The sequence below is a fragment of the Carassius gibelio genome, chromosome B23, assembly GCF_023724105.1.
Source record: "Carassius gibelio isolate Cgi1373 ecotype wild population from Czech Republic chromosome B23, carGib1.2-hapl.c, whole genome shotgun sequence".
Taxonomy (NCBI): Eukaryota; Metazoa; Chordata; class Actinopteri; order Cypriniformes; family Cyprinidae; genus Carassius; species Carassius gibelio.
The window spans coordinates 21,721,521-22,009,878 of NC_068418.1; the positions used below are offsets into that span (position 1 = coordinate 21,721,521).

Sequence of the window (288,358 nt, forward strand, 5' to 3'; positions counted from 1 at the left end):
TTTCTCCACATCACGACCTATCAGCATCAATATCCCCAGGTGAAAATCATCATTACAACTATGCAACCTCATTATTAACATCAAGTAATTACACTCATACACCTTGCAATTTTTCCAGTCTTACTGGATATTGCTTTCATTTTATTCGCCTCTCATTCCATTTCTTTTCAATCCAAAGGTCAATTCATCCAAATTCCCCATTTTTTTCCAATAGGGTCACGCATTGATCCAAAGCACTAACCTAGACTGAGTGCACTAACAGACTCCCATCAGTCGCTCATCATATTCACATCCCGATCCAGCGCAGGGAATGAGATTACGGTCTACGCTCCACATAAGTTCATCTTGGGAATTTGTGAAAAATTGGCGGAGCGGCCAGTTAAGGCCCACAGGACACCATACATACATCACATTCCAGATTTAGTTAGTAATCCCACAATCTAGTTAAGGATCTGGAAATTGGATCGAATCAATTAATTCTACAGTCACTTTGCATAAGAGATGGTCCACCGGCTATTAAAATTCACAATTTGTCTTCAAACATCTCATGGCCGACTACAGTTTTAGAAATTAGAAGATACAACATTATTTATTATAATGAAATATAGGTCCTCGGACCAATTAAAAAGGATAGGATCAACCTCTGCGACCACGCTTTACCGCACAGCCTCTCATTAAGGATTAAAGACGCTGGACCTTATGCTTACACAGGTAATCACCACGTAGCCGAGTCATAGTTCTTTCCGAAGCATGAATCAATAGTCATTTAAAGCGCTTTATTAAGCAACTCAAACACAAGCTGTGCTCAGACCTCTTCTAATCATAAACAAGGTGCTGACTCCAAATGTGTGACCTTTGGCAAATCCAGTCCATTCTTTTCCATTAACCTTCCCAGCTTTGCCATTTCTCTCTCGCTCTCTGTCTCTCCGGGGGAGTTTTCCTCTCAGTCAGAGCTGCTTCTAGTGCTTGTTGCTCAGAGGGATTGTTAAGTATCAATTCCTAGTGTCACCTTTGTGGGTTTTATTTATTTGTCGGCCTGCTGGTACGGAACACAGCGCAGGCATCACTCAGGTAGATGGATTATAATTCACCTGCAAGCCCTCATCAATCTTCACAATTTGACTTCCTGCATCACGTACAACTGTTACTGTCATATTAAAGCACTGCATTATAAAGATCAATGGCTTTTTAAATACGCTCTAGCTAAAGGTGATTGGTGACATTAAATGGAGAAAAAAGGCTGATAACTGTCACGCAGATGAGAAGCCTCACCAACTTGATGAGGGATCCTACAAAACAATTACCGTAACATATGCTCTGACGTTTAGGATTAATCAAATCGCATGTTTCCAACCTAATCATCACCTGATGATTTCCAGAAAATGGATACCAAAAGCATAACATCTTCTCGGAGAAGAATTTCAAGCAAGATTTCTTTCACTGTGCAGTTGAGCAGAAGAGGCATATGGCTGTGCTTTCCTTCCTACCAACTGTTTAACCCTACTAATGTCCCCCAGTAAGGAGCTCCGGAGGCACTGGAGACTGTGCAGCAGTCGACGCTCCTATGACAGATGGTTTATTGTCACTTTGTTTGGGCTGTTGCCTGCTGGGCTCAAGTAGGAAGTGAAGACCGGAAGCATTCATATTCTTACAGCCATACACTACACTAAGCGGAGCAAACGGGTAGACGAGGCGGAGCTGTTTCGACAAATGCCTGCTGGGATCTCTGTGTGATTGTAAGAATCAGCAATGAATCCCATTACTGCACACCTGGTCACTATGTACTCTGTTTCTGTGCAAAAAAACAACAGTTTTATTACAAGTGGCAGCGCTTCTCGTTGTCTACTGGAAGATAATCAAATAAGCAGTTTGTTAGAGAATGCCTGTAATTAAAGTTCCTCTTCAGCATAAAATACACAAGACAGATATCCAACATCAATGCATTCCTCAAAGAGTTTAGTCTTAGTCCCATATGGCAAATGATGTTTGAGATTCGTGGTTGCTCAATGTGTCTCATCCACGATTGCTTTTCTTATATGTGGACTGTATGGAGTGAACCTAAACCGTTTGGGAATTTGGGATTAATTAACAAATGGAAGTATTTACACTTGACTTCATCTTGTACGCAACTCAAAGCACCCCCATCTCTCGCATCTGTCTCAAATGCATCTTGGAGGGCACTTGGTGTTTCCTTGATTAGATAGCTATTAGTACAAACACATGAAGAGACCAAGTCTAAAAACTCCCTAAAATTGCTTGGTGTGCTTTTTTATCTGAGACGTCTTCCTGCTGCTTGACTGAAATGCACCACTGCAAGTTTGAACAATCTCCTTGTCAGCAATGTGCTCAATCAATTACTTCTGTTGATGTAGTCAATGGCTTCATCTTTCATGATGGTCTCACTTCTTTTTTCTGTATTGCTCTTTCTTCCTTTTGTATCTCCCTCTCAGTCTTTCTCTTTGTCTATCTAACTAGCTTTACTTTTTTTTTTTCATTATAGCTGCATGAATGCTATCTGTTTGTGTTTCATGAAAAAGTTAAGATTTTTTTCTGTGTATCTGAAAGAAGTTTCCAGCAAGGATTTATCTGATCAAAACACAGTAAAAATTAAATTATAGTGAAGCATCATTTTACTGTACAGCGGAAATAGAATTTTACATTTTATAAGTAAATACATTTTCAAATGTAATTTAAACCTGTGCTGCAAAACTGAATTGCTTTCAGTGTCACATGATCCTTCACAAATAATTTTAATTTACAGATTTGTTGCTTAAGAAATATTTATTTAATATTAACAATGTTGAAAACAGCTGTGCTGATTACTATTTTGTGGAAACCATGATAAACTAACATTCAAGTTGGAGATAAAAAAAGACAAGAAATATACTTTATTAAACAAGGAAACATTAAAGGGTTAGTTCAGCCAAATATTAAAATTATGTCATTAATAACTTACCCTCATGTCGTTCCAAACCAGTAAGACCTCCGTTTATCTTTGGAACACAGTTTAAGATATTTTAGATTTAGTCTGAGAGCTCTCAGTCCCTCCATTGAAGCTGTGTGTACGGTATACTGTCCATGTCCAGAAAGGTAAGAAAAACATCATCAAAGTAGTCCATGTGACATCAGAGGGTCGTTTAGAATTTTTTGAAGCATCGAAAATACATTTTGGTCCAAAAATAGCTAAAACTACGCCTTTATTCAGCATTGTCTTCTCTTCCGTGTCTGTTGTGAAAGAGTTCAAAACACAACAGTGTAGTGATATCCTTTCGCTAACGAATCATTCGATGTAACCTGATCTTTTTGAACCAGTTCACCAAATCGAACTGAATCGTTTAAAACAGTTCGCGTCTCCAATATGCATTAATCCACAAATTACTTTAGCTGTTAACTTTTTTAATGTGGCTGACACTCCCTCTGAGTTAAAACAAACCAATATCCCGGAGTAATTCATTTTAGAGTCCTGCACGGGTTCGGGACCCGCAAATTTGGCTGAAAAGGGTGAAAAATATCCAACTGTGTCAGATACAGGTGCGGGTCGGGTCGGACACAGGGGAAACATGGGTCTAAACACGGGTTCAAAACAGTCATGTACAAACGTAATAACAGGCCTACTTTCCACTTTTTAAAAAATCACAACCGCGGGAATGGCTGCATGAGTCATTAGTTAACAGACGTAAAAAATCAGCCAGCAGTTTTTTTTCGTTGTTTTTTTCCATTTATATATATATATATATATATATATATATATCTATCTATATATAGATATATATATATATATAGATATATATATCTATATATATATCTATATATATATATAGATAGATATATATATATATATATATATACAAAATCTGAATTAAAATGTGTTTGATTTAAGCCTATTTCAAAATTTGTGTCATAAAATTATATCGTGCATACAGCTCAACTAATGTGATCGTTGTAAAGGTGTTTACAATACACTTCCACTTGCATGTATTTGACAATCGGAATATCAGATATTTCATTCCATAGCTAACACATTTGTGAATATGGGCCTAATCTAGCCTATCCGGGGTGTTTTTTTTTTTTTTTTTAATTGCATCTGAAAATGACTTTGTGCAGCTCATTCACATGTGAGCTCTGGAGCAGATCCGCCTCTCGCGATGCTCAGCTGTGAACGATTTAAAAATGGGTGCATAAGACTTGAAGCACGACTGCAGAAGGAGGTATGTTTTGCTCTTTTCTTGTTCTGTTTTCTTTCAGGATCAAAAGTACAAAAAATGAAAGCGTTCATCTGTATTTCCAACTGATGAGAACTATACATATACAATCATAAATCAGTCAATTTTGTATTTTATTATGAGATTTTTTTCTAATGTGATCAGTGACTCAAGCACTGATGGACCAAAGAGCACGTTTTTACTGTATTTGCAGTAAAAACGTGAAATATAAATTCTCAGAAAATCCATTATATTGAAACGTCTGTTTATATACTCCATTAATAAAGTCCAGACATTGGAAAAATATCAGTCCACATGCATTTTATATTTAATATGAGGGAAATAGACATGCATGCGTGACACAAAAAATATTAATAGCAAAATATTTTTTAGTAATTCTGTCAATTACAAGGTTTTTACATTGTCTGCTATATATTTGCTTCTTATTTATTAAATACGGGCAATTGATTGATAAAAAACGAATATCTTTTAAAAAGATTTTTCCATAAATAACTTCTGTATGACCTGGCAATAAAATTCAAAAAAAGTGTGTCTAATGTGATTGGCTTAACTGATTTGATTTCGGGTGCGGGTCGGGTGTCGGTTCTATTTTAAGCGGGTCAGGTCGGGTGCAGATTTTAATTAGTGCTGCTGTTGGAAAATGGGTCGTATCCGGTTTTAATCACTGCGGATACGGGCGAGTGCGGATTTACAAAATCGGACCTGTGCAGCTCTCTGATTCATTTACTCAAACAGTACACTGACTGAACTGCTGTGAAGAGAGAACTGAAAATGAACACTGAGCCGAGCCAGATACCGAACAATAGACTGACACTTTCACGAGTCAAGAATTGGTTTTTGGATCACCAGTACTTCTCTCGGACAGTTCGATTCAATAAACCGGTTGAAGGAAATGTTTCACCGGTTCTTTTGCGCTCGACGTAATGGCGTCATTTGCGATGATTGCCCTTGATTCAAGCCTTCGGTTTACCCGCGTTCATAACACTAGCACAGAATCAGTTCAGAATCAATCACCAAAAGAATCAGTTCGGTTCAGACGCTCTGTGTGTCAGTCTGCTTCATGCTGAATCACACATGCTCAGTATCATCAGCTCCTCGGTTCTCGAATTGGACGCATTCGACAGAAATGGTTCTTGACTCGTGAATGAGTCAATCTTTCGTTCGTTATCTGGCTCGGCTCGGTGTTCATCTTCAATTCTCTCTTCACAGAAGTTCAGTCAGTGTACTGTTTGAGTAAATGAATTACCCCCCGGGATATTGGTTTGTTTGAACTCAGAGGGAGTGTCAGCCACATTAAAAAAGTTAACAGCTTAAGTCTTTTGTGGATTAATGCGTATTGGAGACGCGAACCGTTTAAAACGATTCAGTTCGATTTGGTGAGATGTTTCAAAAAGATCCGGTTACATCGAATGATTAGTTCGCGAAACCGGATATCACTAACTGCTTTGTTTTGAACTCTCTCACAACAGACACGGAAGAGAAGACAATGCTGAATAAAGTCATAGTTTTTGCTTTTTTGGACCAAAATGTATTTTCGATGCTTCAAAAAATTCTAACTGACCCTCTGATGTCACATGGACTACTTTGATGATGTTTTTCTTACCTTTCTGGACATGGACAGTACACCGTGCACACAGTTTCAATGGAGGGACTGAGAGCTCTCGGACTAAATCTAAAATATCTTAAACTGTGTTCCAAAGATAAACTGAGGTCTTACGGGTTTGGAACGACATGAGGTAGAGTCATTTATGACATAATTTTGATTTTTGGGTGAACTATCCCTTTAAACTGATCAAAAGTGACAGTTAATAAATTTGTTACAAAAGATTTCTATTTCAAATAAATGCTGTGTTTAAAATTTCTATTAATAAAAAAATCATGGCAGCATAGATAATAATAACCATTATTGACAGTGTGAGTAACAATAATACTGTAATATTTAGAAAGATTTCAGAAGTGACACCTAAGAAGTGACACCAGCTTTGCCATCACATTTTCCTTAAAAATATATTCAAAAGACTGAAAGCAGTCTATCTATATGTAAGGCCTATAAACATTGAAACTTCAACAATGTCATTTAAACTTTTTTAAAAAACAAAATCAATCTAAAATAAAGATTTATTTTGACACACTTTGCTTTTAAAAATTACAATCATGTGAATTTTAGCTAATTTGACTTCTACTTCCTTATGCTGAACTTCAAACTGCTACTCCTGTTGGCTGCCTCAATTAAAATACATTCTTAATTCAATTCTGAAAGCTTTCTAGGCCAGTCCACTATTCATTCTACCACCTCTCTCTGACATATTCCCTGGTGATAAAGTAAGAGGTGTACGCAAGTGCATAGATTACCAGCCCTTAACCAATCATCCGAGACAGGTCCACTCTGCATTAGCAGCAATGACCTTACCGCCAGTGGTGACAGTCACCTGTCAGCAACGTCTCACTCCTGGCATTTTCAGGGCTCAAAGATGAGAAATAATTAGGCCTGACAGTCCTCTAGGGTTAAACCAGGGCTGCAAGTCATCATTCCAGGGCTCTGTCACAGGGGTCAGAGGTCAAAATCAGCCAATGATACGACCTCCACATCGATGCTGTGATCCCACAGCTTGGTGGGAAGATCGCCAAAGACAGATCGGATTATCAGAGCGAGCTTCCCCTCCGAGAAGAGTGATTCATTCAAATCGTAATGAAACCTAACCTGTACCACACTGGTATTTTCATCACCCTGCAGTTATAAAGAGTCAGAGAGGTGAACATGCATGCAATTACTTCACAGAAAGAGGCATGTGCTTCGGATGCACACATTATAATAGACAGTAGATGACAGGATGTGGCTGGAAACGGCTCAGATGTGGCACGCTGGTATTATTTGGGCTCTTTCTAGTCAATAAGGAAAATGAATGTTCCCTCACCTTATTATGAACACAAGCTGAGACTGTCTTCTTGTCATCTGTGCTGGCAAAACACGCGTACTGATGGGACACAAGCTGTTTGGAACTGAAGGGGGGACGCTTGCGATGACTCGTTTACCTGGAGCTTTTCAACTGAGGTCAAAGTCTGTAGAAAACACATAGAGGCATGTAGAACACCGCTTCCCTTGACGATTTATACTAATCAAACATATGGCATGAGGAGAAACGAATAAACCCTTAATATTTGATCTCTATAAAATGAGAGTAAATAACATTAAAATTCAGTTTAAATCCATTGTAAATGCAGCCTTGAGCAAGTTTATCTTATCTGGACTATAAAAAGTGTGTATAATCTTATTGAGGTGGAGCAGTGCACACACCTGTTTTTTTTTTTCTTTCCTACCCTGCAGTCAAACACTTCTGCAACTCCTGCCTCACAACCCCCACCCCTCATCCCCCAATCCCCACCTCCTCATGCTGAAACCCATTACAGAAATACAATTTCTAATGCCTTCACACAGGCCCGCGATCGACTGCAAACAAATTTATATTCAGCCCGTAAACAGAAAGCAGCAGAGATTTATTTATTGAGCGGAGAGGAGAGAAACAAGCTAGCGCATGAACCCTGGGTAACCCCACAGCTGACATGAAGATGGATAAGTGTACCATGCAAATGTACAGAGGGAAGGGATATATTGCACTCCGTCATTCAGTGCATTGCTGCCCGTAGAATTCCATTTATTCTTCCAGCTGGGACCAGATCTCAGGGGTTGAGAGTGCACAGTTATACATTGTTGATTATTTGAGATTGTTTCTTAATCACTGCAGAGCCCTAGTAAAACTCTTTATTGGTCATATAAGCAGAAATCTCTCCTTCTGTCCTGTGCAGTAGTTCAAATGCATTCGCACTGATAGTTTAAATGCAAACAAAATCAGAACATTTAAGTCTATTACGATTTTATTATTTTTTTATCTGATTTTCTAATTAACATTTTCCATTTCATTACTAAATCATATTTTAAAATCCAACTAAAACGATAGTTACCTCATTTTTAAACCTAAAACTAAATATGTCATTAGCAATTTAATTTGCTGAAATTGAGTCAAATTCCTATTCCCATAATGGCTTACCCCAAAAGCATGAATGTAAATGAACTTATAGCTAAGACTGCTGTTTCTGCACGTTTAAGTATTTCTATTTTCTGACTTCGACCAATGTTGAAATCTTTTGAACCAATAAAGGCTACTGGAAGGAGAGACCTTAAAAACCATGTCTGTTCTGCTCATATCTCTGTCTAATGCTCTATGACTTTGGTCAAACTTTTTGGAATGCCATCTGTAAAGTATTATGGAGTGTGCATGTAAAATATAAAATAAATTATTGTCATACTTTGCAAACAGTTAAGATTAACACACTAGTGTTTTAAAAGTGAAAATGCACACTTGATTCTTGGTTTAAGGTATTTCTTAAAATTTTGACTTAAGTTAAGAAGTTACCATAAGATGCAAATTTAAGGTTAACAGAATGAAAAAATAAATAATTGAGCATTAATCATCATATTGCATACATCTCCTTCCAGTTTAATAGGCTGATTCAGTTATTGCACATTGCATTGCAAACATTTAAATCTTATTTTAACAAAGAAAGAAAAGGGGAGAGAAAGAAAAGTACACTGTAGCTAACACACTGTAATATTATATTTCTTATTTCTGGTTGAAAGTAAAAGAGGCTACTATGCATATAGCCTACTTTTTAGCCTATATTTTATTATTGTTTTTATTGTTTTATTTCTGGCATATATTTCAAATTACGAGAATGTTAATAAAATAAAAAAGCATTGGAAAAAGGTTTTTTCTTCTTTTATGCAGTATATAAAAACTAGCATGTCTATAATAGAGTTTTGCATAAACGACGCAACAGTTATAGGCTTATCTTAATAAAACTTTTTGTACTTTGCTCTAACCTTTAAGTTATTATTATTTTACGAAACAACTATTCAACGAATTAAATTATTTAATAATCTTTTCAGTTTGGCTTGCCATTTTTTAGGAAGAATAAATAAATGTTAATCTAAAAAATGTAATACTTTTTTTGTATAAAGCGGTTCATTATTGCAGAGGAGGCAGCTGCTAATTATCGTTTGACCGACGAATGACCTGCAACGACAGCTGTTTAGAGCACACATAATCACTCAGAGATCTGATACAATGACCTGATAATTCCCTTTTAACATCATTTCAGCTGTTATGTTAGATTCTGTTATGGGCTAGAATTCAAAAAAAGAGTTTCATTTTACCGAAGAAGTTTGATAAATCGAAATATGAAAGAAAATGTTCGAAAAGAGCTCAAGAAAGGAATGCAAGTGTTAACGTGGTTTACCAGGATGAGTAAAGGCCTGAGAGATGCATGGACATTTCTAAGTTTCTTTTTAAAGTTAAAATGAGCAACAAACGACACGTTTTATTTAAAGAGCGTGAAGCACAAAATCAATGCCTTTCTTATTAACAACTATTGACAATGGCTTAAGACATTATTCCCTAAGCTTTATGCATTTCAGTTATAAACTAAAACAGCTACTGACTAAAAACGTCATCGATTTTCTGTAAGTGCTAATTTGAAACTCAGAAATGAACTGGGCCTTCTGAAAGCATGCACACACACACACACACACACATAATTCCGCCAAATTTGTATCGAAACTTAAAATTAAAACACAATGCATGGCCTAGCAGTTGAGTAAATTAAAATAACATTAACTGGAGAACAGGAATTATTATCTGGATCGGAAAAAATCGTTTATTTATATTCTAAATGTCACAAATGCCTTGAAATGTGTGCAAAATTCTCAGCAAAATGAAGTGCGCTTTAACACAATTCAATATTATCCATTATGAAATGAAGTACTGATGTTGACCCCCCACCAACCCCTCCGCGCACGCGCGGGCACACACACTCCACTAGACCTTTTTAGCAGGTCAAATAAGTCATTCAAACTTGCTTGCTTTGGTAAATTAACGCTCACTCAGATGAGGGAGATGTCCGGCTATTGGCCAAGAGTTAGAGGGCACGTCATCCCCATCCATCACCGATCGAATGTTTCTACAAGGCATGTCCCTGTCTAGATCGGTGCCTCTGTCCTTTTGCGCGCTATGTGTGGCGTCTGTGGATGAAGTTTCTGTCGCGTCCATCCTCGGATGAAAATCTGGAACATATGAGATGCGGTCATGAATTATTCTCAAGGGTTCAGGGACACAGCGTCAGTGTTCATCAAGGGCTATCATGCTACTGGAGTAACGCGTCTGCATCAGGACCACGGAGCTGCTGACTTCCCAGGCAGAGAGGAGGGACATGTCAACACCGAGGCGGATTTTCTTCGGTATCATTTCACGAATCTCAGTGCCACGGCCACAGGCGCGTGTTCAAAGCCCTGTGAGGACCCTGGCCGTGCTAACTCGACCAGACCCCCCTTCCCCCGTAATCAAGATTTCTATAGCCCAGTGCACCCCATCCGACCCGAAGCCCCCTCCTTCCAAAGCTGTCGTGAGCAGGGTCTCTCCAGAACGGGCTTCTCGCCCTCCTCAGACACTTTAAGAACTTTCTCCGGCGCGCATTGTGAACTCGGCCCTGTCAACATCACACACCTCGATGTGCACACATGCGACGGCCCAGTGCTTCACCCTGCAGCCGAGGACAATAATACCAGACGCGAGGCTCTAAAAACTTTCAATGAGACATTGCAAAGCGGAAAGACATTCGATTGGATGAGACTGAGAAGAAATCAGTCCCGTACAGGTAAGTTGACAAGTTTTCTAGTTTGATGAACTTTTCTGCGGCGCACGCTTACAGCTAAGTAAGTGTACAACCGAGTGTACATTGGCCAACATCTCTGCCTTCTCAACATTAAAAATCCTAGAGGCGTGATTTAAAATATAATCCTGATTGTGTTTTGTAACAAACTCGTTTTTTCAAATTCCTCTGACTGAAAGTAGTGTGTACTGAGTAGGACGAGAACTTTTCAGCAAGTAGAAATGAATCCTTGGAGGTGGAGCTATGTGTGTGTACAAGTTTAGCTGTACTTGCAAAGGCCATTTAAAAAAATGTACTAACAAATATAGTGAAAAATGGTGAAAACATTTTAAGTGTTATGCATTATCAGACTCATTATATTAACAGGTTTGAATAAACAGTTCGAGTTTAGCAAATATTATAACCTAAAAACCTTAATGTGCATTGAAAAAATTATATGCTAAAATATTTCATACATAAATGCATGCATGCCTCTCAAAAGTAGCAAAAGTTTTAAGCTGATTATGAAACTGATTCCATCCTGTGCATATATGGCACGTGTCAGGGCCAGGGAATTTTTGCCTCACAAATCAGGCTGCCTTCCTGCTGAAAACCTTTCAAATTTAAGGAGAGTGTAATATACAAGATCTGCTCTGGTGGTTAAATGGGTCAGCAACAACATGCCAGGCAAAATACCTCCATTTTTATAAATACCACATTCCATTCTATTTTGAATGTTCTTCCCCTTAAAAATCCTCTCATTGACAAGAAGCAGCCCAGGCCATATTTAAAGGAGTCCAGCACCCCCTAGCTCTCCATTCAGAGCCAAATAAACTTCAGAGGAACACTTTTCCTCAACAGAGCCCTTAAATCTTAATAGAGACCATGAATGTTTATATGCTGCAATTAATTTTCTATATTGAATGTCGGAACATGTCTGTCAGAATCTCAGCGTAATTCTTAACTGGAGTAATTATTGGATAGGTCTGTGCTTAATGCAGTTCAAATGTGAGTTACTTGACATGTGCTCATAAAATGTCATGCTCAATGACATTTGACCTGTATTATGTCAAAGTATTTCATGTTTGTTGTGAGAACTGTGCGTTAAATTGTGAATCGCTCGTCCCCCTCAATAAATCACATTATATGTAATAGGTTGATGGTAAAACCAAGAAGAGCCCTGTTTGATTTGTCATTTCCTACGAATCAGTAATACAGCATTCATATGGTTTCCAGACTGTCAAGGAGAAGAATGTCTGGCCAGGCCACACTGATGATCTAAAATAACTCAGAGGCAAATATGTCAGTGAAAAGGTCATTTCGGGCTATATCGCCCAGCGTATGAACAGCAGCTGTGGTCAGGAAATAGGATGGAGAGGCTCGCTATATCAAATCCCAAAAGCTTGGATGGTGGCAAGGCCAAGAGTTTACCATTTGTTTACTGTAGCTTCTGCTGCTTGTTTTTCTCCTGCCTGTCCACCCACATTCACCTAGAGACACAAGAAAGAGGCATTGCTTGTCATCAGGTACAATACATATTTGGAAGAAAGTTGAGGTCCAAACAACTTTGGATTTCCATTGACTTTTATTTGTATGCATACATTTTGGAACGACATGAGAGTGAGTAAATGACTATTTCATTTTTGGGTTAACTTTCCCTTTAAAGAGGAGTATCTTTTTAAGTTGTGACCTTCCCTCTGTGGTTAATGTCTTTGGATTTATCGCAAGCCTTATGGAGAAAGTGTTGTATGATGATATATGAGAGGTCTGTCAACAAGTGCTTAAGATAATACTCACATCAACACAGCAGCCAAAGTCAAATGTTAAATGGTAGGGTGAATGTTTATTGTCTGCTCTGTTACTTTAGTTATGTTGTAATGCAAACACAGAAAAGAAAGAAATTGTTATAGGGAAAATAGTATTAAAGGGGTAGTTCACCAAATAATGAAATTTTGGTCGTCCATACCTGTGTGGCTTTAATTTTTGTGGCTTTAAACACTGGAACTATGGAAACATTTTTCACAATTTTTCCACAGAAGAAAGTCAGTCGTACAGTTTTGGAATGCCACGAGGGAGAGTAAAAGATGGCAGTTTTTTCATTTTTAGGTGAACTATCCCTTTAAGTGAGAGATTCCATGCATTGTGAGGGTTATTGTTCTTACTGGGCAACATCAAAATGTTTCCTATACTTAACATGAATAAAAGCTTATACAGAGTGTCTGACTGGATCCCCCAGTACAGTGCACATAATCCCAGTGCGTCATTCTTCAATTATACCCTGACAGCACCTGAATTACTGTGGGCTGGATGCCCAGATGACCGAGGCAATCTGTATCGATCCCCCACCCCCCATTCCCCTGCTCTCTTTTAGGCTTAGTGGGCCACGTCATCCCTCTGGCTGGCTGGCCATTTCCAAGTTTGCAAGTCATTCCTCAAATGTTTTGTTTGATTCCTTTATGCCTTCTAGCGACTGCCAATTCTATTATCCAGTAACTCATTCATCAGTGTTTTCATGCTCACTTTTTTATTTCCTAAGGAAATTGCTTAATTACTTCATATTTGTCAGTGAATGCACTGATTGTTAGAACGTCCCTTGTTAATATTATTGGTGGCCCTACAATTGCTTTTTTCATCTCTCTGTTTACTTTCATTTGCAAGGCGAGAGCAAGATGATAAAGATTGCTCTTTAAATCAACTGTATAATCAACTGTTTGTGCTCTGAGCCTAAAGAGAAAGGTTGAGGGTTTGCTATTAATGACACATGGAGTTTATTCAGGTTTTGGAGAGCTTTTAATTGACTTCAAGCAAGAAAACACAAGAAAAAAATCAAATAAATGCACAATGCTTTGGTTACAATAACAAAAGAAATTAGGGCTTTTTTTATTGCAACCAAAACACTGCAGTTATTTGACATTTGTCTTTGTATGTCCTCCTTCTGTTCAAACTGTAGGTCCTTGACTGCAATGACATGACTACAAACATACACATGGTGTGCAGATGGCACAGAGGTTAGAGAGACACTTGCAACTGTAGCAGCATGTGAGGGCTCAGTGCCTCTATCACTCCAGGGGATTTTCCCGCCTGACCCCCTTGTGTGTGCTGTAAAGGAATGTGCAACTTCCTGCATGCTTCCAAAGCAAACACCACAAGCAAACAACAAAACATGAGCTTGATTTCCATTAAAACAGCGGTTAGTTGACTAGCTCAGTTAAACTGCTGATTTAATGCTATTCTAAATTAACAAAGAAAGGCAGAATTGGATGCACTTGGTTTTCAATTAATTTGCAGGGCATACTAGGTTAGGCAAAGTAGTCATGTAGCTGCAAAGCAGCATCTTTGGAAGATTTTTATGGCATGCCGTGATGGACAGTACGTCTGGCCCGTGTCCTGCAGTCATCTGTGAGGAGCAAACAGACAGACAGTCCTCTATTTAGCTAATACAAACAGGATCTCTGCATTCAGGTGAAGGTCATACTTTCTGGAAACCCGCAGCAAATAATATTTCTACTATTAAAAACTAGTAGTCTAAGTCTGTATATATTTTGAATATATCTAAACTCATCTAAATTGATTTTACTTTCTCTTACAAAACTGTAAAGATATCTTAAACTTAATGCAAAAGCATATTTAGTGATTATACTGGTTTAAATATCACTGTTAAACACTTTTAATCAGTTGAACATAGACTCTGATACTTCAAACTATCTACGTTTTTATAAAGATCTTTTAACAATTATTATATATGTGTGTGTGTGTGTGTGTGTGTGTGTGTGTATAAAATGTATACACAAATTTACATCGATAACGTGCGTGCCGTTTTGTGCAAAAGAGTAGATCATTTGGTTTCCACTGGCGCCGCTTAAAATAAAAAGCATCATTAATAAATGCCAATAATAGTTTAAATGCATATTGTGCATAATTGTGTAAATGAATATATTAACAATGAAATAAAAACTGACGTGTTTTCTTTAACAGTGGTTTTAAAGCTGATATTTGATATTTGATAAGATTATAAAAATTCACATATTTGTGTATTTTCATTGTTTTAAAATATGATTAGTTTTTTGTTAAGCTGTAGGCTACAATATAGAATAGCAAGCAAAGATGTCAAGCACTGCATTTTACACTGAATCTTTATTCGCTAGCTTGTTAAAAATATAAGGCTTATGTTTTATTAATATTTACTGCATTGTCTTCACAGCTAAGATATATCTGGACCCGGAGCTGAAGACGGACCACGGACGAGATCCTGAGGAGGACTCCTCGAGTGGAGCACCACGAACAAATTTTACAACCAAACAACTCACAGAACTGGAAAAGGAGTTTCATTTCAACAAATACCTGCCTCGAGCTAGACGGACAGAGATCGCAAACAGTCTCCAGCTGAGCGAAACACAAGTCAAGATCTGGTTTCAAAACAGGCGCATGAAACAGAAGAAAATGAGGCGGGAAGGCCTATTTCCAGGACTAATGCTGATTTCTGGGTGTGATGAGGACTCGAAAAAATGTGATACTTGTTCATCTCCTGACAAAACACAATTTCTGGTAGGTTAAGATTGTGGGAAGGCTGCCAAATGCTACATTAAAATCTGAACTCTCACGTGAATGCGTTATAACAAGAGAGTGAACGATTAAAATATATTTACACACCCAAAATTAAGTATGCCACCAAACATAAATATTTATTTGTCGATCCAACTGTGTCAGAAAATAAAAGTAACTCGCTATAGTAAAATATTGAGTTGACTCACCTGTTGAGGCATGCGGATAAGCCTTGATTTCATTCAAATGCACTTTATGGGTATTCGTACATTTAAAATGTTATAGCTAATTGTTTACATGCTATATATTTTTTCCCATTCTGAATCTGCTTATGTTATTAAAGATCAGAAAATGAATCGTTAATATTAATAGATCTCTCCAGGGTTCAAAAATTAAGCAGGGGATAGGGCAAAAGTGCAACGACAAGTGACAAAAATACCCCAAATATTGTAAACAGAAGAAAAAAAGGGGGGAGGGGGGGTTAAGGAAAAACTTTTTTTAAATATTTTATCTAAACTACCTATATTTTATGAAGTTACATCACAGGCATATCTAGCTAATAAGAGGTTAAAATATTTGACTAAAATGTACAGCATAAAGTTTTATGTATAACACACAGAAAGGGCCCTCCCTCACGAAAGCAAATATGCCCAGGGGGCAATTATCGCTTATTAATAAAAATCATTTCTGACACTGGTCTCATCTGATTATTATACCTGGCTCTAAAACAAATTCGTGTAAACTGGAAGTATTCGTCAAAGCATCTCTAAATAATAATGTCTTTATTTAAAATTGTATAAACTTATTATCAGAGCAAAAGTTTTTTTTTTTTTTTTCACATTACCCTAGCCTACTATTTAAAAAAAAGATGCGTGGACTTAAACATTCTTAACATGCATAGGCTACACGAACAGATTTATTTTGTAAAAAAAAATCTAAAAATGCACATCTAATATTTAGACTTCAGGCTGCACACATTTAGAAACACTCAACAGGTTTGCTGCTGTTTCGCAGACATACTGTGTCTGTCATATTCATGCTGCTCGTGCTTTTATCTGCAAATAAAGAGCGCCGCGCGATGATCGGTGATACTCGTCTTTCTAAATAATGGCGAAAAGCTGTCAACGTACAAAGTGCCTCCACTTAGCCGTGTATTTTCACCAATTTATTGCTGGAAGAGGTTAAATCGAGTGCCACGGGTTGAACCTTCTGATACCAACTCCTCATTTTGATAGCATCAAAGCAGTGCATCGAGAGCCAGAAAAACAGTGGAGGAAGGAAGTGAGGCTTTTTGTGATTTTTATTATTTTATATATTTTGATTGCATATACATTCGGAGTGTATTTTATGCAGATGGCATACTTTATCAAATTAATTAAACTCTATAATGCTTTGGAGATTCATATGGAGATATTTGCCCTCCACAATCCTAAATCTCGCCCCTTTGTCCCTGTGCTATTCGATGGACATGGACAGAAAGAATTGCTGGAATTATCTGGAAGGAAAAAGGGGATTATCGACCTTTCTAAACGATCGATTTATGGATGTGATGTGGATTTAAGTTTATTGACTTTTAATTGATTTGACTTGATGGGTTTGAATAATTACAGCATTTGAATGAAAGCCATCTTTTTCATTTCACTAATTTATTGTTTTCACTATTATTATAATGCACAGTAAAATAAAAAGGCCTCATGTTAGATTCTTCACAATATTAATCTACAAAACAATATACTATTCTTTAAATAAGATATTTTTCGCTGCTCGAAAATTAAATTTTTGTTCTGCGTAAAATATTAATTTGAATGGGTTTGCCTATCTTACCCCTTATATCAAAACAAGTAAATTCTCTAACACAAGCACTAAAATCTCATTTAGAGAAACATTATATGAACCGTGAAAATGAGTCTTGTTAAATTATATGAAATGTCCTTAAAATGTTCCAACAGCCTTAAAACCGAGATGCGTTAATCAGACCAACAATATAAAGGCGCAAAAAATAATTGAAATAAATGTTCCTCGAGAGGGCTTTTTTGAAATATTTTTGGAAGTATTTCTGTCTCAGGCCTACTAAAAACATATCATCTCGCCATATTAACAATATGCACGAGGCACGACTCGCATGCCTGAGCCTGCTAATATATGCAGTTACTCCAGAGTTCACCTTTAACCCCTTGACCTCTGTTTTGCCTCGAGACAGCAGTGACCCGGTCAGTGGCTCACAGAGAAAAGGCTGCATTATTAATTTGTGCTGCCCTTGCGGTGTCTTCAGACTTCTTTCAATTTTTGAAATATTTAAATGTCTTGTTACAGTGTAGGCTTCTAATTAAAGCTGTAAAGAATGGGTTAGAAAGATAAGTTTAATAACAGTAGTTAAAAACCATCAAATAATAGTATTGCTATTATTATTATGTTAAATAATGAATCGTATTATAAGTGTTTTATTATTTTATTTGCTGCATAATCTTTTCAGGTAAGGTTTTTTGATACAACCGAGACAAAAGTAAAAGCTGAGATTAAATCAAAGACGCTTTGATAATCATCGTTTTATTTCCAGAAGAACTTCAGAACCCTCGAAACACTTTTTGATTTATTTTTTAAATTATATTATTAACTATATATATGTTATTGTAATGCGCTTTGAACGTGAATGCGGACTTAATGTTGTCAGGTTTTGGAAAAAGAAAAGCATAGGCTTATTTACGATACTGTAGATTCATCCTCGAAACGTTTGACGCATGAAAATTTACAGCTTTCAGGAAGAAAGTTTCCTGTAGTATAGCTCATTAGATTTCACCTACACAAACCGATGTAGCTCAGTTACTTCCGCATGCAGGAGCTTAATGCCCACGTTATGGCATGTGGGTGCAGAAATTGATAACGCGATAGCATCAAATATAACCCTCACCGCACTGTTGCATTTTACTCAGTAATTGAGAGGAAACGATATTACCTCGCTTACTGCGATGCTCTTAGAATGATGACCAAAGCTATATATTATTTTCTGTATTCGAGGCCTAATATCAGTTGAGTGTGAGTGAGCAGCAATGACTCTAAATGCAAAAACACAGGAATTGTTACATTGTGCTACAAGTGTCAACCACACAAAATGAAAACACATTCTTTTTGTTTTCTTATTTTTTATTTTTGTTTTGCCTTAACAAGTAAGTAAATGTTAATCAATTAATAAAATATGTAAATCAATAAATAATTACTAAAAAATAAAGGAACAATACTATTTAATTATATATTATTATTACTTATGTTGTAGGTTTAAGAAAATGTTATAAACAAATAAATAAACATTTTATTTTACATGTTAATTGGTTAATACAAATTTAAAATAGAATTAAGGAACAATTTTTTAATCTTTCATATTTAATGATATATAAATAATGTGTTTATTATTATTATTATTATTAGTTTGTTTGTAGGTTTAACTAAATATATTAACACTGGCATCAAGTTCATGCAAAAGTGTACACCAGAAGTACAGAAAGTTCAACTTCATATACCATAAAACAATGTTATATACAGTATGCAAATAAAATAAAAATGAACACAACATAAGTTTCCTCCTCTTAGTTGATGCAACTTTAATCTACATATGAGCAGCATATCTTAAAAATAACAATTATTCAAAATTTGTGCTTATGCCTTTTAACATAAGAAATAGATTGCTATATATTTATATAAAAACTTTGCTGTCAAAATATTAATTGTTATTAATCCTATCCCAAATAAAAGTTTGTTTACATAACATATGTGTACTGTATATATTTATTATGTAAATATAAATACACACATGCTTAAAACATGTTATATTTGTATATTAAATATATTTATATATAATATCAGTTATATAAATATAAAGATGTAAATATTTTCTAGATAACTACTGTATGCAGTGTATTTATATATAGGCCTACATAATACATATACACAGTACACACACAAAACAAAAACTTTTATTTGGGATAAAAAAAATACTTATAAATTCATCCCAAAAAGTTTCACAGCCATCAAAATTTAATGCTAATTTATTAGAATGCTTGTAAAGGGGGAAAAAAATCATAGTTGTCTTTACATTAATGACAAAATACTTAAAAACTCTGAAATTCTCAGAACATTTTGAGACATGTAGACTGGCTACTTTAAAATATAGGTGTCTCTATGCTGTCTTTTTTAGAAGCTACAGCATGTCTCACTTATGTGGCTGCTTCTGATGGGTGGTCCTTAAAATGGTTGGTTACTATTGTACACTAACAAAAGGAGACAGAGCGTCCAACACCTCTTCACACCCCACACACACAGTCTCCATTACAAACAGACATTGGATCAGTTTCCTTTGCACTGCAACCAGTAAAATAAAGAACTGATTCTCATTTGTTTGCTTGTCAAAGGCACACATAAAGGAGGAAGGTACAGGGAAGGTCTTAAGGCACCTTGCATATATTACACATGGGGTGTGTGCATGCAGACCATTTTCTAGTCCTCGTTTCTCCTACCATTTACGACTCCTGAGAACAGATGTTTGGGGACAGCTTACAGCCTCAGCGAATTTCTGTGTACAAAGCAAACAGCAGCACTCAGCACTTCTAGCTGGTTAAGAAACTGAGCTCTTGGAGAAGGGGGAGGGGGAGCATGAAGCCCAGGGTCTAGGAATCCGAATGAGGCAGAGAATAGGCGACGCTTACCGAGGTGAATCTGTGTCAAGGTTACATTCAGGGATTTTTGCAACCAAAATCGATGTACTACAATCTTGAAAATAAAGGTTCATTGATGGTTCCATGAAAAACCTTTAACATCCATGCAACCTTCCAGAGGACAAAAGGTTCTTTAGATTTTTCAAATGTTTTTTACACAAAGAAAAAAAAATATTTTACAAATTGTTCACTGAAAGGTTCTTTGAGGAACCAAAATAGGTTCTACACTCTTGAAACTAAAGGTTCTTTATTGGCATTGATGGTTAAATGAGGAACCTTCAACATCCATTCAATCTTTCTGATGGACAAAAGGTTCTTTATAGTGTAAAAGGGTTATTCAGATTATTAAAATGTTCTTCACATTAAAAAAAAAATCTGTTTTAGTTCACTGAAAGGTTCTTTAGGGAACCCCAAATGCTGGCTCAACGCTCTTGAAACTAAAGGTTCTTTATTGACATTGGTGGTTCCATGAAGAACTTTTAACATTAATGGAACCTTTCCAATGGACAAACTGTTCAATAAAAGTTTTTTTCTTCTTGAAAACTGCTTTTTGGATCATTTATTTTTAAGAGTGTAGGTGATTGTGACAGTTCAACTCACTTGCCTCTATGAGCTGGCATATATAAAGGAGGCCTTTATGTGTGGATTCTGGAAAAACAAGCGTTGACCTCTATGGTGCAACGCTGCAGACTCTCAAGGTTTGGATTGCCCTTTGAAAAGTTGCAGACGAGCACTACAGGGACCTGAAAGCATGTATATTTTGCTGATGCTGATATTTAGCTTCTTGGGTGGTACAAAACATAAAGGGAAAAAACCCTACGTTTATTCTACAAAAGCAAGTGGCATATTCCTCATAAAACAAAGAGCACTGCAGAAAAAAAAATTAATAGCAATATCTCAAGGCTTTTTCTTAACAGATACGAGGCGCAATTTCAATGCCATATGTTGGGTTCCGTTGCATCACTCACTAAAACAAACCTTATCTTTCATACCTTCCGTATTGAATGTGTGCTATAAACAAAAGTGCGAAACAAATATGCAAACGCAAGCATATTTGACCTTTCATGTTCGCATTTTCGGCTAACCAAAAATGAATAAATGAGCCCTCCGATGCTTATTTGTCTGAACTATGCCAACCCCCCCAAACACACACACACACACACTTCCCTTCTGCCTTCGGTGAGGTTGCCATAGTGATAGCCTCACAGACACACAAGGAGGAGAACAAGGAGGTGGAGGGGGAGAGGAGAAGACGCTGTCTTTCTGTCTATCTTTCAGATAAGACATTGTGCTCAATCTTGCGATCCATGTCGAACGGGTGCAGAACCTTACGACAGACGGCTTTATCAGAGCGACGCACCCGAAAATCATGAATCGGGTTAATTATTTGAACAACTGTATAATGAGAATCAATTCTGCAATGCATTTTCATGCTCACAGCGAACAAAATTCAGGTTTCCTGACCTAAAAATTAATCTGTTCTGCATAATAATGCTGTGCATTTCTATTGGTCAGTCAGTGCATAGGGGAAAAACCCTGGTGCTCAATCAACCCGCCGTTTTATTTTTCATCTTAACCGTCTTCCATCTTCCCCCTCTCTCCTATTCATCCATCCCTCCACCATCCCTCTCATCCACCGCGCCATTTATCTTGCCCTCCCTCTGCCTCGCGCGCTACCCAACCGATATCAAGGAGTGATCCCGAGCCCTTCAAAGGTCAAGTGATACAAGGTCATTGGCGGGTCAGGCCTGCTGACTGGCTGACCTCCACAAGGACTTCTGCCGCCAGCCAATCGCACGCCGTCGTCTCTCACAGCAGCCTGCCTCCATCCCTGGCGGGCCCTCTGTGGCGCGTCACGTGATCGTTAACGGACTGAAGCATCGTGATGGAAATGATTAATGATGCTTTTAGTACCTGTTTAGAATGAAGCTGTCCACACTGCACTGTAATTACCCACTCCCAGGCGGCAGCTGCCTAACATAATTGCTTTTTGTTTGTTGACCTGGTTTACCAGAGAGAAAGATGGCTTTAGGTAGGTGAAGTGTGAGCGTTGGTGCATGTTGGGGTTTTATAGAGGGTGAAGAAGAGAGAAAGGTGCGCGATCTTACGTGATGTCAGATTTAGCGCCATCCTTAAAAGGCTCGGCTGACCCGTGTGATATTTTCCTTTCTTTCTCCTGTTTCAGGCAGAAAGGAATTTTGTTTTATTTTTGAAAGTGCATTTGATAATTTCTCATTTTTATGTGGCACTCTGGCCACTGAGAGGTAAACACGAGACGTGTAAATCTACAATAAAATTTCGGAATCAACAGCTGTGATTGTAATAAGTAATTCGAAATAAACTGAGACGTTGGTGAATGAAACACTCCTTCCTCTAATTTTTGTCCATATGTCTTAAAATCAACCCATATTTCAGTGGAAAGCACTTAAACTGTTATACAGCTATAAACATTACTTGCATTTGGTCACACATGAATCAAATGATGGTCTCCACTGAGCTTCAAAGAATGTCCGTTTTCTCAGTGACAGCATTAAACAGGAATCAAGATGGGCTGATCTGAGAGTCAGAGATGGGAGTATTGAGTTGAAGTGTTTCCCAACTTTATTTTTGCTCCCCCACAGCCATCATTTATGCTTAAGTACCCCTTTAATGACACCATATAGCATTACCATCAATATTATTATTATTGAAAGCAAGCAATCAATAATGTCAGAAACTGGGGGAAAAAAAAAACTTTTCTTATTGGCTTTGGTGCAGTTTATATAATTATTAACTTAAATAGTGACTAAATAAGTTGTTATGCATATATTATACACACACACACACACACATTCATAAAGAGTCATTATTAATCAGCGTACTCTTATAAATGATGAGATTTCTTATTGGTTCTGTTGTGGTTTCTATTGTTCTTTAAAAAAAAAAAAAGCTACCTTTTGGTTTTATCTGAATAGTAACTGAAAGTGTTATTAAATAAATGTCTTTTCAGAATACTTAATTCTTTTGATTGTGCCCAACATTTCAATGGAATATTCCACCCAGAAATGAAAATTCTATCATTATTTAATCTTAATATTGTTCCAAACCTGTTTGCATCATTTTCTTCTACAGAACATAAAAGAAGATATTTTGAAGAATGTTGGTAAACAAAATAGTTTCTGTTCCCAAATGACATGCATGAAAAAGTGTAGTTTTTTGTCCAGTGGAATAAAGTAGTGGAAACAAAAGAGTGAAGGTCGATGAGAACCTAAACTGGTTACCAACATTGTTCAAAATATCTTCTTTTATCTTCTACAGAAGAAAGTTTGAAACAATATCAGGGTGAGTAAATTATAACAATTTTCATTTTTGGGTGAAGCATCCTTTTAAATTCTGTGATGTTGCACTTAATAAATGATGTGAATTTTGCAGAATTAATGATTCTAGACAATTACGGTTGCAGAATGACTTCCATCATGGTGCATATGTTCACTGATCCAACAGATTTTCACATCACTACTTCTTTGCCTTAAAGTCTACAAGAGATAGTATTCATAACAACCCATCAAAGTGAAAGTTTGATTTAACTTTTTAATTATGACAGAAACATATTAGCATTGTACAATGGAATATATTTCAAAGTTATAATAGCAACAAAAAGAATATTCTTTATAACAATATCATTTATTTAAACCTTATTTTAAAGGAATATCATGTTTGTCCATGTTTTAACTTGTGTGCAGCACTTTGCCAAAAATAAAAGGAACGATTCAGGACCATGAAAAGGCCTAGTGACATCAGATTACAACAATTATTTGTCAGGGTTGGGCAAGGAGGAACTCAGGTGCAGACAGGAAGTAACTAAACACAGGATTTATTTGTACAAAAAGGGAAAACAAAACCCACAAGGGGGAAAACAACGGCTAGGGCAGAAACTAAACAACTTAACAGGACAGGATTGACATGATAAACAAACTCTTAAACACTAACTACAAACAAACACTCAAGGTTATACAAAGAGTTCAAGGATACAGAAACATCTAGAGACACTCACGATCTGGTAAACAATCACAAATGTGGAACAATGAACCGACGAAAGACAGCGCACACTAGGAGATCTAAATAGGGGAACTAATTAAGACACGACAGGTGGCACAGATAGGACAATCACGACAAGACTAGGATAAGGGGGGCGGGGCAAGGGAACGAGACAACACAAGCACATGGCCCAAAGACAAGGCCATGTGCTTGTACACAAAACACAGGTCTTTCATGATCCTGCCTCAAGACTAGGGAAAATCAAGGACACGAGGGCAGAATCATGACATTATTGTGGAATTACTTCTGAACCAGGCTTAGCAACACCAAGAACGTGTAAAAAGAAAGTAAATGGGGTTAATTTTGACTTCTGCAGAGCGGGCATTGAGGTTTACAGCTCATATTTCACATTGATTCACAGCCCTTATTATTAATGAGCAAGTGGCGATGAGAGTAAATTAACTTAAGGAAAACAGAAAGTAAATAAATAATGCTTTTCCACACAAGTATAAAAAAAACAATATGACTGAAAATGGCTAGGTCTCTGAACCCTTTTATCCTACCTTTCCGAAATATTAGCAAGTAATATTTAAAACATGAACGTATACAGATAAATCACAACCATATGTCAATTCGCGTTCCCACAGGTCCTGCATTATACGCACATCTACATTCTTTTAGCACAAAGTGTCATATTTGTCATTGAACTTTTGCATCTGCTCTGCATAGCGCCATTGATCCCTGACCATAACGACGACAGCGAGACCCAGATAAACAGGCCATAGCTGACCTATAGGCTGGCACGGACCATCCATCCATAAATTTGCAGCTCTTTTCAGCTGGGTACGTCACACCCCGTTTCATGCGCCAAGGCAAGGGGACAGAGGCAGCCTGCTATCAGCCCTCTCTGTGTGAGCAGCTTTCATCCTCAGGCTGGTTCTCACATAACTCAGCCACAGTGTCTCTCCCTCTGCCTCATAAATAACATCCCTATCGTCTGATAATGCCCACTTAATGCTTAGTCAATAAACCCCACAGTGGCATGGTTTCTCCCCTCTCTCTTTCATACATAAATATAAACAGTACACTCGGATTGATGTGACACTCGGGTCTCGCTCCCTCTGGGCAGAGAGGAGAAGCTCGAAGGGCCCGGAGGGGAGGGATGCAGGAGAGGAAGTGAGAACTGCAGGTGTTTGGATGAGATAGCGGCCGGAATGGTGGGATAGGAGCACTGACTGATCACCTGAGAGAAGCGGATGTTAATGTAATAATTAATTAACTAATTGGTTTCCTCGGTTTCTCACAGCAGGGCTTGTTTGACCCATTTGGATTATCTTCTCTTTAAAGGCATATTTCAGGCTTGGTACAAATTAAGCTTAATTTATAGAATTTGTGGGATACTGTTGATTAGAATAAAAATATATTTCCACATCTTTCATTTTCTTTAAAAAAGCAAAAATATGAGTTAAAGTGAGGCACTTATAATGGAAGTGAAGGGGTTAAACCATAAATGTTAAAATACTCAGTAGTATAGTCCACTGTATACAATTTTATATACATTTTTTTTAAATGACTCAGGTTGCCAAATTAACTAAAAATACAGTAAAAATGTGATTAGTTTAAAATTAACTAAATTAAATAAAAAAAACAGTTTAAAGGTGAAACTTACAATATATATATATATATATATATATATATATATATATATATAATGTGTATGAAGTTAAGTGTAACTTTTTGGAAGTAAAAAAAAAAACAGAACAGTGTTTTCACTGTAAGATGTTCTGTTTTTTTTTTTACTTCCAAAAAGTTACACTTAACAGTATTTTACTATAAACTTCAAGAATATGTAAGGTGGCATACTGCATCTCATTGTATAGAGTTATCAGATTAACAGGTTTTTACTGTAACAATGTTTTGCAGTTTTACACAGTTAAAATGTCAATAATAAAAAAAAAAGTGTAAACATGTTTTTAGTATGGAACAAAAACACTTACTAACATTTCTGGCATATTTGCAAATTTAGTCAGGTCCAAATGTACAAATGGCCAAAGTTCTTACAGATCCAAACAGAGTTCAAAGAACATAACAATTAATGTCATTATAAAATTCCTATTCCTATTTGAAATGTTTCCAAAACTGGCCCCATTCACTTCCACAGTAAGTGCCACAATGTAACCTCCACTAAAACAGTTCATGAATTAATTATAGGCTTCACATTTCTATTTTTAAATGCTCCAAAAACTGGCCCAATTCACTTCCATTATCAATACTTCAATACAACTTTTTATTTTTTTCCCCCAAACATTACTTTTTAATAATTTAAATCAACATTATGTCAAAAATGTAATTGATTGTGCTTAATATGTAATAAACCCATAATATTCCTTTAATGCAGAACATAGACCCACATTAGGCCTCAGCCACAAGGTCTTGACTATCAAATATAAACGACTGGAGTAAAAATGAGGTTGAAGGGTTTATTTCAAGAATATTAGCTGCAAGCCAAGTTTTATCTTAGCGGAAGATAAAAATGGTGTGGAAAAGGACATGAGCTGTGAATGACTAAACTCTGGGGTCAAGTTCCCATTTTATGAGCTTCTTCCTTACAGTGGCCGCACACTGAGATGACATGCATAAATGAGAGTGAATAACATTCTGGTCAAAGGGAGTGGCTGGATATTAAGGGATCGTGTTTGGCACATTTCCTAAAATTAGTTGTGTTTGTCTTTAAGATATTAAGAGGGTTGAGTAAGAGATTTTGAGGTTAAGAGTCTCTCTTACATTATGGGAGTGACCATGAGACAACAACTCGGATCATATTAATCTCAAACACAGTTATCCTTCTAAGTGTTCTGGCTCTGTTCCTGAAGACCTCGAGTAAATGTTTTGTCTACCGCAACAATGATCCAGACTATCATTTAAGTGGCGGAACGACAGAACACAGATGGCGTGGGATCACTTGCCAAAACAGGGCATGCTAAAGCAACAAGCACTCCACAGCTAAAATGTGAGAAAGAAAACTGTATGACAGGGCCCCAGACTTAAAAAAAAATCCTGTGTGTTAGATTAACAAATAACCAATCGCCACCCAATCTAAATATTCCCTCATAGTTTAACAGTAATGACTGATAAAATAGATAGCATCAGAAATACAATAATAAATGTAGATTCTCAGCATCTAATATTTCAGTTTCATCCATCACACCCAAAGAAAAACTGCAGTACTTTACAACTATAGGACAGTAAGAGCTAAATAAACTTATCACTGCATCTAAGCCAACAACATGTTCATTAGATCCTGTAACCACTAAATTACTGAAAGAGTTCTTCCCTGTAGCAGAAGAACCGCTTCTCAATATTATTAACTCATTGTATCTCTAGGTCACATCCAAGAATCATTCAAGATGGTGGTTATTAAGCCTCTTACTAGATAAAGTGAACTGGTAAATTATAGACGCATTTCAAATCTTCCATTCATGTCAAAAATTTTAGTTGTGTCTGCTCAATTGTGTTCCTTCCTGCAAAAACAAAAAAATAAATAAAAGATTTTCAGTCAGGTTTCAATCCCCACCACAGGACAGAAACTTCACTTGTTAAAATTACAAATGACTTGCTTCTTGCGTTAGACCAAGGCTGCATCTCATTGCTAGTTTTACTTGATCTTAGTGCTGCATTCAGCACTATAGATCATGACATACTTATATTGATTACAAAACTATACAGGTATTCAAGGGCAGGCTTTAAGATGGTTTAGATTCTACCTTTCCGATCGCTATCACTTTGTTTATTTAAATGAGGAATCATCTCATTTATCACCAGTAAAGTATGGAGTGCCACAAGGATCTGTCCTAGATCCTCTGCTGTTTTTAATATACATGTTGTCCCTTGGTAATATTATTTGAAAATACAGGATTAGTTTCCACTGTAATGCCGATGATACTCAACTCTCTCCAAGACCAGATAAAACTTCTAAATTATCTTAGTTAACAGATTGTGTTAAAAATGTAAAAGATTGGATGACCAATAATAATAAATTCGGTTAAGACAGAGATATTACTTATTGGACCAAAACACAGTACACAGAATCTCTGCTGGATTCGAATTTGCAACTAGAAGGACATACTGTTACTTCCTTCCAGTTACAAAATAGTATTACTTACCTATAAGGCACTTAATTGATTAGCTCCTCTGTACCTAACTAGTCTTCTACCATGCTACAATCTATCATGCTCCCTAAGGTCACAAAACTTTTGGTAGTATCTTGGATAGCAAAGGGGGTAGAGCTTTTTTGTATTTGGCTCCTAAACTCTGGAATAGCCTTCCTAAAAAAGTTTGGGGTTTAGACACAATCTCTCCGTTTAAATCTAGATTAAAGACACATCTCTTTGGCCAAGCATTCAAAGAATGCATCTTATAATCTTGTACTGTGATATCTGATCAAATGCACATTATTTAGCGTGGGTTGAATAAATCAATTTGCTTGGTTGGAACAGCCTACACTAATTATGTCTATTTTTTTCTGTTTCTGCCACGGAACTAACACCTCGTGGTACCTAGGATTTACACAAGCTTCTGTCTGGATCCAGAACACCTGAGAAGAGATGATGCCAACCCCTCAGAGGACCTCAGATGATGCTAACCCTGAAACAACATACAAAACTACCAAATGTTTCTTTAAGTTTGATTGCTGTTAATAGTGTTCATTGTCTATTTGGTTACATCTTTAATGGATTTTTCCATACATTCATGCCATATTATGTACATTAACAAAAGTCACTACTGATAAGTTACTACAAAACATGTTGTAGAAACATAATTTTCTGTGAAGCTGCTTTGCAATGATTTTATCGTGAAAAGCACTATTCAAATAAACTTTAATTGAATTATGTGTGTGTGTATATTATATTACAATACAATACAATGTTACAAAACAATATAGCAGGATAACAAGTACATCTGAGGATTTCAACAGGCCTGATAACGTATAAATGAGGTCCAACCAAAATTGTATCGTCTTTCTGGTGGCACCATGTATTTTGCTCCAAAGGGGCGATGTCCTGCAAGTATGTCATCATTAATCTGATATCACAGCTTGTGCTGTGTTCATTGTCCCATATAGGAAGTATGCACTTTCTTAAGATGTAAATACGAAATCTAACAGCATTAAATTAATTATGAGATTGATGGTTGCATGTTTTTTTTTTTAAATGGCTTTGAAACTCATAAAAATTACATCATCTAGGACTTTTATACACTGTGTTACATTGTAAAGACTGTGAGTCTATCCCTCACAGCCTTGTTTTTATTTAACATTGTTTTTATCCATGTTAAATTCAATATGGCAGCTAACACGACTAAAGTCTATGTAGTCTTGAAATTACAACTACATGTGAGTATTTGTCAGGACAAGGCAGTTGATCTAATTCCATTTATAAATACACAAACATTTTTAGAATTTAAAGAAGAATAGAACTTGTTGGTAAGAGAGGAAGGTGATCTGAATGTCTCCACATTCTCTGGAGCAAAGAAAAAAAACCGAAGCAGATGAATCATCCAGTAATAGAGAGAGAGTCTTCCCAAAATAAGAAGAGATGTTAACTGGGGTATCAATAGATAAAGCACTAATTAGAAAAAAGCAACAGCCTCTCTGTGGGCTCCGTGGTGCATGAGGAGAGAATACGAATAGCGAGAAGCATCCTCATCTGCAGTCATGGCGGAGGGTTATGAAGGGGATGGCCAGCCACTGGCTCCTCCAATCACCCTCTCTTCCCGCACACTGTGACTGTGCAGTGAACCCACCGGCTAGCCTGTTCCACACATAGCCCGTGTGCACGGATGTTGGTGCGTCTGCCCGCATGAGTATGCACAGCCGCTGGGTTTTTAGACTTCACCATGATTAATAGCAGTAGGGGGTCTTCCCCTCCCTCTGAGCTGGAGAAAATGGAGGGGAATGAAGGAGAACGAAAGAGCGCAGAGAAGTCAGAGAAAGAGAAGAGGACGACTTTAAGGTGAGAGGAGGAGAGAGAGTGACCAGCAGGGGGAATCAGTGCCAGTTGAGGCTCTTTGATGGGCTCTTGTATCCCTGACCGCTCCCCAACCTTCTCTCGTTCTATCGCTCTCTCTCTTTCCTCTCCCTGGAGGATAATAAAGACGGATGACACTGATGCTGTGCCATCCGGCACTACAGCCCTCGACTGCAGAGCCATTTGCACCATCATTTATCGCCCTCCTCCAAACCTGCCCCCCTCCCCATGCCCCCCGCTCTAATTCTGCTTTAATAACCAGCCCCTCCATTCATCACAGTATTGACGTCTCTGACAGACAGTGCGGCATACACTAACTCCCTGCCCTTTACTCGCACACCAGCGGGGTCGTGCCGAGTTCACCCAGTCAATAATCACACAGGCAGCGCGCTGCTGTCACCTTGGTGATGCCGTGAGCCATATAGAGACGTATGATGTGAGAGAGCGAGTGTCTCAACGCCACGCCAACACGCTGCCATTAGCATTATCGCAGCCGCCAGAATCAGACTGCGAGCGGGATGCGACTTGAATGTCAATTTACTCAGACAAGACCCAAGAGGCCCACCCCGCATGTTGATGCTCTGATGCTGGACCAATAAAGAAGCAGCTCTGCTGAATCTACAAATGCTCTCTGATCCAACCCCGAGGAAGCATTTGTCTCATTTTGAGCTCGCTGGCTCGAACCATCTGGCATCACTATCGGCACTAGAAGGGATTGCAAAAAAGAAAAAGAAAAATCAGTTGTTTCCTAAACATTCAAACTGTCCAGTGTCCTTTGGACAAACAGCCAGTCCAACCCCAATATCAATTTCAATCGCAATGACATTTTTAGGATTCTTAGTGGACTGAAAGTCAAAAAAATTCAAATCAGGTAATACATTCTGGGAAAGTTATTTATAAAGATTAAAGATATTTATCTATCCATCCATCTTTCTTTCTTTTTCATTTTCTCTTTCTTCTTCATATTGGTCTGTACAAGAAACTGAACAGTATTTATATCATTTTTTTTTTTTTCTGATGCACTGCAATGCCTGAACTGCATGAGTTCCTCCTCAAAACACAGTCCCTGTCCCAAATGACACACTCCAGACTTGTGGACTTCCTCAGAGTCCACACTTTGGTGACGTCATGTAGTGCAGACCTATAGGGCACTTCCATCCACTGGTTGATGACCATAATGTTTGTATAAACTAGGTAACAACTGGTAAAATGTACACCTAGGTCATAAAAACCGTAATGATACCTACAGTTAAATATTTTCTTCTCAGCCATGTCATCATTTGCTCTTAAGCGAAATCTCCTCCCATCTGTTGTCTGATTGGCATTTTGCAAGGATTCCTGGGTAGTTAAGGTGTACGGAGCCTGCCTCTTTTCGGGCTTCGCAGAAGACCGCTTCAAGGGTACAAAAGTCCACATGAAGTGCACCATTTGGGACAGGGCCACAGCCTGCTCATGAGGGGTATTTTTCTTCTTGCTTTCCGGTGGATCGCAGACTTATAAGTGCATTACCGCCACCTATCTCCCAAGTGGTCCATTTATACTCCTAATTGAGACATCAAATATTCATTTTTGGATGAACTATCTCTTTAATGCTACAAAGTAAGTTGTTACCTCAATTCATATTCAATGCCAACTCAGCAACTGAAATTAAATTTAACAAGCCTTCAGTTCTGAATTCAATTTGAGTTTATCTGTATAGCGCTTTTCACAATAGGAATCGTTACAGCATTACAGAAAATTAAAGTTTCTACATTATATTTAATAATAGCTTATCTCAAGTTGATGTCCATATGGAAGAAAAGTACAGTAAAAATCAAGCAGTTAATATCATGTAATGCAAAATTTGGTTGTTTTGTATGTTGTCTGAGGATTGGCATCATTTGAGGTCTTCTGGTGGGTTGGCATCATCTCTTCTCAGGTTTTCGATCATCTCAGGTCTTTATATGGGCTGGATCCAGACAGAAGCTTGTGTAATTCATAGTTACCACAGGATGCCAATCCCATGGCAGAAACATAGCTTAGATAATTTAGAAGTTTTATCTGGTCTTCTTGAAATATATAGCTGATTATTTTTTATTTTTTTGTTATTGATTAATGATATTACCAAGGGGCAACATGTATATTGAAAATAGCAGAGGGCCTAGGACAGATCCTTGTGGCACTGCATACTTTACTGGATTTAATTAAGATTATTCCCCGTTTAAATAGACAAAGTGATAGCGATCGGAAAGGTGGGATCAAAATAATTTTAAATCCTGCCCTTGAATACCGTCGAACATGATACACAGCACCAAGGTCAAGTAAAACTAGCAATGACATACAACCTCGGTGTGACGCAAGAAACAAGTAATTTGTAATTTTAACAACTTCAGTTTCTGTGCTACGGTGGGGCCTGAAACATGACTGAAATTCTTAAAAGATATGATTTTTTTTGCAAGAAGAAGCACAATTAAACACACACATTTTCTAAAATATACGTAATGTGAGGCTATGTGTAATATACAATATGTAATGTAATGCCGAAAAATCACAATATCGGTCGGTTCGTACATATACCTGCAAATGGCTTACCTCACATTAAATTGGGATAGCAAATTTAAAAGCAAATAAATACATCACCTCTAAAGAATAAAACTATATAATTCAACAACAAAAAACACCCTTCTCCAAACAGACTGTCTTCTTTTGTGTGCTAAAACGAGTCTCCTTGTCATCAGCTGGCAGCACAGCTTGCTTGCAGGCCCAGATTTTGTCTTCATTCCATTCTGACAATGACATTTATGTTAATTTGTTCCATGCCACTGCCAGGCATCTGGAGAGGCCAGTCCCACTCTCTTTCACACTTTCTTTTCATTTTGACCAACGCAAATGTATGTGCCATGAGCACCAGGCCTTAGATAAACAGATTGATTAGATGGGAGGGCAAGGAGACACCGTCTCCTGTAGAGGAGACACTTCAATCACACTCAGGTGGGCCACATGCCTTTCTTTTGTCACATGTGCACCGTGCCTGGGAGGAAAGACAGCATGGTGAAAGTAAGCACCATATATATACACACTTCTATGCTCACCTATTATCTCTTGAGCTTACACACTGCATTCTGCTTTTTTCACTTTCTCTCTGTTACATACACCTGGTCCCCTGGGCTCTGAGAGTGATACTGGCTGCAGTGCCCAGGTTCTCCAGAGACATGCAGTGCACGGTCCTGTCCCTCTTCACCTTTCCGACAGTGGCAGCCACTGGCGTGTTCCGGGGGGCTCTAATCCACCGCCCAGGTCCCATCGGCAAGGATCATTGAGCTAATTAATAACGTGGCACGGAGAGGGATGGCAGTCATTAAGGAGCCACGGCTGTGCTCTCTTTGGCACTCTCCTCTCACTGCTGAGTGTGCTGGGGTTGCTGGGAAAGGGGGGAGGGGGACTGCAGATGCAGGGTCTTGCTTGCTCGCACAACCCTCCCAGACATAATTCACTACAATGAAGTTTAACAGGGGGGAAAAAACCTCACACACAAACACGAGATGCAAGCAGGCACTCAGAGCAGCGAGAGCCAGACTAAATAAGAGTGGGCTGGGGCTCAGAGGAAATGAGAGTAAGTCTTCTTGACTTCCTGTCCTCATTAGCAGGCTGTAAGGATTTGTTCAGAGTGATCTCATTAAGCAGAAGCAATGTTAACCCCTTGCACAAAGGCCTTTATGTCTAAAATGGACTCTGTTTACTTGTTTAATGCACATTTGGGGGATTTATTGTTCACCATTCATTGGTGTCTGTTATTCCAAACAAATATTTTAGTAAAATGTAATCTAAAATGATAATGTTAACAAATACCAAACAGCTAATCGGGCATTATTTAAGCAAATTCACATTTAGGCTTCGTTATGGCATGAACGTCCACTTTTCGTTGACTGTCGCTCTATTCGTTCCCCCTGAACATCCTGTTTTACACAGAAATATGCCACATTACTATGGAAACTTGCTTTCACTTGGAGTCAAACCAAAGAAAAAGGTTGTGTAATTGTGCATATTTATGCATTTTTTACATTTCTGCAAGTAAATATGGTCAGTGTTTATAATTACATTTACGCTTAAGCTCTTATGCAAGCGAATTAACAGCAATTAATTGCATTTGTCATATGTATATGCAATGCATATACATTTCTATCAGTTCTATATTTCCATCAGAAAGTAAAATGTCACACTGTGAATGTAAATTTGATATTATTAAAAGCAGAATCACAAATGCAAAACATTAAGTTGCATTTCCGGATATGTGACATAAGGAAAAAAAAAAGTCATTACCCATATATATATATATCTTCTGAGGCAGAAATGGGATCCCATATAAAATAAGTGAAATAAGTTTCAAGCAGTAATTCATGTTAATGTTAACCAGCATGACTTTGAAAAATTAAACCATACTTTTAATTATTGAATTTTTACCCCATACTTTTGTCTTCTACTTTTGTTAATTACTTTTTTACAGTAATAAATTAGATTTTCAGCACCTGCTATTTATTTAAGATTTTTCTTTTCTTTTCTTTTTTAACACCAGGAGCCCTGAGTAAGTGCTTTGACACATTGGACAAAGGTGCTCATGTAGACAAGGCAAGTTTAAGTACAGTTCCTAATCCTGTTCTCCCCTTCATTTCCCGTCCTCTTTCCACTATGAAGGCTATAAAAGTGTCAAAAGGGCCAAAATATTTATAGCATTTGCTAAGCTATGATGGTACAAGCACTGATTCCTTGTACAGTCTGAGCTCTTTCTGTCTAATCAGTCCCTGCACACAAACAGAATAAGCACTTAGTGCTCCAGACAACCCAATAGCTCAGCTCCTCCTAATGAAAGGAAGCAGCAGGAACAATTAGTTGTGCAAACAAACAGATCAGAGAGCAAAGACCAGGATCCACTATCACTCCCCTGACGTCATGGCCACTAACAGGCTTGAATGGAGGTAATTGGGGGAGCTGGAAGTTGAGACAAAATCAATGGAAACTCAGGCATACTAGTGGGGAGATTACTCACCGGTTCACACCATCACTCTGGGGACTCAAAGACTGCCAGGAACGTGATGCAGGACTATATACCAGAACTGCAGAACAGGACAGAGACTCATGAACAGGACTGTGAAACAGGATTGCGGGAAAGGATTACAGAACAGGACTGTGGAATACAGTTAATGATAACGAGAAGAAGTAGAAATAAATAAAAAACTCTGAAGAAGACATTGCTAATTTATCATTTAGTTAATGCTTTTATCCCAAGCAACTCTCCGTACACTTATTACAGGCACAATCCCCCTTGAGAAACATGAGGTTAAGTGTCTTGCTCAAGGGTGCAATGGGGATAGTCCATGGGTCGCCTCCTGCTGGGCTTGAACCTGCATCCTTTCACTTACCAGTTCTTTAACCGCTAGGCTTCATCACCCAAAATATGTGGAACAGACGTTTGGATGAAAATTGCATATCAGGAATGTGACCAATATATATTTTATATATAAAATATTATAATAACATATATTTATTTTTGTTAAGGAAAAACTTTTGATTAAAATATAAATACTTTTAGCAAATAAAATAATCGCATTCGATTATTTAAAAAAATCGTTAATCGTTATTTAAAAAAAATCGCTACATTATCACTCAAAAGTTTGGGGTTAATACGATTTTTCTGAAAGAAGTCTCCTATACTCACGGAGGCTAAATTCATTTGATCAAAAATACTGTAAAATCTGTTAAATTGTGAAAAAAATTCATTCCAATTTATAATAACTGATTACAATTTTAATTATTTTAAAATTGTATTTATTACTGTGATTGCAAAGCTGAATGTTCAGTAGGCTCAAGGAACATTTCTTGTTATTATCAATGTAAAAAACATTTTTGTGGAAACCATAACATATTTTTGGGATTCTTTAATAAATAAAAAGTTGAAATAAAAATCTAATGTTATATATGTCTTTGCTGTCATTAAGTTGAGGTGATTTTGCTCTTTTCACAATTTTTTTTTTTTTTGTTGAGCTGAATCATATTGAAGAACTCTGCAACATTAATACTGAGAAGCTGCTTTGAAATCGGCATTGTTTGAAGTGCTATATATATATATATATATATAGAAATTTCTATTATTTCTATAGTTATTAGTTATAGAAGTGACTTGACCTCAGTATTTAAATGTGTCCTTGCTAAATTTAAGGATTAATTTATTTCATAAAAATCTTTAAACGGTAGTGTATTTTTTTTTTTTTTTTAAAGAGAGATTTATTACTCTTTTGTGGCACTAACTAACATCCTAGCAACTGCACAGCAACACACTTAAAACAACCAAAACATCCTGATGGCGAGTATTGCACAAGCAAACGCCAGTTTTTGTTGTTGTTTTACTTGCAAACTGTAAGGTTATCTACTAGCTTATACTCAGAGGGTGAATTGTAAGACTTTACCAACTCCTTTTCTAATCAAAGAGGAAAAAACAACAGCAGATAACGACATCAACACCACAAGCGACTGCCAAGCTCATCAGTGGAGTTCTGCTGTGCCTCTATCTCATGCGTTATTAATAGAGCAAAGTGTTGATTAGAATGGGCCTCCCCCTCCTCTCTCCTTCTTATCAGCTCTCCCAGCACCTCCTCCTCCTCCTCCTCCTGCCCTCCAAATGCCAGCACATTACTGCTCTCCTGCTCATTGACAGAGCTGCCAGTCACGGCCGAGATGGATTCCACTCCTGGGAGGACTCCCTAGCCTCCACCTATTGACTTATTTGTTTTGCTGATCTAAAAACCCCTGATCCCTCATCTAAGGTGAAAGGTGGACTTGTAAGTGAGCTTACTGCAGGCTGTACATGTTATGCTTCACAAAAAAGGCAGCTTTATCATAAAAAAACGGCACCGATATTTGAGGTATTATGATCTGAGTCTAAATGTACAGTATGTGTGTATATACAATATAAATAATGTGTGCATCTTCATAATATACTGGCATCCATCATAAAAAACAGAGGTGATAATGAGAAAGCTCATCACAAGTAGCTTTTCCGTAAACTGAATATTAAATATTAATATATGAAAGGTGGATGGCGTCATACACACAAATACAAAACACCATCTTTTACACTGTTATAATGCAATAAACATTAAATTAGCAATACAATATATAAAATAAAGCCCTAATGGACATAATTAATAATAAATATGATGACAAAATATAACTATTTATAGGAAAAACCATAAATTGTCAAGTGTCACAGGAAATTCTGTGATGTCAATCTACAGTTTCTCATAAAATGAGACTTTTTTTACTATAAAATTTTTAAATACATTAAATGTCCCTTTAGATTATTAAAGATGAATTATTCCCCATATAAAGCATGAAAGTATGCTATTAATCAGTTTAAGGATGCACCAATACATACTTTCTGTGCCCATGCCGATTATTTTGAATGACATATAGATATTTTTTTGTACTTTGTTTCAAAGTAATGATAATTCATATTAAAAGATGTGCAAATAATACCTTTTGTTCTCTCCATATCAACATTTTTTCCCATGTTTCAAAATAATTGGTCTCTATGGACACTTGTTTCTGCTATACTGGATAAAAAGTGAACTTGTGACTTTTAATCTAACAAATCTGAACTGAATTGCGAGAGTAAACTCAGAATTGCAAGAAAAACAGTGATATATATACTCAGAATTATGAAAAAAATCAGAATTGTAAGATAAAGAAACAGGCTTTCATAGGTTAATGCTTAATTGTAGCATTTACAGTATTTTACTATTAACAATCCTTGCTTAGAGTGTACAGGCATTCTGTGAAAGTAAGGATGGACTGTAAGTATGCAATTATGCAGTGAGCTGGAATACTGCGAGAGAGAGCTCTGTAAGGCCTCTGTTTAGTTTAAGTGAAGGGAAAAGTCGGTTACAGTAATGTTATGCAAAATCTCCATTTACTGGAAGTCTCTGGCAACGGCGACAGCAGCGAAACGCCACGCTGTCATTTCACTCTCTTTGATCCGTGACCTTGTCCAGACTAACGTGTATCTGGCTAATGATTCCCCAGCCTTTCGCAAGCACACCTTTTGGCCTGTCGCTCCTTCCTCGTGCCAACTGTCTACCCACCTGAGCTAAAAAATTAAAATACAAAAAAAGCCTGTCCTGATTCTGTCAGTGACACCTCTGCATTCGGTTGGAGAGCTAATGGGGAACAGAGACAAAATCGAGGCGCCTTGAGTCGCTGCCTCTTTGAAGGGCAACTCCAAACGGTGGCTGGTCATTTAGCGTCCAGAGCACTGGCCCTCATTTCCCTGCCGCCTCAGATGGACGCAGCAGTTGCTCTCCCCCGCAAACGAAGTGCAAATAGGTTCCAGTGCTCATTTATGCATGCCAGTCTAACACGCGCCTGATTAAAACAATGTAAATGATTCATTCACGACCTGACTTCCAGGGACACAGGGAGTTGAACAGGAGGGCTCTCATTAACAGCACAGCCTCAGTCCAACTCACCGGATGCTGGGACGACTTTGTCAAATCAACATCAAAAATTTAGCACCACAATCTATATTGTATAAGAGGTGTTATATATTCACTTAATATGTTTCAGTGCTGCTATAGGACAGTATATGTTAGCTTTGCTGGAACTAGTTGACTTCTCAATTGTGATAAAATAAGATGAAGGTAAAATATATTTGATTCACTTTTATAACATGCAAAAATCCTTGCACATTCATTTCTAATCATCTAAATTGATCAAATAAATCACAGCATTAAGAGGGACGTGCAAAATTTAGAATTGATGACACTGGTATCATATGGATGCTTTTTTCTTCAACAGGAGAATAAAATAATGGTAATTGCTTTCTAACTCACAATTCAGTTTTTTTTCTCTCAATTCTGAATTCTCTTAAAATTCTTTTTTTTCTTGTAATTCTTAGATTACATCTCAAAATTTCAAACTTGCAATTCTGAAAAGAAATGTTGGAATTTAGATATTATCTCGTAATTCTCAGAAAAAAAGTCAGATTTGTGAGATAAAATGTTAACAATTACCATTTTTTTTGTTTTATTCTGTTGCAGCAATAAAAAATAAATAAATACGTTTTTTTAATTAAAAAAAAATCTAAATTTATATCTCACAATAGTGCTTATTTTTTCCCTGAGGGGGAAAAAAAGGATTGCAAGATATAAATTCAGATTTCTTCTCTGGAAAAAAATTTGAATTGAGATTTTTTTTAAATCCCACAATCCCGCTGGCTAAGACAAGCTTCAATAGTTTCCTTTCAATTCAAATTAGAATTGAATTGGCCAAACCACAAATGAAGATTATTTACAATTTGATACGGTGTGACAGATTTTTCTTTTTCTCCCTGAATTTCAATGCACAAATGTACGCTTGGCCTATAAATCTTTTTTTCAAAAATGTTTTTCAATATTTTTAAACAAAGAAGCATCTTTCAATTATTTGTTCAACTTTGCTTTTCAATTTTGTCCATCTTTTGTCTTTCTAGTTAAAAATCAGTTATATGAATTTAAATTCATTTTCGATTCATTCTACTTCCCTGCATTCAAATTATGCATGAAACTCTGCATCCTGTTTGCTAACTCAAATCAGAGTCAATTCAAATTCAGGCGTTCTCAATTCAATTCTGACTGTCCCACAACTCTCAAAATACATACTGATACTCAAACTTTGCCTTGTCTACCCCCATGAACCAAAGAGCAAGTGAAAACTGTCTTCCTCCATGCAATACACAGTCAGTCTGTTTTATGTAAGGAGCGCCACCTATTGGATGCAAGCTGAACGGCACGAAAAATAAATCCTTTCACAAGTTGCTGTCTGAAGCACAACACACAATCCCAGGACCTCCAAAGGAGCAATAAACTTCTAAAAATAGTTAAGACAGGTGGTACGCATAACAAACGCTTTTGAGCTGCATTACGAAGTGAAGTGAAATAGATAAAGTTATTTTTGTGATAAGGGCTATAGCTTTTGCCATTGCTCTACAGGGAATCGCTTTTAAAAGTAAGTAGACGTCACTCGCTATCAAAGCAAAGACAAGTGTATTAAATCTTATGTGGAGTGTGTTTAATGGCCCGCCGTGTTGTATGGAGTGTGAACTACAGTATGTCAATTCATCTGGATTTCAAGCACATCATCAAAGCACAAGGCAAGAGATTCAAGCTGTCGGACATCAAAGCACACCTGACAGCAGTTCATGCTTCCGTGAGACACTGATAACCCCATCCATCATATTTGTTTGGCAAGAGAGAAAGAGAGGAAAAGAAGGAGGGGTGAAGTCATAATTAATAGTCTCTTTTGTAGTAGCTCCACCTGGCCTGAACCTCGTGGCCCAAGGCTCTTAGTAAAGCAAGTCCGTTCAGTGCTGCAACACCTGGAGAGATCTGGAACTCTGCTTGTGGCTATTTCTTCCATTCTCATTCTCCTTCCCGCTCACTTTCTCTCCTTCATTTGACCTCACAATTCGCAGGTGACTCTTTATCATCTGCACTAAGATGCCAACATCATGTCATTAATCAGTTTTTTGATTTATTAAGCATTCCTCTGGCGTGTACTGTACATTTTCAAGCAGAGCTGACTGCAGGCGTGACGAGCCGCAACTGCATTCGCTAGCTGTCTGTTAGGCACATGCAGCATGCTCGCTAGCTGGTCTTCATTAGAAACTTTGGCAGCATGCGACAAGCATGATGCTGGAATCAGTTCAATTCAATTCTATTTCTGTAGCACTTCTCACATCTCACGTTGCTTCAAAGTAGTTTTACAGAGATTACCAGCCACAATGTGCAAGACAAGGGTGACAAAAAAAAACTCCCTAACATGAGAAAAACAACAATCTGATCTGAGGAACCGAGTATTATTATTAATGGTTTATTTTTTATTAAAATAAAGATGGACAACATATATAATTTTTTAATCGGTATCCACTTATATTGGATATGCATTATTGACCAATATTAGATTTATAACTGGGCAAGCTCACCAGGATTTTAAATAAATTGCATTATTATTATTATTATTATTATTAACAGAACACTATATTTACATTCAGATAAGCTCTAAAACAAACTTAAAAACACAAATCTTTGTGTAATCTTTTTTTATATTGTACATTTTAATGTCTTGTTTAGTGTTTAATTTCTATTTTATTTTATTACTATTATTATTATTACAGTGTTTTATTTCTCATATTTAATATTTAAAAAAAAAATCAATTTATTTTAATACGTAATATTTTTATGAAAATACTGTAACATATAAACATTGAAAAACTATATTTAAACATTAAAATAATATTACATTGATCATTTTTAAATTATTTAATAATTTCACTTATGATTTAATATTGTTTTTTAATATTTTATTTAATACTTTTTATATTTTTAGTATTTAGATTTTTAGCATTGAATATTTTGATTTTAATTGTTTTTTATTATAATAAAATATAATAAAACAATACTAAAATAAAATATATTCATATATTAAAATAACAATAAAATGACATTAAAATAATACCAAGCTGATAATATTTAAAATATAATTTTAATAATTGTACTTTTTTTTTTTACTTTAGTATTTTAGATTTTAATATTGGCAATTTGTCAGTTATCATCACTACAACACAAAAATAATTATCAGATGGTATGGGCCGGAACTGAAATATCAGTGCATGCCTAATCTCCTAAACCAAGAACCACATGACACAGCTAATATTAGATTAAAAGGACATTTTCCTGATCAACATCCTAGATTTCCCATCAAACAATTACCAGCCAAACTCTTTTCCTATCCCATAACGGAAAGGGAAGTTACCAATCCTAAACCCCTTTGGAATAGACTGTACTGAGCAGCAAATAAAACATAAAAGTCGTAGTCTGAGGATGTCCCGCATCATTTTCACTTTTCACGGTTAAACCTGCTTTAAAGCACAACAGGCCCTGTAACACACCATTAGAGCGTCTTTCTCTGTAAGACTCTGCAAGTATCTGCATGCGGGTCCTTACGCAGTCTGCAATCCAGTTGCCATGGCAGCAGCAGCTGTATCCGCGGTGAGGGGAGGAAGCTGGCACCCCCCAATAACACGAGCCCCCCCTCCCTCCGGTGACCCGCTGCTGAACCGGGGCTGAGAGCAGAGGTCGATGGCTCGGAGCGGCCGCATGACAGTGAGGGATGATGGTGAATGAGAATGAGAAGAGGGAGTAGAGGCATACAGATGGGGAAGAGAGGAGGAGATATGGAGAAAAGAGAAAAAAACGAGAGACAAGAGCAAATTTAATTACTATCAATGGAGGGATCTTCAAAAAACAAATCGACTGCCAATTTTTCTGTGGGCTGTGTGAAATTAAGGCACCGTACAAAATGGATGGAGCTCCGCCGCTGGCTTTTTATCCTCCAGTGAAATTAAAAATGCCTCTTGCCCAGAGCAGAGATGAACTGATTACTTCCATGTGTCATTTTACACCCGCACTTGATATTGTTTGTGTCAGACGCACAGATGTGCGCAGAAGCGCTTGTCTGATGGGTCCGAGTGTGTTCATCAGTAAGATGTGGGCAGCGATGTCAAGTGAGTTGACCTTTGACCGCCCTTGCCAGAGGTCAAGCAGTTTAGGTCAGTGTCCTACATATAGCATTACATGTTCTCCTCACCTAGAAAATCAAAGGACCGTCTGAGAACATTGACACTGACAGATCGAGTTACTTAGAAATGTTCCTACATGCATGAAACAAACCTGTCCAGAAATATCTCAGAATTAGTTTTCAACTCAGTCAGTGTTGATTAATCACTTTTGCTCTTTTGACCGATTGAATTTGACTAAACGCGAAGGTGTAGGGTGAAATAATCCATGCTGTATAAAACTGAATGAACAGAACAGAACTATTAAAACAACAAAACCAAAATACAATGACGATGTTAAAGAGATGTAGTGATAAAAACGAAGACACTGTTTTTTAAATAGGACTAGTTTTGTTATTTATGGCTTATTGATAATTATTATTTTCTAATGGACATTTTTCAGGGAAACCGCTGTATTTATTTTGACACAAAGCAAAAAATTATATTTAGCAGGGTAAATAAATGAATATTCATTACTTAATGTATGAACTAAAAATATATGCTATATATGTTTTTGTGTTATATTGCACTGGCATTAAGAATTAAAAATGTATATCAAAATAATAATAATAATAATAAAAACCTAGTCAACACTACTGCAATGTAGTTTACATTACTATTGCACTTTTCCCAAAAAGCCATTAGTGACATCCTCAAGATTAATGATAACAAAATGTTTAAAAAGGTATTTATCTTAAATTAAGAATGAAAGTGTTTTGTTTATACCTTGTTTAATATGTTAACAATGTATCTAGATCACTTAATGAAATTTGATTTCTCATACAATATAAAAAAGGTATTTTGTCTTCTGAAGTCAAATTTCATCTACAGCTTTTCAAAATAAATGTGGCACCTCTCTCTTAGTTTTTACACTTTTGGAAAGTTGTGGAAACTTAATGGAAGATTAATGGCAGTAACATTTGCTATCACCTCCAGTTTTACCTCGGTTTACCTTGCTATTCTTTACCGTATAAATGTCCTAGGTCACGTCTAATTTTCATTCTACTGGAAAAAAAATACGTACTGTAGCGTACAACACTCATTTTTTATGTCAAATTAATATTCTGTTAAACTAAGGTCCATTCATCAGTGGTTTTCTGGCATTTAAAAAAAACAACAACAACAATGAAACAGAAATGCTCAATGTCTCTAGTAGAATAAAGAAATATTCAAAATTTATAACACATTCACAAATCACCACAATGTGTGCATTGATGAAGCCCTTGTCTGCATAGCACCATTTATTGCATCTATTAATTTGAATTATAAACTTGTATCTGCGGATTATTCCATTATCATCACCAAGCTCATTAGCATTCAGGTACAGGACAGCCCTTGAAAGCCTGACTGAGGCAAACAGCTCCCTCTGCTGGTCATTGACTTGCACTTCACCTTGAACACTGACAGGCTGAGAGTGATCTACACTCCAATTCAATGCATTCTGTTTTAGACCCATCAAAACGAAAGACATTGCGTTTACACAAAAGGCTTGCACTGATGTAGCCTGGTGCATGTAAGGCAGTAGCTGATGCTAGCTGCGCTGAGATTGTTTGTTTGTGCGGCACGTGCTGGCAGTCTGTCTGCTGTAGCGTGGTGCCCAGGCATTCTTTTTCATTTGCTTGTTTTCCAGATGTCGTGTCCTCCACATCACCCCGTCCTCGTCCTGCTCGGCTACCCCCTCCCTCCCTCACTCTCCCTCTGCCTGCAGCAGCGTCAGAGACCCTAACCGCATCAGGCGAGATAGCAGATTGGAAGTACAAGAGCGATCCATCCATCAAAAGAGAGAGAGAGCTGGGAAGGAAGGGAAGGCGAGGGGGGGCATGAGAGAGAGAGAGAGAGAAAGCAAGAGAGGAAGTGAAAGAGAAAGATAGTTGGAGGGATCTCAGCTAAACCGCAGATTATTAGCACTAAGTGTCTAACATGTCTAGACCCCGTCTCGTTGTGTTATTCCTTACCGAGGCAATAAACTAGGGATAAACAACAGCATTAGAGACCTGATCTAAGACTGCTGTTATAGCAACCTCTGTGCCATGCGGTGACATCATCAGGGGTCTGACTTAAGTAAACTATTCTAAACTCTGAAATACAATAGACAAAGAGCACATACAAAAAGCAAAGAACTCTGGGCCAACAATCACACATAATATGTATGCAAATAACTCTTTTGTTCTTGTTATGTTAGGACATGCCCTCATATTAAGACATGAGCCATCTAGACGCACCATGCACCATTCGGAAATTAAGTGAAAATTAAATGAACTTCATGAATTTGAACTGCATTTGAAGCCAGGGAACACTCAGAACTGCAATTCAAATTTAAATGTAAGGAAGTTTTTAATAAAAGGAAAAGTAATTGCAATTAAGCCACATAACTGTAATTTGCACTTAAAAATAAAAGGTTTTCATAGTTAAGAGAGACAGACAGACAAACAGATACAGACAGACAGACAAACAGAGAGACATAGATACAGAGAGACAGACAGACAGACAGACAGATACAGACAGACAGACAGACAGACAGATACAGACAGACAGACAGACAGACAGACAGATACAGACAGACAGACAGACAGACAGGGACAGACAGAAAGAGACCGTTAGATTGACCGAGATAAAAAAAATAGATACAGACATATAGACCATATAAATAGACCAATACAGACAAACAGACAGATAGACGGATGGATGGACAGATAGACAGAGACAGACAGGCAGATAGACAGACAGACGAACGGATGGATGGATGGATAGATAGACAAAGATAGACAGATGGATAAACTGACAGATAGAAAGACAGACAGATGGATCGATGAGGGTGAATGAACGCTTCATTTCCTTAAACGTGTTGAATTTCTTGGAATTGCAAGTCAATACATTTCCCTTTCTATCATTCCAGTTCAACTTCCTGTGGTGCGTGGCCAATTCTATTCAAATTAACACTGATGAATTACAAGGGAGCCATTTCTGAATTCATCTAGTCTGGTGGTTTCACTCACAGGTCGTGTTTGTGTGAACACCTGTTGCAGCAGGGCAGACACGCAGACGAGGAGAGGACCTGAAGGACAGCTGTCTCGTCTGGCCTGCAGCGGGCAGCAGCTCTATGATGGATAGCACCAAGTTAAAACAGGTGTGCCATGGGAGATCTTCACAGTGCGCATTCTCTCCGCTCCCCTGCACTCCTACCCATGATTCATGCAGCAAGGCAGAGAGATGCTCTGTAATGGGAAACATATCACATGTTTCAGTATGCATGGCATGTGCGAATAGTTTGGGTCATACTTGGGTTGCCCTGCCACTACCTCAGTTCTCAGCAGCTCTTCATCTCTTTATCGCTGTGATATAACGCTTCACTTCCCCCTGCGTATCTCTGGCACCCCTGCGCTGCATCTGTGTATCGCAGCTCTCGCCTCCCCCTCATTCTTAATGTGTTTGTGGCTCTCTCTCTTTTTCTCTCCAACACGCTCTCCATCTCCATTTCTAATTCCCCTCACTCTATCTCTTCCTCTCTCTTCCACCTTCTCTTTCCCCGCTGATGAATCACCTTCCCCTCCCGTTGAACTCGACTGAATCCGAGGGAAGCAGTAAAGTAGCATCGATCAGCCCCACAAGCCACAGCAGAGAGACAAGGAAACAACAAACCATGCTCCCGGCTGTGCACCAACGCACGCACGCACGAACACATGTGTTTCGGAACATCTCACACACTCATGAGTGTGTTTTTACCTGGCGCAGGAGAATATGAAAGGTCGCAAATCTCTTTGGGCCCAGTGTGTGATTTGCATGTTGTATGCAAATGGATGCGTCATTACATGACTATTCCGTTTCTATCCGTGCACCGGTACATGGAAGAAAAGGTGCACGTTCGTGTACACATGTGCAGAATATGTGCATTCAGCACATAAGGGAATCATAAATCAGTTCACATTCTTTTGGCCTATAAAATCTAGAACGGGGGAAAAAGCACATGGCTGAATTGCTGGCACTTGCAAAACACATGCAAGGTGCATTATCATTTTAACTGTATTGAAGTGATCAATCAGTAATGCAGGCAGAAGTGAGAAAAATGTATTTGTATTGAAAGCAGTGGTCAACAGTACTGACCAGTTTGGCTGGTAGTTTTTTACATTTTATATATATATATATATATATATATATATATATATATATATATATATATATTAGTGCTGTCAAATGATTAATCGCATCAAAAAAAGTTTTTGTTTACATAACATGTGTGTACTGTATATATTTATTACGTATCTATACATAGACATAAGAAAAATAATTTGTTTATATATTAAATATATGTCTATATAAACAAGATTCTGTGAATATAAATAAATACATGTTAATACATGTAAATATTTTCTAAATGTATACTGTATGTGTGTGTATTTATATGTACATAATAAATATACACAGTACACACACATATTATGTAAACAAAAACTTTTTTTTGGATGTGATTAATCGCGATTAATCGTATACTTCTGTAAAAAGTGTTTGCAAACCAAATGTTATTGCACTTTTGTTCGTATAGCAGTACTTTTCAATTAAAAAATTAATTCAGCTTTTGAATTCATTATTGTGAATAACAATGCGATTAATCGCAGGAATAAAATCATGCATTTATATTTTTATATTATATTAAATTATCTCGTTTGAAATAACAGCTGGAAATTATGCCGCTCTGATGCAGCATGACAGTTACATTCATAAACAATTTTGCTGGAAAACGATAAACAACAGCATATGCTGCAAAACATCACTGTTTTTATAAGTAATTTTCAACCCATTCTTAAAAATATTTCTAAGACTATTAGTCAATTACTTTATACGGTCAACATTTAAATCAGAAGAATTCACAACATTATTACGTTGCATTTTAATGCAGTGAAGAACGTCCATTTATCTTTAAAACTGAAATACAAGTCACATTTTAATTAAAATAGTACCTGCTGACATTACAAACAAACGAGTAAAAAAAAAAAAAAAAACGTTAAAAATTGATGTTAACTGCAGTTCATTAATCACACTGGAAATAGAAGGTCAAGGCAAGGCAAATGTAGAAGGTCATCTGGTACTCCATGCTTACAGGAAATTCACATTCTGTGTCACACTATACACACACACTGTATACTGCAGGTAGAGTAGATAGAGTCTAATAGCAAGCTATACTGAATGTAAGCTGCATATGTATGGTGAAACAATATATATATATATTGCTGCAATATATTATGCGTACAGTAGAATACTTATAAAACATTATTTTTCTCAAAATAAACAGAGCTTGATGCACAGAATACTGTATCCCACAATGCAATGCATATCCATCTCCACTTGATTCATTATTAGAGGACACACTGTATTTCAAATGCAATAAAAAAATACAACTAAAAGATAAGCATTAAATAAAAATTGAATTGGATGGAATTTTGCAGTTCGGATCTCCAGCGTGATGAACGAGCTGCATTCAACGTGACATGGTTACGTGACAACAAAATATTAGAAACGTTTAGCATAGAAAACAACACGTAATGACATTTACAAGATCAAAGAGCATATCAAGAACACAGCTCTGTCCCGAAAATCCTCTCAGGCCGGCCCAGGACCTGCGGGCCATCCTTATTTTTGAGCCCTAAAAAAAGTGTCACACTTTCAAAGCTGAAGCAGAACGTGACCACGTCAGGTTGAGGGCATAAAATGCCTCTTAAATGTAACTAATTGCCACAACCTTTCTCCTGACCTCATTCTTGCACGTAATGAATCACTATGTGGCAATGAAGAAACCCTTGACCATAAATAAGTGGACTAACAGGAAACAAATGTATCAACAACACAGCCAGAGGCCTGGCATTTCACTGACACCGACTTCTATTTCCCTTCTCCATTAGGGCACGACCGCTCTGTCTTGGACGGGTGGCGTTCTCCCTCTCACCTCTCTTGTTTTGTTCCTAATGTACTGGCAAAGGTAGACTCCATTAGTCCCTGCATGCACCAAACACATTTATGTCCCCCCTCTCATTTCCTCCTTTTCATTGCACCATGATACATCAGCATGCTCATAGCAGTGTGGAGGGGAAAAAAAAGTATTGTGAACTTGGTAGTTGCATGTTGAGGGTGAGTGCCACCTTGTGGCCGGTCTGCGTGGGGACAGAAAAGACAGGCTGTCATTGTCTGCAGTTCAAACAGCCCCTCAAGAAACAGATAAAACAAACAGACACGTTTTATCAAGAGACAAAATCGCACAAACCAGATAAGCGCCCTGGAGAGGAATCCAAAAACTCTCTTCTCAGTGGAAGCTCTGTGAGTCATCAGCGATGTGCGCAAATGAAGGAAAATGTTTGTTTTCATGAGTGCGTGCCATCACAGGTGTGAGTGAACGTGCTCATTATTGCCAATTCCTGTAGGCCTACTTTTAGAAAACAAGCTCTGCGTGCTCGTACAGGGGAGTTATGTTTGTGGGAGGCACGGGGGCAACAGGGGACATTGACAGATCGTATCAGACAGTGGAATTGCAGGTTGTTGCGTCCCTCCTGTCACCGAGCTCATCTGTCTGCGAGGTGGCTGTACCTGCGAGGCACCGTGCGCTCCTCCTTCTACTGAGGGATCACACAGGAACGGCTGCCAGATGAAGCCGCCCGGTCTTGCTCACCTGCTCCCTGTGACTCTGTGTGTTTTTCAGTCATTATAGCCATGATGAAGCAGGGAGAAGCCGCAGAAACCAGAGGAGGTATTTGTCAGCTATGTGTGAGGTCAACATGCGAGTTGCAACAAAAGTCAAATTGGCAATGTCTGCAGGAACTTCAGTGGTGTCCTTCAAAGGCAGTCAGAATACTTACGGCTAGCATACTGTGCAATACTATTTATAGAATAATGTGAGACAGTATGCAATGATAACATTTCAAACCATTACACTGCTGTTGCATGCTGTCATCACATGCTTGTTTAATGCATGGGGAAGCTCAAGTTTTCTGGAAAATGTAAATATTATTTGCATTTTTAATCCAACCTTGTATAAAAAAAAAAAAGCTGCAACTCTTGCATTACAATTAAATGAGTCAAGGCAGATGTAACTGAATTTTTTCTTAATTGTGACCCTGGACCACAAAACCAGTCATAAGGGGATTTATTCATATTTAGAATAGGACAATATTTAGCCAAGACACAACTATTTGAAAGTCTGGAATCTGAGGGTGAAAAAAACATCTTAATACTGAGAAAATCACCTTTAAAGTTGTCCAAATGAAGTTACTAGCATATATGCATATTATTAATAAATAATTAGGGTTTGACATATTTACGGTAAGAATTATAGCAGAAATGTACCAAATATTTTCTTGGAACATAATCTTTATTTAATACCCTAATGATTTTTGGCATAAAAGAAAAATCTATAATTTTGACCGTTGGCTATTGGTAAAAATATATCCCCGCAACTCAACCGCATACTTCAGATCAGTAACAAGTGTGTTCTTATGCTATATTAAATATGTGTGCATGCATTTCTGCACAGCTATAAATACTAATTAAGACTGCAGTATTTAGTAAGTAAGCTCATTTTTAACAAAGCATAGAATACCTATAAATATCCTACTTTTGAATGAAGAGCAACATATAACTGAACGCACAGAAATGACCTTTCATCTCAAGTGTGATTAATGAACTGGAAGTAGCTTAACATGAGCTGTGATCTATAGATTCATTATTTGATCAGACTGGTAAATATTCAGACATTTTAGACAATACTGGATTAAAAACAAAAAAGCAAACAAAAAGACTAAATTAATCATGCATGAATTAACAATTAATAAATAAATACATTCCAAGATAAAACAACAAATACATTTTAGATTAAACAAATTAATCTAAAAATCCAAACTGATTTAATGCAATGAATTCAATGTATTGATATATAGATATAAATAGAATAAATTAATGATAATTATCAATTTATTTACCAATCAACTGATAAATACATAAATAATTAAATAAATATTTCCAAAATAAAATAAAATTAAATTAAATCTGTAATGCACTGATAGATCAATAAATAAACAGATTATTAAATGAATGATAAATATCTATCAATCGATTTATCAATAAATAGAAAAATACATAAATGATTAAATAAATCTAATCTAATATTCTAATATTAATTAAACTAAATAACCAAACTGAATTAAACATACAATATACTGACAAATTCATAAATAAATAAATTATTATCATTGATCAATTGATACATCTATCAATAAAATATTTCCTAAATAAATTAAGCCAATGTAATTACACTAAATTGCCAAACAGAAATAAACATGATAGGCAATAAAATAAACAAAATCATTTCCAAAACAAATTAAACTAAAGAACCAAGCTGAATCAACCATGTAATATGCTTATAAAAAAATTAATAAACTCATTTAAACAAGGTGCATATTGAGGTGACAACATACAAATAACAATCATAGTCATGTCATGTAACAATATTACATATAGGCCTATTATTTGCCTACTGCTTCACTGAATGTTTACAGTACATAGTATATACTGTATTCAGTACATTATTTAATCAGTAGTAGCTTAGTTTTCCATTCTGTAAACAGCCACAGTCAGATTCTCAGGCAATTACTCTTCTGACTATCTATCGCCCCCTGCAGGTGAACAGTGGCTCTCAGCTCTCACACATCTCTAGCCAACACCAATTTTAGTGGCTGCATTCATAATACTTCGCCTTACAAAGAATTACTACTACATCCGATCCAATACATTTCAGACCATTAATCTCAAAGTCTTCCACACCACCACAATCATCCCGTCTGCAAATCTAATCAAAGCAAGTCACAGCTCCAGGAGATTACGACCATTACATTTTAAGTGTAGAAATTTGCAGCGAACTGAATGCTCGGTGTGGCCCAGCCCCCACTGCCAGCGCTCCGGCGGGTTGGAGGATGCTTTATGGTGGGCAATTCAGCTGCAGCTGCTATCTGCACCATCTCAGGAATGAGCGCGCTTGGAATCAAGTGCAATAAAGCAGACTGCAAGAGGAGGGGGAGAGGAACAGAAAGAGGAAACAAAAGAGAGCTAGTTCGTCTGGACGACCATTTAGGGGGAATGAAGGGGGAGTGGGTCACTGCCCTTACTTTTTTACCCAAACAGCGAGGAGCGAATGCCACACACATTCACACAAACCTCAGAGCAAAAGTCTCACACCGCGAGCCATCAGAGGTTTGCTGTTTGTTTTCACAGGAGTGGCTAAGAAGCCCACAGACCTACGTTTTCCACTTGCTCACGTTGTACATACGAACTTTACAGTCTAACACAGCCTCTCACAGGTCTCTCTCCATCGGGCCTAGTGGTCTGGGCCTCAGGAAATCCCCTACAAAAGGAGAGCGAGCCGTTATTTATGTCTCCTACCCTAAAAAGTGTGCTTTATAGCCCACGTCTAATAAGAGCAAAGGGGAGTGCGAGGATGAGCTACTGAAACACAGAGTTCGAAAAAGCAAGCGTGAGAAGAATATATTCATCAGAACCAAGTCACATTAATGTCTTGTCAGGTTGTATATTTATGCATTCATAAACTATAATTGTAAAGTCATATATCTGTCATAGCTTATTTGTTGCTAATAACTGTTATTTTAAAGTTTCTATAGAACTGGATGTGATGGAAGTGATGTTGTCCGAGTAGGTGTATATTTAATTAGGTCTACAATTAGGATCATTCCCACCAGTTTAACCCATTATTGAATCAGAATCAGAATCAGAATGTTTACACATTCAAGAAATTAGTTTTAGTGACAGAAGCTCCACAATGTGACTAAATGACAGTGACAAGACACAAATAATACAAAGAATAATATACAAATATACAAAATAGACAGGGTAATAAGTTGATCACATTGACTTGAAGGTATGCTATATTTTAGGACCTTGATGAGAACAAAACAGAGAGGGCCAGTGCTATATATATTTCTATGTCTTGCAAACTTAAAACTTTGGCTTTCTGGGACATTTGGTTATCTGGTTAACAAAGATAAGGTTGTTAAAACTGTGACAATGGCTAGAGACAAAAATGACAAACTAATCAATAATGTTTTGTGATTTTCTCCAGCTAAAGTGTTTATTAATGAAGACAGTATTTAAATGTTGTTGGTTTTTAATGAATACTTTTATTTAATAAAAGTGACATTTATAATGTTACAAAAATCTATTTAAAGGATATTTCAAAAATAAATGCTGTTCTTTTCAACTTATCAAAGAATACTAAAAACAAAAAGATCAGTTTCCACGAAAATATTTCAGCAGCACAACTAAATAATTTTGAAAAATTAAGAAGAAATGTTTTGGTATATTACAATGATTTCTGAAGGATCATGTGACACTTAAGACTGAAATAACCATCACAGGAAAAAATTACATTTTACATTATATTCAAATAGAAAACAGCAATTATAAACTGTACTGTCTTACTGTATTTTTGATTAAATAAATACAGCCTTGGTAAGCATAAGAGACTTATTTCAAAAACATTAAACGATTTTAATGACTCTGATCTAAAAATCTAAAATGTAAACATAAAACTAAAAATGTACATGTTTAGCGTTTTTGCAGTAAAAACATCTGCAGGGCCGATTGTAATTTGGGCTACTGGTCCAAGAGGGAACAAGCAGAAAACAATCTGTGCTGCTGTCTCCCATTTCAGACAAACCTGCCTGCAAGCGTATGTGTATATGTGAAATGAAAACACACATTGGGAATCATAAATCTGCGGGTGTGAGATCGTCAGAGACACATGAGACAGACCTGTGCCATGTTTAGACTGGGTCCAGATGTACCCGCCTGCAGCTGAGGAGGTCCTGCGCCGGCTCGTCCCGTAAAGAGCCGGACACTTAACCACTTACCAAACAATACCTCTGAGCTCTGCCTGACACACGAGACACGCCATACCTGCAGGCAGCACCAGGACAAAGACAAAGACAAAGACTCCCATCTCAAGACGTTAGGCTCCCGCTAACAATGTAACAATGGTAACAAATACTGTTACCTCCAATACTACGTTCGCTTTTATGTAATATAAGAGTAGGACATCACTATCAATGCTGGAACATCACATGGCTAAAGATTATTTCTCACTGACGTGCTTGTCCCACTTCTGGGCTACTCAAAGAATGAATGGAGGGTGGATCGTAAACGCCCACAGGTATAAAATCAACACGTCTCCCGGCAGCGCTCACATCCAGACTCTCTAAGTGCTCTGAGTGGGTTTAGTGTTTCAATGACTCATTCTCAATGTGCTTCGACGTCCTCTTCGGTATCACAGACCGATTCATCAGCTCAGCTCCATTCGCTGGGTCACATGCAGGTGCACTTCTGTTGAGACGGAGGGAAATATTCACTTTTGAGGCTTTATAAAATATGCCTACCACTCTTCTTACCATTCTTTTTTCACTTTTTCATCACTTTTAATTGATGAGTGAAGCTGGTTTAAATACTAAACTCATTACTTTATATGAATTACAAATATATATATATATATATATATATATATATATATATATATATATATATAATAGAAATATAAAATAGGAGTCAAAGCATGTTTACAATTAAGCACACTGTTATTAAAATTCTAGGCTGACACTGGTTAGTCAGTTATTTTCATAATACAATTCTATACTATTTTGTGTAATAAATCAAGCAAATGAAAACATTTACAATAAAAAATAACAACTAAAACCAGGCATTTTAAATGCTATAAGTGAATTAAGAATATAGAAAACTTTTTAATTTACAGTATGAAAATGGACATTGTTTTTCCAGTTGGATAAGGATTTCATTTAACAGTGTTATTAGCATTTGTGTTTTTAACTTTGAAAATGAGCATTCACAATTTATTGAAATAATTTAAATAGTTAAAAAATTCTAATCTCAACTGATAAGATAAATTAACCCAAATAATTAGCTAACAAAACTTTTTTCCAGCTCTATGACCTGTTTCATTTATTAATTTTTCAATTTAAAAAAGATGTGGGGTTGGTTGCATTTATTTTAATCAAACACACAGTAAAACATTAATTCTGTGAAATTTAAATCAAGTTTTCTATTTGAGAACAGTTTCAAATGTCATTTATTTCATCTTTAGTTTCACATAATCCTTCAAAAATCATTCTAAAAAATGCTGATTATGTGCTCAAGAAATCTTTATTATTTAAAGTTGAAAGCAGTTAATATTTTTGCTGAATCCATAGCTTTTTTTCAGGATTCTTTGATGAACAGAAAACATTAATTTGAAATATAAATGTTACAGTATAAACATCACTTTCCTAGCGGAACATATATTTTTGAAATGTTAGTAAACACAAAATTTTGGATGGTACCATGAAAAAAAAAGGTACATCCAATGTTGTACAATAGTGCTGAGAATATAAATCTAACAACTTGAAGAACAAAAATGTATCTGCTTCAGCTCGTCTGCAATAAAACATGGCTAACTCTTACTACGGGAGGGTTTATGAGCTACATATTTCAATAAAATGATATTAAACTAAAAAAAGTAATAACAGCCAGCTCTGTCCATGCTGGTGGCCTCCGTCTGAGGCTCGAGCGGAGTTTACCAGAACCCCCGGTACACAAAAAACAGAGCGGTGCACACATGTAAACACGTGTGCATACCCCAGTGCACAAAAGTGGCACGCACGCTCTGATTTACAGCAGAGTAAACCATTTAAGCTGCACATCTCGCTCTAACACCTAAACACCTGACAGCCCTCTCATAAATAAGGTTAGCCAGAGCCTCCTGTGTAATTTACACCTACACTATCTCTTAAACTAACATGTAACAGGTTCATCTGCCATATTTCAGCACCACAGGCTGAGAAACCGCCCGAGAAAGATGAATGAGTTGGATGGGCATTAAGAGAGAGAGAGAGAGAGAGAGAGAGAGAGAGAGAGTTGCGTGAACTTCAAAAGCCTACTACAGCGGATCTGTTTTGGATGTGGAGGCCATGTTGGCTGCGTTCAGGCCCGGCGCAGGCTTAGCTTACGTTCCTGTGAAAGCGCTCCAGGCCTGAGGCGCAGCCGCAATAAACGGCTGACAGCAACATCAAGGCCTCACATCTCCCATCATAAATCCTCCTGCCCTCATTCTTCTTCTCTCATGCGGTGAAATGCATCTTTGTCCCATAAGGATGATTTATTTAGGAGAAATCTATAAGGTGCGCCAGTCGCTTCACAGCACGGGGCTCTGAGTACAAGAGGAAGGGAGAGAACCAGACCCCCAAAATCAAGGCAAAGAACTGCGTGCCATTTCAACAAGCAAACCTAGTTATGTGGAGAATTAATATGATCCATCTCTCAGAATAAAAACATCTGAATTTGAAAACAACAGCACAGCGTGTGACAAACTACCACTGACTGTAATAAAAAGGAAGCTGACTGTAATAAAAAGGAAGTGAACGCATGCTGAAATTGACAGAGAATAAATTATGCCTCCTACAGGCTGACTTTAGAACTGCAGTATGTACAAACAAGCAAGAAAGAGACCAGAGAGACATTAATACTTTTTATATAGACTATACAAGCTTATATTTCCCTTAGCTCTGGGACTGACACAGTCACAGAACAATGCTTTTTTGATGCATAATTTTTAAGTATATATATATATATATAATATATATATATATATAATATATATATATATTATTTATATATATATATATATATATATATATATATATATATATATATATATATATATTTATAATTTTTTTTCAGCTTTTCAAAAGTAAAATTAAATTCAGTGTGTTACTGTTACTGTGTTACAGTGTGTAGAATCTTACAAATTAAAGGAAGCTTTCAGAATATTTGCCAATTTTTAATATTTGAAAAATAAAAATATGGGATTCTCCATCAAAGTATGAGAAGCTTCCTTAATCTTTCTGTCAGTTTAAAATATTTAAGAAAATTAACTGAAAATAATAATAATAATAATAATAATAATATATGATCTCCTCTGAAGTATGAGATGCTCTCAAAATAATTGTATCAATCTATATATATTTTTAATGTATAAATATAAAAATATTTTTTTAATTTATTCTAAATTAATTATTTTTTCCATTTAGTGATTGTTGCTGGAGAAGCTTTGTGTACATTAACTTAAACCAAAAAGAATATTGTAAGAGATTCTGGCAAAATGGCATATGAATGGTGATACATGTAATGGTAATAACTAAAGGTTTTTTTTTATGACTGTAAGTGTATACAAACCCAAAACACCAAATATTAAGTTAAAATCCCACTGTTTCTGGCAAAATACCATATATAAAAATATTATGGGCTTTTTCAATTTATTTTTACTTCCCCTTTTTATTTCTATTGTGGGAGTTTCTGCCACAATATTATAGCTGTTTGTGAAATTTACTATCACTTTGTGAGTGAAAACAGTTTCTGCACCATTTTTTTCAGTGAATCTTAGTTCCTCATATCATGCTCTGATAGTCCCCTCCAAGCTCAGCAGACCCTGAAGAAGCACAGCGGCGCTACACACCTTTGATTTGCACTCTGCATGTTAATTCCCAGCGTTTTATTGCCAATTGGAAATTTAGCACCATGAAAAATAAGCACAAATGCCAGTGCTGGAAATATAAATTAATGGATGTGGTTGCTAGGTAACCAAGCACACATCCTGAAAGGCAAATTATTAATTCAGTTCTGAAGTGTTCTGAAGGACTACCTGGTAATTAATATTTAGCTATAAATTTTCTCTTACTTGTACAGTCTGTGTATATCTGCTGTGGTTTGATGCAGCTGTTCACGTATGAAGCAATGTAATCAAGACGTGTCTCTAAACGCTCAGCCTGTCATCTTTCAGAAACTGGTTCAACCTGCCTTGTGGTCTGGAAAACTGTGTTTGTGAGAACTGTACTGTGGGTAATACAATACATATTAAATAACAGCTTGAAACAGTAAATCAAAGAAACATTTTTACTGTCAAAATATCATAGTTACATTTAAAAATATATCATGGGATCTCAGAAGTGTAGGAAGTTTTCTGAACCCTTCTCTTAATTTACAGTTTTGAAAATAATAATAATAATAATAATAATAATAATAATAATAATAATAATAATAATAAGGAATCTTCTTTAAAGTGTAAGATGCTTTCTGAATCTGTCTGCCAATTAAAAAAAATAAAAATAAAAACCTACTTAATTTTTCTGTCATTTAAAAAAGTAGCATTAATAATAATAATAATAATTTAACATTTGTTGAAAGTATAAAGTTTTCTGAAATCCTGTGAATTGAAATTATTATTATTAATCAACATGATATAATCTGATATTAACCTTTTTGTTTATTTATTTACTTTTTAATATTAAGAGAAAATCTGTATATGTATAGTAATTAAAGACACCAAACAAAACCTTATTATACCACAGTTTTTCCAAAAATACAATAGTTTTGATATTGATATTTTAATAAAATCATTTATATATATTTACATTTATTTCTCTCTTTTTGATGACTGTTTTGGGACAGCCTGCATGTTCACTACTAAACGTTCCAAAAATACTGCATTCTCATGGAAGTAGAATGCTTTAGGTTCCAGTGTCTCATCATTAGACACTTCCTGTATTCCCCCTACTCACAAAACAACAGAGAAGATGAGGAACGTCATGACTGGATCGAGTCCAGCTAGCTCAAACCGCAAGACCATCTTGAATGTCTACAGTAAACCTCTCTGCTGCACAAAGGAAAACAGCAGGCCTCATCACTGGGGTCTCAATTCTGAGAAGCAGAGACTTGGACCTGATATCGTCCGGTCTGATCCAGAACGTCCACCATCTGTAACAGCTGGAAGTCAGCCGGTTAAGAGTGAGAACATCTGGAGGAGCTCCATCAAAAACAGGGCCTGAAATTCGGGTTTGAACAAGATTCAAAAATCACAAATTGCACCCTACTTTGCCAGCGTTATCACTTAGATTGACTAAACACAAAATCTCATAGACGCCAAGACAACACACATTATTCCCAGACCTTCAATTCGCCATGAACAAACAAAGCAAACCCCGGGTTTGAAAAACACAGCATCCTCCTCACAAAGGCAAACAAACCTGTGGCTCGAAACATTTTGAGAGTAGGTGAGCTATGCTACTTGGTTGGAAGAGAAAGAGACGTTATTTAACCTACGTGACGCGACGAGTGCTGAAAACACAGATGCACAGCCAAAGAAAATGATGACTTCGCTGTTCAGCTTCGAAATCCCTGATTTATAAGACTCACCTAAGCCTCCGCACTTTTGAAGAGAAATGGCATTTTGATCCCATGCACTACAAGAAGAAGAAGATATGGAAGTAAGAGATTAAAATGACTAGTTATGTCGCTGAATATTGGTTTGACCAGACAAAGGTCAAATAATTATTTGTTCAAGGAAATAAAAGGCTCTCATTACTCAGCAGGCTTATATTCCAAATGTCTTAAATTAACTCCACTTTTAAAAATGTTAAAAATCCACTTTTTACCTAGAATAAGGAAAATATTGAATATTTTTTTGAAAATGAAATCTTTTAATGCTTAAATCACATTGATGCAATTTCTGCTAGAGCTGAAAAGGTGAATTAATTTTAACATTATATGTGAACCAGGACCAAAAAAACAGTCATAAGGGTCCATTAAAAGTAAAAAAAAAAAAAAAAAAAAAAAAAAAAATATATATATATATATATATATATATATTAAAAAAAATATATATATATATATATATATATATATATATATATTTATATATATATATATTAGAATAATATACTATAAGTTCATATATTACTTAATTCTGTACATGAGCGTCCTTCTTTGTGACAAAATATAGTACGTCTAATATTAAGCATCGAAAAAGCTTGTTTTCAATTCATTCTTTTTCATTCCAGTCATTTATTAGGAGGCTTATTTATTTATTTGAGTTTTGTATATTACCTGCCTAAGAGGGAAATAAAATGAGGGTGAAAATTCACAAGGTTAATGGGAATAATTCTTTCACACCTTTTAATCAGCTTCAGATGCGCTACACTGATCTAAAAGTGCCCTCTGGTGGCCGTTTGTACCACAATCCCACAACACAACAACTGACCATCGCCAGCTTTTCTATCAAATCTGCAATAACGATCCACACTGAATTGTTGTTAAAGAGAGATTTACTGAAAAAAAGCAAGATATATCTTCTCTCTTTTTGTTTTCGGATGCACCTCTTAAAGAAATGTGGAATTCAAGAAGACTAATGACAGGCCTTTTCTACCCTTACCAAACAAACCTTTCGTTATTTATTATTTTAAAAATATGAAAAAATACTTCTACTATGGTTATTGTAACTACTGAAAACAAAACATCTATAAAACATCATGTAAACTTTAATTAAACTTTTTATGTCTAAATTAATTAATCTATAATTGTAGCCTACCGCTGTAGTTTTTTTGGTTTACTATGTTGATCATTATCATATTTGTAAGGGTGATTTAACTGTAATGCCACACGACAGCCCACTTGGTTTATGTTTACTAGCATTTTCTCTTCACTAGGATGCTGAACTTCTTATATATCTGTTGCCAACACAACAGATTTGCTATTTCCTAAGTATGTTTTTAATAGGAAAGAGTCACCAGAAAAATAGTCATCTCTGTTATATTATTTTAATACACATTTTAATACAGTTGCTATTGATATTGACTCTATCAATCAATACTATACTCACATACACTTATCTTGTCATGTTTCACTCATCACACTGAGGAAACTGCACAACTTACACATTTTAATAATAAAAAAGCTTGTCAGCGCCCTCTGGTGTCCGTCAAACACCCGATTTTTTCTTTTCTTTTCTTTCTATTTTGTGTGTGTGTGTGTGTGTGTGTGTGTGTGTGTGTGTGTGTGTAATGTGATAGATGTTTTTATCCCATTCCATTCTCAATCTTTACATGAATACATTCCTCTGTGTGCTCATATTTTTCTTCAACTAAAACAAAATCTGACCATAGCTACACTGTCCAATCAAATAAATAACTGAATGATTAAAAAAAAACATAAAATATGATAAGTGTCAATGTATCAGCCTATCTGATAACTAAAAACAAAATTACCTTTAGTATATATATGTCTGTGTGTGTGTAAAAGAGATCATTTCTTTGTCATTCTGATGATTTAATGTAACTTTTTAGAAACTATATTGAATAAATCTCTATTCTCTGATGTTTGATAAATGAACTTTATTGAATAAATACATTTTATGTAATTGCATCTCATTAAGATAAGTTTATGATGATTTTATTTACACTACAGATTAAAATAAATACATGAGTTATTGTGAATAAATGTTGAATAGATGCCAGAATTACTAACATCAAATGAAAATAGGAGCACATTACATCCACTGTGGCTATTTACAGGAGTGAACGTGCCCTTAAGTACCCAATCTGTCTTCATTCACAAGCTCATAACTCTGTACAGAGCGCCGTTTGGCCTCTGTCCCACCGCTGCCAACTCTGATATAGTAACAGACGTTTGTCAGCACTCCAATCACACTGCCACAGGATCTCACTATAGTATTTCAAGTAACATTTAAGCAGTTTGTTGAAACCTCTCTTCTCCAGGTTTAATCTGACAGTGAACAGCACATTATCTTAAATGCAAGTCCTGCTCAGAAGGCCAGAGGGCAGTCAGTCTACAGCAGACACCACATCAACACAAACTACAACCACAGCAGCAGCCGAATGAAAAGGCATTGCCTTTATGCACACATAAACATTTCTTAAAGTCACTTCATTGAAAAAAATGCAACTATAATCCAACTATGTGGAGGTTATTTTAAAGAAAGATTCTGTAGCACAAGCAGTTTCCATAGGTCACAAAAATATGATGGTTAAATATTAAGAAAGAAATGTTGAGAAAAGAAATTTGTCAAAATGAAGCTTTGATTATTTTTCTAGTAGCTACAGGTTTTTTTTTTTAAACAAGGGGATGATCCGGGGTCCGCAGTTAATGTCGAAGAATAAAGTAAAAAATAAATAAATAAAAAAGTAATATATATATATAAATATATATTCATTTTGCAGATGCTTTTATCCAAAGCGATTTACAAATGTGAAAAACAAGAAGTGATTTACCATAAAATGGCAATGATTTTATAGAATATAAAAACATTTTTTTTAAGGTTCTATAGATCATAATACTATTCCAACACTGACTTGGTCTATATATGGGTTCAGTAAATATCTACAAGTTTTTTCATCTTCCATTTATTCTTACCTCTGAGGAGAGTAGTGTAGCGAAATAGTTTTGGATATTTTTCCTGTGGGATGAAGATAAGCAATTTCTCATTCTATTTTCAATACACCTGTTAAAAAATACATTCAATACATTTTAAACCTCAACCATTATAAAATATTACTTGATGGCAAACCAACCTGTCCACTTTATACATTTGTTAAATATATATACAAAAACTTTTTTCTTTATACTTCTGTATATTATTTTGACAACCTTGTTTTAACAGTAATAAATAAAAATAAATCGATCAAAAAGTAGCCTCTGTTATCATATAAGTTAACGAGTACAATTAGTGTCAATAAAGCTGACTGTTAATAAACAGTGCGGTGTTTACATCGTCACGCTTAGGCCTACTGTTTTTGTAACGTTAGGCTACACAGTTTAGCGTATATAAAGTTAACGTTACATGTGAATATGTATAAAAGTTAGATACACCTTCATAGTTTAGAAAAAGTGGAGCTTCGTGTTTTGGTGTCCTTTGTAAACAAAAAGTTTGAAAAAAAAAAACTGTTTTAGGACACCTGTGCTAACCAGAGGTCATCTTATTTCATATATAGTTACACTATTACCTAATTTAGCATCATTTATTCCACTTGGTTTCAGAGTTGGTTTTCATCTAACGCAATCGCTTTTATACGACGTAATTTAAAAACAGTGCACTAAGTGACGTTCCCCAGAACACATCACGCTTAAAATATGTAAAAAATCATATAAACTCACATGAATATGTGAAGATCAAAGCTGTTTATGTGAGATAATTCCTCTTGATGGCACCATGTTGAGTCACGTGACCGATCGAAAACTAACCGTCTCTTGAATCTGATCGATACAAAAAGAATCAATTCATTCGTACGATGATCCGCTCAGTGAATCTTTCTTGTGATTACATTTGAACGCCAGTAGGTGGCAAACAGTGACTCATTTAGTGTTTTAAATGAATCATTGAATCATTTATTTGAACGAGTCGATCGAAAAGAGTCGTAATAACATTAGACAGAAAATATGCGTGTAGTTTGCTTAAAATTACATTTAGACCGATTTAAATTGCCATCAGGTAAATGGAGCAACAAATATGATAGGCACAGAATGTCACGCTTTTGAGCTTTCACGTTTATCAATTATTATTAATAAATAAACAATTATATATATTTAGGGACAAAGTGTAAGCATGAGCCTAACGTAATTCTGTATTTTTAGCTAAGCAGAATAAATATTTTGATTTTGATGTCGGCCAGTACCCATGATGCTTTACCAAATTCGGCACTTAGGCCAACATGAACAGTATTTTTTGTTAACTGGTTTTTAGAAGTGATAATTAAAAAAATAAACTTGAGTGTGTCATAAGCCTATCATGAGATCAGTAATATTATGTAACCAATTCATGAGTCTATCATCACCTCTACTAATTTTTTCAGGGGGGATTTATTTTTGAAAGTCAGTTTCTAAAGACATACAATAAAGTCTTGGATACTATGATAAGTTGGCCTATTATGAACTCTATGAACTTGTCATATTTAAAACAAACTCGCTTTGATGCAGTTTAACCTTTTGGATAAAATCTACTTTGCAGGACAAAATTTACAAAACTATTCTGTTTGAAATCAAAATACACACAAACCGTCATGCAATTATTTGTACTTTTTTTTTTTAAATCAAATAAAAATAGCAGATTTTCAGTGTGATCTCTCAAAGCCCAAATCTTCTGGTCCCTGAACACAAGCCCTCTGGCCCCCTGCAGTGCCCGCAGACTCAGAGGGTCCCTCCTTACCTGGATTTATGATGAGGAACCCCAAACAGCATGCAGGAGGTTTCAGAAGCAGTATAGTCCTGCGGCCGGCGGAGGCTCCAGCAGGGCAGTAAGTGAACCCAGCAGTGCCACTGTTGTTTCCTGCCACCCCTCCAGCCCCCTTCATCTGTCTCCACTGGGCAGCACACACAGGAAATGTCTTTTCAGTTCCCCGTAAAGAAAGCTTCGGGTGACCTTGCTTTTGCCAAGGTAACACATCTGCCATGCATTTTCACATAGTTCGGCATCCCATTTTAAAGCATCTTTTAGGGTTCCTAAAACCATTTTGAATTGTTTGTGATGAGACTCGGCTAATATTAGTCATACCCACTAAATGCACTTTGCAATCGACTGTGGCTCTTTCATAAACACACCATGGCTCTTTAACAAAGATATTTTCCTTTCCGTGAGAAGCTAAACGCCAGCGTCACAGTCAGTATCATCAGAGGAACAGATTGCGTTTCTTTCTCCATGTGTTTGTAAAGCATTTGGACCCTATTCCCTCTCCATATGATGTGAGTCTCTCTATAGAAGGCTAAAGGAAACCAGGTGTGGACAAGCTGTACTCCAGAGGTCAGGAGTGGAAGCATGCAACACAAACTTTTATGCACTGTTTTCTCTCACGGTCTTCTAAGGATTGCTAATCAAATGCAGCATGCTGAAGTAGTTCATAACACTTTGGAGAACAAGCAATGCAACACATCTGCTCCCAACAAACAAACAGAAACCTTTGTGGAAGATAAATCCTTTATGGAAAAGCTCTTGTTGTCAACATAGGCAGACAGGAGTGTGATTTGAGGAGAGAGAGAGAGAGAGAGAGAGAGAGAAGGGAAGATCCAGACAGAGATGTCCGTCTGCTGGAGGCCATTTACTGAATCCTCTCATAATTCCTGGATTTCTGCAAGGCCGTTCTTGGTTGTATTGCAGAACAAATGGGAAATAGCTTTCTGGGAAGGTCTTACTATTTTTAAAACAATCAGAATGTGTTTGTGTACACTATATACACACATTATGTAAACAAAAACTATTTGATGTGATTAATCATTTGGCAGCACTAATATATATATATATATATATATATATATATATATATATATATATATATATATATATATATATATACATACATACATATATATATACTTTATAATATATTTTTTACAATACTCGATTAAAAATATGTAATTTTAATTTAATCTTGTCTTTTACATATTTTGATTTTCCACAAAATAATGCACATTTACACCAATAATCCTGTTAACAGATGTTAACATACCCTTGTTTCTTAATATAGTTCTTGAAAATCAGTGAATGTCTGGACCTACAGCCAATAAAAGTTTGGGGTCAGTAAGACTTTTTTTTTTTATATAATTTGTCTCTTACCAAGGTTGCATTTATTGGATTAAAAATACATTTTGTAACATTATAAATGTCTTTACCATCACCTTTATTAAAACGCCTTTGCTGAATAAAAGTATTAATTTCTTTTACAGAAACAAATTCCACTGACCCCTAACTTTCAAATGGTAGTGTGTGTATTTATATATTTATAATATGAATATTAAACCATGTGATATTCATTTAATTCATTTCAATAGCACTATTCTAACCAAGGCCAAATTGGATAATTTACTTTTTTTAAATATCATTTGAACTCCAAATTCCTCCATCAGTTTTGTGTGTTAAACCAGATCGGGTTGTTTATGAAATTATTTTGAGTTGCATAGCATGCCTGTTCTGAAAGCCAGGGGATTTCACAGAAATCCAATAGAGGAATCCCTGTCTCAAAGATCAGCTCTTTCCTGAAAGCCCTATCAGTCATTCCCTGACATTTTACGATTGAGAAGCATTTGATGGGCCGGGGTTTTCATCGGACAGATGTGCCCACAGCCCTTTAGTTTGCCAGCTGGGCCGTCCTGCACATGGCTGGGCCATTCTAGCTGCTGGATCACAGAGCACTCTGTTTTCAGCCGCTGCCAGATAACAGAGGGTCCTCTGGGGATGCCGTAACTCTAGACGCTCCATCGTGCCATGTCACGCTGCCTGTACTGCAGTCGGCGCAGAACTGTCAGTTTAAATGAGTGGCCGCGGGCCAGCGTCTGAACGTGTCTGTCCTGAATGTGAGTGGATTAGCACTCTCCACATCCAGCTCAGCCAGGAAACTCAAGAAGACTTTTAAAGCTAAATAGGCGCCATCATAAATTTGAAGACATGCTGACTAAAAACAACCCAAGTAATGCAAAGTGGGCTTCCTAGCCCTGGGGCAAGATGGGATGCAGGAGAGGCCAGCAGGTGGGCACTTTTGACTGACCTTAAAGCTTGAGTGAAGAAAACATGTGACTGTCATCTAAGAAATCAACATTTACAAAAATAAATATATATAAAAAAAGAAGGTAACACTTTACTATATAATGTATTATTAAAGTAAACTTTAATGTATAGTAATGCACCTTATAATGCATTCTATGATCATGTGGCTCATTATAACCACATTATAATACATTATCTATTCATTGTTACAGCTTAGAGAGTATAATGCATTAAAACACACAACAAACAACCCATTTCAGATATAATAGAAGGAAGAAGGAATATGCAAATATGGAAGCAGTATTAATTTGATGTATAATTTTATTTTATATAGAGGGAAATATTTTATACAAATGACCTGCATTTTAGAAATGTGTATTATGTAACTGTAATATATATATATATATATATATATATATATATATTATTACCGTTTTATACAGTATAATGCATTAAATGTAAAAGGGAATCTGCAAATATTATAAAGTATTTTAACTTTGCTTTAAATCATTAATGAAAACACATGTATTATAAAAAAAAAATATGAATACATTCATAAAGGCTAAACAGAAAATAAAAAACATTCTAAACAGAATTTTTTTACATATCCAAACATTGACGGATTGTGGTAGTAACTTGTGTAGTTCTACTAATCTACATGCTCAGAATCGATTAGCCGTGTGCCAACTCAAAGGTGTTTAATTGCTTTCCTCCAACACGTGAATACACACAAGTGTGTCATTTCAGAGCAGAAGTGAGACGCTTACTGAGATTAACTGTGCAGTTAGTTCCAACTGCACTGTGATCAGTTTGGGTCTATGTAAGCATTAAATAACAGTCATCAGAGGAAACCGGGGCAATACTACTAAACGAAAAGCAATTGAAGCCTACATTTAGAAGTGAATTTGGTCTACTATTATGAGGCTCTATCACCAGTGTGGTCAATTTTTATGCTAGAGGAGGTCACCCGAAACACATTTAAAGATGGACGTTAAATCATAGAAATAAATATATAAATGCAGATGTGTAATTGCAGGGCCAATGTAATTCTGGTGTAGTTTGAAGACTTGAAATAAACATTTTCGCCTAATAAAGGCATGACATTGTGAGACATTATCTCTTTCAGTCTTTCTCTCACATCTTTAACGTCCCCTGTGAAAATGAATTTACAGTCTAATTACAGAACACGGCACGTGTTGAAGGGACACAAATCTGCCATCATTAAGAAATGACAGAAAACTGCCATTTTGTAATTGAAGTATAGGTCTGAATCAATATTTAGAAGTCCCAGTAGGTTACAGAGTGACAGAGAAACGAGCAGCCTTCCAAGAATGACGGTGTTGTATTCATTGTTAATTGCATAACAGAATCAAGAAAGAAAACTGCAAGAACTTCATGAACTTCTCAGAACAAATGCGATATATATATATATATATATATATATATATATATAATATATATATATATATATATATATATATATATATATGTGTGTGTGTATATATATATATATATATATATATATATATATATATATATTGTACTGTATAACTATCACAATATATTATATAATTAATATTATGTTATTATCTAATATATAGTATAATAATATACGTAATATAATATATACATAAACACATATATATATATGAAGGAATTTATAACATTAAACACTGGTCACAAGCCGATCAAACCCAAATGTACCACAAATCTTAATGGGAGTAATAAAATTTATATTTATGATTTAGATGCCAAGATTTTTTATAATTAGAATGTCCTTAAGGGATGTAATATTTCAACAGCGAAGCTCGTCATGCAACGCGCTGTAAATAATACATACCAAGTAATGTAATGATTTGCTCAAAGCTAATTTAAAAAAGCCCATGAATCAGTTCATAGAGCAACCCACAGTGACATTTACTCTGCGCTCATTCAGCTCCCTGCCTCCAAAAGCTCCAGCTCCAGAATGGGCTCTTCATAGAGAGCTTTGCTATTAAACGCAGCTCTAATAGGCTTTCTCACCTCACTGTATCTTCTTCCTCCCGCCGAGCATCTCCGGACAGCAAAGCTTGTGCTGTCTGTCGGCCCTGCCCCATCCCTATCTCCGCTTTTACCTCCGGCCTGTTAAAAATGATATCAGCTCAAGGAGGGCGAACATTAGCATTTGCATTTTATTGGAGGCATGGAGATTTAGAGCAGTGGATACATCAGCTCTGAGCAGACAGAATTAGTTAACAATGCATTATCTCCCTTTTATGGAGGCCATAATTCTCTCACTCCCCTGGAGAAGAGATGGGGGTGGAGGAGGACTGGACGGAACGCCAGACTGCTCGCTCCATGGTGGGGGTTCTGGGAGAGGCTGGGCTTTGTTTCTCGATGCTTTGCTGCGCATTAAACCCAAAGAGCATTGCTGCGGCATTAGGCTTCACGATTCTAACAACAGCCCAATAGAGGGCCGATAAGCGTCTCTAAAGGTCACGGATAACGACATGACCTTGCGTTCTTAATGACGGTGCACATAATCGCACACTAAAATTCAGCTGAATCGTGGTGTAATCACGCTTGCGTGTGCGTATAGGCTATTAGGTTTGGAAAGGGGTTCGAAAACTGTCGTCTGATGCGCTTATGAGGCCTTCAGGACGCTGATCGCTGACCCGAAGGAAGCGACGGTGCTCGAGTACACATTGTGTGTGCGTTCCAGTGGTTTGGACGGTGCTGCAGTGTGGATCGAACACACCGCTGCAGTCTTCCCCTCCCAAACTCCATCCCTCGACCACAGCTGTTCAGTGGTCCCCTTGACAGCCATCTATTAGAGCTTATGCGCAGCAAAAACCCATCGGACCACATGCATCCCAGAAATCATGCACACAGACTCTATTCGGCGCTTGATTACTTTTTTTTTGCCTCAGCAAATATATTCAAAGCGTGCACTCTTTGCTTATTGGTAAAAACGTCACTCAGGAAAGGCAAACCCCAAAGTTTTGCTCATAGCTCAACATTGTGGGTTTTACCATGGGATTATGATTTTAAAGGAATAGTTTGTCCAAAAGTTCAAATTCTGTGATCCTTTACACACCTTATGTCATTCCAAACTTGTATGACTTTCTTTGGTTAAATGAAAATCTATTTTGAAGAACTAAATACAGTGAGAAAGTCAAACACTCTTAAAATAAATGTTCTTAACTTTTTTTGCAGCGATGCCATAACCATTTAAAGAACATTTTTAAAAATCTAAAGAACCTTTTGTGCAGTGGAAAGGATCCATGGATGGTTCTTCATGCCATTAACCTTCAGTTGTTATATTGTAGAATTACCTTTTTTGGTTCCCCATTATATATTTTTTTTCAGTGAACCGTTCTTAAAAGAACAACTTTTACTTAAAGGCCATTCTAATATTCTAAAGAACTTTTTTGTGGATTACATAGGTTCTGTGGACATTAAAAGTTCTTCACGAAACATTCATTGACAAATAAGGTTTTGTTGTTTTCTTAGTGTGAAGGACATTTATCTGAACATGATCATTTCTCCACTTTAAAGAAATTTTTTTTGCAATGGAAAGGTCCAATGGAAGGTTCCATCTATGGAATCCTTCTATTAGACAAAAGGTTCTAGAGCGGAAAATGTTTCTTTAAAATAATACATTTTTCTTCACACTATAATGGTTCTTTTAAGAACTGATCACTGAAAGGATCTTTTGGGAACCAAAAATTGTTCTATGGCATCACTGAAAAATCCCACTTTTTATATGGATTTTAAAGGTTCTTCATGGAATCATTCATGCCAATAAAGAATCTTCAATTTAATTTAGGAATGTTTGGGTCAAACTATTCATTTAACACACGAATCCTATTTTGATTCAACAGTCATTTTGCTTGTGTCTTTCAAATATGACTTCACAAACTCTATTCTCCATCTCTCCTGATCTTACATTCCTTGAGTCCTGGTGGAGCAGAGCGAGTGTGACAGCTCTCCAGCGTTCCATAAAGCATAAATGCAGCCTCTCAGCTATCTGCTGAGACTTCTGCTCCCCGGGGCCGAAAATTTACTAGTGACCTCTGCATTCCATTTCAGAGCTGAACCGCTTCCCCCTTTTCCCCTTTGGAAAATTCCACTGCTACTGAGGTAGTCGAAAAAACGGTATTACAGGAAGGGGTTAACGGCTTTGCGACTCTGGACTGTGAGGAGCTGAGGCCATGAAGGGGCTACAAGACACATTCACAATAGGCCAAATGTCTCAGAAACGCGAGAAAAATAGAATAAAAATAGAAAACAGTGAATTGGAAGTCTATAATGAGGCTAAAGCAAATCTGCAGGGCTAGGCTACTGTCGTCATCCGTAAGATATGACTGCGATATTGAATATCTGTGAAATTGAGAACAAGTGTACAGTGGAAACAATGTATGGCATTCATACAAATGTTCTGCATGGGAAGTTACATGAAATGAGTCAAATTAACCTGCATCAAGACTAGGTCAAAACTGAGAAATAAGTTGATGCATGACCTCCGAAATATCAGTGAATATAATGCATCTATAGGCCAAATGGTATACTTTTTAAATACAAATACACCCAGGAATCCCTTTTTTTATGTATTCAGAATCCCTATGCAACTTATGGTGCGCTATTTGATAGGTAGAAACAAGGAGGCAAGACTTGCTCCATTATGACATCTGCTGGTACACATCAGCACTGATTTTCAGGTTCAGCTTAACACTGTACTAAAGGAGAAGGTGCCTATCCGACTTGTTAAAATAATGTTTTTAAATTGTGCTTCATCACAAGCATTACATAGAGTAAAACTTCATAATCTCAGCACTACAATTATATTTATTTTGTATGACTCGAGTCACAAAAAAAAAAAAAAAAAGGTTTAGGGATTCCAGAAATATTCAACTGTTAGTGTTAAAAACTAGATTTACTATGGTACAGGACATTAAAAAAGGCTATGCACTTATAGAATAGCAAAAGACAACTATTGTTGCACATTTTTAAAACAACTGCTAGTCATGTGTATAAATGATCATGGAAGTGATGGTCCTTTTGTAATATAACAAAAGCCACACCAAAAATAAAGAAAATAGTATGTTCTATGTTCAACCCTGTTTAATAACTTTCCCCCACATTACAAACAACTCAATCTAAACCTTTCTCACTATTCTTCAGCTGTCAGTGGACTGCGCCCATTCATTTCAAATAAAACAAGCTCTTTTCCTGTTCTGATCTCGAAGGAGTAGCTTTTGTTCAGTGGCTTTGCAAAGCAAAGCACAAAACTCTAGTGTAGGCATGTAACCTTGATAAACACCATTTTATTGAGTCAACTCTATGTTAAAAAAATAATAAGAACCCAACATATGATTAAACTACCACGTGAAAGATTCAGGAGTTCAAACAGGAAGTGTTCACCAAATCAGCCACAAGAGGGAGCATACCAGTTAAACATATGGAGCATCATGGAAAAAGTGTTTCGAAACAGATAAAAATGTCCCCTTACACACTCACATGATGACGACAGTCTGCGCTCCTGCAAGCACCAGTGAGAAGTTCAAAGGTAAGTCAAAGGCCAATTCTTAATGTAGGAGTTTACAAAGACGTTAGAGGAAGAACAGAGAAAAATAAGGACGTCAATGTTCTGAATTTAATATGGGGAAGCGATTATAAGGTGTAGTTTCTTTATGTGGCTTTACTGACAATCAGAAACAAAAATAATAATAAAAATAAAACTCAGAGGATTTTGGCATACGAGGGTCATGATTAAAGTTAAAATGATGATACAGCAAAATTTATTCTACCCGTTAAAAAAAAAAAAAGCAGAAATCAGTAAAGTGGGTGACATCAGCTTGTGAAATAAAACCAACGCTGTCACGTCTTTATCCAGCGTTTTAAATGTTAAGCGCACACGCAACTGATGTTTTCAGTCATTTCCAGCAACACTACCAAATCAACCGTGTGAATGATAAAAAGTTAAAAGTTTGACATGTACGGGTTTCCACTGTTTCACATCTACACTAGCGCACAACACATCATAAGAACATAGTTGTAGGGGCACAAATACACAAATTAGAAGGAAGATCAGAGAAGAGAGATCACATTCCACCGCTCTGCTGCAGCCGCCGTTCGCCACGGCCTTTCAGGTTGTCTGGTGAGAGATGGTGGATGGAGGTTGTAACCTCCAGTACTTGCTGGCCGTTTTTCTTTTACTAAATGGTCCGTTAAAGTTGGCTATGAGAGTGTCACCAGTGTGACAAAGGGCATAAGGTTTGGAGGACTCAGCATCTTTCCTCCCCCCTCTGCCCTTTAAACCACCGTGGCGCTCTTTTCCTTCTTGTCGCCATCTTCGTGCCAGGTCAGGCGCTCCTCGTAGAAGGCAATGACAATCTGTGGGCACTTGTGATTGGCTTCCTTTGCAAGCACAAGGTCTGCCTCATCAGAGTCCTTCCTGCGGTGTGACAACAGCAGCAAAGCAAAGACAAATTTGCATTAAGTGGACAATTGCAGTGTTATACATCAGCATTAGCTTCAGGTCTAATTGAAACTGTGTGACATTAAAATCCTCAAATGCCCTTAATTTGTTAGTTAAAGCTTTAACCGAAATAAACAGATGTCGACATCATGACTTGTGCTAACCTCCAGACACTACAGCAGTTCAAACTGATCTAACATCAGGCATTGACTTGGTTTACATTTATTGCATGCAATCATGTCATAACATTAGGGATTTAATACTTTAACACATTTTAAGACCTGCACAAATAAAATGAAGATTGTAAGTCCATATAGAAGAAACATTTATAATTTCTAAATAAACTCAGATTCTTTTACTCAATTAAACAGACTGGGGCAATACATATGTTTTTCAATTTTATTGAAGTTTATGAACTAATGTATCAATACATAGAGCTTAATTAAACATGGCTAATACAAAAATGTAACCATACATTCATAATTAATCAACAGTATAAGTGTTGGCTTAATATAAAATGTGGTATTCGTTGATTGCAAACTGCTCTGAAACTGACAGCCTGTAGACATTTGAACAACTCTGAGTTTTGCCTCTGAATGTGTAACAAATCACAGCTTTTTAAAGTTTAATCATCACATTAGTTCATATTAGTAACGTATAGTTTCTCTGTCCTCAAATTTAAAACCTCTAAATATGATAATCAATACTTTTGTTATGACAGTTATGGCCTTAAATTTAATCAAAATAAAATGTAAGACTTTTTAGGGACCAATGAAAACCTTGATAAATATATTCAACCCTAAGGAGCTATGCATATTTGATTACAGTTTTATATTAGAAAACATTTTGGCAATAGTAATTTCTAAATTTGTAAAATCTAAGAAAACAAAGTTTTTTTTATGTAGCTATGCTGATTGATGGGTGTTTGTTTTATTGTATTATGCCACTGTAGTTCAAACAGTGGAACATTTGGGCAAAAAACAAATAGGATTATGTGCTAAACACGCTATACAATGCAAAAGGTTGCATCCAAAATAAACAATGCAATTTCTGCCACATTCTATGAAGAAAATACACACATGAAAAGAATCATTAAAGGAACATGTTTATAGTAATTGCTGTAGTCTGTTTGTCAAAGTGTACATTTGTCTGTATACTAAGATAAACATACTTTGTACAGGTACCAGTCAGGAACTGGAATTATATTTTATGGAATTATATTAACACGATGAGAAATACAGAAACTGTAACAGAGACAAAGACAAATAAAGACAGACAGGATACTACACTGAAAGGTTAAAATGTACAGGTGTAAATAGGTATAGGATAGTGACAAAAGAATAATGGTTATACAGTCTCACACAGGGCAGGAGTGTGAACGTGAGAAAAGCAGACACAAAGAAACAAGCATGGGGCAGTTTGCATCATTTCAAACATAATGGAAAGTGTAAATATGGCCATTGACTCTACGGTCCTAACACCCATCTCGGGTGATCCAATCACAATTGGTCAGCTGAGGCACTTCACTGATTACTCCTGGTATCAATATGCATCTCCTGTGACCACTTGTGATTGGATTTCAATTTAAATTCATCGTCCACTGTTATTTTAACTAGAATATGGTCAGACTTGTGGCTTTGGTTTAGATGTGTTTTTAAGGTGAGATTCATTTAAATCTAAGTAAATTTTACTACCGATATGTGAAGGACTGTTTTACTCACCACTTCATAAGGAACATAAGGTCTCCACAGGAGTCTGTTGCTCCAATAATCTTCTCAGGCTCCAGGCCTCGCTCAAAACCTCTTGCTACAAGGATCTCATCCTAGAAAAAATAAGAGTGAAAATCTAAATTCCTTGTTTATAGCAAACCAATCCATCGTAATGGCACTTAAGTGTAAACATTTGCTTCTGTCCAAAATACAAATCCATAACGCAAAATATTTCTGACGGCACCCATCCTCTGCAGAGGATCCATTGGTGAGCAAGTGATATGAAATCTCTCTCAATGAACAGGCAAAATCATCTACATCTTGGATGGCCAGAAGGTGCGTACATTTTCAGCAAATTTAAATTTTGGTGGAAATTTTCCTTAAAGCAAGTAATGAGGTAAGAAACGTATTTTAGAGAGAATTCATCCCTCTGGATGTACTTGCAATATCAGGATGGATATTGCATTGTAATTACATTGTAATGAAGTTTATGTGGGGGGGCCTTAAACCCTTTTTCATTAACTCTTACCTCCTTTTTCTTTTTGGGTTTGCTGCTGCTCCCGTTCTCTTCCTCTGAGTTTTTCCTCTTGCTGTTGCTGCTGCTACTGTCTTTGGGACGGGCCGCAGAAGAGCCTGTGCTGGAGGGCTTGCTGCTGGGGGTGCTTCCGCTGCTTCCCTTTTTATATGTCTTCATGAACTCAGCGATAAGCTCTGGACAGTCCAGGTTCTTCTCTGGTTCCCATGTGTTGTGTTTGCTGCAAAACAATGCATGATAAACTAAAGCCAATGGATTTCCTCATATTATAGATACACCATCAGGTAGTCTACATACTACTGACAATACTAGGAGTGTTCTTAAAACTAGGTTTTTTTTTATTCGACTTGTCCACTAATTTCACTTCAAAACTACTGATGTTTTTCCATAGTAATGCATTTTTAGACTTTTACATGCAGTAAAACAAACCCACATCTTCTTGAGATGAAACAATCTATACTACTACTTATTATGAAGTACAAAGAAGTCTTACTCTGAAAAGCCTTTCCACTTCAGGAAATATTCCACACGGCCCTTAAAAACTCGCCTGTCCATAACCTTCTCCACTACATACTCTTCCTCCTCTGAGGAAGAAGCCTCATCATCTTCACGGTTCTGGTTCTTCTTTCCCATGGCTAATTCGGAATGTCTTTCCTATGAGCAAGTGTGACCTGTGTGGCTCCCTGGTCCGGGGGAGGAAAGTGTTCCCACTGAAAAAAGAAAAAAAAAGGTGTAGGGCAGTCATTTACCATATAAAAAAAAAAAAAACAAAAAAAAACAAAAAAAAACAAAAAGAGGAGCATATTCATTTCAAATATAACTTGAATATAAACGAACATATGACATCAAAATAGATCTGTGCATTAGATCTTGCAGCGTAAATGTCTAATAAATCTAATGCTGTCAGTAATATAATAATCAACAAATACTACTGATAATAATAACTTGAGTTACTACCTCTATTTCATACAGCAAAGTCTACCCAAGAGTTTTAATTTAGATTCTCTAACTTCTGCTAGTGATATATGATGATAGTGCTGTTAAGAATGTACAAAGGTAGTTTACTTCTATTGTCTTGTAATGTGTCTCTTCAATTAAACTGTATTACTCACCATTCAATTTAATAATTGCCTGAAGTCAAAGGACAATGTTTACTTAAGAAATTAATTAGCGTTAGTTTCTTCTGTGGTACTGTATATCATGAAACTTCACTGGTCAAAGTATTACCTATATTGTATGGCATTAATTTAATCTTTATGTGTTCCTGTGGCTTAGTGGTAGAGAATTGCGTTAGCAGCGCAAAATATTGTATGTTTGATTCCCAGGGAACACACATACTGATTTAAAAAAAAAAAAGTGTAGCATGAATGCACTGAAAGTTGTTTTGAATAAAAGCGTCTGCTAAATGTATCAATGTAATATGGACTGTTGTCTGTATTGTTACCCTTAACAGTATAACAAAAGTTGGATAGTATGAGCAAAATCTCACAACTTAAGGTTAAACCTTTCTTACCTTAAAAAGCTATATTTATTTGTATACACTCACCTACAGTATTTATTTGGAGGACGTGACCTCAAAGTGCAGAGATGATTCTTGGATTACAGCATTCAGAGCTCCCCTAAACAAATACAATTAATTTAAACATTACTTGACTTGCACATAAATGTACATCAATAAACAAGCATAATGAGAAACGCATTCAACGTTTTAATAAATGGGAGTCTTAGAAATATGCACACAAAAGATCAGCGTGCCTTTGATTTGAGGAAATCTACAATTAGTTTCAAGCCTATGTGCATAATAATAATAATAGCTTAATAAATTAACTTTAAAATATGTTTGTTAGTAAACATAGTGCGCACAGTCATCCAAGCTAAAGGAACAATGCACGCAGTCTGTATACATTACATTAAAACCAAGCCTTTATATTGGGATGCAATTCCTATATTAATTTACCAAGATACATTCTTATTCAAGCTTGCACAAGAACTGCGATGAACCAGCCATGTGTTCTTATCTTACTGTCTTGAAGCATTTTAGAGAGCAAGGCCAAACAATGTGAAAACATTGAACAGCCCTAAACGCTATTTCATAGTTTCACGTCGATTGCCATATGCGATGTAATTCCCAATGCATTTATTCCAAAATACGAAACATAATTCCCATCGTAAACGGGTTTAAAAGCAGTGTTAGCTACACTGCTAACATTTTAGCTACATAAGTCCCATTGATTGCTCATGTTTGCCTCACTATAAGCTCATTTCGAAATAGTAACAGTACGAAAACACTAAGAGAGATCAATACAAGGAGAGCATAAATTAATGTGTTTACGGTGTTGTGTTTGTGTAGAACGCAAGTTCAACTAGTCAATACATGCAAAAACAATAAACAAGGCTCGCCGATACCCAGGCGCATGATAGCAGGCTAACGTAACATTAGCTCAATTAGCATACACGCTCCACTTCTTTCTTCGGTTTCCTGCGTAAAAACCGCTAACGTTACAAGCAAATAATTCATGTGCTTTTTCGCATTTATTTAAATATCATCGTCGTGCAAGTTAGTGAGCCTTTGCTTAGCAATAGCGAGGACCGTACAGAACAGATTTCACCTGATCCTATCATATTAAAGCGTAACACTGACGGATTAAATCATTTCCAATGCAAGGGGAACGTACAATGGCTCATCCTGGCGTCGATGTGAAGAATTAGTGTATACTTACTGAGATATTTTTCGATGTTTTCTTATTCGTGTTTGATAAGGAGGCTGAGGCGGTTTTTCCCCTGCACTCAAGAGTTTGGTGCCTTTCGCGCACGCATCCGTCCAGTGGCGCGTCCAGCCAATCAGCGTGCGCCTGAGTGAACTGCTCTCGCGCCAAAAATGCGCATACAATGGGATGCGCACGCGTCACAAACTTTCTGTTTTGTAAAAAAAAAAAAAAAAAAAAAAAAAAAAAAAATATATATATATATATATATATATATATATATATATATATATATATATATATATATATATATATATATATATAAAATAAATACAATTAAATATTTAATCCCACCATTTTAAAACCAGATATTTTCATATAAAATTAACGAGTCCCTTTGAATCAGAGATTAAAGTTATGTGGAAGATGTGTGAATAAACCCATAACTTGTAATTATTAATCCCCTCATATCTTTTGATCGTATATATATATATATATATATATATATATATATATATATATATATAATATATATATATATATATATATATATTATATATATATATATATATATATATATATATATATATATTTGCCAAGACAACAAAAAAGCATTTTTTTTACGTGTGAAGAAGATTTGGAAACGCACTAACGTCTATTCCACGGATTGACATGACTCTCAGCCAATCAGATGTCGTCAAAACGCAACACAAAGGCGTTAGCGGGAAGCCTTAACCAATCATCGTCTGTAGTTCGAGGGAACTGTATTTGACCAAGCTATTTATTGTATCCTCCCCAGTTCTTGGTGCGTGTCTGTCTCACCGACGAGTGTGTGGCGCAGCACGAGCAGAAATAGTCGGCAGGATGTCCAAAGAGGTAGGTTGGCTTTAATAATGCAGCTAGTTTTGCTTTTATGAGAAATGGTTTAAGCGATATAGTTTTCATGCTCTGAGCATTTTCCGATTTGACTCCGATCTCATCCGAGGCTCTTTTGTTAATGCAGATAGCGTGTTTGGCCGCCATTTTAACTCTTGTACTCTGCAGACACAGGCCGCGTGTTTGCATTGAAGGTCGTGTTTTTCTTAAATCTCGTAGTTCGTTTTAATTTCTCACCGGCCACATCTGTGGAATTATATTATAATTATATCTTGTTTTACATCGATTTATAATCCATATTGTTTTACTGAAACAAAAGTACTGTTTATAGAGCGAGACGGGGGCATTGCTTCTTTTCTCCTGTCCAACATGGCGGAGATGTTCGATCACCTTCCCCCAAATAGTCTTTAACGGCAAGGATTAATGGCGCTTTGCGTGAGAACTGATTGTTTAATATTCGCTGCAGAATAACACACAACGCACTCCTTTTCAGTTAAATTTTATGGGTTATTTTCAGGGCCAACCACGTGAGCCAGAACAGCTGCGGAAGCTCTTCATTGGAGGGCTCAGCTTTGAAACCACAGACGATAGTTTGCGGGAGCATTTTGAACAATGGGGCGCCTTAACGGATTGTGTGGTAAGTTCCTTCTATCTTGCTTCCCTATGTCGATAGACAACATGGATCATAAATTTGCATGATCTAACCCCAAGTATTGTGATTTAAGGGTATGGTGATGACCAATACGTGCTTTAACCCTTATTATGCTTGTTTATGTGCTGTTATAGGTGATGAAAGACCCAAACACCAAACGCTCCAGGGGCTTTGGGTTCGTCACCTATTCCAACGTGACTGAAGTTGATGCCGCTATGGATGCACGGCCCCACAAGGTTGACGGCAGGCTCGTGGAACCCAAACGAGCCGTGTCTCGAGAGGTGCGTTTTAACACCTCAAGCCTTTGTAATGTAAATGGTTATAAAGACGTGTATGAATGTGCGCTTTTTGGTTTTAGGATTCCAACAAGCCGTTTGCTCACACAACTGTGAAGAAGATATTTGTGGGTGGTATTAAAGATGACACCGAGGAGAACCATCTTCGTGATTACTTCAAACATTTTGGCAAAATTGAGGCCATTGAGATAATGGTTGACCACAAGACAGGAAACAAAAGAGGCTTTGCTTTTGTTACGTTCGATGACCATGATTCCGTTGATCGCATCGTCAGTAAGTGCTTCTGTTCAAGTGTAATTTCTAGTGTCTTAATACTGTTGGTAGTTTTATTATAAATACTGTCTTCCCTCTCCTTAGTTCAAAAATACCACACTGTGAATGGACACAACTGTGAAGTCAGAAAAGCTCTGTCTAAACAAGAGATGCAAAACACTAGCATGAACATGAGAGGTAAGTTGGTGTTCAATGTGTTTCTTCTGTTTTAATATACTTGGATGTATTCAATGGGTATTTTACTACAATCTATAGGCCGTGGAGGTGGTGGTGGAGGAGGAGGTGGAAACTTCAACAGATATGGCAACAATGGCGGCTACAACAATGACTTTGGAAGTGGTGGCGGTGGCGGCAACCGAGATGGTTATTTTGGAAGAGGTTTGTGCCTAAGTGGAAATTGTTTTAAATGATGAATTGAAGTTATTTTGTATGGACTTGAAGCAATTTACACAACCCTTTTCAGGAGGCAGAGCTGGTGGCAGTGGCGGTTATGGAGGTGACAACTACAACAATGGATTTGGTGGTGGAGGAGATGGTACGCAGTGGTTTCTTGGTTCACTGAAAGTACGGTTTAGTAAAATGTTTTAATGCTAAGTAACTAATTCCTCTTTCTTTCTCTAGGTAATTATGGTGGCGGCCCTGGTAACTATGGTGGAAACCGTGGATATGGAGGAGGTGGCGGTGGAGGAGGTTATGGCAACCAGGGTGGTGGTTATGGTGGTGGTGGTGGCGGCAACAGCAGCGGTGGTGGCTATAATGACAATTACAACAACGGCAATGGAAACTTTGGAGGTGGTGAGTACATGCCAGTCTGAATTCTGAACTTCCATATAAATAACTTGAGCTGTCAGCAAATAACCAGGTGTAATTGGTTTTTAAATGCAAATAGGCAACTTTGGAGGTGGTGGTGGCGGCGGAGGTGGTAACTACAATGACTTTGGCAACTATAGCAACCAGCAGTCCAGCTATGGTCCCATGAAAGGGAACTTTGGAGGTGGCGGAGGAGGTGGAAGAAACAGTGGCCCATATGGTGGTGAGTGTTTCATATTGGCCTTTCTTTTTTTCACCTTGTATAAACAACTTAAATCCTAAATGACATGACATCTGTTTTAGGTGGCTATGGCAGTGGATCTGGTGGTGGATATGGAAGCAGCTCTGGTGGTAGACGGTTTTGAGCTCAAAGGTTAGTTTCAAATTCTTTACTTAATAGACTTAACAGGTTTACAGGTTAACAATCCCAATACGTTAGTCATGGACTAAATACTCATTGCATACTGTAACCTTGCTGTACATCTGGTGTAGAAACAACAAACCTCAGGTAGTGTGCAGCTTAACATTTGTTGTTCATATTGTTCAACAGGACTGAGTGCTTTAGGAGAGGAGAGCAAGAGAAGTGACAGGGCAGATGCAGGTTTACATCCCTAGATCTGCTCAGCAAAACAGGCCTGGCAGATTAACAGCTGCCACCAGAAGAAGTGTACAGTAGCGCTATCATGTGTGGGACATCATGATTTTGTCATCATGCAGACTTATTTTATATTGTCTATGGGGGAAAAGCATTCCAATGAGGTTTTATGTAGAACTACTTTCAGTCTTTATGGTTTTGATTATGTAACCAATCAAGGTGAAATAAAACATCCTTTCTGTTTTTTTTTTTAAAAGATGTGCGTTTTAGTCATGTTTTCTGGGGGGTTTTAGCGTAGTACACTAACTTAAAGTAGCTTCTATGAATACTTTTTAGAACATAAATTCAAGACCGCAGTTTGGCTCTTGGGAAAAACTTGGTAACGTAAGTGAAATGGTCAAAACTGGTTCAAAAAGCATAGGCTGTTAAATGCAAATGCTTAGAGTAGTGTGGTTGCATATCAGTCTAGCCATGGGAGAAGGCTGAGAAAGGAGTAGCAAGATCATCGCCCTGTGAAGAAGCAGGGAGTACAGGGCGCAACTCAAAGACTAGCAGGCAGCGCTTTTAGAACTCCTGTAGGTAAGAACAGACTTCTCAACTACCGCTGGTAACTGTAAGACATTTTATTAGCAGAAGCTGTACAGTTAATGTGAACTTCCCATTCAGTGTTGTGTATTACAGGGGAAGTAACTGAAGTCAGCATAGTTTGGTGCACAAGATTTTGTAGACCTTAAACCCTTTTAATGCATGCCCACTTGTGTGTTTTCCTTGTTCTATATTTAATGTGCTGACCATGTTACTCTTGCTTTTTCAGGTTCTGATGAGTGGAAATCCTCTCTTGAAATGAAAAGGCATTTGTATAAACTGGTGAAATGATAAAAGGTACTTGCTCTTGTAATGCAGTATTCATCTTGTTTACAATATTCTAAACCTCAAACTTGTTCTCTTTTCTAGGACCAAAATGCAGCTGAAGAGTTTTTTTATTTTTATTACCTGTGTTTTTTACCAATAAAATTTTAATGCTACAAATGACTTGCCTTGTGTAGAACCCATTTACTTAAAGCATGTGTTTGTTGTACATAATACTGATTCTAGGTTTTAAATCGATGTACAGGTTTTTTTTTTAACATCACCTACAGCATCATGCATAAAAGTTTTGAAATTGCCTTAATCTTAAAAGCTCTTCATAATTTTTTGTAGTTACACATTTTGTAGTTCTGTCCTAAACTTCTTTGGCTAGAAATTAGTCTTTTATTTTTTTTTTTTAATGACAAATGATTACAAGTAAGTGGTCAAGTGTAGGAAACTCAAAAGTTTAGTTGTCCATCTATGGGTGACTTAGATTTTTCTAAATGCACATCAGTTCATTCACCCTCCAGGGCTGTATTCCGAGGCACCAAGTAAACGTTGCCATCATTAGTTAGTTGTAGTAAATACTCATCAACTGAAAAAGGGTGTCCCTCTTCATCACGTAGTTGTGAAAACACTTGGGTGTAAAGATCTGAGAGCCGACATTTGATGACTGCTAGGTTTTGCTGAAACTCCAGTCTCTCTCTGGTTAAATGTTCTCTTTGGGCTTGAAGCTGTCCCAACTCATTTTCTAAATGCACAATATTCTCCAACTTCCGCTTGCGGCAGTTCTGAGCTGCAACTTTGTTCTTCCCTCGTCTGCGAATGTCCCTCACAAGTGCCAGTTGAGCGTCGTTCAGTGTGAATTGGGTCAAGAGCTCATTGAAGTCATCCACTGGTAGATTCACAATCTTGTCCAGCGCGAATGGGATTTTGAGAGCAAGAGCTCGCCTCTCATCTCTGCTCAGGGGTACAGAAACGCTGCTCGATTTTGGTTTTTGGTACATGGATTGATATGAACCCAGTCTTGTTAAACCTGAGCTGTTCAATTGCAGATCATGCAGGGCTGTGGGTAAAACCGGTTGCTTCACTGATGCAATTGGTTGGTAAGTCTGCTGGTTGACTGGTTGCATATTTGCAGTTGTGGGAAAAGAAGTTCCAGGGAATGAACTGTAAGACTGGTGGTAGTCCACAGACCCAAGCAAACTCTGCCGCATGCGACATTGTTCCCCAATACTCTCGCTTTCAGCATAACCCATCATTACATCTGCAGGTAAGTACGAAGGTACTCCATGCACCACATTCTCAGGAGAGGCAAGCGGTGGGCTTGAACCAAGTGACAAACCAGAATCTGACTCCAGATCATCTGTGCAAGCCTGTTTGATCTGTCCTGTGCAATGAAGGTTGATAACCCCATCTTTCGCAATACCATGACTGCGTGTTGTCATGTTCATGTGCTCCAAAAGACTCATGAGAGGTGGATGAAAAGCTTGCGTACTCGTAAGCATTCTGGAGGAACCGTGGCCGCCGGGGACAGGGAGGCTGTAGTGCATATCCATGTGTGGGTTTAAACGCTGATAGGGTGGCATCATATCCGGGTATGCATTTTCATAGACCGCAGCAGGATGAGCATCACAACTGGCTGGAATGGATTCTGGTTGCGGTTGACTCATCCCGAACCCACCTTGAGAAACCATGGGCTCCATGGACAGGTATGGAATAGCTTCAAAGGGATTCTCATTGGGTACCTCAAACTCCTGTGACAAAAAATAATATTTTAATAACAAGAATTTCCAGTTTTACTCAAACTTGACTTGAGGGGATTCAAATCAAACTCTTTTTACAATAAAACACTAGTAAAGTGAAGGTTTGCAGTCGATTTGTGCTGCAGAAGAGGGTTGTATTCGGCCATCTGCTCAGGACCTGCCCACCTGGGTGGATGTGCCACCCGTAGCTTATGCAGGTCTTACTTAGGAGCGCTCAGGTTTCATGTCGAAACAGATGGTCATTGTGCAATGCAGGGGACTGTCGGCAATATACAGCACTCACCCTCTTTCTCTGTCTGCCTTTATCCTCGCATCACTCAATTGGCCCATTGTTCCAGATCATAACTCAATGTGTGCATTTACAAAGGATTCAGCATTAGAATTTTTTTTATAAGGCCACCATTTCATTAAGACTCTAAAACGACTGGCTTTCTTCAGTTGTGAAATTTATGCGTGTGAAAGAGTAAGTTTAGTCAGGAGTTTCAGTCTACTGACCTGAAGTTCTGTGATGGCCATCAGTTCCTGCCAGGCCAAGTCCATATCCAAATGTTGGGGGGAACGTTGTGCCCTGAATCCAGTGACATTGGTGGACACCTCCCCATGCAGTCTTCCAGGGTTTGCCAGTCCCTTAAAATTAATACAGTCTATTAATTTTTTTATCATATGTTATTTAAATATCTTTAAATATTTATTAAAATATAATTACTTCAAATTTGTAGAACAAGAACATTACATTTATATATATATATATATATATATATATATATATATATTTATTTATTTATTTATTTTTTTTTTTTTTTTTTTTATTTATACATCATCTGAAAGATGAATAAATAAGCTTCCACTGAGATGTCTAAGTCCTTAGCAATGCATACTACAAATACTTTTTTTCTTGTGGATATATTATTTACAGTAGGAAATTTACAAAATATCTTCATGGAACATAATTTTTATTTAAAATCCCAATGATTTTTGGCATAAAAGAAAAATTGATCATTTTGACCCATACAATGTATTTTTGGCTATTGTTACAAATATATCCATGCTACTTATGACTGGGTTTGTGGTCCAGGGTTACTTGTTATTTTGAAAGTGTTTTAAGTGTACTGTTAAAAATCTGCAAGTGCAGTAAGACAAAATATCTGTAAAATATGAATTCTCACAAGTTTTGTTTTTAAATATTTTTCTTAACTGAAAAACAAGTCAAGAAAAAGGAGTAATTCAACTGATTAAAAAGTCATTTTTTGTAGGTTACAGATAGGTTTTACAGCATTCATTTATTTGTTTAAAAATATTTTATTTTTCTAGGCTTTTCTCACTGGGAAAGCGGAATTATAATATTTTTCCCCATAAAGATACTGACCTCACAACTGAGCCTCAGGGGAAGTACACCGTTGATTGCTGAACACATTCAGGACAGACCCCTGATGCAGTGAATCAATGTAAAACAAAAGAAGTCAGTCACTTTTTGTATTTTGTCAGACATGAATTTCAAGAAAAAATTATTTGTAGAGTTAAAAATAAAGAGAAAAATACACACAAACAATGTAAGTGTTCACATAACAGGAAATATAGCTGTGACCACATGTCAACAATCATAGGACCAAATTTATTCATACTCGACCACATTTTTATCTACACACCCGTAAATGAGGATGATGTCACCGAAACTAAAAAAATTGACATTAATCTTCAGAATATATCTTGTTTGAGACTCTCACATTTCCCATGTGCTCCAAATGTCATTTTTTGTGTCACTGGACATGAAGTTTCTTTGGGCTGCATTTGTCCTATCAACTGGCTTTGCGAACAGTTATGTCAACCCTTGATAAGACAATCTTTTGGGAGCCAGCCTGTTCTCCAGCAAACGAAGGCAGGGGCCTAACCACAGACATCAGAATGTCAGGAACACTTTCTCAGCACACTCCCTCGACGTCGAAAATAAATCAATTAATCCATGTGATACTTAATATACATTAGCAGTCATTCTGGTTACCATTGAGTTTCGTTTCATTTAGCTATTTCATTGTGTAAAACAAATTAAACTTGTGTCTCATCTGTTGGTTTGTTTTTATTGGTGCTATATTAGAGCCTTTTTATACACAACAACGGCTTTAAACTTTGATGTTGGGTTGCTGTTAAATTGGACATATTTTGTAAACACTATGCAGCTATAATACCAATAATTTTGCAATCTAAGTCATTATTCCGCTTGCAAGTGTTATCTTTTTTTAATTCAAATGAACAATTTTGCAAAAGAGTGAAAACTTCATACATTTTAGTACAATTTCATATAATTTGAAAGCACTTCTTAGCTAACCGAATTGAACTGAAGCCTGACTGAAATGGTACAAGTTTGACAGGACGTGGCAGCAATAATGCTGTATAACATCTAATGGTTTGGCATTTCACGTGTGGTAAAGTATTTAACAAAACACATCTTTCCTTTTGACATATTGAGGGTTAAAACATATATCCTGCCTTTACCGCGGTGTCTAGCTTATTTCCTTTGACTAGTTTATGAAATTTTGAGGGGACAGGGCTATGGGACCGGCCTTTCACATTTCAACATCAGCTGTGGTACTAACCACTGTACCAGTGCACACGAGCCAACATTAAGCAAGAAAGAGAAAAAATTGAATTGAATACATTGCTCTGTCTCTCTTTTTAGACCTCATGCATTGCAATATTTGTGATCATCAAAAAGTGACTGCAGCGGGTGGCGTTAAATGAAAAATTAATTTTAAAAATACATTTTTATATTTTGTAATATTTAAAAATTCACTTCTCAATGAAATATTCCCATTATGACCCCCTTAGTAAAACAGAATGGATTTAAAATATGATACAACTTTAAAACTTTAATCAAGTACATAATAACTGTCAATTGCTTCTAAAGCCCAAAATGTTTACACACACTTAACATTTAATGTGCGCATAGTTCTTAAAGAGTTGTTATGACTAGAACTAAGACTCAAACATTTGAATGACTAGAATTATGACTCAAAAAATGTCATTTAGAATCTTTCAGATTTAATAGTGAACCAGAATTCTACAATATCTGTTAACAACTGCCATATTTACTGAAGAAACTTCACAACAAACCGTCAAAGAAGATTAAATGACAAACTGTACCTTATTAGCATGTCCTTAAGCACTAAGCTCAGAAGAAAAAGTCTTCACAGTGTCATAATCACAATAACCACTGACCCCTGTGTTGAAGTGCAGAGTGAAAGAGTTTGCTGCATGCTCTTAGTTTTGAACTACAAGTGTGCATGCGCTCAACCTGTCTTTCTCTCTCATTCACCCGTTCTCCCACTCACCCTGTCTGCTTTTGGCTGTCACTCACACAGATGGGATGGGTCTTTGGGCGATGCAAGCAGGTTTCCTGTAAAGCACCCACACTCAAATGCAACACTTGCACTTTAATATGTTTAAATTATATTGAGTTATATATAAGTGGTTAAGCCACAAATTTATACATACAAAGCCCACGCCTGATACTGTGGACTGCCCTACCAGATATAGACTCGGACCCTTCAGCTTGTGGTTTAAGGACAAGTTATTCACATCCACAGCTTTGGTGTGTACGAGTCCTAAATCTATCACACAAAAAAAATCACACTTCCTTAATAAGAACTATATGTTTCATAAAGACCCATGGTGTTCAAGTAAAGGAAAGCCACCGTGAAGGATGTGGTTTGAGCGTAGACGCTTCAAGCAGGCGCACCTGGAGTTAAATCTGGGATTGCTTTTCGGAGGAGGGGCTGTTTTCTGACTTGATTTAGTAGGGATGGAATGTACACCTTCAACAGGTAAGAAAGGACACATTGTTCCTGTATCTGCCGCTCAACCACAGACAGCGAGCGAAAGCTGGGGGCAGGGGGGACGGGAGGGTGGAAGAGCGTGTCTTACATTGCAAGTGACCATTGGAGTCTTTGCTGAAGTCCCTTCTTATAGTCAAACACACACACGGGACAATCAGCATGATTGTTCAGGCACAATTGTAAGGTGAGGTGAAAGGATGTGTTTTCCTTGTTCATTTGAAGTGCTTCATTTTATTTGACTGCTGGCTTATCGTGTTACACTCACCTTCAATAATACAGCACTTAACAGGCATTCAGATGCATGATGGTCCACAATCATTTGAAACCAATGACTTCTGGTGATGATGATGGTCCACAATCATTTGAAACCAATGACTTCTGGTGGAGACATCTAATTTCTTATTAATAATCCAATCTTAAAAAACTTCCCCAAAACTTTTTAAGAGAGTAGAATAACCACTTTTGGTTCCAAAAAGAACCCTAGTTCTTAAAATAACCATTTCTTCTTAGTGCAAATAATATTTTAATAATCTAAATAACCTCTATGAGGAACCTTACACTCTTAAAAATAAATTCCTTCATAGGCGTCTGTAGTTCCATGAAGAACCTTTAACATCCACGGAATCTTTCCATACCACAAAGGTTCTTTAAAGTGAAAAACGGTTCTTCAGATCATTGAAATGTTCATCACACTAATCAAAAATTATTCTTTTAAAAACTGTTGATTGAAAGGGAACCAAAAATGGTTCTTTGGTGGCATTGTTACAAATCCTCCTTTTTTAACTCTTATTTTGTAGTGTATTTATAATGGAAAGGTTCTATGGACATTAAAAGTATTTTATGGAACTACCGATGCCAAAAGAAAACCTTTATTTTTGAGAGTAGAAGAATAATTTTTGGTTCCCCAAAAACCTTTCAGTGATCAGTTCCTAAAAAAGAACCATTGCTCTAGTGTGCAGAACAATATTATAATCTAAAGAACCCTTTGTACAATGGAAAGATGCACCTTCAATGCACAGTCATTTTAAGAATGTAGAAAAACAATTTTTGTTTTATCTAAATAACTTTTTTGCACTATATGATGAATGTTTTGTACAATGATGAGGTTCCTTGGATGTTAAAGGTGCTTCATGGAACCATCAATGCAAATAAGTGCAACAACAGATGCCCCGTTACAAAGTACTAAAAAAGAGTAAGTTATGACTAAAAACTCATGATAGCGGTGTGCCTGTGGTTTTCCAGATACTTGTTTGTGCTCGTCTTTTACGGTGCGGTGTTTTCATTCCCACGCATTAATATGTTTGTATGTAAATGCACCATAATGATGGACGTAGGTGGCTGACATCGTCCAAAGAGGTGGGCGCCTGCCAGGAATCAGAGAGACGGGACTTCCCAAGCCTTGATTCCTAGCACCCACCCACCCGCCCGACTCAACCACCTACAAACACACACATGAAAACAGCCTGCTATTACATACACCACAATGGTTTGGGATTTGGTGTGTTCCAACCTAAACAGCAGTTCTGACTCTCTCCACACATTGTTCGGGTCACCCAGTCGCTCGCAAAGGTCTATGGTCTATCTCACTGGTATTTTTTAAACTATTTTTTCTAGCTATTCATTGTTTAGTTTAATGTGTTAGCTTGTATTTTTGCATACATTACACCCTCTGCCACGTTGTGGCCCCGTGATGCTCTTAACCCTCTTTGGTTTGACCACAGGAAGTGAAACAGCTCCTTGACACCATCCTGACCCGTCATACTATTCCTATCCCTCCTGCTTCCCATAGGTAGGAGGAAACTCAAAGTATAAGCATGAGAATGTTTTTTTTCTTTCTTTGTGCTTTATAAAGGAAGTAGGTCTTCTATAACCCATGTCACCATATATATATACACAATGTTAACTCTTTCTCCAACTGTCTCTCTCTATAAAATATAGAGAGTTTTTTTTTCCAATATATTTTATGGAGAGAGACAGTTGGAGAAAGAGTGAACATAGCGTATAATATGTTTACATTGATCAAAAATGACAGTAAACACATTCAGAATGTTACAAAATATTTATATTTATTAATTATTTTTGAACTTCCTATTAATCAAAGAATCCTGAAAAAAAGTATGTCAATTTCCACAAAAATATTCAGCATCACAGCTGTTTTCAACATTGATAGTAGTAAGAAATGTTTCTTGAACAAATCAGCATATTAGAATTAAATTACAAAATCTAGATGCAACCTTAGTGAGCATAGACTGGTCAAAAAAAAGTAAATAATTAATTAACCCTGAATGTTTGAACAGTACTTTGTGTATGAATAGAAATACAAACACAAACACACATATATAACTTCAAATTTTTTCTGTCAAAAATGTCACAATCAAATTGTCATTAGCCACAAGTAAACATAAGAACACGTTTTCAATTACACGGAAAAACCTCACAGGCTACTTATGATGAGAGCATTTGTGCCTTTGGTTTGTGGTCCATTGGGAAAATTCATCTAAGCCTGCTGCTGGGAAAAGTGGAAAATTTGTGTATGAGTAATCAAGAGTAACGTAATTTCATCCGATGCCAAATCTATATACTCTAGCAACATTCTCTTTAACCACAAATATTGTACAATGTAAATATATGCCTTAATTCAACTTCAGATCAACTACAACAGTTTCTATCATTTAATATATATATATATAGTCACATTAACTAAATGGGCTGAGAGTATATTTTACTTCAACAATAGGATTTATTAGGATGTAAAATGCAAAAGAATCCAAACAATTTCTAGGCTACGTTTGCACACTAAATAAGCAAATTTGTGAAATTCACCACGCAAGCCTAGTTTACATGCACTTTCGGACTCCACTATATGGTATATGCTTTATTGTGCAATAGAGGAGGCTGGGTGAAATAAAGTATACAGCGATACTGTACACAGCTCCCCTCAACCACCGTCTCAAGTCAGAAACCACAACAGTTAGCATGAGCACCTAGACAAGGCTTTATCAGCACTCAGCAGAGCTTCCGCCAGCCAACATCCCCTTTCCCCTGCTCTCCTCTCCTTCTGCAGCCACAGGCTCCAACCACAAGTGCAGCGCTGCTCTCACACACCCATACCCACAGTGGGAAACCCACGGGATACAGACACACAGCCATGCCTGGCACCCATCACAGGTCAGTATGATGATGATCACGTCCATCCCTGCCCTTCTGATACTGTGTGAAAGACATGAGTGGACACGTACATTGCCGTGACCGCACAGATAAAGATGTTATTGTGAAAGTTGTCCGATTATCTTTTTATCTGACTATTGAGACACAGTTTCTCTGCGCAATGATACTGTGGGTGCCGGTTCCTCATTTGGAGTTCGTCAGGTGTAACGATTGTTTGGTGACAAATATTCTCCTAAACTGAGTTCTGAGTAGATCAGCTCAGTTGCAAATATTTCCACTGTACCTGTGACCAGATGAACTGTAAATGCAGTGCTATTTCAGGAGTACTTCTAATAATTGTACTAATAATAATTTTAGAACACTGCAGGCCATATGAATGTAGTAAAGGCAAAAGGACTCAAAGCAAGTACAACATAAACACACAGATCTACTATAAACACATCCATGTGAAATACTTGTACTTCACATGCAGAAAGCCAAATATATAAATGGGTCAAAGACAAAAAGGGATTTTCAAGAATCAAAACAATAACGGTTTAATACAGTAAATAAGTGTCCTTTTTCTGAGCAAAAAATTAAGACTCATTCAGGCCTTTTTACCAAGACTTACAGAATAAATATCGCTCATTGTAACCATAAACAAAAATTCTTGTAAGGCACATTTAAAACAAGAATAATTCGATGACATTAAAAGACCCTATTTAAGTGTAGTGTAGCCCCCAAAAATGAATTAATTGTAATTTTAAGTCTGCGCCACCCTTACGAAAGGAAAATATATTTACCAATATATTTCTTAAAATATATTGTGATATATTGTAATATATTATTTTCCCTTTTTATTTTCTAATATTTTATATATTTGAATACATTTAATAATATATTGATGATACATATATTATATAATATATTGCAAAATATACAAATGATTGCCGCTTTCAATATATTGCAATATATTGGAAAAAATAAATATATATAAGAATATATGCCTAATATATTACATGATATTTTCCAATATACTGCAATATATTTTTGTTTCATAAGGGCAGTATCCTTCAAATCACAGAATTAGACTTATTTGTTTGTAATCATTTAAAATAAATAAAATGTAGTACAATAACTTATTCTTCTATATATTTTAGTAGGTACAGGTCAGAATACGTATGTTATTTCACATTTTACATTTTGATCTTTTATACTTTTTTCCATATATATATATACAGCATTGGGGGTAAAGCATTATTTTTTTCGAGTAACTAGTAAAGTAAGTGATTACTTTTACATTTACAAGAAAATATCTAGTTACTTTTTCAAATAAGTAACAAGCTCATTTAATTACTGACACCTCTCCTGACCCGCGTTGAGAGAAATCACGAGGGAGGCAAAGACGCACTTCCTTCAGGCTGAGGCTTATGAATTTCACTTTTGATGTGAAAGGGCCTTTACAGTTGCCAAAAATATATATAAATATCAAACAACAAATAAGCAGGCCCAGCTCAGGTGACAAAAAGTAACACAAAAGTAACGTAAAAGTAACCATAAAAAGTAACTAAGTAATGCAATTAGTTCATTTTTGATGGAATCACAAAGTATTGTAATGGCCACATTTTTAAACAGTACACATAGTAAATAAAGAAAATATGAAATACAAAAAATGTGAGCAGCATTATGAAGTAATATTCTCATGCTCTGGCTGACATTATAACCATAACTGAAAAGAAAAAAAGTAGCCTACACTAAGGAAACACATACTGTATCCTCTCTCATATAACATAGGGTAATTTCGAAATGCTCTTCGTGGTAAAGTTGTGAAAACCCAGTGTTTCATTGTGAAACTCGCTGGTGAGCCTCATTACTGTAGAAGCATATAAAGAAAACCCTTTTTTCAGAAAACTAACTACTCTTTGTCCTCTTTGCATGGAGACTCATTTGGGATACAAAATTAAATGCAGTCAACATGCTCAGCACTGTATTTTGAGTTTTACTTACAAATTATCCCACCACAACTCTCTAGATTAAACCGTTTCTGATGTCAGTGTAGCTGCTGTAGTAAAGCGCTGTGAGCCGCGTGCAGGGAAAACCCCTGTTAGGATTAGTTTTAACAGTGGTGCTTCCCAGAAAAAGTGACCAGTGTAATTATGTTGCCCAGTTGTAGGAGGATCTCTTAATTTATCACAGAAAAAAAAAAAAAAAACAGGACAGGACAGGCTGGAAGCATATGAAATTCTGAGGACTTGTGTCATTGAGGCCAGTGTTTCATTCACAGAGGGCGAACAGATTCCAAACCCAATCGATTCAGAATCAGGATCCAAATCACTCATAAGTTTTGACTAAAGCATCTGCTCAGATTTTTTCCATTGCTGAAAGCAAGACGGAGTCATTGCACTTAGGTAGAGTGTTGACTTTATAGTGCGTCCCCTTTAGTAATGCTACTTTGAAACACTTTGTAAATAGAAGTTTTGTTTTTAAATTCCAATTTTTTATATAAACTTCAAATAAACAGGCCTGATAAGTAGTTAATTATCAGCTAAATGCCAATTCAGACAAAATTCTGGATGTCAATAGCAAAGCTTGAGGAACAGTTGATCATACAGAAAACAAATCACACTATAAATTGAGTTTTCAGTGTTCATGATTGTTTATTCTTCCACTATTTAATAGCCGTATGTAAAGTGATTTTCTATGCTGTAATACACCTATATAGTTACATTAACTAAATGGGCTGAGAGTATATTGAACTTTGTTTTATTTTTACAATTATGCTTCAGCCCAGGCCAATATGTCATATAGACCCCCTCACCTGCCATTGTTTAGGCTAATAAACAAAAATGGCTATGGTTGTGTATCAGACTCTGAAACTATCAACATCAATATTGCTTCAATATAGGTTAAAAGTTAACAATATCAAATATTTTTTATTCTTTACTAGTGTAAGGAGAATTGTACTTTCTTTTTAACATTAGTTTGTGTGTAATGTTGCTGTTAGAGCATAAACAACCATGTATGCAAAGTTACAACGGTCAAAATTCAATGCAAAATCCGATATTCTCTTTTAAAGAAATGGCTGTTTAAGGACTATAAAAAATAAAAAACAACTTTAATTAATACATTAATACTCTACAATTTCTGTTATTGAGCCTGTTTTGAATTGGTTTAAAGCTATTAAATATGTAAGCTAAAATATAACTATATAAATATAATATTAAATACATATCGCATTATATTTGTGAGGGCATTTACAAACATTTATTTGGCTCTCATAAGTAGCTAGACATGTAAGTTACACACACACACACACACTCCACAGTATTTTCTATCGTCCTACACTAAAACCAGCCCTTTACAGAAAACGTTCTGCACTTTTACAATCTCAAAATTATTATTTTTTAATTATTGATATCCCACAATATTTCCTGCAATATTTACTGAAGGTGTAGAGTACTTCCGCTCAGGTTTGCCCTTTCACCTCATGTCGTCAGCGGAAGTACACTCACGCAGAAGTTCAATACACGGAGGTTGAGTGAGCGACATCTGTACAGTACAAGATGGATACGCTAATATTGGTAATATTATTTTATGTCTATGTGTCCAATATTTGCACTGAAAGTGTAAAACATCCGCTAGCTTTTAAATCCTCTGTTTCCACTTCGGATAGTACGTTACTTCCGCTAAACAATGAATCAGTAACCAATCTTACTTGAGTTTAACAATAACGTGTATATGAATTAAAGATTAGAATACTGTAACAGGGAAGTATTATGTTAAAATATTAAGCAGATGGGTATCTGTTCCATGTCTGCTCTACCTTTGCCCTGATCAGCTGATTGTTTGGTGATTTGTCGTGTGTGTGTGTGTGTGACAGGAGCCCTCTCTGTACACGGTTAAAGCTGTTCTGATCATGGACAATGATGGGGAGAGAATGTATGCGAAGGTGAGATCCTCACATGAACATCAGGCTCATAATCAAATCTGAACTGATATAAGGGGAGGACTCTTTTAATTCAAATTAAATAAATAAATAAATTTATGCATTTAGCAGACGCTTTTATCCAAAGTAACTTACAGTGCATTCAGGCTAATATTTTTTACCTAACAAATTTATATATATATATATATATATATATATATATATATATATATATATAAACAATCAATTATAAGTATTAAATCATAATCTAAATCGTTTCATTATATACCAACTAATTAACCCTGTGAAGTCAGACATGTCAAATCATAGTCAGACAAATGTATTTAAGATTAATAAAAGACAACAAAAAAAGGAAACTAAAACAAAGTTTTATGTTTTGTATTATATTTGATATGTCAGGCTTTTATGGCTCATATAATAAGATATCATGACAACCAGGAGCTCACACTTCAGTTTCACTAGCAGCCCAAAGTGAGAAAATCTTGTCTATCAATTGACTTTTTACTCTTTTTGTAAAATGCATATAAATATATTTTCTAATTCTGTATTTTCCAAAAATATGTCTAGTAAGATATTTAAATGCACAGTTTTCAAAGCTCTATTTTTTTAATTGTGGTAGATCATCAAAGCCGTGCAATACAATGAAACATGAACAAATGAACATTCATCAAAACCTTAATGCATCGCATTTTAACTTTTTTTTCTTTCTTTTTTTTTTTTAAAGATCTTGTATGGTTTCATCCATACTCATCTTGAAGTATTACTAACATTATAGAAGTTATTTCTATGTTTACTTGGAAAAAAAATCACAGCCAAAAGAAACTGAAGAGTTATATTAAAAGGCCTTTTACTCATTAAAAAACGATCATCTATAAATCGGATGACAGAAGGCATGTGGAAGATTGTGTACAACAGGTTTTGAGCAAAGTTTCGATCATGGTGATAATTTAGAGGCCTTAGAAATTCATGTTTGAAATATGATACAGCAGGCTTTTTAGGATTATTCCTGAAAGTAAACATCATTTGAACACCTTTATGTTATTCTGTACCCATATAAACCCTGAACCCTGTCCTTTTTGTTGCATAAGGTGTATGGATGAGTTTTTATCAGCTCTTTATTTGTCTAGATGTGTCACTGTATTAGAAGCTTCATATATTAGTTTGTGACTGTGTTTCAGTATTATGATGACACGTATCCCACAGTGAAAGAGCAGAAAGCCTTTGAGAAGAACATCTTCAACAAGACGCACAGAACAGACAGTAAGTGATTCTGTTACTGTCCGTGATGTGTCGGCTAACAAAGTCATGGACTCATCCTTCCTCTCTTTGACGCAGGTGAAATCGCATTGCTGGAGGGTCTAACGGTTGTGTACAAGAGCAATATTGATTTATATTTTTATGTCATCGGCAGCTCCCACGAAAATGAGGTAATCCTTTATACCCGATCCAGGATTGTATCTTTTCATCAAACCATCTGAATCTCATAAGTGTTATTGTCTTTTCTCCCACAGTTGATGCTTATGTCAGTGTTGAATTGTCTCTTTGATTCCCTGAGCCAAATGTTGAGGTAGAAAAGACTTTTTCCTTGCATGCTATATGGTCTCCATCAGCTAACGACAGTTGATCTTGACTGATTTCTTCTTCTTTTTAGGAAAAATGTTGAAAAGAGAGCCCTGCTTGAAAATATGGAGGGTCTTTTCCTGGCCGTTGATGAGATTGTTGATGGAGGGTAAGTTCTGATTTTGTGTGCATTGTGTAATAATTGTATTTGATTTATATACATTTTAAAATTAAATTGGGCTTTAGGAGGCCCATGCAGAATCAACAGCTTAAAGGGTTAGTTCATCCAAAAATTAAAATAATTTCAGTAATGACTCACCCTCATGTCATTCCAAACCCGTAAGGCATGAATGTTGTGAGTGCGTACACAGCAGAGCGGAAGAGAAGATAATGCTTAATAAAGTCATAGTTTTTTATATTTTTGGACAAAATGTATTTTCGATGCTTCAACAAATTCTAACTGACCCTCTGATGTCACATGGACTACTTTGATGATGTTTTTTTTACCTTTCTGGACATGGACAGTATACTGTACACACAGCTTCAATGGAGGGACTGAGAGCTCTCGGATTAAATCTAAAATATCTTAAACTGTGTTCCAAAGATAAACGGAGGTCTTAGGGGTTTGGAACGACATGAGGGTGAGTTATTAATGAAATAATTTTCATTTTTGGATGAACTAACCCTTTAAGAATTCCTCATACATTCTCATCATTCATGAAATATAAATGAAGTGCTCCTTTCATTCATTTATTAATTATTCTTGCTGTTTTGTTAATGCTTTTAGCTACCAATAAGACTGTACTACTCTCAGCTATGTTTAACACTTTTTATTGTTTAAATACCCCAATCTAGTAGCTCGAACAGTAGAGCATGGTGCTAGCAACACCCAGATCATGGGTTCGATTCCCAAGTAAATAAATGTAGTAATAAAAGAAGTCCCTTAGGCTAAAGGCATCTGCCAAATTCCACAGATTTTTCCCTAAAACGATTGCAGTAAAGTCTGTAGATTCCTTCTGTGGCCATTGAAAAGCCACTGTGGTCGCGGTGGCTTTTCAATGGCCACAGAAGGAATCTATAGACTTGGGTTTGATTCTGGCATATGTTGTTTCCTCATCCAGTTCCTCCCTCTTCTCCACATCCTTTCCTGTTTTCTCTGCATTCTCTCGATCAATAAAAGTGGCATTTTCTAAGACAGGAATGAATCTAAAAATCGCACTGCCTTGGTTGCAGCACTGCTCACTCAGTGACTGTCTGTTTTGCAGTGTGATCCTGGAGAGCGACCCACAGCAGGTGGTTCACCGTGTCGCTCTGAGGGTAACTACTTCCTGTTCTCCTCTATTGACTTTAATGATGCTGTTGTAAATGTTAATCTGCTCAGTATTTGTTGGCTCGGCTTCATCTCATGTGCACTGATGAACATTATGGTCCTGCTAAGGCAGCTGTTAACTTTGATTTCCAATAATCTTGCATGTGTGAGACAGAAAGCAAGCCAGCAGTCCTAAAGTGGCCTCCCTCTCTCATGTCGTTTCAGGGCGATGACGTGCCTCTGACAGAACAGACAGTCACTCAGGTGAGAGCAGTCGACGAACTTCCTTCACCGACACCTGTCGCCATCATGCATTGTGTTTTATAGTAGATTTGAGATAGAAAATGAGTCCACGGTGGTCTGGTTTCACAGCTCCCACATTAAGAACGTTTCGTCGTGCTTTCTGGGTCCCGTGTGTGTCTGCTGCATGTAAACATGATGGCTAATTATTGGCGGCTGTCTGGCAGCGATGGCTCCCCGTGGCTGCCATACTCGTGAGTGCGGACTGATTAATGTTCTCATTTAAGAGGCCCAGCGACAGGCTGCCTGTATGCCTTTGGTGTCCGTGATTAATGGATGTCTTCTCGTCTTCCTCACTATATGGTTATACTTTGCCTCGCCTCATGCAAATTAAGATGATGAATTAATTCCTGGATGTTCTTCTGCACCTGTATTACTCGATTACGGGGTTTCCTTCGATGTTAGGGCCTTCGTATGATAGGTTAGGCTTTTTCACTTCAGTAGTTTCTTGTTTTAGATAAACTAGTGTTCACACAGGTTTTTTTTTTAAAGAAATTAATACCTTAAGGATGCATTACACTGATGAAAGTGAAGGGAAGGACGTTTATATCGTCACAAAAGATTTCTGTTTTAAATAAATACTGTTTTTTAGAAATTTCTATTTATCAAATAATCCGTATAAAATATTACAAAAATATTATTTTTCAGTGTTGATAACAAGAATTGTTTCTTGAACAGCAAACCTGTAAATTAAAATGATTTCTGAAGGATCATGTGACACTGAAGACTGGAGTAATGATGCTGAAAAGTCTGCTTTGCATCACAGGAATAAATTAAATTAAAAAACATATTCAAATAGCAAACAGTTATTTTAATTGTAAATGTTTTACTTTTTTCCCCAATTTTTTTTTTTTTTTTGATCAAATTAATGCAACATTGGTTAGCAAAAGAGGAATAAAATCTAACTGCACACATTTGAACAATTTCCCCCTTTTTCTGGTTTTAGTATTTTAAAAAATACAAGTAATTTCACCCATAGTTTGAGGCTTTTGGACCACATTGTACATTTTTCTCAGCATTTTTAAAACCAAATTCATCCTGATGAATGCATGTCTTCTAAGAAAAATGATGGCATTAATGAGTCAAGAACACAAACACATTAAAATTAAATTACCTGTTGTAAAGTGAGGTTTTTAAGGAGTGGTTTGGTCTGTCCGTAGGAACACAAAACACTTGAAATAAATGATTCTGAGGCTGGCAATTCATTATAATTAAATATGACTAATTATTTGGCATCGCCTAATGTAAAACATCAAGTTTTAATCAATTGGCAGAACTCACTTTCATATATTCCTTCATAAGATTCTAATGACACCTTTAATTATAAAAAACATTATGAGAGGGTTTAAAGAAGCACCTAGTAATGTTTCTTCCATTTAATGTTTGACATCTCAAAAATCAATAGTACAAATGACATGAGATTCCAGTTCCATTCTACTTTTTTCTTTATATCATCACATTATATATACATATCTATATATATATCTATATATATATATATACATATATATATATATATATATATGAATATATATATATATATGAATATTTTTGTTAATAGATGTCTTGGTTCTAACTTCACTGGATGTTTCTGTTTTTTCTAGGTGCTACAGTCAGCTAAGGAGCAGATCAAATGGTCTCTTCTCCGATAGGACACTTTTGGTCCCATCCTGAACTGAGACGAGGAGAACAAATACGACTCGACCACTTTTCATCACTACTGTCCTATCTGGCCCTGAGTGTTTTCTTGACTGTTAAAGTGAATATCCACTGAAGACAAAGATCAGGAGCATTTCTAAAGAATGTCAAGGCAGGAGGAAGAAGCTGAAATATTGTCTTGGCGGGACTTTCTTTTTAGGGAAAAGTACCGGGGCGTGTTTTTTATTTTTATTTTTTTTATTCCATTCCAGTAAGCTCTTGAATATATGGCTGGTTTTGTGAATGATATCACTGTTGTGCTGTGAGATTTTCATTACGATTCATGTACATTCCAGTGGTTGATCTTGTTCTCTGTTCTTCCCTCTGACCCTGGTTTTGATCGAAGTAAAGAAACCGTTTCAATCTAGTTCTGCTGTGGTGTTTTCCTTCTTTTGGAGACTATTTGGTTTGCAGAGGCGGCAGTGACGTGTACTTTTCCAATATTTTGAGGTCACTTTGTTTACTGTTTTGTGTTTCAAGTCAATCATCACTATTACTGCCGCTCACACATAAGGTTAGGGACTCTTTCGACGGGACATTATGTAACCTCCATAGCACTGTGCTAAAAACCATTCAAAACATTGACAACCACCAACTACATTTTATTATCCTGATTTTTTGTTATGAATAGAAAAACATGAGTAGCATCTAGATTATTACAAATATTAGGCTCGCTTAACCTTTTTTAAATTAAATATGTAAAGACAAGATGTCCGCATCAAATAAAATGTGCAAAGGTGATTTTATATACATAAAAAAGCATATTAAATTAACATCTACTTAAATGTTGCAAATAACTTTTCTGAAAACAAAATATCAGAGTGTAAAATAATGCTCCATCGTCATTTAGCATAAGAGATATATTTACGTACAAGTTAAACCATCTTACCGTTCTTACCTGTACTTAAAATATATAAAAGAATAAGTGATCATTCTAAATGTTAGTATATTTTTAATGATTACAAAATGTATTGCTAACAAATCTAATTTAATCTAATGATTCTTGTTCTAAATATGCCTAATGAGAGTTTTGTTTTTAAAGCCATTTTAGTGGGTGTCTTCATGGTAAATGGTAAATGTATATTAGTCATTATATTTTGCTCAGAAAAATAAAAGTAACTAGACTTGAAAACCCTTTTCATCTCATTGCTTCGATATATTTATTAAAAATAATAAATAATATATACAGTATTTTATAAAGCTACCAATGTATACCAGTATATTACATTTCCAATTGTACGTAGTGCCTGTCTAGCTTTCTATTCTATTCTATCATTGAATCAAAGTCGATCCGAGAGCGCCCTCTGCTGGTTTTGGATGAGACACGCAGTGCTGAGGCTGAACTACACTGAGCATTTACGATACACTACTAAGCTTTATTTTTGTTTCCCTGTTATACATGCAAGGCACATTTTACTCCATTTTGCATGTAAACATACAAGTGTTTTTAATACATCCACAACTGTGAGGTTAATTAATAGTTTTTCCTCTAAATTAATTGTCAATTTTGATATGGTTGTAAACTACATGCAGCATATGGCAGAATTTTAAGAGGTCCTAAAATCTCAGTTTAGCTGTTTTGTTTGCAAGTGCTCTAACAATGCATTAGGAAAGCATTTATTCCACTAAATATTCTGGAATAAAAATCGGTTGTTAATGAGTGCGTGTGTGTGTGTGTGTGTGTGAGGCAGAATGCTGCCATGTTTGACAGCTTCGCATGCCTGCTTTTTCTCTGGTGGATTCCTCCCCTGTCTCTCATTTTAATGCAGATGAAAGGTTCCCCCTGGAGAAATGGTTGTAAAAATAGTAGTATATCACATACATGCCTCAGTATCATACCTAGGACACAGTTCTCGCACTGGGGGTGGAGACGAGATGTGTGCAATCTCAGGGTCATCGTGACCAATGCTTTGAACGAGTTCACTGAGATTTTATCAGGCTATACATGCAAAGAGCCAATGTAATGGCTGTGTCTGAAACTGAAGGATCTGACTCAGTCGGTGACTTAAAAGCATATTTGTATTTTCTGCCAGTTACCATATACAGCACCATAATGGCTCATGTAATGATCTACAGCAAATTAAAGAGAGCCTTAGACATAACCAGACATAAAGCAAATATTTGGAATGAATGACTTTTCTTCTTTCTGTTCCATCAGATGCCATTTTTTACACTTTCCACCAACCATCAAACCCTCTAGAGCAAATTTAATATTACCAAGTAAATATTTGAAATATATATTTTTATAGTTGTTATGAGGTTTTAGATTTTAGTGCCAGATAATTATAAAGTTGTAATTATTTTAGTAGGCTACTTCAGCTAAAAAAAGAGAGAAATGTTGTGTTGGCAACTAGGTGGAATTAAAAATATTTATTTATTTTTGGTACATTTATTTTTACTTCAGGTGGTTTATTGTTTTATTGAAAAAAATGTTTTTTTAGGGTTTTAGTTATAGTTTTTAGTTAATGATAATAACAATCCTGCTTTAAACTATGCTACATTCCTTCATGCAAAATTAACAACTAATATTTTGTGATATAAATTGTATCAGAAGATGACAAAAAAGAAAAAAAAGAAAAGGGGTATTTAAAATCAGTAAAGTTTAGAATAAAATTACTTTCAAGCACCATATCAGATGTTTTAAGATATCATAAGATTCAAAATCTTTTTTTTGTTGTTGTTGTTGAAAAGTCACATTTTAATAGTTGTACTATACATCTATCTCTCACAGCCGAGTTTTCATTCACAAAAACGATAAACAACGATTACTTCTATCCTGACTAAGACCCATTCTCCTGATTTGTTCTGCAGAAGCTGGGATGGAAACTGATCTTCAGCGGCTTTGACTGAAGGTTACAAAAGTTCACCGTCATGTGAGATATGCAGTTGTAATGAGAGACAGGTTTAGGACAGGACTTGTTTAGGCCAGTCTGCCTTCAGAACAAACAGCTGCAGACGGAGAACTTCCTTGGCCCTGCTCCAGCACATCTCCTCAACCCTCTATCCCTCTCTATCTTCCTCTTTAATAATGCTTTGGCATCCATATGAAAGTAGTTGGGAAAGTTTCCTTTGTCTCGGCTGATATCCTAAAGCGTGCTTTTTTGAGGAATGAAACATGACGTTGGCCCTTGAGCGCCCCACTCTCCCAGAGGGAGTTCCCTAACCCCGTCTCCAAGAGGCTCGCGGGCGCTGACATCTTATCTCCAAAGCATGAGAGCCTTCAGCTCCAAATTTATTTGACCAATTGAGTTAAGTAGCTCTTTCATTATGAGGTCATTCATTATGATTCATTAGTGGATGGGTAAGAGTCACAGATAAAACCTCGGCGTCTCGCTCATCTGTGTGTTATGAAGTGTACAGCAAGCTTCAATTGAATAAAGCAAAGTGCTTTAGGACAGTGGAACAAGGTTTTTAAGATATTATCACCTTCAATAAAGGAAAAAGAGCAAAGGGTAATCAAGAGTCGGTGTGTGCTGCTTGAAAGGACATGTACAAGGGTCTTTGTGTTAGTAGTAAACTAACTTTAAAGGTAAAGTGTGCCTTTTTTGGACAGAGACTGCTAGAAGTAAGCCAGTGGTGTGCTGAATTTCCCGAAAAGGGCAAACGCTGCAACTCTGTGGTGCTGTTAAAACATTGCTCTGTTTGTTTGAGCTGAGGAGGTCTGAAATACCTGAAGAAAGCTATCCATTAGCATTCTGCATTTCAATGGCACATGCAATTCCATTTTGCAGATAAGTTCAATAATAAAAAAACTATTGCAAAGGTGTGCACACATAGAATTCTTAGAGATGCAAACAATGGGGAAACATATTTCATACTAGGCCTACTGATTAAAGTCATAATGTCTAGGCTCTCTTTTTGGTTGCCTTGTATGTTTCTGATTCACCAAAAAAAAAAAGGCTCTAAAGAGTTGGTTGATCAGGAATTGGACTACAGTGATCATGCTGTATGTATGGTTCACTGAAAATAACCGGCACATATGAGTTATTGTTTAAGAAGCTGGACTACACTGGCTTCGCTGAATGGTTCTGATTCAGTAAAAGAAGCAGCTCATTAGAGCTATTGTTCTTGTGTCAGGCTACACTGGTCACGGTGAATGTTTTTGATTCACTAATAAAGAGCTGGCACATAAGAGTCATTCCTTCAGAATTAGAAATCAGACTACACTGCATGATGTCTTTCAAGATGTAGATGCAGCACTATTGTAAAAAGAACGTCTGTTAGGGGTTTTGTGCATTATTTTGTCTCTTTCTGCAGAAAAATGAATGAGTGAGAACCTGTTCATGGTTTGCAAATTTTATATTGCTTCCAAAGATGTTGCTTGTATAGATAACAAAAGGGCCGGTGATGAGACCAGACTTCTGTATGACCCCAGTAAGGCAGAAATGAGGTCAATTTTGACCCCGATTTTCCGTCTACGCCCCACTAACATGCCTTACGTGGATATTCACCTACGGGCAACCGATGAATGCCTTTCATCGACTAATTACAGTGGCCTGGCAGTAAAAAGGCAAAAAGGTAATTTATATTAATTATAGAGGAATGAGCATAATAGACTCAAACAGCATGGCTTGACATGCTGTACAAAACACGCAGTAAAATTGTCAGAGGCGTGTGGACTACAGGCCTGTAATTGATAGATGCTGTTTGTGTCTGTGTGTTGTAGCAAACGGGTGCAGCAGCCGATAAATTATCATCATCTGCAAGCTTACAGTCTGTGTGTCACCGAATGAGTTTTCCAGACTCAGGCTTTTTCATGAAACTCTGCACGCTTATTGCAATCAGAGTCATTTTCTATTCTCAGGTGAAGGGGAGGGCGACACAAAAGCATCAGTGTTTCGTATTAATCATGCATGCAGCTCAGGGCCGAAGCTGCGCAAACAGCTCGCCTGCGATAAATGTAGGTAAATTACGGCGTGCTCTCGGAACAGGCGAATTCAGACAGGCCAAATTCATCAAAAGGCCATAGAAAATGACTGGGAATAGAGGACGGGTAATGCACGAACGGATTCAGACGCAACCAGGCCGAGATAAGAGCGCTGCTCTCCATCGCCACGCTCCCCAGGCTCAGGCGTTCGCTAACGGAGACGCCCCATACGGCCTGATGTGTTTTATGGCGCCTCTCGGCCTCACAGGGCCTGTTTATGGATTCCTGTCGAATAGAAAATCATTTCACCTTGGAGGCAGAGACGGCCAAAATCAACAGCAATGCCACAGCTTTTGCTGATCCAGTAGTATTTCAACAAGCTATTCTATGCGGTGTAAAAAAAATAACATCTTTGCACTCAGTTATCTGTCTCTTGAAATCATCAAAAGCTGTCACTTTTGCAGATACCTGAAAATCCTTTAAATAAATCTGGTATCCCGTGCATTAAAAGTCAAATCCTGTTCGTATTAATTTCATAATTGCACAATATTTATTCAAGAGCACATTAAGCGTTTCAAACGTGCCATTCGGAAAGGCTAATATGTTATTCCTCCGGCTGGACCGGTGGGTAAGAGTACACCTTATTTTCATATCACATGACGGAGAGTTTAAAAACACATAAATTCAAGCGAAGGCACGCTACATTTATCAGCCAGGCAGTTGGATATGTCCACAAGCCTGTTTAGACATTTCTATTTTCGATTCGCCTGCGCCATTAGTTACTGAATTTGGCCGTGCTCCGCCGTTGAAAACGGGGGCCGTCGATCTGGGCTGGAGATGTTTGCGGAGTATAAGCTGCAGCCTGTTGACATTTTAAGAGAGGAGGCCCTTCTTTCCCTTCCCAGTGATTTAGAACGAGGCTCAAATCCCCGAAGACTCCGTCCTGCTGCGTTACATCTGCACACGCACATGCGTTTCCACACAAACTTTCTCTTTGAGGCCGCTCACATCCATGTGTGTGAGAACATCTGGTCTGCACCCTTGCAGAAACCTGAAAAGGCCCACAGGTCTTTGTTTCACACACTCCGACACGTTTCCCTCTCATTTTTATGTCATATCGTATAAAGAAGCGTTTGAGGTTCGCACTTGACGAGCTATTTCAAATGGGCCGAAGGTGTATAATGAGTGTCGTGAACTGAAATAATCATGACAGAGGCGGTGATTAAGATAGTGATGTAATTGTAGAGTGAGACGCGGCCGTATTTCACTTTTGTTGTAGACACTCAATGTCACACAGCAGTGGTAGCAATTAAGCTTTATGACATTTTTGTTTAACGCTTTCGTTGGCTTTCTCTTGTGGTCGTGTTTGGTCATGTTCCACTTAAGTTTTCACGGCTTACTGCTTACAAAACACTTGGATTTTTTGGCCATTATGGGTTTCAGAAATGAATCTTTGGGTAACCAAAGCTAAAATCTTTGCAAAATGTTTAGCTCTAACTGCTCTGCCTTCCCCCTCCCTGCTTCCACCTCTCTCTCTCTCTTTCTCTCTCTCTCATATATACTTTCTTTCCCCCCCTCACCCTAGTGGATTCCCCATCTGCACCACAGAGCCCGTTAGCAGACGCTTTCTTGACAGATTTACCGTCGCCATCCCACCATTGGCTGCCAGCGTGACAGAGTTGATTTAATGCTCGTTTCTGATTGGTCCGTGAGCGACAGGCAAATTTATGGCCGTGCTGTGATTCGACGCGGGCTGTCTTTGATGTGAGTTACCGCTCTGTTGCTTATGGGACACAGAAACGGTGTCAGGTTTCAATCGTAAAACCCTCTCCCCAAGGGAAGGAGCAGGGAGTGCTCGACATTCCTGACGTCATGAGAGCAAGAGGAGGATAGAGACAGAGAGAGAGAGAGAGAGAGAATGATTTGTAGCTGCAGTCATTTTCACTCACACAGGCCTGCTGCAGTTTCTTTGTGGAATGTGTTCACATCCAGCTCGCCAACTCCAAAATAATATCCTGTTTCAACACCAGACACTCAAAGAAAACATCTCATATGCGAGGCAAAAATGCGAACAATCTGACTGGTCGATTCATCTCAATCAACACACATCAGAAATGTAAACACGACTGTCATCGCCGTATCCCATTTCTGTTGGGTTGATGTTTGGTAAGGATACATTTGTGGCCTGCCACTGATAACCACATATATGTGATAATTCTCATGGTTAAATCCTCACAGTGTGATATTCTGAACAATTAGGCATTTAGTCAAAAAGATGCATTCTCAATTTATCCTGCTTTGAAGGGTTTCTCAACCTTGTTTTAGCTGATAGTTGATTTTTTTTAACTGTTTGTCTTTTACCAGGCAAATTTTGGTCTGTTAGAAACATAAAAGCACAGTTCTCCTCAACAAGCCAGATTATTTGAGGTATTACAAATAGTGCTTTCCTGAAGAGCATGACATTATCAATATCAAGGTCACAGGTTTGATTCCTGTGGAATGCATGAATTAGAAAAAAAAATGCATAGCTTAAATGTAGCATAACTTGCTTTGGATAAAAGCATCTACCAAATAAATGCAAATGCTGAATAATCTGCACAGTGAAGTAAAATATGCAAGTATCAGCAATAGTGAAGCTTGCTTTAGCAAACACATCCAATGCACATTACACAGTGTTAAATTATACTGGACTGAAATAATACTGCTGAAGAAGCAGTAAACACATCTTACATGTTTAAATTGGCTTCTGCATTGCAACATATTGTTTCCATGAGGTTCATGAGGTTCTTTTACAATCAACACTGGCAATGAACGACCTCTCGACATGTTTCAACTTCCTTTACTTCTTCTGAAACAACATTCACAGTGATTCCCATTAAACTCCAAGACAATTCACTCAAGTACACCATAAAAAATGAACATGTGCGGTTGACAGCTTCAAAGAAAAGTTCACCCAAAAATGAAAATTCACTCGAAGGTCATTCCAGACCTTTATAACTGACTTTTTTCTGTGAAGCACACTGTATTTGTTGTTGTTGTTGTTGTTAATGCAATAAAAGTCAATGGGCACTATTGCTGTTTGGACTTGAACTTGTTCTTTAAAATATCTTCGTTTGTCTTGTTTTAACTTGTGAAGCACAAAGAACAAAAGTGTTTTTTCATGCAGTGAGAGTCAACGGGTTTCCGTGTAGCTTGGACCTCAGTTTTCTTCCAAATTTATTTTGTCTTTTAACTTTCCTTCTTTTGTGAAGCATGAAAAATATATGTTTTGGGATAGGTTTCCATGTTTGTTTGTTTTTTGTTTTTGAATGAAAAGCCAATGGATTCCAAAATTGTTTGTACCCAATGTTCTCCAAAATATCTTCTTATATTACATCTTAACACGATGGCTTAGCAAATATCATAAAAAATTTCATTTTATCCCTTTAAGATGCCATTTCTTTCTCATCTAACTCTCTAGATGCAGTAAAATGTGTCATTTCAATTAGTTTTATTGCAGTTATTAACCTCATGCAACACACCTTCCATTTACATTCGTCAGGAAACCCAACCCCTTTTTAACTTGCTTATAATTCCATATATAATGGTGTGCAATAAGTATATTTCTTCTGATATAATTGTTAAAAAACATGAGAAAGAATTGGGTGTCACTTCCTAAAGACAAATAGGAGCATGCAATTAGTTCACTGTCACATAAATCTTCACTCGATCTACGTGTGTGTATTTGTGCGAGGGTGTGTCTTGCCCGCAAACTTGTACTCCTTTGAAAGATGAGAATCCGTCGCGGAATCCCTTAAAATTTCCTTGAAATTATCAAAAGCAGCTCCACGGCCATTTATTTCCCCATCCACCATTATTCCTCACAGATATTCGCATCGCATGACCGTGCGGCTTAAGTCTTAAGACATCATAAGGATGTCTGCTCATATCAGAAACAGTTTTTAACCATAGTCCCCTCCTGCTGCCCCTGAGATTAGCGAGGATGTATATGACTCATATCTCTTCAAAGCACTTGAAACTGTCTGGTATAAATCAATGTATCATAAAGCTGATCAATAGCAGTGCACTGCCAAAGTCACTTTGGCCTACTGTCTGTCTGTACTCTCATCTCCCTACACTCTTTCCCCTCATCCATCTATCCCCTTTATCTGTGCATCAGTCGCATGGCTGATGCCGAGAAGATCAGCAGCGGTGTGCGTGAACCCCCTGTAACAGCCGTGACCCGTGAAAATTTCTAAGGGTAAATAGCAAGGCCAGTGTCATCTGTCAAAAGCTCAAGGATTCATAAGACGTGCACCTCTACCTCACCTCTCGCCTTACCTCGCCTGTTCAGGTGGAAAATTGCTGTGGGACGAAATGAAGGCGCACAGAGGCCTTCCCATGCTCACGTGTAATTGCATAACATCTAAAGAGACGCATTAGGGCTTTTTAACATGCACGCCTGCATGCCAGTCGCAGTGTGAACTCTGCTGGAGGCATATTGCATACTTGCGCACTATGTGTTATGCTTCTCTCTGAACAAACAGGACTCATAAATGTCTCAGTGGCGGAAACAATGACACAAGCTGTTTATGGAAGGTCAGGGAGGTGCGAATGTTCAAACCTTTATTAGTTTAATCAATTTTCCGTAAACAATTACAACTGGGAGAGGAAACCGCACCTTTGCAAGATATATATATATAAAAGAATCAGCAGTCAAAAGGAGGAAAGTTTAATATGCCTTAATCCACATGAAAATGGCAAAGGAGCAGTCTTGTCTTATTCAGTATCAAAGAAAAACTGTTAAAGCTCATAAAGACACTTGATTTACTGGTGATAAGTTAAAGAATTCTCATTAAGCACAACTTCACGCAGGGATAAAAGCAGCCATCTTAACATATATCTTGTTTAGAGAGGCTGGTTACATTTTAATCATTTGCAAAAAAAAATAAAAAATTTGAAGTAGAAAAAAATCCTGGCTTTAGCGGTAGGCTTGTGGATGAGGATCTTGGCTAGTTAGAGAGGCCAGTTACATTTAATCTGTTAATTGCAAAAAAAATATAGCATAATAAGCAATCTTTTTTTAAGGATCTTGGCTAGTGATAAAAAGAGCAGAAACATAGCTAATAAACCCTATGCATTATGCAACTTTAAAGGTTGTATCTCCTCCTATGTAATATTTTCCTATCCTAACAAACCATACATCAATAGAAAGCTTATTCATTCAGCTTTCAGATGATATATAAATCTCAATTTAAAAAAAAAACTGCCCCTTATGACTGGTCTGGTGATCCAATGTCACATTTGTGAAATTTACTAGCAATTTCTGAGTGAAAACACCAAATCAGTGTATATGTTTGTAGTTCATTAAGGCCCCTTGAAGCTTCCTGTGGCCTAAACTATATAATCAATGGACCCTTGACTCAAAAAGGGCTTCTACAGGGAAGCCCGAAGCAGCGATGGTGGGTCCCAAAAAAACACAGATTGATGGGGTAGTGCGGGGCCAGTTTATGTTAATGTATCTGTCAAGGCGAAATGTGCTCCAGCATGAGAGTGATTTTTAACACCAAGGCATTCGTCCTGTCATCAGGAATGAGGATGACTCTCCAGCGAGATAAATCTTGACAGTGAGGCACTAGTCGAGCGAACTCACTAACTGAGCCGGTCCCTGCACTTTGTGTTACCCTCGTAAAACAGAGTTTAAGGGGACTGACAAAGCAATCTTCAAACACAACAGCAATGTCAAAAGGACATTTTTTTTTTGCATATGTATTGTTTTAATTAGCAGCATGTGCATGATGATTGAGCATTTTTCATTAATAGGTCTTGCATTTTGGCACAATCAACAACCTATTTAATTAGTTAATAATTATTTACTTTTCAAAAGTCTCCTATGCTCACCAAGGCTGCATTTATTTGATCCAAAACATAGTAATAATAAAATAATATTACAATACAATAATATAAAATAGCATTACAGCAGTAAGAAATATTATTACAATTTTAAATAGCCACTTTCTATTTTAATATATTTAAAATGTAAATCACTCCTGTGATGCAATGCTGAATTTTCACTATAATCACTCCAGTCTTCAGTGTCACATGATCCTTCAGAAATCATTCTAATATGGTGATTTACCGCTCATAAAACATTTAGTATTATTATAAACAATGAAAAAAGGGGTACATTCAGTATTCTTTGGTTTGTGGGTTAATATATATATAATAATATATATATAATATATATAATTGCAAACTGTAGTATAACCTGGTAGATCCTAACTAATGCTAAACTGTGGCCCCTCATGGCAGCTTTTGATGGCATTCTGATGTTGTTAAAGCAGAAAACACAAGAGATGCCATATCTGTGCGATCTCTTTCCCTTCATTAAACCCAAAAGCAGTCAGATAATAACACGAGGGTGTCATTTATCATTTCTTAACTTCCTGTTTGCTCTGTGTGAGGGCTGCAAAAGTGCTGAAAGGAAACTAATTGTGCCGTTGCACATAAAAGTGAAATTTCCACATGAATATTCATGAACTATTTGGACAGAAAAGTAGGTCAAAGAATGTGTTGTGAATTCCCCGGCCTGCCATCAGTAGTCGGTGACAGACATTCTTTTTGAGAACACATGGCAAAAAAAGAAAAAAAAGACAAGCTGGTTAATTAATCTTCATCAATTCCAAGTAAGGCTGTATTTTGTTTTAACTCACTTGTTTTTGTAAGTATCTTCCATTAAAAAAACTATAAAAAATAATAAAAGTTGTCATTTCTATGACATAATAAAAAATACATCGAAAAATTAATTTGACGTTGATATATCACATTTTCTTTGTCATATCAGCCATATTTGAGTCCAAAATGATTTAACTTGTAAATAAATCAATACTTTTAATAATTAAAATCAGCGTATCTGAATGATTTCTTAAGGTGACACGGAAGACTGGAGTAATGGTGCTGTAAATTCAGCTTTTCAGCACAGGAATAAATTACATTGTTAAATATATTAAAATAGGAAACAGTTTTTTTAAATTGCAGTAATATTTCACAATATTACAGATTTTACTGTATTTGTGATTAAATAAATGCAGTCTTCTTGAAGCTTCTTTTAAAAACATTAAACAACAACAAATACAATCTTCATGAGAACTATAATTGTGAGTGTTAACTCGAACAGAAGGAAATAAATGTAGGATATAACCAAATATTAAATACTGGAGGGAAACAAAAATTATTTTGGTTAACTTAAGAACCCATATTGATCATCCGAAAAGGCCTTTAATATCTATGCCGCTTATGGCCCTGTACTTAAACAAATCCTAAAACATCTCAACGATAATAGTCCAAGATCCTTTTGAGGACAGTTTAAACCTATAATCTTACAGTTACCAGCCAATATGTTTAACCACAAGAAGACTAAAGAAGCCCCAACACTTTGTTTTAATCCCCATGTCTGCAGCGGTTTCAGAGAAGACTGAAATTTTAATGTCGCTGACGGGCACTGCGCACCTCTGCCTGGTTAAATATCATCGTTAATTAACATGTAAAGGTACGCTGTCAGCAGAATGACAGATGGCCGCAGCGGCGTATAAGAGAAGGTTGATTAATCTATGAATTAAACATTAAATACTGCTGTACATGCAATTTGACTTGAATTAGGCCCAACATTAAGGGTTGTGGGGAGGGTGCATGTGTAATAAGGCCATTCGGACTAATTGAATACAAATAGTAGTATACAAATGTGAGCATGTGCAACATTTGTGTGCTGAGAAGCTATTTTAGGACTTTCAGCGATGATTTGACGGTCTCGAATAATATGAACGTAGCACGGCCATGCATATCTAAGAATCTCATCTCGTCCGCCTTGGCTTAAAGAGCGAGTGTGTTAAGTGCTCTCAGCCCACGGGTGTTATAAATCAGGATCAGCAGTCAGGTTAGAGAGGAGAGGGCTATGGCCTCAGTGAAGCAACACAAAGCCAGACTCTTTGTCTAACTCGGTCTCCCTCGCTGGCAATGCGGTTTGAGCTGCCTTGAACGTTTCACTCCATTACATTTCTGCTGGAAATATCATTTCGTCTTGCCAGCATTAATCTCTTTTTTTTCCAATACATACAAGTCATACACTTTATTAATAATATTTCCATACTGCAATGAAAGTTGCTTCTATTGTGGGTTAAAATCATACTTAAGTATATAATACTAGGCTAGTATTTTATAGACTTATTGTCTGGAGTCAAAATAGAGGTAAGAAATAAGTACAACTTCACTAAATTGTAATACACACACACACACACACACACTTACATGTCAAAGAACACATCGCCCTCTACTGGATCATATGAAAACAGCTGTGTAATGTATGCAGCATGTAGAGCATATATGAACATCTAGGCCCATATATGTTAGGCATGAAGGCATTGAATGATGACAGGTAAAATTAAACCCCACAACAACTATGCTAAATCATTTTTTAAGGACATTTAAATGCAAAATCTGTTTATATGCTTCGGCAGACGTGTTGAAAGTTGGTGGATAGCGCCACCTACTGGTAAGCATGTACATTAACATTCAACATTTTTGGATCAGTACGTTTTTTTTGTTGAAAGAAACTACTTTTATTTAGCGAGGATGCATTGAATTAATCTGAAATCCATAAATGTCTATTTCAAATAAATGCTGTTCTTTGAAAGATGTTGAAAGATGAGTTTCAAATTCTAATTATTTTTAAAATACAGACTTCATAAAAAAAAAGAATTTAAAATCTTACCAAACCTACATTTTTGAATGGTAATGTATTTCTAATGGTTTATATTTAATGCATCTGGCAAATGCTTCTATTCAAAAAAGTGTATTCAAGATACACATTTTATCAGCTTACTAGCTGGGTATCAAACCAATAACCTTTTTTAAAAAGTCAGAAAATAGTCTTAGTGTTGATGAAGATCACCATGCTATACCAGTTCATATACAATAAAAGTATAACTAAATACAATTAAGCTTGTTCGGAGTAAAACAGAACCCACTGTTTTTTTTTTTTTTTTTTTTTATTGTCAACTCGAAGTCCTAGGACTCACTATATGGTGTCTAACAGGATAGAATAAAGCTGACCTGTAGTTCATGTTTGAGAGCAATAAAAAATACCAAACAAATGGATCAAAAATGATTTTCATTATTTTAAACAATCACAATACAAGTCCTTTTTCTGTATATGCCTAACGAAAGGAACATGCAGGCGTACATGTAAAAATAAAAATACAGTGAATCTGCTCCATCAAGACAGTGGCAGCAGTCTAATCCTACTACGGTTTCTATTTAAATGATCTAAAATGCTGTAAAAATATATCAACTCAAACTTGACTATGTCAGAATCTGTGTTCAAGGACCGAGGTCTACGCGATAAGAAATGTAACGAGACCTCTGTGAAAAACTAGTGGTTTTATATAAACATCTGTCTCTCTATGAACTGTACAACCTGTTAAAAGGTTTTCCTTGTTATTCTGAAACAAGGAACTGAGATGCTTGTGACATACCACTTGACAAAATGTGTCATTCATACGCAAATACTCGATGAAAAGTCAGTGTTCAAGTTGACCGAAAGACCAACTTCAAAAGTTTGACACCATAATATAGATGAAAAAGAGCTCTTCTGTCAATGTAGAATGCATGTTATTCCAGATGTTTCTGCTAAAACTGTAAAGGCCTGTGTAAAGCTGTCGATGGCCATGAGCTGTTATCACAGTATTTAAATGAATAATTGACCCCAAAATGGAAATTTGCTAATAATTTGTTCACCTTCAGGTCATCGAAGATGTGGATGTGTTTCTTTCTTCATCATATAAGATTTGAGGAGATTAAGCATCCCATCACTTGCTCACCAACTTGTTTGTAATTCTGTAAATTCAGTTACATTTTGGCGGAAAAGGCCCATTGGCTTTTGTCAATAGTGTAGTGATGCATGTAGCACACGTCACTTTAAAACCAAGCAGCTTTCTCTTGATCTAAGCTGTGAATTTGTGGAACCAACTTAAAAAGAAGCTAAATCTCCTTGTGAAACTTTTTCAGCTTCATGTGAAACTCCCGATTGTGCAGATCCCTATTGAAATGACTGGATTTTTTTTGCAACATTTCGCAGAGCAACAGTAACACTGAGAATCCCAACAATCTACAGACCTGCAAGGGAACTACAAAAGCAAGCATTTCTAAACTAGCAGAAGTCATTACTGACTGGGATGAATGCACAACTAACCCACCTGCTGATCACAGTACCGTCTAAAATACAAAATACGCTATTTCCCAGAGTCTAAGCAGTATAAAACAGTCCACTGGGGTTGAGCCGACTGAATCAGAGCTGGACGTGTTGGACATCTTTAAACAGTTTTTACAGGCTCAGACCCCCGGTCAGGTCATGTTGGCGAGTCCATTGTGTTTGCTGGGAAGTGGTTTGAACACGATCGGACGGCTGTCACGCCGCCAGCCTGCTGTTGTTTGTCTGCAGTGGGCTCCAGGACGCCGAGTGCTGGGAGGGGTCCTGAGAATAAGACCGTCCCTCACAGCACGGCTGGTTCTCCTCTTTAGGGATGCCCACGGCACACAAACGCCGATGTCGTAGTAACCGGTCAGTTCTGGAAAAGTTCTGTGTAATAGAAGACTGAGTTAGCCTCTTTTTTTGACAAGAGAAGATATGCGGTTTAAATGAATTGGCTGTTTTGGACATGCTTTAAATGAACTTATTCACTGATTCCCAGTGTCGAAAGAGTTTCCCAAAAAGCCCCTGCGTGCCATTTAAAGTGTTCTTTTGTAGGAACTATGGTTTTATTGTCTGGCTACACACTTTTGTTATCACTATGTTTTCGAGTATATGAATTACATTGTGTATTTAATGTAAAAATGCACCATTTTTAATGTTAATGTTCAAGGCTGCATTTATTTGATCAGAAATGCTAGCACTTTAAATTAAATTAAATTTATGCATTTAGCAGACGCTTTTATCCAAAGCGACTTACAGTGCATTCAGGCTATCAATTTTTACATATCATGTGTTCCCGGGGAATCGAACCCCCTTCCTTGCGCTTGCTTGCTTGCTAGCTCAGTGCTCTACCAGTTGAGCTACAGGAACACTAAATCTAACTACAAGCTGCCATTACTTTGGTCTTCAGTGTCACATGATCTTTCAGAAATCATTCTGGTATGCTGTTTTGGTGCTCAAGAAACATTTCTCATCTTTATCAATGTTTTAGAAAAACAGCTTAATATTTTTGTGGAAACTGATTTTTTTTTTCAGGATTCTTTGATGAATATAAAGAACATAATTTATTTGAAACATTTTTTTTTTGTAATATTATAAATGTTTTTAATGTCAGTTCTGATCAAATAATGCATACTTGCATACACAATGCATGAATAAAAGTATTATTATTATTTTAATCTGTAGTGAATAGGTCCAGTTTGATATTGCAGACCAAATCAGACTCGGATCATGATTTCTGCCAGCTAAATTGTCCTACCAGCTTAAAAACAATATTGTATACAGTTTTCTGGCATAATTCAGGCATAAGCACTCAAAAGTATATGCAAATATATGTATATGCATTAAAGGGGGGGTGAAATGCTATTTCATGTATACTGAGTTTTTTACACTGTTAAAGAGTTGGATTCCCATGCTAAACATGGACAAAGTTTAAAAAAAATTTATTGTTACAAAAAAACCTCTTCCGGTTTGTCACAAGTTTCGGAAAGTTTTTTTCGAGTATGGCTCTGTGTGACGTTAGATGGAGCGGAATTTCTTTATATGGGTCCTAAGGCACTTCTGCCGGAAGAGCGCGCGCTCCCGTATAGCACAGCACTGAGAGCACAACAGACATTCACTGATCAGAGCGAGAGCGTCGCGAAAAGTCACAAAAGAAGCGTGTTTTTGGTTGCCAGGGCAAGACAACCCTGCACAGATTACCAAAAGAGAAACAGCATTAAGGGACCAGTGGATGGAGTTTATTTTTACAGAGCATCAACGGAGTTGTGCAAGTGTTTTTGTTTGTTCCCTGCATTTCGAAGATGCTTGTTTTACGAACAAGACCCAGTTTGACGTCGGATTTGCACATCGTTTATTTCTTAAGGATAATGCAGTCCCAACGAAAAAGGGTCACGATCGTGTGTTGGAACCGCAGGCGGTGAGTAAAACTGCTTCAAATATCTCTGTGTTGTTAACTTAGCTATCGGCGCGTAAGCACATCAAGTAAACAACATGCGATGTTGTCATCAAACTGCACTTTCCACATGTACAGCTTAAAAAAAAAAAAAAAAAAAAAAAAAAAAGACGACAAAGTGGAATTTAGGCATTTTACAAAACCGCTTAGCAAATAGATACAGTTTCAGTACATACCACATAGAGACGTCGTTGCTGATGCTGCTCTTGTTAAATTTCAGCCTCTGGATCTGTGTCACAGCTTCCAAACGATCTCAACGCAAAAGCCTACTGGCGCTCGTGATTCTTTAGCTCCGCCCACACATCACGCCTCTAGGCGCTCGTGTTTTTCCGGGAAAAATCGGTACAGACTATCTTTCTCTTATAAATATAATAAAAATAAAGACTTTTTGGAGTTATGAAGGATGCAGTACTACTCTATAGGTACTCAAGATTAACAGGATATTGAGTGAAAACGAGCATTTCACCCCCCCTATAAGATTTTGTTAATAATCTGCTATCACAACGATAAAGGCAAAATCAAAATAAAAGGAAAACGTACCATATTTACTTTCTTAATACACATTTCTAGACTTATGGTGCACAATTTATTATTAATCAGTGTTACAGTCAGTTATTTTAAATAAGAAACTATCTTCAAACTGTCAATCATCTAAATATAATATACTGTTTTTTAGCTAGCATCACCAAGCGGTCTTATTTTTCAACTCCTTCACTTCATTCTAGCAAAATAAAAACATTTTGTGATGAAATTGATCCCTGATGGATACAATGACACTTTTGCTATTTAGATATCCTGTTTGACTTTTTATAAAGCCACCATTATGTTGTCGGACACTAAAAAGTACTGTAATACTATCATAAAGACACACATTTATGCACATAATGGGCAAACAGCAAGGTCCCTGTGTGTCATGTCTCACCTGTTGGCAGCGGTCACACTGATAAGGCTTCTCACCGCTGTGAACACGCTTATGTCTTTCCAGATGATAGCGCTGAATAAACCTCATGTCACACATATCACACGCAAATGGCTTTTCCCCTAGAACACACACAGATGTACACATATTTACTTCATGCATCTCTTTGTATGAATCAGAAGATGACGTGTGAGCAGAAAGGCTTATGGTGTACCTGTATGGGTGAGAATGTGCCGTTTGAGGTGGTAACTACTGCGGAAGGCACTGTAGCAGTGCTCACATATGAAGTTCTTCTGCACTTGAGAGCTGAGTGAGTTATCGTCATTAACGTCAGGAATCTCCACCTTCACGTCACATACAGAAAAAAACAACAGTGTTCAGTCAGGATACAAATACGAGAGGAAGTGTGTAAATGTGATAAACAGACAAAATCACGGAGCAATACTGCAGACAGACTGAACGCATGCCTGGGGTTTTTCTCTCATTTTGGTGGGAAGTCCAGACTTCCTGTTCTTCTTCTTTGGCTGCACGTTCTGGCTGGCTTGCATGTCTTTTTCATCCAAGAGCCTGGAAGAGTGAAACTCTCCGTCCTTACGGATGAGCTGTTCAGAAACAGAGTATATAAGTCACCGAACTGAATGCAAATGATTTTATACCATATGAAGTTAGAGTAGAAAATAAAAAAGTAGAAAATAATTGCTTTTAATATATTTGTGGAAATAGTGTATTTTAGAATTCTTTGATGAACAGAAAATCTTCTGTAACATTATAAATGTCTTTGCTGTCACCTTTGTTCATTTTAATGCATCCTTGTTGAATTAAAGTGTTACATTTATATGAAGAGATCATCTGCAAAAACAGAAGACTCCATTTTTAAAAGTGTTCAAAATCCTGTTTATTTATTATCCTGCATTCCAATTAATATCATTCAAACTGCAGATGGATTGTTTTGATTAAATAATAACAAAAAATACAGCTAACTAATACAATAAAAACATAACACAATTAAAAAAATGTTATTGTTTTTTGTGAATAAACTATATACACACAACCTTTTGAATGGTACTGTATATTTATGCATTTGGTAGTTTTTATCCAAACAAAGCAATTCAAATTGCATTAAAAACACTTATTTTATCATTTCATGCATTGCCTGAGAATTGAACCCATGACCTTAGTATTAGCTGCAGGATTCTGTGGAAGACTTTCAAAATTGAAATGAATAGTTCACCTCAAAAAGTCATTCCAGACCAATATGACTTTCTTTCCTAACACAAATCATGTCTTTTTCCCTTACCAGTGGTGGGCAGCTGACTCCTGAGGGAAGCACCATGTGGCCGTGTTGGCTGTGGGTGTCCTGGTTGTGATTGTTGCTGTGACTGTTTTCTCTCTGTCCCTGGCCCAGATGAGAGCCCATCTTCTTATGGCTGGGCATGGAGCCGGCCTGCATGAGTGCCATGCTGGACAGCACCGCTTCACAGCCAAGCAACCCAGCCTGTGTAGAAATACAACCACAAACATACTAACTAACAACGCTTACCAAGGTCACTAATCTGATGGGTTGGAAATTTAGCTTGAAATCTGACATATGTGACCCAGTTACCACATATTTTTGTTAACATTGTCATAATGATCCTAAAATACACATTTCATATTAGTAGTAGTAATAATTATAAATTATGTTAAATTATTATTAAAACTATAATTAATATTTTTCCATAAATTATGTATTTTAATATCACTGAGAACAAAACTGTCAAATTAAATATTTATTTATTTATTTGAAATAAATGATGTTGTTATAAGAATTCCCCACAACTATATTATTCACAAAGGTCATTCTCATTATTGCAATATAGTAATTTGTCAGTGTAATGCAGTTAAATAAAATCTATAATCAGGTAAAATTATAGATATTTTAAACACTAAAACAATGAGAAATGTGCTTAATTGTAATTAAAATGTTTTTTTTTTTTTAATCCTAAATTGTCCTAAAAAGGCTTAACTTAATGCAAAATATAATTTTGGGAGAAATTTGTCCCAGACACGTTCTTTTGTGAGATCTGCCCAATTACTGGTAAACAAATCTGTGTACGTTTTGTGTCAAGTCACGCTGTGAAAGTGAAGTACAAAGAGTTAATACACAGAAACGCCAAGCAAAAGGAAAATGAAGGCCTTCTTTTTCAAACAAATGTGGACAAATGCAGAAAATGCAAATGAAGAAGAGAAAAAAAACACACTGACCCATTTCATGTGATCTCGCACTGAGCTGTTGGAAAGGTGTGACATCGCAGTGATGAGAGTGTGTGTGTGTGTGTGTTGGATTACAGAGAACTTCGCTCGGGGCAGGGAGAGTGTTTAGAGACCACACAAGCCCCAACCATCAGGGGCCCAAGCCTAGAAACAGAAGGGGGGATATAAAGCCAGGGTAATATCCATCTCTGTCTATGATGTTGCCACACATCTAGCCCAACCGTGGACAAATCATGGCTTTTATTCGCTAGAATCAGACATTTTCCATGTCTGCATTGCCAAACCTTTGTTTATGTAGGCTTATAGGGCTGTGTTTTTAAGCCATGAGAGTTTGGCTTCAGATTAGCGTCAAGAGTCCCTAAATGACATCTGGAAACAAACCAGGTCAAAACTAAAACTAAGTGGAGTGGACTCTCATCGGTTCTGTCAAACTCAAATGGAAGGAATACATCCGAGGGTTTATGCCCTGTTGATTTTGGATTTGCTTGGTCGGATTCTGGGACTCACTGGAATAAAAAAACAGATTGATTTCAACCACCCTCTTTCCTTCCATCGCTTATCCCTGTGCAGCAGTCCGACTAACTCACCCTCAAAGATCCAGATAAACACAACTATAAATCATGAATGACCAGAATGAGGCACGGAAGCCACTGGACAATGACAGCAATTGCACAAGACAAAATTAACAAATTATGATTGCAATGACATATAGATCGAGGTGAATGGGTGAATAATGTGATTTCCATTTATTCGGCTCGTGAAGGGATTTGGCAACTTGTAGGGTCCTGGTGGTTAAATTAATTCCAGGAGATAGAAAATAAAATTGCATCAGTCTAATCCCATGACAAACAGATTGCAATCTATAGCAAATCAAGCCAAAGATAACAAACTTTACAAGAACAACTCTACTGCGTCTATGTAACACACTCTATTATACTCAATTAGCCTTAAATTATAGGTAATAAATCAAACTTCTTTGCGGTTTGGTGTGCTTTTATTAGAAACCATGATATATGAATGCAAATTACAGCTTGTATTAAAAGTAACAAAATGCGCAAATTAGGATATTTACAATCTCAATTTCTGAGTGAAATTCATTTTTCTTCAGTCTGAAGTGTAAAGACATTTTTAATGTAAACTCCTCCATTCATCCTGCAGCACAACAGGGCGCGAGTTTACCGTCTATTTAACTTCATATTTCAGTGGAATTAAAACGTGAATCTTTTAAAAATGTTATTGTAGGTTTTATAAGAGCAGCACCGCAGTCTGCGCGCATTTGTTTTACCTTACTCCTCTTCGTTTACAGTAGCCCAATGTTTTCTTGTCGGACAATCTTTTCAGTTTACAAACACAGAAAACGTTACCGGAAGTGCTCTCTGGGGAGAGCGTCTGTCACGTGATCCCCACACTGGCAACAAATAACAGGCTACTTCCGGTGTAAATAAAGTTCACGAGCGTCAATGAGGGAATTTATTTTATTAAAATGTCAAATGTTGTGGTGCTTGCAAAAAGTAACCTTTATTTGATATTTGGAAACGAGGAAATATAATTATACCCTTTCTAATATAAAGGTTTTAGTGACAAACATTGACGTTTTAATTTACAAATTTCGATAGAAAGTAAAACAAGTGACAACAAATGAAGCTTTCAGCTTCAAGGGACATGTTGAGCCTATGTATATTGACCTATTGTTTGGGTAATTCTCCTTTATAAAGGAGACTAAAGCAAAATTATGCAGACAATGCATTTAATACAATCAAGTCACTATACTATATTAACTAACTTATACAATATCCTTATTAAATTATGACACCAGAAAAAAAAAAAAATCTTGTGAGTACTTAAATTTAAAGCTATTTTTGAACAGTACACATAAAATCACCTTATTAACAGACATCACTGAAACAAGTGTGCTACAAAAAAATCACTCCTGTTTCTGTGAAAGCCCTTGACTCTGATAGAAAAGAGAGAGAGAAAGAGCGTGTGTGAGAAAGTGAGAGAGAGAGAGTAAGGGGAACAGCCCATGCTTTAGCCAATCAGAAACACTTTCCAACTGTGAATCAATCATTTTGCACATTCAAGTTTGCTGACATCACATGTACAGACACAGTGCGTCTCAATCCTGGTTCTGGAGGCCTCTGCAGTGCAGATCTTGGATGTCGGCCTTATTTAATACACATGATTTATATAATCAGACTCATTAGTAAAGGCCCTAATAGGCTACCTAAAATTAGGTTTTCTAAATGAAATCAATACTTAGGTCGGCCAGAATCTATGAGATTCATTCACTTCATGACCTCTGTAGATGCATATATTTTTTTGCGAGCTTTCTCATTGAAGTCAGTATTATGTACCGCTTATAAGTCGACATTTTAGCAACCTTTAGAAAATTGCAACTTTAAACATGATAAGTTAAGGGGGGAAATAATGTGACATAGTCTATTGGTAGAGCATAGATATTGAAACAAACTACAGGTCCTTTCCTAGTTCCTCTATCTCATCAAGGAAGAAATCCATGTCCTTGGTGGTCAGCTGAGGAGAAACCACAACCATACGGAAGAAGTTGACGTGTTCATCCATGGGCTGGTATCCCACCATCATCGTGCCACGCTTCATCATTCTCTCTTTGATGACTGGCGCCACCTGATGGCGTACATTAGACATGACATTAGTAGCAATCATTCCGTGCTCAATAATGACATTTTCTGCCACATTATTTGTCATTCTACATTTAAACGAAGCTGACCTTTGATAACCTTTCCTGGTAGTCTGCACTGTTCTCCTTCCCTCTCAGACTGGGTGGAATGAACCAGAAACAAACGTTCACAAAAGGCCCCTATATTGGAAACCACACACCATATATAAATATATAAACATGCATCATGTTTATGTAAACATTAGTATACTGCTTCGGGTTTGTATACAGTGCAACACTGTACCTTACAAACCAACTTGAAATTGTCCCTCTTCTCCATTTCTTCAACTAAATACCTAGTGCAGACATAAATAATAGATTATTAAAATATATATATATATATACGTATAAATAAATAAAACATACAGTAATGGTACATTTAGGTTTAAAATATTAAGCACCAAACTGTGTTCAACAATGACAATGATAATAACTGTTTGTGGAAATCAGCATATCTTAATGATATCTGAAGGATCGTGTGACAATGAAGACTGGAATAATGAGGCTGAAAATGCAACTTTGCATTACAGAAATAAATTAAAATTTTAAAATATGTTCAAACAGAAAATCTAATAATATACTGCAATGCATTTAATTAAGTCAATAGTGCATTAAGTCAATCGTGTTTAACAAAAAGACTGATGGTGTATTAATCAACAACAACATCTAACATATGCGTCAAATACCTTGCGAGGGCAAAGGCCTTCTCCACTCGCTCTGAAAGACCATGTGTTCCTATTGCCTTCCACATCAACCACAGCTTCAAACAATCCACCTTGCGGCCACACTGGATGGATTTGTCTCCCGTGTCTAGACTTGTATCGTAGAACTTGTCTTGCTGGAATAAGTAGGTTGCCTTGGCACTGTGACAGTGCATTAACAGATTCTACAGATTGAGTGAAGATAAAATTAGGAACAGTGAGTTGCACTTGTGGGCAAGTCAATATGAGTTCACTTCACAAATAAGCAAAAACATTGCATGAATTGACTTGCACGGGGTTAAAAGTAAAAGAAAAGAGAGATGGATTGCTACATAAGTGTTCATACCGTGGTATCTCTGAACAAAACCACAGAGCACTGCAATCCCGCCAGAAGCATTTTGTGAGGGTTCCAAGTCACAGAGTTTGCTCTGAGTGTTAAAAAAACAAACATTAAATGATATAGTCAAAAATGGACTACTTCTCTATCCGAATCACAGTGTTCAAACCTTTCTATTCCTGCAACCAGATGTTTATGTTTTTTGGAAAACAGCACGCTTCCTCCCCAAGCGGCCTGTAAAAAAGAGAGAACCAGACTGTATCAGTTAGAAATGGGTGAAATTCTGCAAACAAGGTGGGGGCCACATGCATATAGACATGCTGCACAATAGTGTTACATAAGGTAAAAGTGCTGCACTTACATCAACGTGCATCCACATGCCGTTTCTTTCACTTATGTCAGCTATGCGGGTCAGAGGATCAAAGGCACCCTGCACTGTGGTACCCGCTGTGGCATTAACAAAAAATGGGACAGCATCCTAAAGGAGAAGCAGAGACAATGGTTAAACACCATTAACTTTTGACCATTGGACTTTTCATTAAAAAAAGTGATTTGTCACCCTTATGTCTTTCCAAATCTGTATGACCTTTTATTTCCATAGAACACAAAAGGAGATGTTTTGTCTAATGTTCACACACTGCTCTTTTCAATGCATGAAAGCAGACAATCAGATGTCTTTAGAACACTTTCTGGCTGTTATCTAATGTTGCTTTGTCCAAAAAACATCTTGAACGTTCTGCGAAATACTTCCTTTTGTGTTCCATGAAGGGAAGAAATTCAAATGCATTTGGAATGAGATAATAAATCATAATTTTTAGGTGAACTAAGTTCTCACTTACACAAACTGCTCTAAATTTACCATAAAGTTCATAATAAAATCATAATACTACCATTAAATATGAAACAGGGGCCAGCAGGGATGCCTTGAATTGATCACAAATGAAAGTAAATATTTATAATGTTTTACAACTTTCCTTTCTATTAATTTTGAAAAAACTGTTTTCAGCATGAATGATTTCTGAAACATCATGTGACACTGAAATTTCAGCTTTGCATCACATGAATAAACTTTTTAGTATATTAAAATATGTATATTTTTTATTATAATAATATTTCACAATATTATCTTCATAAATAAAATAAAATAAAATAAAATCAGTATTGGTGAGCATAAAAGAATATAAAAAAAATAAATAAATCATAAAAAAGAATATAAAAAAAAAAAAAAATCATCTTACTGATATAATTTCAATATTTACTTGTGATTTTGCCTGCACGATTTGTACCTCCAGGTCCTCTGGTATCATGCTGCCACTGTAGGGGCACAAAAAAACATTTGAAATAATTTAAAGTGAAACACTGGTTTTCCAAAATGTGTTAAGAGATAAGTTCCTGTACCTTTCATCCACTTTTACAATGAAAATGTTGTCCGTTCCAATACCAAGGAAAGCAGCTGCTTTTTTCATTGAGTAATGACTCTAAAAAAAAATTTATACAGTTTTAATAATACTGCTTTATTTGCTATTTTAAATCTAAAATTAGAACAAATGGGTCTTGTCTTTTTGCCTGTTGTGATGTAAATAAAGCCATTCGTGGTGTGGCCCACAAGCCTTGTGTCTTCACTTGAGGGAAGGCCCAGTACCGTGCAGCGTTCATGGCATACATGTTGGACATTGAACCCCCAGGACAAAATATCCCATCTCCTTCCGACCAGCCAACCAGAGAGCGAAGCTTGCAGAGCACTTCCTCCTCCATCAGGACAAACACCGGAGCCACTTCATAAGTGTATCTGTGAAAACTTCACACTGAGTATGTTGCAGATTGAGCAGTCATGATATGTATTCATAGTATTTATTAAAGAAATAGATTTGGGGAACTTATTGGAGAAATTTAGCAACATCACTTGCTCACCAGTAGATCCTCTGTTGTGAATGGGTGCCATCACAAAGAAAGTCCGAACATCTGATAAGTAATCCACAATAATCCGGTCCATCAGTGAATGTCTTGTGTAGTGAAAAGCTGCATTGGGTTTGTTTCTTACAAACATGCCGCTTTTCACAACACAAGACATTCATTGATGGACTGGATTCTTGTGATGTTTTTATCAGCTGTTTGGACTATCATTCTGACGGCACCCATTCACTGCAGAGGATCCATTGGTAAGCAAGTTATATATAGCTACATTTATCTGATAAATAAATCTGTTCTGATGAAAAAATAAACTGACCTACATCTTTGATGGATGAGTAAATTTGAACTATTACTTTAAAAAATGTTATGATGTTTTATTTCTATATTTTCTGTTTTCATTTGTAGCAATTTTATCTCTTAGTTATCATTTATTTTTTTAAATTTATATTGTGCATGTACATTTTCAGTTAATGATAACAACACTCTTTGCATTATCTTAAAATTTCAGATCCTAATTTCATCAATCTCTAATCAACACAGTTTTTAGATAGTGAAACCAGCGGCTCCGTGCTGTTATCAAACGGTGTCATCTGATAGCTTCAAGTGCTCTGATAAGTTACTTATTACTATGACAACAAAGTTTAATGGAAAACTTCAGTGTAACAGCTTACAATTTACTTCAACACTTTTTAACCCCTCAGTTATTAAAACGGCATTCGTTTTTTTCAGCACTCATCTGAGATCTTTAAAAAGGCACATTCACTGTAACACATTAACATGAACAACTGAAAATGTCTATGTGGAAGTTCATTCACACATACTGGCTGGTGTTGAGGGATTCAGTGAGGAGCCGTCCTGTCAATGCATGGTAGTCCACACCAGCAAACAGCTGATTGAAGAACCGAGGATGACCTGTGAACGAAAAAAGGCTCTGGACCAGGATGTAACCACATATTCAAGATTTAAGAGGAACAGATGTAATAATTTAAGAATATAGGACAACCGCTAATTTGAATAATTAGTGAGATTGGATCGAAGCACATGCAACCTACAGGTTTTAACACTGTATCTGGCCACATCTCGAACCCTCTGCAGTAACTGCTTGTGAGATTCTCCATGCTCTCTGAGATCAAGGTCCAGAAGAGCTCTCAGCTGATCGGGATCTTTCCACTCACACACCTGTGAACGCAAAGCCATGCAGTTGATCTCCCGAGATACAAGATAAGATAGGAAGATGCAGAAGTTGTTAAATGGGATGATAAATTCTTGAAAAACTTAACCTTCTCCTTCAAGTCAGTTCCTTTGTGAAGTATCTCCTCCATAATCACACTGAAAGCCTCAGTAAGAAACAGCTTGCCATCTGACTCATACATGTCCGATTCTTCCAGGTGGACATAGCCATTCATATATTCTGTGAGATACATATAAAAGTACATATATTGCTAAATAGGAGAAAGCAATATGATAAAATAAACCAATGTTCAATAAATAATTCATTTTAATTTAGGCTATTAACAGAAACAACTCTTCAGAAACTACTCCACATGATATAGGATTAAAACACAAATAAGCAACAAATATGCGGCTATGCAACACTACCGTTTTTCCCCTATTGTTTTGCATTTTATTTTTTTAGCAAAAAAAAAAAGAAAAAGAAAAAAAGTTTAAATAGGCTACTAATTTTTTTTTTTTTTTTACAATTCTGTAAATTATGACAAAATTTACTGAAATACTACGAAAAAACTAAAATTTCTTACTTTTGATTAATTCTGTGAATTGTCTGTGTGTATGTTGTCAGCCTCATATCATAATAATATCAACGTCATATCATCTTCACATGGTTTGTTACTGATCTGGTGATCAATGTTGTCCAGAAGCAGCCTGATCAAGATCTCAGAGACTGATCCTAACCCTACCAGCTGTTATTAAAGCTGATCCATCATGTGGACCAGACCGGACCAGCCTAAAACTACTGGACTAAATTATCTATTTCATTTAAAAGACATGGATTTTATGTATAAATTCCATTGCATACTGCATTATAATACATACATATAATTGATATAACTTTAAAAAGCAATCGACCATAAACGCATTCGTTCTACTTCCCCTGATGTCCCACTTTTGATGAACTCTAACTGGCTTTGGTTACCAAGCAGCGCCACTACTCCGTGCATAATACGGAATTCAGCAGATGTGCACATCCAATCAGAAATCATAGTCAGTTTTATAATAAACACTATAAATACCATTGCAACAATCGCGATATTTTATGATGGGAAAACGTCATCAACGCCCCATTTCTTTTTCTTTTTTTATGGAAATATGACACCAAAAAGCAAAATGGCTGTCAGAAAGAATCAAAACCAGAAAGATTTAACTGTAATATGCAATTTTTTGCTTTTGTTAAGAATCAAGCTAATATTTCGTGCAACCTTTTTCTGTTTACTGTTTTTTTTTCACACTTTATTTAGCATCCAAACTTGAGGTAGATGAAAGCTGTGAGGGGTGTCACGTTTCAAGTTCTGCGACTTAGTTTTTATACAATGCATCATTCATCAACAACTCGAAAAATTGCCATTCCCAACCCCGTATACCTGCAGTTTTTCCTGCTTCTATAAGGCACACAGTTCTCGTACTGTTACAGTATTACATGATCAGACTGAAATGCACGATTTAGTAAAACTATGAAATGAGTGCATTTAAGGGAACTACATGCGTGCAATCAAAAACAAACTTCTCACCTTTAGATGAGCTCATTGTGATGTTTTATGTCCTTTCTGTACTCAGCACATGAAACTCCACTGTAGTATCTGGTGTGGTAAGGATGCCTCGAGACCCTCAGTGGTTCATTGCAAGATCCAGCCTTCATATACGTGGATGCACACGCCCGATTCGTCAAGTGACATCCTATAATTGGATTAGAGTGATATGGGTGTGTCAACAAAAAATCAATCTTTAACTTAAAAAAATACCTTTCTGAAGACCCAGTTGATATGAGGCTGCATGCAACTGTCAAGTACATATTTGAATAACAATATTTCCAGCATTATTTTCTTAAAATGCTGAAAATATCTTACCATTGGATGGTTTTATTTGCTGGGTCCTGCATCTTAGTTGATAAGAGGCAGATATATTTACTGACTCACACACAAGCAACCAGTGAGAATGATCGATACAATAACTTAACATGTTATATAATGACACACACACACACGTTCATTTAGGTAATGCATGCTGCAAAACTGAGGTACAACGTTCAACATCTTCCTAACTCCGCAGCGTTGTTCTAAGTTCACATTAGACTGTTAGAGTTTGCTGATGAAAGAAAGATATATCCTTCCACGTATGTTTGTCAGATTGCACAACGATCCCAGATCATCCCACACACACTCACAAGAGTGGAATGGAATGTCACAGGGTTCAAATAAAGCCTGGACCGATGCAGGTCAGTTATCTTATAGAAAAATCTTTCCTATGGAAAAAGGGAGCTTAGGTTTCCTATGGAAAAAGGTAACTGAATATTTGCATGTTAAGGCATTTTGCTGTCATCAAAAAAAAAAAAGGAAAAAAAAAATCATTTGGACCCCCCCCCCCCCCCCCCCCCCCCCAAAAGATTTGGAAATTATATTTTATGCGCAGCTTCATTACAAATTTTTCTTCCTGGATTTTACAATTTCATCAATGTTTGTACATAATAAATCCTTTAGACATGTTCCAGCTTTTCGTTAACCAAAATCGATAAAATATAAAACTAAAAAATGAATCAATATAAAACAAAAAAATGTACATGGCCAACAAATGCAATTTAAAAATAAATTAATAAATAGAATACAGAGATTCTGATGAACAGTTGATTTGTAGATTTTCCATTCTTCACTATCCCTAACCCTAAAAAAGTTATAAAAAACTCTGCAGGAGCCAGTTATTTATAACTTATACCTATAAAACAATAAAAACATATCTGATAAACATCTAAATTATACAATAAAACAAGCTATAACACAATAAAATATAACCTCAACCCTTTATAATAATGCCTGTAACGATTCATGTAGTTTTTTTTATTTATTTTTATGACTTTTTTTTTTTTTTTTACAAATAACCCATCACCAGAAACATGATCAATTTGCAAAACAGTAATAAGACATAAAAGTACATTAAGTAACAAAACAGTGCAAAAAGTTACAAAAAAAGGACAATAACAGGAAAAAAAGTAACATGAAATGCAATTCATGTAAGCATGATAACAAATTTGAAATCACCAGGTTGCAATCTATCAAATAAAACAAGTATTATAATCCCAAAGCAAAAGATTCCATGAAGTCTGGCAAGACTAGATGCTGTTTAATGACAAGCCTGTGCAGTGGAATAGTACAAAGCTCCGCCTTCAATCCTATCACCTGCTTGGCAGGCAAAACAAGGGTGAACAAGGGTGAACAAGGGTGAAACACCAGGGTGAAAAAGCATCAGGGTGAAACAACGTGATATTTGCCGAGAGAGCGAAGGTCGCCGTTATGTTGCCAGATAGCGTTCTCTATTGGAACATAAAACTTTTTAAACTTCCGTCATAAACATGAGTCTCCCTTATCCGTTCATGGAATCAGTTCAAGTTTTAAGACTTTGATAAAAGCTTTCACATTTATTTACTTGTAAAGGAAAACATTATTCTGTAGAATGCATTAAGATGGAATGCTACAATACAAATAATGCAATTTGTACCATCAGAAAGCAAACACAAGCTGAAGTGCAATCTAAAAAAGTAGGAATGGAACTTGATCTCTCAGGAAAAAATAAGCTTGAGAGAAAAACAATCAAGTAATAATGCCATAAAAAAATAAAACATTGGAATAAAACAATGACATGGACAGTTAACTCAGTCTAGAACCTTTTTTGAAAAAAAAAGCATTACAAAAAAAAAGCATTACAAATGTAAATGCATTACATTGTTTTTTAATCTTAGCTTATTTGACAATGATATTTGCAAAAAAAAAAAAAAAAAAAGTTTGCACAGTAAGTTTAAGAAAAATATTTGAAATGCCCACATTTTAGCTAGGTGCGTTTGAAAGTTGCCCTATTATTTCAAGCATGCATCTGACTTATACAGAGCATTTACTAAAAGAAAAAAAACAATCAAAATATGAAAAAGGTTAATAGAACTGACAAGCAGTTATAGTTCCCTCTAGTGTTACATTTGCATGTCTGCAAGTGCTACATGTATAAAAAGTGCTGCAGCTGTCAACTTCAAAACCCAGAGGACTAATTCACCATGGGTTCCCTTGAGATTTTCATATGGGTTTTTATAACTGGATTTTTAAAGAGATAGTTCGCCTAAAATTCTGTCATAATTTACTCATAAAAGAAGATGTTTTGAAGAATGTTGCCAACCAAAGAGTCGACGGTAGCCATTGACTTCCATAGTATGTAAAAAAACATAATGGAAGTCAATGGCTACCGTCAACTGTCTGGTCACCAACATTCTTCAAAACATTTTCTTTTATGTTCAGCTGAAGGAAAGAAACTCTAACAGGTTTGGAACAAGTGGAGGGTGAGTGAATGATCACAGAATTTTCATTTTTTTCATGAATTAGTCTTCTGGGTTTTGATGGCTCCTCTTAGCAGCCTCAGCAGTTTTCCAACAGGAAGTTGAGTTTGAGAGTGTCCAGGCCGTTCTCTTCCTGGGTTAGCAGAGAATGGAGATGAGCTGCCGTGGCTTGTTCCCTCTCACGCATGCTCCATTTTCGCAGCATGGTGAAAACCCGCATTTTGTGTTGGCTGTTGTCCTCCTCGATCTGCTGAAGAGTGGTGGTGTTCATACCCAGTGCCATGATCCCCACCTCCCTCCAGCTGTTCCCGATGCAGCCAGCCACCATCATCATCTCCTTCTCGCTCACCATCCTGGAGTCTGAGAAAAAGCAAAGTTATGTAATGAACCAGCGCTGTCATAAAGCTGCTACTGAAGATGCAAAGCAGAGGTGTGTACTGTATGTGACTCACGCAACGGCTTGTTTTCCACTTCCTGACGTCGTTTTGCTGTCGTCTCTGATAAACCAAAATCATTTACAAATTACAAATAGATTACAGCATGTACTAGAAAGTTTGAAGGCAATGGAGTGAAATAAATAATATATACATATGCAAAGTATACTATTAGGATCTTTTTTTAATATAATTTAAAAAAAAAGAAAAAAGAAAAAAAAGAACACTACAAAACAGTCAAAGAAGCTTTACATTAATAGAACAGGAAAATAACAGTGTTTATATTGCAAAATTCTTCAATTATAAAAACAAATTGCTTTTAAAACAAATTTAAATTAAATGAAAGCAGCTCTACAGATTTTCAGGACAATTAAGCGTGTTATGTCCCACAATTGTCTTTTATTTGAATTCTCATTACTGTAACAATAAAATTGATGTTATCTTTGTCTTCCAGTATTTATACATTATGGTAGCATTTATTGCATGTAATTATTTATAAGTTAAATAATTTGATATATATATATATTATATAATTAACTGTAAGACAGTAAAAAATAACTAATACTGTAATAAAAAAAACAACATTAAAAATTAAAACAAGTTTAAATAATGAGAATAATATGCATAAGTGTCACAATGCCAAGATTCTAGGGGTGTTAATGGTAGATAATGGAGGATTTACAACGGCTGAGTGTAAGATCATACCTGTGTTTTTTGGTTTCTTGCGTTTGTTGATTTGCAGCTTTTGAAGGAAATGCAGTTTAGGAAATGTCTCTTGCATGTCTTGCGTTTTCAGCAACTTCAGGAAATTCAGAGCAGCCTTGTTGTCTTTGTGAATCACATAATCCAAGATTTCCCGTACCTGTTTTGAACGCATGTTCGTGTCCTTGATGTTGTTGTACTCATTGTTGGACAGTATGCCCCTGGCATGGCAGTGCTGAAGCAGAATATCTGGATCTCCTGTCAGAGCCTCCAGTAGCTCTGTCTTGAGTCTCCGAATGAGCTTGATGCCATCTACAGGCCCATCCATCGCCTCTTGTGCTTGATCAGTAATGTGAAAAACTCGATTTGACACTGGCTTTCAAACTGAAGATTAAGGCTGTAATAAAATCAGAAAATTAAATTGTTTTAAACGCTTGACGACTACAAAACAGCATATAGCATGTACTAAAATACTTCATATTTTGGCTAGAGGCAGCAATATAAAGAACAGATCAACAGATGAGATTGTAGCTGAAGCATCATGGGTGCAGCCGAGATGAAGGAAGTATCTTTTTCATGATCCCTCCCACTGAAGTTGTTTTTAAAAACTGCACATGCTCTTTGTTATCACTTTCGAATTATGAAATATAGATTTTAAGCCTATATGCGTATGCTGAGAATGCACAAATTAATTCGTGATTATTTTATTGTTGGTGTATACTAGCACATCTTTCTTTGAATTATCTGCAAGGGACTTTCCAGTTTAGCGACCCACAACTAGAGATGCGTCATCTTTGTTTACTTTCAATAAACGGCTATGGCGCACATTTTAACACATTTGTACATTGGTTTAGTTTGCTCAGGAATCATAAAATATTCAGCGACAATTACTAGTAGCTATATATTGATTAAAAAACACTGGCATCATTAGAGAGAAGAGCGCGGGAAACTGAAGAGAACAAAGAGATAGTTATTTTCTCAAATGATGCACAACATTCAACACAGGCTTTCATTTCCGAGCCACTTCCGATTTAAAATAAACAGCGTTACTGTTACAAATTAGTAACAATGTTACGGTTCCAAATTCGCGCGCTCTCTTTCCTTTCAAAAATTATTTTATAGAAACTGAATGTTTAAAATGTTGAGTTTTTTTTCGCCTGCACAAAGATATCAGACGGAAGTACCATACACACATGAATGAAATCATATTTAATTAAGCACGAAAGTAAATTTAGTTTACCTCAGTTTGGCGGAGAAACGTTTGATGGCTCGTTCACACTTCATCCGCATGTAATATGATATTGATACAAAAAAACAACTGCTGCTGCCGCCCCCTTCTGGACAGGGAGTGTTCTACCGACAACTGATGCTATTTTTAGTATGAACCTGTACAGTTTCACTATCGACAACTCATTTCTAAATGCCACCATCTTTTTATACTAATTAATTCATGCTGAACTTAAAAGAGAGCCTTGATTTGTTATTCATAAGTTACTCTAAAATGAGTCGTGAATGGGAGTGTGATGATGAAACCATAATTCTGCTTTAGGGAAGTGATGAACTGCTGAGACAGAAATAATAAAGCCGCAAACTAGGAAGAAAGTAACTCTGCGCTGGTCACATCTATCTCTGTCTCATTTTGTTTGTGTCCACCTTCTAACCTGCTTAACAATTGCTAGACATGTCTAAGAAAGAATGATCACCATTTACATTCTTTATAATTGATAATAACCATCTTCTTGTCTGGCTCTGACAGGATAAGTATGGCCTGATTGTAGGGATGTGTCTTGCGAGAACGTGACGAGAATACTTTGCAATAACAATTTGCTGTTTACATAGCTGCTAGATTAATAGTTTAAAGATGGCGTTCTCAATTCAAACACCCACGCGATGTTATTCCTGAATGACAACGATTCAGCTAAGTCTATTATGAGTGTCAGTGGAGCGTGAGAAGCACGTTTTGTCACTGCCCATGTTAATTAATCATTCATGCTGCAGCTGATCCAGAAAGAGCAACACAAACAGTATTTTCAACCACACATCATTATTTCTGTGTTAAATACATTTAAGTGACAGAAGTACTGGGATAAAAGCAGTATGGGATAAAAACAATTCTCTTTACAGTAACAATCAAAACGAAAGTATCTTAACATGTGTATGTATTGTAACGCAATATCCTCTTCTGCCGCCAGATGGCGACAAACTGCCGGTTAAAAAAGTATTTGTAATTGAATGGTTGTTTCAAAATATTCCAACTGAGAAACAGTTCATGAATTGAGACACTGACTCCTTCATACAATTTATTTATTTTTTATTTTGTTCAAATGTGTGTGTATATATATATATATATATATATATATATATATATATATATATATATATATATATATATATATATATATATATATATATATATATACTTTTTGAACATTTTTTTTTTTCAAAACCACTAGGACATTTTTAGTTATTTTGTTTAGTTTTCTAATCTTTTTTTTCTTTAGAATCGTGAGAGAATCGTGATCTCCAATTTATAGGCCTATATATTAAAACAAAACATGATTCTCAATTTATCCAGAATCCTGCAGCTCTAGTTTACATGTTGTTTATTGCTGCATATAATTCATTAAAATAGAAGTTTAGTTTTATAAACTACAAGCTGATTTTAAAACATTTTGCACCAAAGTATTTTGCATTTTGTGTTTTTCAGTTGAATAAAATTTTTTTCTATATATTTGATAATTGAGGATTTCTTCAAAAAAAGTCTGAAAATCTTGTCTCGTCTCGATCTCATGAACACAGTCTCGTGTCTCATCTTGTCTCGTGGGAAAAGTGTCTTGTCACACCCAGACCTGATTTTGATTATGAGGAAGTTTCATTTGTGATAAAGTTTGATAAAAAAAAACTCCATTTAACAGTTTAGCTTTTTTGTGTGTCCATTATGTATATTTGAAGAGTTCAGATACAAAAACCTGAAATTGTCCTCTAAAATGAGCATTTTTCTCAGGCTCCTATGCTTATGTTAAGTTATTTCACTTCAATGGCAGTGAAAATAACCTTTTCACTGTCATTTAAGTTAAATTACTGAACCTAAACATATATAGGAGCCTGAAAAATAAGAAAATTCATAAGAAAATGTCAAAATTTCATGTATTTCTGTTTTATCGATATCTATTAAAATGTGAATAAATGTGCTCAGTAAAATAAATACAATAATATAGTGAGATAAAACAAATAAAGCATAGCATAATACAAATAATTAAACAACAAAATATTTCACATTATTTGACATTTGAATAGATTTTTTTACATTTATTTATGAAATTAATTAATTTATCCATTTGAAAACATTTTTCTGAAGAAACACACACACACACACACACACATATATATATAATGTTCTGTGAGTGGGATAAAAAAATAATAATAACATAATTGGTTTGTGTTTCCAGTTTTATTTTATATCAGATGACAATTTAATAAGAATCTCCAATAAAAATAAAAAAAAGAGTAAATAATATGAAAAAAAATTGCTGCACACAACTTACAATCTGTATTGTCCTACTGAATTTTTCTTTTGATTTTGGAGTGAAATATGAGCCGGATGTGGAGGCGGGACTTTTGCTCACTTCCAGGAATCTTGTGGGATTCCCAGACTGAGTAGAGGCCTTGTTGACTCAGTCTGTCCTGCTGAGAGTCTGATGATGAACTGCTGAGCCCGGAAGTGGGAGGAGCCTTACCTGTTAGGTGCAAAGCAGCTCTCTTCCCATTGGCTGAGAGCAGTCAGTATATTTCCTCACTCACAAACAATGTGAGAGTGAACAGAGGCAGAGTGTTCAGAGCATTTAGAGGCCAAGAAGAAAACTCTCAGCACATCCACTGAAAGAGGAGGCTTGATCGACTGTAAGCTTAAAGTAAGTATGTTTAAATGTGTGTTTCATGGGCCTTTGTTTTGTTGATGAGTTCAGAGGGAACACAAGCTTGTCATGTTTTGATTTTTGAATGCATGCTTCATGGTTTTGTTTGATTGAGCTGCTTCTCACTTTTCAATTTGCTTTCAATAGTCTCACAATCATATGTTTCTTTAAGAGGCCCTGGAGTTGATTTATCTAACTTTCTAAGTGAATTTAAAAGAGATACAATGTACTGAAAAAAGACTTTTTCATAGAGACACTGCATTTTTGTGGAAAACAGGTTAATATGTAGTTTAATGCTAAATGTTATCAACATTATTTGTTATCCACGTTAAATGAGCACATACATTTCAGCATTATTTGTGCATTGCATCAATTGTCATGAAAATTTTGTTGTGTGAATTAAATAACTAAACAACAAAATATTTCAGAATTATTTATATTTATTTATTTAAAATAATCTCAGCAATTTAAAAGGAAATGTGCATTAATTTGAAACACGATTCTGAGGAAACAGAATTGGTTATTGATACGGTTATTTAAAAAAAAAAAAAAACTTTTTCTTTTTATTACACGCTTTTAAAACTGTGATTTCCAGGCCAGGAAAAGTTATGAATTTTTAATACTGAAAGGCATCGCGACTATAGTTATAAGTTCCTTTTTGTGATCTTTTTTTTTTTTTTTTAACCATAATGACTTTTAATGAGATATTGGAACCCTTCTGATGATATGATTAAAAGTAAGAGGAAGTCAAACCTCTGGGAATAAAAAAGTGAAGACTTGTCTAAGCATGCTGATGTGATGTGACCTGAGTGTGATATTTCTGCTTCACTGAATTCTTCTGAAGGTTCCCATGTCATTTAAGCAGAAGCCTGTTGTGTATGCTGGATGGATGAGTGTCTACTTGAAGCAAATCGGCAATTTTGGAAAGCCCTCGACTGTAGTTTGTTGACTTTTAGAAAGTCCTGATTTATGAGATGAGACGAGAGAGAGTGTCTCATCTGCTGAGTTACATCCTAATGTCTCAATACAAGAGATCCTTGAGAAAACATAGATAATAAAACTCATTGCTGTGTTTCTTTGATTTGATATTTTCTCAGGCACCAGACTAAATGGCAGATTAAAAGTCTGTTTATGGTTTGATGTAATCTGAGGTAATGATGACTCAGTTGCTGTCAGCAGCGTCAGTGATGTTTTAACTGGGAATCTGCTTCTTACCCAAAACGAAGCCATTTCCTCAACAGAGAACATGTTTGAACTGATATATTTCTAAAGCTAATGCTGGCTAATTTGAGGAATTAATATTAGCATTATTGAAACCTAATGATGGTTATTTACTGAGAAAATCACTGTGACGAGGGAAATTCCTTTCTGATCCTAATCTTTACATGGATAATTTCCAGCAGTCTCTGTCTATACATGTAAGACTCTCACCTGTGTGTACACGATGAACTCATGGGGAAAGAGAGGGTTGCTCACAGGTGATTGGTTTCCCGTGAATTTTATAAGTATCTTAACAAACATGAGCGCATGTGATAAGAGCATTGCTCCACTATTTCCCGTGACATCAGGCATGAGTCTGAGCATGTATGAATGATCAGGTGAGCAACGGCAGGTGTTGTGCACTGATGCCGAATGATGACTCATTCAAGAGTGACATGAGAAAAGAGTCATTCATCCCGCTTTTGTATGTCCCGCAGGTGTTTTGGGGATATCATGACACATTTGATTTGTGCAATCACACGGTTGCATAGAATAATTGGATGCCTTTTTTGCAATGCTTTTTTATTGTTTGATTGTACGGTTTTCAGTTTTCTAATAAAATAAAATTAACCACATTTCTATCTACACTCTGAAAAATATGGGTTTTCACTGTGATGCCGTAGAAGAACCATTTTTGGTTCCCTAAAGAAACTTTTAACAGTTCTTACAATAACAATTTCTTTTATTCTATAGAACTTTTTTTTCATAGTCTATACTTTTAGAAATAAAAGTTATTTATTGGCATTTATTATGTCATGAAGAACCTTTAACATCATGGAACCTTTTCAATGCATAAAAGATTCTTTAGGTTTTTTTAAATGCTCTTCACATAAAAAATAATAATAATAAAAAAAAAAGATTCTTCCAAGAAAGGTTCTTTGAGGAACCAAAATGTTTTTTTCTATGACTTTGCTGCCTTTTCTGAACTTTTTATTTTTAAGAGTTTAAAGAACCTTTTGTGGAAAAGAAAGGTTCATTGATTTTAAAAAGGTTCTTCATGGAACCATCAATGCCAATACATAACCTTTATTTTTAAGAGTGTATTGGAAAAATCATGACTTTATCATATGATATTGTAATGGATTTTAAAAGTTCAATAAGTGGTACTAAAAAATCTAGCTTTTCCATATATATATATATATATATATATATATATGTATGTACTTTTTTTTGTTTTACTTTTTTTTTTTTGAGAGTCTATGATTATATAATCATCAAAGGAGCAAGTCATTTTGTCTTCATTTTAATATCTGAAATGCCTGTGTCCTAACAGAAATCCTACTGAAGACATCAGGAAACCAAGATGGCAGTCAGTTCTTTTCATCGTGGGCAATGGGCTTCACAGTCCTTGCGAGTTACGGCAAAGGAGCTCTCCATTGTTGGTGTGCGAGGCAAAAACACAGCCATTGCCGAGCGATTTTCCAAGTAAGCAAATTTCAGGATTTGCATATCTAAAACTAATCTCACTTGTCCTTTTAACCTCTCCAAATTGCTTTCACTTCAGCACTCTTTTAGTGCTCTTTATAGCTTGTTACTAAACCTTTTTACAAGGTACCACTGATTTAAAAGAAAGAAGCTGTTTTGTTATGAACTGGTTTATGATGTTCAGACCTCTGCTCCAACATTATCAGGTTCATCAGTAGAAAGTACTGTCAGATCTTCTAGTGATACTGTCAACACCCAGACACATAGTCAATGAGGAAATTGAATACAGTTTAACCTTATTACAAATGATATTCTTTGCATAATTTACTTGCATAATTTACTTGCATACCTACTAGAACTCCCAATACTTACTTATTTCTTGTTTTAAACATGTTTTAAAAACACTAAAACGCTTCAGATCGAAGTTCCAAACTGAATTCCTCATTTTCAGTCTGGTCTCAGATATCGGTCTGCTAGCGTATATGTTATCTGCTGAGCGACTCATTAGAAGCAGCTCGGTCAGTGTATTTCCTGTGTGGAGGAATTTCTCAAAGCATCTGGAGTTGTTCCAGTGCATCTCCTGCTAGATTTTCTAATGTCTTTTCCAGCGATCTGCTTTTGGCTTCCTCTCTACACCTACATCAATGACTTCACCATCCCAAGTACTCTAGATTTGCCAGCTGGCTTAGTGAGCATTAAAGTATTCAAAGTGAAGGAGTAAATAGCTTAGAATCTGATTACTGACCCGTGATAGGTGTGGGCACACATAAATCATTTATTTGGTATTCGGCTGTTTTAAACTGTCGCGTTTGTTCAAGCCTGCAGGACTGTGATTATAATCATTTTTTTTCACTCATGTCTTTATCAATGTTTTTCTTTCCAGCGAAATTACATTTAGAACCAAGGGTTAGTTTGAATGGATTTCCTTTGAAAATCAGATGAACTTCCTGCTTTCGGTGCTTGGGAACTTTTTTCAATCCTTCCAACAGATGGTTAGTGTATCTGAAACCTCTTTAGTGCTAGATTTCAAGTTTTGCCATAAAAATAAAACTGGAAGCAAAATCAAGACATTCCAGTTCATCGGTTTGCACTGCCACATGTGACCACTAGGGGCCACCAATGATCAAAAGTGATTTTTATTACTAGGCAGATAAAAGATACATCTCAGAACAGAGAAGGCAAGCTTCTGAGGATTGCTTTATTAACTTCTTCATAGAAACCAGCTATCCTTCATGAGTTTGTTGAGTGAACACCGCTTCATTTCTTCTCAGGTACCAGAAGGCAGCAGAAGAAACAAGTTCAGACAAGAAAAAAGTAAGTTCTCACCACTTTGCTATTCATTATCTAGCTCTCTATCTGGATACTGCACTACTACACTGCTGCTGCTGCTGTTTACACACACATGCATTCAGTGTCCAGTCATCACAATCCCTATTTAGACGTCTTAATCTGGAGGTAATTCCTATGCGCTTTACATAACTGCCCCAGTCAATCTGTGTCTTCTGAATGGTAGTTTCTTCATAAATAAAACACTGCTAGGAGCTTCATTAAGGGGTGTAAGAGTTTGTCAGGAGCTGGAGAAATGAGGATGAACAGGATGATACCCTTGTGGATGTAGGTATGAACTATATTATTGTATTTGGAAGAGAATGCAGCTGTTTTGGTATTGGTTAAGGTTTTGTCAAACCTTTTTTTTATTATTATTATTTAAGGTTTTGCTTTCTGTCCCGTGGTTAAACTGAACCTTAAATGTTAACCCCTTACACAACCTGGACATTTGACGAAGCTTGTAATATCTTTCACAAACTTTCTTTTTTTCCCTGTTTCCTGTCACTACTTCCTCTCTTTATGTTCTTCCTGGTTCGTCTGTCCTGTTGTAAGGGGCTTGGCCTAGTTCCCTCATGCAGATAGTTTCGAAAGACTAGCATCTGGTGCTGCATTTTTTTTCTCCCCCTCATTTCCACCAGCACAGTCTGAGGGAGCCACTCCTTCCATTTGCCGGGTTTCTAAAGGTTTTGTAGTCAACCTTTTTTCTAACAAACTAACAATGATTTAGTTTATCCAATCTCTACTAATCTAATATATTGACAAGATCCTCTCAATCATTTTTATCTGCTTACTGCTCTTCCTTAGTCTTTTTCTGTGTCAAAATTGTCATTAAAGCCCTGGAGACTTTCAGATAGTAATGTTTTTTTTTTATTATTTTTATCATGAGTGTATGTATAAGTATTTTTAATTTGATCAAAATTTAAGATTGAGATATCTAAATCTGTATATACTGTAACTTTATTTATTTTTTTATTATTGTTTAAATTTCAGTTTAGATAGTAATAGAGCAGTTCAGTCAGACTCCATTGTCTTCTGTCGAGATTGGTTTAAAAGTTGAGAAACCCCAGAAGTGAACGCTGTCCTGACAGTCTCTTTGTTCTTTTACAGTCTTTAGAGAAGTCGACTCCTTCCTTGCGCAACGGCAATCTGAGTGTCCTAAAGCAGCTCTGGGAACAACCAGCCGAAACGCCTACATCTCCAGAACCCCAAACACACTCCAGACAGCAGGAGAACCATCAGCGACAGCCTTTAGATCGCAGTCTTAACACCTCACTGGAGTCCACGGACGGCCAACTTGTTGACGGCACAGAGACCCAGTTGTTGAGCGACAGTGACCAGGCGATGGAGAAGTGGACGCAAAGAGATGTGCCCATCGAAAGGCCCACAGTGCCTCTCAACAGTCTGAAGATGATGTTTGAGAAAGGCGAGACCTCTCACAACAATGTAAGTACAAATAATGATCTAAACTGGACTTCTAGGCAGTTTAGTAGATAACAGTACGTGTGTGTGTGTGTGTGTGTGTGTGCGTATGTGTGCAGTTTAAAAGGGCGTGTGCAATTTAAAAGCCTGACCCCTTAACTTTTTTCCTCTATTTTTAACTCTATTTTTTCCATCGTACAAATGTTAACTGAGACTTCTTATAATAAATAATCAGTATATTAGAATGATCAGCTTTGATCACAGGAATAAATGAGACTTTAAAATTTAGAAAACGCTTTATAATATTTCAGAATATTACGGTTTTTGATCAATTAATGGCATCTTTGGTGAGCGCAAGAGACTTGTTTTAAAAATATTACCAACTCCGATCTTCATTTTGAAGGGTTGTATAATTTCTGAATGGCCTGTTTTTGCAGATTGGTTCACGTTTATAAATGTTCAGATCGGACTTGGAGGATGTTTTGCTTTGTGACTCATGTAATACAATACAGTAGTATGTCTACACATATGTCCCCTTAAAGGGTTAGTTCACCCAAAAATAAAAATTATGTCATTAAAAACTCACCCTAATGTCGTTCCAAAACTGTAAGACCTCCGTTCATCTTCGGAACACAGTTTAAGATATTTTAGGTTTAGTCCAAGAGCTTTCTCTTCCTCCATTGAAAATGTATGTACAGTCTACTGTACTGGTTTGCATCGGTTTTCGGATCACCAGTAGTGATGGGAAGTTCAATTCTTTTCTGCGAACCAGTTCTTCTGGACAGTTTGATTCAATAAACTGGTTAAAGAAAATTGTTCACCGGTTCTTATGCGCTCGATGTAATGACGTCATTGGCGATGATTGCCCTTGATTCAAGCCTTCGGTTTACCCGCGCTCATAACATTAGCAACAGAATCAGTTCAGAATCAATCACCAAAAGAATCAGTTCGGTTCAGATGCTCTGTGCGTCAGTCTGCTTCACACTGAATCACGCATGCGCAGTATCATCAGCTCCTCGGTTCTCGAATCGGACGCATCTGACAGAAACGGTTGTCAGTTCAGTGTACTGGTGATCTGAAAACCGATGCAACCGGTTCTTGACTCGAGAACGAGTCAATCTTTTGTTCGTTATCTGGCTCGGCTCTGTGTTCATCTTCAATTCTCTCTTCACAGAAGTTCAGTCAGTGTAATGTTTGAGTAAATTAATTACTCCGGGATATTGGTTTGTTTGAACTCAGAGTGAGTGTCAGCCACATTAAAAAAGTTAACAGCTTAAGTCATTTGTGGATTAATGCGTATTGGAGACGCGAACCGTTTAAAACGATTCAGTTCGATTTGGTGAACTGGTACAAGGAGAACCAGTTAAATCGAATGATACGTTCGAGAACCGGACATCATTACACTGCAGTGTTGTAAACGCCATCATAACAGACCCGGAAGAGAAGACTATGCTGAATAAAGTTTTAGTTTTTGTTATTTTTTTGACCAAAATGTATTTTCAATTCTTCAACAAACTCTAACTGACCCTCTGATGTCACATGGACTACTTTGATGATGTTTTTCTTACCTTTCTGGACATGGACAGTATACCGTACACACAGCTTCAATGGAGGGACTGAGAGCTCTCGGACTAAATCTAAAATATCTTAAACTGTGTTCCAAAGATAAACTGAGGTCTTATAGGTTTGGAACGACATGAGGGCGAGTCATTAATGCCATAATTTTCACTTTTGGGTGAACTAACCCTTTAAAGTATAGCTGGATATCTGCTTGTATTCAAACCATTCAAGAGACTGGTCATGCTGCGAGTCACATGGTCTGTGGTCATGAAGACACCAGTGTGCTTCTCCAGTCTCCCTCTGAGCTCTAAGCTTGTTTCTGTAGGTTCACTGCTCTGAAACAGTCTGTAGGATGACTATTGTTAACTTGTGTTCTGTATCCTTGCATTAAATGTAAGCGCTGCTTGCTAATTCTAGCATTACTTCTCCTATTGTTCATACTTGGAGTTAGAAAACCAAAAAACAAAAGCGTTCTAACGTTGTTGTATTAAATTTTGTCAGAAGATGTGGAAGCCTAGTTATACTAAAGCTACTTTTGAAACAAGATCCACTGATTTGAATTTCTGATCTATTGCTCTCTGCTAGTCTGTGTGCTTGAAGGTGACAGGAACATTCTTGTGGCGTCCTTTTAGTCGTGCCTCGTCATTTTTCTCAAAGGTTATGTGTTCAAAATGTACTGGGATTTCACCGTACACAATGGTGTCTCTTGTTTGTTCCATGGACTGCAAAGGGAGTCATGCCCAACATTTTATCTGCAAAAGAGTTAGCGTGGGTGGAGGGGAGGTTAAGACTGAAACCAAAAGCATTTTTTCCCATTGTAGCATCACCACTGCATCACTACTGGTTCAAAACATCCCAGCAAGCAATGAACTTAGAACTACACCATAGTTAGTGGTTCTTGTAAAGGCAAATATCAATGTTTCCTATTGGGGTTAGAGACTTTTTCCCATCCCTAATCCAAACTTTCATTTAGTTGTGAATAGTTGAGTCCAACCAGACATTTCATGGAAACAAAATGACTCAATAGAACACTAGACGCTCATTCGGTTTCGATTTCACTTCAGCTCACACAATGACCTGGAGTTAATTTGCTGTGCTTTTTTCCCCGACATTTTCAACTTGGTAGTGACACTGATGAATATTTAAAATTCATTCTTTAAGCTAAGCTCCAACTCCTCACCCTCTCAAAAGACATTTCCATCATTAAACAGGGTTGAGGTTGCTGGGGGCTGATGTCCACAAGCTCTCCGCCCCTGTCAAAGCCAAAGCTCTCTCCTCTAACCTGAGGGATGGTCAAGAGGGAGAGACAATGACTGAAATCATTTGAATTCATCATCCAGCTCCTCCAGCAGTTTTTATTTCTTTTTAAATCTGCTGCAGAGATTTTCTTAATGAATGTCGCTGGATATTGAATTTGGGTTACTTTGAGAGCTGAACGGAGTAATGAACCGCTGAGAAACGCAGCTTATTAAAGAGAAGTTCCAGATATGACTATGTAATGATGTGCAGAGTCTGAAGGGTGGACGCATTTCATAAGAATCTAGACTTTCGCAAATGTTTTACCATCCAGTGTGCATCACTGTACAGTTTTTAATTTCATTATTTTCCTATTTTGTGGGAATAATAATAATAAATTAATAATATATAATATATATATATATATATGAGTATTTTTATATACACACACACACACAGGTGTATATATTAGTTAACTAAACTACATGAACTAAATTAATACTGAAATAAAAACTAGACTAGACTAAAAATGACTAAACCAAAAATGACACCACAAATTAAAAAAACTGAAAATTAGAAATAATTTTTTTTATATATGTATGTATATGTGTTTTGTCAATAATAATTATAGATGATGATGATAATAATAATACAAAATAACACTAACTAAAACTGAAATTGTATAAAAACTTGACAATAATAAAATTAGTAAAACTTTAGCTAAAATTTACATTTAAATTGACAATTTTAAATTATATATTTTATACTGATTTTAAATTTATAAAATAAAATAGTATCTTAATTATGCTAGAATAGTAGAATAATAATAAAGTAATAATAAAAATCAGTATCTAAATATTGATAAAATATTGCATATTCCTAAAATATTTAAAAATATCTTCCTTCTTTCCACTTTATTTCAAGTATTAAATGAAATGAAAGTGTACTGATTTTTTTTTTTTTTTAATAATAGATATAGTATGTGCACTGTATATATTTTATCTTGTCAGATTTTATCCTCTGATAACACAAGGACACTCTTCATGTCTGGCAGGCCGTGGCTCAGATGTTCCCATCTTTTGTGTGCTTTGGATTAATAGAGGGTCTTTTGTCTGGGCTGATGCCCCCTATGTCTGCGCTGCCTTTGCCTTTTGTATTGTGTTTATGTCCCGCTCCCCTGGTGTCTGCACACCAGCCTGGAGACGCTGCACTGATGCCTGGCCGGCTGGTTCCCCCACAGCCGTGCTGATGGCTAATCCACAATTGGGGGGTGGGCTGGTCTCAGCCCCCTTGTTGGATTTAGAGGTTGAAGCAGCTGCCTAACCCACCCCACCCTCTCAGCCCTCCCCCTTTCCATCCCTCCCGCTGCTGCCAGCAAAACACTGGCATGCTCACCGTCTCTAATCTGCTCTCAGAGCACTGCCGGGCTTTAGGCAGACAGACTCGGCTCTGGAAATCTCCAGGAATCACGGCGGAGCGTCCGTTGTTGTCTGTCAGATCTTAAAAAGGTAAGAGATGTGGCTTTCAGATCGATACAGTTGTTGTTACATGTGGAAACTCTCTGTTGGGTGGGATGATGTCAGTTTTAGTTCCTGCCGTGCTGCTTTCCTGAGAACAATGACAATGGATCCAGCAGACTTTTTGGAGGATGTGTTTTGTCCTGGGATTGACTGCACTGTTGTAGGACTATATTTGCTAGGCACTTGAAAAGTACATGTTTTTGTGTCATTTTCTGAAACAAAACCTGTAATATCACTATATAAAGAAATACATTTTCCTTCCAATTTAATTGATAGTTTTATTATATAAAATTATTGTAAGCAAGCAGGAACAGATGTCGAACTTTAGAAATGTTGCCTGTGATTTGAATGAATAATTTATGGAAAAGTTTACGGATCAAACATTGTGACAAGCATTTCACCTCGTACAATTCAGCCACATCAACAGGGTCTCAAACTGGGGTTTATGTTGAGGGTTTAGTAACAGGGTCTGTTCTGGTCTCCATGTGTCTCAGTCCGTGGGTGTAGAATTGCATGAGAGCCGTTGTGTGTGTGTGTGTGCTGGTGGTGAAGCCAGACGCTGGTGTCTGTCCACGGCGCTCTCGGAGCTCATTAGAGGATTATTGATGCCAGTGGAGGAGCTGGCCGGCCAGAGGAGGAGACGTGTTTAAACACTGCTGTCATGGCTTTAAATGTCTCTTATCACTTTGCTAATTAGTGCTGTTTGCTAAAGAATTACTTTACCTCACGGGTCGGGGGTTTTCAACAAACCCCTTAAAATGAATGTTAAACTTTGGGGTGTAATTTCATCCTGCACTGAATAATGGGTAGCACTTTATTTTACAGTCCTGTTCCCCATGTAAATACTATGTACTTATTATAGTAATTACAATAACTATGTAATAACTAGGTACTAACCCTGAACCTACCCCTAAACCTAACCCTACCCCGTGTAGTTACCTTGTATTACCAGAACTTTCTTAGATAAATACACTATAAGTACATGTAAGTACAATAAAGTGCAAGCGAATAATGTCTAATATGAAGATATTTGTATCCATTTATTTTTTGCTGGCCAACATGAAAAAAAAAAATCCTAGAGACTTAACTGGAAGGAAGAACTCTGGTGTTGCCAAATCCTCTGTTTCCCTGCAGAACTGGGATACTTTCATAATGTTGCTCCAGGGCTTTTTTCTGAGTTAAAGTGAAATCATCAACCCGGGGGTGAATTTCCCAAAAGCATCGTTAGATAAATATAGTTATAAGTTCCTTTGACCTTTATTGGTAACGATGGAGCTTGTGACCGTAAGTGCTTTTGAGAAACGCACACCAGAACATCATTTCTGACGGAGAGGAACCCCCGGCCAGAACACAATTTTGCTAGTCCGTTTTTCCTGAAACAATCATAATGCTGAATCTGCTATATTTGTCTTACAAACAAACTGGACTGGAGAGTAGATTAACATAGGTGGATTTGAACTTGAAAAATGATGTGTATTGACGTCTTTCTGTGGTTTAAACAAGATATCTTCTGATGTTCATTCATGTTTATTTCATGCTATAACTAGTATAAAGGAAGAGATGATCGGCTCACATGCCGCTTGAACTGAGGAGCTACAGCTATCTATTACAATTAAAACATTTAAAAGCCACAATTTTATTTATTGTTTGAATATCTTAAAAAAAATGCCACGTTTGAAAGCCGAGACTTGGTTTCATAACCACAGTACTGTGAGAGTGGCATGGCTTGTCAGACTTTGCAATAGTAATGAAGGGGGGCAGGTCTTTACAAAGGATAAAATGGGTTGGTTTTGTTACACAGACCTGGCAATCCTGAAGGACTCGAGCCATATCTAGATACCAGAATGTCATAGAGATTTAAATGTGGGGTAAAAAAAAAACACCCAGCAACTCTTTACCTTAGCAGCCACTCAGTGACACCTTTGCAACCATCTGGAAGACCTTAGCAGCCACATACCAACATTCTAAAATCCATTCAGAACACCTTAACCACCACATAAGAAATACCCTAGCAACCATTTTTAGCAATGCCTTAGCAACCACCCAGATCACTTAATGAACTCCTAGCAACTGCAACATGCAACACCTTAGCAACTGCACATTAACATCATGGCAACCACCCAGAATACTCTAACTACCATCTAGCAATGCTTTAGCAACTCTCCAGTCCCTAGCAGCCACGAGGACGTGATAGTAAGAGAAACTGGATATTTGTGAGGAGAGAATGGAAATGAGATCAAATTTGCATCTGGTCTGACTTTAAAGTCTATGAAATGACATTTCATTCTGAACTGCTTTACATTCTAGTTGTAAAATGGGTGTCAAATGGCTAGTCAGATTTACTTGAAGGACTTCTTAATGCTCTCTTTGTCTTTGGTTCTGTGCTTAGCACTCTTCATTAACACAGGTTTCTTTGTCTGTTTAGGTGTCCAGAGAGCCTGGGAAAACAGAAGAGCGTGGATCCGAGAACATGGAAGATAAAGGTACAGAATCAAATGTGGCACTAAATGCACACACCAGTCTTGCACAATATGTTTTCAGTTACATGATCTCACATCTTGAACTTCCCGCTTCCTTTTCGCAACACCGTGGAAAGTGCTGATGGCAGTTCTGTGGAAATTCCTGTTTCCCATTCCCACTTTGACCTTGTGGCACACATACTTTTTTTACCATTGTATTTCATCGAGTTATCAGAGACCTTACTGACTAATCTGGCTCTCTTTCTTCCGTTTTTCACAGAAAGCCTTGACTCTGGAGTCAAAACAGAGTCCACCCCTCTCAGGGACCGCATGGCCATGTACCACGCAGCTGTGACTAAGCACGATTTCCCTTCCTCCCCCACTGTGAGTGACAACCCCTCCACCCCCTTCACCATAAACACTGCCTCCGTTACTATCACTCCGTATGATTTCATCACATGCAAATATTGTCTTTCTGCTGACTTGATACTATTTGCATCTGGTTTGAAGGGATAGTTCCTCCCAAATTGAGAAGTCTGTCATCATTTAATCGTGTTGTTCCAAACCCGTGCTTTTTCCAATTAAAAATGAAACTTTTAAGTCGCTGAAAATCCCCAAGAATCTTGCCCGAGGCCTTAGATCTTTTCGAGTTATCTCCAATTTGTGAATGAAAAGAATGAATCCATTCATAAAACCCACCTTAATGATTAATGCATTGATTATGGTTCATTCAGACTTCAGGACCATCCGAGAATAATGACATACATTTTGGCCAGCTGAGTCGTATAAGACCATTTTCTAAAGTTTTATGTCTTCGGGCCTCATCCATCGCATTTGCATGAGAAAACAGCAAAAAGCAATCAGTTGAAAAAGTTATTTTGTGTTGCATCTTACAGTTTTGGATTGAAATGCCTTCCGGATCATAAAATGATAATAGAATGCTCATTTTAGTGTGAATTGTTTCTTTAAGGGAGCACATGAACAAAGATAACCTTTTCACTTTTTGTGTTCCTGTTTCAAGCAGAGTGAGCCAGCAGACAATGAAGTCCGCAGTCACAGTGGGAAGCAGAAGGAAAATGTGCCGCCACTGTCTCCTGATGTGGTAAGAACTGATAAAAAGAAATTCTCTGACTGAACAGACCCTGATTGTTTTTGTTAATGTACTGTATGATACTGGCATTAGAGTGTACATGCACATTGTTTGGCTTCTTATTCATTCATCGAACCACTCGCCCCACATCTGACTTTCTTTTTTGGGCTAACATCATGAATCCCTTTGATTTTTTTTCAAAATGACTCCAATCTTCCTCCTGCTTTTCATGATGCAGTCAATTCCGATGCATTTATTTTTGTAGAATATCTGGTTTTAGTCAGATGTCACATTATGAAAGCAGAATGGGTTACAAATGAGGTTAACTAATTTTACACAACTGATTATTATTTTTATTATTATTGATTAGTAATGTTTCTGGCACTGTAGACTTACTAGGTCTCTTTCTATCTGCAGGGCTCTGAATCCAACACTTTGAAAAGTCCCAGTTCAGACAGGAATGGTGAGTCTCTTGCAACCATACTAACATACAAATCATGAGCAAATTTTCTACTTGTTATTAATCTAGGTTGAACTGTATTGCAAGTATTTTGACAAATAGTGAGACTGATAATGCTTTATTTTATGACTAAACTCAGTGTTTTATCAAATAGATGCACTGTTAGTCACTTGGAAGTCAGCGCCCTCTAGAGATAGTTTTGCTGAACCTCTAACTCTCGTCTCTAATTTTACAGGCACCGTTATGAGTCCTGAACAAAACCAACCTAAAACTGTTAGGGTGAGTATTCAAACAATATTAGCTTTTATTTGTATCTTTTAGTTCGGTGACACAGTTTTATCTCTGTATTTTTCCTAAAACATTTGTATGTGTTGTTGTAGATGTTCCGTTTGCCTGTCCGTGAAACCTGCATCATGTGCCTTAAGACTGTGTACCCGCTAGAGAAACTTGTAGCGAATCAGCAGATTTACCACAACAGCTGCTTCCGCTGTGCCTACTGCAACACTAAACTCAGGTGAGGACGAGACTCCACCATGGCCTGCTCCTGTACTGAAACACTTGATGTGGGCAGAAGCAGGCACAAGACTGTAGGGTGTCCTATTCGTCAGTTTATGATCATACGTTTGCTCACCCCATGCATAGCCAGTGTTACTTGTGAAGTTTTTGTCCACTGACAAAAATATATGCTTAGTCAATATTTTTTTATATATTAGTCATTTTTTTGTTTTTTATTGACATCTAATTTTACTGTTAAGACTTTTATTTTTTTTAAACTACCGCACATATTGTCTTTTGAAATAACAGAGTATACTACTGAGGTTCAATCCATAAAGAATTCACAAGGAATAAGGAAAACTTTTGAAACTATATACTTATATTGGCCACGTCCACCTCAGCAGAATACGGTTGTCAGTTCTGTATTTGAGTGCTTTATAATAAGTTCACACGTGTCGATTATTTACAATAATACAAACCGTCAATAGTAAAAAAAATAAATAATAATAATAATTCAGTAAAATAGTTTCGCAGCTGAAAAGCTAGATGTATGGAAAATGCAGTGGAAGGTTTATGATGTTTATGAGGAAGAAATGAGTTCAACAAAAGATTTCGGGATGAAAACATGACAAAAAACAATCATTTTAAATGTGGTTTATTGACTGAATAATTATTACGACAGAAAACACTGTAAATGTTTTCAGTGATTATGAAATGTGTGTTTGCTGGGGTGGTAACATTTTATAGGCCTATCGATAAAGAAAGTATTGTTTTGGCTATGTCACGATAAGGGGTCACGTTAGGCTAAATCTGGCCCTGGATATAGGCTAAGCCTTTTATCATTTGAAGGTTTCAAATCCATTCAATGTCGACGTCCACAGGAACGGCTCCTGCAAGTTTTGTGATTTGTGTTATATTTATATGATGAATTGAATAGCCAGCTAGAAAAGCGATTCAGTTTATCGCGAGCTGCTCGTGCCAGTTTTTTGTTCTGTGAGTGCGCGGGACTCAACGCTCCGTTTCTTCAGTCAGAACAACAAAACAACAGTCTGTTAATTTAAATTTGACTAACTTCTCATTATGCCAACTGTGATAAACTTTAACAAATAGGCCTACTTATTGATTCTTAGATATTTCATATGGTTACACAGGTGACATTCATGGTTTGCGCAAGAGAATAAAAAGGTTTGGGTTGTTTCGTCACACATTTAGCCAGTATGAATAGATTATTATTATTTTTTTTCTGTTGTAAAATGAGTGCATGTCATGTGGCATTTTTCCTGTTATATTTTCCTACTACCGTCTTGTTTAAAAAAAAAATATTAAAATGATCTGGGGTGCTATTTACGACATGATGTGTGTATTTAAATGATATTAAAGTTAGTTTGTTTCTAATCCCTCATTATGTTTTGCTGCCCTCTTTTGGTCAGTCTGGTGAACTACGCCTCTTTGCACAACAACGTCTACTGCAAGCCGCACTTCTGCCAGCTGTTTAAGGCCAAGGGCAACTATGATGAGGGTTTCGGCCACCGACCCCACAAAGAGCTTTGGGAGGTGCGAGGAGAAGGAGCTGAGGAGCAAATTAAACTGTCACCCCAAGAAACCACCTCCAGCCCAACTGTAGAGCAGTCTCCGCTGGTAAAAGTTAACGTGCTTGCAGCCACTTTAGAGACCCGAACCCAGGCCAACTCTGAGAGGATGGAGAAGCCAGTGGAGACAGGACGACTCAAGATCTCCTGGCCTCCACAGTCTGAAGGGGATGAGAGTGCAACCCAAGTGTGTGGATCTGCAGACAGCAGTGGCATCAAACCCATCCGCCCGAAATGGCCTCCAGAGGGCGACGCAGTATCAAGCAACTCAGACCAATCTGATCTCCCAAAGATTCGCAGGAGCGTCTCACTCAAGGAGAGAAGCAAGCCATTTTCCATCTTCAGCTCCCCGCCGGTCACCCAACCCAGCAAGATTAGCCAAAGATCTCCTTCAACTGAGAAGCCAAGCTCGGAGGAGGAAATGTCACCCGTTTCCTCCACCACCGACACGGTGATCTCTTCCGAGGACTTGACCGAACACAACCTATCAGAAGAGGAGGAACAAGGTGAAACCGAAGCCAAGGAGGAACACGATGAGGAAAAGATGGAACAGGAGGAGAAAGTGGAAGCACAAGAAGAGGAGCTATCCTCTCTAAAATGCAGCTCACTAGACAACAGTCCTTCATCGTCGCCCGAGAGCGAGTCTGGGCTGGATCCCGAGGAGAACCAGGCCTCACAAGATGTGGGTTTTTGGGATGAAGAAGAACCCGGAGAAGACCGAGCTGATGTCTCTGTGGAGGACCTCATTAAGAGGAACCGTCATTATTATGATGAGGAAGAGGATGATGTGGTCTGAGTTCTAGATTAGATGTCCATGAACTTTCATTTCCCAGAAGCACCAGCATATTTTCATGTAGTCTCCTGTTCGTGGGTCTTTATCTGTCTTTTGTGCAATTTCATGTTTTCAGCTTCTACATGTGCCTATAAACATAAATGAACTAAAAACCCAGTAGTTGGCAGGTTACTCACAAGGTTTCTCTAGTCTAGAAGATACACTAGAGCTCTTACTGTCTCTTCAAGCCTAGTTTTATGTCATTTTAATTAGGACTTTTTCTGTTTTATATATCAATAGGCTGGAATATTTTATTCCGCTGCTGTTCGTTTTCAGAAAAGTTGCATCTTTAAATGAAAAAAAAGAAACTAATAAGGCCAATCTTACGGTTCAATTTAAGCACCCATCTTTTTTTTCTCACACAAGTGGTCTATCACTACTGTAATGCACTTGGATGTACTTTAAAGGTTAAACACCCCTGGCTGTATCACATTAAATAGCATTGGCAACCTTTGAATGTTTTAGTTTACTGCAAAATTGTATTATTTAACTATTTTAAATGTCACCTTTTTATCATAGGACCAAAATATCTTGGAATACTTTTGTTTCAAATAAATTTACTATTACAAAATCTGGAGTGAGAGTATAATTTTTCTGCAGATGTACTTATTATATTACACAGAGTGTTTTCCCACTGGACACAATTTGACAACTCAAAATTTTCAGTGATTTGCTATCATTATTAGTATGAACCAAAGCGATCTCATTAACACATAATAATAACAGACGGTCTAAATATTATTTGTATGAATATGGTAGCTGTATCTATTTTGAGCTGAGACAGACATCATCAGTGGGGAAAACCTCAATTTAAATGTCTCTGGTCATGTTTCTTTACACCAAGTAAAAATGTGCACACAAAGCCAAAACAGTCTCTAATTCATTTCTAGTTGACAATTATACATAAAATACATCAACTTCTTTATACCCTTCAATCAGCAAGCCTAATTTCAATTACTCATGTAACTGGGAGGATTCAAAGGGTTAATGCTTTTTTTTTTTTTTTTTTTTAAATCGCATCCCTGGAGGTATAAAATGTATGAAAAGGAATTTGACTGCAAGCCCAAGTACAGTTTGTGTGGAAACAACCGTTTCTTTATTATGTACACATTAGCAAAAGAGTGCATGCTACAATTAGAGCAGCACATCAACATCTTCAACACAAGTCTCCATTTAGTAAGACTGTGTGAAAGCAAAACGATCATCGCCCATTTATACGCCAAGCAACCACATTCCAGTGGAGGAATTCAGATGATCTTGGAGAGGACAACCGCTTGGCTTTTTGCATAAGCTTAACTGATAGAGGTATTTGGTTTTGGCTTCCCTGTTCTGTCAATTTATGTCTGGAACACAAGCAATTCTTTATGTTAAATGATCTGATCTGGAATATTCATTTTACCACTAAATGGAAAGGCTTTAGTAGACGGTCCACCCATTCTTCTCTTTATATTGAAAAATGTATTTTCATTTAATGTAGCAAGAAAATAGTCTATGTTAAACAAGAAGGGTGTAATAAATCATTGAGGAACTTTCAGATGAATAAATCGAAGCTCCTTTTTCATTGATGCAGGTGCTTTGAAACCCCATGCATCCTGTCAAATATGACTATGGCTATATTCAGAACAGCATTCTATTCTTACTATTTCTGCAGTATACTGTTCATAGCATTAACATTTATGCATAGAAATGGCAAAATGTGCATAATGCACTAGGATTTCCCACAATGCATTGCACTTAACATAAGAACGGCCAGAATGGCCACCCTAACTTTATACAATTGCACTGCAATTTTAAAACAAGTTATATTTTGATCCAATTTTGTGTAAGAAATAAAAACATAAAAAAACTGAATTTCACTCTCTGCATTCAAGATGTTGAGATAATATAAATTACCATTGCATTTAATATGAAAGTCCGATTCTGCCAAGTGATAAAAAAATAGGATAAAAAAAAATAGTGACTTTTTGTCTCAATATTAGGGAAAAAAAACTTTTCAATGCTGACTTTCTCTTTCAAAAATATTCTGACTTCTCTTAATTATATTTTCCACCATGGAATTAAAATTTGAGGAAGGTAATTGAGATTTTCAATTTCTTTTTTGCTCCTTCCAAAGAATAAAAAAATGAATGAGGTCATTTTTTTATCTCACTATTTTTTTTTTTTTTTTTTTTTTTTTTTTTTTTTTAATGTGAGTTTCTATATCGCAACTGACCTGCTATTCTTAAAAAAAAAAAAATCCCAAGTTTTTTTAATCCCATTGTCAAAACAAGCTTCCAATATTTTGGACAATAATTTTTTTTAGACATACAGTATACACTGTGCAGTTTGCAGTAAGCTAGTATCTCATTCTGAACATAACCAACAGATTTAACTTAAGAAACTAAATGATGGCAATATAGAGTAACATTTAATATCATTAAAAGTCTTTGTTTATAAGACATGTTGGAGGAGAAATATTCAACATTTAATTTGGCAAAGTACGTCATATGAAACGGTTTTGTTCCATATGTGATATGTAACAGGACAGAAGAGGAAGTGCATTATTGCATCAGCGAGGTGTTGAGAAGTCTAGAGCGCAGCATCAGTGCCGCTCTCCCGTCGGACTATCCTCTTAAGTTGATACGTCTCTAAAGTGCTTGTAGCATTTGTGAACCAGACCAGCTCACATTACAGTGAACAATTCCTGAATAAACAGCGCTAGGTTTTCTGACTCCCCCTGAAATATCTGAGAAAATGTCCACAAACTGTTGTCAAACTCTACATTTACAGAAAAGACTGAACTAAATAAACATAACTGATTTAAAATGCATTCATCAATTACTCCATGCTATCCACTGACAAACACTTCAACCGCTCAGTTTCAGACAGAAATAATAACAATAAAAAAAATGGCACTTTTTAAATGAAATTCAAAATGAATCATAAGAAAAATAACCGTAATATGCTTTCAACACCTTCACAAGTCATTTGTGAGAGGGAGTGCTTGTGGAAAACTGTGAAGTTATTTTTAACATTATTATATGTATTTGTCATTTATTTATAATCATTGACACCCTCATGCCATCTCTTTAAGTTTCTCTAGGGTGTCAAGTTATTAATTAATATCATGATTGATTTTTGCTAAATAAATGTTTGTATAGCAGCCAATACATCAATTTACATATATACATTAAAAATATATAATTTAATATTTCCATACATTATTTTGACGCCCAATATTAACCATTTTCATGCCACAAGCCCCTCTACATGTGGTCTCACAGTACACCGATTGAAGCTGAGGTGATCGCTGTCGAAGAAACATGCACTGGAGTGTTAGACGTGTCAAACTTGCATTTTGAAGTGCCTTGAAATGTACAAAAGATAACTGAAATCTCAGCATAATTTTTTGGTCTTTCCCATCCGCCCGTAGCTTTATCCGCTGAGAGGATGGAGGTCCACCTTCACCTTTTCTCCGCTGCTGAGCATCCCGATACTGGGGTAAAATCCTCCGTCCGGGACAACCACTTCCCTCCTGCCGATAATCTTGCCGTTCCGGGTGAAGAACACCTAGATGAGCACAGAGGGGCGACAGTGAGTCAGCATTTCCACAGCTGGAGAGGGAAGAGAGTGAGTCAGCATTTCCAAAGCTACAGGGCTGAGACTGGGCGTCTGACGGTCCTGCTACACGCTAGTTCCAAAACTCTTCGGGACACATGATGAGCACAAGAAAACACTTGGCAAACATCTTGTTTTTCTTTTATATTTCAAATTCATCTTGACTGCATCTGGGATATCCTGTACCCTCAAGAAGACGGCTCTTATGAGATATGGAGCTTATTCATATTGTTCATAAGTGTGGAAGCGAGCATCTTAACTCTCGCCCAGTGTGCGAAAACAAACAGCACTGTGGTTAAGCCATCGTGTCGAGTCGACAGTCAGAAACTCGCTGATTACAGAGTCGGGCTGTGCGATTTTTGGCATGGAAGGCTCTTGATAGTATAACATCCCGCTGGGAGACCTCAATGCATTAATCTTCTGCAAGCTTAAAACATTTGACTTGATGAATGACCGACTCCAACCGGCTTAAAAACAACAAATAAGGATGATTCATTTGTTTAGCTGTCAGAACTGAGGCTTTTAGCACTTCAGTAGAAGTAACAAGTCTCCATATTTATTTGATTAAAAACCCAGTGAAAGTAATATAATAACATTACATGATATATTATTACAATCGAGTGGTTTTCGGTTTCAAAATATTTAAATGTAATTTATTCCTATTATGTTAAATCTGAATCTGCCATTACAATAAATCTAATCGTTTATATAATGAAAACATTTCCAAAAACACTCACCATAACCTTTAGGCCCTCGTGTTCTTGTTCTGGATCATCTCCCTCTTCCTCGTCTTCATCGTTCAAATACAGTAAATTTTCGACACGCCCCTGCTTTGGTTGGACATCAGCAGCATCCCAGTCGTCCATCTCATCTGACAGAGAAACCAGACTGAGCTGGATGCTCATCTAAAAACTTGGCCTACAGTCCTGACAAGTATGCTAAATTGATCAAAGTATGTATTTTCAAGTATGCATAGGCAGTTATGTTGTTACCTTCACCGTCCAGCACATAGTCCCGAGGAAACATTATTCCACAGCCCATGATGTCCCCTTCAAAACAGCGAGGGCCAAACTGGTCTCCTACTCCACTTCCATGGAAGATCTTCCCATCATCTATGAGCAGATATGATGGACAGTTCAAATGCAGCTACTTTCATTAATAAACCATGATTTTACATAGTAACAGAAAAAAACTGGACTAGTGTGTATATTTATTTACACTACCATCCAAAAGTTCGGAGTTGGTAGATTTTTTAAGAAATAAATACTTGTATTCAGGAAAAATGCATTAAATTGCATTAAAGTCCTGAAAAAAAAGTATTATGATTTCTAAAAAAATATGAAGCAGCACAAACAAAGGTTTTCTGAGCCGCAAATCATAATATTAGAATGATTTTTGAAGGATCGTGTGACACTGAAGTAATGATGCTGAAACTTCAGCTTTGCATTACAGGAATAATCAATGTGCTAAAATATAATAAAATAGAAAACAGTTATTTTAAATTGTTGTTTCTGTTCTGTTTTCGCTGAGCATAAGTGACTTCTTTAAAAAACATTTACAAAAATTCTTACCAACCCCAAACCTTTGACAGGTAGTGTACCATGTGTAAAATACAGTTATATTTATCATATTTGGAAAGTATGATAAAAAAGAAACCTATTTTTTCAAATGTAACACATTTTAATGAAACAAAAGACATGGCAACAAAAAAACACCATGGTATTACTATTTCTTTTTTTATCTTTTCGTACCTTTCATACAGAAAAGCCCTGGTAAACAGGTATCATTATGGTCACACGTATGTATGGAGGTGCTCTATTAATTTAGGTGCTACCTCCACCTGAGACGTCATCTGCTGGTGTCGCTGTTGGACAGTATCACCACAGGCAAAATGGCTGATTTACTCAGTGTTTGATTTCAGATTTCAGAATATTTGTTTCTGTATATCGTCTCATTATCTTTTTAAAGGCTGGCCCATTTACACTAAATGATGGAGGTGAAAACTAATCATCTGGAGGAATTTTAGGACATAAAGCAGAAATGCTAAAGTTAGCGCTGTCAAGACCTGACGTGAACCTAAGCACTAATGCTGCATTCCTCACACATTTGCTCTTAATGATCCAGAGAAGTCTTGTACTCTTCATCCAGAAACTGACAGGATGAAAGGAGATGTGCTTTCATGCCTCTGTACGACTCTTTCTCCTAAATCGAAGTTCTCCTTATATAAGGAGATAACAAAACCAAGAGAAAACAACAATCAAGAGCAAGTGAAAGAAAAACACGGAAAGGTAGCCTGCAGACAAAAAACCCTCTTGCAGTGTGTGGCTGGTAAATATTTGTGGAGTTGTCATGGGACCCGTTCCCAGCTCAGGATACTGTTTAAACAATCCCTATCTGAACATGCGGAGGGAGACGAAGACACTGTATCATTATGATTCCCATGTGGGCCTCTGTCCCAACACCACACTCTGCAAAACCACGACCGCTGTGGGAGAGGAAGGCGACTAAAAATAAGGTTCGGGCACGCGCTCTCTGAGCCTGCTGGAGAGCTTTTAGGCCCTCTGGCACCCGAGCCGACAGGAAACGGTACACCGGAGTGCAGAGAGGGCTTTCCTCGAATGTCAGAGCCGTTCTCTGGAAAAGATTGGGAACGCAGACTTGCTTCCGCAAACAAGAAGGGCACTTTAAGAACCTGGCGGCTAAGAACGGAAAAGCGATTTGCTCGTTCGTGTCATCAACATTTTCAAGTAAGAGTCACGTACCCCGTTAAAACTAACAAGACTGAAAATAGTGATTTGGGGAGAAGAGACTCCCTGCCAACTATTTCGACCCACTTGGCACGGTCAGCGGATGAATTAAAGCAAGACTGGGTATTTTATGCTTCTTTCAAACTCCAAATAAATTCATCACCCCGACTTCCAGCGTTATTTCTTCATCAACATGAGATACAAATAGCCTGGCTGTCTTTGGCTGTGATGTGTGTGAGGACGCCGACCCCCAGAGCGACAGATCAGTGGCTGTAACGTGTCTCTACGTGATGACTAACAGGATTATGAGTCATAGATGTGGGCCTCTTATAGATCAGGGCAGGACAATGAGTCATGCCCCCCTGATCTGACCCGCTTCTGTGCCAATGCCAGACCTCCATCAGCGGGTGCCGCAATGAGGCGCGGAAAAGACATGCCCCATAAATGCAGCTCCGCAAAATCTGACAAGAGAGCCTGACACTCCTCGAGGTGCCAAAGACAAACTGCATCGCCCTGATGAGAGTGATGATGTGACGGAATTTTTCACACTCGAGAAGAACACAAGGCCTGGGTGAATTCACTAGCAAATAAACAAACTTCCATCACTTCTGGTGGTGCACTGGAACGAAAATTTGCTTCAATGCAATAATTACTGTCTTGTTATTATCAGTAACATAATATAAATATATATATTTTGAAATATATAAATTAATAAATTAAAGGCAAAACAAATAGAAATACATACATGAAGAAATGTTAAAATGTTTAATTTACTATGACTAGATATACAATATTATATTTTCTCAATTTACCCATCTAAAAAAATTAAACATATATTTTGAAATACATATAAACTTGTAAAACAAGAGAGAAATGGAATTTTAGTATGAATTAGAATTTGTATACATTTTAAAACAGCAAAGATAAAGATTTAACATGTAACAAACAATAATTAATCAATATTTATTTTTCTCTATATATTTCAATATTTATATGTAATATAGAATAAGCTTTGAAATGTGTATATTTAATTGAAATGTAATATTTATTTTTTCATTCATACACGTACACACACACACACACACTAGGGGTGTAACGGTACGCAAAAATCACGGTTCGGTACGTACCTCAGTTTTAAAATCACGGTTCGGTTCATTTTTGGTACAGTAAGGGAAAGAAATGCAAACATTAAACTGCAGGTTGTTTATTACTATACACTTTTTGTTTTAAATACTTTTTAAGAAAATATATCTAAAATAAAAAAAAGAATAAGAAATAAAATACTGCTGCAAAGTTCTCCACTAAATAAAATACTCTCAGTCTCAAACCAATATCATATAATAAAATATAATGAAAAATATAAATAAATAACTATGATTAGAGTGCAGCATTACCAATCCCAGCTTGTAGGCCTGCTTCACCAGAATCGTGCCTGACGCACTGCTGCTGCTGTAGGTGACATAGAGGGAGACCGCCGACAGACCAGGCTCTTGTCTTCATGAAAACAATATCTATACTTCATGTTGAACATAAATATAAAGCCTACTGATAAAGGACACCGTCAACAGTATTGACGGCAAAATAGACTATGTTTGACAGGTGCAATATTTGAAAATCGATAGCTCTAACCTGTTAACATGGGAGCCGAATTAAAAACAGACACACCACGCAGCTGAGGCGCTTGCGCCATGCATCCAGTGTGTCGCCGGCAGGCGGCAAGGAAGTCGAACGGAAGTTGAAGTCGGTCATGTGCCGCCATCTTGTAGCAGAACTTCACTTGCGTTAGCATCCCATTGACCTCCCATTAATTTTGGCGTCACTTTGACAGCGAATAACTTTACATCTGAGGCGTTTAAAGACTCTATTTGTCCATTATTTATTTCTAAAGATACACGACAATGTATAAAGGGCTCCATTACCTTCTATGTTACAATATGGACCCGTAGAAACAGTTTTTGTAAAAATAGGCTAACGATTGCGTTTGTTAGCCTTCCAATCAAGCTCGCCGTCTCTGCAAGATTAACGATGGCAGTTTTCACGCACAGCTACTAGAAGATTTACATCTGTCAGACAGGTTGCTGACGTCATCAAGCTTAGTTTGAGTCTGCGCGTAAGAAACGGAAGTGCTAAAAATAGCTAAAAATGGGCTTCAATTGTCTCAATTGAGTTCCAATGGGGTCGCTGTGTCCATTTATTTTACTGTCTATGGTCGCCGGCCGAATCAGCTGCAGGGCGGGATTTGCGCTGAACGAGGAGACTTCCGCCACTTAATATGTTCTTTTGGAAACACGAAAATTTACTTATATTCCGCGCACAAAATATTGAATTCCGTCATTCGGTACACACATGCACCGTACCGAAAGCCCTGTACCGAAACGGTCCAGTACGAATACACGTACCGTTACACCCCTAACACACATATTACTTTTTAAATAATTAATTCATTTTAAATGCTAATTTAGGCATCATGACAATGTACACTATAAGAATTATATATCGAGATTTCCAAAAGATTATATTTCACGCTGTTATTAAATTAGTGTTTATAAGATTAAGTATAAAGTGAGTCTTAACACTTTTGCGGTCTTCGGTCATTTCTGACGGGAATATTTTACGTTTTGAAATGTTAAAAAATCACAGCTTCATCGGAATGATATGAAATACGGTGACCTTCATGCCATTTGGGGTGTGAACACACAAAAAAATTGAGGGCATGATTTGAACAGTCTAAGTGGGCGTAAAAAAAATAGTAACACTCAGGGTCTTCGGTCAAAAATGACCGTCCATAGGAAATGAATGGGAAATAGACAAAAATACAACAATTGAGAAAATATTTGTGTACACAATCTACAAATCGATCACAAAACTGAAAAAAAGGGCAAAGCAGTGAAGGGATGACACTATAAAACATCAAGAGTGTGATATTGACACATCCAATCACACACAGATGCACACACACACACACACACATACTTACACATAGACACCTATGAACTACTGTGTCTGTAACACAGAGCAAAGTTTTGAGAATGTGAAATCCATTCAATAATTCAGTCATAATGCAGAGAAAATCTAACAGCAGTGAAGGTATGACATAATAATCACAAATAATCACATACACACACACACGCACACACACACCTATGACCTGCTGTCTGTAAAACAGCGATGAGAAGCAAGTGCTGCCTCTTGGGTTTGTCAGTGCACTTAGAAACTCAGACTCGGTCCTTTGCACCATTCTGAGGATTCTTATTTTTTATTTTTTTGCAGGAGCTCTGTGCCACTGAACAATATGTTCAGGTTTGATTGCAATCATAATGCAAAAACTTTAATGCAAATAATGCATGAAATCATTATTTATAACAGAAGAAGTATAAAAAAATATATACAAAAAGTACTCTTTAGAATGTATTAATATATATTCAAGTACACTACTTAATATGAGTAAGCAATTATGTCTAAAAACAATAAGGGAATTCACAAGCCTCTCTATAGATTCCTATACTGGTAATAAGTGGTTGCACCATGCACTTACATGTTTTTCTTTCTTTGCTCTGACCAGGTGGCGCTAAAAAATCTTCAAAAAAATGTATTTGAAAGGCCTAATCTCTGGCCTAGTTTCCTAATTGAAAAATTAGAAAAAAAAAATGATGTACTATTTTCTATGAGAAAAATTGTTCATAATTATTGCATAAATATGAATTAATACCTTAAAATTTTCTCAAAATACAAAAGAAAAAATATTATTGAATAAAAATACATTCCACTGATTTTACTGGGGGGCAAAAAAGTTACATTTCAGGTGTCCGGTCACTTTTGACCGTGAAGACCCTGAGTGTGACTCCCAAATGAGGGCCGCACAAGGGTTAGACGACAACAAATGTAATCTAAATGTAAAATTAATAAAGAGATAATAATGTTAGGGTTTCCCCACACATTGATTTATTTGTGGCGGACTGCCACAATGTCAAAACTGACCATCACAAATAGACCAAAATGTCAAAACTGACCACCACAAAAAGGCTTTGACTTAATTAAATAAACATGAGCAGTGCACGTTTCAAAATCAAAAACTGGTGAAAGTGTTTTTATATCACTGTATTTCAGAAGGTAACCTGTCATTTTCCTTTCATCTTGCATGCAATGCCCAATAAAGCAGCGTTTGTGAGCTCAGCGCTGCTTTACAGCCGTTACCGGAGAAACCTCCATCTCTCCCGCTGGCAAAAAATTAATTTGCAAATACATATACTGTATATGGAGGTGGGGGAGTGCTGCCATAAATAGAGTGCAAGGCTGTGGAAAACACTGAATGCACAATTATTGAATATAGGTTGATTTAAATAACTAATATGGTAAAGGTGTTTATCATGCATATGGTATTATGATGTCCAATTAATGCTCACTTTGAATTGTGCAGTGCTTAAAGTCTGGTAGTCTTTTAGTGGAGTTGGACACTCAGGCCTGCAGATGCATCAAAAAGCATCATGGAAAACACTAATCTATCAATGTCTGGGCTATCAAACAAGATTATTGACAGGACATTTTTATAGCATCTCCACTATTGCAGCTAAAGCCCAAATAACCCACTTAAAGTAGTAACAGATGTGTGTATATATATATATATATATATATATATATATATATATATATATATATATATATATATATATATATATATATATATATATAAAATTCACCATCACTGTTTATCTGGCTCACAGGCAAAATCCCTCACCCTTAAACAATAGGCTGTGAGTCACAAAAGGAGCGCATTGTTTCATTCAGGATGATACTCAGTGACTAATCTGTTATGTGAAGTGGCATGAAGGCATGACAGGGTTGAGTATAAAGATTGCCATCTTTACATTGAGCAGCAATCTTATCCGATATCAACTTCCTTTGAGCTGCTTTGGAAGATGGAACCTGTGGAGTGAGATAGGGCTATTTATCCTTCTGCCATTTTCAAGAGGATTTGCTTCTAATCAACACACTCATCTCATCTCCACAATCCTCTTATCAGCACCCAGGACCTCCACACACTGTAGAGATGGTGCCCATAGATGTGTAGGCTTGAAAAGAGTAGAGGAGTCAAATAATAAAGCTTAGGAAAAAAAAATCACCACCTGCAGGAATTCTGGGTAATCCATGCATGAACTGTGATAGGAATACAACCTGAGATGACAAAACGGAGTAAACAAAACTAACTTTGTGTAAACAGGATCTGAATATGTGGATATTTAGTATCTGTGTGAATGACACTGTGCACCTTCTATATATTAGTATTTTATTTCACTTGTTTTTTGATGGTGGTAGGTACATCAGTAGGTTGGTATATAATTAAAGTGCAGTGTGTGAATGGAATCATCCTGCAAAGTTTTACATTTGAAACTGCACCGCGTATAAAGTTATAGTCGCTCGAAAGAAAAAGCTGACTCTGAATAATTGAAACGAGTTGTTTTTAAAACAAATCCCAAGCCCTTTCATGTTTACAAAAAAATAAAAACATTTGCATAATGCCCGCCCACTTGTTGGTCTTTTCCATTGGTCTGAATGAAGATGCATATTCATTCTTTGCCACTAGGTGCCGCTCTTGGAGTGGTGAAAATATTCCCCGTTAACGCTGTACACAACTGCGCTCATCAGGCATTACAGGCATGATGAAATTAAAATGAGAATTGGACCAATCACTGCCAATTAGGATCACGCAAAGGAGGTGTTTGGAAAAATGAATCATTGAGCGAATCGTTTGGGAGTTGTTGAGCATATAAGGTAAAAATAAATGCATAATATGAGTCAATGACTGTTTTTTTTTTTTTTACCTTGGATGCATGTCAACCTGTTATTGGGGACTCCCAAAACCAAAATATGAACCTTTCATAACCCATAGTAAGGGCACTTCAAAGGAACACTCCACTTTTTTTTGAAAATAGGCTTATTTTCCAACTCTCAAACTAGTTGAGTTTTACCATTTTCGAATCCATTCAGCCGATCTCCAGGTCTGGCAGTAGCACTTTTAGCTTAGCTCGGCACAGACAATTGATTCTGATTAGACCGTTAGCATCTCACTCAAAAGTGACCAAAGAGTTTCTATGTTTTTCCTATTTAAAACTTTACTCTTCTGTAGTTACATCATGTACGAAGACAGATAGACTTTTTTAAAGTGGAGTATACTTTTAACTTTATATATTTTTTCCTGTAAATTTCTGTTCAAACCAGCATCCCGCTACCTAAATTTTACAGTAAAATTCGGAAAACCACAGCTGTAGAGTATACAATAGCCTGCTGTAGTTCAAAAAATGATGCATGTAAACATACTGGCTGTTAAAATGACCTATAACAGCTCACCTGCGTGATATGCAACAGAACCTCGACTCCATCCTGGATGCCTGTTCTTTGGGTAATCCTGAAAAAAGAGGGGAAGAATTAATAAACATAAGATACATATTCTAACAATTAGACAAGAAAACAGTCTGGTTTTACAGATACCGATGGAGGTGATGGATTTACTCTAAACCCAGGGCTCTGAACCGGTTCAAGGAACGAAAGCATAAGTTCGTTTTTTTACAATGCAGCAAACATTTTCAAATATCTTAAAAAATACTTGATTGTCTTTAAAGCGTTAAAATATTTTTTTCTTTTGTTTAGTAGCCTATAATTTGGCCAGATGGTGATGCTGTATTGGCTATGACTAAGCACAACGGGTTAAGATACCAGATCTCTTCCTGATCTCTTTTTTTTCCCTTTCTTTTTTTGAGTAGAAAATTAGGCTATTGTTATTATTGTCATTATTTGTTTTATTATTATAGGCTATGAAAAAGTATATAAAAAAAAAAAAAAAAAAAAAAAACGCTATTTACCTGTATTTTTTCCTAGGCAAACCGATTTCGGAACGATAATAATACAGAGGTACGCAGGAACAGAAACATTAAAATATCGATTCTGCTCTGAGTGAACCAATTCAATTTTTTGTTTTGTTTTCAAGCCTTGCTCTAAACATGAACTTGCCACACTTTCACTTTTAACAACCTCACTCAACACTTCCATATTAATGTGGTGGAGAGACGACTGAGTTCTATAGCCAGAAAACAATTACAGCATCTCAGCTCATTGTTTTAGGTTTAAGTGCTGCTGTCACATAGCTGCAAAGGTTATGTTTTTTCATATACAGACACACCATGCCAGCAGAAACACAGGGTGCTGCCAATATTTTGATTTTGATTTAGATCTGAGAATGACTAGAGCAAATCAACATGGAAAGATATTTTTGTATTTCTCTGTTGTCATTTGAAGAGACTATGGAAGCCTGTTTACACCAAAATTGTAGCAACAGTTCTCTTGAATCCTGTTTATGTACTACAAAAACACATTCATAACGCATTCATTACACACCATTTTTCTTCAAAAAAATTGTTAACATTTGTAAATGTATTGGGTATCAAATACATAAATGCTGTAAAATGTTAATGCTAATTCATGTTTGATAATACATTAATTTAATTAATTTTCACAACTCAAAATGTATATGTTAAAATGAAAATTAATAAAGCTACAATATAGACAAATATATTGTAACAGTATTTTAAATGCTAGTTTATACCCAGCACGTTATATAAACTGAACCTTATTATAAAGTTACAGAAACATATTTTAATTGAATTTTAAGCAAATGTTGCATACAGTAAGTGTTCATTCTGTAACAATTAAACTGTTAGTTGCTGTTAAAATAAAGATCCCATATACATTAGATCAAAAAATGTGAGGTTGATAAGATTTTACAAATGTTTTTTTTAAACTAAGTATCTTATGATTACCCAGGGTGAATTTATTTTAGAAAAAATGTAGTAAAATTCTGAAATATTCTTAGTTTAAAATAACTGTTTTCCATTTTAATATATATTAAAATGTAATTTATTTGTGTGTTAAAATGTGGAAATTATTAGCATTTAGTATTATCAATGTTGAAAACAGATGTGCTGGTTAATATGTTTTTAGAAACTGTGCTACATCTTTCTGTTTTTCTTTTTATTCTTGGATGAATAGCGTTCACAGGAACAGCATTTATTTGAACTGAAATAACTTCACAGTTTACGCTCTCACTTTAGAGCAATTAATCAATTCATCCTTGTAGAGAAAGTACTAATTTTTTTTTAAATAAAAGTTATTTCTTTAAAATAAAAAAGAAAGTCTTAATTACATTTTTAAAATAAAATAAAAAATCTTACTGAGCCCAAACTTTTAAACAGAAGTGTTGGTTGAAAACTAATTGTAGCCATAAAAGTAATTACCAATTTGTAAAATAATTTCTTTCCAAAGATGACAATAAAATAAGTGGAACACAGGTGAAAAGAATGCTAGAATTCCATGTGCTGGCATTCTGTAATCTCGTCTAGAGGATTACAAGGGGATCTGTTTTGGTTAAGGCTGATAGAGGGTTGTGTTATGGTTCAAGTTGAGATCTTTTCATCTGTTTATCTAATGAGGAAACCAGGGGACCAAAAAACCTGTCCTAAAACAGACAGATAATTTAAATGAGTCACAAAGTCCCTTTCTAAGAAAGTAAGATGATTCGTTTAACATCGTTCTGTCCACCGATGTAGGTGAAGCATGGGACTAGATGATGAAGTTGTACAACGAAAGCACGGGGGTGATGATGATACCTTAGGCGAATCTGACAAACAGCTCTAAACATGCAGAGACAATGGAGTGGCGTTCTCTGGAACGACACATGACAAAGTAAACTGTTTGCAAACATTACTTAATTTCGAATGAGTTTACATCTGTGCGCCAACACCAGGATAAATGATGGCGCATTCTGTGCATTCGTACGATTACATCTCTATTCCATATCATGTACAGCGTATGAACACACAAGCAAACAGACACTTCAGCATGCCATGCAATGCATACAGCCCATCAATCACCCCGCTCGGCCCTGCAACCCACATAACAGTTTTGTTTTGAATTCGTCAAATGAAATTATATACCGCATACTCTTGTTTGAGGAGAGGAGCTGTTCATGCATATAGCGTTTTGGCCCCCTGAGGAGACTGCAAAAGCCATTAGAGAGAAGCGTCGAGCTTCCAAGAAACACAAACAGTAGCATGTGTGTCCACGGCAGAGCGCTATCAGATCCACCCGGGGCTTTTATGTGCGATACTCGAGCTGCCTGCATTTCCACACTGTGGCAAAGACAACAAGTAGCGGAGAGGCTGCCGGTGGAGGCAGATGCACATCTCTACATGACATGTAGTGCAGAGATTAGGCCAAGAGGGTACCTGCCCTTAACCACCACAATACGGGTGCTGGGAATGGCATTTGTGCTAGATGCTGTCATCGTGAAACAATAAACTATGAGCACTTTTAGAAAGAGTAAAAGTAAAAGCCTAACCAGGGATACGAGCTATATACTATCTGCTGCTTTTAATTTCACCCCTGACAATGTCCAACAGTGTATGTGTATATAAATCAAAGGAGAATTCTTGTCCATGTTTGTCCAACACTTCAGTTTATGTATTTAATATTGTATGATATATTGTATGATAGAAAGGATGGTGGTGGAAATGATAAAGTATTTTTTGTAATGAAACAACTCCCTTTTCTGTCTTGCTAGCAAGTTTTTATTGCTTCCTAAGTACATAAGATGTCCACAGATTTTACATAATTAGAAAATTATAGCTTGACTGGAAATAAAATGTTCTGTTTACAAATTATATTAATTTGTTTTCTTCTCATCACTAACTTTTGAAAAAACTTAATCAGTGGCAAAATTATACTACAGTTGTGGGACAGTCTCATTTCCAAAAAATAAATAAAATAAAACCAATAACATTTGTAAATATTATTGAGCAGCAAATCAGAATATTAGAATGATTTCTGAAGGATCATGTGACACTGAAGACTGCAGGTAATGATACTGAAAATTCAGCTTTGATCACAGAAATAAATAGAAAATTTAACATATATTCAAATATTAAATTGTAACACGATTTCATAATATTACTGTTTTTAAAATTTTTATGAAAAAAAATTTTGCCTTGGGGGGAATAAGAGAATAACTTTCAAAAACAAATTATTTAAAACTGTAGTTTATACATAATATGTATACATAATACATAATGAAATGGTTTATTTTTCTATCAGAATTTTTATTTTTCTGTTTTAATGGTGGATTTCCACGGTTAAGAGTTAAATACAAGGTTAAAATAATAAAATGTACCCATACAAGACATCTGGAAAGCAGCAAAAATATTTTATAAAAGGAAAAATCTTTCCAAGGCAGTTGTTAATATCTTAAAAGTGGCCAAAGTTGAAGAAACACCCAAAAATACAAATGGCGTGCCAGACGAGGTCAGATGGATTGGTGACAGATGGACTATTGTGTTTCGTGCCGAACACTTCAAAAGTTGATCTGCACTTTGAAATGTGAATGTTTCCAAAATAAATGAGGACACCAGGAACACACACTCCCTCGATTGCTCCATGGGAAGTGCTAGAAAGCTGGTTGAAACCAAAGTCCCACGGAGCCGGATGAGAGCAAAGGAAAGGGTTGGTGCAAGAGGGGAAGGTCAGGAGGTGATATGGGTCCAACCCATTCACGCAGACGTGGCCACCGAGGCTCTGATACGCACCTCCGCCCCTCGTTAGAACCAAGAAAATCTTTGTCTTGCATCCTAGCAACCCAGTGTATATTCCGGATGCATGTGTACGAGCTCGTACGGCTAGCTAAAGTCCCCGTTCACAGGGGGTGAGGGTTCACTGATCGCTGATAAGAGCTCGGCTCTTCCTCCCCACATCCGCCATCATACTCCGACTGAAACTGGGACTGGCAGAGAGCAGACTTGCAATTCGGCCCATCTGATGTTCTCACCGCAGCTGAGATCCTGCCATTACCTAGGATGGTTGCCATTCCGCGGCTGTTCCTCAAACGGCAGAGGTGATACGTGCACTTGATGTTGTAACAATTAACAACCACATTGTTTGTAAACGTCTCTCCAGACACAGGATGCAGGGAACACGGTACACGTCCAAAGGGAGTAAACAGTAATTAGGCAGCAATGCTTTAACTGATATTTGATACTTAATGAAACGCAGATGCAAAGTTCCAGAAAACGTCAAAATTCGAAAAAACAATAACAAATTGCTCTCCGTTTCTCTGAGCAACCAGCGGCCTCGCACGACTCAACATGACAGTCTTGTTTTCCGTCTGCCGTTTCCAACCTGAGACTAATTACCCTCCCCTTTCCTTATGGTCTTGTACAGGATGTCAGGAAGAGAGAAGAACACAGTGGTCACGTTCCTGTCCCTACCTTAACTATTCCAGATACAACTGAAACCATTAAAAACCTTTGTTAATTGAAATAAAGCTAAACTAAAATATAGATATTAGATGAAATACTATAAACCTTGCACTAAAATTACAAAATGGAAATAAAGACAAACTAAAACTAGAGCTGAAATTAAAATATATTCAACCTAATTAATAATACAAAAAAACTATACAGAAAATAAAGCTCATAAAAATATATATATTTTTATTTTGGAATAAATGTAAAATGCCAAAAATGTCAATGTAGAAAAATCTTCAGTTGAGGGTAGCCCTAGTTCATAGTCTAAGTAATGATGAAAGAAAATGTGACTGGGACAAGAATTTACATTTCATTTAAAAATAAAAATAAAGAAAAAATAGAGGACTTTGCTTCATTTCAGAGCACCACTGCACATGTACTTACAATGCATTTAAATAACACTAAACTAAAAAAAGTTCACACTACTCTTTTAAATACAACAAAACACAATGGCAAAAACTACCATAAATAGTAAATACATTAAAAAGTAGTTGAAGGGCATTATATTCTAAACAGATTTGAAATGTGAGATTTGAAAGCTATGCCCAAGGCAAGGTTTAGTAAATAATTGGCCTTCTTCTTGTACAATGACTGTGTAAGGTAGGGATGCGAAAACTTTGGCCGATACGATAACCGATAATTATTTATATATGTGAACCTGGACCACAAAACAAGTCTTAAGTCGCTTGGGTATATTTGAGGTAATAGCCAAAAATACACTGTATGGGTCAAAATTATACATTTTTCTTTTATAACAAAATTCATTAGGACATTGAGTAAAGATCATGTTCCATGAAGATATTTTAAAAATGTTGTGATATATGATTTTGGTCATATCGCCCACCCCTACACGACAAATGTTGGTAATTTATACACATACAGCTTCTCTCTCTCTCTCTAAAAGCAAGCACATTTAACCTCTGTGGAGAGAGCGTGCGTGCACATGGTTGCCAGGTTGACAAAAACAAGTAACACATTTAGCAGATATTTCCGTATTGGGTAAGTGGGAAGCTGTTTCGGGGATTACATCTCTTTATATCAGGCAACCCCGGTTGTGTTCCTCTGCAGCAAGATTAAACCTTGTTGTAGCTTATATATTTTGCTCTATTCATAATTTTTTTTTTTTTTTTTAAACTTGCCTTAGCCTCAACTCCTGAAGTGCTCAATTAACCATCAATTAGCTAAACCAAATGCATTCTATATGCGATAAATCAGAGCTATATGCATAAACATTATTACAACTTACAATTGCACAAAAGGCTACATATGCACAAGCGAACTTAACTGTGCTGGTCATAAAGGTGCAGCTCCATTGTGAATGCGTTCTTCCAATAACAACATGCTTAAACACGGGCGTACAAAGATTCCATAACATCATTTAACAGTAATGTTCTCATTATATTATGACAGACTTGCCCTGCATGTTGCACTTCACTGTATTTTCCTTTTTGAAGGGACTCCAGTAATATTTCAAGCAATTAAAAACCATCAAGGCAAACAGTGCACATCTGAAGTATCTCTCCAGGAAATAATGCATTTTTTATTGGCTTTAATATAATATAATAATCAGTTCGATAACGATAACATTAAAATTAACATTTATCGGCCGATATCGATATGGTGGCCGATATATTGTGAATCCATAGAGTAAGGTAAAAAAAAAAAAAAAAGCCTTGTAATATTGCATGAGTCATTTTGAACTACTTTTATGAATCTTTTATGATGCATTTTGGAGACTGACAGCCTCTGTACACCATTTGACAGAAGAAATGAAGTCATAGGGGATCGACTTGAAGATGAGTAAATCATGACAGACGAGTGAACTATTTGTTTGAGGTGATTTGCCCAAACCGCTGTTCTATTTGCATTCTGCACCTCAGGACATTTTATAATGTCAGACTCTTGAAACTGTTATGAGGACACAGTGTTGTGAAGCCACATTTGCGATCTTGGTGTATATCCAGAGCTTCCTGTACACTTCTCTTCCTGTTCATTCCTTGACCAAAAAACCACCGGGAATTTTTTAATCAAAAGACTACGCTACTGCCAAAAATAAAAAACTAAACTAAATAGCATTTGTAAAGCATTTAACCTCCATAGTGTGACACTGTGGTTCTTTTTATCCATATGTGCATGCACTTCCCTACATTCACTGATTTAGCAGATGCTTTTAAACCAAGTAGATCATTTATAAATGTGGAAGAATACAGTAAATGACTTACTCTTCTTGCCAGGCCCAGGGCAATGTAGCACTTCTCTCCAGGATCCACAATCTCCACTTCAAAGTAGTGACTTCGTGTTGTGAGGGGCTGCCGGGCCTGAGCCAGACCAACGTCCATGATGCTCTTCCCTTTCCCGACATATTCCAGAAGCTACGGCAGAAAATATCAGACTTAATTTAGATACATTATAGAGCATTACACATCATTATACATGTTTTAATGTTGTGTTTTAACTGTTTGCTCTTGTGGAAGGAAACAGGATCTTTTCAGGGGGATTATTTGGTCAGTTTAAGGTTAACTTGGCATAAACCAGATGTATCTATAAAAATAGTCAGCCTGGCTGTGAGCAGGTTTGGGAAATTGGATAGGTTGCACTGCAAACATACCTGGCCAAGCCTCAGTTTTTCAAGGAAAGGAAGATCTTGATTTATGCCAAGCCATCTTGAAACTGGTTTCAGGTTTTGTGTTCAGACACACTACTGCTAAGGTTTTGTTTTTAAAGAAATTAAAACTTTCATTTAATTCGGTAAGGAATGCGTTAAATTCATCAAAAAGTGATAGCAAAGACTTTACATAGTTAAAAAAAAAAGGCTTCTTGAGCAGCGAACCAACATATTTAAAAGATTTCTACATTAGCATGTCACCCTGAAGACATGGGGAAACCGTGGCCTAATGGTTAGAGAGTCGGACTCACAATCGAAAGGTTGTGAGTTCGAGTCTCAGGTCGGCAGGAATGTAGGTGTGGGGAGTGCATGTACAGTTCTCTCTCCACCTTCAATACCATGACTTAGGTGCCCTTGAGCAAGGCACCGAACCCCTAACTGCTCCCCGGGTGCCGCATAAATGGCTGCCCACTGCTCCGGGTGTGTGTTCACAGTGTGTGTGTGTGTGGACTTTGGATGGGTTAAAAGCAGAGCACGAATTCAGAGTATGGGTAACCATACTTGGCTGTAGGTCACGTCACTTTCACTACTGAAAATTCAGTTTTACTATCTCAAGAATACATTCAAATTTAATAAAAAAAATACATGTTTTCTACATTTTATTAATATTTCACTACACAACTGTACTTTTGATCAAATATACACAGCCTTGTTGATCTTAAAGGGTTAGTTTACCCAAAAATGAAAATTAGGCTGTGTTTTACTCACCTCCAAGGCATAAAATGTAATAATCACATGGGGCGCTTTTTATTTCACGTCTTTTGGACTGAAGCAATGCAACACCCGCTGACTACAACGACAGAGCTTGAAAGATCAAAGACAATTTTTAATATAACTCCGACTGGAATCGTCTGAAAGAAGAAAGTCATAATAAACACCTAGGATGCCTCAGGGGTGAGTAAAACGTAGCATTATTGTCATTTTTGGAGGAACTAACCCTTTAAGTCTTACAGAACCTACATTTTTGAACAGCAGTGTGTACATATAAAGAAAAAAATAAGTGCTTAAGGCACTTAGATAAAAATATTTAGAATAATAATCTACATTAAATGAGAGCAAGTATGGGCAAACCCAAGCACACAGAGGTTATGACACATCTTCAGATGGATATTTTCCATCAGGTGTGTTAGCAAAGATGTAATAAGAATATTAGAGAAGACAAAAAAGGTTGACCTGTCTTCAATACGTTCACAGGATAATGAGGGTGGGGCACGGCCTTTCAAATACAGACATGTGAGTGGTATCAACAGCCCCACCTAGCCTTACAAATGAAAAGAAAAAATAACCAATGGAACAATTTTGACATGGCATAAGGTCAAATGTTTCATTCAACAGTGTTGCAAAAAAAGGCATTCATGCAAGTGTGAGCCATCTCCCAAGGACCGTCTTCAATTCATAGGCCAAGTCAACACTTTAGATTAAACTTTGAAATCTGCCCACCTAAGTGACATTTTTACGCATCCTACGTCTGTTCAAGTGAACTAAGGTGAGAAATGTAACCTAATGGACTGCCTTGTATGTACTTTTGAACTGTCAGTTTAAAGACCAATACTGAATTGCATATTTGGTTATCATATGCATATTTGAAAAGCATTTTTGGGCATTAAATAAGTGGAAAAAAAAAAAATGCTAAAACTTAATTTCAATTTGAAACCTAGTGAGCTGCCTACCTAGACATCATTAACCTTCAGATCCAATGCTATTTTATGTACTTTCAGGTGCTCAATTTAAACTTAACACCTCGGTTCCCATTCTAGACTGCATTTTTTGTCACGTGTCAATGGTCAAAAAGGAAAAAACTTCTGTATTTCAATTGAGAGTATCTAGTACCTTACAGCATTTCTGGGTATCATAAGCACTTTCAAATGTTTTAAATTTGAACATCAGATTAAAATATTTTTGGCCTTCATTTGACCCTTGAATTATCAAAAAAGACCTTCAAGTTAAAACGTAGTAAGCTGCCTATACAGACAACACTTTTGGGTATCACATGAAACAGTCTTTCTCTCACGTTCTGTTTCTGGCCCAGCACAGTCTCTAAACTCACAACACAGCATGGTGATTACTTTCAGATTTCAACTGGTTGTCATTAATTACTTAGAAATTTCCGTTTGCAACGTCAGAATCAGCACTTTATTGGGGCAGTGGAAAGATTTCGCCAATGCCATCTACAACAACCTTCGGTATCCTTGTTTACGCCGCGAGTCAACTGCAGGTCAGACGGAGAATCTGACAGGGGGCCTTCTACAACCACATGCTGGTAACGACCAGACATTTTGAAAAACACGAAAACGTGCGTGCAAACGGAGCCTTTAAACGGCCATGAACAGATTGCTGTCATTTGTCCAAGAATATCCCCCGCTGACATCAAAACCACTGATCAACTACAGAAAATTAGATGTAAAATCCTGCAAACAATCAGCCGATGCTTTGATCAAAGCAGACTTGATCAATCCAACTAAACATATTGGTGTTCAATATGGAAGAATGCTTGTTTCTGGAACGGAAGGCATTCTCTTCTCATCTCCTGAGGCTCATTGGAGGATGCACCAACAGAGGAACTGATATCCATTTATTGGAATTAAACAGGTTGCTTTTTATAGACGCAAAAGTTTTTTTTTCCTGCCTCCGCCCGATTCTTCTTTTCAACATCAACCTCTTCAAGTTTTCGTGCCAGGACAGTTGCCTGCTCATTTGAGGATGCAGGCAAAATTGCACCTAGTCACACCTTCCTGCCTCCTTGATGCTGAGTAATGGGGAGGTTGTCTAGCTTTATACCAATCATAACGGCTCTCAACAGCTCCCAGCATGCTCGGATGACAGTGCTGACAGACAGTCACCATCCCCAGACCTACGTGGGGGCGGCAGCTTGTTTTGTTGACCCGCTGCCCCGGCAACAGGTGCAACATTGCGAGCAATTCCCACAACTTCCTGTCACAGTGTGGAGAATGTGGAAAAGGTGGAGGACACAAAGAGGGAGACGCCCACAAGTGGAGCTGCTGAGATGTTTGTCTCGCTCATCTTCAGTCTTTAGAACAGGGTCTATGTTTTGACAGCCTCAAACCAAATCTCTGAAGATGATGTTGTTATAAGTCATCTGTTGGCTAGCGGTTACTCGAAGTCTGTCTAAATGCAATTTATCCTTGATTCACCTTGTTCTTTAGAGTTTTAAGTACTTGACATTCAGCTGCTCATTTAATTGACAAAATATATTAAAAGCTTCAACATGCAGAATCATCTTGTGAAGCGCTAGGAATTCCTGTCATTCTCCAAGATGGTCCTAAATAAGCAAAACAAAAGGATTTCAAATGATCTATGATAGAAAAGTACTTATGTATGTTTACTTCATGGTATCCCAGTAAAACTTCTAATTGTTTTTAGACAAGATGTGGCAGGAATATCCCCATCCAATAATTTATTTTTTACGAACAATGGGTCATGAGATAATTTTCTAGTTCATTGCACTGTAACAAAACCTAATGATGCGTTCACATTTATTGCTGTTCAGCTAATTTCAAGGCACAAAATTCTGTCATTTCAGGAATCCAAGCGATCAGAAATTTAGTTTCCACAGATTTCCTCAAAGATTTCCACATGAAGACTTGGCAGTGGTTTCAACGGAGTGGCTTGGTTTGAAAGTTACTTCTATGTGCTTCATACATTGCTACACTATTGACAATGGATCTTTTTACCTATAAAATTTTGTTGAAGGAGCCAAAACTATATAAAGCTATTAAAAACTAGTCTTTTCTGCAACATTGCAACACTGAACACATTTCACTGAACACATCAGCACATAATTGCCTCCACCGAAGCACTACTTTCTACTTTTAGATTATCACTTGCCCAGTAGGTGAGGTAATAAAAATGGTGCGGAACAGTCAATGTTCCTGCACACAAAAAGGTACTGCTTGATGTCGTTCACATATGACATGATCATTCATCTCTGTGCCTTGTTTTTAATTTAAAAAAAGTTCTTCACGTCATGTCCACACTGCTGCATCTAGCAGGAAAAAAAAAACATCTAAAACTACACTGTTTTTAATTGTTTTCAGCTAAATGTACACTTGACGGACGTCTTTGACCATTACGGTGAGTCTCGCTTTAAGACCCTGAGACAAGTTAAAAAGATTAAGATAACTGTGCTGCTCCTTACTGTGGAAACTGGCATGACTTTCCGAAGGAGCCCAGCATTAGGAAAAAGAAGCTTAAATGGATACCCAAAAATGAATTTGGAACAGCATGAGGGTGAGCAAATAATGACAGAATTTGGGTAAACTATCACCTTTAATATTATTTAATAAAACGCCTAACTACATTAATGTGGGACTATAAATTAGCTTGACATTGCATCTTAGATTATTTGTGAATCAGGTACATTTGGTGAAGGCATTGACAAGAAGCTGTTAATCAAAGATGGAGCAGTTTAAAACTATGCCCTGCAGCCAAGCCATGAGTAATGTAATGTATCTGTTGATGGCTATTTAATACTTTCGACTAGGGTGCGGTATTAACCTACCTGGGCTAGATCAAACAGCTGGATACAGATTTATAATACCCTTCAAGGTTATTCTGGATTATTATTTTCTCCGTTGTCAGCTTTCATACTGATTTCCTATGCACAGATATTAGCCAATCATAACAGTGTTTGAGAAACTACATGTATAATTCAGTGTAGATAGAGAGAGGGTGAAACATGAATTAATAACAGTGAAAAGTTCAATTTTTATGCACATTCAGGGTGAAGAAGGTGCACTTGAAGCAACATGGAGTCGCAGCGCTAATGCACATCTAGGGTGCAAAATGATGTGCTTGAAGTAACATAAGTGACACAAGAGAAATGAGAGACCAATGAACTTGAGCAAGATGTCATTTTATGCAAATCCCCAGACCTTTATCTACACATCAAGTATTATAATGGGAATATATAATCTTGGAGAGAGAGTTTTACAGTGCTAAGTAGTGGTCGACCTATATATTGCCAAGGCCAATATGCGCTCAGGTGCTGCCACTTTCAGCGCCGTCAAAATAAAAGTCACCTCGAATACATCGGCCAAGCAGAAAAACTTATCGGCCGATGCTGATATTTGAAAATGGCAATAAGTTTTCTGCTTGGCCGATGTGTTCGAGGTGACTTTTATTTTGACGGCGCTGAGAGCGGCAGCCCCTGAGCGCACATGGTGCACACACTCTCTCTCGTTTGTTGTCGTCATTAACAATTCTGTTTAGATAGAATTGTTAAACAAAGGAATTAATGTATACAGAAAGTATTATAATGATTGTCATAACCGAACGTGATGAGCTGTTTGAATGCTGAGTGGAGATTAACTGACAACTGCAGCACATTTCTGTAAACTTAAATTTAACAATGTAAATATAATTCTGTCCTTCACATCAAGATATGGGATTGTTTCAGATGATATAGGCTTTATAGCGCATGAAATGCAAACTGTTACTCTTCTGTGTCTTTCGGTGTATGACTCCCCCTTCTTGCTGTATAAAAACCACAGTAATCATCGTTTCAGACAATCGTAGTTAGATCAAATAAATCGCGATTAGATGGTTATTTTATTAATCACAACAGGCCTATTCATGACATTCGTGGTATGCGTCATGCTACTCTCATGAATGGCAGGGGAGACTGACATAAAAGAGAATAATTGTGGAGTGCACTGATTTATTGGTGGCATATCAAAACTGACCTCCACATATAGATTTTCCAAAAGGCTTTGACTTTGTTGAATAAACATGAGCACTTCATGTTTCAAAATCGAAACCCAGTGAAGGTGTTTTTATATCACTGTTTGTGAAGGAAACCGATTGTCTTCATAAAAGATTTTCATTTCCTCTTGCATGTAATGTCTGATAAAGGAGCGTTTGTGAGCAAAGGGCTACTTTACAGCGGTTACCAGGGAAACCTCGAACTCTACCACAAACAAAAGCGCCTCCTGCTGGCAGAGAATGAATTTGCATGTATATGCCACCACAAATAGAGTGCAAGTCTGTGGGAAACATGGAACCACTGATGTCACATGGACAATTTTAACAATGTCCTTACTACCTTTCTGGGCCTTGAATGTGATAGTTCTGTTAATGTCTATGCAGGGTCAGAAAGTTCACAGATTTCATCAAAAAATATCTTAATTTGTGTTCTGAAGACGAACAAAGTCTGATTGGGTTTGGAAAGACATGATTATTAATGACAGATTTTTCAGAATTTTTCTCAAAACTAAGCAAAATATTTTCACCTCATATATTAATGTATTAACTACAACAAATAAGTCCTGGTTGTAAAACAATATAAAGAGATCATGACTTTTTTTTTCTTATCAAAACAAAGATATATACAAATATCTGCAAATATCTATTGATACTTTTTCTATGAAGTGTGACAGAGTTGTGGGACTCTAGTGTAGGTATCTGGCTTATAATCAAAACCGAGACTAATGTATTTCTTCTTCATCTTCAAAAAAAAAAAAAAAAAAATAGTGTTCAGCTGGAAAAGAAAACTCAATGGTGCCCTGATCTGTGTAGTCTTTCACCACCTTTCAATAGATCCAACTATCACTACCAGTTATTGCTGTAGGAATGACGTTGCCCTATCATAATCACCCACTCCTGCCAAAGGACTGCTGCAACTGATGCTGTCGGACATAGTGTGATAAAAGACATTTGCATATTTAGAGGGCTCTGCAAAAAAGCAGCTGTTATGTTGAAGAACATCAACCACAAACTTTTTTCGTTTTCCCTTTGATTACTTCATGATGAAATGACAGAGGAGCTAAAAATAATCCACCACATACTTGACCTTTCTGTCAATACCCAAAAACAATGGCTCACTGAAGAAAATTAAGACAAAAAAAAAAAGGAAAAATTCTCCAGAGCATGTTATTCACTGTTAACCAGATGGTGAGAAACATTCCTAAAAACAAACACAAAAAAAACCACTAAAGCTAAACAAGGGACACTGAGGTAAAAAATTATTTCTTTCATTTGAGTTGGTAATACTTTTTCATTAGCTAACTTCATTAGTTAACATGCATTTACTAATATTACAATATTAATAAGGAGGCTTTGTGTTTTTTTTTTTCCAGGAATTTGTTTTTGCAACTTTTATGTGATTTCACAACAGAATGGAGCTGAGAACTTTGGGCTAACCTGAGGTTAAATGCCTTGGTTTAAAAAAACAGTGATAATGGATCTCTTGGGTATCAAACCAGCAGGCCTCCGGTTACTAGCCCCGAATGCTAAACGTTCCTGAAGCTGGTTAAAAGACCATAATTGCCAAAAACAGCAAGCTAACAGCTTAACTTCTACCAGATATGCTTAAAAAAACAACCTGAACCAATCAAGGGTCTCTGAAGAGACTTAGCTTGAACTTTAAGCAAAGTTCATAGAGGTGACGTATGTATTACCAAGTAAGTTCACTCTATCTTGGTAACTCCTTGGTAAGCAGCCTTTTTCTAAGATGACATATATATATATATATATATATATATATATATATATATACAGCTCTTCTCTACTCTAAAATCTCCAAAATATTTAGGCTTCAATAACATTAAATCAAGTGAGAAATAAAGTGATAAATGGTACAATAAATAGTGTTTTTTCAGCTCAAATCTGATGCTAAACTGAGGGTCAGGTCATCTCCTTTTTGCCTTACATGTCATTCGACTGCCATATTTTGATTTTATCAAAAAGGACGCAAACGCAAAGGAAGTTACAAGTTAAAGCAGGTTAGCAGCCTCTCCCTGCCACAGATAAGTCATAATTTCCTTTTTCTCACACTCTCAAGTTCCCTTTGAGGGGTGAAGCGATGTTCCAGAGCCCTCACACACACCAAGTTTCAAATGAAAACGTTCTGTTGTGGGAAACAGATGAACTCAGGCTAACCAAAAGTGATATGGACACAAAAGGTTCATCAGATGAACTAGTGCTCCAAACCAAATGGAAATACCGAAAATCATCCAGTTGCGCTGTAGGGATGTTACACAAAAAAGAAGAGCAGAGCAGGAACAGATGTCCCTGGTAGCTTATTCAAGATGAAACTATGAAGACCGTCTGACAGTGGTTAGTGTTACAGTAATACAGTTAAACATGCCATAATGATAATGAATAACGAATTCCCGTCCAGGCTTAATTGTACGAGTGCGGCTCTAAAAGCCTAACCAGGCCAAAAGTCACATCTACAGCGCCAGAAGGCTGAGGATTGTCATCGTTTTCTTGAGTACAGCATTAAGGCTAAATCATTTCTCTGACTGGGATGGGGGAATGTACAGTAATAGGCTGAACCCTTTGAGTCACCCCGTCAGTTTCAGACACTCAGCAACATTGCCAGGCCTGACGAAACCACAAACACTCTGAGCTGAAGTGTTTTAAAAAAAAAATCCCTGTTTCTTCACAGACAATGGGCCAAAGAGTTTATGACCATAAATCTTCACTCTAAAGCCAGCATTCTCAGACGTTATCACTCCCAACCAGCTCATAAGCATGCATGTGAGTCAGGGTGAGTGCATGCATGAGTATGAAGCAGTATGTAAGGCTGTGGAAGTGAGTATGTGCATGCCAGCATTGGTGTGGATGTGTGTGAATGGAAGTCCAGGTTGCTGTCTGGCGGCCGCAGAGCCGTAGGGAGATTAGTCGGTGGGCAGAGGCTCTGCTGTAGTAACAGCTAAACTGATCTCTGCCGTGCGCTCGCATAAAACCGCACGTACACAACAGAGCCAGCCAAATGCCTTCTCAAAACACAAACACACACACACACACATAAAGACAAGGGTGACCTATGTGTGACAATTCATTGCTCAATTTTGCTCATGCTGTAGATGTTGGCTACATTTATCAGGGTAAGCCTAAAGATTTATGGATCTGAGTAAACCATGCTAATCCACCATTTTCCATATCATTTGATTGCAATTTTCTCTGGCTGATGATGTGACTGCACTTAAGTGATGTTATTTTCATGCATTAATTTTAACCAGAAATGGCGGCAGACATCATACTGTTTAAAGTTGCCAGATCCAGTAAGACTAATGCTAAATATAAAACAGAATTTCCAGAATAACCCAGAAAGACCACTTAAATGAGATGGGAATGGGCTAATTAGTGGCTTTATAACGGGCTAACTGGAAAGAGAAGTGAAGGAGTCAGCAAAGCTTCAGTTTCCCAGAGTTCATCTGTGTAAGGGATCTTCCACCGAAAGTAATAATCTCATCCGGACAGCTGTGATCTACATGATAGCCATGGTTATACAAAGAAATATACATTTGTTGGACCTTTTGCCTTCTGTCTGCGGTCCAGCTCACCCCAAAACCATCTGGATTGGGTTCAGGTCCGGTGACTGTGGAGGCCAGGTCATCTGGCGCAGCACCCCATCACTCTCCTTCTTGGTCAAATAGCCCTTGATGCCTTCAGTGTGACTCTACAATTTTCATAGTCATGAAAATAAAGAAAACTCTTTGAATGAGAAGGTGTGTCCAAACTTTTGGTCTGTACTGTATATATATATAATGCAAAACATTGCTGCATGCGTGTCAAAGACACATGTGCACTCTATAGGTGGAAACTCTGGTGGGGTCGGGGTCGGGCCCCCACCATAGAAATATGATGAAAAAAAAAAACACTGTGTATTTTAAATAACAGTTTTTACTTTAAATAATTGTGTAAGTAGTAAAAATGCAAACGGACCAAAAATTCATTTTAAGTTTAGAAACATTGAGTCTCCTCGTCCCTTGCCTCACATTGCTTTGGCCCAAATGCCTGATTTCTTCTTTTATTACCTACACCAGTCCAGTAAGAGAAACAAAGTCAATAGTTGTGGAACTCAGAGGATGTCAAGGCTATTTCACTTAAACATCGGATGAAGTGATTATTTTCTCTTTAATACAGAAGATGCCAATGTATTTTTCGATACATTATTTCAATAATAACATTGCCTGCTTGATGGACAGGGTTGCCAGGTTTTCACAACAAAACCCGCCCAAATTGCTATTCAAAACTAGCCCAAAGTAACTGTATTTTGAGGGGTCCCCCAGTAAAAATTGCATTCCGGGGGCTGAAATAGACATTATTGGGGTTGCTTTAACCTATTTGGACATGAAAAACAACCCACAGCAACAAAAATGAAGTAGCCCAATTCCACGGGAAAACTCCAGAGTTGGCAACACTGTGATGGATATTAATGTCTACAACAGACACGAGTGCTGTAGCCACAACAGCTTGAAGTTGTGCTGCACTAATAGTAGTAAGGCTTTCTTCCGTGTATACATATCCTTACAAGAACAATTTGCACTGTATATGTGTGTCTCCTTCAAAAACTCCTCGAGAAATGTTGTTTATTGCCCCCCACGAACCGTTTTCCTTTTTTTTTTTTTTTTTACACCCCTGGTGCACTCTGATGTAAACAAGCAATGATGAGAAGCACATGGCAGAATGCGTGAGAGACATTCTGGATAAAAGCGCATGTTCACTCAGTGACAGCAGATGGCACTAAACAGCAGGAATGTAGCCGTTACCCCAGAAACCTCATAAACAAAACAGCTGTGCTACTTTCGGTTTCTGAAACGTGTTTAAATGATTTAAACAGCATTCAGATTTGTGTATTCGCTATGGTCTTCATCACTATGCCAAATATGTAAATATTTAAAACCTTTAATTTTCGAAATGTTTTCCATTTTAATCTGGACTACAACATGCCCTAGATATTGTTTGAAAGTGTTTTGATTCTATATTGTTCGGTCACATTTTTACATTAGGGCTTCATTAGTTGACATTAGTTAGTTAAACTGCCAATGAAAAATTTTTTTTAAACATTCATTAGGCCATCTGAGGCAATTCCAATATTTAATAACAAGTTATTCAAATCAAAAGTTGCAAACGGAGTTATGTAATGAGCTAACATAAACTAAGAGTTGTATTTTTTAAACAAACATTAATAACTTCTGTAGCAAATGTAGCTTTCTTGTGAAAAAAGTTATTAACCCTTATGCATAGTTGGGGACGTTTTCGTCCACTAGGGGGTAAAATTGAGTCTTATTTTGGCCACAACTTTCTCTGTGTTTCAGCTAATGGAATGATTTTTAGTGAAATTTTTCAAAAACTCAACGGTACATTGTGGGCAAATTCACTACCCTTTCGGTATGCTCGTAGATGAAAACATCCACTAAATTAAACTGCTGTAAAAATGTATCAGATAAATTGTTTTCTATTTTTTTTTGCATAAATCTATTAATCATCCTCAGTCCTGATCAAAACTACCAAATGTTTAAAAAAATTCCAAGATTTTAACTCTTTAATTACCAAGTTCATAAATTATGTCACTGATTTGGGGGAAAAACACATACAATATGACTTCTTTTCAATATAAAAGTAATTGTGGATGGATTTTTTTGTACCTTTTATCAAATTCTTGGGCATGTCAAAGATTAGTAACAAGATTGGCTTTGATGCATTGTTAGTTTTTGTGCAGCATTAGATTTAAATTTTTTCTCCCTAATTTGTTGTTGGTGGCTGTTTTTGCTCCATTGACTTCAATTATAACGACATTTTTTGATTGCAAAGCAATGACACCATATAATCATGCATTCTTGATTGTTTGTGGTTTTCCCTTTTGGAAAGAGGTCAAAAAAAAAAAAAAATGCTTCAAAGCCAATGTTGCTACTTATCTTTGACATGCCCAAAACGGTTATAAAAACTAATTAAAAAATCCAGCCACAATTACTTTTATATTGAAAATAAGTCATATTGTGTGTATTTTTCCCCCAAATCAGTGACATCCTTTATGAAATTGGTAATTAAAGAGTTAAAATATTGTATTTTTAAAAAACATTTGGTAGTTTTGATCAGGACTGAAGTTGATTAACAGATTTATGCAAAAAAAAAAAAAAAAAATGAAAAAAATATTAATCTGATACATTTTTATAGCAGTTTAATTGAGTGGATGTTTTCATCCCAAACATACCGAAAGGGTAGTGAATTTGAACAATCCACAAGGGTTAAACCTGTTATACTGTATTATGAGAAACCTTTTCTCAACTTAATTCCACTATCGTGATAATACCGCATGCAATAAATCACAATATCCCTAGTACAGAATTAGAATTTAAATTGAAAAGGAATTCTCAAATAAATTCTCAATAGCACAGCTCTTTGGTTCTAGAATTACTAATTCTGCATACTGTTTAACTTCCATAGTTGTTCTTAGTTCATGGTAATATTACTAAATTAAGAACATTCTTGTATTAATTCCACTTTAATAAAACAACAATATGCTAAATGGTTACTTAGAATTCTGAAACCAATTAGATTTTTTCCATTTTTGATTTCCAAATGGAACTTCACAAGAATCAACATACACACATACATGATGGACAGGGATAGGCCATGGTGAGCTGTTCTAAGTATTGCATAAAAAACATCCATCTCACGCTATCTATTAAAACAGTGAACTGCACTATTAAGCATATCAAAATATTTCCATGTTATCGCACGCATGAACACGGATGACAAAGCATGTGGACAATAAAAAAATAAATAAAACCAAGGAGTATTTGCGATTTCTATGATGACAGCAGTGTGCCAGAATGTTATACTCTCTTTTCTAAACAGGAGTGGATCTCTTATCATGAAGAATGTAAACCTGAACTGAAGTAGAACTGCGTTACAGGGCAAATTTGCTCTATCGTAATCGGATCTGCCAGCACTCCTTCAAGAGCAAGGCACTTAAAGGGATGCTTCACCCATAAATGAAAACACTTTCAGCATTTACTCATACTTGTGCTATTTCAAACCTGTATGAACATTTTTTTCTTCAGGAGAGGTTTCCAGTTTTGCATGTTAAATCTTTTCAAGATTTTCTTTTCAAGGACCAATAGGGTTTGGTGTTACTGACGTCGATCCTACAATGACACACGAAGTCATCGGACATTGTCACTTTGTCATCACATGTAAGGAGTCTTATGAAAAAAATAATCTTATTTCGTGTGTTTGGTGTAACGCAATGTATTTACATGGTTTAAGGTAAAAAAAAAACACATTATTTGCCACATACTGTATATATTATTGTTGCACTTCTCTGCCCTGCCTTTCAGCCTTTCATCTTTCTGAAAAGCGCTGTTTTTTATGTGTTTGTGTGTTTTGATTGGCCAGCTATCCAGTGTGTTATGATTGGCCAAATATCTCAAACATGTGATGGAGATGTTACGCCCCTTTACATATATTAGGGATGCACCGAAATGAAAATTCTTGGCCGAAACCGAAAACCGAAAAAGAGAAAACCAAGGCCGAAAACCGAAACCGAAACACATTCAATGATGACAGAATGCCTGAGGTTCATCCCCATTAAATTCATTGCGCTGTTCTATGGTGACATTACATAAATGTTGCATAAATCTTCTTTGGCTTGATAAACAAAGATTATTTAAGACACTGATGTTGATATCTGTATTAATACTGTAATACACTTGTTTTTGCAAGTTACTTACAGAAAGACAGACATTTCTAAATCATTTTACCACAAAATGGAAATGTGTTCCAACCAACTATCACTAAAAGACTAGAGCTACTCCATAAATGGAGGGAATGACTGCTGGTGTTCTGAAAGCTGCAGACGGTATATTGGATCCATCGGAGACAGGGAACAAAATGGACAGACTGTGAAAGAACACTCTAAGTCTTGGTTTACATTAGATGGTGTCTGAAGAGTAGGAGATAATAATCTTCAAAAGCTGACTGAAGAACCTCACCTATTAAACATACGAAAGAATCATTTTATTATTGGCATGCCGTTGATGGCGTGTGCTTTGCACAAAATCCATCTTCTGGCGAGATTGCTAATTCTGAAAATAAAGAAGCTCAGTGGAAAATAAACCACGGTGCATTCGCAATTGGTTCCATCTAGCAAAGTTTTTGGGTTCTCGTTAAACATGCCCTTATCAGCAGAGTCTTTAAGTCTCGGGACACCCTCTTGCCAAGCCAACGGGACTCACAGAGAAGGCACAGAACTGAGAAAACCACATTTTAGAAAGGCAAAAAGATTCCTTGGCACCTCGTAAGTCCTCTTATTGAGTTTTTACAAGATGATCTGGTGTAATTTCTGGCCTGTGCTGCCCAGTTCATGCCATCAGCCCAGTGAAGCATAACAACTGTGCGGCACATTATGCTGAATGCTTTCATGACCTCAGTAAAGCATTCATAGACCAAAGAAGGTCCAGGGCATCAGATGGGAAGGTGAGCACGATGGGTGCAGATTCTTTTCCCAGAAGAACATCTGCACATATTACACCGAGTCTCACTCTATTGGGAGGTCTCTGCTCCATAACCTATCCAAACACACGACTGCTTGTTCCTTTTAACTTTATCTAAACACTACTCTGAGGAATTATGGTTGAAAAAAACGTTGCCTCCAGCAAGCAATTCCCTCCACTCATTCACAACCACACACGCATTTGGATTCGGCAGACACTACTCTATCACTGTGTTCCTCCAGGTGTTGTTTTTTTTCTTTCTAGGAATGATGATCATTTCAACTTGGTAAATGGCTGACAGGAAGTAAAGCAATGCGTGGTTTTTGGATTTACATCATTCCTGTCATAATTTATTGGGGAAAACCCGTGAGATATGATGGTTCAAAATATTTTAAGCAGGGATTACATCAAAGTAACACTAACAGACTTGGATGTTGGGAACACAGACCTTATTTATTGCAATTATGTTAGAAGGTCTGGGTAAAGCAAGATTTTATTTTTAAAAGGATGCATTATACTGCTCAAAAGTGAGAGTAAAGACAATAAGAATGTTAGAAAAAGCTTCCACCCCCCCCCAAAAAAAAACCTGCTGTTCTTTTGAACTTTATATTCAAAGAATCCTTAAAAATGTATGATGGTTTCCAAAAAAAAAAATTAAGTAGAACGGTTTTCAACATTGATAATGATAATAATTGATACTGTTTTTTTTTAGGCATCAAATCAGCATATCAGTATGAGTTTTGAAGGATCATGTGACTAAATCTGGAGTAATGATGCCGTTAAATTGTAATAACATTTCACTTTTTGACTATTTTTACTCTAGTGATCAAATATAAACTTAAACACAAGAGCCTTCTTTTCAAATTATTACAAATCTTACTGACCCCATACTTTTGAATGGTTTGAATAAAAATAGCAGGATTTGATTTTACAAGTAAAAACAAATGTGGGTGGCAATCAGAATTCTACAGCTATGAAAAACAACCATGATCCTCTCTTACCAGGAAAACATGGTCATGACGCTCTGGTTGACGGCACTGCCATGTAAATATGTGGTTGAGTACAATGCCATGTAACTGGCGCCAAGAAATTCTGAGACATTCTATTAGGAATCGTAAATAGTGTGCAATACCATGGTACTTCCCTGTGCAAAACTGACCACAAAGTGTCTATACATAGCTCATGTTCCTCTTTTAGTACAAACCTCTGAGCCAGTATTCTCATCCACCAGGCAAAAATTGTGCATTCAACTGCTCAGAAATGAGCCGCGAAACGTCATCATTCATGTCCGCCAAGGTTCAAGGTTCGTTACAATCCTTATGACTAATAAGGCAACTGGAATATTGATTCTCACCTTAGCAAGCACCAATAATTCCTAAGAAAATATGACTTCTAATTAACCCAGTGTAAAATATGGTTTACTTTACAGTCCTTCACCATGCTGGCACTCAACCCATCACATTTTCCACAGACCTACAGAGGCAAACATGATTATGAAACTCATTGGTTTCACATTTGGTTTGGTTTTCGATGGCCATCCCCCACTCACCGTGCCACTGACTCTGACATCATACAGGCGTGCCCATTCATCCTCATGGCTGTCCACCATCATGACGCTGTCCTCCTCCTCCAAACCCCATTCCGCCTGCAGGTCCAACCGTACCTCCTCGCCGAGGGAGTGCATGCCAATGGCAGGAAAAAGCCCATCTGGAGCCACCGGCACCACCACTGACCCCACCTTCCATTCACACATACACATAAAGAGAGCTCTGTTAAAGCATTCCATAAAGTTAACCACTATTTTACAGCACATTATAACTGAGAATAAAGACTGCTCTTTGAAATTATGTCTGTATCACTCCTGACCCTACTATCTGGCCTGCAGGAAAACCAGTCATCAGAAAACAACCCTCAATTTGAAGACTAGACTATTGTGTGTTCAAAGACTTCATCTCTAGAGATTCTTGTAACCACTGTAATGGAGTAATAAACAAAACCCTTACACACAATAGACTACAGAACTCATAGTTTGATGCAGATGTTACATGATTAGCTAAAGAATGCTTAAATATATAGCGTCTAATTATTTTACACAAGGTTGGCAAAGTTAACACTTGCAATTAATTAAATGTTTAACACTTTTTTACTTTGCAATTTGGTGTTTTTCTTAATTCTGTAAACAGAATTTTAGAAGCTTTAAACTTAAGTTTAAGATAAGTCTTCAATTTCTTTTTACCCAAATCATCTATAGTAAGATTTTTTTTAAAAGAGGTCTCTTTTGCTTACCATGGCTGCATTTATTTGGGCAGTAAAAACATATTGTGAAGTATCATTAACATTTCAAATAACATTTAAAACTGCAATTTTATTAATGCAATGCAAAGCTGAATTTCCAGCTTCATTGCTCCAGTTGATTTGGTCCAAAAGCAACATATCTTCTTCTTATTGTTATTACTGATGTTGAAAACAGTTGTGGTGATACATTTTTTGTTGGAAACTCTGATACTTTTTTTTCCAAGATTCTTTGATGAATAACATTTATCAGCATGACTCCATAATTTTCAACAGCAGTGTTCATCAACAATACACTAAGAAATTGCGTTAGTAAATTGGTGACATGTGCTATGACTTTGGTACCACGGCATGGACTCACTTCTTTGCCATTCTTTGTAAAAAACACAGTGACGAGTCCGGCATCGAAAGTGTCTGCATAAATACCGCAACCGATTCGGTCACCACGGTTACATTTAGGACCAAACTGCTGACCGACGGGGTTGCCGTTGTAAAGCCTGTGAACAGGAGAGATATAGTCATCAATGACTTACAACTGGAAAGGTTCATGGAAAGAAATAGTGATCCTGAATAAAATAAAAAATAAAAAATTACTAGGCAACCAACAAAACAAAGTTGACAAAAAACACATTTTGTTTAAAAGAAATGTTTTATCAATTATCTATTAACATACTGTACCTTTAAGGACAGTTCACCTTCAGTTGCTGGTCCCCATTGACTTGCACAGTGTTTTTTTCAATGGGGACCAGCAACTGAAGGTGAACTTTCCCTTTAAAAATTTAAAGACTAGAAAAATTCTCAAAGAAAACTTACTTTCCATCATCGGCATGGTAAGCTATTGAATGTGGAAGCGAGCCAGGCTGATGGTCAAGTTTATAAAACTGGGGAACCAGCCCGACAGCAATTGTCCCTCTCACTCCAGTATCCATAATGGTCACCTTGACGAAGCATAAAAACCATTAAAAACACATGGCCATCAGTATATGTGTGGCACAACAGTTTTTTTTTTATGACAGCTTGTTTTGAAATGACTGAAGTGCAAAAGATGGCTTTCAGGGACTTCTAAGCAAATGCCACCGGTAATATACGTCACGAGCGGCACTGATTCCAAAATAACAGACGGTGTTGGAATCAACAGTTAACAAGAAGCATTAGGCTGAGTCACAGGGTGGAAATGTCAGGTAACCTGCTATTAAGAATTTTTACATCTCGGCTACTACTTATCTCTCCCTTTGTATGCAAAGCATCTCGGAACAACTTCCACACCCTCTTAACGGCAACCTCCTCAAAGCTAGTAAATTTCCAACATACTGCTAAGAAATTTGGAAAGTACTGCCAAAGTTAAATTTTCTCATGCTCATAAATCAAGTACTCAGACATACAGAGCCATTAGTTTCATTGAAAATTCAACATGGAATAGGATTTGTTGATCTCGAGGGACCATCATCCAAAAGAGAAAGATTAATCCCACTGCATGTGACTCAATAATTGCAGCCGTACCCTCGGAGGGGGCAAGCATAGACAAATTTACCCAGTTATTGCCCCACAAACTAAACTTAACTCTGCGCCCTCAGCCAAAACCACACACGGGTGTAGAAAAGGGACCCCAATGATTCCCACAGGTTTAAGTCCAAGTCTTCCTTGTCGTCTCTTTCGAGGATTTGCTTTCCAAGCTTTGAGAAGCGACTGTAAATTCTGATAACCTCCATATGAAAGCTTGCTGCTGGTTTTAAAGCCTTTCCTGCTGCGAATACAGTGCACAATGATTAATTTAAGGGCACTCAATTATTTTACCACAGGTCTGACAAAGAACCGTGCCATGAACCTTGTGGCTACAAAATTCCACGCCGGAGCTCCAGGGAAAATAATCAATTACACTAATAGAGATATTTCCACTTGACTAAGGACAAAATTGATTTGCACAAGCACACGTGAGCACCCTGAGAAAACAGAGCAGAGGTTAATCACTGTATGGCACTTCAATGTTGAAACAGGCGCTGAAGGTGCAGCAACACAGTCCAATTTTGATGGAGCGTTGACTTCTCTGACCACAGGGGCTGAAATGAAACCCCTGTGAAAACGTAATGAGGAAACATGAGGACGACGCTGACGCATATCCCGACTGGCAGATGACCTTTATGGAGAAGGAAAAAAGTTCCCAGACTTTGCCAATCTGAAGGATTCTGCGTCACCATCAGGTGATGTAGAGTGTATAAGGCAAGAGCGAGTTCTTTATTGATTACTCATAGCTCACTGCTGAAGATGTCACATTCATTGCTACTGGCTGCAGATATTCCCAGGGTGCACGATCATGCACTGAGTTATGCTATTGGTCAACAAGATTGCGATACAGTCCAGAGACATTTGCTTTGAGAAATTTTTACAAGCCTCAGATGATTATTAAATTAGAATAAATGTTAGTGTCTCAGTAATTCCTTAAAAAATGCGCAGAACCAAAACACAGAATCAGATTTTACAGAACACTCCTCGATTTAAGAGACAAGGATGGGCATGCAAAAAAATCATGACAGAATTAATTAATTTAACAAACACTAATGTTCAAAGGTGGGATTGATAAGATAAAAGAAAAACAATTAACACTTTTAATATGTATGACTATACTAATCCCTCCAAGATTTTCAAAACTTTTTTCAGATTTTTGTGGCCTAAAATGACTGATTTTGCTGTGGCTTTTCTCAAAATTTGGGGCATTTCTTATTATTTTGCAGTGAAATGTATACCACAGACTTTATTCTTCTAACACTATTATGACTTTTCTGATTTTGAGGAACATTGTAGGTCTCCAGACTAACATTTGAGGAAAACCAGCACAAGTGCCATTAAGATGTATTTTTAAGAGTGCTTGCTCATCTGCAATACATCTCTAAGATGTTTCCTATCAGATGTCTAATAGACATTAATAAACGGAGTACAAAGCATATGTTTCCAGGTTATTTAGCAGATGTCTTACAGATGTACTTGTGCTGTCTAGGTAGTTGAGATTCAGATGAAATGAACTTTTATTACTGTTATTCATAATGTCTAAATATAATTTAATAAAAACACACACACACACACACACACACATACATATATATATATACATATATATATATATATATATATTAGGGAGTGGAAATGGCCTATAAGTACATGTCTGCAGTTAACTACTAGTGATAATTTAATATATATATTTATTTATTTTTAAATAAGTGTTTGCTTTTCTACATAATGAAACATTTAGCTTTATAAATGTCGAAGGCAGCCCTAATTATCACAACCTTAGTGATGCAACGACTACAAAAATACGTCGACTTGTGTGAAATGCGTCGACGAGTCACACTGTTTGTTTACATCTCGCGTGATGGCATACTGGGAATAGAGAAAGTTGCATTCTAGCACAAAAACAGAGACCACTGTTATCAAAAATATGGGAATACTTTAAACAGAGGACAAATAAAATGGCCCTTTGTTCCCTTTGCAAAACCGATATGGTGTACCACGGCAGCACAACTGCGATGCGCGAGCACCTCAGAGGAAAACATCTTGGCGCTCTCCGGTGTTACGGTTTAACTGGTTACCGTGTGATCTGGTGACCAGTGTTAATTTTGACACGAAATTTTAATTTAGTTTTAGTCTTAGTCTTTTGACTATAATTCTTTTTAGTTTTAGTCAAGTTTTAGTCATCTGATTTGTTTTAATTTTAGTCTTATTTTAGTCGACTAAAATTGCTTGGTATTTTAGTCGACTAAAATTGCTTGGTATTTTAGTCGACTAAAATAAGACTAAAATCAATAACAGATTTACTAGACAATTTTTTACAGCTGGTATAGGAAACAAACTTAACCAAAATATATAAAACACAAATTCAACTTTATTTCAACACAACTGTGTCTTTATTTCGATTCAAAAGCTTTTATGCAGCAACAAACACTGTCATGATAATGTAAACAATAACTAGCTGCCAATTGACCATCAATAAAAGAAAAATAACGTTAGGTCCAGGACCTTAAAGCTTACAGCTGAGCTGAACAATAAGTGCATACATTTAAAGTAAACATTTAATAAGTTGGCAGCTAGGTGGATAAAAAAAGTAACAAGATTTTATAAGGTATTCATTTGTCTAGCAATATTGTATGTTTTAAATACTACAATATTGCTGGATTTGTATGTATAATGATAGGATGTGAATATTCATGTTTCACATGACTAATATAGAAATATTTGTGATATTGTCAACAAGTAGAACATTATAAAATATAAAATATTATAAAATATACTAAACATTAGTATTAATCAAACGTATTTATCATGATATTACGTATTAGTATTGTGCTCTCATCTAATTTGAAGAAGGGGCTATTTTACAGTACTTTTCAGTTCGTAATATTTAATGCTACAACATCTACGCACTGCACTATTCCAATTTTGCTTAGCTCAATAAACAAAAGAACATCGTTGTAAAATTACATTTGAGAAAATGTCCGGGTGGCTCGTCTGTATGTCTTTTCAAATTGGTGTTGTTCTTGCCACGAATGAGCGCTCTGCGTGCTTTACACTTTGTTTTGTTTTGTTCGTCGTCAAACGTGAAGTGAGCTGTGGACATTTTGTCGCTCTTTTAGACAGTAGGGACTTTAAGCAACAGCTGCGAATGGAACGGCTACAGCGACCGGAAGTTTGCCGTCACTCCGCTGTAGCCAAGAACGTAAAAGTCACTAAGCAACGGTAAAACAGAACAGCGCAACGCAGCATTAATTCATTTATTGAGATCCAAAAAAATATATAATTTAAAAAAGCAAGAGAAGGATTGCTTTTGGCGTTAAATGACAATCTTTTGTCAGAAGAGGAGTTTTTAATATTGTATGATGTAAATAAGTCTAAAAACATAACATTTATTTACCTAACCTCTCACGTTGTAGCGACTCTGGCAAATCAGCTGTTCTCCCGTAGTAGACCGTTAAATTAGAACGTCAGAAAGTAGCAGTTAAATTCGCGCAGGCGCAATACAACGCCAGAATGGCGTTGCCGTTCCACCAGAGGCTGTTGCTTAAAGTCCCTATCACCTCTTCGAATGCCGACTTCCCGGGAGCTCATAAAAACTGAAAACCTTCGCTTCACGTCTCAATAAGTCAGGCTCTGATTGGTTCTCTTCTCTCATGCAGTCTGTTCTGTTTTGCCGATTCTTTTGCTCATTCCTCGCATCTCTCCCGTCTGCTGATTTGATTTTCGTCACAGTCTATTTTCGTCTCGTCCTTTATTCGTTGACGATAATGTCAATCAATTAGTCATAGTTTTAGTCTCCATCAGTGCCTTCTATTTTAGTTTTCGTTTCGTTTTCGTCGGCAAAAATATATTCGTGACGAAAATAATGACGAAAATATTTAGTCAACGAAATTAACACTGCTGGTGACCAACTTCCTGGTTCAGGTCTGATATTCTTGCGCTTGCGGCATTCTGAAAAGTTAAGATGTTTTTAACTCGATCCGGTGCGGACGCGCCTGGAAAAAATGAGCGCGTCGCGACCGAGTCGCTTTCATTATAAACGCGCTTGTCGCACACCTACATTGGAAATAACGAACTTGAGCGCGCAAAAGTCGTGATATGTGAACGGCCCCTTAAAAGACAGCGCGCCGCGAGACAACAAACACAAACCACCGAGCTACCCCGAATCAGCTTTTTTATGGCTACTGTGGTTTAATTATAAACGCTACCATAAGCTCATATTTACCATAGTAAAATAATTTTCTTACAATAAGACAATAAGATTTTACAGAACACTAATAATAACAATAAGAAAAACATGCGGCTTTCAGTCACTACCACAAAACTGCATGCTAAAAATAATGCAACGGTCTCCTAAATGGTCCCAAAAACACAGAAAGGTAATAATCAACTCTGTGGAAGAATACATATGACAGTAGCTTCTAAAAAGTAGCTAATACTTTATGTTGATTAAAGTATATTTGGTAGAAGTTTAAATGAATACATGTATCATTAGCTTTTATCATTTAGAATTATATGCATTTAAATTGACTAAAAATGACAAAATACTGACTAAATGTAAAAAAAAATTCATCAAAGTACAAAGACGACAAAACCTATGTTTGAAAAACAAAAAACAAAAACCAAACACTGGCTGTCTGTAGGACTTATCCAAGTAACATACAGGGTGTTACTTTCCAGCTCCAATCCCCCAGAGAGGAAGTTCATCACACCAGCTCAATCTGCCAGCAGCAGAAAACCCATCAGAGCTGTCTCCTGCCTCAGATACACATCCAGGCAGAGTCTGCTGCGCTCCATAAATTAAATAACGCTTGCCCTCTCCCAAAGACTAATTTATAGCCCAATCCCTGCGAGTTTTCCGGTACTAAATCACCTGGGAGCGTTTTCCAAACTGCATTTTATGGCAAAGTTACTAGAGAGGTAACGGTGCTATCTGAGCAGATTAACTCAAAGGGCAGTGTCTACTGTGATGTGCACGGACGCAGGAAGCATTACACATTTTAAAAACAGATTACTAGTAGCTCTTGGAAGTGGTTCCTGACAGCCATAAATTTGCTAGTTATTTCAGCTCAGAATGATTTCAGGACCTGATTTGGACAGAATCAGTCGTTAAAAATGATCAAAACTGTCGTAAAAGATCTTGATTACTATGTTTTTCAAACAGCATTCATTTCTGAAAGCTCATTTTCTTTCCAAAAACATGACATGGTATGTTGATTAATTCAAACTGCTGCGAAATGAATGATAGTCACAGGCAAGACGAAAGTCAAACATTTGCAAAATTAAAAACATTTTTAAAAAAAAGTGTGACTGAAGCACTCAATACAGGAAACCCACAAAATCACACCAAGTTAAAAAAAGTTTAAATCACCTGACTTGATATCTGTGTGCATACAATTACATAAAGTTATTAGTACTTAGGTGACTGGATTTCTTAACAAAGGCAATAGAAAGGGTTTTGAAATGATTCTAATGTTTTTAGCAACCTGAGAACATAGGTGCACTGCTTACCTCGAAGTAACAGTTTCCCTTTGACAAGGGGCGTGGAGCCACGTAGCAGCCAACATCATCAGAGTTCCCTTGGTAACTACAGCAGGGAAGTAATAAAAAGCTTAATCTCTAATAACCAGATCACTGTTGCTATAGGTACATTATTAAAATGTCCAGTGATGTGTGGACTGGCTGTTCAGTTGTGTTTCTACATGTTTCACAATGATACGGCTGAGAGCTACTTTTGGAGCCCTGCGTTTGGAACAGCAGTTTATTTTCTAAGGATTCAAGTCGGAAGTAATCCAGAAAAGATCAAATTGTCAATGCTACTGATCTTCAATAATACTACTTGAACTAAAGACATCATAAAATGTAGAGCAAATGGTATGTAAAGGAAAATCTCAGCCAAATATACTGTTCCCAATTGAATTAAATAATAATAAAAATATCTACACAAACACACACACATATACATATATATATATATATATATATATATGTGGGTGTGTGTGTGTGTGTGTGTTAGGGGTCAGTAATTTTAGTTTTGAAATAATACTTTTATTCAGCACAGATTTTCATCAAAGTTCTATTAAATGTTCTATACATCAAAGAATCCTGGAAAATGTATCACTGTTTCCTTAGAAATATTCAGATTGTTTCATATTGTTTCTTGAGCAGCAAATTAGCATATTACAAAAAAATTCTGAAGGATCATTTGACTCTAAAGACTGGAGTAATGATGCTGAAAATTTAGCTATGCATCACAGAAATATTAATAATCTTGACATATATTAAAACAAAAACATTTCTTTGAAACTGCAATGATATTTCACAATGTCACTGTTTTACTGACTTTTTGGTCACATTACTGCAGCCTTGGTGAGTATAAGAATCTTCCAAAGCATTAAAAAAAAATCAATATACATATACAATATTTTTGAGTGAACTATTAATTTGAAGTCAGCAAACACATTTGTTACACTCATTGAATTCTCAAACTGGACAAACAAACTGATACAAATTAATTCTGAAAATGCTGGAGACTTCGCATTTAAAAAAAAAGATGAATTACAACACCACATGTGCAAGGCCTGTTTATTTTTCCAATGGATGGAGTTTTTTCATCCTTATTCTGATCAAATAAAAACAAGTAGCCACTAATGTTCTCTGAAATTATAATTGTTTCAATCAGTGAGGTCAAGTGAGTCAAGGCTGATTACGTCTTTAGGGGCTCAAATACACGCACGAACAATGCTTTATGCTCGCAAGCCCTGCTCACTGATATTGATGGGGGTGGACGGGTGTGCAATTCAAAATATACAAATAAATAAGGATAAATGAAAAGCAGTGCAGAAATTTTCCATAAAAACTAGGGGGGTCAACACAGGCCAGGTGCGGATTTCCAAACACATTGGAAAAAGAACAGAGTGAGGGTCAGTCACTGGGCAAACCTACGTACCTTAGCGTGTCTCCATTCTTCAACATTCGTTTGTATCGCTCTTGATAACGAACAGCACGGACTTCCCTGATTTCTCTGATCCTGCGCCTCCAGTTCAGGAATCTGTAGTGTAAATTGATATCATCCATCTCATAGGTCTGTGAAGTGGAAAACAGATGCACAATTAATTGAAATGAAACTGAAATTGCAACATACATATCTTGACAATTTGCGTTATCAAAATAGGTTCATGTTCAATTCTGATCCTCACAAATCTCTGTATATGCTGTGAGCTTGACATGCGTTTTGTAATGCAATGTGTGCTAGATTAAAGTTATTCACATATTCACATAAATTGCAGCATTTTTGGATCAAAGTTTAAAACCGTTCACCAGTATTTTCCCAAAATAAAAGCTTGAGGGTTTGAAATGTTACAAGCTTAATGTTCTAAATGCTTCAAAAGCAAAACATAAATATTAGTATTGTCACTTTTAGTGTAAAAAAAAAAAAGTTTGCATAACTGTAAATTCAAGTTTTACTTTACTTTATTTGTTATAATTACAGTTACAACTAATAATAGTACTTGGTAAAACACCAGTGTGAATGTAATTAACAAAAAAGGTTTGAGTTTATTTAAAGTTCAGCTTACTGTTGAAATGTATCAATTGAAATCATCACAATGTATAACAAAAATTATTACAATACCATTTCTGTCGTAAAGCCCAAATCATAAGTAATTTATACATATATATACACACACACATTATATGTCTATATATATATATATATATATATATATATATATATATATATATATATATATATATATATATATATAAATAAACACATCATAAAAAATAAAAATAGCATTAAGTCAAGTTGACCACTAACTTTGGTAAAGAGAAACCATGTACATGTGAATGTGACATTAAATTATAGAAATATTAAAATCTCAGTGAATGGTAAGCAAATATTTAACATCTTAGGTTCTCGGCTGACATAATAAAAAAGTTTGAGATCCGCTGCTCTATAGTGTGCAATGGTTCAGAAATGGGATGCATATCTGTCTCCCCACCTACACCTAAGATTAACATCACTCAGCACTAAATACCTCATTATCTCGAGTCAACTATATAAAGCTCCCTAGCATTTCTCGTTTGCAAAACATTTTACTTCATCACAGAGGCTTAATGTCATAAATGGGCTATACACACATGCAATAAATGAGATGACAAGGAGTTATCTTCGAGTCTAAAAGGCCTCAACAGATGTAAAGTGTCAGCTGTCTGACATATATCCAGGACATGTCAGAAGATTTTTCTAGATTGTCATAATTATCATGTCAATTACATGGTGGCACCTACTACAGCATTTAACAACAGATTTGTTTCTCATACAAAAAATATTGGACAGACAGAAGTCCAGACAAAAGCATCTGGCTATGTAAATACTGACTAACGTTACATCAATGCTATAACGTTATAGTGTCAACAATAAACTATTATCTCTAACTTCTGTTATAACAGCGTATCGTCAATATTTAATTAATTATTGTATGTTTAAAGAAAAGCTTGTATCACATTTGCCAGAAGGTAAATAATTATTACGTAACAGATGCGATAGCTCGTGCTAGCAGGTTAGTTTCAATCACTGCTAATCACCTTGCATAGCTAACACATCATTAGCTTTTAGGCCTAACTTTACACGAAATAAATACAAAAACTACAGAACCGCTAAATGTCTCCAGTCATTACAATGTTACGTGTCTAAATATTATGTCGTTACGTACGTACCTTATGTACATCAGCGGGTAAGACGTTATAACATTCTAAGGCCACTTATGTTTACTTCCAGCTATCGACTCCATTAGCTAAGCTACCTGACAAACTTCGCAGAAGTGAGCGGCTCTTCCTGGATTGCGTCAGTCGAGGAATGAATGCAGCGCACCAATGAAAAGCGTCATAGAGTTGATTGACAGGCGTTTGACCAATGAGAAACTTCGCAGCGAGTCGGGCTTCAAGCGCTGTGCAGGAGAATGAGCTTTTGGCCAATTTTACAAACAGTACTAAATATAATTTTATAAGCAAAACGTAAATAAATATTTCTACACTATACACACACACAGTTGGGTCCTATTTTATAGATTAAAAATATACGTTATTATTGTATAATAATGCGGTTTATTTTTATTAATAAAAAAAGATTGTGTCTATATTTAAGTGACAATATGCAGTGAGCTAGTCATCATCGCAAAAATAAACCCAACAGGGTAAATAGGGTTTATTTCGCAGTAATGGCCATCTGACTGCGTATTATCGCTTGAATATTGCCACAATCACATTTTTTAAAGTAAAAACACAATGTACATGATCTCACAGCTAATTAATCAAATAAATGAATTTAAAAAATGATATAAAATATTGATTTTCATTTTTTTTTTTTTTACTTGTAAAGATTGAAGAGAGACATCCACCCAAGAGTTGTCAGATATACATCATTTTCCTGGTCAACTGTTATTATTCTGAACTATCTGGCCAGTGAATGCCAACAAAGACTTCATTTAATGAAGTGACACGAATACTTACATTATTAACAGAAGTGTTGACACAACTATTTCCATTTTTCATTCATTGTGAGAACATATTTTCAAGTCTATTAAAACGGTCTGGCACTCTATTACCTCACACAGCTGAAAAGTGAGTTACAGAACATTTGGCACAATCTCCAGGCCCCTTATAACAGTGACTCATAAAGACTGCAGGAGTTAAATGTACTGTAAGTGTATGGGCCGTAACATCTGAAAGACAGGATGATGCATGCATCTTATTTTTGGTGTAGCTGCACTGAGAAACTGCTGACAAATGGAAGCAGAAAAGTTTAAAAAGAAGCATAAGAGCAATCGAACTCTAGTCAGAGATGAGGAGGTACACCGTGTAATCTGGTGAATCTGGAAACAGAGAGACCCCATCAGTTTGGCATGCTTCTTGGAACATTCTCCAGCCAGAACATGTGGAAACAGAGAACGGGGTCGTGCTGTGGCATGGACGGGAATGTCAGACGGCAGGTGATTTTTGCCTTCTTTGCCAAGACTAATCAACTCTAATAAGAGAACCTCAGCCAGCCGACTTCTCCCCAAACAAGGAACACTCCAACGTTTTGTGGTTTCAAGAAGTTAAATAACTATAGTAGGCCTGGCCAATCAAATTGGGATTGTTCAATGGTATTCATAACCGATAAACAGATCCATTCTGTGGCACAAACCGAGATTCAAAAGGAAAACATGTTTGTGTAAAAGAGAGCTATGACCACACATGTCAATATCATAAGATAATCATCTAAATCCTGTTTGCCTTCTGCACTCATACCAGCCCACCTTTGACATCTTAACTTCCATCCCGCTTCACGACAACAACAAATAAACACCACTCTGTCCTTATGGGACCCCTTCAGCTGGGTGTGAGACACATCTGCTTGGTGCATCCTGATGGTAAAAATAGTTGGTATAAACCCCTTGGCCACTGTATGGAATTTTCATCGTCTTCAACAAAAGCACTCTGAGACTTCTCGGCACTAAAAGACAACTCATAAACCCTTGATTAATGGTATCTGGGCCAATGGACAACTCTGAACTTTATGAAGTCCTCCAAAGAGATCAGATTTATCTGGATGACTAGGCTGATGGATTGCATTATTAGCTGCTGGCATATATCGTCTTGTGTACATTCCAGCGAAAACACTGCCCCAATTATCCACACGGTCCCTTGTCCAAAATAATCTATCAACTGGCAGAATAATCCTTGGTTGAATCACTCCATCATAAAGCAATGTTCTCAATTCAGGTGCTTGTTCAGTCTGTTTGTTAAGTCTGACGTCACGTGTCAATGGGGCCAAACATTATCAGATCCCAAAAGCAAGCAACTTTTTACTGAAAAATCATGATCCTAACCTTTATCTCCAGAAATATCGGATGGTCAGACAGCAACTCCTCTTTTATGAATAGTATGAATACTGATGTCCAGGACACTGTGAGCCCGGAGACTGTAATTTATACCTTTAGTTTTTAAAAGCTTTGTTTAAATGTGTGATGAAATATAGTGTTGAGATCGAATGTTCTCGATTGAAAAGGTAGAGGCTTGGATTCAGAAATTTCTTGGGTCACAACTTAACCTGTTGTTGATATTACCTTGAATGCTTGGTTCACGTATGTGTCATTTTTTAAAATCTTTTTTCTTGGCAATGCCAACCCCAAGCTCATGTTCGTCTACATCCATTTTTTGAGTGCAATGCCCGCATCTCAACATCCAGTCAACTGAACCTCAAACCAGATCTCTGCTCCACATTTGGTCTTTTTCAATGTTCGGAAGTATGTCACAATACGGAAGAAAAGATCCGTCACCACTTCAGTTCCATTGCAACTTTAATAAGTAGTTTTTCTGCATCTGAAAGATCATGAAAAGGATAAAAAAGTAACTAATACTACAATGCAACATAAAAAAGTTAGACTTCTATGAAGTGGGGGATCTTAATAGCATTCTTAGAAGCAACAGGGTTAATAGTGTGACTCTCCCACAAGCAAATTACCGTAGTCGGCAGAGAAATGAAATCCCTCGCCTTCATTGTTACCATGGCAAAGATTACTAGAATGCTCTAACATTTTCACAGATGATGCAGAAAAAGTAACCATCATAGCCAGAGTAAGTATCCTGGGCAAAGGAATGTTTCCAGATACAATATGGGTGAGGGAAAGCTGGAGCAGTGCTTGATGATTTCTAAAAGGAAAAATAATCTCTCTCTCTCTCTCTCCTTCTCTCTCTCTCTTTCTTTCCTCCCCCCCTCACACATTCTCTCTCCCTTTCTCTCTCTCTCTCTCTCTCTCTCTCTCTGTCTGTCTCTCAGTCCCAGCCCCTGAAGGTGTCATAACTGTGCTCTCTCCCTCTCGCTCTCTATCACCGCCTTTCAGATCTTTAAAAGCCGCTGCTTGCCGTTTCTCACTCGTTCTTGGTTTGTATCCTCTGGCACTGCAGGGGACTCCCGGCTCGCAGCCTCACCAAGCTGAAAAGCGAGCAAAGAAACAGAGAGGGGAACGAGAAACAGACTTCCAGAAATAGCATCAGCCACGTACGACAGAACCGAGTATGGAGAACCTGAGACCCGGACGCAAGATGTCTTTCTTTTCCAACTTGACGCCCGTTGTCCTGTTGCTGATCATCTCCAGTGGATCCTGGTCTTTAGCGGGTCGCTTGGGCCCCCACAAAAACTGCATGACCTGCAAAGACGGGCACCCCTCGGGCACGGGCCGGGCCTCCAGGGACCCGGCCGGGGCACCCAGCACCACCGTGTTGGCGTCTGGGGAGCCCTGCGGGGTTTACACCCTGAGCTGCGCCAAGGGGCTTCGCTGCATACCCCCTCCACGTGAACACAGCCCCCTTCAGGCTCTGCTGCAGGGCAGAGGCTTCTGCACCAAACAAAGCAGAACCAGTCCCACCGAGAGGCCCCGCCCCACAGGTAAGAGTTGCAGCCAGCGGATGCCTTTGCGGTCCCTTCCTCCATGCCGTAGCTTCGCCGGCGTCTCGCCGTGCCGCATGCGGTGAGAAAATGCGATGGCTTATCTGCTTCAAGTACCACAGCGAAATAGCTCGAGGATGCATTTCAGGTTCCACGGATGTGCTGGCAAGCCGCTATGCTGCAGTTTCCATATCAGAAGCTTGGTAGGATGACAAAACTGTAACTGAACCAAGGACATGTGCATAAAGTGCCGGGAATAGCTGCTGGTTTGCATGTGATGGCTGTAAATTCCTGCAGGGTGTAAAGGCATTTCTGTGATTTGAGGCTTTCACACCTCGTAAATACATAAGATGAAGAACACTTGTAATAATGGCCATTTGGATGAATGTTTAAGGGTTGTATACGAGTATAGATGTGTGTGTGTGTGTGTTTTTGTGTGTGTGTGTGTGTGTGTGAGAGACAGTATGTGCAACTGTTCCATGCATATGGGCATCAGAACTAATCAGGGCAGAATAAAGAGGAGAAAGAGATAAAAAGCAAGAGTAGGGTATGTGTTCTTGGGTGTATATCAGTGTCACCCACATTCCTACAGTGTCAATTCATGTAGCAGGTGAAATGTAGTCATGCGGTCTCCATCTACTGTTAACTTTCAGTCATTACAACTTAAGAGATGTAGCCTATAGTGTCAATTTAAAAGAATGATTTCAGGAACTATTCCTTAAAAATGTGGGTTTGTCCTGATCAAATAACCCAAATCACACAACATACAGTATACTCTTAAATCCCAGCCAAACATATCCATTTAGTTGAATCACAGGCTTCAATGTCTTTTTCTAAAAAATGCAGAGTCATAATTCAGTATTAATGTCCCTTTTTTCACAGGGCCACATCCTTCAAATAGTGGTGAAATAGACAAGGTGAGTCTATCTTTGGTTTTTGGCTTCTATAATTAATGCTTACAATCTAACCATTAGACTAAAATTCTTTGGGCTACATTGTTTTATATCAATTGGTAAATTGATATTAAATGTTAAAGACAGGTCAGATTGTGGCTGTATAATTAAAGTGGAACTCTAGTTTTAAGATCCTGAAAACCTTATGATTTTATAATAATTACATAACTGTATATACTCATTTTATATTGTTACACCAAATTCATGGCACAATCGGTGCCAGAAGAGAATGGAATGATCAAAATTCCTCTAAAGCAAATATAAATAATAAATATTCTAAAGCATGACGTGTGGCAACATTTCCTCACCAGGCTCCATGTCGTAAGCTGCTCAACACTGTCTTGCGAGGTCTCGAGCTCACCATTTTCCAGTCCGACCGTGACATCTACATCCCAAACTGTGACACTCGTGGCTTCTACAGGAAAAAGCAGGTAATGCTTAACCAAACCAATATCAACTGGAAATATCGATTTTGAAGATATGCTGATATGCTAAAAGGGCTTTGGTAACATTAACATTTAAAGAAAGCTGATTATATACTGTAATAACCAGAAGGATTATTTGATCCCCGTTTACTCTTTTTGTTAGTTCTTCTGGTTAAGTAGCATATACCCAACTTCCTTCTGGATGTTCGTTTCAATAAATGAACCGAGGAGGAAGTTTTGATATCTGAAGTTCACCATTATGAGCCATTTTGTATTGCGAAAGACGACCTTCAATGTACCAAAGCCAGAACAATCTCCTGTTGTCTTGTAGTGTCGGTCTTCTAAAGGCATGCAGCGCGGCCACTGCTGGTGCGTCGACGAGATGGGCAACACCGTGCCATCACGTGCCGGGGAGGATGGCATTTTACCATGCGATGGAGAGTGAGGGGAGCGACGGCCCCACAGCTCTGAGCCTGGAGGAAGAGGAGGGGTACGGGGAGAGGGGATGACTTCAGCTCGGTGCAAGACACTGCCTGACCAGGACACTCCAGGGATAAACCACTTCACACGGGAACGGGCCCTCACTCAGAACGTCCAGACCACGTTCACTGCCATAAACTCGAATAAACAGCATCAGAACACAGAAATAATGACCACTACACCACATGAGCTTAAGTTGGGATAGGTCAGCTGTTACAGAGAGGTATTTAATTCCTGGCCACAACTCCTATGTTTTTTTCTTAATGGGCTGTTTAACTATTAAGCAGATGGGGTGACGTCCCCTCTCCCCTTCTCCAATGATACACTGACAAAACTATACATAAGAAAACGGAATATACCTTTGCGTCTAATTTATTCTGGAGTATTACTAAATTTCCTTGAAGACTTGCATACTTTTGAATCGTACACATTGTCATGTAACCGACATCTAAACGCTATCATAATGTGCACATTTGGGAAGTACTCCTTTTTCGTTCATCCGACACTGACCGCAAACACACGTCGTGGATTATTTGTACATAAGTGAGGTTATCGTGGTTGGTTGTGTCATGAGGTGGAATATTCTTGAATGCTGATGGCTGTTACCTTTTTCGAGAAGTTGTTAGGCATATTTTTATATATTTCAATATGCTATTTTATATATATAAATATATATAAAATATATATAAATTGTTGATTTATTTAATGAACTACAATGCCATGTATTTTTATATTGTCAGCAGTTTTTTTCATTGTCAAAACAGAGCTTCGTTTATTTGCTAAGAGAGTGAGCGCCATGTGTTGGTGTCACCATAAAAAGGGATAAAAAAAACAAAAATACAACTTAAACACACCCTTAAGAGTATTTACTGCTGTACATGTGTTTTTTATGTAATTTGTATTATTTTATGTCATTATTTATGTCAATATGTTGATCCTTCAGTATTGGAAAGTGTTACTATATCGCGTAATTTTCAATATTTCAGATTGTATTCTGGGTATTTTGTTCAGAACTCTGTGTTTTCTCATTCCCAAAATCCATTGAGAAAAAAAAAAGTGCACAAAATAATGTCTGATCAATGTACCTCACACTGATTTTGTTGTATCAATATATGTGCCAGTAGTTGTGGGCCCTTGAAAAGGATCCATTGCAAAAAAATATATAACGTGTGCAAGAACTATGATACAAAAAAAAAAAAAAACTAAATAAACATAAACGGATACAGAGAAAAATAAATGCATATGTTAATATAAAGACTGTCTCTTTGCAGAATCTCATTTGGAAACCTACATGCATTAAAAAAAATTATATGATAAATTATGAATACTATTAAACCATGCAAATGCACAACTAAAAAAAAACAAAACAGAAGCTATGAATTAGCAAAAGGCAACAAGAAAGAGCAGATGCTGCTGTTGGCTGCAAAAATACTGCCATATGCTCATACAAATGTCACATACAAATATTACCTTGTGCATACTGAGCTACAGTGACTGTGCATTTTTGCAAGCCCAGAGCAGATTTAGCATACTAAGAATAACTTTATGCTTTATCAGGGTATAATATCTTGTTATATCAGCCAAGCCATTACATATTATGCTATTTATACAATCTTATTCTCATGAATATAAATGAAATATTAAATATTTAGAGTGCTGGAGCTTTTGTGCCAAGACCGATTCATGCACATGTATAATCACACAACAATCCATATGCTTGTTTCCAAGGTAACAACATATAGCAGAATATAGCATATGTCTGTCAGTGCTTTCGTCATGCCCTACTTTGAATCACTGTGACTTGGAGAATTTATTCGCTCTGTAACATAAGCTAGATTTTTGTATGCATATATCATTCACTGTGTCGAATTAAGAGAGCCAAAATATAGAATCTACAGAGGAAGATAAAACAAAAAATATATAAAATGTATTTTTACCCACATTTGATATTGCATTTGATCAGTGTTGGGAAGGTTACTTTGGGAATGCAATAGGTTAAAGATTACAAATTAAAATATCTAAAATGTAATAAGTAGTGTCACTATTACTTTATTACTTTATTAAAGTAATGTAACTGATTACATTTGTTTACTTTTCTAAATTTGTAATGTTTACATATGTTATTAATTGAAATCGAAATCCCTCATCACTTTAATTCAGATTATATGAAGTTAAATTTAAAGCACGGCCAGTACAAAATCAGATTTATACTTCGAGATCATTCTGAGGTTAAATACAGATTTAAAACCATAACAAGAAAAAGTATAGTAGATATGATACTTTTTTTTAAAATCAAATCTTTGGACGCTATGACAGGAAACACTGGCATCAAACAATGGCTTGGGGGGGGGGGGGGGGGGCAATCTTTAAAGCATAAAGCATATGCATAAATCCAAATAGGAAACCGTTATAGAATAAGCATGTGTCTTATTCTGTGAACATTGGTGTCTCCCATTTATGAGCAGTCACTGCATTTTATGAAAGACATCAATTCAATCTGTATGTGGGTATTTATGGAAAAAAAATCATATGTAATCCCCTTTGTAATTGTTAGAGTGACCCTATTATGGGTTATGAAAGGTTCATATTTTGGTTTTGGTAGCCCCCAACAACAGGTTGACATGCATGCAAGGTCAATAAACACTGTCATTTTCTTATAATATGCATTTATTTTTACCTTACTTGTACAACGACTCCCAAACGATTCGTTTAAAGGTTCATTTTTCCGAACACTTCCTTTGCGTGAAGCTAATCTGCGTGATTGGTCCGACTGCTCTCATTTTCATTCCATCCTGTCTGTAATGCCCGATAAAGCAGCGTTTGTGAGCTCAGTGCTGCTTTGTGTACAGCGTTACCCGTAACCCGCTATTTTTACCGCTCCAAAAGCGCCACCTAGTGGCAAAGAATACCAACTTGTTTCAATTATTAAGAGTCGACTCTTTCTTTTGAGAGACAATAACTTTTTACACAGTGCACTTTCCTGGTAAATAGACTAAATATTGTAATTATATGCAATTAAAGTATTGTCAAAAGCCGACTCCCAAGTCTGTACTGACATTCTGGGGTGTGTTTCCCCCAAAAGTTACGTCGTTACCAATAGAGTTCAATTTAACTTACCGTTAGCTAACGATGCTTTTGGAAAACGCACCCCTGAACTCTAAATAAATGTCCTAAGCTGAACATTTTTCGCATATTTTAATTAGGCAAAATACAACGTGCAGCCTATCAGTGTTGATAAAACTATGTTTTTCGCCTCATCAGTCAGGGCAACCTCAGCTCATGCTGGCGCTAGGACCGATTCCGTCCGAACCGTATTTTTGAACCGGTTCTTTCGAATCATTGAACAGAGATCCACCTCAAAACAACGGTTCGTTCGGACAATGTCAGTCATGTTAACCGCAGGAACTTGTAAGACGAAATATTATAGTTATGATCAGGCTAGTATTAATGTTTTTACGGTCTCATCTCACCTGTACGTTCACAAACCACGTGACGTAGGCTACACTCAGGTGAGAGTCTGACACACATTCTTGCTGTCACAATATATCAAGAGCTGTTCCTCTCCTCTCCACTTGTGTGTGGGAGGAGCATCTGGATGCCACTACAGCAGCCTAGAGTTGTTCACTTCCATGAAGAACCGGTCCATCTGGGCCTGCAAACACAGCGAAAACCGACCCCCGCGGCTTAGCGCTTGTGTTGTTTTCGACCTTTGATTGTCAGCTGGAGGAACCGGAGCCGGAACAGAGGGAGGCGGATCCAAGAGCGAAATAGATCGCTGTGTTTCGGGGATTGACGGTGATGATGGCGTCCCACGGTAACACCGGCAGCGCCTCCAGTCCGATGGTCATGCTCGCCCCCAAAACCAAGACCAAGAAGAAACATTTCGTGCAGCAGAAGGTCAAAGTGTTCCGGGCGAGCGACCCGATGCTCAGCGTGTTCATGTGGGGCGTTAATCATTCGGTAAGGCGGAATAAGATTCACTCAACTTCCTATAGAACACCACTGCCATTTTATGAGCTAACAGTTAGCTGTAAGCACGTATATCGGGGATTTGAGGACTTTAAATGCATGATGTATAGTAATTTTAATCAAATTTGCGCGTACCGTTGTTACATATGGGTTTTATATACATTGTTTGACCGCACGTGCGGGTTTGCAACTGTTGCCAACCGAATCTGCGAACGAATCTTTCGAGTCGAATCTTTGAAATAGATTTGGTTCACAACACATCAGACTGTATCGGTCGAAAGCAGTTCAACCGATTCTAGCCATTATTTTGGTTTTGTTTAATTGACATACATATCATGTTTAAGGTTCAACGACTTCGTTTTAGTAATTTGAATTGCATATGTAATAAATTGAAGTAAAATAATACCCATAGTATATGTACGAAAATAAAACGATTTAAACATAATGTAATATTCCTTTGATTGAACGCTTTAGAAGATATTACATTGACAGGGACCATTTGATGATGTAACGAATCATTGAATTGTTAGTTTAAACGGTTCTGTTCAAAAGAGTCGTTTGGCAAATGAGTCAGATTATTTACGAGGAGCTGAAAATACGTTTTGGAGATATATGCGTTTAGTGTCTTAAATTAGTCTTTTCCATTTATATTTTACTTACAAACATATTTGGTAAATAATTATGCAGATCATAGTGAAATTCCAAAAGGAATCCTGTTAACATTCCTTTAAGATTTCTGGAGGATCCTGGGGGAAGTAACTGCTTTTAGGGTTGTTATATGGATCATTTAGCTGTTGCATAATTGGGAGACTGTGAAATTTTCATGCAATGACGTGTTAGAAGAGAAATCTGCAACTTCAAAGTTTATTTCAGATACAAAAAAATAGTTGTCCACACTGTTTTTCCAGGTAAATGATTTGAATCAAGTTCCAGTGCCCGTAATGCTGCTCCCTGACGACTTCAAAGCCAACACCAAAATCAAAGTGAACAACCATCTCTTCAACAAGTATTTATCAAAAGCACATCATTATTTTACAGATTTTCATTGCACTCTGTGTGTACGTGTGAACTTGAACTTCCAAGCAGGAACATGTTTACCTTCATTCAGACAGTGAAGGAGTGTAATTGGCAGCTTTTTCTGCAGGAACAGCCACACCAAAGCAGCATTTTGCCTTCAGGTGATTGTGAAATGCAGGTTTCCGATGGAGTTATTAAAATGAAATCATCATTCTGTACCTTACAGAGAGAATCTTCCAGGCCATTTTAAATTTAAGGAGTACTGTCCGCAAGTCTTCAGGAACCTCAGGGAGCGATTTGGAATTGAAGATCTTGACTATCAGGTGACCTGATGTGCATTACATCCATTGATAGAAAGATAGAAAGTATCTTATTTCTTTTGTTCTTGGATATAAAATAATATTACTGCTAAATTGAATCTGAATTTTTGCGCTTGCATCCATGGATGTTTTCCATCAGGTGTCCCTGGCTCGCAGTGCTCCCATGAGAGGTGATGGACATGGAGAAGGGCTTCTCTTCACGTCCTATGACCGTACGCTGATAGTAAAGCAGATCTCAAGTGAAGAAGTAGCTGATATGCATAACATTCTGTCAGAGTATCACCAGGTATGTCACAACACAGTGGTCAGGACATACAGGGTTAATTCAAGCCATATCAAATGTGCCTTCAATGGAATATTTAATCTAAGAGATGGCTGATATCTTTTCAACTGCTGTATTCTTAATGAAAGTCTCTCTCTTATGCACATTGGTATTTACATACATCAAATACGATCTGTTCAACTAGTACAAATAGTTTGGAGGCACCTTCTCATTTAATAAACTTCAGCTTTAAAAGGTTGTAAACAATACGGACACACTGAATGACAAAAGGCATTTGTGTTTTAAATGTTAAGCTTGTTTGCTTAAACATAAAATTACTGTAATTGTGTACGGCTTCATTTTACACAAGGTAACATGTGTTGGGGAAATAATCAGACAAAAGATTTCAGACTCCAGCTATTTTTATGTTTAATTACCCTGTTGGGATCCACACGCACTGTTGTTAATTTCCTCTCTACTCTGTCATACAAACTTGGGGTCAGGTGGATTTTATTTAATTTTAATTGTTTTTGAAAAATAATAATGATAATTTTTTTTCTACAGTAAGAAGACAATATATTTATTAAAAGTGACAGTAAAGCCTTTCATAATGTTACAGAACATTTCTATTTCAAATAAAAAATTTTTTACTTGAATTGTGGGGGAAAAATGTTTTCAACATTGATTAATATTTAATTTCTAAAAGATCATGTGACGCTGAAGACTGGAGTAATGATGCTAAAAAAAATCAGCTTTGCATCACAGAAATAAATATCATGCTCAAACATTTTATGATGGAAAACAATTATTTAAATTGTAATAATAATATTACTGTTTTACTGTATTTAACACAGCCTTGGTGAGCATAAGAGACTTTAAAAACATTAAAAGATCCTACTGACCGCAAACTTTTGAGCACATATTAACGTATTATAATTTTTTTTTTAGATGTATAATGTTTTAAAACACTTAGCGTAGCGTTTGAGTGCCTGTGTTTTGTTTACAGTGCCGTGAAAGCCATGAGATAAATATGTGTGAGTGGCTTTCTCGGTTTCCATTGTAACTGATCTTAATCGAGACTGTGCTTCTGCATTTGCATTGCCTTTACATTCACAACATATCCTGTGTGTGCACTAACACATATACAGGAATCTGGAAATGTCTAATTTCTTACTAAATCTTAAATAATTTTTAAGCTAATATTTGTTTTTAAAGTGCTATTAACATGCATTTTCTTTCATATTTCATGCAGTTTTAGTTTCAATTTAGTCTAGGTGTGCAGTGATGCATACAGGGAAATATTGTAGTTATTAAGCCTGTGGGGTTGTTTGATATTGGATACCATATGCTACTCAAAGTTGGTTAATTGGTTATAAGCTATGTGCCATTGAATGAACATTAAACTTCATGGTTGAAGCTTACAGAATATGATTCCTTGTGTTTTGTGTTGTCTTGCAGCATATAGTGAAGTGTCATGGCAGTACACTCCTCCCTCAGTTTCTGGGCATGTACCGGGTTACGGTGGAGAGTGAGGACACGTACCTGATCGTCATGAGGAACATGTTCAGCCACAGACTCGTAGTCCACCGGAAATACGACCTGAAGGTAGGAACCATTCCTCGCCACTGAGCTGAGATGCTGTTTCTTTAGGATTGTTTGGCTGTGATACTGTGTGCCTGATCTTTTCTTTGTCTTTGCACACATCATTAACTCACGAGCAATAAGAAAACAGCACCTAAATCATGCGACACATCCTCTTAGACATGGTTTAAGAGATTTAAGTGGACATGGAGCAGATTCAGTGAGGACAAGGGTTTTTTCCCATCTTGTAGAATAGGCACATGTCATATTTATGACAGTACACAATTTAAAAAGTGATTTAAGTGAATAAGAATGATTATTATTAGTAGTAGTTGTAGTAATAGTGTGTACAAGTAAGACTATACTAGTAGCATATTTTTTCATATACATATTTACAGTTAATGACTTTCTCAATGTTTTTCAAACAACATGGAAACAATGGCTGTTTGTTGAAATCATTAATGTTATATTATATATTATTAATATATTATTAAGTATTATATATTTGAAAAAAAAAAAAGTAAAGTCTCTCCTGTTCACCAAGACTGCATTTATTTGATGGCAAATACAGTAAAACAGTATTTTTGTGAAATACAAAAAAAATTAAAACTGCTTTACATTTTTATTATATTTTTAAATATTTTATATTCCTTTGATCCAAAGCTGAATTTTCATCAGCCATTACTTTATAAACCATAAGGTTAATCATCTTAATATGCGGATTTGGTGTTGAAACATTAATTATTATTATTGTTTTTGAAAACAGTAGTGCTGTTTAATAATAGTATATTTGTAGAAATCGTGATTTTTTTTTTTTTTCAGGATTCTTTGATGAACGTGAAGTTAATAAGATTTAGTTTGAAACATAAATCTTCAATGCATCTATAAAAATCTAAAAACAAAAACCTTGCAAGTTTTTAACAGTAGTGTATATCATAATTAAAACATTCATCATAATGATTATGATATTATAATTAAATCTATTAGTTATTATGTAAATGGCCAGGGTGTATTTAGATTTGCTTTTGGTGTAAACGGGCCTCGAGGGTGAGTAAAACATGGGTTCGTTTTCATATTTGGGTGAACTATTTATTATTGCTATTTTGATTCTGTGCCACAAGAGGGTGTGATTGCAATGATGTACACAGATCATGTTAGAGCATCCGGTGCTCATACATTTACTGAAAAACACTCTCAAAAAGAGTCTAACATTGTGTTTTCATCAGGGTTCTCTGGTAGATCGTGAGGCCAGTGACAAAGAGAAGGTAAGACGCCAGTCCACATCATTTCAATGATGTAACAAGACACGATTCCGACATTCCTGCTTCTTCTAATGCAGGTGAAAGATCTGCCGACTTTTAAAGACATGGATTTCAGAAATAACATGCAGAAGGTGTACGTGACAGAAGAGCAGAAAGAGAAGATTATGGAGAAGCTAAACCGAGATGTAGAGGTGAAGACTTTAAAAAAAATGTCACAATGATGTACTTTTTTTTTTTTTAATCCCTGCTCTTCATGTTCCTGTGATTTTATAGTTCCTGGTGAAGCTGAAGATTATGGACTACAGCCTGTTGTTAGGCATCCATGATGTGGCACGTGGTGAGCGGGAGGACGAGGAGGCCGAGGAGCCCAGCTGTGAAGATGACACTGATCCTGAGAACGGCCTTGCTCCGGCCGCACAGGTGGGCTCGTACGGCACGTCTCCAGAGGGCATCGCCGGTTACATGAACTCCTTCAAACCCCTGGGACCTGGTGAATTTGAACCTTACATTGATGTATACGCTGTCAAAAGCGCCCCAGGTACGTTCTGGCTGCTAAACCGGAGAGGATATAGAAGGGAAGCGGGAAAAGAGGTGGTTGGTGATATGGGTGTTTGTGTTGGATTTCAGGAGCGCCGCAGAGGGAGGTGTATTTCATGGGCCTCATTGACGTGTTGACGCAGTACGACACTAAGAAGAAAGCTGCCCATGCAGCGAAGACCGTTAAACATGGCGTGAGTGGAAAAACGGTTTTAATGCGCACTCGTCCAGTGTCATTTGCTTCATTCTGAGTTCTAGGAGGTCATAATAACATGAGTCATCCTGTTCCTTCCTTTCAGGCTGGTGCTGAAATATCTACGGTTCATCCAGAGCAGTACGCCAAACGATTCCGTGAATTCATCTCCAACATTTTTGCATAACCACTTCTGGGTGTCTTTGGCAAAACTTAGGTCACGATGCACCCCAAAATTAAACGAAAAAAAATAATAATAATTATATTTTGCATAAAGAAATTAGGTCTGTTTTTAGGATTTTTCATTGTGACATTTTTATGACTAAAACACATTTGCCCCATTATTGTAATATGTCCAGATGATTCTCATTGCAATAATACAGTAATTGTTTTAATAAAATTCAATGTTTGTAGACACACACAAACACAATTTATTAATTTTATATTAAAGTACTGTATTATTGATTGTGAAATTGAAGTATTTCTTATTTTAGATTTTTTGTATTTCATATATTAGGTATATATTGTACTCACAGTAATTTTTTTAAATAAAATTAATTTAAAATATTAGGTTATTAATATTTATATAGCAAAAGGAATTTTCTTATTTAAGATTAGATACAGTTGTCTATTGTTTGTGTGTATGTGTGTGTATATTCTATTATTTTTTGTATATCCATATATATATTTTTTTGAATTATGAGAATTTAGAGGGGAAATGTGTTTTATCATAAAAATAAACTCTGAAGTAAAAAAATCTTAATGGTGTTTAATAGACTTAATTTTTGAAAGCAAAATATAATATTTTTTTTTTTTAATCCTACGGTGACATATGCACCATTCTTCCCAGATTTGTCAAATTCACTCAACATGTTTTTAAAATGTCTAATCTACTGCCATCAAATATGTTTTTTTTTTAAATCTCATATTGTAATGAATTTCCATAATATATTTAAGCATGACATGTTGACATGTCTCATCCACACTACAGCTACATTCATTAAGGGTGCATTCACAAATGAATAACACTAGATTCACATGAATCAGTTTGTGGCATAACCTACAAACATGGGAACATTAATCTGTTAATGAGATATCTCCAAACCTGTAGCAATGACAGAATTTGTTCTTTGTGTGTTATCTCTTTTTCTTTGGACTTTGCCTTGGCAAAGAGAGAAACTGTCGCCTTAACCGTTTGTGGAGAAATAACAGAGTCAAGTTGATGCTTTAAGTGTATGCTAGCTTTATTTAATATATGCAGCATTAGAATGTTGTGAGGAGGATAAGATACTTGTAAAAAACAAAACAAAAAAAAACACACAAACTGACCAGCCGGTGACCTTAAGTGGACATTAAGTGTCTAGATTAATGTTGTGAATTGAATGCTGACTGTTTATATGGATGGTTGGAGTACACGCTCTTCTTTTGTCTTATTTGAGCTATTTTATGCAGTTAGCCTTGTTGCAGAAAAGAGGACATTTTGTAGTTTGTAGCAGAAATACTTTAGCAACACTGAGCTGATTTAGTATGAAATGCATTATTGTTGCATTTTATTTATTTTGCAAATCAGTGTTTAGACCAAATATATTTTTCAGAGATTTCCAAAAACATGTTTTCAGTTATTTATTCATTTTAGCTTTGTGCAACTACAATTGGCACAATTACAGTATGTCCATAATCACTGTACTTTATATTGTATTTTTAGAGCAGTTTTAACATGTTACATTAAGACACGTTGTTACAATGTAATTTCCTATAATGTGCATTCTTAAGTACAATAAAAACCTTTTTTTTTTCTTATAACTTGGGTGAAACAGAAATTGAGTCAACATTTACATGTAACCTACCTGAAATGTGTATACAGTTTGAGTCAACATTTGGACTTTGAACATTGTCCACATTTCTGAAATATACTTCAGAATTAACCCGAAGTCTTGCAAAATTATAAACTCACAATTAGAAGTATTTCTTTTGTTTTTGTTAATATGATGTGTACTTTACAAACTGTAAAATATTAATTATTATATATATATATATATATATATATATATATATATATATATATATATATATATATAAACATTTTTATAATAATTTGAATTATTTTTTTTTATATTTCAATTTAAATTGGTATGTATTTGTATAGCACATGACAAGCTGCTATTTTTACTGTAACTGAGGAATCGAGGTCGCTGTAGTTTAGCCGGGGCCTCCGTGAGGTCTGGAGCCGCATGTGAGGAGAGGTCAAGCACAGGATCCACCTAGTCCTTTCCAGGAGCTGGGATTTTGCTGACAAACTCTTTCCTGTTCGGGAGCGTGCAGGGGAAAAAAGCTAATATGCTGATGAATTATTGTAGTTGTAGGAGTAACTTTAGCTGGAACACGGAGTTCAGAGCTTCACATTATTCCTCCTCAAGGCGTTTCATACTGTGATGGTTTAAGGTCACTTTTAACCCTCGTTTAAAGAAAACTATCCAGTGTTTTACTCACCCTCGAAGCATCCTAGGTATATACGACTTTCTTCTTTCAGACGAATTCATTCGGAGATCGCTAAGACGTGTGACCAACTGGGCGGCAACGTCATCAGAACGCAAAGAATTATGGGTACGTTTGGCCAGTTAACATGAGGCTTGTTCGACTTCACGCAGCTCTGCGCAATCCGATCGTCGGCTGACTTGAAGCAGTGCATGACGGTTAGAAATTTTCTCCGACTTGATACAGCGCTGACGCCACATGACTGTGACGTGTTCCATCAAAGTACCGCGAGAGCGATTCGAGAGTAGCCGGAGAACTCAGCCAGCGCAGCTTCTGAAGAGCGGCTGCACAGGTTCTGATGACGACACAACTGATCCACGATTGGCTGGATTCACTGATGACACCGATGACGTGCGTTTCAAGTTTATTGCCAGTCACTTCAGTTTCAGAAATTCTCATATGGACTTTTAAAACAGTTCAATACGTTTTTATTTCGTCTTCATCTTATATATCATATTTCTTAAATATTGTTTTACTGTATTTACTTTATTGTTAATATAAAGTTTGTGTATGTTTATTTCGCAGGACTTTCTTTTTTATACAGACCCTTTACAGTATTCAGCAGCATAACCTATTCAAATGAGCATTTTAATAACTAAAATATTAATCTTAAAAACATACAATCTAATGTGGTCATAAATGTATGCTCCATAAATGATACATAATACATTATGTTCCTCCATTTGTTTGGTTTCTTCATATTGTCTAGTTTATTTTGCTGTGTTTATACTTCACCTGCATGTGGTTAGCAAACTGCTAACAACTTGCTGTAACTTCAATTTAACAACATTCAAGACCCTTCCAAAACACCACTTATACACACATTTAAACGCGATCAAGTAAGCAATCGCCACGTGATCTGCCATGACTGACGTAATTGCAGCAAACTACGGGAGCCACAACGTGTCCGGCTTACCCTTAATAATACTTTTAAAATTAATTGGATAAAGCATTTTCTAAAAAATCCCACATCTACATGGAATTTTATACCTAACTATATCTTCTCTAAGGTTGGTGGTCTAAAATTCTTACTTTTATGTAATTATAAAATAGAAAAAATTCCCTTAATTTTATCTAAATTCCATAAACAAATGCTCTTAGCATGGTCATTAATTTACAAACATAATTTTTCCCCACATAGGTGCTTCATCTGGAATAATCAGCTTATTAAATTCAAGAATAAATCCTTGTTTTTTAAGACTTGGTTCAATAATAACATAATTCTAGTTTCCCAACTAATAAATGATAGTGGATCTTTGATGAATTATTCTGAATTCCTTAACACTTTTGGCATTCCAGTCACCCCAAGAGAGTTTGCAATTGTTATGGATGCCATCCCATCTGGTATTTTAATTCTCTTAAAAGGGGCTGGAAAACCAGATTGCCTACCAGATTTGGACCCTAAATTGACCTCAGTTGGTAAAATATGTTTCGCAACCACAATGAGGAATAATAATCGTAATATTCGCTCTTTATTCCAGAAAGATGTTACCAGCATGCCTAATGTTGTTCCTTATTGGTCTAACTTTGTTAACAACCTGAATTGGGGGAATATATGGAACCTTCCTTACAAATATCTCCTTACGAATAAAGTAAGAGAGGTCTCTTTCAAAATCATACATAGGTATTATCCTGCTAAGCATTATCTCCTTAGGTTTAAGCTTGACATATGTGTTAACTGTTCTTTTTGTGGAATATGTCCAGAAACAATGGTACATCTGTTCTGGCAATGTCCCTATGCCATCACTTTCTGGAAAGATCTGTCCCGATACATTTCTGTTAATCTTATTGCAGATTTTTCTTTGTTTTGGAAAAATGTACTGTTTGGCTTCCATGATAACAAAAAACAGAAAGAAATATACCTAGTTAATCTATTGATCATTTTAGGGAAATATCATATTCACAAAGCGAAATTTAGTAATTCTAAACCTTCTTTTATTGCTTTTGGTAAGGAGACGGAACAGTACATCAATTCCATCCATGATTCAAAAAATAAGAAGGCTGCTAAAACCATTCAGTTATGCTCTATCTTTAATGTATTTATTTGAAACTCCCCCTGGCTCTGTTCTTTTATATATTTTTTTGTTTCTGTATTAATGACTCTATTTGTGTGTTCTTATTGTTTGTATCGTAAAGATTTAAAAAAAAAAAACGTGTCCGGCTTCATATCTCCGTTTGCAGCTCCTCCCCACCTGCACGCGGCTACTCTCGCCGATCGGTTGCATCCAGCCGCAGCCGATGTCGAACACACCTTTTGCTATTCCGTTCTTCATCATTGCAGTCAGTGGGTGTTTCAGTTGAACAGTCCACAAGCACGCGCATTCATAATAAAACGTGTCTCACATTGCTCCGAGGGGTGAATAAAGGCCTTCCGTAAAAGAATACATGTGTTTTGTAAGAAAAATGTGCATATTTACAACGTAACAAACACTTTTCTCTCATTCATCTATCTGTCATACACGGAAGCCGTTTTGGGGGGATGACGTAGTACGTCAGCATTTCGTCAGTGACGATGCCGAGAGAGAACAAAACTGCGGTCACAAATTAGAAGTACAAACCGAGGATTTGCAAAGAAAATCTGAAAGAGTATTTCGATATAAACCAAGAGGAGACTGGTTTTACTTTGCTAAAGTAAGGAAAAATATCTTCATTTGCTCTTATAAACAAACTCGCGAGACTAGCATATCTCAGAGGCGCATGCGCTGCGCGTACGTGCTGCATCATCCGCCGGAACAGATCCGCGACGCGTATTCAGACAACTCCATGGTTACAAAGGGATCTGTCACTAAAAGGAAGAACACTGCTTTTTTTTTTTTTTTTTTTTTTTTTTTTTTTTTTTTTATTAGTTTGGGAAAACCATAACATACAACATGTTATCAAGAAAGAAAAAAGTAAAAAAAAAAAAAAAACAGAAAAAGATGGAAATACAAATTACAACAGACAAAACAATTGCCAGGGGGAGGAAAGTATTATACACGCATATATAACATCAAATAAACAAATTGTAAAATTTACAAATTTTCAAAGTTCTTACAGCTTTTTTGTTCACAGAGTCTCTGATACTGTCAATATAAATACATATTTCAGTTAACAAAACCATAAAATTGGGTTTTTTATTGCTAAATTTACATTTATGAATGTGAAATTTGGTCAACAGAATAAATAAATTAATTAAATAAAAGCACTGTTCTTTATCATCAGGATAGTCAGTTAAACCAAAAAGTATATTTTCCCATAACAGTGAAAAATGTTTTAAACACTGAATATTCTCCCTAATAAACTCTTGGACCTTACCCCATAGTGTAACTGAATATGCACAGTTCCAAAATAAGTGCATGGCAGTTTCCTCATATTCATTACAAAAAGTACAATTTATATTTATACCTTTTTTAAATTTTTGTAAGTAATGACTTGCTGGATAAAATCTATGAATAAGTTTATAAGAAACTTCTTTAATTTTATTTCTAAGATGATATTTTTGTGGTAATAACCACACTTTCCTCCAGCAAATAAAATTTCCATTTAATGAGGAGGCCCAGCGAGACAAGATATAAGGCACAGTAACAATTTCTTTTTGGAAAAGAGTACGAATAGCTCTATTATTACTCTTGGGGTATGATGAAAAACAAATTTTACCAACATAAGATTTAGTAACATCAAAAGATACTGAACCAGGAGAATGGTCTTTATCTATACCTCTAAATAGCATTTGTGTACCAGAAGGGATTGAACCAAAAACGATTGCAAATTCTTTTTGAGTGACTGGTATTTTATAATAAGAAAGGAATTCGTCATAAGAAAAGAGTGTTCCTTCTTTATTATATAACTGACTAATCAATTTAATATCGTTTTCAAACCAGTTCTTTAAAAAAAGAGATTTGTGTTTATAAAGAATGTTTCTGTCATTCCAGATGAAACAGCGATGCGGAGAAAAATTGTGCTTGTATATTAACGACCAAGATAAAAGCACTTGTTTATGGAAAGCAGATAACTTAGCTGGAATTTTATCTACATTATAATTACACAACAAAAGAAAACTAAGACCACCAATATTTGAAAAAGCATAATGAGGGATAAAATTCCAAACAGAAGTGGGGTTTTTTAAGTGATGCTTAATCCAATTAATCTTAAAGGTATGGTTCATTGTGGTGAAATCTAGAAAATTAAGGCCACCATTCTCATATGAGTTCATAATTACAGTCTTTTTTACATAGTGTGTGCGATTTTTCCATAAGAAATCAAATAGTATTTTATCAATATTTTTACTAGTAAGGTTATCAAGATACAAAGATAAGGATGCATATGTAAGTCGGGCTATACCTTCAGCTTTAGTAAGAAGAACTCGTCCCTTTAAGGAGAGATCTCTTTGAAGCCAGAAATTAAATTTTTTTTTGGTTTTGTCTATTATGGGGTTGAAATTCAAAGAACATCTTTTAAGTTGGTCTTTAACATTGACAGGAATGTTACTAATACTTGTTAAATCACAGTCTTTAACAGCCATTAGCTCACACTTACTGACATTGAGATAGAGACCAGAGGCATAAGAACATTTGTTAATAACATTAATTGCAATTGGAATTTGATCACTATTTTTTAAAAAAAGGGTTGTATCATCGGCTAACTGGCTTATAATAATATCTCTATTTGCAATTGAAATACCTTTAAGAATACTTTTTTTAACATGCATAGATAATAACTGAGTTACAAGCAGGAAAAGATATGGAGAAATAGGACAACCCTGTCTAATACCTCTTTTTAAATCAAATCTAGATGTAGTTCCATGTTTGAGTTTGATTGAGCAATTAGCATTATTATACAGGGTTTCAACAGCTGCACAAAAAAACTCACCAAACCCGAAAATCCTTAAAGAAGAGAATAAAAAAAGATGCTCCACAGTGTCAAATGCTTTGCGAAAATCTAAGAATAAAATAAAGCTATTTTCATCAATCAAATAAGAATAATCTAATATATCTAAAACCAACCTTACATTATTCGAAATGTGCCTGTTTTTCATAAAACCTGACTGAGTTTCATCTATAATATATTCTAATACATATTTGATTCTTTTTGCAAATATAGAAGCAATTAATTTATAATCATTATTCAAAAGACTAATTGGCCGCCAATTATCAATTATAGTCAAATCTTTTTTATGTTTAGGAATAAGGGTAATTAACCCCTGAGTCATGGTAGATGGGAGGCTAGATTTAGATAAACTTTCAGAAAAAACTGAAAGAAGAAAAGGGGCTAGTTGCTCAGCAAATAACTTATAAAATTCTGAGGTTAGACCATCAGTTCCAGGAGACTTATTATTTTTTAAATTATGAATTGAATTGATTATTTCTTCTAATCTAATAGGTTGGTCACACATAGCCTTATCTAAATTATTTATTTTTTTATTCCCTTCCACTGATTTTAAGAAGTAATTTGAGGCTTTAGCATCATATTGTGACGCATATAGATTACAGTAAAAGGTGGAGCAATACTCTGAAATCTCTTTAGGGTCCTTGGATATTTTATCATTAATTTTTAATTGATGAATAGTATTTAACGTTGCATGATTCTTTTCTAATCTAAAGAAGTAGGAGGTATTCTGTTCACCTTCCTCTAGCCATCTTTTCCTAGACCTTATAAAGGCTCCTTCAGCCTTTTTTTTATAGATGTTGTCTAGTTTGCTTTGTAATTCTGCCATATTTGCTTTATCTATATCTGAAAAGTTATTAGACCCTTTGTTTAGAAGTGAGGTAATTCCAAATATTATTATATCTTCCTTTTCTTTATTAACTTTAGCAAGATGACTACCAACATGTCTTAAATATTTTGAAGCCTCAAATTTAAAGAGTTCCCAATTAGTGCAATATAATTTTTCTGAATTAGCCTTTTTAAAAAAATACTTAATGAGACGTGTAATCTCTATTTTTACAGATTCGATTTTCAGTAAAGAATTATTGAGTTTCCAATAAGATGATTTTGCAGGACCATAATAAGTGGATATCTGCATACTGAGAAAAATTGCTTTATGGTCAGTTAGAGGGGTTGGAATTATCTCAACAGAGATACTTTGTAAGTCAACATTCCTAGACATAAGCCAAAAATCTATTCTTGATTGCCTGGAAAAATCAGCATTACACCAAGTATATGTTTTTTTAGTTGGATATTTTTGTCTCCAGATATCTGTTAAGTCATATTTCTCCATAAAGGTTTTTAATAACAAGTTACATGGAGTGTTCTTTGGTGGCATACGATCTAGCAAATTATCTGGAGCAATGTTAAAGTCTCCTCCAATACAAATTATACCAGATGGATATTTGTTTAGCCATAAGGCAATTTTGTTTTCAATCACCTCAAAAAGAGCTCTGTTTTCATTTAAAGTGTTGTAACCATACACATTAATCAAAAAAATGAAAATGTTATTAGTGCAAAGAACCAAAAAAATAAAATGCCCACAAGGGTCACAGTAATAATGTAGAACATCACCAGCAAACTTATTTTTTAATGTTAAAACGCCTGCCGAACGTTCAGATCCATGAGAAAACCATGCATCTTTTCCCCACTGTGATTTCCAGAAGTTACAGTCATTAACAGTTGAGTGAGACTCTTGGAAGAAACAGAAGTCGGTATTGTATTTTTTCCCAAAAAGAAAAAGAGCTTTACGCTTCACAGAATCTCTCAAACCCCTGGCATTTAGAGAGATAACAGAAATAGAAATAATGAACAAGTCAATGAACAGAGAAAGTTAAAGCAAGTGCAAAAGAGCACAACAAGTAGTAAGTATAAACCTGAGAAACGTAGCTCAGCTGAACATACTGAGAGAAAATCCTTCCGTCAAGACAGGACAACTGGTTGCCGAAAAAAGTAACATATGTTAAGAAAAACACAAGCCGTAATAATACAGACGCATCTTCCGTAGATGTGATGGTAGCTGGTAATCGAGAACTTCGATAAAAATTGTAAAGTTCGTCGACGATAAACTGGTCCGCTAAAGGGAGTTATGATCGTAAAAGAAAGTCTGAGTCTTCTTATTTTTTATTTATTTTTCAGCAGACGCAGGCAAACGGATCTCAGTACCATTTATGAAAGCGCGTGCACCGACGTAGTAGGCAGCTTTTCCAGCCGCGCGTGCTTCTTCTACCATTGGCCACAACTTCTTGCGTCTTTCTCTGTCCAGTGGAGTAAGGTCTTCCATAAACCGCATCCCATTGTCCTTTAGATAAGCCGAAGACTTCGCTGCCTTCCATATAGCATCCCTGATAATGCGTGAGGTAAACTGTACTATGACAGCACGAGAGACAGACTTGTTGCCAATTTCATTTTGCTTTTTCCCCAATCTGTGAACTGTGTCTATAGCAAAGGAGAGATTGCCCTTCCCTTCAGGATATGTTTGTTCACATATGCGGATGACTTCATCCCTGATGTTCTCCTTCTGCTTTTCTGGAACCCCTCTCAGCCGTAGATTCCAGCGCCTCGAATATCTCTCCATGTCTGTTAAACGAGTTTCACACGTCTCAATTCGCTGCTCGCCGAGTTGCAAACGAGAAGCTAGGTGGTCAACCTTCACTTTCATATCTTTGACTTCAGCAGAGACAAAGTCCACAGTCTTTTTCAAGCCCTCAATTTTCATAGCATTGTTACTCACCAACTTTTCAAGAGAATCAGAGCGCTCGTTGATCAGTGATGAAATGGATGATAGCATCGCGACCACATCTTCCAAACTCTCAATTTTTCCTTTCTTAGAAACAGGCTTAGTTGGCGTGTCGGGAAGATGAGTTAAGCAAAGAGTATCCAAAGTATGTCCAAGACTGGGATCCGTAACAGTAGAAAGTGCGTAATCGTGCATTTCAACGGATACATCCATCATATTTTTCGCCCGTTCTTTACGTTTTCCAGCACTCTTTGGCATAATTATTCCACAGTTACATCATTAATAGAACACACAATGGATGTGTTAGGCAACCAGTTGAAAGGAGACGGTTTACATGAGTTATAATAGTTTTTTTCAGCAGAGCTACTAATAGTTATCTTAACATGCCGCCATCTTGGATCGACCCCCAGGAAGAACACTGCTCGCTAAGGCAGACAAGTATCCCAGAGTGCAGTCTGGACGATGGGGCGGGGCGACACGTTGGGGCGGAGCGACACGTGTCGCCCCGCCCACCTCAGCGGTTATTGGTTTATGATTAAGATGAGCTTATTGGTGTACAGATGAGTGACGATTTTACAGCTTATTGGTATAGAGAATTATGACGCTATTAGCAGGATTGGAATGCGGAAGTAGACACTAAGATGAATAAACTTTTAATATAAATTAAAAAGTGAATATACATGTTGTGTTTTTGCATTTATTGTTGCATTTACACAACATCCCGTATAAATACAAAGAGTTTTGGATTACGACGAACAGAATAAAAATAAATGGTCTACTCCCTCAATGGCTGTAGTGTAGACGCTACCTCGGCATTACTCGCTGGTTTGAAAATGACACGGCAATATTATGCGAAGTATGGTTATGTAGATAGTCATGGAGTACCTTGATTTATATATTCAAATAATATATACATACATATATATGTGTGTGTGTGTATATATATATATATATATATATATATATATATATATATATATATATGTGTGTATGTGTGTCGTGTGTGTAACAAATTGTCACCAGTCTTACTATGGTTCTGCTACAGTAACTATAGTAAAACTATGGTGTTTTTATAATTACAGCTCACAGTAATTAATGTGCCAACAAATATTTTTACTACAATAAATCTATGGTTACTTTTTGCAAGGAAGGAACTATACAGGTTCTAAAGAACTTGCCCAAAAAAAAACACTTGTTACTTTCTGTTATTTGTTTTCTGAACTGCACTACTGAAAACCTCATTAATCCTCACAATCCTGTCACAACTAAACTAAGAATCCATTATGAGCAATGCATAGCAAATCATGTTATCATCAAATATGAGAAACCTTAAAGAATGATAGACTGATGTAAATGACTGAAACCTGTTGTCATGCACGTGTTTTCCATAGCTTTTTTATTAAAACATTATACAGTGCAAAGTTTAACTTTAAATTACATCAATTAATAATCAAAACCAGTTGATCTCAGCCCATTCTCTATTTCCCTTCAATGAACTTAACACACAAATGTGTTTCATGCCGCAAAAAAAAAAAAAAAAAAAAAAAAAAAAAAACAGTCCTTGGGACAAAATCCTGTGTAAACAAAAGCCCAGAAGATCACCACGCCGGTCTCTTCCCTGTACCCTGGTGGGTTAAACTTGAAAAGGGCTCTGCACTGCAAGCATTCCCTGATGCTGTACATCCGTCTGAACTCGTTCCGGTCAGGAGACAGGAGGACAATTCTTCCAGTTGGCCACAACTTATAGTGTAAAGACAAAATACATGAAAGATAATAATAATAATACAAAAAAAGTTTAACAGCCTTCTACTACAAAATTCAATTGGAGAATGAGCATTAAACGGGGAAATCTTACTCTCTAGCCAGGCAAACTGTGCCGCTTTCCGAAAAACTTCGGAGCACAACCCTAAACCATCTGCAAACCAGAGAAAGTGTCAAATATGCAGAGTCACCCGCCAACAAAATAACTTCCCTGAGGATTTCCAGTGGAAGCTGTTGAATCAAAAACATACATAGGTTTATTTATATATGTATATAAAAGTTATTAAACATTATATAAACACTGAATACAGACAACCTTGCTTTAAACAAACTCTCATTAAAAACTCTATAGATTGTTGTCACAACTGCATACTCATTCTTTTATAATAACACTAATAAAATGTTAATATATACAGTACTGTGTAGAAGTATTAGTGTTAGTATTTTCACATTGAAAAAAAACTGTTTTAAGCCAATTATTTATATCTTTTGCTGTTGTGTGTCAGTAGGATATATTAGTTTACATTTCCACACATTCATTTTGCCATTAATTGTAATAATCCAGTGAGATATTTGTATAAATTTGTATGCATTATCCACATGAAGATCTTTTACATTGAATATAAATATTTCTATCTTATATGGTGAACAAAATCCACATTAGATCACAAACAGAAGTTATTTAAAAAACTTGCTGCTGTCTGAAAATGAATTAAGCTGAAATGTTTTTAAATGTCTTTGATGCTGATGTTAACTGATAGTTATATATTAAATAATCCACAGTATTGACCAATATAGTACTTGTACATAATACCAATTTCACATCTGAACAACTATGTAACTGTAATAACTAAAATACCTCTGCATGTACACACATATGTAATTATTAGCTCTTAATGAATGTATGTGCACAAATAACCTGCTTTGCTGGACTCTGCCTGAAGACATGGTGAATGGTGAAGTTCCTCCCCTCAGTGGTTGAGCTCTAAAAGAACAAATGTCAAGAGGTAGGTATATTGCTAGATATAATACAGAGTAATGTTTCATGTAGCAACATTCAAACATCTACATACATTTGCGGAGTAAAGCTGTCCAGGAGAACAGAACACCACCACCTCCTGATCATGTCATCCTGAAAAATAATAATAATAATAATATACACACAAAAATCATGCATGTCTGTTCAAATAACTTGACAAATGTGATGCCATACCTCTGTAAAATCGAACCTATGAACTAAAGCCATGTACAGAGTGTACTGTTACAATCCACAAAGAACAATAAAATGAGCAATTTATAACAATTATTAACAATAATTATTCAAATTGAACGTACCATGGATAAATAAATGATCGAACATCGCATTTCATATTATAAGATATTTACACAACCACTTTTACTCACCTCAAGCAATCAACGGAATAGCGTTATTACTCTGCTGCTGTAGTTGCCACCGTTCTGTTTGTTTCAACGCAAACTGCCCCCTGCTGGCTCGGAGGAAAATGTCAAAGGCGGGGAAAACAAATATGGGCGGGGCGACACGTGTCGCTCCGCCTCGAAGTGTCGCCCCGCCCCATCGTCCAGACTGCACTCTGGGGTTACTCAAGGCAGAAGGTTTGTCTCGTTTGGCCTATGCAGCTCAATCTCTTTTTGTGGATAAGTCCACATCTAAAGTAATTAATGAGGTTCTAATAAAATTCCTATGGAAAAATAAATCTCATTACTTGAGAAAATCAGTCATATTAAATGGATATAATAATGGTGGTCTGAACTTTATTGATTTTGATTCTCTCAACAATACTTTCAAAATTAATTGGCTGAACCAATATCTAGCCCAACCATCTTCTATTTGGAATGTTTTTCCTCAATTAGTGTTTTCACAACTTGGTGGCCTTAATTTTCTCTTAATGTGTGATTATGATGTATCCAAACTCCCGATCAAACTTTCCAACTTTCATCGACAGGTTCTTTTAGCTTGGGCACTAATTTATAAGCATAACTTTTCACCACAAAGATGTTTTATTTGGAACAATAAGAACATTTTATTCAAGAATAAGTCTTTGTTTTATGATAGTTGGTTCAGTAACGGTTTAATTTTGGTGGAGCAATTGTTTAATGAGCAAGGTCTTTTGTTCAGGTACTCTGAATTTCTTTCCAAATACCAAATACCAGTAACCCCAAAAGAATTTGCTACAGTTTTGGGAGCCATCCCCTCTGGTTTATGCATGCTTTTTAAAAACTGTAATGGTTCCTCAGTATCTACTCCATCCTTGCCCAAACCTTGTGATACTCCTGTTGGTCAAATTTGTTTCTCTGAGTCGAAAGCCAAAAATTATAAAATACGGTCTCTATTTCTTAAGAATCTGATTTCTATTCCACCTGTGATCTCTTTTTGGAATAATTTGTATGGTAACCTTAATTGGAAGAAAATCTGGTCTCTACCACAAAAATTCTTTCTCACTAACAAATTGAAAGAAATTTCTTTTAAGCTCATACACAGGTTCTACCCTGTAAAGAAGTTTTTACAAAGATTTAAATTTGACATTGAACTTACATGCTCTTTTTGTTTGTGTTATGAAGAAACTATGGTACACTTATTTTGGTCATGTCATTACACTCAGAAACTGTGGGTTGATATCAGTGTGTTTATCAAGCGTAAGATTTTTCCAGGTTTCTCATTACATATTAAAAACATTATATTTGGGTATTATGACTCCAACCCCACAAACGAAAATGTCAGTTTTGTTATCAATTTAATTTTTTTCCTTACCAAATTTCACATTCATAAATGCAAATTCTCCAAATGTAAACCTGTCTTCTCTGTTTTCCTAAAAGAAATGGAAAACTATCTGAATTTAATCTCAGTATCACCTAATAAGAAAGCTATAAGGACTGTTAGAATTTGCTCTACTTTTGATCTCCTTGTGTAATTTTGTTTACATTTTGGCCCTCTTTATCTTTCTTTTTTTTTTTTTTTTTTTTTCTTTAGTTCTATTTTATTCTTTATTGTGTTTTTTATTTATTATTTTTTTATGGTTGATATTATGTGATGTATGTTTATACTTTTGTATGCTCTTTTGTGTTCTGCATTAAAAAAAAAAAAAAAAAAAAAAAAAAAAAAGACAACTCCATATGAAATATGGATATTTTTCTTACAAAAACGCATGCAGTTGCTACAGAAGGTTACGCTATAATACTACTAATATTTTGTAGTGTATGTGCACTTTCTGGCATCACAAAGTCAGATGACGTACTACATTTCACAAAAGAGCATGTGAGCAAAAGGATTTCCAAATATGATGAATGAACCATAATATCAGCTATGCTTTTTACCACTTTTTTGTGTATTTGATTGGCCTGACAAAAATTAAGACAGATGGATTAAAATGGAATTTTAAAAGTTTCATTAAAACTGTAGGCAATTTACTGAATTAAACCCAACCGCAAGGTGTATGACGTTAATAGCATATAAATGTTTGAAATGTTAGTTGATGCTTTATGTTTGTAGGAAATAATAGTATGCAGTGTATTGTTTATATTATTCAGTAAGCGGGTATTTAATTCTCAACAGCCATATATACACAGGAACATATTTATACATTTTTAAATACATACTTAATTGCCCATTGAAGTGATTTGTTTAATGAATAATTCACACAGTAATTTTGTTCTGCTCATATTTCATGAATTATGCCCTTTGTTGCTGACAGATTGCTATACAGTAAATTTGTCATTTTCAATTCTGGTGTGCGGTACTGCTAAGAGGATGTTCAAACAGAAATTAAGCCAAACCAACCACAACATTTCAAACATTTGTTCTTCAGAACCAAAAGCTGAGGCTGAAATGGATGTCTTAAAATCAGATTAGATTAGGGATCAGTTTGTAGCATTCTCAAGTGTGTGCACTTCTGAAGCTGTTGCTGAAATGCTCGTTGGGGTATGCCAGGGGTGTTGTGGGGTGGTTTGATGTACGGCTGGCTTCCTCTTACGTAAGGCAGTCTCTCTTGTTCTGCATGCCACTCACTGCCCCTCCACTACGAAAGTATTTCCTGCTATTGTCCTGCGGGGGGGGGGGCTGTGTTTTTTCAGCATATCAGGCACAAACCAGCTCAATATTCTTTTCCCCTTTAGACTTTCAGAACTGTGATAAGGTTCTCTGAATAATAAAAAAAATAATAATAATAATAATAAAAATAAAAAACATAAAGGGGCCCCAACAGAGCTCAAGGCCAAAAATATATAGCTTTACTCTTATCATGTTCTGATCAAAGCAGTCAATCCACAAACATCTAAATAATTCAGACTTAAGGTGTGGTGAAGCAATTGGACCCAGATAATAATAATAATAATATCTGGTTTATGAAACCATTTTATAATGTATTTATTTTTTTGGCATTCTGTAAGAACCTGAATAATTCATAATCATCATTAAAATGCACCCTTTGTAAAAAAAAGATTGGACTGAGCAAATTTAGACACTTTTTTATTTTTTTTAATTTAATTTAATTAATGGATTTATTTATTTATATGCTTTATTATTGCATTTAAAACCCATTTGCTTTAGGGGCACTATTAAAATCCATATTGTCATATTGCTAATATTGGTTCTTAATTATTAATTGCTAGTTTTTACCTACATTGCATGTAGATCCAGGGTCGTCCTTAGGGGGGTGCAGCTGGTGCGTTCACACCGGGCCCCGCACCTGAGGGGGCCCATGGAGAATGGACCAAGGAGGACTCCCCCCACCAGAACGCAATCACTCCAGGCACTCCCTACCTTGCAACGGACCCTGCGTCAGCCAAGAACGGCCCTGTTTAGATCAAAACAATATGCTAATAAAAACAAGCAAACTCCAATAATGCAAATACATGTAAACATCCAATATCTACTTTGTTTAGAAATAGAACAAGAGATGGTTTTGTTTAAAACAGTGAATGTCGCTTCGTACAAAAGAGCAGACCTCACCCAAACAAGTTGCCTGGAAAGTTGCATATTACATATAATTTGGGCTGAATTCATAATGTTTTTAGCAAACAATAAGAGTATTATGTGCGGGTTCATTAGTCCAGATTTGCTGTGCTTTGGGTAACGTGTAGCATATACACCCTGGGGCTTGTTTTAATCCTTATTTTGTTGTTGCACCACACCCTTGTGCAACCAGTTTAATTCCACCTTGGCTTCACACAATACTTGTTTAGACCAATACTTGGAGAAAAACGAACATTCTTTCCAGATATATGAATGATACAATCTGCAATTAAGAGATTCTTGGAGACCTTCCTGTTGGATTCAACCCCCTCCTTTCCTGAGAGGATGTCCTGTCAGTGTGATGGTGGATAAACCAAGCGCGGGAGAGGGAGAGGGAAGAGCTTATTTTGCCCCACAGCCCAATGTATGGCTAGATACCACTCAACGTTCCAGTTAAGCAAAGCCTCCGGTGATATTTCTCCAGGACTGCTTCTACCGAGGGGTCAACCCTAAGAGCCTCATCTTTGGTAATAGCATAGCAAGGTATGTCTCCTAAACCTTTGTCATGTGCACAACAATAACTATTTAATTAGTATTAATGAAGTTGCCGAGGTAATGTTGCATTTTCAAATTGGGGAACAAAAACCTATTAATATATTTGGTGCCTAAAGAGCATGGGTGGGAAACTCTGGCCATCAAGGTCTACTCTCAAAACTTGTTGAGTAGGAACGGGCAAAACAGACAGATTTTAGGGGAAAATGCCTTGCATGTAATCCTCTAACAGCAGGGGTGGACAACTCTGGCCCTCGAGGTCCACTTTCCAACAGGGTTTAGCTGCAATCTTAATTAAACCTGAAAAATCAAAAGGAAAGTCTTTAGGATTACTTGAAGAATTTCAGCTAGGTATGTAGAGGGTTTGAGCTAAATTTTCTTAAGACATTCAGACAATTTTCGGCCTTTCTCAGCCTAGAAAGTACTTATTGTACAATAGCTCAAGGTACACTCTTAAAAATAAAGGTACTTTCAAAGGTTTTTCACAACATCGCCATAGAAGAATAATTATTTGGTTCCATAAAGCACCATTCAGTCAAAGGAACCATCTCTTTCTTACCTTTTTATAATCTGAAGGACCATCTTTCACAATAAAGAACCTTTTTTGAAACAGAAAGATTCTTCAGATGTCAAAGGTTCTTTATGGAACCATTTAGACAAAAAGTTTCTTGGCATTGTGAAGCACCTTTATTTTTAAGAGTGTAATCCTTGTAAAGATCCTTTTAACAAACTCTTCTGTCTTTCCCATCTGTAGACCATGACGTACGATCTACACAACTCGTCGTATGACTTCTACAATGGCACTCCCTGGTTTGTCTATGAATGCACCATCCAGCTAGACGAGGATGGCCGACGGATCGTTCTTTTCCTCCTTTTCCTAGTGCTCTTCATGGTAGGGTTGGCTGAAAACACTCTGGTGGTGTGGGTGAACTGGCGAAGGCGGCATTCGGCGAGTGGCGTGCTGTTCTGCATCATCAACATGAGCTTGTCCGACTTGATGGTGATCTTCACCATGCCCTTCTTCATGCTGGAGGTGACCATGGACCAGGTTTGGCTGTGGGGTCGCTTCCTTTGCAAGGTCACGTACCTAGTATACGTCATAAACTTCTACAGTAGCTCATTCTTCCTGGCCTTCATGACCTTGGAGCGATACCTGTCCCTGACACGGCCCAACAAGCCCGCCTGCTTCCCAGTGCAGCACAAACGCCGCTGGATTCTCTGCGCCGGGATCTGGCTGCTGTCGCTCTTTCTGGCCTTGCTAGAAAACGTCCACATTGACTTGTTGGAGTGGGACGAACCAGGCTGCTACATGGTTCCCGAGCAGAACTTCACGGAGTGGTTCGTATCGGTTTCCTTCCTCTGTCTGATATTCCAGTTCCTGGGTCCGGCGTCCATCATCATCACTTGCAATGTCCTGATCGCTCGAGCCGTCCGCACGACCCCAGATGTCCAGAATCGTCGGGATGTGTGGCTGGTGCATGTGTACTCACTGGTGTTTGTGGCCTGCTGGCTACCGTATCATTTGGTGTTTTTCTTGTTGACACTGGACGACCTGGACCCACACCTGTTTTCCTGCAACACAGTCGGGGTGCTGTACTTCTCATTAAACGTTGTGCAATGCTTGTCGCTCTTTCACTGCATCGCCAACCCAATCCTCTACAACTTCCTCAGTAAGAGCTTCCGCAACAGTCTAATAAACACAGTGATCAGTCGAATCTCTTTACCGCCAACCAGTGTGCCAAGTAACACTGTAAATGACAAGGCAGGGACAACGGCGATAAAAGAGCGGAAGCTCAGTAACGTCAGCACGAGTCAGTCCGACATTGGCGAGTGAAGAGGGAAAGTCCTAAAGGACGATTTGGTGAAACACAGCATGTGAATGAACTACAGAAGAAGTGGCCTTGTTGAGGCAGTTGTTTTTGGACACTTGACTGGTCACTAGCCATATTCTTTTCTCACCTCAATATTTGTAACAATGCAAGGAAGGAAATATTGTAAACCTTTTTTCCACCAGTTCCTATTGTCACATTTAGGAAATCCTAGATAAGTCATTAAAGCGTCTGTCCACATGCCAGCGTTTGTACAAAGACTGTTTTGATTGTTCTGCTTGACAATAACTTTCACTTGGCTCTCAATATGCTCAGTCACAACACCTAGAGCTATTTTAATGGCTTTTAAGGTCACGGCTTCCTTGCACATACTGCCATGGATGTGATTTTATGAAAAAATTAAATAAATGTTGTTTCAATGAAGACTTTTAAACATGTTTTTGCAAAAGGCGCAGAATTGCGTATGCCATTTCTTTTCAGAATGTGCCGCTCCAATGTCTAAAAAAATATTTTCCATTGTAGAAATTTGTTGAATATAAATACACAGTTTTTTACATTTATAAGTGGTGGGGTTGTGTTCAAATGATGTGTTCACTGTTAAAAAGACTCCAACAAGATTTGTAAGTACTGTTTTTATTCAGAACACAAGTACAGCTGTAGTAAAAGAGAACAGATCTCTGATAGTGACACTGAACATGAATAAATCATATAAATAACACTGAAGTGATAAGGCAGTTGTTTCATTAAAAATAAAATTGAAAAATAAAATGTAGTATGATATCTCATATTCAACATCAGAGTCGAGAGTCAAGATATTTATGGTTATAATCACAATATCAGCTGCAAACCGTGGCAAACCATAAAATGTGCTTTTTTTCCCCTAAAAAATAAAACTTATTGATTGATAAAAGTGATAAATAGTTGATAAAACCAGGCAGTTTATAAGGTTCAGCCGGTGCTACATTGCAAATAAAGCTATAACAACCACAATGTCCCAGCAGTTTTGAATACATACTTTGTGGTTTGACATGGTATGATCATCAATTAAGAATGGACCAGTGTGCCAAATCGGTTTTGAATTGAACAAAAAATCATTTTAATGTACAATGTTAAATGGTCTCATATAAGAAAGAACACACATATAACTGCTAGGAAATGGTACAGAAGAAAAACACAGCTTTCTAAAGAGAACCGCCATTTATTCATGACAATACCATTCAAACGAAACACTCTGATATGTCCCAAGTGAAGAGGGTGAACACTGACATATGAACCGTCTGATATATTAGCACCTCAGTCTCAATAGCTTCTCTTTTCTGAATGAAATTAATGACATATGAAGAGTTTTGCTTTATGTACAACATCCAAACTATATTATACTGCATCTCATAAACCAGTAACTATTTCTAATTTAGTCTATGTCAATGATACACAACACTACTATAAAAATAACGGCTATTCTGTAAAAGAAAAATACCTTCATTTATTTATTTTCTTAAAAGAACCGTTTTCTTGACCTAGAGTACTGCTTTGTTTATCAGAAAACATCTTGGTCTTGGTTTATTCTCTACTTGCACTTGCGTTGTGTAAGGACAAAGGCTACTTTGTGCTTCTCTAGAATAACCAGAGACCTTTAGCTTATTGTGATAGAGTTGCCAGAAGAGTATAGAGGTAATCACAGATTTACCCGTTAAAAATGGACTGAATTTGTTTGCTAAGATTTAAAAAAATCTTTTGATCGTAATGCTTATGATGTAAAACGGTTGAAACTGGCTTTGAAGACAAATCTAACTTGCATCTGTGCAAGAATTCTTTCCACAACAACATTTTTCTTTTAAATAAATGATAGTGACTGAAAAGCAGCCAAAAAGTGTAAACTTCATTAATAGCGTTCAAACACCGTCTCATGATGTTCTTGGCACAGGTTTGAAGCAGCTACAATAGAAGATGTTTATTTTTTGTTATTTCGTAGCTTCGATGACTTTCTTATTATTCTAAAATGTAAAAAATAAAATGGAAACAATGAGTAGGCGTGTCCAAAGATTTGATTGCCAATGCAACCTTGCTCAGTCTCTCTTGCCATCAAGTGGACAAGTATCAGAACTTCATTTTTAAAATTAAGTTTTACCTTTAACTTAGTCTTTAAAAAACAAATAACCATTCACATTAAACACTTAAATTACATTCTAAGTCTAATTGTCCTCAACAACATCTGGAGTAAACGTGGGCACACAGTGTGACGGAGCGTTCAGAGAGGGCGACTTTCAGGTGTCCATATTGGGGACGGGCTCTTTAGAGTGGTCATTATACATAAAGGTCTCCTCGATGTTGAAATCGGGCGACAGCTGGTCTTTATGGAGCTCCATGTGCGAGGAAACCATCTTGAGGGTGGAGAAAAACAGGCCGCAGACGGTGCATCGGTACATGAGGGCACCCGAGTGTGTCTTTAGGTGGCAGATCATGGTGGAACGGCCACGGAAAAAGCGCATGCATATTTTGCACTGGTAAGGCTTCTCACCCGTGTGGATGCGAAGGTGGTAGGTGAACTCACCCGAGTGTGCAAAATGCTTACCGCAATACCGACACCGATACAATTTTTCCCTTCCGCCACCAGTGTTACCGTTCAGTACAAGTCCGGCAGGAAATGAGGTGCCACCGTGAGCCATTTTGTCCTGCATGCTGAAGCCCAGGTTTAAATTGTAAGCAGCTTTACCCGAACCGCTCGCCTCCATAGGTGACGAGGAGGATGAGGAGAATTCGAGGAGCTGGTCTGCCTTGCGCTTGGCTGGCCATACCTGGCTGCCCTGGAGCTCGTTCGAATGCACGCTGAGATGGTAATGAAACGCGCTTTCTGAGCGGAAGGTCTGCGGACACAGGAAGCAGCGCAGCTGGGACTGGCCTTCTCCACTGATCTCCGGGCTGCTGTCGTCCTGTTTCGCCGACGCTCCTTCCTCTGTGTGTAGAGACAGGTGTCTTTCCAGCAGCGCGCTCTCCAGGAAGGGGCTGGTGCATTGTGGACAAGTGTAAATAGGAAAGAGGTGTGTCAGGGTGTGCCACAGGAGGGCGCATCGAGAGGGCTGAGACAGCTGGCACACTCCACAGCGTAATGTCCTCAAGCATGCGTGGCTCTGAACGTGGTCCCTGACAGCCTGAGGAAAAAGATCATCCGTTAGTATTATAAACAAATCAATAACATTCATTGAAACAAATTGTTAATACTAAAGTAAGAGAAATGACAATGAATTTGTATTATATCATCTTTCTACAGTATTTGGTAGTGCTGTCAGAAGAGTCATAACAAAAACAGTTTTAGAATATGAAAACAATGAATATAATATTAACGATATTAAAATATAGCATATAACAATAATTTCAAAGTGAATTTAAATCATTTTCTTCCTTTACTACACAAGTTACTTAGCAGCATGTTAACAATAGAGTTGTGGTTTTTGTTATATAAAATAATAAATAAATAATATTTAAAATATATATTTTTTAAATATCTGCTTTTATTTGTTTGTTTTTTTACTACTGTTTCCTTGAGAAATTACTTGCAAGTAAAGCAATGTTTAATGTTTATGCTTAATGTAAAATATTAGATTTGTTTACATTTTATTTTAATAATTAATCATATTCTTAATATTTAATCAATGTATATTTCTATATTCAAAATTAATTTCTCATAGAGAGAGAGAGAGAGAGAGAAAGAGGGATAAATACTTGCATTTACGAACACATGTATATTCATTTATATTTTATATATTGAAATATTATTGAAATCATTAATAATAAAAAATGTTAAGGTGTTTTAAGAGTGTTAGCTTCATAAATTTTTTACCATCACATTATTAGCTTTTAGTTTTATATTTTCAGTTTTCATTTAAATGTGTGTAATTTTGCTATGTTATATTGTCATTTAATTAATTATACATACTAAGCCTTAATTTATACAGTTTAGTAATCAGTTTTAACTTAAGTAAGTTGCCAAGGTTTTAAAGTTAAAGTTTTTCATTTAATATTTATACTATTTGGGGTGTTTTTTAGCTTTTTTTTTTTTTTTTTAATTAACAAATAAGGTATAAGCATAATGATTTCCATGTACCACATTGCATCTGTAGCCAGTTTCATAAACTAATGAGACTAGTTAAGTTATCCAAATTTTGTTCAAGACCGTTCATAACTTACTGTTCATAACTTTTTTGAATTCAGTTATATAAAATGGAATATTGGTCTAATTTGAATCTGAAAGGTAAGACTGATTACCACTTGGTAAACTCTCAAAAGACACACTATACACTATGTACAAATGCACTGTGTACTCAACCATGTAGTGCATGAATTTTAAGGTTATTTTGTCATTAATAATCAGCGCGTCATTAATAGTTGACATGATTTGGGATACACCTTAAAGGATTAGTTCACCCAAAAATTAAAATGATGTCATTAATGACTCACCCTCATGTCGTTCCAAACCTGTAAGACTTCCGTTTATTTTTGGAAAACAGTTTAAGATATTTTTTATTTAATCCGAGAGCTCTCAGTCCCTCCACTGAAGCTGTGTGTACCGTATACTGGCCATGTCCAGAAAGGTAAGAAAAACATCATCAAAGTAGTCCATGTGACATCAGAGGGTCAGTTAGAATTTGTTGAAGCATCAAAAATACATTTTGGTCCAAAAATAGCAAAAACTACGACTTTATTCAGCATTGTCTTCTCTTCCAGGGTCTGTTCTGAGCGCGTTCAAGTTTAATGATATCCGGTTTGCGAACGAATCATTCGATTTAACTGACCCTCTGATGTCACATGGACTACTTTGATGATGTTTTTCTTACCTTTCTGGACATGGCCAGTATACCGTACACACAGCTTCAATGGAGGGACTGAGAGCTCTCAGACTAAATCTAAAATATCTTAAACTGTGTCCCAAAGATAAACGGAGGTCTTACTGGTTTGGAACGACATGAGGGTGAGTCATTAATGACATAATTTAAATTTTTGGGTGAACTATCCCTTTAAGTTTATGCATCCGGCCCCTGGTTAGGGTTAAGACATATATAAGACTTAGAAGACACAAAAACACTTCTTCACTAACCTTAAAATCATTCGCCATTGATTTAGCACAGATGGTGCACTGCAGTTCCCCTCCTTGTCGTTGGGAGGCTCCATTCAGTTGGTCTGGATTTTGAGGGGCGCACTTGGCAGCTGACTGACGCCTGTGGTGAATCAGTGCCGATTCAGTCCAAAACTGATGTTCGCAGACATCGCAGGAGAAGAGCAAGATACCCACGTGTGTGAGGGCATGAGCGACAGCAGCAGTTCGGTCCGAGAACGAGGTGCCACACACCTGGCACGAACCCGTTTCTGAGAGGTGCGTCTCAGCGTGAGTACGTATAATGGCGTTTTCCGCCGGTAGTAGCATCCCACAGGATTTGCATGGCTGTGATGACGCCAGCTGCCCAAGTGACACGCCGTTTTCTCCATTCTCGATGCACATCAAGTCCTCATCGTCCTCTTCCTCCACAATGAAGTGCTCCTCCTCGTCGCTCAGCTCAATGATGTCTTCTGAAAGTCCTCGCCACTGATCTTTGCCCTCCGTCTGCTCTTCCTGTAGCCGGTGCCGCTTCCTAGAATCGTCTTCTTCAAAAAAATCTGAATCTTTGATTGGTCCAGCAATGGCCCCCAGCTGCAAACTGTCCAAAGGGTCATTAGAGGACGACGAAGGGGCACAGGTTTCCCCTCCAAGCTGTGCTGAAGAATCAGGGACAGAACATGGTTCCTGAGGCCCAAACGTTGATTTGCTACCATTAACAACAAGCTGGTCCACTGAGTTACTTCCTGCATCTTCTCCTTCATCCTCCCGCTCAGTCTTGAGCTGCAAAGTCAGTCCAGGAAGAGCATCTGTAGAACGGTTACTGTCTGAAGGACTAGCTTTGCTGGTCACCTGTTGATTGTAACCCAAATGTACTGGCAAGTCTTCATTTTTTGGCGACTGGGTGGCCAAGTGGGAGCGATTCAACCTGCCATTCCTACCTTGAGAAACCGGAGATGGAGTTACAGGAGTGGGAGCGGCTGAAGAAGACAACGAGGAGCAGGACGCTGCAGAGGACGAGCAAACAGACACAGCCGTGGCATTGGCCGACACCGAATTGCTTTCCAAATCCCCTTCGGCAACCGCATCACCAGAGCTGAAGCTCTGCAGTTCGGGAAAGGTGGCATGGCAAGCGTTGACCAACTCCCTCACGCCGAGCCTTTCCGCCAACTCATACAGCACACCCACATCGATCAAGTCTGTGAAAATCTCACCCGTGTAGATAAAAGTCAAGACCTTCTCGAAATTGGCAGCAGAGACAAAGTCCAGAGAGAAAGTGGTGGGAACGGCACCCTGGTTGCCAGAGCCTCTGGAGAAGAGGCTGTTAAAGTGCGTGCAAGAGCATGCCAACACCACGCGATGAGCAGGGAAGGAACGGCCTCCGACCTGGAGGACGACGTCGCACAGGAGCCGAGACAGACGGCAGCGGTTGAGCTCGGAGAGGAGACGGGCCGCGTGGCCAGAGCCCTGCAGCCTGATCCGCATGCCTGGCAATTCTAACTAAAGCCAGGGTTTGGACTGAAACACAGAAGGGAAAAGAAAAATGGATGAGACTATTAGAATAGCAAGATGCATATTCTGTACGTTTAAAGCAATCTATCTATCTATCTATCTATCTATCTAACTAATATATATATATATATATATATATATATATATATATATATATATATATATATACCCAAAATTCTTTGTACAGTGGACTATCTGAAATATTTTACAAAATTTGGGATCCAAAGTTCCAAAGAATCCAAAGAAATGTTAAAGGTTAAATACATTTTTTTTTTATATATATATAAATTTTAGTTCCATGACTGTAACTATGCCACCTCCCTGCTTGAAGTCTCAAGCATTTAGTAAAGTGACAAATTTCGACTTGAATTTTATCTATCAACAAATGATTCGTTTTTGAAAAGTAGTCTTTATGGCTATCGCTAGTTGGAATATCATGCCAGCATATCCTACTCTAACTTCTGTTGCAGTATGTATAATACTATATTGTGTGTTTTTAAAGTATGTATATTGTATACTATATACTGTATACTATTTATACTATGCATACAATATTTTGATTTTCTGTATGCATGGAATAATACATCAAAATACACACTACCAGTGTTGTTATTTTGATAATAATAATAAAAAAATATTACTGGTAACTGAAATTAATTAAAATTAAAACAAATAAATTGAGCTATAAACAAATGAAAACAAAACTAATTAAAAAAAAGACAAAAGCACAATATTAAGCTCAAACTTTAATTTTTAAGATGATAAGTGCAGGACACCACTTGCTGTCTACTTGTCTCATCCCATCCAAAACGATGAATGAATAATCATTCATGGTATTGCAACAGGTCAGGTAGTCCTGTGACAAACAGGTACTGCACAACATTGTTGTCAAATGACCCAATCACTTTGCAGGATTATTGTTTGAAAGGTTTAACATGGAATAATGAAGCAGTATGTGATATAGAGTATATACTACACAGAATTCAGAAGGTAGTGAAGTAATGTTAGTGTTGTATTTTGAACACAAACTATATAACAAGCGCTCTTTATAAATCAGAGCTAGTCTACATTTTGATGAAAGATTATGAAGACAAACATAGTATGGAATAAAGTGCAAACAAAATATATTGTATCTTCCTAAAAAAAAAAACACCATACTTACAAAAAACGTAATGCAATTTCACAATGACTTTAATTTAGATAGTTTCAACACAGCAAGGTCAGAATAATCTCAGATATGTTATATACATTAATGCATTATCGTTACACCATTCATGAATAAGCAAGTGCTGAAACACAGTTCACATAAATAACACGTGAATAACGTTAGATCTCGGGTGTCCTAACAAAGACAGTCCAAATCAGTCCACACAAATAGGGTTTTTGGACTAACACAATATTCGCTACTCTTTCGTAGACCATATGAATTTAAACATGTGCAGCACACAATCTAGTGCGCGATGAAACTCTCCAGTTCATGCTAGTTTATTTAGTGTATCATTAGTTTAGCCGTAGCTAACCGGTTGCCATTGGATTCCATTAGCATGAGGGGCTAACTAGCACTTAAGGATCTTCTCTCGCAGTGAAAATGAAACAGACAGATGAGCAACTAACTAACACACAGAAACCGCAAAACAACTCAAATGTTTCCTTACCCATAGAGTGCTGTTAGTTAGCGTAAAACAAATAATCTCACTCGGTTCCTGTTAGCCCAGACAGTCGTCCCTGCTTAGACACGACGGTGTCTCAAAACCTAGTGAGCTGACTACCTAGAACACTTGATTGGTTCAGAACGCGTATGTAATGCTCAATAATGTTGTCGAGGGATCGAGGCTAAAGAGCTCGATATGTTTTGAAGACACGTCCATTGTGTCATATACTGAAACAATCTGAACACCGAGCACTGAGAGATTGAAATTCATGTAACGTTCGGCTAATCTTATTACTACTGTGTGAACAACCTCCACATTAACTAAGGAATGTTTGTCAAGCAGTTATTAAATCTAGTTAGTTTTAGGATCATAATTGTAATAATATGATGAAGGTAGATTTTAGCCAATATCGATATATCATAATAATATTACATTCATCGAAACATTACTGGACGATCAAAAATAGCTTAAATTGGCATATTAAAATAAATAAATAAATAAAACTTAACTATACATAATACAGTGTGTTAATATCATGTGTTCTGCTCATTTTTGGATCATTTGTTAAGATGAATATTAAATGTGAATATTAAGTTCCTATTATTGTTTTTATCTCAGATAAGAAGAGAAAATAGATAATTTGTGTTTCTATGATATACTATCAAAATCTTAAATGTGAATGGTGAGTAAAAGCTTTGTAAACAATAACATACTTTTTTTTTTTTTTTTAATACAGTTATTGATTGATTCAATGTATTTGATCATTAAAATTACTACAAATTCAGGCTTTTGTCACCACCAACAGATGTGTCAACTCTTTCAGGTCTTTTGATATATTTTGATAATATGTCATTTATGATATTTTATATTTTTTGAGGGATTGTTGGTGTGAAAGTATAATCTGTCTGCTAACATGAGAATGTGTTTTGATTAATTGCTGATAAAGATAAAGTTAAAATTTTATTACACAGTCCAAGGTAAGAAGCACATTTTGATAAGAAAAAAAAGCAAAAAAAAAGCTGGGAGCTTGAATCAAAGCATAGCTCAGTAGCTTAGTATATACATGAATAAGATACACAAATATAGTTTAATTTTTTCGTTTTATCCCAATTCTCAAGAATAAGTGGTTTAATGTTTAAGGTTTTTTGTTCAGGAATCATGAGTTCTTGCTTGAACAAATTACATTACAATTTTTTAAATCATATTGGAAAATAGGCTAAATATTGGAAAATTAGGTGCAGCTAAGCATTATGGAATGTATTCATGAATGCAAAATGCAAATATGAGATACTAAGGCCAATAAACATTAGACAGTCTTGCATTTACATGCATTTTGAGCTCATAAAACAATAAGAATATTTTAATGCACAATATATAAAAGTCATGTTATTCTGTCACTTGACATTTGTGTTGACACATACAGTATGATAGCAAAATGAATATTTTAACCAGATGATTTTTCTGAAAATAAAAAGGCCTTCGATGAAAGTGAAGTTATGAAGCATTAAAATGTAGAAAGATTGGGGCTTTGATCAAAAAAGATGGAGACTTAACAAGCAGTGCCAAAGAGAGGTTGAAGATCAGAGTTTATTGTCTATACTTTTTAGAAATGATGCACAATGACAAATACTATTTCTTCTGAATATAAACATGTTCTTACATTACATTACTCCCAGCCATGATGTCTATTTTAAAGAACGTTGACAGTCATAACGGTAAATACATTCCCTCAGATTGCTTTGGGAAACTCTCAAGCTACTTTTAATCTTGTAATGAATCTATTTGACAGAATATTAATCAGCATATTATTAATAATATTGCTTTGTAGCTGTTAAAACGGTTTGCATTTTCTGAAAAAGGCATGTTGGAATTTCTGTAGCTGTCATTCTAAGCCTGTTCTAATCTGGACAGTTAAGAGTTTCTTCTTTTCTTTTGACTTTTTCCCTTTTCTGAGGAATCCACAGGGATAAACATACAGTATATAAATACAGCATTGTTGGTGAATTCACAGACACACAGAACACACAACTCTGTCTGAAGAAATAAAAATGGTCCTGGCGAAAATGTTTATATGATCATGAATGTTCATGGGTTATGAGACCCTCCTCCTGGAATTGACACGTCCAACACTGGTGATGCTACTTTTGCGGGACAGAACGGGTGTCGGGGAGGTGGGCGACGTCTCACTGGGGCAGCCGTGTTGGAGAAGAATCTCAGCACACTCTTTGCTGCCGGCTTGGCGTGCCAACGTCAGTGCGGTTCTACCTTGCGGATCCTTTGACTTCACATCACTGCCATACTGTTGAGAACAATTAAGCAAAAAAAAAACACAAACATTAGAAATGTGCAAACAATGCAATCCTGAAAGTGCAAGAGTTAAAAGGAGTGATTCACCAAAAATAACATTTACCCAACCTCAGGCCATCCACAGATTTTGAGAAATTTTGCATTAAATCACTTGCTCACAAATGGATCCTTTGCAGTGAATGGGTGCCGTCAGAATGAGAGTCCAAACAGCTGATAAAAACATCACAATAATCCACAAGAAATCCACACTCCATTCCATCACTTAAGATCTTGTAAAGTGAAAAGCTACATGCGTGTGAAAAATCCATCAAGACGTTTTTATCTTTATCTAAAACATGAGTCCTTTATCCGTATTATTGCTTTCTCTAGTGAAAGAGTCATCTAATCTGGATCAGGAGTGAAATATGAACAGATGAAGCACAGTTAACAAACAAAACCAGTCCAGAACAGTTCAAAACAAATATTTTGGTGTGAGAGGACCATGAACTAATGGACTGGAGTGGTGTGGATTATTGTGATGTTGTTATCAGGACTCTCATTCTGACGGCACCCATTCACTGCAGAGGATCCATTGCTGAGCATTTCTCCAAGTCTGTTCTTACGAAGAAACAAGCTCATCTACAGCTTGGATGGTTTGAGGGTGAGGACATTTTCAGCCAATTTCCATTTTTGGGTGAACTATTCCTTTAACTCAAAGAAACAGGCTCAATAACTCACCCAGACCAGCAGCTGCGTCATGACCACGTCGCCCAGCTGGCAGGCCGCATGTAAAGCGCTGTGCTGCTGCTGTGCTGCTCCCTCTGGTGGGACGTTGATCACTTCCTTGGTGCTGTGTGCGAGGAGCAGCAGAAGTCTGAGAAGGTCTCTGTCGATTACTGCTTTAAGCAACCAAGTCGACATTGTGTCCTCTGAACACTGAGCCGGCAAGGGCGTCACAAATGCCCGCTGTTCATATTTGGCACGGATCCACGACTCTCTCTGCTCTCTGAGACAAACACAAAGCAAAGGCCAAATTCTTTCTGCTCTTCTTTGTGCCTCTGTAAACCAAAAATGACTGAACCACTTTCCACTATGACATTTCTTTACATTTAGTGAGCTAACCTTGTTGCCTCAGGTGTCAACTTTTGGCGCCCTTGGGTGCAGGTCTCCCAAATGTTGTTGGCCGTATGGTTGCCTATAGCCGAAAGCACTTTTGTGAGTTCACTGGGCCAGTCGTCCAGGTCTAGTGAGCGCACGCGGGACAGGTGCGTCCCCAGGTTCCGGTGTATCCCAGAACACTCGATGCAGATTAGAGCACCAAGATTAAGACTCGCCCATGTTGGATCTGCAAGGAGACCATCATTTTTTCATATACTGAACAATGACAGAGATCTCAACATACAGTACTTTTTGTTGTTTACATTTTCAATACAAGGCATTATTTCAGGACAGCACTTACTTGGTGCTCCGCAGTCCACACAGAGGTCGTTCCCTTTGGCATTTCGAATGGCCTGCAGGGCAACAGCTTCACTTTGGCTGTTCCTTCGAGCCTGGGAGTTGAAAAGTAAGTCTATTACTTTGTAATATTACAGGGCAATCTGTTTATATGTATAGGCTAACATGATTTATGCATGTAGGATGAATCGGCGTCATTTTTGGTCCGGAAACAAATCAAATGAGAAAATTATTACCCTTTTATTTGAAACTGTTAAAAAATAATTCAAACAAAAAATGAAAATATGCAGAAAAGCAATCCAAGATGTAGAGAAGTTTGCTTCCTCGTTAGAACAGATTTGTAGAAATGTAGCATTACATCACTTGCTCACCAATGGATGTGAATGGGTGCCGTCAGAATGAGAGTCTAAACAGCTGATAAAAGCACCACAAATATTCACAAGCAATCCACACGACTCCAGTCCATCAATGAATGTCTTGTGAAGTGAAAAGCTTCATGTTTGTAAAACTAAAATTTTTCTCTGGTGAAAAAGTAATCTCATCTGAATCCGGAGAGAAAGATTCAAGGACTGTTCACAAGCAAAAACAGCTCTAATGGACTCCAGGCGTGTGGATTACTTTGGATTACTGTGATGTTTTTATCAGCTGATTAGACTCTCATTCTGACGGCACCCATTCACTGCAGAGGATCCACTGGTGAGCGAGTGATGCAATGCAATATTTCTCCAAATGAAACAAGCTCATGTACATCTTGGATAACTTGAGGGTGAGTAAATGTTCCCCAAATGATCATTTTAGGGTTAACTATTCCTTTATACAGACTGTCCATAAAAAAAGTTCATGGACCTTTTGATGCATATTGCACATAAGTGTTCTCAAAAGCATATAAACGTTTGTGCAGCAAATGTTTGTCAGGCTGATAAAGATCAGATACATTTTTATTGCCCTCTTTACCTTATTTCTGCTCTCACAGCTCTGTAGACTTGCAAGGATCTGGCTTTCGATGGCCTGAACCCAGGCGTCCCTGTCCTCTTGACTTTGGGCTTCGAAATGCCAGCTCTGTCCTGTGCTGGAGATGATGATGAAGTCTGCGCTCTCCTCCTCTGTTTGGGCGAGAGCAACAGTTATTTACACGAGAGGAAGGGATCAATGAAAACACCCATTGTGTCCTCGGCCTAATGTATGGTCTCAGTATAATTATGTGTTTGAGAGAGACAGGAACATGGACAGAAACACTCAGACCCATTTGCTGTAATCTAATGATGTGACAAGAGATGGACATGGACACATACTGCAAGACGGAGTCAGCTCAGCCACTCGTTTCATACATCCACATTACCTGTTTTGTTAATGTTTCTCAAGCTACCAAAGCTTTTTAATTTCCACATTTTGCGCTTGGCTTGCGGTGCAAGAAATTAGTCCAGGGCGGCAGAGGATAAGAGGAAAGAAAGGAAGAAAAGACAGAGGAAAGAAAAAAGCAAAAGGACCTTAAAGGAAGCAATTGATCAGGCCCACATTGGAAAAGAGAGGAAAGCATATTCACCATAGTAGTAATAATGATTGCTTTATCGATGAAACTGAATCATTGTGGTGTCTGGTAATCTTTCATAAATCTGATCTCTTACCCTCGGCCTGCCCAGCCGCTGCGTCTCCTTTCAAGTTAATACTTCTGTTTCGTTTTTTCTTCTTCCGGTCAGTCATTGGAGAAGACAGGATCTGGTCTTTTCCTAAAGGAGGGCTTGTAGCCCCCTCAATGCTCGAGTCTGTTAAGAAGACGATACAAAAAAAGATGCCAGAAATTTCAAAACATTTCCTGCATAAGGTTTGTAACCATTCTGATGATAAGTCCACACCTAAAATACAATCACATTTGTATTAATTATTTTGAGTATTTTTAATTATAATAACATCAATACAATAGCATTTTATAAAAAAAATATATAATTTTATTCATAAGGTATATTTCACTTTTTTTGGTAATAAATCACATTAACAGTATAAAACACACACATTAACACTGAATATAACTAATAAAACTAAGTTTTCCTGTAGCTCAATTGGTAGAGTATTGTGTTATCAAGCGCAAGGTTGGGGGTTGGATTTCCTGGGAACACATGATAGGTAAAAATTGATAGCTTGAATGCACTGTAAGTCGCTTTGGATAAAAGCATCTGTTAAATGCATAAATTTAATTGAATTTTAATTTAAAACTAATGCTGGCAGTCATCAACCTCAGTATTTAACTAAATATTTTGGTACAAAAATTGGCGTAAATGTCATTGAGTAATATATGACTATTATTGATCTGAATATATGAACCAACAACTGAATATTGGAAATAAAGTGCTGATGAGCTACTGTCATTATCCAGTTAGTAGCTACTTTTAAAGGAATAGTTCACCCAAAAATGATCATTTTGTCATCATTTACTTACCCTCATGTGTAATCTGTATACATTTCTTTCTTAAGTTGAACACAAAAGAAGATATTTTGAAGAACCAAACAGTTGTTGGTCCCTATTGACTTCCATATTAGGGAAAGAAATACTGTGTAAGTCAATGGGGACCTACTATTTGATTACCAGCATTCTTCTAAACATCAGAAAGAAACCCATACAGGTTTTCATTCCTTTAACTAGTTATTCTTCAACACTGTTATGGAAAGAATGAGTAGAAACCATAAACAAAATATTTACGTACCCACACTGAAGCCTTTATTAGACACAGATGACGGGCAACGTTTCACCTTCTGATCATTATGAAAGGACAAACCACTTCTTGACGCCTCTTCTACAGTCAGAAGATTTGCTAAGAAAAAAAAAAAATCATGGCATTGAGAAATCTTTCAAATTGCTTTATTTGTGATGGAATAGAGAGAGAGAGAGAGAGAGAGAGAGATAGAGTTTTGTATTTACATGTAGCTCCCCCTTCGGATGACTGCTTGTCTTTACTGAGTCCATTTACACCGGGCGCAGGGACGAGAGTAGGGCCAGGGGACGGTCCACCGGGAGTAGCTGCGCGATGAAGACGCTTTCCTGGCACCTTCACTGTAACTCGCAATAAGTCCATCTCCTTACCTTGAGCATTCTGCAAAAACTCCTACAATCAGCAAAATACATATATACTTTGAGCATCAGTTACACAATCCAGAATACCCTGGTTCTTTTCTACAGCCAAAAATAGCACAACATAAAAGCTTTGGGTTTTGAAATGATTTTATAAATACTATAATGCAAAATGATGCAAGTACCATTGATCTTTTAAAAAAATAAAACGAAAGAAACAAAAACAAACCTAGGTCACCGGAGTAATATTGCATAACATTTTCTGGAGTTTAATGATTACAACCAAAATAAATCCACACCCAAAATATAATTATATTATAGATTTCTATAATAGAATAATAATATATTATAGAGTATTTTCCAATTTTACTTTTTAAGGCAGTTCAACTTGATGTAATAACTAAAACTGAAATAAAAATGTATAATATAAAATAATAATATAATAACAATATTATTAAATAATTATTAAAAATATGAAATAATAACATTTAATAATAAATAATTTAAATAGAAATAAATACACTACATGCAACTAATAAAGCTAAAAAGGAATGTGATTATATAAACGGAAGCGTACAGGAAGCATGTAGTGCTCTGTAAACAGAAAACCGTATTAACTGCAATGCAGCCTTACTCACATTCATATTTGAATGATACATAAGCATGCCGTTGTTTGACAGCGTCACATACTTCTTCTTCCACTCCTTATTTAAAGAGCGTTCACTGCGTTTCCACAAAGTCCCCTAATATAGAAAAGGCATGAATGTTTTTTTCAGAATGCAATGAGATTCAGACATTTTAAAGGGTCTTCTACACGTCCAAATACGTTTCTGGGTCTGCACAGAATTCAGTGCCGACATCTTACACATACCTGTTTAATAGGAACTGATCGACTGCTCGTGTCACTTCTGCTATCAGAAGCTCTTTTTTCAGAGTCACTCCCGCGACGGTTCTTAAATAACAGACATAGTTAAATAAAGTACAGATGAGAAGGAAGGTGAAACACAAAGGAAGGAAACAGATATGACTCATGAGATGAGGTGAATTTCAGAGTGACAACGAGAGTTCACATACAGAAACTAGGACTAAAAGATATAGTCATGCTTCTGCTTTATTGTAAAGCATTTAAAGGTGATGTGTGAAATTTCTGCACCAAAAAGAAACCAATGACTGTTTTTGAACAGGTTTCCCATTTAACTTAAAAAATGACATGCATCACCTCTGATATATCATTCAAATTTAAGTCCAATTGTATTTTAAAATATGAAAGACGGTATATCCAATTTTCTGTACAGTTTCACTGGTGTTGCACAAAATCTACCTGGCAAGTGTCACACGTATGATCTGTTTTGGTTTAGGTTTCTGTGTTTCCGTTCTCCTGCCTGGTTTGTTTCAGTGGTTTTTGATCAATTAGCTCCACACCTGTTTCAGTTCTCCCATTTAAGGCACGCGATGCAGGACTAGGCCAATAACAATCTTTTATTATGACCCACTAAGCAAACACAAGGAATCGAACTGGGGCAGCACAACAAGTAGACCAAAATAATAGCAGACAAAGGACCAAAGCAAAACACAGAACTTAAATTGAGAACTGAAACAGGTGTGGAGCCAATCAATCAAAAACCATGAAAACAAACAAGGCAGGAGAACGGAAACACAGAAAACTGAACCTAAACAGATCATACATGCGACAGCAAGATTTGATGCTCTCTGTAATGAGCTCAAAGAACTAACCGCAAATAAAGATGTCCGTCGTCGGGGAAGAATTCTTTGCGAGGCCCCGTCTCCACTTGCCCCACCCCGTATGTCTTTGTGACTTATCACAGGGGTAGAAGGCAAAGAGGAGGGGTAATCACTACTCTGACCCCCATTACTGGTCTAAGAGAGGATGATGGGATGGAGACAAGAATGAGACAGAAGTTGTAATGGTGAATGTTGATGGAGACAAGAAAAGTGTCACAATCACACAAAACAGTCAAAAACATGTACAATTGTGCGATGCATTGGTCTGAAAATTTAATTGAATACACTTAAAAGTGTAATAATTTATAATCGATCTATAATAGAATATAACTTTAATTTCTTGTCCAAAAAAGTAATTTGAATTATTATTATTATGTAATTAAAATGAGTACAATTATCATACCATAGCAATAAACTAAAATTCAGCCAAACTGTGACTAAATATCAGATTTTCAGCATAGCATATATAATTAAGCAAATAATATTTAATGATTCTGATCAGAACGTTTTGTCAAAGCAAATTTGCAAAACCATCACGGTTTTAATTAAAATACTTCACAAAAATTATAATAAAGTGTCAGTCTCAAAGAAACGTCCAGGTCATATTTAAAAAATAAATAAATAAATGTAACAGAAAATATTAACTTATGTTTAAGATATATATTAAGATATATATATAATTCATTACATAAATTTAAGTGTATGATTTAATTGATTATTTACATTTTTTTTTTTACATTTACATATTTTTGCATTACATTAATGACAATTAGAATTTTCCCCCCCACATTTAGAACTGAAAGAAAGTAGAAAGAGACCCAAACATTTTTGACAGCTTTCATGAGATTCGTCCAAGCATCAGACAGACTCATGAGGCCTGAGATACCTGTCCGGGCCCTGACACTGGAGTCGAGGCCCCTGAGTGACTCGGAGAGTTTGGGAGGGATTTACAGGAGGCCAGAAGGGCGGCTTGCTTCTTGGCAGCGACAATCTTGTGAGTCACTAAGTGTGAAACAAGATTGCCCAATCAACACTTGCATCCTGTTCAAAAGAATTGTGCCATTTTAGCCCTATTTTGAGATGAAACTCACTTTCATTAAATACTCTGTCCACGTTAAGACCATATGTGGCACAGGTCTCAAAATAAGTGCAGCGACGCACATCTATACACAGCTGCTGGACTCTCTTGTCCTCAATCACACGGGCATTAGTGCTACTGATCTTATCTGCAGGAATAAAGACAAATATAGAGTTTGTACATACTGTAATGTCATATCGCTCAATATATCACCCCGAAACCAAGACAAAAGCTCTTACCTTGCGTTCCAACTGCTATAATAGGGATTTCTGCTATGTTACGATGTGCGCTTAGCTCACTGTAGTTCTTGTACACTTCCTGGAAACTTGCTTCATTTTCCAGACTAAAAACTAGGATGACGCCATCCAGCCAGTTGCAGATCTACAATCACAAATTAGGAATGAAAAAGATGGAAAGAGGGAATAGCTTTTTAAGGAATAGAAATGAAAATTTGCTGAAAGTTAATCCCCCTCGGATTTGGAGAAATGTAGCATTCATTATAACCAGAAGTTATGGTTTAAAGTTTAAAAGCCTTAACGATGGATTTGTTTCTTATAAACGTGTAGTATTTTGGTTCGCAAGATGTTCATTGATGGACTGCAGTCATGTGGATTACTTGTGGATTATTGTGATGTTTTTAATATCAGTTTTTTGGACTCTTTTTCTGACGGCACCCATTCACTACAAGAGGACCCTTTGGTGAACAAGAGATCTAATGCTAAATATCTCCAAATCTATTCTGACAAAGATGAATAAACTCCTCTATATATTGGATGGTTTAAGGTTGAGGGAATTTTCAGCAGATATTTTGGGGTGAACTATTCCTTTAAAGCAGAATACACTACTGTTCAAAAGTTTGAGGTCATTAAAGAATCCAGAATTTATAAAATTTTGTTTTATAAAAGTTTCTACAAAAAGGATTAAGCAGCTGTTTTCAAAGTTGACAATAATAAGATATGTTACTTGAGCAGCAAATCAGCATATGTGACCCTAGACCACAAAACCATTCTTAAGTGTCCATTTTTTCAAAATTGAGATTTATACATCATCTGTAAGCTGAATAAATAAGCTTTATTTTTTTTTTTATTATTATTTTTTTTATTAGGATCAGACATTATTTGGCTGAGATACAATCTGGAATATGAGAGTGCAAAAAAATCTAAATACAGAGAAAATTGCTTTGGAGTTGGTCCAAATGAATTCTTAGCATGCATATTACTAATCAAAAATTGAGTTTTGATATATTTACGGTAGGAAATTTAACAAATATCTGCACGAAGCATGATCTTTATTTAATATCCTAATGATTTTTGGCATAAAAGAAGAATCTATAATTTTGACCCATTCAATGTTTTTTGGCTATTGCTAAAAATATACCCCAGCGACTTTTCATTTTTAATTTAAATTTTTATTGGAATCACAGGAATAATTCACATTTTCAAATATATTCAAATAAAAAACTGTTATTTTCACTTGTAATAGTGTTCTACAATATAACTGTTTTTACTTTATTTTTGATTAAATAAATGCAGCCTTGATGAATCTGACTTCTTTCAAAAACTTTTTTTTTAAGTTACTGAATCCAAACTTTTGAATGCAAGTAAAAGTTTATCTGTTTCAAACTTGTGTGTTTTCATCTTTAGGCCCCAGAATATACTCTACATGAATATGTACATTCTTGTTACGCAAACTCAATTTTGGGCATTCAAAATGTGTCAGAAACAATTCATAACAAAACATAAGAATGCAGAATTCTTAATATTTCTTATATTTGCTGTTACGTAATTGCAAAAATTCTTCTTTGGTTTCTAGTTAAGCACATCTGGTTTAATGGGCCAGACAACTTGCTGGTGGTTTGCTACCGCCACACTACTGTTAAGTATATAAAAAAAAAAGAGTAAGATGCTAATTTAGCCATATATTTACTGTCTTGCATCCTGTGTTTCTGTCTGAAGTGAACTTTGCAGAAATGAACACACCTGTGCACTTGGTGGGCCAGATTCCTCTCGGATCAGCAGTAAATGATTCTGTCCCTCCACCAGCACCTCTTTTTTATACCTTCCACCTTCCAGAGAAGAAAAAAAAAAGCGAAAGAGAAGATAACAATAATGCACCTAAACGGTTAAAATGACAGTCCTCATAGCACAGATGAGAAAAAACAAAGTTCTCACCCTCATGCGACTCAAGTGGAAGATAACTTCCTGTGATGAATCTGTTTACCAGAGCAGATTTTCCACTGCGAAGGCTACCCAGAACCACCTGAATGCGGCATAAACATAATATTCTTACTCCACAAAACAAAAATGACATTTTTTAGATCTCATCTGAAACTAAGGACACATTTAAGACTACTATGGTCTTTTCTCATGAGAAGCATAAGCAGGATTTAAGCAAAAGTCTCCTGTTATCCTCTTTTAATTTTGTTGGTGTTTAGAAGAAAAATGTTGGATTTGAAAGAGATCTAATCAGATTTTTTTCCCCCTAGAGGCAACTCAACAATATGACTAAAATTAAAAAGAAATATTTTTAGTGCACTTAACAAACTGAAATATTGTTTTCATAGATGTATGCCTAAAATGGTTGTTTTTATGCTTAAAAAATAAATAAGTGTTGTTCTCACCAATCGCAGTTCTGGAATAGCACGAGTTAGGGTCCATTCCTGGCTATTGGCACATGATGCTGAAAAACAAACAAAAAACAAGTCAAAGTTAAGTAATAGTTTCAAATCAATGACAAAAACACCTCTTCCCTATGCTATGACAATGCAGTGTGTTTGGGAGGCTTTTAATGTGTTGCAATGTGGTTTCTGAGTGGTTTTGGGTGGTTTCCAAAGTAAAAAAACATCTGTCTCCAAGTTGTATATTCTATATTTAAAAGGTTGACCCCATTTGACTAAAGTATTGGGGTTAGTTTTACCTGCAGTCACCAAACTCATTGTCATGAAGCCAGACAACTTTCTATACTATAATCATTAGCTCTGCCCAACAGGAAATAGGCTATTTTGCATTGAATTTGGATTATTTTTTTGAACATTCATGTGATCATCACCAAACTAAGTCAACATTGCAGCAAAACATTGAAACAGATTTTTTTACATCTCAAAAGGTGTTCCACTGTCATGGTATTAAACCAATGACAAAAAGAAGGTGAACAGGACGAGTCTCATATCCAAGTGCAGATCAATTTAGGGTTCTATACTTGGTCTTATTCTGGTCTGCATTGGACGTGCTTAGCAAGCACCACTAATAAAAGTACAACAGAAAAATAGATGAATGAATCATATAACAGAAAATGCAATGGGATATGTGCTGGTTTATGAATATTATGCATTTCTGTTTTTTCCAAAAAAAGATCTCTCATATCGATCTATGGTTTAAATACCCTCGTTCTGACCCTTAATGTCAGTGACGTGAAACTTCAGATGACTCACTTACAGGAAGAGCGAGTTTGACATGATTTTATAATTACACGGTGATCACAACACTCACTGAGCAGCAGGATTAATGACCTTGTCACGTCACGTCTCACCACATTATTTTTCGTGACTATCAAAGTCAGGTCAGGCCCAAGGCAGCGTTCTGATTCCAACACAAATCTGTGTCCATTTAAACACAGGTCAGGCGTTGCCCTTCTGTTGCACATTTCTATGCTGCATCGAAGTGCATTTTGATTACACCATAGCCTCGGATGATGGTTCATCTGGAGGTGTTATAAATCTCTGAAAATTCACAGGGCGTGAAGGACTGCAGGTGTATCTGTGCAGCAGCGAGCATGGAGCTCCCACACCCCTCTCTGCTTTATATTGGAAGTCTTAGCACACGCTCACTATTTTTCATCAGCGGTTCAGACCCGGCGCCCAGTGATAGTCGGGAATGTCACCTAATTTTTTTGTGTGCTTTCACAGCTGTGGGTGCATCAAGTGGTGGATGAGATGCTTTTGTTCGGTGCGATACACCCTTGTGACCGGCGTGGACTGATTAAAGCAGCATCTCATGATGCACAGATGCAGGAGTTCACAGCTTACGCTCTGAGTTGGCACTCGTGTCGTTTGCAGTTTCCTCTCTCACGCGCCACCCACGACACAGCGGAAGAGGTTTAACCCCCTCCGAATTCAGCGCAGTTCTATGAGGTCATTGTACGGCAGGGCACATCAGGAGTCAAGCCAGTGCGGTTAGACAGTGCCATCCTTATGTGCAATATACCACATGCCACCCCCTCCATCTAAACGGACTCTCTATGTGTCAAATTCTAAAGCTGGTCTCTCTCGTTTTCAAAAGGACCCCTCCTAGCATACCCTCACTCCCATTCATTTCATCTGTAGCTCACTCCCTGGCATAACGCAGCCACACAACAGGCAACTCTCTCAGCCCTCCCTGTTGCCATGACAACCCCACTTCCAGCCGCTGCTTCAGTTTAGTCGGAGAACGCATACGTAAATATTTTGTGTGCGCATGCGTTGTGTGTACAGACACATCAATCCTTTTGCTCGTAGGATATAGACCACACACCCCTATACTGAGTTGTGCAATTGAGCAATTACCAATTCTACCTTATCAACTGAGGAGCCTAATTATCAAATCTATATTGTTGAGAAATATAGACGTTGTTTGAAATGAATCATTTGTTAAACAAGCTCTGCATATAAATGAGTTGAAGGCATCTCTGCAACATTAGAAGCCAAACCAGCTTACTTTGCTCGGGTGGGTTTGAAATGCATGTGGCAAAAGTGAAGCTTATTCATCCAGCTTCCTGTGGATTCAGATAATGCCTGCATCTAAAACCAATGCTTCACCTCCAGTTTAGAGCACTAAAATCCATGGCTGGATATGGTTTGAAATTTAACCAGGCTGGTGATGAAAGGATTGAAGCTTCCGTGAAAGAATGAGATCAGAATACAAGAAGTGGGTGGAACATCAAAGATGGGATTAGGATGTTGGGCAAAATGATGATGCCTGTGGCATGGGTATTATCAAATTTGTTTCCCATTCCATTTTTCCAGTGCAGAAACAGAAACAGTAGGGGGTGGCTATAAAGAAAAGGCTTGGATGCTTTCAGTGTCTTAAATCTACATCCCTAGGCATTAGAATTAATAAAACCAGAATTCCCCTAAATGTGTGTGCATAGACCTCCACATGTCAGTTTTTAAAATTAATGTGAACTTAAACAAGATGATATATATATATATATATCTTCTTATATATCAACTATATTAGCTGAATAAAAAAAATCATAAGTGTCATCAGTCCTCATGCCATTCCAAACCTGTATGTCTTTCTTTCTTCCTTGGAATACAAATTATGTTTTTAAAAAATCATTTTTTCCAGACAATAAAAATCAGTGGGGTCCAATATTGTTTTAGAATCGTTCACTGCATAGATAAAAACGTTTTTTAAAATATCTCCTTTTGTGTTCCACAGAAGAAATAAAGTAATTTGGTTTTCAGAATTGCACCATTTTGGGGTGAACAATCCTTTTAATGTAAATGTAGCATTTAGAAAACTTGCAGATGCATTTCAGACATCCATATACAAGGAAGTCCTCATTTACAAAAGGTGAAACAATCCTACTTCTGCTTATCTGAGTTTCTGAGCTGTGTATGGATGAGTAAGTCTTGTTCTCCTACCTTCTTCCTCACTGGATTCCCTCTGAATGGTGCTATAGACCGGGGTCACAATGGTTGCACTGGTTGCAACTTGAGTGCTCTTGGTAAAAATGCCACTAATGAATCTTAGCATCTTGCGGTCACGTGCTGAAGCCCCCTGGGACTGAGCTGTTCTAAAGTCTGTCACCATTTGACCACCTTTGCACTTCAGGAGGTCCTCAGACAGACAGTTCAGGTCACTGTTGTCCAAGGTGCGACTCTTTCCTTTGCGTTGAGGCTTGCTAATCAAGGCGACAGGGGTCGGAAGAGATGTAGATCCCACCTTTAATCTCTCAGCTCGAGGGCTTTGGGTTCGCATGGCTATGATGTCCCCTTCAGTGGGCGTCTTCATCCCAACAGCCCCTTTGAGGTCTTCATCACAAGGTTTCACTTCACTTACAGCCCACGATGCCCGAAAAGATCCAGGAGTCGGGCTGTTTGGGGACTGGATCCTGGTCCGACTGTCCTTACGGTCAAGGCTCTTGGAGGAGGCATGGATGTTCTCTCTGGACTCCTTGAATTCACGGCCACCGCTGTGAGCTTTAAGGAGTGACACGGGCCGCTGGGTCGCACGGACTGGGATGTCACCAAGATGCCTGGCTACATCTCGGGGGAAAGAGGTTTGAGGCATTCCAGTATATTCTCTGGCTCTTCCATTTTCTGTGGAGGGTGAGATCATTGATTTTTGGGGATGAACACCATCTGCAAAAAGTGCCTTGTCCTCCCTTGGGCTTTGGAGTATTTCCTGTTCCACTGAGAATTTGACAGATTCTCCAGCTTCCAGCTCAACAGCCTCACCCATTTTCTGCTGTTCCTGGCCCTCATTATTGGACCCAGCATGCTTGAGATGTTTCGCTCCATCAGAACTGTACACTGCTCCCCCCAAAGCCGGCCTGGACCTCTCCAGCTCATTCTCCTCAGTGGTTTCTACCTTCACCAGTGTGAGGGAGATAAGGTAGGTGGTTTTTGACTGTGACGTCCCGGTTCGGTTCATGTGGTCCAGAATTTCTCGACAGTCCAAGGACAGAAAATCAATTCAAAGAGTCAAATGATCTTGTTCAATGTCTTCCAAAGCAGAAAGAAATCACAGGAAGAGACAATTCAGGCAAGTATGTCAAAAAGAAGTGAACCGTGACCTCGTTCCCTAGAGTGGGAAAAAATGTTGCTAATGTCCTTTGTGCTCTTTCACAGCTTCATGTTTCTTCCCAGACTTCATTCTCTTCTTTTTGCTGTCCTCTCACACCTATTTTAAGCATGCAGACATGTGCCCACCTCTCCACACCTGCATGAAAAGCAAGCTCGTGATTCCATTGACTACGTTCAACAAGAGGCAGGTTCGAAGGCAAAAATGAAAATACACGAGAAAGAAACCAGACTGAAAATTCCTTCAAGGACAACAAAGAGTAAAATTACATCTGGGAGACATGCAGAACTAGTAACCTCAGATCAAGGCACATCGTTTCACCAACCTGCTCCACGGCGTGCGCAGGAGACGCTGACAGAAGAGTCAAACTGGGGAGTCAGTCTACATGCCACATGGATCGGTGCAAACGTTCATGGCAAATCCACAGAGAGAGATCCCAGTGTCCCCATACAGAATCTATCCATCACGCCTCCAGTGAACGGTGCGTCAAGCAGTCTGGGATGCCAATAAAGCAGACATGCATGACAATCATGCTTCGTTCGAGAGAGGAAGCTGCATCTCACGCCAAAGGTTTAGACGAGTCACGTATCATGAACAAGGGTCCCTCAGATCTCTCCAGTGGAAGGTCTTCTTCAAACCAACGCAGAACGGCACCATGCAGGAATACCCTGCTCTCTCCATCTCCTGCTTCTCTCTCTCTTTCTCTCTCTGCCCTTGTCACCAGTCAGACAGCTCCCAGCCCCTGCTTTCCACAGCCTACTACCCCCTCCTCTTGCTCTCACTCCCTCCCTCTCTTGCGTTCTCCCTCTATTTTCTCTCACTTGCACACTCTCTCTTGCTTAAAAAGCAAGAATCAGTGATGTGTTGAGGAATAAAGACAGACTGTAAAGCTTGCAAAGGTTCTGACAGGGAAAGAGATTCAACCGCACAAGAAAAAAAAACAAATATGTGGTTACGTGCAAAGCTAATCGAGACTGACACATCAATCAAGCAAATTTTGCACCAGTGCTGTATCAGGCAGCAATGTGCCACATATTACAGTCACAGTCAGTACAGTGATTCAGGAGCCGCCGTGTCCCCCCACCTTTTCTTTCCTAGACACTGAGCTTGCTTGTTACCAAGGTATTCTGAGGCTAAACTCCTCCTCCTGCATGCACTGATTCCATCTAGTCTCTGGCTCCCATTCGCTATCTCCATATCTTACCCCCTGCTCTGTGCACTCACGTCCTTGCCAAGGTGTGTATGAATGAGTAAGTGATTATGTGAAGGCATGCAATATTATTGACATATTTATTGACTTATCTGTTTGTCAAGTGGGCTTGATTAAATTGTACATTGAGTAAATACTACACTCAAATTTATTCAAAACACTATCAGAAAAAAAGGTACAACAGCTGTCTCTGATGCAGAATCCTTTCAAAAGGTACTAATATGTACCATTTAGATACCAATATGTACACCTTAGGTACTAATATGTACCTTTAAGATACTAATATGATACCTTTTTTCTGAGAGTGTAGCATGGATGAGAGTAAAAAAAAAAAAGCTGTTCTATGCAAGACTATTTGGATGTCTGGAGAGAAATAAAAAAGACATCACCACATTTTAATTATATAAGAAATAATCTTGTAGAGGAAGGAGTTGTCTTTTTATTCACAGCCGTATTGAGTTTACGAATCAATAATATATGCTATTGATTGCTATCTATCATGAAGACAGATGTCATATAAAACACAATTCAGTTTAGGAAGATGACATTCAGGTATTTGTTTGAATGTCTCTCAATTTATTTCTTTTTATTGATTTGCTTCTTTACTGATTAGTGGATTAGTCACTATTACTATCGCTCATAGTTAAGGTTAAGGATTAAAAAAAAACTCTTAAAGGGACAGTTCACCCCTAAAATTCCCTACTGAGATGAAAATACAAAGCACTGTTTCGTTTATATATAGTATTGTTCTGCTAACTATACAATAGTAGACAGTAGAGATCTCACACTCATAAATATAATTTCCCCTTTCTCTTTCTTCCCTAGTTCACTGTTACTCTGCCTATTTCCCACTCTCTTGGCTCCCTGCAGTAAGCAACATTTAAATGTGTCAGTCCTATTCTCAAATCCCTATGCTAAGAAGCCCACAGCAATGACTTCCCCTTTACCGTTTCCTTCACTTTTATTTTATTCCCACCAAGCATAATTTGAATCATCATATGACTATGTGGGCTACATAAATCAAATCCAAAGAGCATCCTCTTGTTTTTTCACTATTTGATTTGATCTGTTCAGCAGTTTTCGGCAGAGACATCATTAGTGATGCTGGTTACTGCAAGTGATCAAATGGAAAACAATAAAATGGTTTCTATATGATAGAATAAATATCATAAGCAACCAAAATACCTCAGAGACCACCCAGAATATCTTAAAATCACTGTGCCAAGTTTTACATACAGTACTGAAAATATCTTGTTTTAATTTAAGTTCTGGCTTATAGAAAAATAAGGTGTGAGATTGTGCTCATAAAGTCTTCATATTGTGACGGATGCATAAAACGCTTACTAGAGGAAGTGCGAGAAGGAAGTAAAGTACCATCAAACACTATATTAAAGACGCATTAGTCAGTGACACCATATGTTCTGACCTTAAAATATACACACGTCAATGCTTACAGCTAACACAGTATATAAATGTTTATAAATGTATAAAAGTTTATAACTGAACTTTATGTCCTGCTCGATCGATGCCAGATTAAATCAAATCAGACAACACATTTCCCCAAAACAAAACAAAAAAGAGTGTAATCTTGTGGAACTAAAAATAATTAGGTCAGATACTAAGTATAAGAGTAGCACTCAATAGACAGGTGGTGCCTCAGATGGAGAGGATGTGGCTTTCGTGGGCAGCAAGAGAGCGTCAGACAGGAAATGGACGAGCACTTCGTGTTCAACATCTTGCCAGCATGACGACGTCTCTAAGATGGTGCTAATGTTTCAACCTGGGCCTCTTTAAATTAACATCCACGATTCTGATTCTACATCCGGACTGTAGTAGTAACGGTTCATCATCACAGACTAATGGAGGAGCATGTGCATTTGGAGACTCCGCTGGATGTATAATTCAATTTAACAAGACTTAAAACATTTATGTTCCTTTTTATCTGTCTGCCTTCTCGAAAATATACATTTGGGACATTTTATAATATGACATTATTACGAAACTCAAGATAATGAATATAATACTGGAAAAAAATAGCAATAGCAGTCGAAAGCCTAATTCCTCGCAAATTGTGCATTTTAACTTACACAAGGAGCTTATGAACGATTAGTAAACTTGTTTTCATCTGAGGATGATCTTGATACGAAATCAGAATAAAGTCGAACAGCGTGCAAGTCTGTCTTGGTAAGTCCAGACCCCTAAAGACCCTAAAGTCAACATCACACCTCACAAAACGATATACGGGAATCTATCAGCAAGTGTTTTAGGGGACAAAATAAACATAACAGGCTCACCTTGAATGCTGTGTAGAAAGACCTTTAGTCCTGTCCTGAGCTGCTGGTCCTCAACCCTCTCCAACTGTTTGAGAAATTTGTTTATGGTCTTTTGCAAGCTTTCATGTCTTCTCACCTCAGCTCTAATTGCAGTCGAGTGTGTAACTTTATTTGTGCTATTCATATTTAGACCAATGTGACTGCTCAAAATGCATGGAGTTTCTCCAGTAACCCATCAGCATTTCCTGCCCGTTCTTTCATGTCAATGTCACGTACAGAAGCAGAAAGCTGTTCAGACTCTAGCTATGCAGCTCAGAGCAGAAGTAGTTTTGCTTGCATGAATTTCCTCTCTCTCTCTCTTTCTCTCTGAATTCACTTCCTGATTTTAAAAAGTGTCACCATCTCATAGGCTGCTTTCTTGCAAACAGGATTTTGTGGTAAATTCAAGGCAACGGTTACAAAAAATAATAAGACCTTTGGTTTCAAACTGCAAATAAGATTTCAAAAAGACATACTCATGTTTATTTTTAGATTTAGAGCTGCATTGGTAAAACCTCATTACAGATATGAGGGGAAAAAAACATATTATGATACCAATGATACAAACAGGTCTGTCAGACATTTTTCAGAAAGGTTATGTCAGGATAGATTGTTTCAATGTTATACATTTTAATTATATAATAATCAGTTAACAATCAATTAAGAGTTAGATATTTCTTTTCATTTTTATATTTCATATTATAGGCTATTTACTAGTATGTTTAGTATGAACACTTATTATGATTGTACAATAAGGGAAATTGGGCCTTACTGTAACATGCTGCTCGTCAGAAATGGGTATTTAAAAAAAATAAAAAATGTAAATTTGGGCACATTAATATCAGGGACAGTATAAGTGTAACAAGTTTTATCATTACTATTTAACAATGACTTATTTATTTTTTATAATAGGCTGTCTGTTATTGGCTTAAGTTTTTTTTTTTCATATAATATGCTATAACGTGACAACTTATTCTATACAGTGTCAAGATTTCGCTTTATTTTGTACTAAATATTTTAATGTATGTTCCTAAATCAATTGACATTCAGAAATAAACCTATTCTGAGAAATAGTAACTGGAGTGAAATGTGTGACAGTTAGCCTCAGACCACCCTATACAACTCCATAAAACATAAAGTAATGTTTGTCGTTTATGGGAATTTCTCACATGAGATGTAAAACGTACCTAAATATACACTGATGGTGTCTTCAGGCATTCATAGTGTCTGATTCAGAATGTGGGCCTGTCTTTATCATCAGTACTCAATGCAGCATCTTGTGTCTCACACGACCGTGACGACAGAGGGCGGGACTGAAGTGTGACGTGGTTTGTTGCTACTCTGTTCAGCCAATGATGCTTAAGCAGCACACAAGCATCACTTCAGCGTTGTTTTGAATATCATTCAACAAGGTGCGAAGGGCGGATCGCTATTTACTGTAATCGTTCAGTCAGAACCCTCTATCTCAGTAAACATAGTATTATCCTCAAGCATTATAAACAAATTCACGTTAAGTATGAAAATGATCACTTTGTGTGCGATGAAATACTTGCCTTGTCTTTCATGAAGCATGCATGTTTGCGGACAGGCGGGCAAATTTACTGTGATACCGTCTCTAAACATGTCTTAATTTCTTTAAGATGCTTAAGGTTTTTAAATAACATGAGTATGACGGCTTCTGTGGGATAATTAACAACGAATTTGATACATTATGACAATGCACGTGTGCTATTTGGTAGCAGAAACGTTTACTTTCGCGATCGTGAGAGGACAAGGAATTATAATTATTTTATAAATATGTAAAATATATTATATAATTATATTATTTTTTATATTAATATGACATTATTTCAAACACTTCCTTCATTTAAAATAATAATTAAAATAAAACAAAAAACATTGAGATAAGAAAGGGAAGTGTGGAACTGTGTTTTTTTCCCGCTGGCCTTCCATCTTTTTTTTTTCTTTTTTTTTTTTTGATTGAATATTTTGGACATCCCGTTCTGTTATTTGTATATTCTTCATATGGTAGTTTTTTTTTTTTTTTTGTCAACCAAACTGTTCATGGCAAATATAAGGACATTCTCTATCCCATAGCGTCGAATTATATATATATATATATATATATATATATATATATATATATATATATATATATATATATATATATATAGCCTTTATCTATATTATTACAATAATATTATAAACAAACCACAAGAGCCAAGCGCGTGTCTGCCGCTAGAGGGTCTGCGCGGTTTCGATTGACGTCACCGGCTGGGTCAGTCCATAGACTGTATAAAAACCATAGTATAGACAGGATCAGCCCATAGATTCAGCAGTAGACGCTTCATTGGCTGCTCAACCTCACGTCAACGTCGCCGCCATATTGCTCCGGGCAACTCTCCATAACTCTCATATCGGTAAAAATAGGATTAGTGATGGAGGTCTTAAAGTTGTTGACTTTACCCTCTTTAACCATGTATTAAAAGTAAATTGGTTGAAAAGCTTTATTAAAAAATAGACTCAATTTTGAACACATTACCTTTTTTTTTTTTTTTTTTTTTTAAGAAAACAAGAGTTATTGAATTTTTGCCACATAGCCCCTTCTCACTTGGTAAATTATCCATTAAATTAGCTAAATTTCACCAACAGGCTCCATTATCGTGGTTACTATTTAACAAAAATAAATTTTCACCTCACCGTTGTTTTATTTGGAATAATCAGAACATGGTTTATAGAAATAGGCCAAGTCCTTATTTTATGAGAGATGGTATTTAAATAATATATTTTGTTAGTCAATTGATTGATAACAATGGTCAGCTTTGTTCCTTTTCAGAATTTTCCATGAAATTTGATTTTGGAGCTTCGTTAAAAGACTATAACACTGTATTTAATGCCATTGGTGTAGAAACTATTTTGAAAGGAGAGCAAACTTTTAATCCTATTTCTTTATGTAACAACTCTATCTTAGAAGAAAGGCTCTTTATTGTTGAGGACAAATTTAATAACCGCTTTGTTCGAAATCATATCAACAAAAAATTTATTCCCGTGTCATCTTTTAAATGGAAAGCATTGTACAATGTTAATTGGAGTTTCGCTTGGTCTCTTCCACACAAATATGTATTAATAAACAAAATAAAAAGTCACATTTAAAATATTAGGCTACATAGATGTTACCCTTGAAATAGTGTTCTTAAGAAGTATATGCAAAATATTGGGGGAAAAAGTCCTTTCTGTGATATAGAAGAGACAATTGTGAAATGTGAATCTGACTGTGTGATTATTTTTTATTTTTGGAATGAGATATGTACCTATCTTTCAGAAAAAAAAAAAATCTAAATTTTTATTAAGACATATTATTTTCTTTTATAAAAACTATAATTCTTGTATTCAATATACTGTTCATTTTTTATTATACTTGGCAAATTTTTTATTCACAAATGCAAATTTTGGGGTACGAACCCACTACTGTCAATTTTTCTTGTTGATTTTAATTCTTAAGTTTTGTCTTTGAAGGCAATAAAAAACTAAATATCATTCAAAAGTCAAAATTCGCTCTCAGTGAATAATTTCCCATGAATGTGGCTCGTGTTATGTTATTATTTTTTAAGTTTACATTCGTCCTTTTGTTATTCTTGAGATATTTTGCCCTCTGAGTGTTCTTGATATTGTATAGTTTTGTTGTCGTTATAAAAAATATTTTGGAATTAATAATAATACAAATAAAACTCTAATATCGGGACAGAAGAAAACATACCTGGTGTTTATTATGTCTATTGTTTCAGCCATAGAGATGGGAACCGATTTCCGCGAATCAGTTCTTTCGAACTATTCTTGTCAAAGAATCAATTTAAAACGATTCAGTGATTCCTTTATTCCATCATGACCTACTTGCGTCATCATGGCATTCCGGTCGACTACAGTACATCCTTTAGAAACATTTCTGTTTGTAGGAACACATTTATGTTTACTATGTTTTATTTCAGTTTTAGTAACAAGAGTAGTTAATGGTAATTTCATGTGTATAAGTTCAATTTGTTGCAGCCGTGAATCCGTGATTCAATTATTGAAATACAAACTGGTTCAATTGATTCATAGAAAATGTTCGACTCATATGAACGATTCGTTCTTGAATCAGACATCGCCACTGCTCAGTGCTCACCACAAGAGAAGAAGAACAGCTTCTAGCATCATCACAGCAGCGAAAAAAACATCTGTACAACATCATTTCATCTCACCGGTAAATGCCTGAAGACACAGCATGGTGTGTGGAGGATTTACGTGCTCGAAAAACGCCCTCTGTTCACTAAATGTAGTTTATATGGTGAGTCGCACATAGATTTAGCTCAGCTAACGTTCGCCCGTTACCGTTAATCCGATATAAATACTTAAAACATTTAAATTCACTGTATCTCACATAATTTGTACTGAATTTAAGGCGTGTTATGAATATTTTACTGTATTTATATTTAATATAAAGCTCTCTTGTAAGGTCTGGGTGATGAGGTCTTTGTTTTCTATGAGCTACGTTAGCAGTTTATCCTCATTCATTCATTTAGTTAAATAAAACCTTCTAGTTTTATGTTAATAAAGGAACAAGAAGATCGGTTTTAAAATGTTAATATTGAGATGTTTATATTGTGAATCTTCTAAATGATGTTTCGCCATCCAGTGCTGCGTAACTGTCCTATGTTTGTGTAATCTGTTTTAATTTAATTTAACTTAACTTACTCTTTTTTCTCTAGGAATAAGTGTATTTCTTAATTACGCTACTAAGTTACACATTGTATGTATTTGTGTCTATTTCACTATTAGTCTCGCGTAGCTAGTCCTTCAGAGACTATTTCACCATTAATTGTCTTGGAAGATATTTACATGGCAGCTTCATGTATACTATGTACAGTATCTGTTAAAACTCAAGTATCTTGTCGAATTAAGTATGCATGCTTGCTTAATATGATACATGCAGAACAGAGTAATATTTCATACTTCCATAATAATGCCTCTGACTCACACAAGTGATGAAAACACTGGGTTAAAAGTCATGGTGTCACAGTCTCACTTAGCCAAAAATAAAAGACACTCAGTCAGAGCTGTAAATGAGAAGATGTGTTGCTACAGTAAATGACTTTGTGTGGTGTAGTCTAGTGGTTAAATATATGTGCTACTAACCCAAAGGTTAACTTAAAACCCTTAAAGGTAATGAACTTTCACCTTTCACCTCAGGTTGTCAACAGGGACTGCTTTTGTCATGAGTGTGCTGTAAAATTATTGATTAAATATGGGTTTTAAATGGAAAAGTCAGGGTCATCACCATTCGGGCCACTTTGTGGTGTGTTTGGTTTAGTTTTGGTTCACAATGTTCTCCATAATGCTGTAATCATACCCCTCATGCTGGCATTTAGGGAGGAACTGTGTGCACATTTTTCGGTCGGCTTTGGGTTTGACCTGTGATATGCTGCCCATGACAGTAATGCTGTTCGGTAAGGTTATGTTCAGACACATGTTGCTCTCTGGACCTACAGTCTTTATCCTCCTGCCCTTTGCTTTGAGTCATATTAAATTAAATTAAATTAAATTAATGCATTGCTCTACCAATTGAGCTACAGGAACACTAGATTCCAGAAAAGCTCTTAAACTGTACATTAAATCTACTCACAGTTTAGCTTATAGAAATGATGTGTAATACACCTTTTATAAGTGTAACAGCGTGTGGATTGTGCTTTATGTCTCCTTTACAGTAGTTGAAATGAGTTTTAACCAAATGTAATGTGGTCATCTTTAGGCACTGCAAAATTCCCATCGTGTTAACAACTGTAGAACAGTCAACATGAAATTAAAACTGGTCCTATTTACGTATTGTGAATGATTCATCAGTGCATCGTTCATCTTGTTATTTTTCAAATCCATCTCTTCATTTAAGTGGTCATAAGAAGGCAATGACCAACAAGCCACTGCTGATAGTTAAAACTACACCATCTGGGGATAAAAGGCATCTTTTTCCATTATTTGCCATCTCAAAAGTATAAGTAGCAAAAGAATCATAACTTATTTAATTTTTTGCCAGTGTACTAACTTTTTTTTTTTTACTACACTTTTGTTTTATTTATTTTTTTATAATTCTTTTTTTTTATAATTTTTTTTTTGTTTTGATTTGTTCCAATTTGATTGGCTTTATTCATTTATTTATTTATTTTTTAAAGACAAATAGTATTTTATTTTTATTTATTTTGTTTGTTTGGTTAGCTTTACTTTTTTAGTTGTTTTTATTATTTATTTTTTCAGTCAATTCTATGGATACATTGTCATTTTAATTGAAAATAAAAAATGACAAATACATTTATTTAAAATTAAAGTTTACTGTAACCATGCCAGTATAGTGTTTTTATTGTATTATTATTATTTTTAAAATAATTGTAATCAATAAAAAATAAAATCAAGTCCCTCGCTAATAATTTTCTCTTGGAAATATGTCACATACATAATTTAAGTGAAATGGGTTGTGAATAGCGTTTCATGTTGACTTTAAGCACAATAGTGTTTCATGCAATCTTATGTATTGTACGGTTGTGACACATTTCTGATCTGGTCTTTTCTTCATCCTCAGCTGGTGGGTCTCCTGTTGATTGTCGTAGCAGCATGGAGGAAAGGCTTTGGCATTGTCTCCAGCATCCACATCATCGGAGGCGTGATTGCCGTGGGCTTCTTTCTTCTTCTGATCGCCATTGTGGGACTCATTGGAGCTGTCCATCATCACCAAGTCATGCTTTTCTTTGTATCCTTTAGAAGCCTTTGTACTGCCTGTTTATTTTGTAGTTTAATGCCCATTAAAACTGCAAGTCTAAATTCTCCCATCTAAATGTGGTGAAGTCCTTGACCACTGCTGCTTTTCCACAGTACATGATCATTCTCTTCATCGTGTTCCTTTTCCAATTTGGGGTTTCCTGTTCATGTCTGGCCATGAATCAGGGTCAACAGGTAATCCTGATGAACTTTAAAGCCCTCTTGTTGTTGCACAAGTGTTTGAGTGTGATTCCTGGTATTTGTCTTGTAACGTTTCCAAAATAGGAGAAGCTGCTGAATTCATCCTGGGGAATAATGAATAACGACACAAGAATCAGGCTTGAGAAGAGGTTGGACTGCTGTGGCCTGTTCAATGATACCCAGAACCAGGGAGTGTTTGTGTCTGACTTACACCTCTGTGATGCTGTAAGAATATTTCCTTGTGTTCCATTTTTGATTTACTTTGACTTTTTGAGACATTATCGAACAGATAAAGTAGTTATGAATGATTGGTGCGCTTGTATCTGATGATAACATGCAGCTGGGACGGTGGATTCTGAGTTAACCAAATGGGAAAAATTAGTGGTGAACACCCCGTTTTCTTTTCCTGCAGCCATGTGTAAAAAAGAAGACCTGCCTCACCTGCGGCGAAAAGATGCTCCAACATTCATCAGAAGCTTTGAAGATCCTTGGAGGAGTCGGCCTCTTTTTCAGCTTTACAGAGGTTAGTTCAGATCAGATGTTGTCTAGACCTAATGTGAACAGCAGAACGAAGTGGTGGTAACTAGTGGGAGATTTAGACTTCTTTCGAGGCCTGACTTTGCCAGCTAAGTCAGCTATAGAATCATGCTTGGAAATTTTTTTTATGATTTGCAATTAAAAAATGTAACCTGCTACATTTCCAGTCATTAGAAGGATGAAATGCATATGAAGTATCAGCTCCACATTTAAAGCTCCTATACATCCTTAACTCTTCATTATTTGTTATTAAGTGTAAAAGAGTTAAATAAAATCCCACATACTCGACAAGTACATGACATTTTAAGATTTGCAACTTCTCAGAATGACTTGGAAAAAAACTGAAGTGTTAATTTGCCTAAAAGGATGCAGTTACTTTAGCACATGAACGTACATTACTTTTTGCTTCTAGCTGTTATACTCAGGGGTGTACACACTGTATGTTTTTCAGCCTGGAGATTTGGTTTGGTCCTCACACTGTGCATAATGTGACCCATTAAATATAACTATAAAAAATTAATTAATAATAGTGATAATAATATTACTGCACTTTATTTATTTATTTATTTTTTAAAGCATAAACAAAATACGGTTATAAAGTTTTATAATACTATTATATTTTAAAATAAAAGGGAGTATTAAATAAAAATGATATTATTTTATAATAAATTGAAATATAAACTGTTGCCAGCTATTAAGTATATGCGCTCTCGGGTTTATTGCTGCCAACTGAAAAGCGTCAGTGAATGAAATGTCACAGTTTTGCATTGTACTTTGAAAACAAATGAGAAGTCACAGCGAATGTTTTATTGTGATTAAGCATGTGCACCTGCGTAACACTTATGTGCACCCCTGCCCTGATTATACTCCAGTATTGTGTTTCTAATCAATATTTCTGGCCTTTTTCTCAGATCTTAGGTGTTTGGCTGGCCATGCGCTACAGAAACCAAAAGGACCCGAGAGCGAACCCCAGTGCATTCTTATAGTCTCTCAGACCAGCTATTCCAGTTCCCCTTTGCACAGGTAGAGTGGAGCGCACCAAGAGACATTTAGAGCAGTAAACCCAGAACACAACCACTGATCCCCACAGCAAACTCTCATCCGCACACCCGGTTCAGAACACACTAGATGCAAACACATCTATTTTGATGATAGATCTGACCCATTTTCCACACAAGGTCTGCAGAGGGCTAATTTAAACCAGCAGGAGGAGGTATCATGTGTGATAGGATGCTCGTTCTGCCACTTCCCCCATCCTTGATGTGAGAAACTCTTCCTGTTTTCTGTATGCAAAAACGAAAATCTGCAATGTAAAGCCATCGATGTCTGCATGTTCATAGCCTCGGTTTCTTGTGACAAAGTCAACTCACTTGTGTACACATAACCAGGTAGTTTCCATGTAACAGAAAGTTAACCCACATAAACTATGTTAATGTTTAGTATCACTTAGTCAAGGTGAAATTCTGTCACGTATCTCCCAGGAGAATCACATCCAGGTCTGCTTTGAACGAGTGCAGACCTGAAAAACACCTGTGTTTTGTGCAATACTATATGAAGTCCGTCTCTATGAGGTGACCAGTCCAGCCTATGGGATATTAGTTTAGGAATTAGAGGTAGAACGTGAATATTTAAAAACACTTGTGTAACTGAGCCATGTGAATGGGAGGATTTCCCCTGCCGATGGACTACTGCCCTCCTGTTGTACGTTTACCGTGACATGGTCGATGTTTTCTCATTCTTTTCCATCCTTATTTAAAGCACAGAGATCCTGCCGCCTCAGCCGGGTCTAGCTAGTCTCACTGGACCTTTTACGTTCTCCATTTCCTTTGAAGCTTAGTATTACTCATGGATTTAGTGTTTTAGTATCTTATGAATTTCTGTGGATGTTTGTGTTGAAATAATCTCAGCGAGCTATTTATTCAGTTATCTGACGGCTTGGTTTAAGCCACATACTCATGCATTTAAAATCATGTATCGCCTCTTTCCAGCTATTTTTAATGGCATCCATAATTTTAGCACTGAATACTGTGCCATTTTAGTTAAAATCTTTTTATTTTGTGTTGTGCCAATCCTCTCTCTCTCTCTCTCTCTCTCTCCCTGTTTTGTGCTAATAGTGTGAAGTTGCAATTAAAGTGTGCGTTTTTTGCAATGCTGATTGTAGTAGATGGATCATTTGTAATGACCTTTGTGCACACACTTATGTTAATTCCATATGTACATTATGCACTTGTTAATTTGTTTATTCATATTAATAGGGAAACATACTGGCTAATACTCATAGTCTGAACTGCTTTAGTTTCTGCCCCACATGATTGAGAAAATAGGAACACTGAACCATCACTCAGTAGAGCTTATATGTGTTCTGCTTCACTTGAGTGTGTTTCAATGATGGATTTTGAAGAGGTGAAATCAATGTCTGTATATAGTATAGTATAGTAGTTATTTATTGCCATCGGTGAGCTGTAAGCACCATTTTCCCTGGATTTGCCTTGTATTTTTAAAACTGACTTTTCCAATTAAATATTCTTAGATCAATACCTGTGAAATTCTCCGTTTTTTTATTTTTTTTTATCAGGCTCTGAGTTGTGTTCCTTAACTGCTTCAACACTCAAGATTTTACATTTAACATCAAGTGGTGACCCTAACAGCATCAAACCCATTTTTAAAGGAATAGTTCACCCAAAAAATTTATTCACCCTCAGGCCATCCAAGTTGAGATTATCATGCTCACAAATGGATGCTCTGCAGTGAATGGGTGCCGTCATAATGAGAGCATGCATACTAATAAATACATCACAGTAATCTACAAGTAATCCATATGACTCCAGTTCATTAGATAACATCTTGTGTAGTGAAATGCTGCATGTTTGTAGGAAACAAATCCTTTATTTCCTTCAGCCTTTTCCATTGAAAATTTTCTCATCTGAATTAAAAAGCGAAAAAAGCAACGATTAAGCTCTATTTCCAAGTGAAAGTAGTCCAAAATATTTTTAAACAAATATTTTGTGTGGATTACTTGTGGATTGTTGTGATGTTTTTATCAGCTGTTTGGACTCTCATTCTGACGGCACCCATTCACTGCAGAGGATCCATTGGTGAGCAAACGATGTAATGCTGAATATCTCCAAATCTGTTCTGATGAAATAACAAACTTGTTTACATCTAGGATGGCCTGAGGGTGAGCACATTTTCAACACTTTTGGATGAACTATTCCTTAATGTACTTTGGTCTGTTTTTTTTACTTTGCCCAAATTTGTTCATTGCTTTTGATTATGTAATTATGTAAATTGTGAAATCTTATTATTTGTAATTAGCATTGCCCCCCCCCCCCATCAAAAAAAAAATAGGTCACAGTATATCACTTAACAACCACTGTATTAGAATATCAAAGCTAACCCTTATTTGTTGTCTTTACTTTTGCTGGAAATCACCGACGACTGCAGGTGTTACACTTCATATCAAGTTTATATGCACTAGTGGTACAGCATTTTTATTTGTATAACCAATAATCCATTGTGACATGAGTATGATCCTAAAAAAAGACATGAGGATTTTTTTTCTTCTTGTAAACAGTTTACTCTAAGATGTTATATTTAGATTATGCAACATGTGTAGGATTGTAGGTGTGAAAAATGATTCATACTAGGTCTGAAAAATATTCCACTGTAAACAGTGTTATCTTACAAAATGTTCCCCTACACCACCTTAACTTCCAGCATCAACAAAAAGAATTGAGCTGTGTGTCTGCTGATTTATACTGTGCCCATGGTTGTGAAGTGCTTTATTTCATGGATCAATTCATTATAAGGCCGTTTTAGGCAAGTGTCTTTGTACCTCAAAATGCACTGCCCCCTAGTGGTGCCCACTGGAACAATAACAACGAAATGCTGAAACAAGATACTGTAATAGGCTTTGCTATAGTTAACTGAAGCCACAACTATTAAATTGTTTTCTGAATAATTTGCTGAAAAACAAAAAATATAGATCTAAACTTAAATTATATAAAGACAAATAACTACAAATTTAACAGAAAAAAAATTGAATGATATAAATTATAAATTCAAAAAAAAATTTTTACTATCACAACAAAATCAATAAACCTAAACTAAAATTTTAAACCAACTGAAAATTCTGAAAAAATCAAATCATAAAACCCTCAAACTGAATATACGGAAAAATGGCAAACGCACATGACAAAATTACTAAAACTTTTTAACATTTCAAATGAACTGAAACTATAAAAATGAAATCTAATTTAAATTATTCATAAATGCTAGTAAAATAAAATGTGTAATGAACAGGAAATATAGAAATAAAAGCATATTTAAATTAAATATTTGTAATGTTAAAATATCACTGGTTTACTTTAAAGCAACTTTATTCATACCATAGACTCAGTTTTATTGCATTTATGAAGGTAAGCATAAAATAAATGTCTGCAGTATCCTTCATAAAATGCCATTCTGTTCTTGTTGAATCTTTGAGCTGCATCTTACGACCTTATCATTTGCAAGTTATCACCACATTTGCAGTGATGCGCTTCAGTGCATCAATAATTGTTGCCAGTGGCCACAACAAATAGATCGAATGGTTCACAGCTGAAAGCACTTCATGGATAAACACATCAGCTGAATTAAAAAGGAAGAAAAGTGCATTTAAGTATTACAATTCTGTGTTTAAATTTTATGCAAAAATGTATCATTTTTTAGCTTGTTTAATACATTTTTACTGTATTTTCATTTTAATAGCATTTCAATTCTTGAAGTCTTATTTTTTTCTCTTTCTGTTCTGTCGGTCACTTATGTAAGTAAAATGTGAACTGTTAGGTGTCTGGTTTCCTTGAATTTCCGGTCAACAGGATTTTGGACACGCTCAGCAAAGCGAACCCCCCATCCTGTCAGCACACTTGGACTCCATGTTGGGACATTTGCCAGTTCTCACTCCTTTCCAAGAGTGTCCATATGCATAAACCGGTCTGACCACCTGTCTAGAGACCAATTTAGCAAAAAGTCTATGAGATTTTTGAGAAGCAGCCTTAGCAAAGGCTTAAATGTAGAAGTGCAGCATATGGAGTGTGATGATCAGCAATGGGAAAACATCTCTCTCTTCATCCTGACCTATGAGGTGTTATGACGAATGCCATATTTGTTGGCCGAGTCTGATGAGGACAGATAATGGAGCTGATTGTGATCCAGTCGGACAAACAGGAAGAGTATTCTCTCCCATCAGAACAGGGAGACAAGCGGGTCAATAGCAGCATAAATAATGGACAAGCTAGATGCATGTTGTTAGTGCAAATGAAGATGGACCAGCCGGACTGTCTGTGGGAAACAAGAATCGAGCGTATACTGTGTCCTCGCTCTGTGAGACACACCGTACAGTCCAATTGGTCAGCATCAGATGACCTATGTAGAAATGACTAAACTGAAAAAGCCATCATGTGCGCTTTCTGAAATCTTGAGGTGTTTAGACTAAGCTTAAAGAAATGGTCCCCCCACCACTGCTGACATTTACTCACCCTCGGGGCATCAAAGATTTAGAGGAGTTTGTTTCTTCATTGGAACAGATTTAGAGAAATTTCTGTCACTTGCAAACCATTCCTCTGCAGTGAATGGGTGCCGTCAGAATGAGAGTCACAATAATCCACAAGTAATCCACAGGACTCCAGTCCATCAGTTAACATCTTGTGAAAAGCTGTGTGTTTGTAAGAAACAAATCCATTATAGAAGAAAGCTTAGAATGTGTTTGCCTTGTGGTATATTGGTTTTTATTTAGCATGCAAGGGGATATGGGTTCACGTGTTGTTTGAACATGATGTTTTTTTAAACCAAACAAAATTACAGCTGAACTCGACAATGATCAGGATGCATTTTCATTGTATGTATAAGAGAAGCTTTGATGTTATGATAATAACTGTTTGTGTTCCACAGGGAAGTCATAGAAGTTTCAAGCGACATGAAGGTGGGTACATGATGATCAAAGCAAATGGAAATGATCTGTGTAAAGTGCAAGTTGATTAGATGGATCAAATTTAGATGCGAGTGGCTGATTTCTGTCAGTTCTTTTTTTTTTTAAGAAAATAACAATTTAATTCAGCAAGGATGCGCTAAAATGACCGAAAGTGACACAAAAAAATCTATTTAAAATAAATAATTAAAATTTAAATAATTTAAATAAATAATGCTGTTCTTTTGAACTTTTTTGTTCATCAAAAAAATCCTGTTTTTTAATATAGTCAAATTGGAAAGTTATTTTAAATTGTAATAATATTTCACAATATTACTATTTTTACTGTAGTTTTATTAATCAAAAAAATGCAGCCTTGGTGAGAAAGAGCCTTCCTTTAAGACTATTAAATACGGAATCTCATATGGTAATATTTTTAAGAACAGTTTATTATTATTATTATTATTATTTTTACAATATAATTTAAATGAGTTTTAAAAACATTTTAATTAAAAACATACTTTTTCAGTTTATCAGTAATGGTTTCTATTGTTTGCGTTTAGTTTTCATCGGTGAGAGAAAGGTATTAAAACATTATCATGTAAATGTTTCACAGCAAGTGTTTGTATCAGCATGTACTGTACAGTATGTGCGAAGGTCCACTCACTTTGCAAAAGTTCAATTATTGATGTGCAGATTGGACAAACCATATGCATTTGTGCAGCATAGTCATGCCATAACAATAAATCAACAATATGTACAGAATGATTTGTTGGAGATTGATCTGTACTACCAGAGAGGATCGTTTTGACAGCTCAGTGCCGACTGGGATCTGACTCACTGTCCATTATAACTGTAGAGGATTGATCAAAGTTATGTAAGCATGTGTTTATGTAAAATGCCATCAGAAAGCATTGTGTGTTCTACAGAAGAAAGAAAGTCATACGGGTTTGGAATGACATAAGGGTGAGTAAATCATCACTTTAACCTTCATGTTGTGACCCGGAAATGATTTGAAGTTAATGTTATTGCATTGGACTAAAACTCATTTAGTTCACACAAAGTTAATGCATCTCCGTTTTTGAGTGAATACTGCCAAAATTATCCACCATTATTGATCCCCCCCCCCCCCAATTTTTTCATAAATACCACTTTTTTATAATATGTTATTTAACAGAGTGGCATTATAACATGAAGTGCCCATGTACCTTTAGAGTCAGTTGTAAATCTGTATCAGTCTCAGTAGTACATCAACTAGGCAGTAATGAAAGAAACAACTGTCACTTCATTCTTCCAGATCCTAGCTACTTAACTCAGCGAGCAATAAATGCAATGGGCGGGTGTGAAAGATCAATTTTTAGAGCCGCCCTGGTAAGTCAGAAATTGACAAGAATCTCAGTCAATAAACTGCATTAGAGTGCTGACCCATCAGCTAAAGCCATGAATGCATTGTTACATGAGTCAATCCTGTTATGCAGAACATCACATTTTTAATAGGGAAGCTTGCCTGAGCTTGAAAATATGGTTCATTCATTGCAAATATGCTTTTAGTTTGTGTTACTGAGGTGCTGCATAGCAGAACTGACCCGTAAAACTTATTTGTGACCCAGGACTACAAAATCAGTCATAAGAGTCAATTTATAAAAATTTGTGGTGCAAAAAAAACAACAAAAACATCTAAATATTGAGAAAATCGTCTTTGAGAGCTACTGAAGTGGATATATATGGCTCAGTGTAGGAGAAAAAAAAACTAATTTTGATAAAACAACCTTTAAAAATGTACTGTAATTTAAATCTATTGACACAAAAACATAAATTGCTTTAAAATAAACATTTAACAGTGTCTTTTGGATGTTTTCTTTCCACTAGTCTGAAAAATACTTCACGAAAATCCCAGAATCTCAAACTTGACAGGTGCATGAAAAAACTGTTTTTGCATGCAGTTTCTCCCCTTAATGTTGTCCAAATTAAGTTGTTAACGTTTCTATTACTAATCAAAAATGACGTTTTGATATGTTTACAATTGAAAATGTACACAAACATCTTCATGGAACATGATATTTACTTAATATCCGCTGATGATTTTTGGCATAAAAGAAAAATTGATAATTTTGATCCATACAATTGTTGGCTATCGCTACTTATGAATGGATTTGTGGTCCAGCGTCACATTTATATTTCCCGCCGCGTCCCATTGACACGCAGGGGAAACGTCACGACAAAAGAGATCAGCACCTTGGACAGCGGCGCCCGTCAAAATCCAGCGTACACTTGGAATCTCCCACAGGAGAATGGTCCAGGAGCGCGCACGGCAGCGAGACGTTTGTAAATGAATCATTTTGATTGGGCGAGAGCGCGCCTTGGAAACAAGGGCCGTGTGTTGATGCGCACGGCAGAACGTCCATTTCGAGGATGAATCAGAGGGGAGCAGCATCAGCATCCCCATCACATTACGATCAACAGCATCATCCGCTCCGACTGACCAACACACCCTGAGAAGAGGGAAAATAGGCGAACCTGAGCACGGTGCCTTTTATTTTTTCCCTTCTGGAAGCTCCATCTTTGAACGTGGCGAGGAACCATATCGGGCCGGGAGGGGGATGGTGATCAACTTCAAATGGAGACAATATCCTGGCATTTTCCCCCAGCAATTCAGTCAATACTGCCATCGTTATTGCTGTTTTTAAAACACCAACCTAATGGATTGTTCTAAACCCTGCGTTTGGGATGGGAGGTGGCGCTGGAATATGTCGCTGGGAAGATGCACAAGGAAATGATGTGAAAGCTTCGTCATGATGCCTCTGATGAACAATAAACAAAACTATAGGATTGCATCCGAATCCAGCTTCCAGCTCTTTTGGATTATGTTTTTATGCTGAAGGATCCCCTGACGATGACTGTGTGTGGCAACGATGCTCTGAAATGCCATTTTGCTTCTTCCTTGTCTCTCATCCACGCGTCCAGGCTTTGGATTGCTGGGAGTTTATGAAAATTAAATCTCTTTAGACCTGAAAAAATGCATTGCCTGCTATTTATCGCAATACCTTATGTTATTGTCATCTTCGCGTCCTATAATGATTGTATCAGAGAAATAACATCGGCCCTAACAGGCACATACATGCCATCAGACGGAAAATAACAAGCCTGGAGATTTTCTGACCAATTACCTTTGGTTTGGACAATTTCCTCTGAGACTTTAGGGTAGCAACTGCGTTTCAGCCTAATAAAATATTAATAATAGGCCTAACGGGTCAAAAACAACAATAATTAAAAAAATAATACTAATAAAAAGAACAATAATAATGTATACAAATAATAACGTTATATAAAAATAACCACAACAATAATAATTATCAAGTATAATTATAATCATCAGCCATACGACATACACATGTAGTCAAACATGTTCAAGAACCGGATCCGCATGTTTTTTAACGAACTGAAGGTGCTGGTTTTTATGCGATCCGGTTCTAGACGCTCCGAGAGTGACGCAGAGCCGAGCAGACGACCCAGCAGCAGCATGAGGGGACTCGGGATGGGCGGCTGCGGATGGCCGCCCTTCGTTGACTGCTCCAGCCGCGACGACGAGGAAGAATACTACGGGAGCGACCCCCGGCCCAGGAGTCTGGCGTTTGAGGAGAAAGACCCCAAACTGCAGGCGGGCCTGGACGCGGTCAGCCTCACCAGCAGCACGGGCAGCGGCATGAGAACACCTCAGTGTCGAATCTGCTTCCAAGGGCCAGAGCAGGTAAACCAACGCTGTTTTATATCACATGTGTGAGCACAATAACAAGACCTGTGTGCGTTTCTTTAGGGTAATGCTAATTTTTGTGACGCTGGAGCACAAAGCCAATTTTTCGAAAATGAGATTTATACATCACAAGAAAGCTGAATAAATAAGCTCTGCATTGATGTATGGTTTGTTAGGATAGGACACTATTTGGCCGAGATCCATCTAGGCTATTTGAAAATCTGAGAGAGCAAAAAAAAAATAAAAAAAATAAAATAATATATATATATATATATATATATATATATATATATATATATATATATATATATATATATATTGAGAGAATTGGATTTAAAGTTGTCCAAAGTTCTTAGCAATGCATATTACTCATCAAAGATTAAGTTTTGATATAATTACAGAAAACATTTACAAAATATATTAATGGAACATGATCTTAATATCCTAATTATTTTTGGCATAAAAGAAAAACCAATAATTTTGACCCATACTATGGATATTGCTATTGCTACAAATATACCCTTGCTATTATGATTGGTTTTGTGGTCAAGGGTCACATTTCCCATTTTAAATGTGGTAGATTATAAGGCAGTGTGGCCATGTTGCACATGCTGCTTGTTATTGTTGCTGTAGTGAAGTACTACAGTACGTACAGCTCCACAAAGTACACGTTGTTCATCAGCATTGCTCGATTTTTTAAATGTCAATACAACATGATATGAACACTAAATTGTGGCTCATTTTAATAATAACAATACTATGAGCAACAATACATAGTTGTAAGCAGCTCCACAAAATAGTTATGCAATAAGTACATGTTGTCCAATAATATTTAATTACTTATTTATTTAAATACACTTACATAATCACTAAATGATTACAATGAACAACAATACATAATTGTAAACAGCTTCACAATATAATTATGCACTATGTACATGTTGTTCAATAATATTACTTACTGTTTACGTCAATACACTTCAACACTGAAATGTGCATATTATAAATAGAAAACAATACACACTAATAATACTATAAGCAACAATGCATAATTGTAAACAGCTCTACAAAATAATTATGCTATATGTTCATGTTATCCAAAACTATTTTAGTACTTATGTAACTTATGTAAACGGCTCCATAAGTACATGCTGTCCAATAGTATTTTCAGTACTTATTTGTATAAATACACTTATGTGAATAATAAAATGTGATTATTAATAATAATAATACTATGAACAACAATGCATAATTGTAACAATGCATAAATAATACTATTAAGTTCTTATATATGTAAAAACACTTGCATGAACACCAAAATGTGACTAATAATAAATAATAATAAATGTAAACATACACTAATAATGAAAAAAAATAAAGTTATCTAATATATACTGTATAATAAGCAGATAAATAATTTGATATTAAGTATTTGCTGTCTAATATTTGTATCATATCTAATACTGTAAATAAACTGTTCCATGAACACTTATGTGCATAATATGCATTTTGTTTAGTTCTACATTGTACATTGTTCTGTTGCCATGCTTGCTCACTGTACACATTAAACATATAAAGAGCCTTAATTTTGCACAAATGAGCAGAAATTGTTTGCAAAGTATTGGCAGCATGTTTAACTCACCGCCACGCCATCTGGAACAAAGACCAGCGGCAGCATGTAGACTAATAATGCATTTCTCTTTTGATGGGTTTACAGGTAAGACATTGGAGACTGTCGATTTACAGGTTCAATATGCCCACCCAATTAACCTCTCTATTGCTTTTAATGAGCAATAGATGTCTCCGGTAGGTTCTGTATGGAAATGTATGATCTCAGGAAGATCATAAAATGAAAATAATAGGCGCCGCAGTTCAGTTTTTAATTGGCAAATTATTAAACAACAAAATAGCTGTTGTTCATCTGTAAACATCTCGTGATGGATGCCCTGCTTGTGAACTGAGCGTCTATATCAGTATAATCAGATCCTCATGGCTAAATTTGTATTTGTATGGTAAAGGCAGAACACAGGATGGATGTTTGGTCAGCAGCCAAGCTGAGAAACAACAAATGCGCGAAACCTGTAAAGCTTGTCTGCTGCAAGTTAGCCGTAGACATCAGCTAATATGGAAAGATGTTAGCCATGTACCAACACAATCCATCTGGCAGTCCATCTGATTATGTCAGCCCCGGTGTCTGTTTTCAATGTGAGATGCATTTCAGTGTAAACCTGCCTCTCAGGTAAATGGTTTAATGAGCTGTTGAAAGTGCTGGACAGACAGAAGAAGAACAGCTGCTGGAAAAAAGACCTTCGATTTTAAGATCTGTCATTCATAGTTATAATATTGTTTCGCTGATCTTTTTTTAATGTACAGTTTGATCAGAATTTCAAGAATTAACCTCTTTGGAACAAGAGGGAATTAGCCTCTGCTGGTGGACGTCATAACGGCAACATTTAGCAAAATAAAAAGGGATAGTTCACCCCCAAAATTACAATTTTGTAATTTACTTATGCTCATGTCATTCTAAACTTGCATGGTTTTATGCAAAACACAAATTAGGATATTTTGAGGAACAGTGGACTCCAAAACAACACAGGACTTCATAGAATTTTAATGTATAGACATTTTTGAAAAACATAAAAAGGGATTCAAATTAATAAGAATCATTTAGAATGATAAATTAAAATAATAAAAAACAATTCTGATTGGGACCTTTTAAAAGTAGCTATTATATTTTTACACACACACATTTTTTTATTTTTTCAAAATGTCAAATATTTCATTATCTCATTATAGATATTTTGGTCACTGTGCCTGATTTTTGGAGTTTCTTAAAATCACTAAATAAACAATTCTAGATGTAATAAATAATATTTCATATTTCTAATATTATATTTTGGAATATTATTTGTTTCCTGTCTTTGATGCCACACCTATTTAGCGGTGTTATTTTAGTATCTCGACACTATTTAGCTTTTACAAAAAAATTTAATTCGTTTTTGTATTTTCAGTTATTCGTTTAAATTTCAGTTACAGTTCTAGTTATTCAGTTTTATTTAAATGTATCCATATAATTATTTAAGTTTTAGTTAAAAAACTAAATAAAATGTAAATAAAATATGTTTTGGGGTTTTCACATTTAATTGAACATTTAATTTAATGTAATTATTTCGTTAAATGTTTTGTTTATTTTAAGTAACAAAAATGTATGGTTTTAGTTTTAGTTAACTGTAATAACTCTAATAACTGTTTAGTTGCTTGTCATCCAGGGGTGTGTTTCCCAAAAGCAATGTTAGTTAACTATGGTTCCATTGAACTTTATTGATAACAACAGACCACAGTTGTTTTTGGGAAACGCACCCCAGAGTGATCAGTCACCATTTACGGCTCAAGCGATTGACTCACAAACTGACTGCACAATGATGTCAAATTTTTTATCTCTCTCCATATTTTATTTGATTTTGTTTCGGTTAATGTTTATTTTAAGTACCATATATGGTTTTAATTAACTCTAATAACTCTGCTATTTAGTCGCTTGCCAGCCAAAGTGATTAGTCATCATTTACGGTTCAGCTGATTGACTCAGAATGAGGCTGCATCATGCTGAATCACGTTTCAAAGCCACAGGATACAGATGAGTACTGAGTGACAATGCAAACATATAGCTGCAGGAATTATAGTCCTTGTTTCTTTAAATGTGAATGGCGTGCTGAAGGGGGAGATGGGACATCAGTCCTCATTAGTCAGCTTTCTTATCTGTCAGGGCTTATGGAACATGTAAAACTGATTTGTTTTGATGTGCTTGTTCTGGATACGAGCTTTAATCTGATTAAGCTGAGAGGTTTTTTATATATATATATATATATATATATTTGGCTTTAGCGCCAAAGCGTGATCTGCCATGATGCCACGTCTTTTTTCACACACAGAACAAAGCTTTTTGTTAGTGATTACTATGTGCAGAGAATGACTTGAGTGCTGATTACAGATGTAGAGATGGAGAGAGCTTCTGTTACTCATGTTTGATTTCGGTTGAACAAAATCTGGCCTTGGATCTCGGATAACAGCTAGATACTCTGAAACAACAAGAGGAGGACAGGCTGTACTTTAGAGCACAGTATGACTCATCCAGGTCCACTTATCGTAACGCTCACATTGATCAGATCGGACAGACTCGTGATGTCCACTGTATTGGAGAACTTGACGGGAAATGTACAGGACAAGTGCAGTGTGGTTCAAAGGTGAAAATGTTTCTGGTTTATGAGCTTTAATTTGATTTGACATCAACACTCAAGCTAATGTGGTCTAAACCTGACGATCATCTTCTCCAGCAGGGTTCCAGATCTTCCAAAGAGCATCTTGCGCTGTAATGGAAGCAGGAATATCCTTTTGTATAAAGGAGTAACAATGAACAGTGAAAAATGTGATTATTTAAATAGTGATTAGTGACCTAGCAATAGTACAGAATCTGTAATACTTCTTATTCAGTATCTTTTCTTTGTTCTAAGATCTTCAAAATCCCCAAACTTGGTTTATTTCCACAATAAAATGTATTTATTTAATCAAATTAAAACTGTTATTATTAATATAGCAATATTGTTTCTATTAAAATTAATTAATAATTATTTAAAGGGGTACTCCACCCTAAAATGAAAATTTTGTCATTAATCACTTACCTCCATGTTGTTTCTGGACCATGACAGTGTAATTTACTTGGTAGTCTATGGGACAGTCACAAGCCTCCCGGTTTTCATCCAAAATATCTTAAATTGTGCTCCAAAGACGAACAAAGATTTTACGGGTTTGGAACGACATGGGGTAAGTGATTAATGACCAAATTTTCATTTTGGGGTGGAGTATCCCTTTAATATGGTTCAGTATTTATTTAATGTATTTCATTATTTAATAAATTTGAATTTATTTTACTTGATTAATTTTGAATAATAATTAATTAAAAAATTAAATAGATCCCATTTACTTATTTATTTATTTATACTGGCCTGTTTTTGTTTATCTGACAAATTTAGATGAAGACATAAATATGTTTCTCCTCAGAACCAATGCTGATTATTAAGCTTAGAACAGTTCTTATTATTTTAATTATTACACATTTAATATTTATTTATTTAATATTATTTGTTATTTAATTTTCATTATTTTTTTATTTTCTTTTAATTGTTTGATTGATTACATTTATAATACTATACTTTTTTTTTTTTTTTTTTTTTATTTATTTTTTTTTATTTAATTTTTATTTACTGGCCTGTTACTATTAAGCTTTAAACAGTTGTTGTTATTGTTATATAAGTTAATCAAATTCATGTTTGATAGTTATATATTTAATATTATGTATTATTTAAATTTAGAATCCTATAATATTTTAAATATTATAATTTATATTAAGTGATAATTACATTCCAGATTTTCGTCGTGGACTTTTGTGTCCCACTGTTTGTATTTCACATGCTGAACTGACTACTCTTCTGATCTCTTTACTGGGCTGTTTGTGTGTTTATTCAGACAAACTGAGATGAACACACTATAAATCTGTTTCTCCTCAGAATCAATAGTGATTATTAAGCTTAAAGTGGTTCTTATTCTAATCACACCTCAAAGTTGCATTAAGACACGCTGGTACCACAGTAATTGAATCGATGCGATAAATAACCAGAGATTTCTTTCCTCTTTTCTCTTCTTTTATGCCACAGTACTGGAGCACTTCGGAAGGCACTTTTGCAGTCTTTCTCTAAAGATTACATCAAACTTACAGTCCTGAATCTCTGCTCCCAGTTGCACACCCTGTTCTTTATACTCGGCTTGTTATCTATGTGAATCTACACATTCTACCTAATGTTCTCTTGGCAGCTCTGGAAATGCTGCGTTACATCTGTAATGTTAGTTGATTCATGGCTTCCCGCTACATCTATCTAGCACAGTTACTGTCAGTTGTTGTGGTGGAGGGTGTATTTTTGGTGGTTCATGCTCATACTTAAAGTTAAGCATTAGAACAAACCTCTAACCTTGTGTATTAAACATTCTCGGGTAGTGATATATTACTTAGGGCTGCAAGATTGGGGAATTGCAAGGATTGAAAGTTTTTCTGATAAACATAATTTTTTTTTTGCACATTTGTGAGGCTGCACAAGTGCAATAGTAATATTTATTATTTGGCTGTTTTGTTTAAAGGGGTCATATGACAACAACGACAAACAACAAGCGCTACTCTACACTTTGAATCATCAGTGGCAAATCCTTTACATATTTAAACGTACTTACAGTCAGAACACCAGCATTGTCTGCTACTCTCCCAGGAAACAGTCCTCGTCCTCACAGGAAACACACAGCGTCTCCACTGGCAGCAACAATACTACTGTGAGAATCAAAGTAACATCTTCTTTCTTTGCGTGAACATCTGCACGGCGTTCTGCAAATCTTCCTACCTTGTGACATGTGGGGATGCCTTTAAACAAAGCGTTTAGGAGGATGTGGACGAGTCTTAACTTTTCTAAAGAATATCTCTTTGGGTTTGAGACTTTAGGGATCTTATCTATAACACTCCAAAGAGAAAGGAAAGCTTGAGATCGCAGCATATGACCCCTTTAATATTTTCACTTACTAGTACTGCTATTATAACAACAACGATAATTATTATCAAATAAATATTATATATTGTAATTGTTGTTTGTTTTAAGCTCCAGTTTTTTGGGTAAATCTGCACAATCTGGCCCAAAGTTTTGTGATTATAATGACATTAAAATTATATCTAATAATGACATACATAATGAAATCATTGCATACTATAAATATTACAAGAGTGATGCAATAATTATTTTATTTTGTTAAAAAAGTTTCATTCACTACTACTACTAACAACAACAACAATTGTTGTTAATACTTTCAATAATAACAATAATTAACAATAATAACAATAGTTGTGATTGGTACTTGTATTTTTTATATTTTTTAATATATAAAAAATCAAGTTTTTGCGCTAATTTGTAAGGCTACACATTTGAACCAATATTTTGTGATTATGTATAAATATGACTATACAATAATAATAACTAGTAGTAGTAAATAAAATATTCAAGAATGTAAATCATAAGTAATACTATTTCAATATTTTACAGTAAAATAAAAAAATACAATTTCATGAAATAATATTTATGAAAATACAATAATAATAATTAGTAGAAGTAGTAAGTTAATATTAAACAATGTCAATGAAAGTAATACTATTCTAATATTTTACTGTAAATAAAAAAAATAGAAAATAATATTTAAGAAAAATATAATAACATATATAATAATAACAATAATTTCAAAACAACCGTACCATTGTAATGTTAATATTTTTGTCTGTCTTAAAGGATAGTTTACTCAAAATAAAAATTTTGTCATGTGGGACCTTTTATTACCCACATTCTTTAAAGCTGTGTGGCTATTGACATGATTATAATATCTAATAATATACAGTGTATATATATATATATATCTTCTTATGTGTTCATCCTTACGAAAGAAATTCATACAGATTTGGAACAACTTGAGAGCGTGTAAATAATGACAGAATGTTAATTTTTAGGTGCACTATCCCTTTAACTATTTTTCAAACGTTAAGCCATGAGCTGTTATTTTTGGGAAAAACCACAGCACCCATTTAAGCTTCTTTTTTGATTGACAACAGCCTAGCAACCACAAAATGCCCCATAGTTCCAGAACGCAAGAGCCAGTGCATTTCCAGTGAAATCTCTCAAATGCGTTTTCCAGAGCGAGTGTTGTACCCGCAGAGCTGCAGGACTTTCAGAGGTGTATTGATTGAGTGTCTGGAGCAGCAGAGGACAGAATAACTCACCCGTCTTTTAACTGCACACTCTTCAGATCCTCCGGTCCCTCCACACACACATGCTCATAAGTCTCGTCAGCAGCCGCATCAAGCTCGCTGTGTGCCTGATCGATAAAGCGTTTGTAACGGCAGATGGGTTCATGAGTAATACCTCATTTACGTAAATCAACTCCACCACACCACTGTGTGTGTGGCAGCGTCAGTCATGAATGGATATTGAGGTGTGTGTGTTCTTACCCAAGGCCCTGCGTTTCTAGATGACAACAGATGTCACAGGATCGTGATGCCCATAGAGGCTTTCAGCAGTGTAAAATGTAACCAAACGTAAAAATGTATAATAATTTATTGGAAAATAATTGATTTGATCTTTTAAACAACTGTGAAGCTGAGAGAAGTATAGTTTCAGTGGGTGAGGAGCATATTTATAATCATGTGAGTTATGTATTAGGTATGTTAAGGTTTCTGACAGACAGCATGTTGAAGCGCTCAGGCTGCCTTTTTCTCCTTCTCAGAAAGTGATGATGTAGTGTAAACATCCGGTAATGTGTGTTTTCCCTGGACCCCTGATTCCTGTAAATACTACAGTGTTTTGTGCATGCTATTTTTTTTTGACAGACATTGATGTCGTAATATTTAAATGATGTGGATTTGAAAACAGATGAATTGTAAGGTAATAATTATTTTGTAGACAGCAAGTGTTCAGTGATGTGACTGATGCCCAAGAGTTTTAATATTCCAAACGATAGCCTGTCATAGTTTTTGACAGGCGTCATAATGTGCATGAAAGGTGAACCTAAATGCTTTTTGCGTAGTTAATTATACTTATTTTACAGAATGAAGTTTATAGCTGAAATAAATGACGTGTTACTCAGAGACTGACATGTTTGGCTTGTCAAAAACTGTTACATTCAGCTGTTGGAAAATTTCGTCTTTTGAACTTTTATGGCAGGAAAGAATTAGTTTTGATTAGGGTTGGGCCGACAGATGATGTCATCATCCATCGCCGATGGCTGATCCCTGTGATGTCATCATCCATCGCGATGTTTCACTGTAGACATCATCCGATGGCAATTTTGTAGACATCACCCAACCCTAGTTTTGATGCTGTCTAATTTGTTCAATATAATGATTTATAAGTATCTTTATTAAGTTAGTATTTATTAATATTTTGAAATAGATTATTTTTTTTTTTTTTGATTTTATAACATTTCTGAATTACAGTATTTATTCATATGAATTAGCTTTTTTGTTTTCATTTTAATCTTATTTAATTTTAGAATTACAATATTTATTA

General features: G+C 36.6%; 17 protein-coding genes and 1 long non-coding RNA gene across 35 annotated transcripts in view; 9 read left to right on the forward strand and 9 right to left on the reverse strand.

Moving 5' to 3' along the window:
- Positions 1 to 10,192: 10,192 nt before the first annotated feature.
- Positions 10,193 to 28,970, forward strand: LOC128011517 (homeobox protein Hox-C1a-like). Its single transcript, XM_052594002.1, has 3 exons — positions 10,193 to 10,931; positions 15,127 to 15,470; positions 28,751 to 28,970. The coding sequence occupies exons 1-3, from the start codon at positions 10,364 to 10,366 to the stop codon at positions 28,796 to 28,798; spliced, it is 960 nt and encodes a 319-aa protein (XP_052449962.1). The 5' UTR covers positions 10,193 to 10,363; the 3' UTR covers positions 28,799 to 28,970.
- Positions 10,200 to 62,969, reverse strand: LOC128011523 (uncharacterized). 2 transcript variants are annotated; one of them, XR_008182579.1, is made up of 4 exons: positions 62,876 to 62,969; positions 62,135 to 62,177; positions 12,357 to 12,415; positions 10,200 to 10,341 (listed from the first exon to the last, which is right to left on the reverse strand). It is a non-coding gene; the product is annotated as an uncharacterized LOC128011523 (long non-coding RNA). The 2 variants fall into 2 exon arrangements; XR_008182580.1 differs by lacking the exon at positions 62,135 to 62,177 and having other exon boundaries at positions 62,876 to 62,943.
- Positions 62,970 to 71,537: 8,568 nt separating this feature from the next.
- On the reverse strand, positions 71,538 to 77,841 carry LOC128011521 (chromobox protein homolog 5-like). 2 transcript variants are annotated; one of them, XM_052594007.1, is made up of 6 exons: positions 77,676 to 77,841; positions 76,506 to 76,574; positions 75,449 to 75,665; positions 74,950 to 75,175; positions 74,433 to 74,533; positions 71,538 to 72,687 (listed from the first exon to the last, which is right to left on the reverse strand). In XM_052594007.1, exons 3-6 carry the CDS (start codon positions 75,586 to 75,588, stop codon positions 72,546 to 72,548), a joined length of 609 nt encoding a protein of 202 aa, XP_052449967.1. In that variant the 5' UTR covers positions 75,589 to 75,665; positions 76,506 to 76,574; positions 77,676 to 77,841; the 3' UTR covers positions 71,538 to 72,545. The 2 variants fall into 2 exon arrangements, with proteins under 2 accessions (XP_052449967.1, XP_052449966.1); XM_052594006.1 differs by having other exon boundaries at positions 76,502 to 76,574.
- A 529-nt stretch (positions 77,842 to 78,370) lies between these two features.
- Positions 78,371 to 82,194, forward strand: hnrnpa1b (heterogeneous nuclear ribonucleoprotein A1b). 3 transcript variants are annotated; one of them, XR_008182578.1, is made up of 12 exons: positions 78,371 to 78,536; positions 79,054 to 79,173; positions 79,323 to 79,469; positions 79,547 to 79,757; positions 79,842 to 79,934; positions 80,013 to 80,135; positions 80,221 to 80,292; positions 80,379 to 80,552; positions 80,647 to 80,790; positions 80,871 to 80,940; positions 81,977 to 82,044; positions 82,117 to 82,194. XR_008182578.1 is itself a non-coding variant. In XM_052594001.1 (11 exons), exons 1-10 carry the CDS (start codon positions 78,525 to 78,527, stop codon positions 80,930 to 80,932), a joined length of 1,158 nt encoding a protein of 385 aa, XP_052449961.1. In that variant the 5' UTR covers positions 78,371 to 78,524; the 3' UTR covers positions 80,933 to 80,940; positions 81,977 to 82,194. The 3 variants fall into 3 exon arrangements, 2 of the variants coding, with proteins under 2 accessions (XP_052449961.1, XP_052449960.1); XM_052594001.1 differs by having other exon boundaries at positions 81,977 to 82,194; XM_052594000.1 differs by lacking the exons at positions 81,977 to 82,044; positions 82,117 to 82,194 and adding an exon at positions 81,118 to 81,418.
- nfe2 (nuclear factor, erythroid 2) lies at positions 81,771 to 87,154 on the reverse strand. 3 transcript variants are annotated; one of them, XM_052593997.1, is made up of 5 exons: positions 86,916 to 87,154; positions 85,502 to 85,661; positions 85,144 to 85,204; positions 84,273 to 84,404; positions 81,771 to 83,768 (listed from the first exon to the last, which is right to left on the reverse strand). In XM_052593997.1, exons 3-5 carry the CDS (start codon positions 85,189 to 85,191, stop codon positions 82,527 to 82,529), a joined length of 1,422 nt encoding a protein of 473 aa, XP_052449957.1. In that variant the 5' UTR covers positions 85,192 to 85,204; positions 85,502 to 85,661; positions 86,916 to 87,154; the 3' UTR covers positions 81,771 to 82,526. The 3 variants fall into 3 exon arrangements, with proteins under 3 accessions (XP_052449957.1, XP_052449958.1, XP_052449956.1); XM_052593998.1 differs by having other exon boundaries at positions 85,424 to 85,661; XM_052593996.1 differs by lacking the exon at positions 85,502 to 85,661 and having other exon boundaries at positions 86,916 to 87,151.
- Positions 87,155 to 94,212: 7,058 nt separating this feature from the next.
- Positions 94,213 to 99,934, forward strand: LOC128011522 (coatomer subunit zeta-1-like). 2 transcript variants are annotated; one of them, XM_052594010.1, is made up of 9 exons: positions 94,216 to 94,335; positions 94,635 to 94,703; positions 95,879 to 95,960; positions 96,036 to 96,127; positions 96,212 to 96,267; positions 96,352 to 96,429; positions 97,526 to 97,577; positions 97,795 to 97,833; positions 99,474 to 99,934. In XM_052594010.1, exons 1-9 carry the CDS (start codon positions 94,318 to 94,320, stop codon positions 99,519 to 99,521), a joined length of 534 nt encoding a protein of 177 aa, XP_052449970.1. In that variant the 5' UTR covers positions 94,216 to 94,317; the 3' UTR covers positions 99,522 to 99,934. The 2 variants fall into 2 exon arrangements, with proteins under 2 accessions (XP_052449971.1, XP_052449970.1); XM_052594011.1 differs by lacking the exons at positions 97,526 to 97,577; positions 97,795 to 97,833; positions 99,474 to 99,934 and adding an exon at positions 96,786 to 96,834 and having other exon boundaries at positions 94,213 to 94,335.
- A 13,628-nt stretch (positions 99,935 to 113,562) lies between these two features.
- On the reverse strand, positions 113,563 to 121,193 carry znf740b (zinc finger protein 740b). 2 transcript variants are annotated; one of them, XM_052594003.1, is made up of 7 exons: positions 121,071 to 121,193; positions 119,777 to 119,929; positions 118,830 to 119,027; positions 118,000 to 118,134; positions 117,747 to 117,876; positions 117,536 to 117,654; positions 113,563 to 115,046 (listed from the first exon to the last, which is right to left on the reverse strand). In XM_052594003.1, exons 2-7 carry the CDS (start codon positions 119,819 to 119,821, stop codon positions 114,876 to 114,878), a joined length of 798 nt encoding a protein of 265 aa, XP_052449963.1. In that variant the 5' UTR covers positions 119,822 to 119,929; positions 121,071 to 121,193; the 3' UTR covers positions 113,563 to 114,875. The 2 variants fall into 2 exon arrangements, with proteins under 2 accessions (XP_052449963.1, XP_052449964.1); XM_052594004.1 differs by lacking the exon at positions 119,777 to 119,929 and having other exon boundaries at positions 121,071 to 121,192.
- A 49-nt stretch (positions 121,194 to 121,242) lies between these two features.
- On the reverse strand, positions 121,243 to 128,341 carry LOC128011513 (cysteine sulfinic acid decarboxylase). Of its 2 annotated transcripts, none has more exons than XM_052593994.1 (14): positions 128,174 to 128,341; positions 126,710 to 126,840; positions 126,482 to 126,608; positions 126,251 to 126,341; positions 125,085 to 125,307; positions 124,917 to 124,996; positions 124,778 to 124,832; positions 123,880 to 123,996; positions 123,688 to 123,752; positions 123,528 to 123,609; positions 123,167 to 123,366; positions 122,725 to 122,776; positions 122,532 to 122,621; positions 121,243 to 122,428 (listed from the first exon to the last, which is right to left on the reverse strand). In XM_052593994.1, the coding sequence occupies exons 1-14, from the start codon at positions 128,187 to 128,189 to the stop codon at positions 122,255 to 122,257; spliced, it is 1,503 nt and encodes a 500-aa protein (XP_052449954.1). In that variant the 5' UTR covers positions 128,190 to 128,341; the 3' UTR covers positions 121,243 to 122,254. The 2 variants fall into 2 exon arrangements, with proteins under 2 accessions (XP_052449954.1, XP_052449953.1); XM_052593993.1 differs by having other exon boundaries at positions 124,757 to 124,832.
- A 1,143-nt stretch (positions 128,342 to 129,484) lies between these two features.
- LOC128011520 (uncharacterized) lies at positions 129,485 to 133,467 on the reverse strand. The gene is made up of 4 exons (XM_052594005.1): positions 133,351 to 133,467; positions 132,114 to 132,507; positions 131,427 to 131,471; positions 129,485 to 131,334 (listed from the first exon to the last, which is right to left on the reverse strand). The coding sequence occupies exons 2-4, from the start codon at positions 132,436 to 132,438 to the stop codon at positions 131,054 to 131,056; spliced, it is 651 nt and encodes a 216-aa protein (XP_052449965.1). The 5' UTR covers positions 132,439 to 132,507; positions 133,351 to 133,467; the 3' UTR covers positions 129,485 to 131,053.
- A 2,392-nt stretch (positions 133,468 to 135,859) lies between these two features.
- LOC128011512 (LIM domain and actin-binding protein 1) lies at positions 135,860 to 153,269 on the forward strand. 2 transcript variants are annotated; one of them, XM_052593991.1, is made up of 11 exons: positions 135,860 to 136,021; positions 138,558 to 138,709; positions 139,981 to 140,023; positions 141,146 to 141,481; positions 148,199 to 148,256; positions 148,513 to 148,616; positions 149,254 to 149,334; positions 149,740 to 149,785; positions 150,018 to 150,061; positions 150,163 to 150,296; positions 151,708 to 153,269. In XM_052593991.1, exons 2-11 carry the CDS (start codon positions 138,588 to 138,590, stop codon positions 152,660 to 152,662), a joined length of 1,923 nt encoding a protein of 640 aa, XP_052449951.1. In that variant the 5' UTR covers positions 135,860 to 136,021; positions 138,558 to 138,587; the 3' UTR covers positions 152,663 to 153,269. The 2 variants fall into 2 exon arrangements, with proteins under 2 accessions (XP_052449951.1, XP_052449952.1); XM_052593992.1 differs by having other exon boundaries at positions 149,257 to 149,334.
- Positions 153,270 to 153,766: 497 nt separating this feature from the next.
- On the reverse strand, positions 153,767 to 199,966 carry LOC128011515 (SPRY domain-containing protein 3). The gene is made up of 11 exons (XM_052593999.1): positions 199,815 to 199,966; positions 198,043 to 198,179; positions 196,605 to 196,680; positions 190,404 to 190,528; positions 189,952 to 190,087; positions 188,848 to 189,036; positions 172,610 to 172,759; positions 165,388 to 165,445; positions 157,288 to 157,407; positions 157,033 to 157,166; positions 153,767 to 156,247 (listed from the first exon to the last, which is right to left on the reverse strand). Exons 2-11 carry the CDS (start codon positions 198,168 to 198,170, stop codon positions 156,113 to 156,115), a joined length of 1,251 nt encoding a protein of 416 aa, XP_052449959.1. The 5' UTR covers positions 198,171 to 198,179; positions 199,815 to 199,966; the 3' UTR covers positions 153,767 to 156,112.
- Positions 199,967 to 202,944: 2,978 nt separating this feature from the next.
- On the forward strand, positions 202,945 to 206,639 carry LOC128011524 (insulin-like growth factor-binding protein 5). The gene is made up of 4 exons (XM_052594012.1): positions 202,945 to 203,526; positions 204,409 to 204,443; positions 204,791 to 204,910; positions 205,236 to 206,639. Exons 1-4 carry the CDS (start codon positions 203,157 to 203,159, stop codon positions 205,347 to 205,349), a joined length of 639 nt encoding a protein of 212 aa, XP_052449972.1. The 5' UTR covers positions 202,945 to 203,156; the 3' UTR covers positions 205,350 to 206,639.
- Positions 206,640 to 208,826: 2,187 nt separating this feature from the next.
- LOC128011525 (phosphatidylinositol 5-phosphate 4-kinase type-2 gamma) lies at positions 208,827 to 216,328 on the forward strand. The gene is made up of 10 exons (XM_052594013.1): positions 208,827 to 209,344; positions 210,262 to 210,359; positions 210,597 to 210,693; positions 210,830 to 210,976; positions 212,411 to 212,557; positions 213,760 to 213,798; positions 213,873 to 213,986; positions 214,069 to 214,333; positions 214,423 to 214,526; positions 214,632 to 216,328. The coding sequence occupies exons 1-10, from the start codon at positions 209,183 to 209,185 to the stop codon at positions 214,710 to 214,712; spliced, it is 1,254 nt and encodes a 417-aa protein (XP_052449973.1). The 5' UTR covers positions 208,827 to 209,182; the 3' UTR covers positions 214,713 to 216,328.
- A 15,051-nt stretch (positions 216,329 to 231,379) lies between these two features.
- Positions 231,380 to 234,529, forward strand: LOC128011808 (G-protein coupled receptor 182-like). Its single transcript, XM_052594529.1, has 2 exons — positions 231,380 to 231,975; positions 232,739 to 234,529. Exon 2 carries the CDS (start codon positions 232,742 to 232,744, stop codon positions 233,816 to 233,818), a length of 1,077 nt encoding a protein of 358 aa, XP_052450489.1. The 5' UTR covers positions 231,380 to 231,975; positions 232,739 to 232,741; the 3' UTR covers positions 233,819 to 234,529.
- Positions 234,431 to 242,298, reverse strand: LOC128011807 (zinc finger and BTB domain-containing protein 39-like). Its single transcript, XM_052594528.1, has 3 exons — positions 242,070 to 242,298; positions 238,906 to 240,420; positions 234,431 to 236,962 (listed from the first exon to the last, which is right to left on the reverse strand). The coding sequence occupies exons 2-3, from the start codon at positions 240,385 to 240,387 to the stop codon at positions 236,078 to 236,080; spliced, it is 2,367 nt and encodes a 788-aa protein (XP_052450488.1). The 5' UTR covers positions 240,388 to 240,420; positions 242,070 to 242,298; the 3' UTR covers positions 234,431 to 236,077.
- A 1,328-nt stretch (positions 242,299 to 243,626) lies between these two features.
- LOC128011704 (arf-GAP with GTPase, ANK repeat and PH domain-containing protein 1) lies at positions 243,627 to 262,290 on the reverse strand. 7 transcript variants are annotated; one of them, XM_052594385.1, is made up of 20 exons: positions 258,803 to 259,195; positions 257,316 to 258,615; positions 254,313 to 254,371; positions 253,864 to 253,951; positions 253,672 to 253,757; positions 251,932 to 252,073; positions 251,706 to 251,840; positions 251,501 to 251,616; positions 250,606 to 250,749; positions 249,743 to 249,823; positions 249,510 to 249,614; positions 248,722 to 248,905; positions 248,507 to 248,614; positions 247,433 to 247,570; positions 247,147 to 247,206; positions 246,762 to 246,910; positions 245,812 to 245,902; positions 245,475 to 245,697; positions 245,091 to 245,358; positions 243,627 to 244,365 (listed from the first exon to the last, which is right to left on the reverse strand). In XM_052594385.1, the coding sequence occupies exons 2-20, from the start codon at positions 258,325 to 258,327 to the stop codon at positions 244,159 to 244,161; spliced, it is 3,396 nt and encodes a 1,131-aa protein (XP_052450345.1). In that variant the 5' UTR covers positions 258,328 to 258,615; positions 258,803 to 259,195; the 3' UTR covers positions 243,627 to 244,158. The 7 variants fall into 7 exon arrangements, with proteins under 7 accessions (XP_052450345.1, XP_052450349.1, XP_052450346.1 ...); XM_052594389.1 differs by lacking the exons at positions 257,316 to 258,615; positions 258,803 to 259,195 and adding an exon at positions 261,982 to 262,290; XM_052594386.1 differs by having other exon boundaries at positions 248,722 to 248,893; positions 257,316 to 259,196.
- A 3,843-nt stretch (positions 262,291 to 266,133) lies between these two features.
- Positions 266,134 to 272,055, forward strand: LOC128011218 (tetraspanin-31). 2 transcript variants are annotated; one of them, XM_052593398.1, is made up of 6 exons: positions 266,134 to 266,323; positions 268,607 to 268,774; positions 268,897 to 268,977; positions 269,068 to 269,208; positions 269,396 to 269,506; positions 270,432 to 272,055. In XM_052593398.1, exons 1-6 carry the CDS (start codon positions 266,261 to 266,263, stop codon positions 270,504 to 270,506), a joined length of 639 nt encoding a protein of 212 aa, XP_052449358.1. In that variant the 5' UTR covers positions 266,134 to 266,260; the 3' UTR covers positions 270,507 to 272,055. The 2 variants fall into 2 exon arrangements, with proteins under 2 accessions (XP_052449358.1, XP_052449359.1); XM_052593399.1 differs by having other exon boundaries at positions 266,148 to 266,239.
- Positions 272,056 to 277,540: 5,485 nt separating this feature from the next.
- Positions 277,541 to 288,358, forward strand: part of LOC128011159 (E3 ubiquitin-protein ligase MARCHF9-like) — a 13,755-nt gene continuing 2,937 nt past the window's right edge. Inside the window, exon 1 of the mRNA XM_052593298.1 lies at positions 277,541 to 279,215. Coding sequence (XP_052449258.1) covers positions 278,871 to 279,215 — 345 coding nt within the window. The 5' untranslated portion in view covers positions 277,541 to 278,870. The remainder of the gene's footprint in view (positions 279,216 to 288,358) is intronic.

What these genes read in the sequence shown, in the direction of transcription:
- nfe2 (XM_052593997.1), bottom strand. Translation starts at nt 85,191, where the DNA reads ATGTGTTCAGCAATCAACGGTGTACTTCCCCTGAGGCTCAGTTGTGAG. An exon ending in CCCTGAGGCTCAGTTGTGAG is followed by an intron (nt 84,405 to 85,143) that starts GTCAGTATCTTT and finishes ATTAATTTTAAG; the next exon opens with GGACTGGCAAACCCTGGAAG. An exon ending in TGGCCATCACAGAACTTCAG is followed by an intron (nt 83,769 to 84,272) that starts GTCAGTAGACTG and finishes TTTTTGTCACAG; the next exon opens with GAGTTTGAGGTACCCAATGA.
- LOC128011525 (XM_052594013.1), top strand. Translation starts at nt 209,183, where the DNA reads ATGATGGCGTCCCACGGTAACACCGGCAGCGCCTCCAGTCCGATGGTC. An exon ending in TGTGGGGCGTTAATCATTCG is followed by an intron (nt 209,345 to 210,261) that starts GTAAGGCGGAAT and finishes CTGTTTTTCCAG; the next exon opens with GTAAATGATTTGAATCAAGT. An exon ending in AGCTAAACCGAGATGTAGAG is followed by an intron (nt 213,987 to 214,068) that starts GTGAAGACTTTA and finishes GTGATTTTATAG; the next exon opens with TTCCTGGTGAAGCTGAAGAT.
- LOC128011513 (XM_052593993.1), bottom strand. An exon ending in ATTGTAAAAGTGGATGAAAG is followed by an intron (nt 124,833 to 124,916) that starts GTACAGGAACTT and finishes GTGCCCCTACAG; the next exon opens with TGGCAGCATGATACCAGAGG. An exon ending in GCATGTGGATGCACGTTGAT is followed by an intron (nt 123,753 to 123,879) that starts GTAAGTGCAGCA and finishes TCTTTTTTACAG; the next exon opens with GCCGCTTGGGGAGGAAGCGT.
- LOC128011807 (XM_052594528.1), bottom strand. Translation starts at nt 240,387, where the DNA reads ATGCGGATCAGGCTGCAGGGCTCTGGCCACGCGGCCCGTCTCCTCTCC. An exon ending in CAATGGCGAATGATTTTAAG is followed by an intron (nt 236,963 to 238,905) that starts GTTAGTGAAGAA and finishes CTTTTTCCTCAG; the next exon opens with GCTGTCAGGGACCACGTTCA.
- LOC128011808 (XM_052594529.1), top strand. Translation starts at nt 232,742, where the DNA reads ATGACGTACGATCTACACAACTCGTCGTATGACTTCTACAATGGCACT.
- LOC128011522 (XM_052594010.1), top strand. An exon ending in TCCCTGAGCCAAATGTTGAG is followed by an intron (nt 96,268 to 96,351) that starts GTAGAAAAGACT and finishes TCTTCTTTTTAG; the next exon opens with GAAAAATGTTGAAAAGAGAG. An exon ending in TTCACCGTGTCGCTCTGAGG is followed by an intron (nt 97,578 to 97,794) that starts GTAACTACTTCC and finishes ATGTCGTTTCAG; the next exon opens with GGCGATGACGTGCCTCTGAC.
- znf740b (XM_052594003.1), bottom strand. Translation starts at nt 119,821, where the DNA reads ATGTCACACCTTTCCAACAGCTCAGTGCGAGATCACATGAAATGG. An exon ending in GAGTCAGCTGCCCACCACTG is followed by an intron (nt 118,135 to 118,829) that starts GTAAGGGAAAAA and finishes GTTTCTGAACAG; the next exon opens with CTCATCCGTAAGGACGGAGA. An exon ending in AAATGAGAGAAAAACCCCAG is followed by an intron (nt 117,877 to 117,999) that starts GCATGCGTTCAG and finishes TGTGACGTGAAG; the next exon opens with GTGGAGATTCCTGACGTTAA.
- LOC128011515 (XM_052593999.1), bottom strand. Translation starts at nt 198,170, where the DNA reads ATGGATGATATCAATTTACACTACAGATTCCTGAACTGGAGGCGCAGG. An exon ending in ATGTCAGAGTCAGTGGCACG is followed by an intron (nt 172,760 to 188,847) that starts GTGAGTGGGGGA and finishes TTTCTGCCGTAG; the next exon opens with CTTCTGGAATATGTCGGGAA. An exon ending in CTATGTGCTGGACGGTGAAG is followed by an intron (nt 157,167 to 157,287) that starts GTAACAACATAA and finishes TTTCTCTGTCAG; the next exon opens with ATGAGATGGACGACTGGGAT.
- LOC128011517 (XM_052594002.1), top strand. Translation starts at nt 10,364, where the DNA reads ATGAATTATTCTCAAGGGTTCAGGGACACAGCGTCAGTGTTCATCAAG. An exon ending in AAGAAATCAGTCCCGTACAG is followed by an intron (nt 10,932 to 15,126) that starts GTAAGTTGACAA and finishes TTGTCTTCACAG; the next exon opens with CTAAGATATATCTGGACCCG. An exon ending in CTGACAAAACACAATTTCTG is followed by an intron (nt 15,471 to 28,750) that starts GTAGGTTAAGAT and finishes CGTGGTACCTAG; the next exon opens with GATTTACACAAGCTTCTGTC.
- LOC128011521 (XM_052594007.1), bottom strand. Translation starts at nt 75,588, where the DNA reads ATGGGAAAGAAGAACCAGAACCGTGAAGATGATGAGGCTTCTTCCTCA. An exon ending in AAGTGGAAAGGCTTTTCAGA is followed by an intron (nt 75,176 to 75,448) that starts GTAAGACTTCTT and finishes ATTGTTTTGCAG; the next exon opens with CAAACACAACACATGGGAAC. An exon ending in AACCCAAAAAGAAAAAGGAG is followed by an intron (nt 74,534 to 74,949) that starts GTAAGAGTTAAT and finishes TATTTTTTCTAG; the next exon opens with GATGAGATCCTTGTAGCAAG.
- LOC128011704 (XM_052594385.1), bottom strand. Translation starts at nt 258,327, where the DNA reads ATGAACCGAACCGGGACGTCACAGTCAAAAACCACCTACCTTATCTCC. An exon ending in TATAGCAGTTGGAACGCAAG is followed by an intron (nt 251,841 to 251,931) that starts GTAAGAGCTTTT and finishes TTATTCCTGCAG; the next exon opens with ATAAGATCAGTAGCACTAAT. An exon ending in GACGGACATCTTTATTTGCG is followed by an intron (nt 249,824 to 250,605) that starts GTTAGTTCTTTG and finishes CTGTTATTTAAG; the next exon opens with AACCGTCGCGGGAGTGACTC.
- LOC128011524 (XM_052594012.1), top strand. Translation starts at nt 203,157, where the DNA reads ATGGAGAACCTGAGACCCGGACGCAAGATGTCTTTCTTTTCCAACTTG. An exon ending in CGAGAGGCCCCGCCCCACAG is followed by an intron (nt 203,527 to 204,408) that starts GTAAGAGTTGCA and finishes CTTTTTTCACAG; the next exon opens with GGCCACATCCTTCAAATAGT. An exon ending in ATAGTGGTGAAATAGACAAG is followed by an intron (nt 204,444 to 204,790) that starts GTGAGTCTATCT and finishes TTTCCTCACCAG; the next exon opens with GCTCCATGTCGTAAGCTGCT.
- LOC128011218 (XM_052593398.1), top strand. Translation starts at nt 266,261, where the DNA reads ATGGTGTGTGGAGGATTTACGTGCTCGAAAAACGCCCTCTGTTCACTA. An exon ending in CACTAAATGTAGTTTATATG is followed by an intron (nt 266,324 to 268,606) that starts GTGAGTCGCACA and finishes CTTCATCCTCAG; the next exon opens with CTGGTGGGTCTCCTGTTGAT. An exon ending in TCTTTTTCAGCTTTACAGAG is followed by an intron (nt 269,507 to 270,431) that starts GTTAGTTCAGAT and finishes CCTTTTTCTCAG; the next exon opens with ATCTTAGGTGTTTGGCTGGC.
- LOC128011520 (XM_052594005.1), bottom strand. Translation starts at nt 132,438, where the DNA reads ATGGATGGGCCTGTAGATGGCATCAAGCTCATTCGGAGACTCAAGACA. An exon ending in CAAGAAACCAAAAAACACAG is followed by an intron (nt 131,472 to 132,113) that starts GTATGATCTTAC and finishes TTGGTTTATCAG; the next exon opens with AGACGACAGCAAAACGACGT. An exon ending in AGTGGAAAACAAGCCGTTGC is followed by an intron (nt 131,335 to 131,426) that starts GTGAGTCACATA and finishes GCTTTTTCTCAG; the next exon opens with ACTCCAGGATGGTGAGCGAG.
- hnrnpa1b (XM_052594001.1), top strand. An exon ending in AACGAGCCGTGTCTCGAGAG is followed by an intron (nt 79,470 to 79,546) that starts GTGCGTTTTAAC and finishes TTTTGGTTTTAG; the next exon opens with GATTCCAACAAGCCGTTTGC. An exon ending in ATTTGGTGGTGGAGGAGATG is followed by an intron (nt 80,293 to 80,378) that starts GTACGCAGTGGT and finishes TTCTTTCTCTAG; the next exon opens with GTAATTATGGTGGCGGCCCT.
- LOC128011512 (XM_052593991.1), top strand. Translation starts at nt 138,588, where the DNA reads ATGGCAGTCAGTTCTTTTCATCGTGGGCAATGGGCTTCACAGTCCTTG. An exon ending in CGCCACTGTCTCCTGATGTG is followed by an intron (nt 149,335 to 149,739) that starts GTAAGAACTGAT and finishes TTCTATCTGCAG; the next exon opens with GGCTCTGAATCCAACACTTT. An exon ending in ACCAACCTAAAACTGTTAGG is followed by an intron (nt 150,062 to 150,162) that starts GTGAGTATTCAA and finishes GTGTTGTTGTAG; the next exon opens with ATGTTCCGTTTGCCTGTCCG.